We start from the raw sequence: 288358 nt of genomic DNA, 5'->3' as shown, positions 1-288358 counted from the left end.
ATTTGATCTCGACCATAAACCTTGATGACGTTCTACACTCTGAATCTCGCAATTAGGGAAATAACCTTTCGCTACCCACTAATAATTCTCGGTATGCAATTGGCATTTGACATCACTTGAAGGTATAACGCTAACACAAACATAGAAGCAACCAAGGTGTACCCTTACCCAAGCCCTTGGAGCGAAAAACACTTCATGGTGTAGTTTCTCGCAAGTGTTGCACTAAATTTGGCCCTGCTGGCCTCTCAAAAGCTAATCCCAATCATATAAGTTGATCCGAAATCTTGGGTCTCTTCTCGAGACCCTTCAATATATGCAAGTAATCTGGTTCCCTCTTCCTAATGCGCTCCAAATCAATATTTCATTATCAGCTTATAGAAGTCATATCATTCAAGGTTTCGCACCTCGAAATACTCACGATCTCCCTGCTATCATTCTGCATTTTGTCTGAATACCTTTCTTTCTTCATTTCCTCATCTGCTGCATACTGTGGTACCAAAGAAGCTCTCTCCCGAGACTTGGCAGTGATCGCTGCCACAGTCTCAGTAGTCTGGCGGAGATCTAGAAATTCTCGCGCCAACTGGTATGCACTAACCCTGGGCAAATTCTGCCTGGAATCTGGGCAAAAAGTCATCCCATGACATAGCATCGACCGCATCATCACACAAGTCACTACCAACCTCTTCCCATCAATCATGTGCCCTGTCCTTCAGGAAACCGGAAGTAAATCGGACCTTGTCCCTCTGAGGTAGCGGTTGGTACGAAAAGTGTTGGCGGCATCTGCTAACCATCTGCTGCTAGCAATGGGGTTCCTAGCCCCATGATAATCTAGAGCTTCACGAGCTCTGAACTCCTGAGTCATCAACGTATGCGTACCTATCATGGATGGTATTTCAGTGCAGAATGTTCTCAGCTTCCCATCATAAATCTCTAAAATTCCCTGCTTGAACACTGAAGATAACAGGAGTCTGGTAAGTGATAATGTGTGTACTCTCAGATGGAATGAACTCCCTCATCTGACCATCAAGCTATCCGGCTCTAGAGTTAGAGCTTGATTCCTTTCCAACACCAGATCTGACATCTGGTCTACCACATAGCGTCTCCATACTCATAAATATACCAGAATAACCATTAGAATACTCATCATAATTCGAGGGATCTCACAGACTACAAGTTCCTTGGGTTCGTCTCATCCTTCCTTGGTTTGAGTACATATCCTCTTCTTTCAATAGTACGGGCCCATACAGCCTTCCACATCTATATGTGCTTACATCAAGAACTGCACTGACTCCACCAAGTCCCTTCTACTGCTACTATTGTTCTCTACTACTCTCAGCCTAGGCTTGCCCTAGTGTAATTACCAATCCACTCTCCGCCATTAGCTATATAAGAAGTTCTTTCTATCTCCCCTAACTAGCTAACGAATAGCATTACATATTACTAAGAATAGATCATTCTTCGAATGAGAGGTTCTACCCTACAATGGTTGGACTCAAACAAGAGTTGTGAAATAGAGCTAAACCTAACCTTCTGAAATTATTTAGTCCTCACAATATGTAACTTAACATATTCGTTTACTATTTAGTTAGAGGTAACTAGAACTCTTAAAAGAAAAAGCAAGAACCATTCAAGAATTAAGTAAACATAATCAATCACACTCTAATCAGGCCATCATATCACTGACTAATCATTACTATCATACAACTCAACAAGCTCATATAGCATGCACATAAGGCATCCTTCCTAGATCCTTAGCCCTAACTAGCATGCAGTTCGCATACACATATAACAGGCATACAACGCATCATTCCTAGATCCTTAGCCCTATTCTAGCATGCAGTTCTCATAATCATATCATAACATACACTCGTACGCGTAATTTGGGAGTACTTACTTGAGATTGGTTGAGTGCATGCACCACACTCGTTTTCTCTTTTCTAAAACCCTTTTCACTTTCAAAGTTCTTTTGTAAAAATGATTTTCTTTTGAAAAATTTCATACCAAGTCCTCAATTTGAGTTCAGACACACCCGAGAATGTGCTCGAATCCCTCAGACCAAGGTTGTGATACCAATTTGAACCATCCTAAATATACATTCGAAAATTTTCATTTTAAATCATTAATAACACCGTAGTAATCAAAACAACAATAAATCGTGTACCTCAAAATATCATAGCATCTGTCACAATATATCAGAGTATTAATATCCCATGCTAAACAAATGATGTGTGCACTAAATCATCCCGAGCTGTTCTCCTTGCTAACAAAAGTACCCGAAACCAAAACTAAAAACTTTCTGCAAGAAGCTTAGTGAGTCTCCCCAAGCTACTAGGAAATACGGGCCCCGCCCAAACTCAATGAGATATGGGCCCTATCCACACTCAGCTACTATAAGATACGCGACCCGCCCAAACTCACATTCCTAACAACACATACCGGTATCACACAGAATACAAGTATAACAATCCAACAATCTGACTAGTATCTATACTCAGGTAATAATGAGATACGACCCCCGCCCATACCTCATGTTCCTATCAAGAACATATAAACTCTACGGGCTGGCATTGGTGCTTTCGACCCGTTCCTACTGAAGGAAACTCAACTCATACTGTTGAAGTCCCGCGGTCAAACTGTAGCTGTTGAATGATAGATTTTTGAACTGTCAACATAAAAAAACACCCAATTAATAATTGGGTGCCATCACATAACCATAGGTCCATGTTTGGGGTAAAAGGCTACTTTACCCCCAACTTAGCTTGATTAATGCCCAAGGCCCAATCTAAAGGCCAAAAGTCAAACAATGAACTAATGCCCAACTTAAAATTGGGCCCAAACCTCAACAGGGTCTTACCTTAAGGCCCAACCATTTATTGTGGTCGAAACACTTGGCATGCTACGGATCCAATATCTCATAATCATCAAGGCCCTGTTATGGTCCATCTATGGCCTAATTTTCCCAATTGGGCCCAAGTATATCCAATAGGCCTTATCCTAAAGCTCAATCCAAATATTATAGTCCATATGCTTGTTTTTGGATGGCCCATCAGTAGCCCAATCACCAAAGCCCAATTGAAAGGCCAAACTCAAGGCCCAAGCAAAATTAGGGTTTCTCACATGAAATGACGATTAGGGTTAAGCATTCTTAATTAACCCAATAAGGACATAACTCATTAAGCACTTAATCCATTAAGTCCATCACTCCATTAGGCCATTCATACAATGTAGTTGGACATAAATCAAAATTCCAATATAACATTCCAAACGCTACTCCCGGCAATTCCCAAACTAACATTCCTAGAGTTAGGGTTTTGTAAACCCTAATTAGGGTTTCCAATCCAATCACAATCCTACTAAGTCCAAGATTAAGCTATTGGGCCAATTAGGGTTCCACTAGGCTGGACACCACCCACTACCACCTCGGCGGTGGTGGTCGGCGGCGGCTCACGGCGGTATCCACCATTTGCAATGGTTGTGGTGGTGGTTCAAAAATTGCATATACCACTTCGCACATAATATACACACACACATAGGCACCAGAGATGGTAGTTAGTGGCGGCAAAACGGTGGCAGCCACTACCTCATGGTGGTGGTGACGGACCTTCATTGATTTTCCAACCTAAAATGGCTCTTACAGCAACAATAACACCGACAACAACATATATTCTAGACATACATCCTCCCAACCACCTTCCAGGTGGCTGATGTTGCTGGAAAGCTACGAAAATAGTGGCCAAAGGCCACCGGGGGCAGCGGTGACGCATCTATCGTCGAACACGCACAAAAGGACGGAGGAGAGGAGAGAGAGAAGTGGCAGATGGTCTTCCCTAAAGCCTCTCGGTAGCTCGCGCCCTTGCTGCTGCGAACACGTCCATTTATCGTCCATCAGCGGTTTTCCAGGATGTTCACGGCGTCTCTGGCAGCGACGTTGTGGCATTTAGATGGCGAAGGAGCGGCGGCGGCGACATTGTGGCGTGTTGGTGGAGTTTCATTTTATCTCGACACATCTAATTTGTTTATTGAACCATACCTTTTTTTGAATTAACGGATACAAGAAAATGTTAGTTTGATTATTACAATCTTTTAGTTTGATGCATAACTCTTGATCTTGTTCCCATTCATATTTTCATTGAGATAAAAAGTGTGCGTGTAGTATAAAAGTAATTTTGCTTCATACTCTTTCTTATAATGATGAGTTTAAAGGTGATTATGAAATAAAAAATGATTGTGATATCATCGAGCCATTGAAGGTTTATTATCACCTTTAAAGTTATTAATTATTAATTCTTTCACATAAAAAGTTTTTTTAATCTACTTTAGGTATGGTTATAGAAGACTAAGTTTATTTACTCGGAACAATCTAAGGAATTAGACAGGTCTATGCTTGGTTTTATGATGCTTGTATTAGACGTGGAAAGAGGGTTATAGAGGTGTACAGTATTGATCATACATCTGATTCCCAAAAAGGCATATCATATATGCAACGGATTTCCGAAGGCTATGACAAATTTTAGCAACAAATTTTTACGTCAGTTATTAGTAAGCGATCAATGACGAATATACTTTTTTGTAAAAATTACCAAAAGAATAACTCACTGACGGACTATCGACAAAATTTAAGAAAAACTCACTAATAGATCACATATAGATTTTATGTGATAGGCTAGCGGCCAGTTTTGTAGATAAAAAAAAAATATAAATTCACGAAAAAATTAACAATAATTACATATTCAACAAAGGAAAAATCTTGAAATATACATAAAATCTATATTTTAAAACCATTAAATATAAATCCACCAATTGGGTATTCATTATTCATTCATTCATTGTTTACTTTACTTCTCCATGCAAAGACAAAAACGAAAACAATCTTGAAAAGTAATTCCACCTTGAGGACCCACCACCTCCATTTTTAACAAAGATGTTCCTTAGAATGTCACCATTCATTAGAAACATCTTTCCCAAGGAAAACAATCCACTTCACATCGGAATATGTGATTCGGATTCCGATCCCTCCGAAATGAGAAGACACCTTCAGATCAACAATCTCATATTAAATCGAGTGAAAACGATGGAAATTTTAGCAAATTTACATTCAACTTAACACACCTTCAGATACATCTTCTTGTGTTCCCTCAAACACCATATATGATATTCCCTTTCACACTGCAAGGAGGATAAATCAAACAATCAGAAATCAAAACGCAGCATAATTGGATTTTTTTGAATGACCATTTTAACCTTGTACCAAAACTAAAACAAGCACTATACTACAGGGACCAAATTTATTGATATATATTTAAGGAATCAGCATGTCAAGATCTAGTGATCAGATATGAAACTTCTGTCAACATTGCCATCATCTCCAAACATCAATCAGTAAGAATGGAACAAGATGTCAGATTTAGACCTTACTTAAGCGTTACTTGATATAGCATAAATTGGAAAGTTGAGAATTAAAAATTTATTGGCATCAAAACAATTACATAAGAAAACGTTTTATAATCTTACCTTTGAATGGAGAACAGCAATACATGTGAAGCCTTTTTGTTACAATCAATGAAAACCTGCAGAAATAAAATAAATGGTAATCTACTGATTAATCTGTAGCAGGCGTGTAAAAGAATAATAAAAACACTACTTTATAGTTTATAGTTTATACTCACATGAAACATTCACATGAAAGATATCAAAAGCTTATGAACATTTTGTTATCATCAGAAACATCTTTGCCAAGGAACACAATCCACTTGACATCAGAAAGGGTAAGGTACAGTGGCCTGGAGAAACCCACAAAACCAACCCTTGAAATGCTATGAACACCTAACTGGTACCGATCTGATTCAACTAGACTGACAACAGATCAAGAAAGTGAGAGTCACAGGAGAACAGCATATATAAACTTCGAAACTACAAAAAAAAGGACACAACAGCTTCAAAACACATGATTCAGAATGATAACTTACATGGTTTTTCTTACAAAATATTGCGGATCTTTGCTAGTTTTTTGATCTGTGTGCATGATAGAGAATTTTTTTTTTGAAATCAACAAATAAAAGTCTTGGTGATTTGCATGACCCAAAAGACACAGATCGATAACTTTATCAAACCAATGCATGATTTTCAGATATGCATTATCCTCCTAAGCTCTTAATTATTTGTGAATAGTTTGATGTTTGGATCCTGGATCTAGATTCAGTTGATTATGACAGCGGCTGTGGATCCTCAACATCTAATATATAGTAAGAAAAGTGTGGGCGTCAACCCTAATCCTGATCTCTAGCGATGGTGATTTGCATCAACCTCCCCTAAAATTGTACATATCGTCACATACAGCCCAACCATTAAGAAAAATGACACTTTTAACAGATCTTAAATATTTGTAAATGGTCATAATACTCCTTTGTATACATAACTATTTTTTTAACGGTTCTTATTTGTAAATGGCCACACTATCTTTATTTGTATTTTTTTTCAAAAACATTTGATACATTTTTCTTGCTTGTTTAAGTGAGAATATCTTCTATCATTTGACATTGTGATTATTCGAGGTTGACTATACCTTATTCATTGTTTAGCCTTTCAACATGACAGGTGTCATTAGCACAAACTTATTATAATGTTTGGCTACAAAATTAAAGTTTTCACAAAAAGTTGAAATTATGATTGTGTTAAATGAAATCATAATAATCTTGTATACTGATAATTATATTTATTTAAAAATTCAATTTCATGAAAAACTGATCTTAATAATGTAAATAAGGTAAAATTGTACATATATTTATCGTTTTGCACCTCCTCGAGTTAAATCTCGATGTCTAAGAAAGCTCAACGAGAAAGATTCAATTTTAAGAAAGGTCTGTCCGCAAGTTCACTTGGATGATTTTTCGATTACTCACACCCGATATTTTGATATGTACACATTCTGCTATATTCATTGCGACATTGCATTTAAAGTATATTTGGATTTCTTTTTTGTTTCAATGCAGAATGAGTTATAGAACATGTCAACGACTGTTAGAATGAATTTTGATAAGCATGCAAGAAACATAACACATGCACAAACCTCCACTGGACGATTGATGCTCGAGGATCAACTTTGTAGGTAAATATCCATTGATGGTCGATCATTAATTTCCAGAATGACATAGTGTAGAATATTTATCAAAATATATTTGTAAAATTGGTCTAGGTTTTAACACTAATGTTCGATTTAATGAGCTTACCAAAATTAACTATAGGTAATGTGATACTGATAATTATAGGTAATGTATTTCAGGTACTAGCGAGGACCGTGGGAAGGCGCCGGCATGATCGATACACACTGAAGATGGTTTTTATGATCTTGGGATTTTGAATAATTGTATTGACTGAATGATTGACTATTTATGCCTTGTTTTTAATGAAAATAATTATGTTTTAAAATTGAAAAATTTGTTTGAAAAATTTGAGTTGTTACAATTGGTATCAGAGCCTTGGTTTGAGGGATTCGGGTGCACCTTCGGGGGTAACTAAACTCAAACCGAGGATTTGAGGAAACTTTTCAAATAAAGGCATAAACTTTTGTAAATGGTTTTGTGGTATGCAAGAAAGAAGCAGTGTGTACGATCAGTCAGCGCCCGAACGGTAAAGATCCCCAAAATACCTTACAATATTATATGATATGAATTGTTATGCATGCTAGAAGACTAGGTATTCATGATAGGACTAGAGTGGCCTGATTTGTGATGCCTTAGTCTAGGGAAGTTGCTTATATGAGATGCTTTGCTAGTATGCGGGTAGATAGAGCGTATCAGAAGTAGAGTACTCACTATCTGGAGTTTGGGGAGGAGGACTTGGGATGAACATTGATGCGGTGTGGTCGGTAGTATTGGGCCCGTACTACCGAGGACACCGGGTCAGTGGGAGGCCCAAGTAAGAATCCCTGGATATCTGGGACTGAGTAGGGTCGCGTATCGAGTACAATTATGCTCGGTAGAATCTCTGATAGTTTTATGTTGTATTTCAGAGATATCATGGTTAGACCGCGGCACGGGGCAAGTACGAGCGGTGTGAGTGACGAGGATATACGTCAGATGATCCACGAGGAGGTGGCGGCGGCGATCCGGGCTGAGATCCCGGAGATGTTTGGGTCTATCAAGACCACCCTGATGGAGACGTTCGACGAGCGGTACGCCGCATTGACTGAGGCTGCAACCGCTGCAGCTACCGCAGCTGTGGCCGCTGCTAGGCCACAGGGGGGTGATTCATTGCTGTTCCGAGAGTTCAGCAACATGAAGCCACCAGAGTTTGATGGGACGCAGGATCCGATTGCTGCGGTGAGGTGGATCGCAGACATAGAGGGGTGCTTCTATACTTGTTCATGCCCGGAGCACCTGAGGGTACGGTTCGCTTTGAACCAGCTCCGTCTGGGAGCGAAGGACTGGTGGAAGTTCGTGACAGCGAATTTCACCTTGGCAGAGACTACAGCGGTGACATGGGAGGGGTTTACTGCCATGTTCAGGGATGAGTACGTTCCCCCAGTGGAGAGGGAACGATTGGTGCAGGAGTTCTTAACCCTCAAGCAGGGTACCGATTCTGTTGCGGTGATTACACGGAAGTTTCATGAGAGGGCGATGTTTTGCCCTGAGCTGGTGTCCTCAGAGCAGGCTCGGATGAGCCGATACTTGGGTGTCTTGAGGAGGGATATTCGGGAGTTTGTGTCGAACTCCACTTACCATACTTTTGCTGAGCTTCAGGCGAATGCCAGGAAGCGCGAGATCGAGTTGGAGACCCAGGCTAGGGAGGAGGCCGAGTCTCAGCGGGTGGATCGGCGACCGGCTCAGTTCCAGCCGGCAGCCAAGCGGAGCAAGTCCGCTGATTCGAGGACAGGAGGTTCGAAGGGTCGCACTTGCGGGAAGTGCGGCAAGAGTCATGATGGAGTATGTCGATCTGGTGCTTGCTACAAGTGTGGCAAGGAGGGGCACATTGCTAGGGAGTGCCCCAAGGGATTTTCGGTTTGCTTTCATTGCAACCAGACTGGCCATAGGAAGGCCGAGTGCCCTCAGCTGCTTCAGGGATCTGCACCTGCTGCCGGAGTTACTGCGACTCGACCGGTGAAGGCCGAGGCCCCGAGGGCTCGGGGAAGAGCCTTTCAGCTGACAGCGGAAGAGGTCCGCGCTGCGCCCGATGTTGTGGCAGGTATGTTGTAATTCATGTAATTATTTTAATGTCGATATGTTATGCTTATGTTATTATGCGCGTAGGTACTTTCCTTGTGAACTCTGTGCCTGCCTTAGTGTTATTTGACTCGGGTGCGAGTAGGTCCTTTGTGTCCTTGGCCTTTAGTCAGCATATTGGCGTTAGTCGTGAGTCGTTGAGTCGACCTTTGAGAGTCTCTATAGCTGACGAGAAGGTGATTTGTGCTACGGAGGTTCTTCGGGGATGTATACTAGAGATTTTCGGGGTTGGATTCCTGATTGATCTGATTCTTATCGCGATGGGGGATGTCTGTGTCATCGTGGGCATGGACTGGCTGAGCCGGTTCGGCGCTGTCATCGACTGTGAGCGTCAGTTGGTGACTATACGAGACCCTAGAGGGGGAGTTCTTTCGGTATACGGCGAGGGTACCCGTTCGGGGTCAGCTTTTTGTTCGGCCGCTAGGGCGAGGCAGTGTCTACGACAGGGCTGTAAGGGTTTCGTGGCGTATGTGATGGATACGCGGGAGGTTTCTGAGAAACTGAAGTCAGTTGAGGAAGTTCCGGTGGTGCGCGAGTTTTCAGATGTCTTTCCCGAGGAGTTGCCGGGAGTACCGCCTGTGAGGCAAGTAGAGTTTAGTATCGATCTGGTTCCGGGGGCAGCGCCTATTGCCAAAGTGCCCTATCGTCTTGCACCTCCAGAGATGCAAGAGTTGTCCTCGCAACTCCAGGAGTTGCTGGGAAAGGGATTCATTCGGCCGAGCAGCTCGCCATGGGGAGCACCTATTCTATTCGTCAAAAAGAAGGATGGTTCACACCGGATGTGCATTGATTACCGGGAGTTGAACAAGCTAACGGTCAAGAACCGTTACCCGTTGCCGAGGATCGATGATTTATTCGATCAGTTGCAGGGAGCATCTTGGTTTTCCAAGATCGATCTGAGGTCGAGTTACCATCAGGTGAGAGTACGGGATGAAGATGTCCAGAAGACAGCGTTTAGGACGCGATATGGGCATTATGAGTTTGTGGTGATGCCTTTTGGACTCACCAATGCCCCGGCTGTGTTCATGGATCTCATGAACAGGGTATGCAGGCCGATGTTGGATCGGTCGGTGATCGTATTTATCGACGACATTCTGGTGTATTCGAGATCGAGAGAGCAGCATGAGGAGCATTTGAGGGAGGTCCTTGAGGTATTGAGGTCGGAGAAGCTTTATGCAAAGTTCTCCAAATGTGACTTCTGGTTGCGGGAGGTCCAGTTTCTAGGACATGTGGTTAATCAGAAAGGGATATTAGTCGATCCGGCCAAGGTTGAGGCGGTGATGAGTTGGGAGGTGCCGAAGTCACCCTCGGAGATCAGGAGCTTCCTTGGGTTGGCAGGGTATTATCGGAGATTTATCAAGGATTTCTCCAAGATCGCAGTGCCACTCACCAGATTGACCCGGAAGGGTGTTGCATTCTCATGGGGGCCCGAGCAGCAGACCTCCTTTGAGACACTTCGCCAAAGATTGTGCGAAGCCCCGGTATTAGCTCTTCCAGAAGGGATGGAAGATTTCGTGGTATATTGCGACGAATCGATTTCGGGATTGGGTGCAGTGTTGATGCAGAGGGGTCATGTGATAGCTTATGCGTCGAGGCAGCTGAAGCCTCATGAGGCGAGATATCCCACGCATGATTTAGAGTTGGGGGCAGTGGTGTTCGCTCTCAAGATTTGGCGTCACTACTTGTATGGGGTTCGATGTACGATATACACGGACCATAAGAGTTTGAAGTACTTGATGGATCAACCCAACCTAAATATGCGTCAGAGGAGGTGGTTGGATGTGGTCAAGGATTATGATTGTGAGATCCTGTACCACCCAGGCAAGGCTAATGTGGTAGCCGATGCATTGAGTCGCAGGGCGGAGAGCACTCAATTGCGAGACGTATGCTTGAGACTGACGGTGATGACTCCAGTATTGGACGCCATTCGTGGGGCCCAGGCGGAGGCCGCACGACCAGAAATGCAGAAGAATGAGCGGGTTGTGGGGTTAATCTCAGAGTTTGTCAAGGATAGTCGAGGCCTTATGACGTTTCAGGGTCGGATTTGGGTACCGTTCGTGGGCGGTACGCGTACTACTTTGATGGAAGAGGCTCATAGATCGAAATTCTCGATCCATCCTGGTGCTACAAAGATGTATTTGGATTTAAAGAAGGAATATTGGTGGCCCTGTATGAAGAGGGACGTGGCATGGTTCGTTGAGAGGTGCTTGACCTGCCGAAGGGTTAAGGCTGAGCACCAGAGACCGCATGGCAAGTTACAGCCACTGGAGATCCCCGAGTGGAAGTGGGAACAGATTACTATGGATTTTATCACCAAATTACCGAGGACTGCTAGGGGAGTTGACGCAATTTGGGTGATCGTGGATAGGTTGACAAAGAGTGCACACTTTCTTGCCATCAGTGAGAGTTCTTCGGCGGAGAAATTGGCGGAGATATACGTGAGGGAGGTGGTATCTCGGCACGGGGTGCCGATCTCGATTGTGTCAGACCGTGATGTGCGCTTTACTTCCAGATTCTGGAAGAAATTTCATGAGGAGCTGGGTACTAAATTGCATTTTAGTACCGCATACCATCCCCAGACAGACGGTCAGAGCGAGCGGACAATTCAGACACTGGAGGACATGCTCCGAGCGTGTGTGTTAGACTTCGGGGGTAGTTGGGATGCGTATTTGCCATTGGCAGAGTTTTCCTACAACAACAGCCATCATTCGAGCATTGGTATGCCGCCTTTCGAACTGTTGTATGGTAGGAGGTGTCGGACTCCCATTTGCTGGGGAGAGGTGGGACAGAGAGTGATGGGCAGCATGGAGATCATACTCCAGACGACAGAGCAGATTCATCAAGTGAGACAAAGATTATTGACTGCCCAGAGCCGACAAAAGAGTTATGCAGACAGGCGCCGATCCGAGCTTGAATTTCAAGTCGGCGACTTCGTTCTCCTGAAGGTCTCTCCTTGGAAAGGAGTGATTCGGTTCAGGAAGAGAGGCAAGTTGGGGCCCCGGTATATTGGGCCATTTCGTGTGATTGCAAGGATAGGTCGGGTAGCCTACCGGTTGGAATTGCCAGCGGAGTTGGGTCAGATCCATGACACTTTTCATGTGTCGCAGTTGAGGAAGTGCATAGCCGATGAGTCGGCAGTGGTTCCATTGGAGGATATTCAGGTGGATGCGAGCCTGAATTACGCGGAGAGACCAGTGGCTATCAGGGATCGGAAGATCAAGGTTCTAAGGAACAAGGAAGTACCTCTGGTGTTGGTTCAATGGCAACACCGTAAGGGATCAGAAATGACTTGGGAACCGGAGCGCGAAATGCGGGAGCAGCATCCGGAACTATTTGCAGAATGAGACTTCGAGGGCGAAGTCTAATCCAAGTGGGGGAGAATTGTAACAGCCCGGAATCTCAGGTATTATTAAAATTATGTTTTTGGGGTGATTTAAGAGGGGACTCGGCGAGTTGGAGCCTAGACTCGCCGAGTAGGATCGCGGACTGGGTCGCGGGTCCGCGACTGGACTCGACGAGTCCAGATTGGACTCGGCGAGTCGACGCTGTTCAGCAGAAACCCTAACCGTTCAGTTTGGATCGTATTTAACGCCTCTTAGGCCGTCATTTTCAGTCTTTTGGTCAATTGAGAGGAACCCTAATCGCTGTGGACGCCTAGAGCAAGGGAGAAGGCTTTGGAACTTGGAAGAATTGGTTGGACAAGAAGAAGAGGGATTTGGCTAGGGGAATATCAAGGAGGATTGAGTCCTGAGAATTGGGGGACACAGAGAGTGCGTTTTCAGGTATCACTCGGACCAAATCTGTTATTTTGATGTATTTATGAAATTAGGGTTTATAGAACCCATTTAGTGATTTGGTGAAGTAATGCCTTGTTATCCCACGATTATAGTCTTGTATTAGGACCTTTAGAGGTCCAGAAGGTCCCATGCATGTGTACTTCGGGACGAGACCTATCTCAGGAAGCAGTTACTCGACTGCATGGCATGGACTCGCCGAGTTGTTCTTCAGACTCGGCGAGTAGCTTGAAGATTTGCTGGGACTCGCCGAGTTGTTCATCAGACTCGGCGAGTGGAGTCGGGGTGGCCCCGCGATTCTTCCACGAGGACCTCGTCGAGTCAAGAGGGATACTCGACGAGTAGAAAGGGAATATTCAGGAATCTGTGAGGACGACTAGACTCGCCGAGTCGCCATGGTACTCGCCGAGTCCAGTCGAGTTGACCGTTGACCGTTGACCAGAGTTGACCTAAGTCTGACTTCTTAGGAATAGTCACACTTAGATGATATGAGTGCTAATGAGTTATGTAATGTTATAGGAGGGTTGTAGCTCGTTGGTTTGTGCACGAGTGATTTCAGGAGTTGCTAGTTTTCAGCATTTGCGAGGTGAGTCTTCTCACTATACTGTACCGAAAGGGTTTGACTGTGTGACCGGAAGGTCGGATATGATACGTGATATGTATGCTATATGTGGTATGTTATATGTTATATGTGCTATGTAAGTTATGGGCCGGAAGGCGAATATGTTATGGGCCGGAAGGCGATATGATGTGTGATGGACCGGAAGGTCGGCGTGGGTAAGGCCGGAAGGTTTACCCAGCAGGGACGGAAGTCCCCAGAGACACATGGACCGGAAGGCCGGGCCGGAAGGCAATGTTATGTGGACCGAAAGGTCCGGGCCGGAAGGCGTATGTGCGTAAGTTGTATATTGGGGAACTCACTAAGCATTTATGCTTACAGTTGTTGTGCATGTATTTCAGGTACTAGCGAGGACCGTGGGAAGGCGCCGGCATGATCGATACACACTGAAGATGGTTTTTATGATCTTGGGATTTTGAATAATTGTATTGACTGAATGATTGACTATTTATGCCTTGTTTTTAATGAAAATAATTATGTTTTAAAATTGAAAAATTTGTTTGAAAAATTTGAGTTGTTACACCCAAACCTCTATCCATCCTCCCAGTTAGTGTGCACAATCAGACATTCGCCTTCCCGCACTTCTCAAAACTACCTGAAACAGATAAATCAACAACTGTAACCATGAAGCTTAGTGAGTTTTCCAAGATATCACACACAACACCACATAAATAAATAACTATGGGTTATCAGCAACCTTGGGGACTATCAACAATACCAGTGGGCAACAACACACCTTATGAGTTATCAGCAACTCTAGGGACTGTCCTCAGTCTCAGTCACACGTAACAACGTAACACAAAATAACAGCAGACCCAACTGATCATCATAAATACAACTATTCTACCAGACAGGTAAGGATAACTGAGGAGACTCGCCTTATACTATCGACAAGTAAATGTCATAGCCGAACTGCCAGAATTAGACTTCTGCTAGCGAACGAAATAATTAACCCTACTTAGTATTTAACATCCAAATCTAAGTCAAAAGTCAACGAAATTCGACTGCCCAATGCGTATGCTTGGCGTACACTTCGTTACACGGGGCGTACAATGCGAACAGTGACCAGACGGCGAAGGAACTGGCTGATGGGTTTTATACAAAACAACATCCTATGCGCTCATGCAAACCCTAAAGCTTGGATCTAGGTTTCTCTATTTTACATGCAATTCATCCAAGGCTACCAAAAATTGGCATCCAAGTGATCTTAGAAGAGTCCATTTTCTCAGCTCCTAACTATGTGTAAGAATCCGACAAATATTTTCTAAATTTTTCATAATGCATTCCTAATTTTCCCAATTGGGCCCAAGTATATCCATTAGGCCTTATCCTAAAGCTCAATCCAAATATAATAGTCCATATGCTTGTTTTTGGATTGCCCATCAGTAGCCCAATCACCAAAGCCCAATAGAAAGGCCAAACTCAAGGCCAAAGCAAAATTAGGGTTTCTCACATGAAATGACGATTAGGGTTAAGTAATCTAACTTAACCCATTAAACACTTAATCCATTAAAGTCCATCACTCTATTAGGCCATTCATACAATGTAGTTGGATATAAATCAAAATTCCAGTATAATAGTCGAAACGCGTGTCCCGATAATTCCAAAAGTAACATTCCCAGAGTTAGGGTTTTATAAACCCTAATTAGGGTTTCCAATCCAATCACAATCCTACTGAGTCCAAGATTAAGCAACTAGGCCAATTAGGGTTCCACAAGGCCAGACACCACCCACTGCCACCTCGGCGGTGGTGGTCGGCAGCAGCCACCATTTGCAATGGTGGTGGTGGTGGTGGTTCCTGCCCAAAAATTGCATATACCACTTCACACATAATATACACACACACACGTAGCCACTAGAGTTGGTGGTTAGTGGTGGAAAAACGGTGGCAGCCACCACCTCATGGTGGTGGTGACGGACCTTCATTGATTTTCCGGCCAAAAATGGCTCATACAGCAGCAATAACACCGAAAACAACATATATTCTAGACATACATCCACCCAGCCACCTTCCATGCGGCTGATGTTGCCGGAAAGTTACGAAAACAGTTGCCAAAGGCCACCGACGGCAGCGCTGAAGCATCTGATGTCTAACACGCACAAAGGGACGGAGGAGAGGAGGGAGACAAGTGGCAGATGGTCTTACCTGAAGCCACTCGGTAGGTCGCGCCCTTGCTGCAGTGAACACGTCCTTTTGTCGACCATCAGCGGTTTTCCGGGTTGTTTACGATGTCTCCGGCTGCGACGTTGTGGCATTTAGATGGCGATGGATCGGCGGCAGCGGCGTTGTGGCGTGTAGGTGGAGTTTCATTTTATCTGGACGCATCTAAGTAGTTTACTGAACCGTACCTTTTTTTAGATTAACGAATACAAGAAAATGTTAGTTTGGTTATTACAATCTTTTAGTTTGATGCATAACTCTTGATGTTGTTCCCATTCATATTTTCATTGAGATAAAAAGTGTGCAAGTATAAAACTAATTTTGCTTCATACTTTTTCTTATAATGATGAGTTTAAAGGTGATTATGAAATAAAAAATGATTGTGATATCATCGATCCATTGAAGGTTTATTATCACCTTTAAAGTTATTTATTATTAATTTTTTTACATAAAAAGTTTTTTTAATCTACTTTAGGTATGGTTATAGAAGACTAAGTTTATTTTACTTGGAACAATCTAAGAACTTAGAAAGGTCTATGCTTGGTTTTATGATGCTTGTATTAGACGTGGAAAGAAGGTTATAGAGGTGTATAGTATTGATTATACATCTGATTCCCAAAAAGGCATATCATATATGCAACGGATTTCCGACGGCTATGGCAAATTTTAGCAACGAATTTTTAGGTCGGTTATTGGTACCGATCAATGACGAATACACTTTTTTGTAAAAATTACCAAAAGAATAACTCACTAACGGACTATCGATGAAATTTAAGAAAAACTCACTAATAGATCACATATAGATTTTATGTGATAGGCTAGCGGCGACTTTTGTATATAAAAAAAAAATATAAATTCATCAAAAAATTAACAATAATTACATATTTAACAAGGGAAAAATCTTGAAACATACATCAAATCTGTATTTTAAAACCATCAAATATAAATCCACCAATTGGGTATTCATTATTCATTCATTCTTTGTTTACTTTACTTCTCCATGCAAAGACAAAATCCAAAACAATCTTGAAAATTAATTCCACCTTGAGGACCCACCACCTCCATTTCTAACAAAGATGTTCCTTAGAATGTCAGCATTCATTAGAAACATCTTTCCCAAGGAAAACAATCCACTTCTCATCGGAATATGTGATTCCGATTCCGATCCCTCCGAAATGAGAAGACACCTTCAGATCAACAATCTCATATTAAATCGAGTGAAAACGATGGAAATTTTAGCAAATTTAGATTCAAATTAACACACCTTCAGATACATCTTCTTGTGTTCCCTCAAACACCGTATATGATATTCCCTTTCACACTGCAAGGAGGATAAATCTAACAATCAGAAATCAAAACGCAGCATAATTGGATTTTTTTGAATGACCATTTATCCTTGTACCAAAACTAAAACAAGCACTATACTACAGGGACCAAATTTATTGATATATATTTAAGGAATGAGCATGTCAAGATCTAGTGATCAGATATGCAACTTCTGTCAACATTGCCATCATCTCCAAACATCATTCAGTAAGAATGGAACAAGATGTCAGATTTAGACCTTACTTAAGCGTTACTTGATATAGCATAAATTGGAAAGTTGAGAATTAAAAATTTATTGGCATCAAAACAAATACATAAGAAAAAGTTTTATAAACTTACCTTTGAAAGGAGAACAGCAATACATGTGAAGCCTTTTTGTTACAATCAATGAAAACCTGCAGAAATAAAATAAATGGTAATCTACTGATTAATCTGTAGCAGCCGTGTAAAAGAATAATAAAAACACTACTTTATAGTTTATAGTTTATACTCACATGAAACATTCACATGAAAGATATCAAAAGCTTATGAACATTTTGTTATCATCAGAAACATCTTTGCCAAGGAACACAATCCACTTGACATCAGAAAGGGTAAGGTACAGTGGCCTGGAGAAACCCACAAAACCAACCCTTGAAATGCTATGAACACCTAACTGGTACCGATCTGATTCAACTAGACTGACAACAGATCAAGAAAGTGTGAGTCACAGGAGAACAGCATATATAAACTTCGAAACTACAAAAAAAAAGGACAAAACAGCTTCAAAACACATGATTCAGAATGATAACTTACATGGTTTTTCTTACAAAATATTGCGGATCTTTGCTAGTTTTTTGATCTGTGTGCATGATAGAGAATTTTTTTTTTGAAATCAACAAATAAAAGTCTTGGTGATTTGCATGACCCAAAAGACACAGATCGATAACTTTATCAAACCAATGCATGATTTTCAGATATGCATTATCCTCCTAAGCTCTTAATTATTTGTGAATAGTTTGATGTTTGGATCCTGGATCTAGATTCAGTTGATTATGACAGCGGCTGTGGATCCTCAACATCTAATATATATAGTAAGAAAAGTGTGGGCGTCAACCCTAATCCTGATCTCTAGCGATGGTGATTTGCATCAACCTCCCCTAAAATTGTACATATCGTCACATACAGCCCAACCATTAAGAAAAATGACGCTTTTTATTTGTAGTTTTTTTAACAGATCTTAAATATTTGTAAATGGTCATAATACTCCTTTGTATACATAACTATTTTTTTAACGGTTCTTATTTGTAAATGGCCACACTATCTTTATTTGTATTTTTTTTCAAAAACATTTGATACATTTTTCTTGCTTGTTTAAGTGAGAATATCTTCAATCATTTGACATTATGATTATTCGAGGTTGACTATACCTTATTCATTGTTTAGCCTTTCAACATGACAGGCTGTCATTAGCACAAACTTATTATAATGTTTGGCTACAAAATTAAAGTTTTCACAAAAAGTTGAAATTATGATTGTGTTAAATGAAATCATAATAATCTTGTATAATGATAATTATATTTATTTATAAATTTAATTTCATGAAGAAACTGATTGTAATAATGTAAATAAGGTAAAATTGTACATATATTTATCGTTTTGCACCCCCTCGAGTTAAACTCTCGATGTCTAAGAAAGCTCAACGAGAAAGATTCAATTTTATGAAAGGTCTGTCCGCAAGTTCACTTGGATGATTTTTCGATTACTCACACCCGATGTTTTGATATGTACACATTGTGCTATATTCATTGCGACATTGCATTTAAAGTATATTTGGATTTCTTTTTTGTTTCAATGCAGTATGAGTTATAGAACATGTCAACGACAGTTAGAATGAATTTTGATAAGCATGCAAGAAACATAACACATGCACAAACCTCCACTGGACGATTGATTCTCGAGGATCAAGTTTGTGGGTAAATATCCATTGATGGTCGATCATTAATTTCCAGAATGACATAGTGTAGATGATTTATCAAAATATATTTCTAAAATTGGTCTAGGTTTTAACACTAATGTTCGATTTAATGAGCTTACCAAAATTAACTATAGGTGATGTGATAACTGTCTCAAGCAACTCTTACACGGGATTGCTCCAAAGAAACCCTAGACTCCTTGTTTGATACTATATACTCCACCGCTAACGTTCAATATTCCTCAATAAACAACAAAAGGGAAACAAAACAAGTGGTATTTAGGGGTAAAATGACCATTTTTACCATCTTACTTTACTACAATGCTATATTGCTATTTTACACAATTACTTATACTCACATTATGTGCAAAAAAAAAGCAATGCATTTTTCTGCTATCTCATAAACATGGTAATTATGGGTGATTCAGAAAAATAAATAGGACTTCTTAGGGCAGGGGTATTTTAGGTAACTAGATTGTTTTAGTTTCTTATGCACGGTAAATGAATTAGACAAGTAGAAAGACTAAAAGAAAACTATGTTGTTATTACTTAGCAATTTCTTATATACTTTAACAACAATGTACATTGAAATATTTGGACATTTATCTAATTATATTTAATTGCACTTTTTTACCTTTAATTTTAACAATAATGTTTTTGTAACACCTCAAATCTTAGACCAATTTTTTTTTTTCATTTTAAATTTACCGAAAACAAGTTTCACAAATAAAGTTATCAAACACATAATAATCCAAAACAACCGTTTTCACAAAATATCAGAGTTTTTGAAACTGTCCCAAACCTCTATCCATCCTCCCAGCGAGTGTGCACAATCAGACATTCGCCTTCCCGCACTTCTCAAAACTACCTGAAACACATAAATCAACAACTGTAACCACGAAGCTTAGTGGGTTTTCCAAGATATCACACACAACACTACATAAATAAATAGCTATGGGTTATCAGCAACCTTGGGGACTATCAACAATACCAGCGGGCAACAACACACCTTATGAGTTTTCAGCAACTCTAGGGACTGTCCTCAGTCTCAGTCACACGTAACAACGTAACACAAAATAACAGCAGACCCAACTGATCATCATAAATACAACTATTCTACCAGACAGGTAAGGATAACTGAGGAGACTCGCCTTATACTATCGACAAGTAAATGTCATAGCCGAACTGCCAGAATTAGACTTCTCCTATCGAACGAAATAATTAACCCTACTTAGTATTTAACATCCAAATCTAAGTCAAAAGTCAACGAAATTCGACTGCTCAATGCGTATGCTTGGCGTATACTTCGTTACACGGGGCGTACAATGCGAACAGTGACCAGACGGCGAAGGAACTGGCTGATGGGTTTTATACAAAACAACATCCTATGCGCTCATGCAAACCCTAAAGCTTGGATCTAGGTTTCTCTATTTTACATGCAATTCATCCAAGGCTACCAAAAATTGGCATCCAAGTGATCTTAGAAGAGTCCATTTTCTCAGCTCCTAACTATGTGTAAAAATCCAACAAATATTTTCTAAATTTTTCATATTGCATTCCTAATTTTCCCAATTGGGCCCAAGTATATCCATTAGGCCTTATCCTATAGCTCAATCCAAATATTATAGTCCATATGCTTGTTTTTGGATTGCCCATCAGTAGCCCAATCACCAAAGCCCAATAGAAAGGCCAAACTCAAGGCCAAAGCAAAATTAGGGTTTCTCACATGAAATGACGATTGGGGTTAAGTAATCTAACTTAACCCATTAAACACTTAATCCATTAAAGTCCATCACTCTATTAGGCCATTCATACAATGTAGTTGGACACAAATCAAAATTCCAGTATAATAGTCCAAACGCGTGTCCCGACAATTCCCAAAGTAACATTCCCAGAGTTAGGGTTTTATAAACCCTAATTAGGGTTTCCAATCCAATCACAATCCTACTGAGTCCAAGATTAAGCAACTAGGCCAATTAGGGTTCCACAAGGCCAGACACCACCCACTGCCACCTCGGCGGTGGTGGTCGGCAACAGCCACCATTTGCAATGGTGGTGGTGGTGGTAGTTCCTGCCCAAAAATTCCTTATACCACTTCACACATAATATACACACACACACGTAGCCACTAGAGTTGGTGGTTAGTGGTGGAAAAACGGTGGCAGCCACCACCTCATGGTGGTGGTGACGGACCTTCATTGATTTTCCGGCCAAAAATGGCTCATACAGCAACAATAACACTGAAAACAACATATATTCTAGACATACATCCACCCAGCCACCTTCCATGCGGCTGATTTTTCCGGAAAGTTACGAAACCAGTTGCCAAAGGCCACCGACGGCAGCGGTGAAGCATCTGATGTCGAACACGCACAAAGGGACGGAGGAAAGGAGGGAGACAAGTGGCAGATGGTCTTACCTGAAGCCTCTCGGTAGGTCACGCCCTTGCTGCAGTGAACACGTCCTTTTGTCGACCATCAGCGGTTTTCCGGGTTGTTTACGATGTCTCCGGCAGCGACGTTGTGGCATTTAGATGGCGATGGATCGGCGGCAACGACGTTGTGGCGTGTAGGTGGAGTTTCGTTTTATCTGGACGCATCTAAGTAGTTTACTGAACCGTACCTTTTTTTAGATTAACGAATACAAGAAAATGTTAGTTTGGTTATTACAATCTTTTAGTTTGATGCATAACTCTTGATGTTGTTCCCATTCATATTTTCATTGAGATAAAAAGTGTGCAAGTATAAAACTAATTTTGCTTCATACTTTTTCTTATAATGATGAGTTTAAAGGTGATTATGAAATAAAAAATGATTGTGATATCATCGATCCATTGAAGGTTTATTATCACCTTTAAAGTTATTTATTATTAATTTTTTTACATAAAAAGTTTTTTTAATCTACTTTAGGTATGGTTATAGAAGACTAAGTTTATTTTACTTGGAACAATCTAAGTACTTAGAAAGGTCTATGCTTGGTTTTATGATGCTTGTATTAGACGTGGAAAGAAGGTTATAGAGGTGTATAGTATTGATTATACATCTGATTCCCAAAAAGGCATATCATATATACAACGGATTTCCGACGGCTATGGCAAATTTTAGCAACGAATTTTTAGGTCGGTTATTAGTACCGATCAATGACGAATATACTTTTTTGTAAAAATTACCAAAAGAATAACTCACTAACGAACTATCGATGAAATTTAATAAAAACTCACTAATAGATCACATATAGATTTTATGTGATAGGCTAGCGGCGACTTTTGTATATAAAAAAAAATATAAATTCATGAAAAAATTAACAATAATTACATATTTAACAAAGGAAAAATCTTGAAACATACATCAAATCTGTATTTTAAAACCATCAAATATAAATCCACCAGTTGGGTATTCATTATTCATTCATTCTTTGTTTACTTTACTTCTCCATGCAAAGACAAAATCCAAAACAATCTTGAAAATTAATTCCACCTTGAGGACCCACCACCTCCATTTCTAACAAAGATGTTCCTTAGAATGTCAGCATTCATTAGAAACATGTTTCCCAAGGAAAACAATCCACTTCTTATCGGAATATGTGATTCGGATTCCGATCCCTCCGAAATGAGAAGACACCTTCAGATCAACAATCTCATACTAAATCGAGTGAAAACGATGGAAATTTTAGCAAATTTAGATTCAAATTAACACACCTTCAGATACATCTTCTTGTGTTCCCTCAAACACCGTATATGATATTCCCTTTCACACTGCAAGGAGGATAAATCTAACAATCAGAAATCAAAACGCAGCATAATTGGATTTTTTTGAATGACCATTTATCCTTGTACCAAAACTAAAACAAGCACTATACTACAGGGACCAAATTTATTGATATATATTTAAGGAATGAGCATGTCAAGATCTAGTGATCAGATATGCAACTTCTGTCAACATTGCCATCATCTCCAAACATCATTCAGTAAGAATGGAACAAGATGTCAGATTTAGACCTTACTTAAGCGTTACTTGATATAGCATAAATTGGAAAGTTGAGAATTAAAAATTTATTGGCATCAAAACAATTACATAAGAAAACGTTTTATAAACTTACCTTTGAAAGGAGAACAGCAATACATGTGAAGCCTTTTTGTTACAATCAATGAAAACCTGCAGAAATAAAATAAATGGTAATCTACTGATTAATCTGTAGCAGCCGTGTAAAAGAATAATAAAAACACTACTTTATAGTTTATAGTTTATACTCACATGAAACATTCACATGAAAGATATCAAAAGCTTATGAACATTTTGTTATCATCAGAAACATCTTTGCCAAGGAACACAATCCACTTGACATCAGAAAGGGTAAGGTACAGTGGCCTGGAGAAACCCACAAAACCAACCCTTGAAATGCTATGAACACCTAACTGGTACCGATCTGATTCAACTAGACTGACAACAGATCAAGAAAGTGTGAGTCACAGGAGAACAGCATATATAAACTTCGAAACTACAAAAAAAAAGGACAAAACAGCTTCAAAACACATGATTCAGAATGATAACTTACATGGTTTTTCTTACAAAATATTGCGGATCTTTGCTAGTTTTTTGATCTGTGTGCATGATAGAGAATTTTTTTTTTGAAATCAACAAATAAAAGTCTTGGTGATTTGCATGACCCAAAAGACACAGATCGATAACTTTATCAAACCAATGCATGATTTTCAGATATGCATTATCCTCCTAAGCTCTTAATTATTTGTGAATAGTTTGATGTTTGGATCCTGGATCTAGATTCAGTTGATTATGACAGCGGCTGTGGATCCTCAACATCTAATATATATAGTAAGAAAAGTGTGGGCGTCAACCCTAATCCTGATCTCTAGCGATGGTGATTTGCATCAACCTCCCCTAAAATTGTACATATCGTCACATACAGCCCAACCATTAAGAAAAATGACGCTTTTTATTTGTAGTTTTTTTAACAGATCTTAAATATTTGTAAATGGTCATAATACTCCTTTGTATACATAACTATTTTTTTAACGGTTCTTATTTGTAAATGGCCACACTATCTTTATTTGTATTTTTTTTCAAAAACATTTGATACATTTTTCTTGCTTGTTTAAGTGAGAATATCTTCAATCATTTGACATTATGATTATTCGAGGTTGACTATACCTTATTCATTGTTTAGCCTTTCAACATGACAGGCTGTCATTAGCACAAACTTATTATAATGTTTGGCTACAAAATTAAAGTTTTCACAAAAAGTTGAAATTATGATTGTGTTAAATGAAATCATAATAATCTTGTATAATGATAATTATATTTATTTATAAATTTAATTTCATGAAGAAACTGATTGTAATAATGTAAATAAGGTAAAATTGTACATATATTTATCGTTTTGCACCCCCTCGAGTTAAACTCTCGATGTCTAAGAAAGCTCAACGAGAAAGATTCAATTTTATGAAAGGTCTGTCCGCAAGTTCACTTGGATGATTTTTCGATTACTCACACCCGATGTTTTGATATGTACACATTGTGCTATATTCATTGCGACATTGCATTTAAAGTATATTTGGATTTCTTTTTTGTTTCAATGCAGTATGAGTTATAGAACATGTCAACGACAGTTAGAATGAATTTTGATAAGCATGCAAGAAACATAACACATGCACAAACCTCCACTGGACGATTGATTCTCGAGGATCAAGTTTGTGGGTAAATATCCATTGATGGTCGATCATTAATTTCCAGAATGACATAGTGTAGAATATTTATCAAAATATATTTCTAAAATTGGTCTAGGTTTTAACACTAATGTTCGATTTAATGAGCTTACCAAAATTAACTATAGGTGATGTGATAACTGTCTCAAGCAACTCTTACACGGGATTGCTCCAAAGAAACCCTAGACTCCTTGTTTGATACTATATACTCCACCGCTAACGTTCAATATTCCTCAATAAACAACAAAAGGGAAACAAAACAAGTGGTATTTAGGGGTAAAATGACCATTTTTACCATCTTACTTTACTACAATGCTATATTGCTATTTTACACAATTACTTATACTCACATTATGTGCAAAAAAAAAAGCAATGCATTTTTCTGCTATCTCATAAACATGGTAATTATGGGTGATTCAGAAAAATAAATAGGACTTCTTAGGGCAGGGGTATTTTAGGTAACTAGATTGTTTTAGTTTCTTATGCACGGTAAATGAATTAGACAAGTAGAAAGACTAAAAGAAAACTATGTTGTTATTACTTAGCAATTTCTTATATACTTTAACAACAATGTACATTGAAATATTTGGACATTTATCTAATTATATTTAATTGCACTTTTATACCTTTAATTTTAACAATAATGTTTTTGTAACACCTCAAATCTTAGACCAATTTTTTTTTTCATTTTAAATTTACCGAAAACAAGTTTCACAAATAAAGTTATCAAACACATAGTTATCCAAAACAACCGTTTTCACAAAATATCAGAGTTTTTGAAACTGTCCCAAACCTCTATCCATCCTCCCAGCGAGTGTGCACAATCAGAAATTCGCCTTCCCGCACTTCTCAAAACTACCTGAAACACATAAATCAACAACTGTAACCACGAAGCTTAGTGAGTTTTCCAAGATATCACACACAACACCACATAAATAAATAGCTATGGGTTATCAGCAACCTTGGGGACTATCAACAATACCAGTGGGCAACAACACACCTTATGAGTTATCAGCAACTCTAGGGACTGTCCTCAGTCTCAGTCACACGTAACAACGTAACACAAAATAACAGCAGACCCAACTGATCATCATAAATACAACTATTCTACCAGACAGGTAAGGATAACTGAGGAGACTTGCCTTATACTATCGACAAGTAAATGTCATAGCCGAACTGCCAGAATTAGACTTCTCCTAGCGAACGAAATAATTAACCCTACTTAGTATTTAACATCCAAATCTAAGTCAAAAGTCAACGAAATTCGACTGCTTAATGCGTATGCTTGGCGTACACTTCGTTATACGGGGCGTACAATGCGAACAGTGACCAGACGGCGAAGGAACTGGCTGATGGGTTTTATACAAAACAACATCCTATGCGCTCATGCAAACCCTAAAGCTTGGATCTAGGTTTCTCTATTTTACATGTAATTCATCCGTGGCTACCAAAAATTGGCATCCAAGTGATCTTAGAAGAGTCCATTTTCTCAGCTCATAACTATGTGTAAGAATCCGACAAATATTTTCTAAATTTTTCATAATGCATTCCTAATTTTCCCAGTTGGGCCCAAGTATATCCATTAGGCCTTATCCTAAAGCTCAAACCAAATATTATAGTCCATATGCTTGTTTTTGGATGGCCCATCAGTAGCCCAATCACCAAAGCCCAATAGAAAGGCCAAACTCAAGGCCAAAGCAAAATTAGGGTTTCTCACATGAAATGATGATTATGGTTAAGTAATCTAACTTAACCCATTAAACACTTAATCCATTAAAGTCCATCACTCTATTAGGCCATTCATACAAGGTAGTTGGACATAAATCAAAATTCCAATATAATAGTCCAAACGCGTCTCCCGACAATTCCCAAAGTAACATTCCCAGAGTTAGGGTTTTATAAACCCTAATTAGGGTTTCCAATCCAATCACAATCCTACTGAGTCCAAGATTAAGCAACTAGGCCAATTAGGGTTCCACAAGGCCAGACACCACCCACTGCCACCTCGGCGGTGGTGGTTGGCAGCAGACACCATTTGCAATGGTGGTGGTGGTGGTGGTTCCTGCCCAAAAATTGCATATACCACTTCACACATAATACACACACACACACACGTAGCCACTAGAGATGGTGGTTAGTGGTGGAAAAACGGTGGCAGCCACCACCTCATGGTGGTGGTGACGGACCTTCATTGATTTTCCGGCCAAAAATGGCTCATACAGCAACAATAACACCAACAACAACATATATTCTAGACATACATCCATCCAGCCACCTTCCATGCGGCTGATGTTGCCGGAAAGTTACGAAAATAGTTGCCAAAGGCCACCGACGGCAGCGGTGAAGCATCTGATGTCGAACACGCACAAAGGGACGAAGGAGAGGAGGGAGACAAGTGGCAGATGGTCTTACCTGAAGCCTCTCGGTAGTTCGCACCCTTGCTGCAGCGAACACGTCCTTTTGTCGACCATCAGCGGTTTTCCGGGTTGTTTACGACGTCTCCAGCAGCGACGTTGTGGCATTAAGATGGCGATGGATCGGCGGCAGCGGCGTTGTGGCGTGTAGGTGGAGTTTCATTTTATCTGGACGCATCTAAGTAGTTTACTGAGCCGTACCTTTTTTTAAATTAACGAATACAAGAAACTGTTAGTTTGGTTATTACAATCTTTTAGTTTGATGCATAACTCTTGATGTTGTTCCCATTCATATTTTCATTGAGATAAAAAGTGTGCAAGTATAAAACTAATTTTGCTTCATACTTTTTCTTATAATGATGAGTTTAAAGGTGATTATGAAATAAAAAATGATTGTGATATCATCGAGCCATTGAAGGTTTATTATCACCTTTAAAGTTATTTATTATTAATTTTTTTACATAAAAAGTTTTTTTAATCTACTTTAGGTATGGTTATAGAAGACTAAGTTTATATTACTTGGAACAATCTAAGAAATTAGAAAGGTCTATGCTTGGTTTTATGATGCTTGTATTAGACGTGGAAAGAAGGTTATAGAGGTGTATAGTATTGATTATACATCTGATTCCCAAATAGGCATATCATATAGGCAACGGATTTCCGACGGCTACGACAAATTTTAGCAACGAATTTTTACGTTGGTTATTAGTAACCGATCAATGACGAATATACTTTTTTGTAAAAATTATCAAAAGAATAACTCACTAATGGACTATCGATGAAATTTAAGAAAAAATCACTAATAGATCACATATTGTAACAGCCAGGAATTCCAGGTATTGTTATATTTACGATTTTGGGTGTTTTAAGAGGGGACTCGGCGAGTTGGAGCCTAGACTCGCCGAGTAGGATCGCGGAACTGGTCGCGGGTTCGCGACTGGACTTGACGAGTCCGGATATGGACTCGGCGAGTCTGCGCTGTTTAGCGAAAACCCTAACCGTTCAGGTTTGGGACGTATATAAGGGACCTTATGGCCGTCATTGTTCACCCTAGTCCTTTGAGAGAAACCCTAATTCGATTGTGAGCATTAGGAGCAAGGTCGAAGACTATTGTTGATTTTGGAAGTGTTGCTTTGCAAGGAAGAGGAGCTTGGTTAAGGGAACAACAAGGGAAGCCACGTTCTGAGGATTGGGGACACAGAGAGCACGTTATTCAGGTAACATTTCGAGTTGCATCCTTCTATGTTGATGTGTATATGGATTTAGGGTTTATTGAACCCTTTTGTGGCTAGATTAAGTGTTACCTTAGTCCCCCAAACGATTGGAACCCTGTATTGGGATCTTTAGAAGTCCAGAATCTCCCATGCCTGAGCATTTCGGGAATCAATGGAGGTTTTGGATTGGAATCCTTATGCCTTAAGACAAAATTTAAATTATGAGTCATGGGGTGTATTATGAGCACCGAAATGAGGACCTTACGTGATGAATCAGTCTAGGAAGGCCAAACCTATGAATGGTCGGAGCAGTTCTGACCTTAGAAAGTAGTTTGAGCGGTTGCATGGCATGGACTCGCCGAGTCCGATGAACAGACTCGGCGAGTAGCTTGAAGATTAACTGAGACTCGTCGAGTTGTTCTTCAGACCCGGCGAGTTGAGTCGGGGTGGCCCGCGATTCGTCCAGGAGGAACTCGTCGAGCCGAGGGGGATACTCGACGTGAGAAAGGGAATCTTAGAGAATCGGCGAGTCAAGGGCGAGTGGACTCAGAGTTATCGAACTCGGCGAGTCTTGGGGTGACTCGGCGAGTTAGATCGCGGGTTGAGTGAAGTTCTGAGTATGAGGACTCGGCAAGTCATAGGGTTGACTCGGCGAGTAGGGTCAGTCAGGGGTTGACTTTGACCTTGTCTTTGACCAGAGATTGACCAGTGGTTCCAAGGGTATTTTGGTAATTGTTATTTATTGTTTGATTTCAGTGCATTGGTGGCTGTCCAGAGGTGGATATCGTATCAGTGATCGAAGCAACTTAAGCTATCTATTCAGTCGGCAGTTTCGAGGTGAGTTATCCTCACTATATCGCTAGGGTTCATGGCACCAAGGCCGACCCTTTTATCGGATGGAAATCCGGGTAGTTGTCATTACATGATATGGGCCGGAAGGCATTGCTATGTGGACCGGAAGGTCAAGGCCTGGAAAGGTGTATGTATGCATTTAGTATGTTGACTGAGTCGTAGGGTAATGTTATGCTAGTGACCGGCTAGACCGGTATCTTATTTAGAGTAATGCTATGATATGTGATCTGTTGATCGATTGTTGTCTGTGAACTGCTATATGATTATGTGTTATGATTGCTAGATCTGGGGTGTGACCCGATATGTAGGGTCGATCTATGATTTGTTATGTTATGTATGCATTTTATGCTATGGGCCGGAAGGCAATATGTATGGGCCGGAAGGCAATATGTTATGGGCCGGAAGGCAATATGTCATGGGCCGGAAGGCAATATGTTGTGTTGTGGACCGGAAGGTCGGCGTGGGTAGGACCGGAAGGTTTACCCAGCAGGGACGGAAGTCCCCTGAGACACATGGACCGGAAGGTCGTGGCCTGGAAGGGCGTATATGTGGTTGGTATTTTGGGGGTATCTCACTAAGCTTTCGGGCTTACAGTTGTGGTTTTATGTTTCAGGTTCTCAAGAGTCTGTGGCAAGGCAAAGGCGTGATCGTACCGTTCCTCGCGTTGATGTGAACCTGGGAGAATACTCTGTTAAATAATGTATTGAAAACCTTTTTGTAACAACTTTATTAAAATGAGTGGTTTTTGAAAAGTTTTAATTGTTTTGAAATTTTGGACGTTACAAGTTGGTATCAGAGCCTTGGTTTGAGTGAATTGGGGAAACATTCGTGTGACTCCAGTCTCAAATCGGGGAGGATTTTAAAAAGAGAAATTAAAATGGTTTTCAAATTTAATAAAAGGAGGACGCGGAGGTACGATCAGCCGGAGCCAGTAAGTAACCCCAAGATACCATACATGATATTTGTTTTATTGAGCTTGATAGCACAACATGCTAGAGTTAGGCTAGGGATCTTCAGGAATTCATGATAATGTTGCCTGATTTGTGATGCCTGTAGCCTAGGGTTCCTTATGGGGTATTCTCAGTGTTCCTCTAGAGGTGAGGGTTGATAGTTGTTATGCATGTGCTCTAGGGTTTTGTGGTAGTACTTTATACAAATATGGGTAGGTGTGGAAGGTAGTATGGGCCCGTACTACTGAAAGCACAGGACCCATACGCGTATCAGGGAAACCATGATCTCTAGGGGTTGGGTTGGGAGAGTTGGATCCCAGGATTGTGGAAAGTGTCTGAGATTGGTATGGTGTCTTCAGTATGGAGATTTCGAGGCATGATGATAGTGGATCCGGATCAGGATCGGGCGCTGGAGAGCGAGTTCCGGGTGGGTCGGTGCCGTCTGAGGTTATCGATCAGACGAGCCCGAGCGAGTTGGATGCGAGGATTCGCAAGATCCTGCGTGATGGGGTTGCTGCATTGTTCCGGGCTGAGTTGCCGGAATTGTTTGGGTCAATCAAGACCGCCATGATTGAGTATTTTGATGAGCGATATGCGGCTCTCGCAGAGACGGCTGCCGCGGTGGCTACAGCGGCTGTAGCAGCGGCAAGGGGAGGAGCTAGTCGGAGTTTTCAGTATCGGGACTTCTATTATACGAAGCCTCCCACATTCGATGGAGTTCAGGACCTGATTGTCGCCATGAGATGGTTATCAGACGTGGAGGGGTGTTTCTTCACGAGTTTATGCCCTGTTGATCAGAGGGTGAGGTGTGCTCTGGACCTTTTGGGGCACCGGACGAAGGATTGGTAAAGATTGACCACGGAGTCATATTCCGATGCGCAGAGGGCTGCGGTTTCACGGGACCAGTTCAGAGAGATGTTCAGTACTCGCTATGTTCCGCGAGATGAGAGGGAGAGATTGGCTCGGGAGTTCCTTGGGTTGAAGCAGGATTCGGAGTCGGTGACTAAGATCACCAGGATGTTTATTGAGAGGGCGATGTTTTGCCCTGAGTTCGCTTCGGAGCAGGTTCAGATGTCCCGATATCTGAGTATGCTCAAGGGGGATATCAGACAGTTCGTGTCTGCGTAGAGGTGCGAGACCTTGTTGGTGTTGCAGTAGGCCGCCATGCGGCGTGAGTTAGAGGTTGAGTTGCAGTTGCGTGAGCTGAGGCAGGCTCCGATGCAGTCGCAGCTAGCGCCGAAACGGTCCAGTACCATTGATGTTGGAGTGGGGGGGATCGGAGCGGCCACACTTGTGGGAAGTGTGGGAGGGGTCACACCGAAGTTTGCTGGTCCGGTGGTACATGCCGCAAGTGCGGAAAGGAGGGGCACTATGCGCGGGATTGTCGGCAGTCAGTGACGGTTCGGGATTTGAGGATTTGTTATCATTGTCGGCGGGTTGGACATTTGAGGGTGAACTGTCCACAGCTTTCTGCAGGACCGGTGCAGGCTCTAGCACCAGCCATCTTGAGGAGTTCAGGAGGAGGACAGGATGGAGCGGAGCCCCAAGGGCTCAGGGTCGTGCTTATCAGCTTGCGGCGGAGAGAGACGGAGCAGTGCCGGAGGCAGCTGCGGGTATGATGCTTTCTTGATGTCTTGATTATCTTGCGTTGATTGTGGCGTATTGTTTGTGCTGGTATCTTGCGTGGATTTCGATATGGTATTCGTTGTTTCGCGGGTTTGGAATGGTTATAGTTTGGTGTTTTGGTGCCGGTATCCTTGTGCGGTTTTCGATGCGGTATTCATCCTTTTGCAGGTTGTGGGTTTGGTTATGGGTTATTGTTTGGGAATTCCGTTGGTTATCATTCGTGAGAGTTGATAGTGGAGATGCGGCACTGGTTTGGATGTCGGGTAGCATCTGCAGCCGTGGAGTGGATAATTGAAAGACCGGATTCTTTTGAGTGAATTGATCAGGGAAGAGATGTGTTTTGCTGAGGGTTGCTTATGCTTGTGGAAAGCAGTCATGTGTAAGTGTTCTCTTTGTGCGGGGTTGTCCTGGAAGGTCGTTAATGGCGATCGGTGGCTGTTAGTCAGTGCTTTAAGTGGGGGAGAATTGGAGAATTCTCCGGGAGATCGATGAGTATGTGAGGGTGCTTAGCTGTTGGGATTCAGCAGTGTTCTGTCAGCTCAGAGTATAGGCTGACAAGAGCGAGTGTCGGGTATGCGGGGCGGGATACAAACCTAGGGCATTTGATTGTGGAGGCCTGGGAGCAGGCCGGGATCAAGTTTGAGTAGGTAACCGGGGTTATGCGATCAGAGTATTTGTATGCTTGATGTACGTGATGGGTTGTACTGCATTAATCCCACGGGATTTATGCTGTGCATGTTTCTAGAATTGGAACCGGAAGGTTCCCAGAATTAGAACCTGAGGGTTCACAGAGTTGGGTGTACGGACCCACAGAGATATAGCCTCGAGTGGCTAGTGTGTGTTATGAGAGTCGGTCCAGTCATACTGGGGACTCTGATGGTATTGTTGGATCAGTTTGAGATTTCGGATTTTGTATGTTGCAGTGTGATTACATTGGAAGGTCTGGCCCCGGATTAGTGATTTTGTTTAGTTGAGGTAGTGAGTTGGTGGAGTGGAGAGAGTGCATGGGCTTGAGAACCCCTGCAATGAGAGCCAGAGTATGTGAATAGCGGTTACGCAATAAGGGTGGTGTCGCTTGGGGCGAGCACCGTGGCACCGGTTGGGGTGGCATTATGGCCAAGAGAGTTCCTTGGAAAAGGAAAAGAGAAAGGTGTGTAACTCCGAAAGGGAGTGCAAGTTCACGAAAGTGAAAGCTGCAGAGCAGAGTTATGGTTAGAGTATTTCGAGTATGGTTTTGAGCATCGTGCTCGCGGCAGTGAAGTAGGAACCCATCCGGTTTGGGATGTCTGTCGAGACTCAGAAGGGATGCAGGGGGAGAGAGAATCTTGAATTCTCAGTGTGATTCCGATCAGGGTATAGGGTGGATATTAGTGGTTCATCCTGGGAGATGTTCGAGGATGTCATCAGTGTAACGGGGCTTCCAACCTGTGGGTGTTGGGGGCTAGTTCAGCAGGTGTATGTGATTGCAAGAGGAGAACTCGTGAGAGTTGCTCTAAGAGTGAGAATGAGTCTCTCAGTCGGTCCGGAATGGACAAAGTGGGCTTTGGATCAGGGATCCGGTGGTTCATGGTTTCCAAACCCTTAAGGGTCGGGTGATTATTGAGATTAGAGCAGAATTGCATCTTGGGTAATTCTCGGTTACAGAGAGTGATGGGGAGCACAAAGATCGTGCTTCAGTCGACAGAGCAGATTCAGCAGGTTAGGCAGAGGTTATTGACCGCCCAGAGCCGACAGAAGAGTTATGCAGACAGACGCCGATCCGAGCTTGAGTTTCAAGTCGGTGACTTCGTTCTCCTGAAGGTCTCTCCTTGGAAAGGAGTGATTCAATTCAGGAAGAGGGGCAAGTTGGGACCCCGGTATGTTGGGCCATTTCGTGTGATTGCAAGGATAGGCCGGGTAGCCTATCGTTTACAGTGGCCATCAGAGATCGGAAGATCAAGGTTCTGAGGAACAAGGAGGTACCTCTGGTGTTGGTTCAGTGGCAACACCAAAAGGGATCGGAAATGACTTGAAAGCCGGGGCGTGAGATGCGGGAGCAGCATCCGGAGCTATTTTCAGAGTGAGACTTCGAGGACGAAGTCTAGTCCTAGTGGGGGAGAGTTGTAACAGCCCGGAATTCCAGGTATTGTTATATTTATGATTTTGGGTGTTTTAAGAGGGGACTCGGCGAGTTGGAGCCTAGAATCGCCGAGTAGGATCGCGGAACTGGTCGCGGGTTCGCGACTGGACTCGACAAGTCCGGATATGGACTCGGCGAGTCTGTGCTCTTTAGCGAAAACCCTAACCGTTCAGGTTTGGGACGTATATAAGGGACCTTATGGCCGTCATTGTTCACCCTAGTCCTCTGAGAGAAACCCTAATTTGATTGTGAGCATCAGGAGCAAGGTTGAAGACCATTGTTGATTTTGGAAGTGTTGCTTTGCAAGGAAGAGGAGCTTGGTTAAGGGAACAACAAGGGAAGCCAGGTTCTGAGGATTGGGGACACAGAGAGCACGTTATTCAGGTAATATTTCAAGTTGCATCCTTCTATGTTGATGTGTATATGGATTTAGGGTTTATTAAACCCTTTTGTGGCTAGATTGAGTGTTACCTTAGTCCCCCAAACGATTGGAACCTTGTATTGGGATCTTTCGAAGTCCAGAATGTCTCATGCCTGAGCATTTCGGGAATCAATGGAGGTTTTGGATTGGAATCCTTATGCCTTAAGACAAAATGTAAATTATAAGTCATGGGGTATTATGAGCACCGAAATGAGGAACTTACGTGATGAATCAGTCTAGGAAGACCAGACCTATGAATGGTCGGAGCAGTTCTGACCTTAGAAAGCAGTTTGAGCGGTTGCATGGCATGGACTCGCCGAGTCCGATGAACAGACTCGGCGAGTAGCTTGAAGAATAACTGGGACTCGTCGAGTTGTTCTTCAGACCCGGCGAGTTGAGTCGGGGTGGCCCACGATTCGTCCAGGAGGAACTCGTCGAGCCGAGGGGGATACTCGACGTGTAGAAAGGGAATCTTAGAGAATCGAAGAGTCAAGGGCGAGTGGACTCAGAGTTATTGAACTCGGCGAGTCTTGGGGTGACTCGGCGAGTTAGATCGCGGGTTGAATGAAGTTCTGAGTATGAGGACTCGGCGAGTCATAGGGTTGACTCGGCGAGTAGGGTCAGTCAGGGGTTGACTTTGACCTTGTCTTTGACCAGGGATTGACCAGTGGTTCCAAGGGTATTTTGGTAATTGTTATTTATTGTTTGAGTTCAGTGCATTGGTGGCTGTCCAGAGGTGGAGATCGTATCAGTGATCGGAGTAGCTTGAGCTATCTGTTCAGTCGGCAGTTTCGAGGTGAGTTATCCTCACTATATCGCTAGGGTTCATGGAACCAAGGCCGACCCTTTTATCGGATGGAAATCCGGGTAGTTGTCATTACATGATATGGGCCGGAAGGCATTGCTATGTGAACCGGAAGGTCAAGGCCTGGAAAGGCGTATGTATGCATTTAGTATGTTGACTAAGTCGTAGGGTAATGTTATGCTAGTGACCGGCTAGACCGGTATCTTATTTAGAGTAATGCTATGATATGTGATATGTTGATCGATTGTTGTCTGTGAACTGCTATATGATTATGTGTTATGATTGCTAGATCTGGGGTGTGACCCGATATGTAGGGTCGATCTATGATTTGTTATGTTATGTATGCATTTTATGCTATGGGCCGGAAGGCAATATGTATGGGCCGGAAGGCAATATGTCATGGGCCGGAAGGCAATATGTTGTGTTGTGGACTGGAAGGTCGGCGTGGGTAGGAATGGAAGGTTTACCCAGCAGGGACGGAAGTCTCCTGAGACACATGGACCGGAAGGTCGTGGCCTGGAAGGGCGTATATGTGGTTGGTATTTTGGGGGTATCTCACTAAGCTTTCGGGCTTACAATTGTGGTTTTATGTTTCAGGTTCTCAAGTGTCTGTGGCAAGGCAAAGGCGTGATCGTACCGTTCCTCGCGTTGATGTGAACCTGGGAGAATACTCTGTTAAATAATGTATTGAAAACCTTTTTGTAACAACTTTATTAAAATGAGTGGTTTTTGAAAAGTTTTAATTGTTTTGAAATTTTGCACGTTACAAGTTGGTATCAGAGCCTTGGTTTGAGTGAATTGGGGAAACATTCGTGTGACTCCAGTCTCAAATCGGGGAGGATTTTAAAAAGAGAAATTAAAATGGTTTTCAAATTTAATAAAAGGAGGACGCGGAGGTACGATCAGCCGGAGCCAGTAAGTAACCCCAAGATACCATACATAATATTTGTTTTATTGATCTTGATAGCACAGCATGCTAGAGTTAGGCTAGGGATCTTCAGGAATTCATGATAATGTTGCCTGATTTGTGATGCCTGTAGCCTAGGGTTCCTTATGGGGTATTCTCAGTGTTCCTCTAGAGGTGAGGGTTGATAGTTGTTATGCATATGCTCTAGGGTTTTGTGGTAGTACTTCATACAAATATGGGTAGGTGTGGAAGGTAGTATGGGCCCGTACTACTGAAAGCACAGGACCCATACGCATATCAGGGAAACCATGATCTCTAGGAGTTGGGTTGCGAGAGTTGGATCCAAGGATTGTGGAAAGTGTCTGAGATTGGTATGGTGTCTTCAGTATGGAGATTTCGAGGCATGATGATAGTGGATCCGGATCAGGATCGGGAGCTGGAGAGCGAGTTCCGGGTGGGTCGGTGCCGTCTGAGGTTATCGATCAGACGAGCCCGAGCGAGTTGGATGCGAGGATTCGCAAGATCCTGCATGATGGGGTTGCTGCATTGTTCCGGGCTGAGTTGCCGGAATTGTTTGGGTCAATCAAGACCGCCATGATTGAGTATTTTGATGAGCGATATGCGGCTCTCGCAGAGACGGCTGCCGCGGTGGCTACAACGGCTGTAGCAGCGGCAAGGGGAGGAGCTAGTCGGAGTTTTCAGTATCGGGACTTCTATTATACGAAGCCTCCCACATTCGATGGAGTTCAGGACCTGATTGTCGCCATGAGATGGTTATCAGACGTGGAGGGGTGTTTCTTCACGAGTTTATGCCCTGCTGATCAGAGGGTGAGGTGTGCTCTGGACCTATTGGGGCACGGGGCGAAGGATTGGTGGAGATTGACCACGGAGTCATATTCCGATGCGCAGAGGGCTGCGGTTTCACGGGACCAGTTCAGAGAGATGTTCAGTACTCGCTATGTTCCGCGAGATGAGAGGGAGAGATTGGCTCGGGAGTTCCTTGGGTTGAAGCAGGATTCGGAGTCGGTGACTAAGATCACCAGGATGTTTATTGAGAGGGCGATGTTTTGCCCTGAGTTCGCTTCGGAGCAGGTTCAGATGTCCCGATATCTGAGTATGCTCAAGGGGGATATCAGACAGTTCGTGTCTGCGCAGAGGTGCGAGACCTTGTTGGTGTTGCAGGAGGCCGCCATGCGGCGTGAGTTAGAGGTTGAGTTGCAGTTGCGTGAGCTGAGGCAGGCTCCGATGCAGTCGCAGCTAGCGCCGAAACGGTCCAGTACCATTGATGTTGGAGTGGGGGGGATCGGAGCGGCCACACTTGTGGGAAGTGTGGGAGGGGTCACACCGAAGTTTGCTGGTCCGGTGGTACATGCCGCAAGTGCGGAAAGGAGGGGCACTATGCGCGGGATTGTCGGCAGTCAGTGCCGGTTCGGGATTCGAGGATTTGTTATCATTGTCGGCGGGTTGGACATTTGAGGGTCAACTGTCCACAGCTTTCTGCAGGACCGGTGCAGGCTCTAGCACCGGCCATCTTGAGGAGTTCAGGAGGAGGACAGGATGGAGCGGAGCCCCAAGGGCTCAGGGTCGTGCTTATCAGCTTGCGGCGGAGAGAGACGGAGCAGTGCCGGAGGCAGCTGCGGGTATGATGCTTTCTTGATGTCTTGATTATCTTGTGTTGATTGTGGCGTATTGTTTGTGTTGGTATCTTGCGTGGATTTCGATGTGGTATTCGTTGTTTCGCGGGTTTGGAATGGTTCTAGTTTGGTGTTTTGGTGCCGGTATCCTTGTGCGGTTTTCGATGCGGTATTCATCCTTTTGCAGGTTGTGGGTTTGGTTATGGGTTATTGTTTGGGAATTCCGTTGGTTATCATTCGTGAGAGTTGATAGTGGAGATGCGGCACTGGTTTGGATGTCGGGTAGCATCTGCAGCCGTGGAGTGGATAATTGAAAGACCGGATTCTTTTGAGTGAATTGATCAGGGAAGAGATGTGTTTTGCTGAGGGTTGCTTATGCTTGTGGGAAGCAGTCATGTGTAAGTGTTCTCTTTGTGTGGGGTTGTCCTGGAAGGTCGTTAATGGCGATCGGTGGCTGTTAGTCAGTGCTTTAAGTAGGGGAGAATTGGAGAATTCTCCGGGAGATCGATGAGTAAGTGAGGGTGCTTAGCTGTTGGGATTCAGCAGTGTTCTGTCAGCTCAGAGTATAGGCTGACAAGAGCGAGTGTCGGGTATGCGGGGCGGGATACAGACCTAGGGCATTTGATTGTGGAGGCCTGGGAGCAGGTCGGGATCAAGTTTGAGTAGGTAATCGGGGTTATGCGATCAGAGTATTTGTATGCTTGATGTACGTGATGGGTTGTACTGCATTAATCCCACGGGATTTATGTTGTGCATGTTTCTAGAATTGGAACCGGAAGGTTCCCAGAATTAGAACCTGAGGGTTCACAGAGTTGGGTGTACGGACCCACAGAGATATAGCCTCGAGTGGCTAGTGTGTGTTATGAGAGTCGGTCCAGTCATACTGGGGACTCTGATGGTATTATTGGATCAGTTTGAGATTTCGGATTTTGTATGTTGCAGTGTGATTACATTGGAAGGTCTGGCCCCGGATTAGTGATTTTGTTTAGTTGAGGTAGTGAGTTGGTGGAGTGGAGAGAGTGCATGGGCTTGAGAACCCCTGCAATGAGAGCCAGAGTATGTGAATAGCAGTTACGCAATAAGGGTGGTGTCGCTTCGGGCGAGCACCGTGGCACCGGTTGGGGTGGCATTATGGCCAAGAGAGTTCCTTGGAAAAGGAAAAGAGAAAGGTGTGTAACTCCAAAAGGGAGTGCAAGTTCACGAAAGTGAAAGCTGCAGAGCAGAGTTATGGTTAGAGTATTTCGAGTATGGTTTTGAGCATCGTGCTCGCGGCAGTGAAGTAGGAACCCATCCGGTTTGGGATGTCTGTGGAGACTCAGAAGGGATGCAGGGGGAGAGAGAATCTTGAATTCTCAGTGTGATTCCGATCAGGGTATAGGGTGGATATTAGTGGTTCATCCTGGGAGATGTTCGAGGATGTCATCAGTGTATCGGGGCTTCCAACCTGTGGGTGTTGGGGGCTAGTTCAGCAGGTGTATGTGATTGCAAGAGGAGAACTCGTGAGAGTTGCTCTAAGAGTGAGAATGAGTCTCTCAGTCGGTCCGGAATGGACAAAGTGGGCTTTGGATCGGGGATCCGGTGGTTCATGGTTTCCTAACCCTTAAGGGTCGGGTGATTATTGAGATTTAGAGCAGAATTGCATCTTGGGTAATTCTCGGTTACAGAGAGTGATGGGCAGCACAGAGATCGTGCTTCAGTCGACAGAGCAGATTCAGCAGGTTAGGCAGAGGTTATTGACCGCCCAGAGCTGACAGAAGAGTTATGGAGACAGACGCCGATCCGAGCTTGAGTTTCAAGTCGGTGACTTCGTTCTCCTGAAGGTCTCTCCTTGGAAAGGAGTGATTGAATTCAGGAAGAGGGGCAAGTTGGGACCCCGGTATGTTGGGCCATTTCGTGTGATTGTAAGGATAGGCCGGGTAGCCTATCGTTTGCAGTGGCCATCAGAGATCGGAAGATCAAGGTTCTGAGGAACAAGGAGGTACCTCTGGTGTTGGTTCAGTGGCAACACCAAAAGGGATCGGAAACGACTTGAAAGCCGGGGCGTGAGATGCGGGAGCAGCATCCGGAGCTATTTTCAGAGTGAGACTTCGAGGACGAAGTCTAGTCCTAGTGGGGGAGAGTTGTAACAGCCCGGAATTCCAGGTATTGTTATATTTATGATTTTGGGTGTTTTAAGAGGGGACTCGGCGAGTTGGAGCCTAGAATCGCTGAGTAGGATCGCGGAACTGGTCGCGGGTTCGCGACTGGACTCGACGAGTCCGGATATGGACTCGGTGAGTCTGTGCTATTTAGCGAAAACCCTAACTGTTTAGGTTTGGGACGTATATAACGGACCTTATGGCCGTCATTGTTCACCCTAGTCCTCTGAGAGAAACCCTAATTTGATTGTGAGCATCAGGAGCAAGGTTGAAGACCATTGTTGATTTTGGAAGTGTTGCTTTGCAAGGAAGAGGAGCTTGGTTAAGGGAACAACAAGGGAAGCCAGGTTCTGAGGATTGGGGACACAGAGAGCACGTTATTCTGGTAATATTTCAAGTTGCATCCTTCTATGTTGATGTGTATATGGATTTAGGGTTTATTGAACCCTTTTGTGGCTAGATTGAGTGTTACCTTAGTCCCCCAAACGATTGGAACCTTGTATTGGGATCTTTAGAAGTCCAGAATGTCCCATGCCTGAGCATTTCGGGAATCAATGGAGGTTTTGGATTGGAATCCTTATGCCTTAAGACAAAATGTAAATTATAAGTCATGGGGTGTATTATGAGCACCGAAATGAGGAACTTACGTGATGAATCAGTCTAGGAAGACCAGACCTATGAATGGTCGGAGCAGTTCTGACCTTAGAAAGCAGTTTGAGCGGTTGTATGGCATGGACTCGCCGAGTCCGATGAACAGACTCGTCGAGTAGCTTGAAGATTAACTGGGACTCGTCGAGTTGTTCTTCAGACCCAGCGAGTTGAGTCGGGGTGGCCCACGATTCGTCCAGGAGGAACTCGTCGAGCCGAGGGGGATACTCGACGTGTAGAAAGGGAATCTTAGAGAATCAGTGAGTCAAGGGCGAGTGGACTCAGAGTTATTGAACTCGGCGAGTCTTGGGGTGACTCGGCGAGTTAGATCGCAGGTTTAATGAAGTTCTGAGTATGAGGACTCGGCGAGTCATAGGGTTGACTCGGCGAGTAGGGTCAGTCAGGGGTTGACGTTGACCTTGTCTTTGACCAGGGATTGACCAGTGGTTCCAAGGGTATTTTGGTAATTGTTATTTATTGTTTGAGTTCAGTGCATTGGTGGCTGTCCAGAGGTGGAGATCGTATCAGTGATCGGAGCAGCTTGAGCTATCTGTTCAGTCGGCAGTTTCGAGGTGAGTTATCCTCACTATATCGCTAGGGTTCATGGAACCAAGGCTGACCCTTTTATCGGATGGAAATCCGGGTAGTTGTCATTACATGATATGGGCCGGAAGGCATTGCTATGTGGACCGGAAGGTCAAGGCCTGGAAAGGCGTATGTATGCATTTAGTATGTTGACTGAGTCGTAGGGTAATGTTATGCTAGTGACCGGCTAGACCGGTATCTTATTTAGAGTAATGCTATGATATGTGATATGTTGATCGATTGTTGTCTGTGAACTGGTATATGATTATGTGTTATGATTGCTAGATCTGGGGTGTGACCCGATATGTAGGGTCGATCTATGATTTGTTATGTTATGTATGCATTTTATGCTATGGGCCGGAAGGCAATATGTATGGGCCGGAAGGCAATATGTCATGGGCCGGAAGGCAATATGTTGTGTTGTGGACCGGAAGGTCGGCGTGGGTAGGAACGGAAGGTTTACCCAGCAGGGACGGAAGTCTCCTGAGACACATGGACCGGAAGGTCGTGGCCTGGAAGGGCGTATATGTGGTTGGTATTTTGGGGGTATCTCACTAAGCTTTCGGGCTTACAATTGTGGTTTTATGTTTCAGGTTCTCAAGAGTCTGTGGCAAGGCAAAGGCGTGATCGTACCGTTCCTCGCGTTGATGTGAACCTGGGAGAATACTCTGTTAAATAATGTATTGAAAACCTTTTTGTAACAACTTTATTAAAATGAGTGGTTTTTGAAAAGTTTTAACTGTTTTGAAATTTTGGACGTTACAAGTTGGTATCAGAGCCTTCGCTTGAGTGAATTGGGGAAACATTCGTGTGACTCCAGTCTCAAATCGGGGAGGATTTTAAAAAGAGAAATTAAAATGGTTTTCAAATTTAATAAAAAGAGGACGCGGAGGTACGATCAGCCGGAGCCAGTAAGTAACCCCAAGATACCATACATGATATTTGTTTTATTGATCTTGATAGCACAGCATGCTAGAGTTAGGCTAGGGATCTTCAGGAATTCATGATAATGTTGCCTGATTTGTGATGCCTGTAGCCTAGGGTTCCTTATGGGGTATTCTTAGTGTTCCTCTAGAGGTGAGGGTTGATAGTTGTTATGCATATGCTCTAGGGTTTTGTGGTAGTACTTCATACAAATATGGGTAGGTGTGGAAGGTAGTATGGGCCCGTACTACTAAAAGCACAGGACCCATACGCGTATCAGGGAAACCATGATCTCTAGGGGTTGGGTTGCGAGAGTTGGATCCCAGGATTGTGGAAAGTGTCTGAGATTGGTATGGTGTCTTCAGTATGGAGATTTCGAGGCATGATGATAGTGGATCCGGATCAGGATCGGGAGCTGGAGAGCGAGTTCCGGGTGGGTCGGTGCCGTCTGAGGTTATCGATCAGACGAGCCCGAGCGAGTTGGATGCGAGGATTCGCAAGATCCTGCATGATGGGGTTGCTGCATTGTTCCGGGCTGAGTTGCCGGAATTGTTTGGGTCAATCAAGACCGCCATGATTGAGTATTTTGATGAGCGATATGCGGCTCTCGCAGAGACGGCTGCCGCGGTGGCTACAACGGCTGTAGCAGCGGCAAGGGGAGGAGCTAGTCGGAGTTTTCAGTATCGGGACTTCTATTATACGAAGCCTCCCACATTCGATGGAGTTCAGGACCTGATTGTCGCCATGAGATGGTTATCAGACGTGGAGGGGTGTTTCTTCACGAGTTTATGCCCTGCTGATCAGAGGGTGAGGTGTGCTCTGGACCTATTGGGGCACGGGGCGAAGGATTGGTGGAGATTGACCACGGAGTCATATTCCGATGCGCAGAGGGATGCGGTTTCACGGGACCAGTTCAGAGAGATGTTCAGTACTCGCTATGTTCCGCGAGATGAGAGGGAGAGATTGGCTCGGGAGTTCCTTGGGTTGAAGCAGGATTCAGAGTCGGTGACTAAGATCACCAGGATGTTTATTGAGAGGGAGATGTTTTGCCTTGAGTTCGCTTCGGAGCAGGTTCAGATGTCCTGATATCTGAGTATGCTCAAGGGGGATATCAGACAGTTCGTGTCTGCGCAGAGGTGCGAGACCTTGTTGGTGTTGCATGAGGCCGCCATGCGGCGTGAGTTAGAGGTTGAGTTGCAGTTGCGTGAGCTGAGGCAGGCTCCGATGCAGTCGCAGCTAGCGCCGAAACGGTCCAGTACCATTGATGTTGGAGTGGGGGGGATCGGAGCGGCCACACTTGTGGGAAGTGTGGGAGGGGTCACACCGAAGTTTGCTGGTCCGGTGGTACATGCCGCAAGTGCGGAAAGGAGGGGCACTATGCGCGGGATTGTCGGCAGTCAGTGCCGGTTCGGGATTTGAGGATTTGTTATCATTGTCGGCGGGTTGGACATTTGAGGGTCAACTGTCCACAGCTTTCTGCAGGACCGGTGCAGGCTCTAGCACCGGCCATCTTGAGGAGTTCAGGAGGAGGACAGGATGGAGCGGAGCCCCAAGGGCTCAGGGTCGTGCTTATCAGCTTGCGGCGGAGAGAGACGGAGCAGTGCCGGAGGCAGCTGCGGGTATGATGCTTTCTTGATGTCTTGATTATCTTGCGTTGATTGTGGCGTATTGTTTGTGCTGGTATCTTGCGTGGATTTCGATGTGGTATTCGTTGTTTCGCGGGTTTGGAATGGTTATAGTTTGGTGTTTTGGTGCCGGTATCCTTGTGCGGTTTTCGATGCGGTATTCATCCGTTTGCAGGTTGTGGGTTTGGTTATGGGTTATTGTTTGGGAATTCCGTTGGTTATCATTCGTGAGAGTTGATAGTGGAGATGCGGCACTGGTTCGGATGTCGGGTAGCATCTGCAGCCGTGGAGTGGATAATTGAAAGACCGGATTCTTTTGAGTGAATTGATCAGGGAAGAGATGTGTTTTGCTGAGGGTTGCTTATGCTTGTGGGAAGCAGTCATGTGTAAGTGTTCTCTTTGTGCGGGGTTGTCCTGGAAGGTCGTTAATGGCGATCGGTGTCTGTTAGTCAGGGCTTTAAGTGGGGGAGAATTGGAGAATTCTCCGGGAGATCGATGAGTAAGTGAGGGTGCTTAGCTGTTGGGATTCAGCAGTGTTCTGTCAGCTCAGAGTATAGGCTGACAAGAGCGAGTGTCGGGTATGCGGGGCGGGATACAGACCTAGGGCATTTGATTGTGGAGGCCTGGGAGCAGGTCGGGATCAAGTTTGAGTAGGTAACCGGGGTTATGCGATCAGAGTATTTGTATGCTTGATGTACGTGATGGGTTGTACTGCATTAATCCCACGGGATTTATGCTGTGCATGTTTCTAGAATTGGAACTGGAAGGTTCCCAGAATTAGAACCTGAGGGTTCACAGAGTTGGGTGTACGGACCCACAGAGATATAGCCTCGAGTGGCTAGTGTGTGTTATGAGAGTCGGTCCAGTCATACTGGGGACTCTGATGGTATTGTTGGATCAGTTTGAGATTTCGGATTTTGTATGTTGCAGTGTGATTACATTGGAAGGTCTGGCCCCGGATTAGTGATTTTGTTTAGTTGAGGTAGTGAGTTGGTGGAGTGGAGAGAGTGCATGGGCTTGAGAACCCCTGCAATGAGAGCCAGAGTATGTGAATAGCAGTTACGCAATAAGGGTGGTGTCGCTTGGGGCGAGCACCGTGGCACCGGTTGGGGTGGCATTATGGCCAAGAGAGTTCCTTGGAAAAGGAAAAGAGAAAGGTGTGTAACTCCGAAAGGGAGTGCAAGTTCACGAAAGTGAAAGCTGCAGAGCAGAGTTATGGTTAGAGTATTTCGAGTATGGTTTTGAGCATCGTGCTCGCGGCAGTGAAGTAGGAACCCATCCGGTTTGGGATGTCTGTCGAGACTCAGAAGGGATGCAGGGGGAGAGAGAATCTTGAATTCTCAGTGTGATTCCGATCAGCGTATAGGGTGGATATTAGTGGTTCATCCTGGGAGATGTTCGAGGATGTCATCAGTGTAACGGGGCTTCCAACCTGTGGGTGTTGGGGGCTAGTTCAGCAGGTGTATGTGATTGCAAGAGGAGAACTCGTGAGAATTGCTCTAAGAGTGAGAATGAGTCGCTCAGTCGGTCCGGAATGGACAAAGTGGGCTTTGGATCGGGGATCCGGTGGTTCATGGTTTCCTAACCCTTAAGGGTCGGGTGATTATTAAGATTTAGAGCAGAATTGCATCTTGGGTAATTCTCGGTTACAGAGAGTGATGGGCAGCACAGAGATCGTGCTTCAGTCGACAGAGCAGATTCAGCAGGTTAGGCAGAGGTTATTTACCGCCCAGAGCCGACAGAAGAGTTATGCAGACAGACGCCGATCCGAGCTTGAGTTTCAAGTCGGTGACTTCGTTCTCCTGAAGGTCTCTCCTTGGAAAGGAGTGATTCAATTCAGGAAGAGGGGCAAGTTAGGACCCCGGTATGTTGGGCCATTTCGTGTGATTGCAAGGATAGGCCGGGTAGCCTATCGTTTGCAGTGGCCATCAGAGATCGGAAGATCAAGGTTCTGAGGAACAAGGAGGTACCTCTGGTGTTGGTTCAGTGGCAACACCAAAAGGGATCGGAAATGACTTGAAAGCCGGGGCGTGAGATGCGGGAGCAGCATCCGGAGCTATTTTCAGAGTGAGACTTCGAGGACGAAGTCTAGTCCTAGTGGGGGAGAGTTGTAACAGCCCGGAATTCCAGGTATTGTTATATTTATGATTTTGGGTGTTTTAAAAGGGGACTCGGCGAGTTGGAGCCTAGAATCGCCGAGTAGGATCGCGGAACTGGTCGCGGGTTCGCGACTGGACTCGACGAGTCCGGATATGGACTCGGCGAGTCTGTGCTATTTAGCGAAAACCCTAACCGTTCAGGTTTGGGACGTATATAAGGGACCTTATGGCCGTCATTGTTCACCCTAGTCCTCTGAGAGAAACCCTAATTTGATTGTGAGCATCAGGAGCAAGGTTGAAGACCATTGTTGATTTTGGAAGTGTTGCTTTGCAAGGAAGAGGAGCTTGGTTAAGGGAACAACAAGGGAATCCAGGTTCTGAGGATTGGGGACACAGAGAGCACGTTATTCAGGTAATATTTCGTGTTGCATCCTTCTATGTTGATGTGTATATGGATTTAGGGTTTATTGAACCCTTTTGTGGCTAGATTGAGTGTTATCTTAGTCCCCCAAACGATTGGAACCCTGTATTGGGATCTTTAGAAGTCCAGAATGTCCCATGCCTGAGCATTTCGGGAATCAATGGAGGTTTTGGATTGGAATCCTTATGCCTTAAGACAAAATGTAAATTATAAGTCATGGGGTGTATTATGAGCACCGAAATGAGGAACTTACGTGATGAATCAGTCTAGGAAGACCAGACCTATGAATGGTCGGAGCAGTTCTGACCTTAGAAAGCAGTTTGAGCGGTTGCATGGCATGGACTCGCCGAGTCCGATGAACAGACTCGGCGAGTAGCTTGAAGATTAACTGGGACTCGTCGAGTTGTTCTTCAGACCCGGCGAGTTGAGTCGGGGTGGCCCACGATTCGTCCAGGAGGAACTCGTCGAGCTGAGGGGGATACTCGACGTGTAGAAAGGGAATCTTAGAGAATCGGTGAGTCAAGGGCGAGTGGACTCAGAGTTATCGAACTCGGCGAGTCTTGGGGTGACTCGGCGAGTTAGATCGCAGGTTTAATGAAGTTCTGAGTATGAGGACTCGGCGAGTCATAGGGTTGACTCGGCGAGTAGGGTCAGTCAGGGGTTAACTTTGACCTTGTCTTTGACCAGGGATTGACCAGTGGTTCCAAGGGTATTTTGGTAATTGTTATTTATTGTTTGAGTTCAGTGCATTGGTGGCTGTCCAGAGGTGGAGATCGTATCAGTGATCGGAGCAGCTTGAGCTATCTGTTCAGTCGGCAGTTTCGAGGTGAGTTATCCTCACTATATCGCTAGGGTTCATGGAACCAAGGCCGACCCTTTTATCGGATGGAAATCCGAGTAGTTGTCATTACATGATATGGGCCGGAAGGCATTGCTATGTGGACCGGAAGGTCAAGGCCTGGAAAGGCGTATGTATGCATTTAGTATGTTGACTGAGTCGTAGGGTAATGTTATGCTAGTGACCGGCTAGACCGGTATCTTATTTAGAGTAATGCTATGATATGTGATCTGTTGATCGATTGTTGTCTGTGAACTGCTATATGATTATGTGTTATGATTGCTAGATCTGGGGTGTGACCCGATATGTAGGGTCGATCTATGATTTGTTATGTTATGTATGCATTTTATGCTATGGGCCGGAAGGCAATATGTATGGGCCGGAAGGCAATATGTTGTGTTGTGGACAGGTAGGTCGGCGTGGGTAGGACCGGAAGGTTTACCCAGCAGGGACGGAAGTCTCCTGAGACACATGGACCGGAAGGTCGTGGCTTGGAAGGGCGTATATGTGGTTGGTATTTTGGGGGTATCTCACTAAGCTTTCAGGCTTACAATTGTGGTTTTATGTTTCAGGTTCTCAAGAGTCTGTGGCAAGGCAAAGGCGTGATCGTACCGTTCCTCGCGTTGATGTGAACCTGGGAGAATACTCTGTTAAATAATGTATTGAAAACCTTTTTGTAACAACTTTATTAAAATGAGTGGTTTTTGAAAAGTTTTAACTGTTTTGAATTTTTGGACGTTACAAGTTGGTATCAGAGCCTTCGCTTGAGTGAATTGGGGAAACATTCGTGTGACTCCAGTCTCAAATCGGGGAGGATTTTAAAAAGAGAAATTAAAATGGTTTTCAAATTTAATAAAAGGAGGACGCGGAGGTACGATCAGCCGGAGCCAGTAAGTAACCCCAAGATACCATACATGATATTTGTTTTATTGATCTTGATAGCGCAGCATGCTAGAGTTAGGCTAGGGATCTTCAGGAATTCATGATAATGTTGCCTGATTTGTGATGCCTGTAGCCTAGGGTTCCTTATGGGGTATTCTCAGTGTTCCTCTAGAGGTGAGGGTTAATAGTTGTTATGCATATGCTCTAGGGTTTTGTGGTAGTACTTCATACAAATATGGGTAGGTGTAGAAGGTAGTATGGGCCCGTACTACTGAAAGTACAGGACCCATACGCGTATCAGGGAAACCATGATCTCTAGGGGTTGGGTTCCGAGAGTTGGATCCCAGGATTGTGGAAAGTGTCTGAGATTGGTATGGTGTATTCAGTATGGAGATTTCGAGGCATGATGATAGTGGATCCGGATCAGGATCGGGAGCTGGAGAGCGAGTTCCGGGTGGGTCGGTGCCGTCTGAGGTTATCGATCAGACGAGCCCGAGCGAGTTGGATGCGAGGATTCGCAAGATCCTGCATGATGGGGTTGCTGCATTGTTCCGGGCTGAGTTGCCGGAATTGTTTGGGTCAATCAAGACCGCCATGATTGAGTATTTTGATGAGCGATATGCGGCTCTCGCAGAGACGGCTGCCGCGGTGGCTACAACGGCTGTAGCAGCGGCAAGGGGAGGAGCTAGTCGGAGTTTTCAGTATCGGGACTTCTATTATACGAAGCCTCCCACATTCGATGGAGTTCAGGACCTGATTGTCGCCATGAGATGGTTATCAGACGTGGAGGGGTGTTTCTTCACGAGTTTATGCCCTGCTGATCAGAGGGTGAGGTGTGCTCTGGACCTATTGGGGCACGGGGCGAAGGATTGGTGGAGATTGACCACAGAGTCATATTCCGATGCGCAGAGGGCTGCGGTTTCACGGGACCAGTTCAGAGAGATGTTCAGTACTCGCTATGTTCCGCGAGATGAGAGGGAGAGATTGGCTCGGGAGTTCCTTGGGTTGAAGCAGGATTCGGAGTCGGTGACTAAGATCACCAGGATGTTTATTGAGAGGGCGATGTTTTGCCCTGAGTTCGCTTCGGAGCAGGTTCAGATGTCCCGATATCTGAGTATGCTCAAGGGGGATATCAGACAGTTCGTGTCTGCGCAGAGGTGCGAGACCTTGTTGGTGTTGCAGGAGGCCGCCATGCGGCGTGAGTTAGAGGTTGAGTTGCAGTTGCGTGAGCTGAGGCAGGCTCCGATGCAGTCGCAGCTAGCGCCGAAACGGTCCAGTACCATTGATGTTGGAGTGGGGGGGATCGGAGCGGCCACACTTGTGGGAAGTGTGGGAGGGGTCACACCGAAGTTTGCTGGTCCGGTGGTACATGCCGCAAGTGCGGAAAGGAGGGGCACTATGCGCGGGATTGTCGGCAGTCAGTGCCGGTTCGGGATTCGAGGATTTGTTATCATTGTCGGCGGGTTGGACATTTGAGGGTCAACTGTCCACAGCTTTCTGCAGGACCGGTGCAGGCTCTAGCACCGGCCATCTTGAGGAGTTCAGGAGGAGGACAGGATGGAGCGGAGCCCCAAGGGCTCAGGGTCGTGCTTATCAGCTTGCGGCGGAGAGAGACGGAGCAGTGCCGGAGGCAGCTGCGGGTATGATGCTTTCTTGATGTCTTGATTATCTTGTGTTGATTGTGGCGTATTGTTTGTGTTGGTATCTTGCGTGGATTTCGATGTGGTATTCGTTGTTTCGCGGGTTTGGAATGGTTCTAGTTTGGTGTTTTGGTGCCGGTATCCTTGTGCGGTTTTCGATGCGGTATTCATCCTTTTGCAGGTTGTGGGTTTGGTTATGGGTTATTGTTTGGGAATTCCGTTGGTTATCATTCGTGAGAGTTGATAGTGGAGATGCGGCACTGGTTTGGATGTCGGGTAGCATCTGCAGCCGTGGAGTGGATAATTGAAAGACCGGATTCTTTTGAGTGAATTGATCAGGGAAGAGATGTGTTTTGCTGAGGGTTGCTTATGCTTGTGGGAAGCAGTCATGTGTAAGTGTTCTCTTTGTGTGGGGTTGTCCTGGAAGGTCGTTAATGGCGATCGGTGGCTGTTAGTCAGTGCTTTAAGTAGGGGAGAATTGGAGAATTCTCCGGGAGATCGATGAGTAAGTGAGGGTGCTTAGCTGTTGGGATTCAGCAGTGTTCTGTCAGCTCAGAGTATAGGCTGACAAGAGCGAGTGTCGGGTATGCGGGGCGGGATACAGACCTAGGGCATTTGATTGTGGAGGCCTGGGAGCAGGTCGGGATCAAGTTTGAGTAGGTAATCGGGGTTATGCGATCAGAGTATTTGTATGCTTGATGTACGTGATGGGTTGTACTGCATTAATCCCACGGGATTTATGTTGTGCATGTTTCTAGAATTGGAACCGGAAGGTTCCCAGAATTAGAACCTGAGGGTTCACAGAGTTGGGTGTACGGACCCACAGAGATATAGCCTCGAGTGGCTAGTGTGTGTTATGAGAGTCGGTCCAGTCATACTGGGGACTCTGATGGTATTATTGGATCAGTTTGAGATTTCGGATTTTGTATGTTGCAGTGTGATTACATTGGAAGGTCTGGCCCCGGATTAGTGATTTTGTTTAGTTGAGGTAGTGAGTTGGTGGAGTGGAGAGAGTGCATGGGCTTGAGAACCCCTGCAATGAGAGCCAGAGTATGTGAATAGCAGTTACGCAATAAGGGTGGTGTCGCTTCGGGCGAGCACCGTGGCACCGGTTGGGGTGGCATTATGGCCAAGAGAGTTCCTTGGAAAAGGAAAAGAGAAAGGTGTGTAACTCCAAAAGGGAGTGCAAGTTCACGAAAGTGAAAGCTGCAGAGCAGAGTTATGGTTAGAGTATTTCGAGTATGGTTTTGAGCATCGTGCTCGCGGCAGTGAAGTAGGAACCCATCCGGTTTGGGATGTCTGTGGAGACTCAGAAGGGATGCAGGGGGAGAGAGAATCTTGAATTCTCAGTGTGATTCCGATCAGGGTATAGGGTGGATATTAGTGGTTCATCCTGGGAGATGTTCGAGGATGTCATCAGTGTATCGGGGCTTCCAACCTGTGGGTGTTGGGGGCTAGTTCAGCAGGTGTATGTGATTGCAAGAGGAGAACTCGTGAGAGTTGCTCTAAGAGTGAGAATGAGTCTCTCAGTCGGTCCGGAATGGACAAAGTGGGCTTTGGATCGGGGATCCGGTGGTTCATGGTTTCCTAACCCTTAAGGGTCGGGTGATTATTGAGATTTAGAGCAGAATTGCATCTTGGGTAATTCTCGGTTACAGAGAGTGATGGGCAGCACAGAGATCGTGCTTCAGTCGACAGAGCAGATTCAGCAGGTTAGGCAGAGGTTATTGACCGCCCAGAGCTGACAGAAGAGTTATGGAGACAGACGCCGATCCGAGCTTGAGTTTCAAGTCGGTGACTTCGTTCTCCTGAAGGTCTCTCCTTGGAAAGGAGTGATTGAATTCAGGAAGAGGGGCAAGTTGGGACCCCGGTATGTTGGGCCATTTCGTGTGATTGTAAGGATAGGCCGGGTAGCCTATCGTTTGCAGTGGCCATCAGAGATCGGAAGATCAAGGTTCTGAGGAACAAGGAGGTACCTCTGGTGTTGGTTCAGTGGCAACACCAAAAGGGATCGGAAACGACTTGAAAGCCGGGGCGTGAGATGCGGGAGCAGCATCCGGAGCTATTTTCAGAGTGAGACTTCGAGGACGAAGTCTAGTCCTAGTGGGGGAGAGTTGTAACAGCCCGGAATTCCAGGTATTGTTATATTTATGATTTTGGGTGTTTTAAGAGGGGACTCGGCGAGTTGGAGCCTAGAATCGCTGAGTAGGATCGCGGAACTGGTCGCGGGTTCGCGACTGGACTCGACGAGTCCGGATATGGACTCGGTGAGTCTGTGCTATTTAGCGAAAACCCTAACTGTTTAGGTTTGGGACGTATATAACGGACCTTATGGCCGTCATTGTTCACCCTAGTCCTCTGAGAGAAACCCTAATTTGATTGTGAGCATCAGGAGCAAGGTTGAAGACCATTGTTGATTTTGGAAGTGTTGCTTTGCAAGGAAGAGGAGCTTGGTTAAGGGAACAACAAGGGAAGCCAGGTTCTGAGGATTGGGGACACAGAGAGCACGTTATTCTGGTAATATTTCAAGTTGCATCCTTCTATGTTGATGTGTATATGGATTTAGGGTTTATTGAACCCTTTTGTGGCTAGATTGAGTGTTACCTTAGTCCCCCAAACGATTGGAACCTTGTATTGGGATCTTTAGAAGTCCAGAATGTCCCATGCCTGAGCATTTCGGGAATCAATGGAGGTTTTGGATTGGAATCCTTATGCCTTAAGACAAAATGTAAATTATAAGTCATGGGGTGTATTATGAGCACCGAAATGAGGAACTTACGTGATGAATCAGTCTAGGAAGACCAGACCTATGAATGGTCGGAGCAGTTCTGACCTTAGAAAGCAGTTTGAGCGGTTGTATGGCATGGACTCGCCGAGTCCGATGAACAGACTCGTCGAGTAGCTTGAAGATTAACTGGGACTCGTCGAGTTGTTCTTCAGACCCAGCGAGTTGAGTCGGGGTGGCCCACGATTCGTCCAGGAGGAACTCGTCGAGCCGAGGGGGATACTCGACGTGTAGAAAGGGAATCTTAGAGAATCAGTGAGTCAAGGGCGAGTGGACTCAGAGTTATTGAACTCGGCGAGTCTTGGGGTGACTCGGCGAGTTAGATCGCAGGTTTAATGAAGTTCTGAGTATGAGGACTCGGCGAGTCATAGGGTTGACTCGGCGAGTAGGGTCAGTCAGGGGTTGACGTTGACCTTGTCTTTGACCAGGGATTGACCAGTGGTTCCAAGGGTATTTTGGTAATTGTTATTTATTGTTTGAGTTCAGTGCATTGGTGGCTGTCCAGAGGTGGAGATCGTATCAGTGATCGGAGCAGCTTGAGCTATCTGTTCAGTCGGCAGTTTCGAGGTGAGTTATCCTCACTATATCGCTAGGGTTCATGGAACCAAGGCTGACCCTTTTATCGGATGGAAATCCGGGTAGTTGTCATTACATGATATGGGCCGGAAGGCATTGCTATGTGGACCGGAAGGTCAAGGCCTGGAAAGGCGTATGTATGCATTTAGTATGTTGACTGAGTCGTAGGGTAATGTTATGCTAGTGACCGGCTAGACCGGTATCTTATTTAGAGTAATGCTATGATATGTGATATGTTGATCGATTGTTGTCTGTGAACTGGTATATGATTATGTGTTATGATTGCTAGATCTGGGGTGTGACCCGATATGTAGGGTCGATCTATGATTTGTTATGTTATGTATGCATTTTATGCTATGGGCCGGAAGGCAATATGTATGGGCCGGAAGGCAATATGTCATGGGCCGGAAGGCAATATGTTGTGTTGTGGACCGGAAGGTCGGCGTGGGTAGGAACGGAAGGTTTACCCAGCAGGGACGGAAGTCTCCTGAGACACATGGACCGGAAGGTCGTGGCCTGGAAGGGCGTATATGTGGTTGGTATTTTGGGGGTATCTCACTAAGCTTTCGGGCTTACAATTGTGGTTTTATGTTTCAGGTTCTCAAGAGTCTGTGGCAAGGCAAAGGCGTGATCGTACCGTTCCTCGCGTTGATGTGAACCTGGGAGAATACTCTGTTAAATAATGTATTGAAAACCTTTTTGTAACAACTTTATTAAAATGAGTGGTTTTTGAAAAGTTTTAACTGTTTTGAAATTTTGGACGTTACAAGTTGGTATCAGAGCCTTCGCTTGAGTGAATTGGGGAAACATTCGTGTGACTCCAGTCTCAAATCGGGGAGGATTTTAAAAAGAGAAATTAAAATGGTTTTCAAATTTAATAAAAAGAGGACGCGGAGGTACGATCAGCCGGAGCCAGTAAGTAACCCCAAGATACCATACATGATATTTGTTTTATTGATCTTGATAGCACAGCATGCTAGAGTTAGGCTAGGGATCTTCAGGAATTCATGATAATGTTGCCTGATTTGTGATGCCTGTAGCCTAGGGTTCCTTATGGGGTATTCTTAGTGTTCCTCTAGAGGTGAGGGTTGATAGTTGTTATGCATATGCTCTAGGGTTTTGTGGTAGTACTTCATACAAATATGGGTAGGTGTGGAAGGTAGTATGGGCCCGTACTACTAAAAGCACAGGACCCATACGCGTATCAGGGAAACCATGATCTCTAGGGGTTGGGTTGCGAGAGTTGGATCCCAGGATTGTGGAAAGTGTCTGAGATTGGTATGGTGTCTTCAGTATGGAGATTTCGAGGCATGATGATAGTGGATCCGGATCAGGATCGGGAGCTGGAGAGCGAGTTCCGGGTGGGTCGGTGCCGTCTGAGGTTATCGATCAGACGAGCCCGAGCGAGTTGGATGCGAGGATTCGCAAGATCCTGCATGATGGGGTTGCTGCATTGTTCCGGGCTGAGTTGCCGGAATTGTTTGGGTCAATCAAGACCGCCATGATTGAGTATTTTGATGAGCGATATGCGGCTCTCGCAGAGACGGCTGCCGCGGTGGCTACAACGGCTGTAGCAGCGGCAAGGGGAGGAGCTAGTCGGAGTTTTCAGTATCGGGACTTCTATTATACGAAGCCTCCCACATTCGATGGAGTTCAGGACCTGATTGTCGCCATGAGATGGTTATCAGACGTGGAGGGGTGTTTCTTCACGAGTTTATGCCCTGCTGATCAGAGGGTGAGGTGTGCTCTGGACCTATTGGGGCACGGGGCGAAGGATTGGTGGAGATTGACCACGGAGTCATATTCCGATGCGCAGAGGGATGCGGTTTCACGGGACCAGTTCAGAGAGATGTTCAGTACTCGCTATGTTCCGCGAGATGAGAGGGAGAGATTGGCTCGGGAGTTCCTTGGGTTGAAGCAGGATTCAGAGTCGGTGACTAAGATCACCAGGATGTTTATTGAGAGGGAGATGTTTTGCCTTGAGTTCGCTTCGGAGCAGGTTCAGATGTCCTGATATCTGAGTATGCTCAAGGGGGATATCAGACAGTTCGTGTCTGCGCAGAGGTGCGAGACCTTGTTGGTGTTGCATGAGGCCGCCATGCGGCGTGAGTTAGAGGTTGAGTTGCAGTTGCGTGAGCTGAGGCAGGCTCCGATGCAGTCGCAGCTAGCGCCGAAACGGTCCAGTACCATTGATGTTGGAGTGGGGGGGATCGGAGCGGCCACACTTGTGGGAAGTGTGGGAGGGGTCACACCGAAGTTTGCTGGTCCGGTGGTACATGCCGCAAGTGCGGAAAGGAGGGGCACTATGCGCGGGATTGTCGGCAGTCAGTGCCGGTTCGGGATTTGAGGATTTGTTATCATTGTCGGCGGGTTGGACATTTGAGGGTCAACTGTCCACAGCTTTCTGCAGGACCGGTGCAGGCTCTAGCACCGGCCATCTTGAGGAGTTCAGGAGGAGGACAGGATGGAGCGGAGCCCCAAGGGCTCAGGGTCGTGCTTATCAGCTTGCGGCGGAGAGAGACGGAGCAGTGCCGGAGGCAGCTGCGGGTATGATGCTTTCTTGATGTCTTGATTATCTTGCGTTGATTGTGGCGTATTGTTTGTGCTGGTATCTTGCGTGGATTTCGATGTGGTATTCGTTATTTCGCGGGTTTGGAATGGTTATAGTTTGGTGTTTTGGTGCCGGTATCCTTGTGCGGTTTTCGATGCGGTATTCATCCGTTTGCAGGTTGTGGGTTTGGTTATGGGTTATTGTTTGGGAATTCCGTTGGTTATCATTCGTGAGAGTTGATAGTGGAGATGCGGCACTGGTTCGGATGTCGGGTAGCATCTGCAGCCGTGTAGTGGATAATTGAAAGACCGGATTCTTTTGAGTGAATTGATCAGGGAAGAGATGTGTTTTGCTGAGGGTTGCTTATGCTTGTGGGAAGCAGTCATGTGTAAGTGTTCTCTTTGTGCGGGGTTGTCCTGGAAGGTCGTTAATGGCGATCGGTGTCTGTTAGTCAGGGCTTTAAGTGGGGGAGAATTGGAGAATTCTCCGGGAGATCGATGAGTAAGTGAGGGTGCTTAGCTGTTGGGATTCAGCAGTGTTCTGTCAGCTCAGAGTATAGGCTGACAAGAGCGAGTGTCGGGTATGCGGGGCGGGATACAGACCTAGGGCATTTGATTGTGGAGGCCTGGGAGCAGGTCGGGATCAAGTTTGAGTAGGTAACCGGGGTTATGCGATCAGAGTATTTGTATGCTTGATGTACGTGATGGGTTGTACTGCATTAATCCCACGGGATTTATGCTGTGCATGTTTCTAGAATTGGAACTGGAAGGTTCCCAGAATTAGAACCTGAGGGTTCACAGAGTTGGGTGTACGGACCCACAGAGATATAGCCTCGAGTGGCTAGTGTGTGTTATGAGAGTCGGTCCAGTCATACTGGGGACTCTGATGGTATTGTTGGATCAGTTTGAGATTTCGGATTTTGTATGTTGCAGTGTGATTACATTGGAAGGTCTGGCCCCGGATTAGTGATTTTGTTTAGTTGAGGTAGTGAGTTGGTGGAGTGGAGAGAGTGCATGGGCTTGAGAACCCCTGCAATGAGAGCCAGAGTATGTGAATAGCAGTTACGCAATAAGGGTGGTGTCGCTTGGGGCGAGCACCGTGGCACCGGTTGGGGTGGCATTATGGCCAAGAGAGTTCCTTGGAAAAGGAAAAGAGAAAGGTGTGTAACTCCGAAAGGGAGTGCAAGTTCACGAAAGTGAAAGCTGCAGAGCAGAGTTATGGTTAGAGTATTTCGAGTATGGTTTTGAGCATCGTGCTCGCGGCAGTGAAGTAGGAACCCATCCGGTTTGGGATGTCTGTCGAGACTCAGAAGGGATGCAGGGGGAGAGAGAATCTTGAATTCTCAGTGTGATTCCGATCAGCGTATAGGGTGGATATTAGTGGTTCATCCTGGGAGATGTTCGAGGATGTCATCAGTGTAACGGGGCTTCCAACCTGTGGGTGTTGGGGGCTAGTTCAGCAGGTGTATGTGATTGCAAGAGGAGAACTCGTGAGAATTGCTCTAAGAGTGAGAATGAGTCGCTCAGTCGGTCCGGAATGGACAAAGTGGGCTTTGGATCGGGGATCCGGTGGTTCATGGTTTCCTAACCCTTAAGGGTCGGGTGATTATTAAGATTTAGAGCAGAATTGCATCTTGGGTAATTCTCGGTTACAGAGAGTGATGGGCAGCACAGAGATCGTGCTTCAGTCGACAGAGCAGATTCAGCAGGTTAGGCAGAGGTTATTTACCGCCCAGAGCCGACAGAAGAGTTATGCAGACAGACGCCGATCCGAGCTTGAGTTTCAAGTCGGTGACTTCGTTCTCCTGAAGCTCTCTCCTTGGAAAGGAGTGATTCAATTCAGGAAGAGGGGCAAGTTAGGACCCCGGTATGTTGGGCCATTTCGTGTGATTGCAAGGATAGGCCGGGTAGCCTATCGTTTGCAGTGGCCATCAGAGATCGGAAGATCAAGGTTCTGAGGAACAAGGAGGTACCTCTGGTGTTGGTTCAGTGGCAACACCAAAAGGGATCGGAAATGACTTGAAAGCCGGGGCGTGAGATGCGGGAGCAGCATCCGGAGCTATTTTCAGAGTGAGACTTCGAGGACGAAGTCTAGTCCTAGTGGGGGAGAGTTGTAACAGCCCGGAATTCCAGGTATTGTTATATTTATGATTTTGGGTGTTTTAAAAGGGGACTCGGCGAGTTGGAGCCTAGAATCGCCGAGTAGGATCGCGGAACTGGTCGCGGGTTCGCGACTGGACTCGACGAGTCCGGATATGGACTCGGCGAGTCTGTGCTATTTAGCGAAAACCCTAACCGTTCAGGTTTGGGACGTATATAAGGGACCTTATGGCCGTCATTGTTCACCCTAGTCCTCTGAGAGAAACCCTAATTTGATTGTGAGCATCAGGAGCAAGGTTGAAGACCATTGTTGATTTTGGAAGTGTTGCTTTGCAAGGAAGAGGAGCTTGGTTAAGGGAACAACAAGGGAATCCAGGTTCTGAGGATTGGGGACACAGAGAGCACGTTATTCAGGTAATATTTCGTGTTGCATCCTTCTATGTTGATGTGTATATGGATTTAGGGTTTATTGAACCCTTTTGTGGCTAGATTGAGTGTTATCTTAGTCCCCCAAACGATTGGAACCCTGTATTGGGATCTTTAGAAGTCCAGAATGTCCCATGCCTGAGCATTTCGGGAATCAATGGAGGTTTTGGATTGGAATCCTTATGCCTTAAGACAAAATGTAAATTATAAGTCATGGGGTGTATTATGAGCACCGAAATGAGGAACTTACGTGATGAATCAGTCTAGGAAGACCAGACCTATGAATGGTCGGAGCAGTTCTGACCTTAGAAAGCAGTTTGAGCGGTTGCATGGCATGGACTCGCCGAGTCCGATGAACAGACTCGGCGAGTAGCTTGAAGATTAACTGGGACTCGTCGAGTTGTTCTTCAGACCCGGCGAGTTGAGTCGGGGTGGCCCACGATTCGTCCAGGAGGAACTCGTCGAGCTGAGGGGGATACTCGACGTGTAGAAAGGGAATCTTAGAGAATCGGTGAGTCAAGGGCGAGTGGACTCAGAGTTATCGAACTCGGCGAGTCTTGGGGTGACTCGGCGAGTTAGATCGCAGGTTTAATGAAGTTCTGAGTATGAGGACTCGGCGAGTCATAGGGTTGACTCGGCGAGTAGGGTCAGTCAGGGGTTAACTTTGACCTTGTCTTTGACCAGGGATTGACCAGTGGTTCCAAGGGTATTTTGGTAATTGTTATTTATTGTTTGAGTTCAGTGCATTGGTGGCTGTCCAGAGGTGGAGATCGTATCAGTGATCGGAGCAGCTTGAGCTATCTGTTCAGTCGGCAGTTTCGAGGTGAGTTATCCTCACTATATCGCTAGGGTTCATGGAACCAAGGCCGACCCTTTTATCGGATGGAAATCCGAGTAGTTGTCATTACATGATATGGGCCGGAAGGCATTGCTATGTGGACCGGAAGGTCAAGGCCTGGAAAGGCGTATGTATGCATTTAGTATGTTGACTGAGTCGTAGGGTAATGTTATGCTAGTGACCGGCTAGACCGGTATCTTATTTAGAGTAATGCTATGATATGTGATCTGTTGATCGATTGTTGTCTGTGAACTGCTATATGATTATGTGTTATGATTGCTAGATCTGGGGTGTGACCCGATATGTAGGGTCGATCTATGATTTGTTATGTTATGTATGCATTTTATGCTATGGGCCGGAAGGCAATATGTATGGGCCGGAAGGCAATATGTTGTGTTGTGGACAGGTAGGTCGGCGTGGGTAGGACCGGAAGGTTTACCCAGCAGGGACGGAAGTCTCCTGAGACACATGGACCGGAAGGTCGTGGCTTGGAAGGGCGTATATGTGGTTGGTATTTTGGGGGTATCTCACTAAGCTTTCAGGCTTACAATTGTGGTTTTATGTTTCAGGTTCTCAAGAGTCTGTGGCAAGGCAAAGGCGTGATCGTACCGTTCCTCGCGTTGATGTGAACCTGGGAGAATACTCTGTTAAATAATGTATTGAAAACCTTTTTGTAACAACTTTATTAAAATGAGTGGTTTTTGAAAAGTTTTAACTGTTTTGAATTTTTGGACGTTACAAGTTGGTATCAGAGCCTTCGCTTGAGTGAATTGGGGAAACATTCGTGTGACTCCAGTCTCAAATCGGGGAGGATTTTAAAAAGAGAAATTAAAATGGTTTTCAAATTTAATAAAAGGAGGACGCGGAGGTACGATCAGCCGGAGCCAGTAAGTAACCCCAAGATACCATACATGATATTTGTTTTATTGATCTTGATAGCGCAGCATGCTAGAGTTAGGCTAGGGATCTTCAGGAATTCATGATAATGTTGCCTGATTTGTGATGCCTGTAGCCTAGGGTTCCTTATGGGGTATTCTCAGTGTTCCTCTAGAGGTGAGGGTTAATAGTTGTTATGCATATGCTCTAGGGTTTTGTGGTAGTACTTCATACAAATATGGGTAGGTGTAGAAGGTAGTATGGGCCCGTACTACTGAAAGTACAGGACCCATACGCGTATCAGGGAAACCATGATCTCTAGGGGTTGGGTTCCGAGAGTTGGATCCCAGGATTGTGGAAAGTGTCTGAGATTGGTATGGTGTATTCAGTATGGAGATTTCGAGGCATGATGATAGTGGATCCGGATCAGGATCGGGAGCTGGAGAGCGAGTTCCGGGTGGGTCGGTGCCGTCTGAGGTTATCGATCAGACGAGCCCGAGCGAGTTGGATGCGAGGATTCGCAAGATCCTGCATGATGGGGTTGCTGCATTGTTCCGGGCTGAGTTGCCGGAATTGTTTGGGTCAATCAAGACCGCCATGATTGAGTATTTTGATGAGCGATATGCGGCTCTCGCAGAGACGGCTGCCGCGGTGGCTACAACGGCTGTAGCAGCGGCAAGGGGAGGAGCTAGTCGGAGTTTTCAGTATCGGGACTTCTATTATACGAAGCCTCCCACATTCGATGGAGTTCAGGACCTGATTGTCGCCATGAGATGGTTATCAGACGTGGAGGGGTGTTTCTTCACAAGTTTATGCCCTGCTGATCAGAGGGTGTGGTGTGCTCTGGACCTATTGGGGCACGGGGCGAAGGATTGGTGGAGATTGACCACGGAGTCATATTCCGATGCGCAGAGGGCTGCGGTTTCACGGGACCAGTTCAGAGAGATGTTCAGTACTCACTATGTTCCGCGAGATGAGAGGGAGAGATTGGCTCGGGAGTTCCTTGGGTTGAAGCAGGATTCGGAGTCGGTGACTAAGATCACCAGGATGTTTATTGAGAGGGCGATGTTTTGCCCTGAGTTCGCTTCGGAGCAGGTTCAGATGTCCCGATATCTGAGTATGCTCAAGGGGGATATCAGACAGTTCGTGTCTGCGCAGAGGTGCGAGACCTTGTTGGTGTTGCAGGAGGCCGCCATGCGGCGTGAGTTAGAGGTTGAGTTGCAGTTGCGTGAGCTGAGGCAGGCTCCGATGCAGTCGCAGCTAGCGCCGAAACGGTCCAGTACCATTGATGTTGGAGTGGGGGGGATCGGAGCGGCCACACTTGTGGGAAGTGTGGGAGGGGTCACACCGAAGTTTGCTGGTCCGGTGGTACATGCCGCAAGTGCGGAAAGGAGGGGCACTATGCGCGGGATTGTCGGCAGTCAGTGCCGGTTCGGGATTTGAGGATTTGTTATCATTGTCGGCGGGTTGGACATTTGAGGGTCAACTGTCCACAGCTTTCTGCAGGACCGGTGCAGGCTCTAGCACCGGCCATCTTGAGGAGTTCAGGAGGAGGACAGGATGGAGCGGAGCCCCAAGGGCTCAGGGTCGTGCTTATCAGCTTGCGGCGGAGAGAGACGGAGCAGTGCCGGAGGCAGCTGCGGGTATGATGCTTTCTTGATGTCTTGATTATCTTGCGTTGATTGTGGCGTATTGTTTGTGCTGGTATCTTGCGTGGATTTCGATGTGGTATTCGTTGTTTCGCGGGTTTGGAATGGTTATAGTTTGGTGTTTTGGTGCCGGTATCCTTGTGCGGTTTTCGATGCGGTATTCATCCTTTTGCAGGTTGTGGGTTTGGTTATGGGTTATTGTTTGGGAATTCCGTTGGTTATCATTCGTGAGAGTTGATAGTGGAGATGCGGCACTGGTTTGGATGTCGGGTAGCATCTGCAGCCGTGGAGTGGATAATTGAAAGACCGGATTCTTTTGAGTGAATTGATCAGGGAAGAGATGTGTTTTGCTGAGGTTTGCTTATGCTTGTGGGAAGCAGTCATGTGTAAGTGTTCTCTTTGTGCGGGGTTGTCCTGGAAGGTCGTTAATGGCGATCGGTGGCTGTTAGTCAGTGCTTTAAGTGGGGGAGAATTGGAGAATTCTCCGGGAGATCGATGAGTAAGTGAGGGTGCTTAGCTGTTGGGATTCAGCAGTGTTCTGTCAGCTCAGAGTATAGGCTGACAAGAGCGAGTGTCGGGTATGCGGGGTGGGATACAGACCTAGGGCATTTGATTGTGGAGGCCTGGGAGCAGGTCGGGATCAAGTTTGAGTAGGTAACCGGGGTTATGCGATCAGAGTATTTGTATGCTTGATGTACGTGATGGGTTGTACTGCATTAATCCCACGGGATTTATGCTGTGCATGTTTCTAGAATTGGAACCGGAAGGTTCCCAGAATTAGAACCTGAGGGTTCACAGAGTTGGGTGTACGGACCCACAGAGATATAGCCTCGAGTGGCTAGTGTGTGTTATGAGAGTCGGTCCAGTCATACTGGGGACTCTGATGGTATTGTTGGATCAGTTTGAGATTTCGGATTTTGTATGTTGCAGTGTGATTACATTGGAAGGTCTGGCCCCGGATTAGTGATTTTGTTTAGTTGAGGTAGTGAGTTGGTGGAGTGGAGAGAGTGCATGGGCTTGAGAACCCCTGCAATGAGAGCCAGAGTATGTGAATAGCGGTTACGCAATAAGGGTGGTGTCGCTTGGGGCGAGCACCGTGGCACCGGTTGGGGTGGCATTATGGCCAAGAGAGTTCCTTGGAAAAGGAAAAGAGAAAGGTGTGTAACTCCGAAAGGGAGTGCAAGTTCACGAAAGTGAAAGCTGCAGAGCAGAGTTATGGTTAGAGTATTTCGAGTATGGTTTTGAGCATCGTGCTCGCGGCAGTGAAGTAGGAACCCATCCGGTTTGGGATGTCTGTCGAGACTCAGAAGGGATGCAGGGGGAGAGAGAATCTTGAATTCTCAGTGTGATTCCGATCAGGGTATAGGGTGGATATTAGTGGTTCATCATGGGAGATGTTCGAGGATGTCATCAGTGTAACGGGGCTTCCAACCTGTGGGTGTTGGGGGCTAGTTCAGCAGGTGTATGTGATTGCAAGAGGAGAACTCGTGAGAGTTTCTCTAAGAGTGAGAATGAGTCTCTCAGTCGGTCCGGAATGGACAAAGTGGGCTTTGGATCGGGGATCCGGTGGTTCATGGTTTCCTAACCCTTAAGGGTCGGGTGATGGGCAGCACAGAGATCGTGCTTCAGTCGACAGAGCAGATTCAGCAGGTTAGGCAGAGGTTATTGACCGCCCAGAGCCGACAGAAGAGTTATGCAGACAGACGCCGATCCGAGCTTGAGTTTCAAGTCGGTGACTTCGTTCTCCTGAAGGTCTCTCCTTGGAAAGGAGTGATTCAATTCAGGAAGAGGGGCAAGTTGCGACCCCGGTATGTTGGGTCATTTCTTGTGATTACAAGGATAGGCCGGGTAGCCTATCGTTTGGAGTGGCCATCAGAGATCGGAAGATCAAGGTTCTGAGGAACAAGGAGGTACCTCTGGTGTTGGTTCAGTGGCAACACCAAAAGGGATCGGAAATGACTTGAAAGTCGGGGCGTGAGATGCGGGAGCAGCATCCGGAGCTATTTTCAGAGTGAGACTTCGAGGACGAAGTCTAGTCCTAGTGGGGGAGAGTTGTAACAGCCCGGAATTCCAGGTATTGTTATATTTATGATTTTGGGTGTTTTAAGAGGGGAATCGGCGAGTTGGAGCCTAGAATCGCCGAGTAGGATCGCGGAACTGGTCGCGGGTTCGCGACTGGACTCGACGAGTCCGGATATGGACTCGGCGAGTCTGTGCTATTTAGCGAAAACCCTTACCGTTCAGGTTTGGGATGTATATCAGGAGCAAGGTTGAAGACCATTGTTGATTTTGGAAGTGTTGCTTTGCAAGGAAGAGGAGCTTGGTTAAGGGAACAACAAGGGAAGCCAGGTTCTGAGGATTGGGGACACAGAGAGCACGTTATTCAGGTAATATTTCGAGTTGCATCCTTCTATGTTGATGTGTATATGGATTTAGGGTTTATTGAACCCTTTTGTGGCTAGATTGAGTGTTACCTTAGTCCCCCAAACGATTGGAACCCTGTATTGGGATCTTTAGAAGTCCAGAATGTCCCATGCCTGAGCATTTCGGGAATCAATGGAGGTTTTGGATTGGAATCCTTATGCCTTAAGACAAAATGTAAATTATAAGTCATGGGGTGTATTATGAGCACCGAAATGAGGAACTTACGTGATGACTCAGTCTAGGAAGACCAGACCTATGAATGGTCGGAGCAGTTCTGACCTTAGAAAGCAGTTTGAGCGGTTGCATGGCATGGACTCGCCGAGTCCGATGAACAGACTCGGCGAGTAGCTTGAAGATTAACTGGGACTCGTCGAGTTGTTCTTCAGACCCGGCGAGTTGAGTCGGGGTGGCCCACGATTCGTCCAGGAGGAACTCGTCGAGTCGAGGGGGATACTCGACGTGTAGGAAGGGAATCTTAGAGAATCGGTGAGTCAAGGGCGAGTGGACTCAGAGTTATCGAACTCGGCGAGTCTTGGGGTGACCCGGCGAGTTAGATCGCGGGTTGAATGAAGTTCTGAGTATGAGGACTCGGCGAGTCATAGGGTTGACTCGGCGAGTAGGGTCAGTCAGGGGTTGACTTTGACCTTGTCTTTGACCAGGGATTGACCAGTGGTTCCAAGGGTATTTTGGTAATTGTTATTTATTGTTTGAGTTCAGTGCATTGGTGGCTGTCCAGAGGTGGAGATCGTATCAGTGATCGGAGCAGCTTGAGCTATCTGTTCAGTCGGCAGTTTCGAGGTGAGTTATCCTCACTATATCGCTAGGGTTCATGGCACCAAGGCCGACCCTTTTATCGGATGGAAATCCGGGTAGTTGTCATTACATGATATGGGCCGGAAGGCATTGCTATGTGGACCGGAAGGTCAAGGCCTGGAAAGGCGTATGTATGCATTTAGTATGTTGACTGAGTCGTAGGGTAATGTTATGCTAGTGACCGGCTAGACCGGTATCTTATTTAGAGTAATGCTATGATATGTGATCTGTTGATCGATTGTTGTCTGTGAACTGCTATATGATTATGTGTTATGATTGCTAGATCTGGGGTGTGACCCGATATGTAGGGTCGATCTATGATTTGTTATGTTATGTATGCATTTTATGCTATGGGCCGGAAGGCAATATGTATGGGCCGGAAGGCAATATGTCATGGGCCGGAAGGCAATATGTTGTGTTGTGGACCGGAAGGTCGGCGTGGGTAGGACCGGAAGGTTTACCCAGCAGGGACGAAAGTCTCCTGAGACACATGGACCGGAAGGTCGTGGCCTGGAAGGGCGTATATGTGGTTGGTATTTTGGGGGTATCTCACTAAGCTTTCGGGCTTACAATTGTGGTTTTATGTTTCAGGTTCTCAAGAGTCTGTGGCAAGGCAAAGGAGTGATCGTACCGTTCCTCGCGTTGATGTGAACCTGGGAGAATACTCTGTTAAATAATGTATTGAAACCTTTTTGTAATAACTTTATTAAAATGAGTGGTTTTTGAAAAGTTTTAATTGTTTTGAAATTTTGGACGTTACACATATAGATTTTATGTGATAGGCTAGCGGCGACTTTTGTATATAAAAAAAATATAAATTCATGAAAAAATTAATAATAATTACATATTTAACAAAGGAAAAATCTTGAAACATACATCAAATCTATATTTTAAAAACATCAAATATATATCCACCAATTGGGTATTCATTATTCATTCATTCATTGTTTACTTTACTTCTCAATGCAAAGACAAAAACAAAAACAATCTTGAAAAGTAATTCCACCTTGAGGACCCACCACCTCCATTTCTAACAAAAATGTTCCTTAGAATGTCACCTTTCATTAGAAACATCTTTCCCAAGGAAAACAATCCATTTCACATCGGAATATGTGATTCCGATTCCGATCCCTCCGAAATGAGAAGACACCTTCAGATCAACAATCTCATATTAAATCGAGTGAAAACGACGGAAATTTTAGCAAATTTAGATTCAAATTAACACACCTTCAGATACATCTTCTTGTGTTTCCTCAAACACGGTATATGATATTCCCTTCCACACTGCAAGGAGTATAAATCTAACAATCAGAAATGAAAAAGCAGAATAATTGGATTTTTTTGAATGACCATTTTAACCTTGTGCCAAAACTAAAACAAGCACTATACTACAGGGACCAAATTTATTGATATATATTTAAGGAATGAGCATGTCAAGATCTAGTGATCAGATCTGCAACTTTTGTCAACATTGCCATGATCCCCAAACATCATTCAGTAAGAATGGAACAAGATGTCAGATTTAGATCTTACTTAAGCGTTACTTGATATAGCATAAATTGGAAAGTAGAGAATTAAAAATTTATTGGCATCAAAACAATTACATAAGAAAACGTTTTATAAACTTACCTTTGAAAGGGTAAGCTAATGTACAGTGGCCTGGAGAAACCCACAAAACCAACCCTTGAAATGCTATGAACACCTAACTGGTACCGATCTGATTCAACTAGACTGACAACAGATCAAGAAAGTGTGAGTCACAGGAGAACAGCATATATAAACTTCGAAACTACAAAAAAAAAAGGACAAAACAGCTTCAAAACACATGATTCAGAATGATAACTTACATGGTTATTCTTACAAAATATTGCGGATCTTTGCTAGTTTTTTGATCTGTGTGCATGATAGAGAATTTTTTTTTTGAAATCAACAAATAAAAGTCTTGGTGATTTGCATGACCCAAAAGACACAGATCGATAACTTTATCAAACCAATGCATGATTTTCAGATATGCATTATCCTCCTAAGCTCTTAATTATTTGTGAATAGTTTGATGTTTGGATCCTGGATCTAGATTCAGTTGATTATGACAGCGGCTGTGGATCCTCAACATCTAATATATATAGTAAGAAAAGTGTGGGCGTCAACCCTAATCCTGATCTCTAGCGATGGTGATTTGCATCAACCTCCCCTAAAATTGTACATATCGTCACATACAGCCCAACCATTAAGAAAAATGACGCTTTTTATTTGTAGTTTTTTTAACAGATCTTAAATATTTGTAAATGGTCATAATACTCCTTTGTATACAAAATGTTTATCAAACAAGGAGTCTAGGGTTTCTTTGGAGCAATCCCGTGTAAGAGTTGCTTGAGACAGTTATCACATCACCTATAGTTAATTTTGGTAAGCTCATTAAATCGAACATTAGTGTTAAAACCTAGACCAATTTTAGAAATATATTTTGATAAATATTCTACACTATGTCATTCTGGAAATTAATGATCGACCATCAATGGATATTTACCCACAAACTTGATCCTCGAGAATCAATCGTCCAGTGGAGGTTTGTGCATGTGTTATGTTTCTTGCATGCTTATCAAAATTCATTCTAACTGTCGTTGACATGTTCTATAACTCATACTGCATTGAAACAAAAAAGAAATCCAAATATACTTTAAATGCAATGTCGCAATGAATATAGCACAATGTGTACATATCAAAACATCGGGTGTGAGTAATCGAAAAATCATCCAAGTGAACTTGCGGACAGACCTTTCATAAAATTGAATCTTTCTCGTTGAGCTTTCTTAGACATCGAGAGTTTAACTCGAGGGGGTGCAAAACGATAAATATATGTACAATTTTACCTTATTTACATTATTACAATCAGTTTCTTCATGAAATTAAATTTATAAATAAATATAATTATCATTATACAAGATTATTATGATTTCATTTAACACAATCATAATTTCAACTTTTTGTGAAAACTTTAATTTTGTAGCCAAACATTATAATAAGTTTGTGCTAATGACAGCCTGTCATGTTGAAAGGCTAAACAATGAATAAGGTATAGTCAACCTCGAATAATCATAATGTCAAATGATTGAAGATATTCTCACTTAAACAAGCAAGAAAAATGTATCAAATGTTTTTGAAAAAAAATACACTCAAACATTCGCCTTCCCGCACTTCTCAAAACTACCTCAAACACATAAATCAACAACTGTAACCACAAAACTTAGTGAGTTCTCCAAGATATCACACACAACACCACATAAATAAACAACTATGTGTTATCAGCAACCTTGGGGGACTATAAGAATACCAGTGGGCAACAACACACCCTATGAGTTATCAGCAACTCGAGGGATTGTCCTTAGTCTCAGTCACACGTAACAACATAACACAAAATAACAGAAGACCCAACTGGTCATCACAAATACAACTATTGTACCACAGAGGTAAGGATAACTGAGAAGACTCACCTGATACTAATGACAAGTAAATGTCATAGCCGAACTGCCAGAATTAGACTTCTTCTAGTCAACGAAATAATTAACCGTAATTAATATTTAACACCCAAAGCTAAGTCAAAAGTCAACGAAATTCAACTGCCCAGTGCGTATGCTTGGTGGAAACTTCGTTACACGGGGTGTACAATGCGAACAGTGACTAGACGGCTAAGGAACTGGCTGATGGGTTTTATACAAAACAACATCCTATGTGTTCATGCAAACCCTAAAGCTTGGATCTAGGTTTCTCTATTGTACATGCGATTCATCCAAGGCTCAAGAACCCAAATCTAGCATGTGCATTTCGAAATTATCACATAAGAGTAGATCTAGATGTTACCTCTTATAGAATGGCTTGAATCTCTTCAATATTCTTTCTTTGGAGCTTAGAGTCAGAAGTGTCACTCCTCTAAGGCTTACAAACACCACAAGCAAGAGAATAACTTATGAGAAGGAGGAGGAGCACCAAAAACGACCTAGGGTTCTTCCAAGAAAGTCCACAACATTTTTGGGGCCATAGGGGTCTTTATATAGTGAGGCTATTAGGGTTTTCAACTAGGAAACCCTAACTTGACTCCTTAGGCCCTAAGCAGCCCATGGACTCCCTTTAGAACACCCCTTCGATGAATTCCTTATGGGCTTCCCATATAATTCGTCCAACCTATGTTCCAAGGTGATCCATAGCCCAATTACAATTATCTTATAATTACAATTCCAGCCCCCTAAGTTTAATCAATGTCTTTTAGTCACAAAATTAACTATCAATTAATTATTGACTAATACTAATTAAACAATATGATTTCACCTTTAATATATTATTCATATAATATGTTAATAAATCATAATTAATCCTCTTTCTCTATAAATCAACCTATCAAGTTGCTTTGGTGAAGGCAACCCAAAAGGACCATGCACAACCGGGTCAAATATATACCAAATATAGTTACGGGCTTAGACACTATTCCAACAGTCTCTACTTGGATAAATATAGTAACGATAATGTAAGTACAATCCTATTAGCAATCGTAGCTCTCAAAGACGTTGTTGAACTCTGATCTTATTAGTAACTTGTACTTTAGATAAGGGATCATGTATTCCTCCCTTCTAGATATCGTATGAACTGAGATAAGGAATTTAATCACACTCTTCGTTCATGTGTTATTTACCGATTTCCAATTTATGACGACTGACCATTAACTACAATTGAACACATCAACATAGTCCCGGCTTGGCCAAGCGCTTAGGGTGTCATCACTAAATCATCGAGGGGGACCACAAATATCATTTTTATCCCACTTTAGGTAAAAAGAACAGATAAACTTCGACTCAATGATCACTTGTACTCGCTTACCGAATCACATACAACAATCCGTTTTATAACAGCAAGTTACTAGTGTGTTTACATATTATTAATGTGTAACCGACTCATAAGATACAACTCACACATCTCGGTTTCAAGAACATAAGATATTATCGTCTCACCAATCACTCGTGATAAAATCCATGAAGCGATCAAGTGAGTGTGAGTTTAATCCAATACTCTAATCTTATAGCAGCACTCATGAACTCTGTAGCAAACTTGTACTATGACTAAATGCTTTAGTCAATCTACAGACGGATTCCTAACAATCTTCATTCACTCCTACTTCCAAAGAATGAGCGACTGTGGAGTGTTTGAATAATCTTATTATTCGAGAAGTCAAAACATGCAAAGTGAAACACAAGAATAATACTAATCCAATGTGGCCCCAAACTTTTGAGTATAAGTAAAAAAACATTTTATTTAATCACCATATTAATTACTCATTATTTCTTGTTTTGGGTAATCAACTTCTTACTTGAATTATAACAAGAATTGTGCCATGCTCTTAGCATGCACACTATGGTTCCTGTTGGATTAGTGTCTAAGCCTGTAACTATATTTGGTATGTACTTGACCCGGTTGTGCATGGTCCTTTTGGGTTTCCTTCACCAAAGCAACTTGACAAGGTAATTTGATGAGAGATAGGATAATATGATTTATTAATGTATTATAATAATAATATATTAATGGAGAAATCATATTTATTTAGTTAGTATTAGTCATAAATTAATTAGGAATTAATTTGGTGACTAAAAGAGATTAATTAAATAAAGGGGTATAAACTGTCAAATGTATGATAGTTGACTTTTGGGCTGTGAAACCTAATGGACTAAGGGGGAACGGAATTATGATATGGGATCATCATATTTTCGTCCAAGGCCCTATTCCAGAAGGTTCCTTGGGTTGCTTGGTAACTAAGCGTTCCATTAGGGTTTAAACTGAAACCCTAGCAGCCTACAGTATAAATAAGACCCCTAGCCTTCAATTTTTGGCCACTTGCTTCCCAAGAGAAACCCTAGGCCGAAATTAAGCATTGTCCCTCCTCTCTCATAGTTGCCTTCTTGCTTGTGGTGATTGTAAGCCATTAGGGGAGTTACAATTGTTACTCTAAGCTCTAAGAAAGAAGATTCAAGCTTCCATTAAAGAGCTAAACATCTAGATCTGATTCTATATGTTAAATTATGAAATATGTATGCTAGTTTAGGGTTTTTAAGTCTTGGATTCATTGCATGTACAATAGAGAAACCTAGATCCAAGCATTACGGTTTGTATGAGCACATAAGATTGTTCTTATGCATAAAACCCATCAGTGGTATCAGAGACTTGATTGGTTTCTGTTGTATGTGATGTGATTGTTGTGTTTTTGTTGAAAAACATTTTTCTGGCCTCTGCCCGACTCAACTCGGTGAGTCAGTATCTGGACTCGGCGAGTTGGCCCAACTTGGTGAGTCCAGGACTGACTCGACGAGTTCGGGAGTCAGACGGAGCATATCTCAGGATTTTCTTGTTGTTTTGCTATAGGATAAATGCCAAAACATTTTTTGATAATAAAATCCAAATTTTATTGTATGCAAATGATTATCCTTACCAAAACAAAAGGGAATTTCTAATATTTTGAATAATAGTTTCTTTATATGATAAATATGGATTATTTAAATTATTTGGTAATTATCTTGTGACTAAAATTGTATTAGGTCAAATATAGATAATTATAAAATTAATTGTTTAATTTATATTATTTGTTATTTGATCCCTTGTGTTTTGAAAAGTTCAAAACTTGTCCTCAAGTTTTGAAATTTATTTTTATGATTAAAAGTTTAATTTTGATTGATTTAAATTTCAAACCCTTAGAATTTTACAACTTTTAAATTCAACCCTATACTATTATATTATTACAAGATTAATTATTATATATCTATATGAATAAGCTAGTCTTATCGCTAGTAGGCCTCATTCACGAAGCCAGTCTATAAGGTGGGTATAAGGTTGTTGCCTATAAAATGGCGCTTAATGGGTGTACACTCACACCCACCGCTTACTTGATTGGTGGAGGGTCGGTAGCCGAATGGATAGGATAGGGCACTTAATTCTTCATTACAAGTATAAATAAATTACAAAGTAACTATAATGTTTTACAAATTCCCAATCTTAGTTACTTTAGGGTAAAATGTGAAAATGATGCTATTCCATGGAATTACACTTTGCACCCTTGTCAAACGTTAGTGGAGCATGCGTGGTTAACCGACACACTAATTTGGGATTGACATTGGTGGCGAAGGGTGGCTTGATGTTTCTCATAGATCAATGGAGCGTGCGTGGCTAACCGGCACATTGATTGGGTGATAGAGACATTGAGTGCACCATGTTGGTTCGCATGGTTATGCATAACTTGTTTGCAATCCTCCGTATCCCAGTTGCAAATTTAAAGTGCATAACGAGATTTAAACATGCCATTGAAAAGTTCAATGAATCTCAAAGATCTAGGAGTTTTCAAATACATTTAAAACTTAATCTTCTTTTTCATTTTCATGGTGAAAATTAGTAAATCGTCATTCACTTACCTTCAAATTATTTACTTTTAGATTACGGCATCCCCTTTATAAGTTATAAATAATATTGTTGGATTCTAGCCCTAATTTCTCATTTGGGTGTTTAATTGTGGATTCATTCTAATCAAACTTTGTTCCTTTCTATTTCAGATGTCTAACACAAACGCAAACAACAACGCTTATGGGTCATTCTTGCTAATGAACATATGCCAAAAAGTCACATTTGATGGGTCGTATTTCAACGAGTGGATGAGATACATTCATATGATCACTCATTACAAGGACAAAGAATATGTCCTCGATGAGAAAGTTGAAAAAGATCAATCTAGATGTTGCTACTCCTGAAGAGTCGGCGGCCTTTGAGGCCCACGAGCGTTATGCTACGAAAGTTCATTGCATCATGCTGGCCACCATGAACCTCGAACTCCAAAAGTCCTATGCGGACATGTATCCATATGTGATGCATCAAGATTTTCTGGACATATACCAGCAAAGCGCAAGGCAAGAGAGCTATGAGATCATTACTAACATGATCACCGCTAAGATGGGGAGTGGAGAATCCCTAACCTCGCATTTGCAGAAAATGTAGAGGTATGTTAATCGTCTTCTCAAACTTAATGTTAAGTTTGATGAGGATTTGGCTATCGACATCATCCTCCACTCCTGGCCTTCCTGCTACAATGAGTTCAGAATGACCTACCACATGAACGAGGAGACGGGTTTTCCAAGAAAGGGAACTCATAAGTCAAGAGGACAGTGGGAGGCAAATTGATCTTGAAGAGATTCAACAGGAAAACGATGAAGGAACTTCTAATACTGGCACTCAACCTGAGGATGTTGAACCTGTTGACGAGTCCTTACCTCTTAGATGTTCCAATAGGGCTAGTGTTCCACCCTAGTTGTATGGATTCCATATAACTACTGAAGGGGATAAATTTATTAGTGATAGGACACTAGTAAATTTGGACGAACGTAACAGATATAAGGAAGCCATGGCAGGCCCAGAGTATTCTAAGTGGAAAGAGGCAATGGACAGCGAGATTCAGTCCATGTACGACAACCAAGTTTGGAATTTGGTTAATAATGTGCCGGGTCGTAAGACAGTCAGGTGCAAATGGATCTTTAAGAAGAAGACAGACATGGATGGGAATGTGCACACTTATAAAGCGCGATTGGTTGCAAAGGGCTTTACTTAAACTCCTGGAGTTGACTATGATGAGACCTTCTCGCTACTTGCCAAGATAAAGTCTGTTAGGGTGATGCTCGCAATAGTTGCGTTTCATGATTATGAAATATGGAAGATAGACGTGAAAACCGCTTTTCTTAATGGAAAATTGGCTGAGGATGTTTACATGAGCCAGCCAGAAGGTTTTATCAATGCGAAGCATCCAAATAGAGTGTGTAAGCTTGAGAAATCCATTTATGGATTAAACAAAGCGTCTCGCAGATGGAATCTTTGTTTTGACGAGAAGGTCAAAGAGTTTGGCTTTCTGCGAAGCGAAGATGAGTCATGTGTGTATGTCAAGCCCAGTAGGAGTATAGTGAGCTTCCTCATATTTTATGTCGATGACATACTGCTCATAGGAAATGATGTCCCAACCTTGCAGGAGGTCAAGTCCTGGCTTTTGAAGTGTTTCGCTATGAAGGACCTCGGAGAGGCTACGTATATTCTGGGAATAAGGATAGTAAGAAATAGAAGTAAAAGACTAATAGGACCCAGTCAGGATACATACTTGGATAAGGTAGTAAAGTGTTTTAGTATGGAAAATTCAAAGAAAGGGGAGTTGCCAATTCAAAGCAATACCAAGTTGAGTAAGACTCAATGCCCGAGTACAGAGGCAGAAATTGCTGATATGAGCCAAGTACCTAACGCTGCGCAGTTGGCTCTATCATGTATGCTATGACTTGTACTTGCCCTGATGTGGACTTCCCTTTGACCATGGTCAGCAGATATCAAGGGAACCCTGGTAGTTCGCATTGGATTGATTTCAATAATATTCTTAAGTACATATGAAGGACCAAGGAATGGTTTCTAGTCCTCGGTGGGAGTGATGACTTAAGGGTACGAGGGTACAGTGACGCTAGCTTTCAGATAGATAAGGATAATTATCGATCGTAGTCGGGCTGGGATTTTACCCTGAACGGAGGAGCAGTAACTTGGAAAAGTTCCAAGCATGAGACCGTGGCTGATTCAATGTGTGAATCAGAGTACATTGTGGCAAGAGAAGCATCGAAAGAGGCTATATGGCTGAAGAACTTCATTGGAGACCTTGGAGTTGTGCCATTCATCAAGCGGTTTTTAGCCAAAAAAATCTAAACGAGAATCGAAGATCTCGTCAATTGTAGTGAAACGATAAAAAGATAGACGTAAACGGACGTCGGATGAAGTAGTTATGAATTTATAACGGAGTATTCCTATCCCGGCCTACTAAAATAATATAATAAAAATAAATTCAAAATTAGCCGACGGAGTCTAAACAAAAGTTGTAGAGCGTAGTCTTACCTACCCGGGTATATAAAGAACGTCGAAAACGGAGTTCGTATGAGGAAGATATGAAATTTTGAAGTTTATTAAATATTTTCAGTATTTAATTTAAATATAAAATAACCGATATTATCCATGGGGGGGACTCAACGAGCTGACCCACATTACACCCAGCGTAATTCGTTGTTCCAGCCCCCTATAAAAGGAAGTCGAGTGCAGCCGAGTTCTTTGCTCATTTCTTCCCTTTCTCTCGCGTTTTTGCATCGTTTTTCGTGCAAGAAATATCCCGAAGCCTCGATATCATTCCCGAGACCCGAAGCAAGTCCTGAAGCCCCAAAGATCCTGATAAGTGAAATTCCCGAGCCGAAGCTCTGCTCCCGAGAAGCCAATTTTTGTGAAGATCTTCCAGATCTACAGACGAATACTACTTCTACAAGCCATAGTGTTGTCCGATCATCTTCTAATCAAGTGAGTGTGTGGTCACCTTCTTCTAACACATAAATATTAAGTATTTGCTATGAAATACGTGCTATGTGTATAATATATTGTTGTTTATTTGAGATGATTGTGGAATGGACGAATTATATAAGTTTTAATGAGTTAAACTATATATGTAGTTTGTATCTAAAAATATGTTGGGTAGAACAAGAGTAGATGAGGTTGTTGGTAGGTGAATAAAGGTGGGTTGGACCATGAGATAAACAGATAAAGAGATAAACTTGTTCTAGATCCGAGAATATGGATCAGAGGAGGAGGTTAGTTTTAGATCTAAGAGTATGGATGAAATCAAGAGGTTAGTTTTAGATCTGGGAATATGGATTAGGTAATGAGGAAAATTTAAGATCCGAGAGTACGGATTATGTATTTTAGAACTACGTATTCATTCGATAAGTGTAACGCCCATAGATCCGGGCTAGTCAATTTAGAGGCAATAGGGGTCGAAAACGACTTTTCGACAAAATTTTATTTAGAATAAATAATCTTAACCAAGTTGTAGAATATGTTACAAGGTTTATGTACATATAAAGAACGCCAAAATCCGAGTTATAACGAAGAAGTTATGACCCGTCGAAGTTCCGCGACAAAACCGGCACGGCACCGGGAAGCGTAAATAGTGAATTTACGATAAAGCGAGATTTAGCCTTAGCGATCTAAACGAAAGTCGTAGAATATGTTAAACTAAGAACATCGATAAAAAGAATGCCCAAATCTGACTTCGTATGAAGAAGTTATGATTTTTTGAAGTTTCGGACTAGCAAGGCACAACCCGAAATTCGAATATTAGATTGAGGGGTTTTTAGCCGACACGACCTAAACGAGAATCAAAGATCTCGTTGAGAGTAGCGTAACGAGAAAAAGATCGGCGAAAACGGATGTCGGATGAAGAAGTTATGAAGATTTAACGGACCAATCGTGTCCCGGCCCGTTAATAATATAAAATTTAAAATCGAGCCAAAATTAGCCAACAAAGTCTAAACGAAAGTTGTAGAGTATGTTCCCACCTTCGTGTGGATATAAAGAACGTCGAAAACGGAGCTGGTATGCGAAATTTATGATTTTTAGAAGTCGGGAGTGGAAATTGCGAAATCTGATGCGAGATGGATGACGTGGCTGCATCTAGGCCGTCGCTTGCTGATCACGACTCGCTTCGGATGAAGAACACGTCACCTTCGCTTACGCCCCGCATCCGAGGCCAGTACACCCCACGTACCCTCGCCTTATCTCTTCCGACGTTGCGAGCCAGCTGGTGCGAAGCTGGCACTCTTATCCGATGGCTACGCCCCGCGTAGGTCAGAGGTACGCCCAGCGTACCGAGGCCTCGCAGGGCTATAAAAGGAGACAAAGACTTCATCATTTTTCACACCTTTTTCACTTCTCTCTCTAACCTCTTTCTCTCTCTACAACCCCAAACCACCCTAAACCCTAGTTAAGCCCCGAGGCTCCAAGAGTCCCGAGAAAAAGGAGTTTTTTCGGTTTTGAAACGCTGCTCTAATTAAGTTCCGGTTTTCGATAAAATTCGTTGTTTTATCGAAGGAAATTGTTTTGAGAGTTCGAGTGTTGAATCACCACCTTTCAGGTGAGTCCATAGTCCCTTTCATCTTACACATAGATATGAATTATTTTAATATAAATTACGTGCTGTGTGTGCATATTGTCTGAATACTTGCTGTCTATGTCGGGTGAAAGAATTTTATACATGTTTTAAATGATTTAAACTGTATATTTATTTTATATCTACAAAATGTGTTGGGTAAAACATGGGTAGATCAAATAGTTGTTTTGTGATAACACGATGGGAGACATCAATGTTGTCAGTAATCCAGTCATCTAATGGAGTATAGATGATGACCATGGGCGATACTAGACGGTCCGGTGGAACGCTATTAAGCTCGTAACCTGTAGGTGTTTTTAAACTAGGTGCTCATTAGGTATTTTGAGCTGAGTGTGTTCACTACGTATGTTTGAACTGAGTGTGTTCACTACGTATTTTGAACTAAGTGTGTTCACTAGTTACTTTTGAACTAAGTGTTTACCAGATATTTTGGACTACGTGTTCACCGGTTGTAATCTATAAGCTTTGGTGACGATGGACTTCGTGCCGATTCCTTAGGATAATCCTTAGGAATGAATGAACGAGAAATAGCTGATTCTTAGGGTACATCCTTAAGAGTAAAGAAGATAATGGGGATGGGTAATTGGGTTTAATTGCTTGATTGTTTAAACATAATAATTATATTATTGTGGGTTGAAAACCCTATGTACTCACCAGGTTTCCCAACCTGACCCACTCAGTTTATTTATATTACAGGTGTTGATATGAAGTCACATTACACTGAGAGATTAAAGAGATGTAGATCACTAGTGTAAATAAATGTAAGTTCTGTTTATGCTTATGTTTCTGTATTGACAATGACATCCCAAATGTTTTAAAATGAATAAAATGAGTTTCTTTGAAAATGTTTTAATAACGTATTTATTTTGTTTTTCTGGGAACAAATTCCGCAACATTTTACTCTGACTTTTACAAAGCATAAACAAAATCGGTCTTTTCTAGCCGTGAAAATGGGGATGTCACAGTTGGTATCAGAGCATTAGTTTAAGCGAACTAGGAATTTGTAGGAAATTTCTAGACTTAAACTTAGAATGCTAAGTGATGATCGTGAGGAGTGTGTCAAATAGATTTAGGTAATACACCTGAATAGACACGAGCACTAGCTTATTTTAGGAATGATGCCTAAATTGCTTTTATGTGCTAAATGATTTGATATGCTATATTTTGATCGGATCTATGGTCTGTTGCCGACCGGATCTGGAAACGGTATGTGTTTAGTATTCTAAACGTACGAATACGATATTAGAACTAGCATATAAACGTTTTGGAGTGATAAGGATGATTTACACGTCAATCCTAAGTAAAGGTCTAGATTCACCTTATTCGGTGTATAGATCAAGATGGCAAGGACCCGTAGCGGGAACATGAATGCAAATGAGAATAGTAACCCACCCCCAATGGTTCAGCAAATACATGTTGTACAAGAAGTTGCACCTGAGCCAGTCACCATGGCTGGAGTTCAAGCCATGATTCGGGCTATGTTAGCTGAACAAAGGGAAGAAATGAGGCAGATGTTGAATAAGGTCGAAGCTACATTGGCCATTGAGCAACCCGGACCGATTCCCGAGCAATCGGAGGAAGGGAACTACAGCCGCCAAGTGAGTCGAGTGGAGACTCAAGGTGAACGAAGGGATGGCCCGGAGAGGAGAAACGACAAGGATCGGCGAATGTACAAGAATTTCTTGGGTGCGAAACCACCATGTCTCTCAGGAAGCCCAAAGCCTGTTGAGATTATGGATTGGATCTCCGAGATGGAGATGGTGTTTGAGAGCTGCGACTGTAGCGAGAAACAGAAGACCGTCTTCGCTGTAAGACAACTGAAAGCAGGAGTCTTGAGCTGGTGGAAGCTATTGGCAGATACGATGCCATGAGGAGAAGCCCTAAGGATGTCATGGGAAGAGTTTTTGGAACAGTTGAAAATGCAGTACTGCTCAGAGATAGATCTGATAGACCTTAACAACGAGTTTCAGAACCTGAAGAAAGGGAAGATGAGTGCTGATGAGTACGCCACCGCATTCACCGAGAGGATGAAGCTATTTCCCTACTTGGTTCCTACTGAACTCTCCAAGATTGATAGGTTTGCTAATGGATTACCCACTGACTTTGGCCCAATGGTCAAAATGGCAACTACCTTGAAAACAGCAGTTAGGGCAGCTAAGAATGTAGAGGCCCAGATAAGAGAAAAGGGTCTAGAAAAAGATAAGGCAGGAGAGAAGCGGAAGTTTTAAGGATCTTAAAGGTCCAACAAGGAGAGCAAATTCTCAAAGCCTGGAGGAGGAGGTGAAGCAAGATGGTGTGATAAATGCAAGAAGAAACACTTTGGAAAATGCGGCGAAGAGGTGACATGTTTCAAGTGTGGAAAGTCTGGGCATTACGCCAATGAGTGTACATCCAACAAGAGGTTGTGTTATGAATGTAAAGAAGGGGGCATCTTTCAAAGAATTGCCCAAAGAAGAATGAAGCAACAAGGCCAAACATGCCACCAAGGCCAAGGGCATTTCACATGATCCTCGACGAAACAGAAAACCATGCGAGGAATCAAGGATAAAGACTTCATATCCGAAGATCAAGTTATGGAGTAGCCATAGTATCGTATGATGTATCCTATTAGAGGCATAGTCTAGGGTGAACTTGAACACCTATGTAATAGTTTCAAGAAATAATAAAAGCTTTGTTTTGTTATTTGATGTGCTAAACAGTTATGTGATTTTCTTGCATGGTGACTTGGAAAACTGCGAGACAATACTTGGGATGACTATGAGTAGGTGTGAAAGGTAGTAGATGCATATACTACCGGAAGCACAGGACTCACGCTTGGATCAGGGAAAGTCACTAGGTTACCAAGAAGCTAGTAATTGATTTGTTTTATTCAAGTATGTCGTTACCATTATTTCGTTAATGACTAAGAAGATTGTTGTTATCCCGACCCTAGTGGTCATATCCATTGAGTCCGATTACGATGAGTAGGTTACGTGGTTCAGAGAACCAAGTTTGATGAAGCGTCCGACTTAAACCAAACGATTGGAATCAAAGCGATCAATAGAAATATCGCACTAGTTGTTAAAGAAGTTGATAGCTAGAAATGCCTAATGTTAAAGTGTGATTATATCACATTAGAACATGAAGGAAGACATAGTCTGTTTTAGGGTTTAACTCTAAGAGACCTAAGTCCAAGTGTTGCAACGTACGATGATAGGTCATTAGAATATGACACATCGTTCCATTGTAGTAACGAAAAGAACTTTTCCTAATATTGTATCCACTGAGGATTGACATTGTGGCTCGAAGGTCATAATCTGGAGTCTAACGTGAGATAGAGAGCGGATGCAAGATCGACCACCGCTTGTAGTGAAGGAGTCTAAGAGTTAGATACTCGTTCAAAGAAACATCGAAGTTATGACTTAGGATGAATAGATAACAAATGGATTCATCATGTGAGCCCTGTTTCGTTGATGATTCCGGGACGTAATCATCCTAAGGGGGAGATAATTGTAACGCCCGTAGATCCGGGCTAGTCAATTTAGAGGCAATAGGGGTCGAAAACGACTTTTCGACAAAAGATTATTTAGAATAAATAATCTTAACCAAGTTGTAGAATATGTTACAAGGTTTCCGTACATATAAAATCCGAGTTATAACGAAGAAGTTATGACCCGTCGAAGTTCCGCGACAAAACCGGCACGGCACCGGGAAGCGTAAATAGTGAATTTATGATAAAGCAAGATTTAGCCTTAGCGATCTAAACGAAAGTCATACAATATGTTAAACTAAGAACATCGATAAAAAGAACGCCCAAATCTGACTTCGTATGAAGAAGTTATGATTTTTTGAAGTTTCGGACTAGCAGTGTACAACTCGAAATTCGAATATTAGATTGAGCGGGTTTTAGCCGACATGACCTAAACGAGAATCGAAGATCTCGTTGAGAGTAGTGTAACGAGAAAAAGCTGGGCGAAAACGGATGTCGAATGAAGAAGTTGTGAAGATTTAACGGACCAATCGTGTCCCGGCCCGTTAATAATATAAAATTTAAAATCGAGCCAAAATTAGCCAACAAAGTCTAAAAGAAAGTTGTAGAGTATGTTCCCACCTTCGCGTGGATATAAAGAACGTCGAAAACGGAGCTCGTATGCAAAAGTTATGATTTTTAGAAGTCGGGAGTGGAAATTGTGAAATCTGATGCGAGATGGATGACGTGGCTGCATCTGGGCCATCGCTTGCTGATCACGGCTCGCTTCGGATGAAGAACACGTCGCCTTCGCTTACGCCCCGCGTCCGAAGCCAGTACGCCCCGCGTACCCTCGCCTTATCTCTTCCGACGTTGCGAGCCAGCTGGTGCGAAGCTGGCACTCTTATCCGATGGCTACGCCCCGCGTAGGTCCGACGTACGCCCAGCGTACCGAGGCCTCCTAGGGCTATAAAAGGAGGCCAAGACTTCATCAATTTTCACACCTTTTTCACTTCTCTCTCTAACCTCTTTCTCTCTTTAAAACCCCAAACCACCCCTAAACCATAGTTAAGCCCCTTAGCACCCTAGGGAAGCCCCGAGCCTCCCAGAGTCCCGAGGAAAAGGAGTTTTTCGGTTTCGAAACGCTGCTCCAATTAAGTTCTGGTTTTCGATAAAATTCGCTGTTTTATAGAAGGAAATTGTTTTGAGAGTATCGAAGCGTTGTCCGAGTACTGTATCACCACCTTCCAGGTGAGTGCATAGTCCCTTTCATCTTACACATAGATATGAAGTATTTTAATATAAATTACGTGCTGTGTGTGCATATTGTCTGAATACTTGCTGTCTATGCCGGGTGAAAGATTTTTATACATGTTTTAAATGATTTAAATTGTATATGTATTTTATATCTACAAAATGTGTTGGGTAAAACATGGGTAGATGAAATAGTTGTTTTGTGAATATATGATGTTATTACTTAAAACTTTGTGTTAAGTATACACTAGTTAGCATTTCCTAAATGGAGTTAATATCGAAAATTGATTATAAGCATTGTAGGCTTGCCTAGTGATGGGTTAAGGCTGAAATAAGGATGTTTAGTTCAATTAAGTTTGGACAATGGGTAGCCTCTTATTAAGCGTATGCGTGTTGTGAGATTGATGATCGGTAGAGTACGTCCTACGTAAGAAGTACATTTTATGTACGAATTCTTTTTCATAGCTCTGTGTCTTGGGTGCTGCTTGTGCCAGGGTAGTATTATGTTCTCGGGTACGATTCTTTCGCATACTAAAGTACTGTAATGTGCCAGAAGTACTATCATGTACAAAGTCTTTTTGACAATTTTGTTTGTCGGTTACGGTAGCGTATGGGAGTACTCTAGTAGTATTTCCCCATACTTTTATTTTGAGAGAGCTTTGGAGTTAGCGTTTCTTTTATGACATGATCGACCGAGCTTCATATGTCAGCGTTTTCTTTCACGAAGTAATTAAGGGAACTTCGGAGACTGCCTAATAAAGTGTGTCGGTAATAGACCACTTATAGGTATGTCTGGTGTTATATTGTTGGATAGGGTGCATCTAGGGGTGAAATACCTCATGTATTCAGGCCACTACTAGGCAAAGTTCGATGTTGGGATAGGTAGAGTCTGGGGGTATAATACCTCATGATAGTCGGACCACGCCTAGGCATTGTTATCTATATAACTACCCCTGACTTAACTGTCTTGTGGTTCTTTCTTTTACGAATGAAGGTTCGTGGTGAAACTTATTTCATTCCCCTCATTCGATGTCTTTATTGATCCTCGTTTGCTGGTAGGGAATTTCCGAAGCAGCTTTGTCAGTTTGTGGTTGATATCGATTCCTTAGGCTAGATCTCATAAGATCATTGTATAGGGTCAGTATATAGGGATCGACGGGATGGGATATATTGTTTTAGAAATATAATTTATATGTGTTTATAACATTAGTGGTTTTGCAGGATCGAGATATACTTTATTATCACGTTGTTTGAACTAAGAGCTTCCATTCTCTATGCCCCTTAGGTGATTGGGTTCACCGGGGAGATGCGAACTAAGTGTTCATTAGATATTTGAACTTAGTGTTCATCAGGGATAATTGAACTAAGTGTTCATTAAGTGTTTGTGAACTAGGTGTTCATTGGGTAATATTGGAACTAAGTGTTCATTAGGTGTTCTTGAACTAGGTGTTCATTACTTATTGTGAATTGCGTGTTCACCAGAGGTAATCTAAGAACCTTGGCAGCACTAGACATTGTGCCAATTCCTTAGGGCAATCCTTAGGAATGAATGGGAGAAGGGTAACTGGTTCATAGGATAAATCTTTAAGAAATAAATGGAGATAATGGGGGTGGGTATTTGAATTGATTGTGTAATTATTAAATATAATAATTATATTATTGTTGGTTGAAAACCCTATATGCTCACCAGGCTCCCAAGCCTGACGCACTCAGTGTTCTTTGCATTATCGGTAATGGCACAAGAGTATTAGTTGGTGGACTTGACGAGAGATTTTGGATTATAGGCCTGTAGTTACGAATAACTGTTGTAAGGTCTATTTTGTTATGTTTATGCTTTTGGTCTGTATTGAACATGACATCCCGAGATTTTGTTATATAATGAACATACATTTCATTAAAGAAATGCTTTGATAATTTTTATCATATTTTGTTTTGGGAACAAATTCCGCAACTGTTGGTATCAGAGCATTAGTTTAAGCGAATTAGGAATTTGTCGGAAATTTCTAGACTTAAACTTAGAATGCTAAGTAATGATTGTGAGGAGTGTTTCTAAAATATGTTAGGTAGTACACCTAAATTGACACAAGCACTAGTTTATTTTAGGAGTGATGCCTAAAATTCTTTTATGTGCTAAATGTTTTGTGTGATAGCTATATTGATGCTATTATTTGTTCGGATCTATGGTCTGTTGCCGACCGGATCTGGAAACCTTATGTGTTTAGGATTCTAAGCGTATGACTACGATATTAGAACTAGCATGTAAACGTTTCGGGGTGATAAGGAGAATTATAGGTCTATCGTAATTAAAGCTTTCTTATCTTAAATTCTCGCTGGGTACACCGAATGTCTGTTTGGATGTACAAAAGGTCATAGTGAAGACTTGTAGAGAATTGAATAAATGGATGAAATAAAGAAGGCTTATGATAGTGAGTGACACCTATCGGAAGATATCGTAAGAGTGGTATCTTGCCTTTAGAATATTCCATATAAAATAACAATATGTTTAGGGGAGTATAGTACGTATGGAGTACACCTTCGATTGGCAGGATGATGGAACGATTGGTGTAATTCTTGAAGTTGTCCCATCGTCTGGAATTTCCATCACCAATCAAGTGGAAGTGGAAATTAATGATTGATGATACGCAATAGGGAAGTCCTAGTAGAGTCTAGGGAAATTTTTATGATTTTTTAGACACATTCGCATGTGTTAAATTGTTTTGTGATTTTCTTGTATGGTGACTTGGTCAACTGCGGGACAATACTTGGGACGAGTATGAGTAGGTGTGAAAGGTAGTAGATACATATACTACCGGAAGCACAAGACTCGCACTTGGATCAGGGAAAGTCATAAGGTTACCAAGAAGCTGGTGATTGATTCCATTTTATTTTGGTATGTCATTACCATTGTTTCGGTAATTACTAGTAAGACGGTTCATGTTCCGACCCTAGTGGTCATATTTGAATTTGAGTTCGACTACGAGGAGTATGTTACGTGGTCTAGAGGACCAAGTTAGAAGCAACATCTGACATAAGTTAAAAGGTTGAAGTTAATGCGATTGATAGTGTCGCACTTGTTGTTAAAAGAAGTTTGCATGTAGAAATGCTGCATGCTAAAATGTGATCATATCACATTAGAATATGAAGGAAGGTATATTCCATTCTGGAATTTAACTTTTTTAAAGACCATGTCTAAGAGTCGCATCGTGCGATGAGAGGTCAATAGAGCATGACCATTGGTTTGTTACAATAGATAAAGGAAAGTATTTATCCTGAGAAGAAGAAGGAGTCCACAATAAGGACTTATTTGGTAACTTGAAGGTCACAATTGAAAGGACAACATAGTACGATAAGCAGATGCAAGATTGGGCATCTTCTGCGGTCAAGAAAGCCATAGAGTTAAATACTCTTTCGTGGAAACATGGAAGTTACAATTATTTCTTAGGATGAAGAGGTAACATGTGGAATCATTATGCAAGTCCTATTTCTTTGATGATTCCAGGATGTAATCATCCTAAGGGGGAGATAATTGTAACGCCCGTAGATCCGGGCTAGTCAATTTAGAGACGATAGGCGTCAAAAATGAATTTTTGATGAAAGATTATTTAGAATGAATAATCTTAACTAAGTTATAGTATATGTTACAAGGTTTCCGTGCATATAAATAACGCCGAATTTCGAGTTATAACGAAGAAGTTATGACCTGTCGAAGTTTCGCGACAAAACCGACACGACACAGCGCGACGTAAATAGTGAATGTACGTTAGAGCGATATTTAGCCTTAGCGATCTAAACGAAAGTCGTAGAGTTCGTTAAACCGTGAGCGTGCATAAAAAGAACGTCCAAATCTGACTTCGTGTGACGAAGTTATGATTTTTGTAAGTTTCAGCTTAGAAATATGCAGCCTGAATACTCGATTTGAGATCGAGCAGTTTTTACCTGAAACAATCTAAACGAGAATCGAAGATCTCATCAATTGTAGTGAAATGATAAAAAGATAGGCAAAAACGGACGTCAGATGAAGAAGTTATGAATTAATAACGGAGTTTTCCTGTCCCGGCCTACTAAAATAATATAATAAAAATAAATTCAAAATTAGCCAACGGAGTCTAAATAAAAGTTGTAGAGCGTAGTCTCACCTACGCGGGGATATAAAGAACATTGAAAACGGAGTTCGTATGAGGAATATATATGAATTTTTGAAGTTTATTAAATATTTTTGATATTTAATTTAAATATAAAATAACCGATATTATCCACGGGGGGAGTCAGCAAGCTGATCCACATTACGCCCAGCGGAACATGGAATTACGCCCAACGTAATTTGTTGTTCCAGCCCCCTATAAATGGAAGTCGAGTGCAGCCGAGTTCTTTGCTTATTTCTTCCTTTTCTCTTGCGTTTTTGCATATTTTTCGTGCAAGAAATATCCCGAAGCCCCGGTATCATTCCCGAGACCTGAAGCAAGTCCTGAAGCCCCGAAGATCCCGAGAAGTGAAATTCCCGAGCCGATGCTCTGCCCACGAGAAGCCAATTTTTGTGAGTATCTTTCAGATCTACCGAAGAATACTACTTCTACAAGCCGTAGTGCTGTCCGATCATCTTCTAATGAAGTGAGTGTGTGGTCACTTTCTTCTAACACATAAATATTAAGTATTTGCTATGAAGTACGTGCTATGTGTATAATATATTGTTTTTTATTTGAGATGATTGCGGAATGGACAAATTATATATGTTTTAATGAGTTAAACTATATATGTATTTTGTATCTAAAAATATGTTGGGTAGAACATGAGTAGATGAGGTTGTTGGTAGGTGAATAAAGGTGGGTTGGACCATGAGATAAAAGGATGAAGACATAAAATTGTTTTAGATCCGAGAATATGGATCAGAGCATAAAGTTAGTTTTAGATCCAAGGGTATGGATCAGATCAAGAGATTAGTTTTAGATCTGGGAATATGGATTAGGTAATGAGGAAAATTTAAGATCCAAGAGTACGGATTATGTATTTTAGAACTACATATAGTCCCTTTTAGGAACGTGATTTTAATACGTGGATTGATTAAAGTATGAAATGTACATATGTATGTAAAGTATTTGTTATTGTCCGAAATACGGGTTAGATATATTTGATAATATACAACGTGTAAATCAGTTATGGTTCAATATGTGTTAAGATATGAATATATGATATTATTACTTAAAACTCTGTGTTAAGTATACACTAGTTAGCATTGCCTAAACGGAGTTAATATCGAAAATTGATTATAAGCATTGTAGGCTTGCCTGGTGATGGGTTAAGGCTTAAATAAGGATGTTTAGTTCAATTAAGTTTGGACATTGGGTAGCCTCTTATTAAGAGTACGTGTGTTGTGAGATTGATGATCGGTGGAGTACGTCCTACGTACAGAAGTACATTTTATGTACGAAGTCTTTTTCAAAGCTATGTGTCTTGGGTGCTGCTTGTGCCAAGGTAATATTATGTTCTCGGGTACGATTCTTTCGCATATCAAAGTACTATAATGTGCCAAAAGTACTATCATGTACAAAGTCTTTTTGACAATTTTGTGTGTCGGTTACGGGAGCGTACAGGAGTACTCTAGTAGTATTTCTCCGTACTTTTATTTTGAGAGAGCTTTGGAGTCGGCGTTTCTTTTATGAGGTGATCGACAGAGCTTCATATGTCAGCGTTTTCTTTCACGAAGTAATTAAGGGAACTTCGTAGACTGCCTAATAAAGTGTGTCGGTAATAGACCACTGATAGGTATGTCTGGTGTTATATTGCTAGATAGGGTGCGCCTGGGGGTGAAATACCTCATGTATTCAGGCCACTACTAGGCAAAGTTCGATGCTGGGATAGGTAGAGTCTGGGGGTATAATACCTCATGATAGTCAGACCACGCCTAGGCATTGTTATCTAGATAACTATCCCTGACTTAACTGTCTTGTGGTTCTTTCTTTTACAAACGAAGGTTCGTGGTGAAACTTATTCCATTCCCCTCATTTGATGTCTTTATTGATCCTCGTTTGCTGGTAGGGAATTTCCAAAGCAGCTTCGTCAGTTTGTGGTTCATATCGATTCCTTAGGCTAGATCTTGTAAGATCATTGTGTAGGGTCAGTATGTTGGGATCGACGGGATGGGATATATTATTTTAGAAATATAATTTATATGTGTTTATAACATTAGTGGTTTCGCAGGATCGAGATATACTTTATTATCAAGTTGTTTGAATTAAGAGATTTCATTCTCTATGCTCCTTAGGTGATTGGGTTCACCAGGGATATACGAACTAAGTGTTCATTAGATATTTGAAGTTAGTGTTCATCACGGATAATTGAACTAAGTGTTCATTAAGTGTTTGTGAACTAGGTGTTCATTGCGTAATGTTGGAACTAACTGTTCATTAGGTGTTCTTGAGCTAGGTGTTGATTACTTATTGTGAATTTCATGTTCACCAGAGGTAATCTAAGAACCTTGGCAGCACTAGACATTGTGCTAGTTCCTTAGGGCAATCCTTAGGAATGAATGGGAGAAGGGTAATTGGTTCTCAGGATAAATCTTTTAGAAATAAATGGAGATAATGGGGGTGGGTATTTGAATTGGTTGTGTAATAATTAAATATAATAATTATATTATTGTTGGTTGAAAACCCTATATGCTCACCAGGCTGCCAAGTCTGACCCACTCAGTTTTCTTTGCATTACAGGTAATGGCACAAGATTATAAGTTGGTGGACATGACGAGAGATTTTGGTTTATAGGCCTGTAGATATAAATAACTGTTGTAAGGTCTACTTTGTTATGATTATGCTTTTGGTCTGTATTGAACATGACATCCCGAGATTTTGTTATATAATGAAAATACATTTCTTTAAAGAAATGCTTTGATAATTTTTATCATATTTTGTTTTGGGAACAAATTCTGCAACTGTGTTCTTTAAAAGATTACTGTAATTTTAAAAGCAAGCATAAACAAATCGGTCTTTTCTGGGCGTGAAATTGGGGATGTCACAGTCCTGACGTTGGGCCAAGGCGAAGCAGTCCAAGACCCGACGGTTGTTACTGATACGTTCCCACTTAACAACTCTTTCGCTTATCTCTGATTCAATAGTGAAGCTGAGCGAAGCTCCGTTAGTAACAAATTCAAATGCTTACTGAAACAACAACCCGAAAAGCTAAACGAAGCCTTGACGGTGGAGATGGCTAATGGGAAAAACCGTATTAACCAAAGATATTCATGTACGGTGCACCATAACACTAAACAACCATTCATCCCAAATAAATTTAATGCCAGTAAATATTAGGAGTTTTGATGTGATAATTAGCATGGTTGGGTTAAGTCCCCACCGTGCTGATACTATGTGTCGCTAGAGGGTCGTTTGCCTTCACCTCCTAATCACGAAACTCTAATAATCCATGGTCATAATCCTGGAGCCAATCCTCGTCCTATCTCGTACATCAAGGCACAAAAGTGCCTGCACTAGAAGAACTACATTTTCCTCACTCTGGTATGGACAAGACCAAGGATGAAGTAAGCATACGAGGTATTCCATTAGCATGGGATTTTCCGGATGTATTTCCTAAAGAACTTCAGGGAAGACCCCAAGAAATAGGTTAAATTTCGAATCGACCTCATACCAGGAATCACATCAATTGCCAATTCACCCTATAGGTTGACTCCCGCCGAAAATTCACGAGTTATCCACTCAATTAAGAAAATTTTTGAGCAAAATATCCATAGGACCAAGCTTCTCACCCTGGAGAGCTCCGCTCTTGTTCTTCAAGAAGACGGATCCTTCAGAAGGTATATCGATTTTAGGAAATTGAATATGCTCCAAGGAGCTAGTTACCTCTCTAAAATAGATCTAAGAACCGGTTATCATCAACTTCGAGTCCGAGGAGAGGACATTCGAAAAACTGCTTTCCGAACTTGTCGCGACCATTTCAAATTCATTGTGATACCCTTGCATCTAACGAATTCTCCCACAGTATTCATGGATCCTACGAACCGAGTTTTCTCAACCATTCCTAGTCAGCCTTTTCATTATTTTCATCAATAGCATACTCATCTGCTCATGAAACAAGAACAAACACTGTCAGCATCTACGACCAGCCTTGAAAGCATCAAAGCTGGATAATATCACGAAGAAAGCACTACATGGATGGATAAAACTCTCAAAGTCAAAAGACGAAGCTTATTGTTATAAGAGTTGAGTTTGCGTTATCTGGGTGATCGTCCATAGGTTAACACAATCCGCTCATTTCCTGCCAATACAAAAATCTAACAAGATGGATAGACTAGCCTGGATCTATATCAAGGAGATCGTGAGACTCCATGAAATATCGGTATCTACTATCTCGGATCGAGATAACAGGATTTCTATAAGACTTTGACAGTCATTTCAGAAGGCTATGGGAACATAGCTAAGTATGAGCGTTGCTTACCACCCTCAAACCAATAGCCAAAGCAAATGAACCATTCAACCACTCAATTTCATGCTACAAGTCTGGGTGCTTGAATTCAGCAAGTCATGGGATACCCGGTTGCCCTTGATTAAATTCTCACACAATAATAGCTATTGCATGAGCATCAAGGATGCTCTTTTCGAGACTCTTTATGGTCGAAAATGCGGATCACTCGCCATTACCCGCACGGGACCAGAAACCCTTCGCGAAACGACAGAGAAGATAATCCAAAATCAGAACTCAACTTTAAGCATCACGAGAAGGACATAAGAGTTATGCTGACAAATAACGAAAACCTATGGAATTCCAAGTCGCAGGCTTGGTACGATTGAAATTCTTTCCCAAGAAAGGATTGATTCGCTTTAGGAAACGAGAAAACTAAACCCGCGATACATTGGACTGTTCGAGATTCTTGCTCGGATTGGTCCAAAGATTGATAGGCTGTAGCTGCCTGTAGAGCTCATCAACGTACACCCTATGTTCAGTGTATCGAATCTGAAAAAGTGTCTATCAGGCAAAAATCATATCATTCCTTTAGAAAGAGTTCGAAGTAAACGAGAATCTCCTTTTCATCCAAGAACCAGTTGATGTATTGGATAAGGAAGTAAAGCGTACAAAACAATGCCGCATTCCGATTGTGAAGGTTCGATGGAGCGCCAAGTGTGGATCGGAATTCATGTTCAACAAAGAGTTTGAAACTCTAAAATTCCGATTCAAGTTTAATATGAACTAGAATTATCTTATTGGGCCTAATGGACCAATAAACCTTCAATTTGAATATCATGGGCCTAGAAACCCTAATTGGGCTCTAAATGGACCACATTCATAAAAATTTAGCATTTTGGGCCATGTGGGCCTAAAATAATCCATCTTATCTGTAATGAGCCTTATTGGGCCATAAAAGATTTCATTTGCCCCAATGGGCCGAAAATTTATTTTTGGGCTTCATGAATTCGAATAATTCAAGTAAAGGCTCAAATCTCCTCAATTTCTTTCTTACTAGACCAAATCTCGGCCCAACCCACATTATGCATACAAAAGAAAAGGAGAAAAGGTGGTTTATTTTGCAAGTGCCACCTCAATGTTACATGGTGGTCACCCATGCACCATAACCACCATACAACAATGTAATTTTCACATGTATCTAGGCAAGCGTCATCTCTTCCCCTCCTATTCTTCTTTAATTCGGCCACAGAGCCAAAAATCACAACCACACACTTATTTTACTTAAAAATCTCTTAAGGAAAGCTCACAAGAACACTCCAACACTCTCCTCTAAATTTTCGAGAATTAGAGGACACTTCAAGAAATTCTTATTCAAAATCATCAACTTTGGTAAGTTCCCACTTAGATCTATGATATAACTTCTTGATCTCTTCAAAGATATCCTCTTACATCCATATGTTTGTGGATTATGTTCTTAGAACCATCCACATCTTCAAGATCTTTTCAAGGAAGTAAGCTAGTCCAAAAACAACATCATCTTCTCATATCTCTTCATCAAAATCGAAGCAAACCTCAAGGTGAGTTCATACCCCCTTGTTTTTGGTTTTTACTTGTTTTTGGGGGAGAATACAAGTTTAATTGTGTAGATCTATGTGTATATGCATGATTATGTGTGTTTTCTTGAAACATTTGGTGATTATGTGTTGATTACTTCACTAATCTAAAAATATGTTAAGAAACTTGAAGTTTATCACTAGGATCTTCAAATGAATCTTGAGAAAAGTATGTTTTATCACAAGTATTACATGTAAAAATGTAGATCTGGGATTTTTATATTTGATATAGCAAAAATAAGTGTTATGTTCAAAGATGTATAAACTAAACTCAGAAAACAAACCTTGACAGAAAAGTTTTGGTCCAATCTCGGACTGTTTTGACACTCCAAATTGAATGATTATTCACAACTGTTTTACATGGATAACATTCATATTTATAACTTTAAAATGACTACTCTCACGTTTTCATACGATTTTTTTACAATTTTTGACGAATTTTCCAAAACTGTCTATCATATTTGAAATAATTTCGGACCAACCTGTGAAGATGAGTAATTTCACACTAGTTTGGGGCCATAAAAAATTATGACAAAAACTGAGAACAAACTAGACAAAATTTCCAAACTTCCAGAATTTACGGATCCAAATTTCGACTTACGATGAGTTTTATACAAATTTTCTAAAAACAAGGTCGGAAAAGCCAAAAACCAGAAAAATGTGCATTTTCACAAAAATCAAACCAAAATGATATTTTTGACAAAAATGAGTTTATAAATGTTATTTTTACCACATACTAGTCATCAACACAAGTTTTGAACAAAAATGGAGACTAAAGTGTTATTCTTACAAAATTGGGCTTTAATCGCAAAATTTTGGCTTATTAGGCCAAGAACGTCATTTTTACAAAAAGTTGGCTTTGGATATCAATTATGTAAATGATCAAGCTAAATAAACAAAACAATAACAAACGGGTTAAAGATGATATTCATATCCTTATTGGGCCTAGAAATAATATACATGTTTAGTGGGCCTTAGTGTCCTTTTACATGTATATTGGGCTCGGGATAGATATCCATATCCTTATTGGGCCTGGAAATAATATACGTGTTTAGTGGGCCTTAGTTTCCTTTTACATGTATATTGGGCTTAGGATAGACATTCACATTCCTTTTGAGCCTGGAAATAATAGACACGTATAGTGGACCTGAGTGGTCCACTTACATGTTTATTGGGCCTAGGAATGAGTTTTATATGTGTTTTTCTTCCTTTTGATATTTTAGTGAATACTTGAACCAAAACCAACGATAAACCAATAAACGGATTAATTTGATCATTTTCTAGGTTATTGGGCTTTAGTCGCCCATGTTTATCTGTGAGAGGTCCTGTATATGATTATTGCGCCTCATTGACCCATTAACATGTGCGACGGACCTTGGATACTATTAGTGTGCTATTTGGGCCTATAAATACTTTACATGTGAAATGGGCCTTGGTTGTCCTTTCATATATATTTTGGGCCCATGTTATATAATCTCATTCCATTTGGTTCTTGAAATGATTTACATGTTTAGCGATGCCTTAGTGGTTCACTTACATGGATAATTGGGCCTGGAAGGAGTTTATACCTTTTTTCTTCGTGTAAAATCGATTAAGGATGTAGTGAGTTTTTGTCGGTTGGCACCTATTAAGTGTACGATCGTAGCCTTTAGTTATAACCAAAGTCTCTTGGAGGGAGAACGAGGATTTGTGTATAGATCTATACGGGGATGGTACCCCACACCTGAGCTGTTCGCTACAGTTAGACTAACTCAGTCTAGGGTGACAAAAACCTTATAATCAAAGTCAAAACCGGCGTCCATCGACGCCAAGACAGGTGAAATTGTCATTATTTAGTATGGTTATGATGGCTCGCTTAGAGGAATTAATGTTATGAAGTTTACAGAAGACCTTTTTTTTGCAGGCAACATCGGGTTGTCTGGGAACATTCTCTTTACATACTCTTACAATCTCTCTACATTCTCTTTACCTTCAAATAACAATAACATACATGCATTAACACAAGATCTAACACAAACACACTAAATAGTTTTCAGAAAATATCAGATTTTCTAGTGGTTTTCAAAGTTATACAAATCATTTTCACAAACATGCTTATGAACTCACCAACATTTTTATGTTTATTGTTTTTCAAAATAACTTGTATTCTCAGGAAACCGTTGAAGTAGGATGAACGAAACAAACTAATGGATATTGTGTTATATTTTGTTTCATCATACTCTTACTATTTTGGCATGTAATATTCAAATACAATACTCCATGTAAACAATGAATGTTGTTATATTACATGTGTGATGATGATGATGTTATGTTTCAATTATATTCACTGTAATGATATTTCAAGATGAAGTCACGCACAAGCCCTCAGACATTTCCATCGTCTGGTTCGGGGGTGTGACACTTTACTAGTTTCTTGCTATAATATTGTCATAATATTTCTATTTGTCGTGTCTCAAAATTCGAACTATGAAGAGGAATGTCATAATGATAATCGAACTTTGAGAATGCAAATAATAACTATATCATTGACTAGATTTAATTAAAATTTCTCGATCTAAGCTTTTAGATTAGAAACGAAGTATAACATTCTCTCCCTTAATTATAGCAAAAAAACAACTTTTCAACCCCTGCAAATATGCAAATTGAAACTTTTGTTTTTCTATAATTAATATTGCCAACTTTCAATACTTAAACAATAATCATGCTCCCACTAACATGATGATTATATCCATTCCAACATAACATTTATACTCCCACTAGCTTTGACACATATTTAGAAAATAGTTGGACTTCTAAAAGACAATACTTGTTGACTTCCAAGGTTCGTATTTCCAATACGATGTGCTTCGATAAGCCTTTATCTAAGCTTCTCAAAATCACACACCTTTCCTTAGACAACTCACATGTGTGTCTAAGCTAATTCAGAACATATATTACTAAGTCCCAAATGTTTAGAATAATTGCCAAATCTCACAATTCGAACTATGAAAATGGATGCTATAATCATAATCTAATTTTAGAATGCAATTTACATAATCGCTATCTCCTTGAAATCTCTCTTAGTGAAAGCGTTTCTTCACAATCATTTTCATGAAGGAGAGAAACCTTATGACACTTAGATTTTATGGTGCATCTGTTCCTATCCATGTGGATTTTTCATAATCATAAACATAAGATAATGTTTGTGACAAATCCAAACTATTATGGACATAACTTGTTCATTCTTAATTTCTTGCCATCAATGGTCCTACGATTGCTTCCAAGTTATTTAGCAGCTCACCTATGCCAGTCAATGTACTTTCATTGAACAAGGTGCTTGCCTTATGCAGTCTATTGAAAACTCGTAGAACTCATATGCATAATCACTCAATTGGATTGGCACAAAAATAAAATTTTGTCAACACGATAGGTTACAAACCTCAAGTCATGTGCTAGTGTCTAATAGATTTACTTCTTGATTTGTTCTTAAAACTTTTCAAGACCTTTAGACTCTATAACATTTAGAAATTAGGTATAACTATTTAATCCCCCTTCTTTTCGAAAGTTGTCAAAACCAGCCCATAGAAGGAAATGGTAGCAAATGAGTACGTTGGGCGTACTGAAGAGTATGTTACGCGTACTCATGAGCGTGATCTTGATGTAGATGCTACCTAGTACACTGGGCGTACCATAGTGTACGTTGGGCGTACTGAGCTCAATCATGAAACACTAAATGAGACTTGTGCAGATTAAAAGGAATGTTATGGTCTCCATCCCAGACACCATTTCTAGTGAGTGAAACCCTAAAGGAGCTAAACCTTCGTTCTAAACTTGTGTGTGTGTGCTTTTGAGCTTGAAAGTTTCTTTTGTCCTTATGAAGAAGAAGATAGGGCCTTGGAGAGGAAGGATTGGAGTCCAATCTTCTAGGTTTGAGCTAAATTGAGTGGGGAGCTTCTCACAAAGGTAAAAAGCTTCAAACTTTACCATTCTATTGTTATGAACAACATATAGGAGCATTTTTTGGGTTTAACTCCCAACGGTGGAGACTTTTTTAGCAAAGGAACTCCATGGACCTTGATCTACCCCATTTCAGTGTATTTTGTGTTGTAGATCCATAAAAATCTAATGTTAGACGTTAAGACAAAGTCATGCATGAGATTAGGGTTTAATGGTGAAAGAGGATATCTATTTGAAGTGATTAGTGACCTTTACAGCCATGCAAAGCCTAGATCTAAGATATAAGGTTATGTCTTTATCTATTCAGACCAAAAATCATGATAGAATGAAACTACGCATTACGCTGGGCGTAATCCCAGTACGTGCCGCGTAAGGGGTCGAGTACCCCGATTTGGGATGACCGTGGAGTACGCCCCGCGTACAGACCTAGTATGCGTACCGTAACTCCCTATAGTTGACTTTCATTGACTTTTAGGGTTTGGTCAAGGTGTGGACGTTTGAACCATTAGAGGGGTAAAATCGTCTTTTAGCCTTCTGAAAGAAAATGGGGAGGGATTGGACTAGCCTTGAGAGCCATTATATATTTGAGACAATTACTTTATGTAATTAGGCGGGGACTAGGTCATTGTTTCGAGATCGGGGATTCGAGCACGTGAGTTACTAGACATCGTATCAGGTGAGTCTTCTCACTATACCTTACCTAGGATGGTAATTATGTGTGACCAGAAGGTCTTATGTGCTCTGACGAGTATGTGATATTTGTTTCTATGTGAAATGTATATCTTATGTATTTTATGAGTAGTATGGTATGGACCGGAAGGTTAATAAGGTATGGACCGGAAGGCCAACAGTGGATGGACCGGAAGGTCAATTTGGTATGGACCGGAAAGTCAAAATAGTAGGATCCGAAGGTCTACTCTGATTGTGGGACCGAGACCCCTGAGACACATTGACCGGAAGGTCTTGTAGAGCTATAGCCTCGAGTGGCTTATGTGCTCTATGTAGTATTTTGGGAACTCACTAAGCATCTATGCTTACCGTGTTATGTCATATGTGTTTCAAGTACTAGCGAGGATCACGGGAAGGCGCCGACATGATTTGTACACACTGACATAGGATTTTGTATTTGGGATTCTAGGAAATGTTTTACCGTGATAACATTTGATACACATGTGTTGGAGACGATTTATATCAGAAATGTTATGTTTGAAAAATGAAAAAGTGTTTTAAATTTTCACGTCGTTACAAGTTGGTATCAGAGCCATGGTTTGAGGGATTCGGGTGCACCTTCGGGCATAGCTGAACTCAAACTGAGGATTTGAGAAAATTTTTTTCATAAAAGAAACAATTTTTCTTAGAAGAGTAAAAGATTTTGAGAAAAAGCAAAAAGGAGCAGTATGTACGATCAGTCAGTGCCTGAATGGTGATTTCCCAAAGTACCCTTAAATTATGTATTATGAGATATTATGTGATATGCTGTCACACCCCCAAACCAGAACGACGGAAACGTTCGGGGGGGGGGGGGGGGGGGAGGACGTCATATTCAGTATCATAACAGTTCATAGAAAGGAAAGTACACACCACCATATATATTAAAGTTTCCAAAATGTTTACATAGTTGTATTCGTTACATGTTCAAAAGTTAAATACATAAACATCTTTCAAAAGAAGTAATTAATGTCAGCACGTTAATCTCCAAAAGTTGATTTCCAAATCTGCTTAGCGTTTCCCTGAGAATACAAGTTATTTCAAAGAAAAAGTGTCAACAATTAAGTTGGTGAGTTCATAAGTAGTGTTTTGAGAAAATGTACACCATTCGAAAGTTCGTGTATGTTTTCCAGAAAAACGCAGTGTTTCAAATGTAAAGAGTTATGATTTGTTGTGTTGAAAATAAATGTATTAGATCCAGAAAATCCCATATTTTCCCTAATGGTTGAGATATGAATTGTTGTGTTTTCCAAGAAAAACCCTTATTTTCTTATAAAAGTATGAAATGCATATGAATGTTCGTGTCATAAGTTGTAAGTAATTGCACCAGGAAAATCCCTTATTTTCCTATTAGTTGTTTGGTTTGTATCTAGGAAAAACCCTTATTTTCCTAACATAACTGGCAGCCTCTAAGACCGAAAATCGCAAGCAACCGACGTGCTTGAAAGTTGTGTCATAGTTTTATATAATAAAGCTATACGAAGATCGCACTTGTTAGATGAAGAATATATTTAATAGCTACTCGTTCATAAAAACATAACACTATAATAATTGTATATCCGATGAGTTTTATAACCATACTAAACATAATATGCCTGTTGCAACGTTCTTCAGGCGTCGTATCGTTATGACAACTGTCACCCCAAAGGAAGGACTTTAGCTTAACAGTCAGGGCGCGAGATCATGACTTCCCGTATAGATCTATACACATTTGACACGTTCTCCGAACGGGAGACTCTGGTTATAGACATGACTTGTAGCGATACTTTCTAATAAAAAGGCAGTATTTGAAGACGTACACGTCTCACGGATTCTCAACTAAGTCTGTATTAAAGTAATAGTTTTGTATGCATAGTTTATCCTTCTCACAATGTTTGACAAAGCATAAATAATATGTTCTTTGAATGCATAAAATGATTTAGTAAAGAATGTTACCCTTGATATGATGTATTTGTATGTAAACGTATAAATAAAACATATTTCTATCTATAAAACGTATTGTATCCCAAGAGGGTAAAGTTGTGTTGTGAGGTGTTTTGCATGAAAATAACTTCCTACGATAGCTAAAACGACAGTATGAAAAGTATATCAAAAGATCGATGTTTCACACGATTTTAGTCGTGTGTTTACTTGTATTCCCCCCCCCCCTAAAAGAGTATAAAAAGCATTTAAAAACGTATTTAAAGTGTGTTTGTAGGGGTATGAACTCACTTGGAAGTTTGAAGATAGCGAGATGGAAAACCGGGCAGAGTTTCATCTCGAGAAACGGATTTTTCTCGGGATTCTCAGGAGTAAAATCGACCTTCGGGACTTGAGCAAAATGACCAGGGCTTCGGGTTTGAACGGGCACGGAAAATGAGGCAAAACGCAAGAAAATAGAGAGAGAATGAGCAAAATTTCCGGAAACCCTCGCATCCCTTTTATAGGGGCTGAGAGGCCTCGCGTACGCGGGGCGTACAGGGCGTATGAGACGTCACTGCTTACCGCATCCTCGGAAGAAACATCAGTAAACATTTTAAGTAAGAATCCTTAGGTTGCTAAGGAACAAATAGGAATGGTTGATCGAGTGTGAGTAATCTCGGTCGAGTCTCTAGTTATTTTATTTCATATTTCAGAGGCATCATGGTAGGGACATGCCAAAACCCAGGAGGCAGTGGTACCAGTGGTACTAGCGATGAGGAGATCCGTAGGATGATCCACGAGGAGGTGGCCACAGCCATACGGGCAAAGATTTTAGAGATGCTTGGTTCTACCAAGACCATGCTGATTGAGACATTCGACGAGCGATACGATGCTCTAATGAAGGCTGCTGCTGCTGCTAGGCCGCAAGGGGGTGACTCGTTGTTGTACCAAGAGTTCAGCAACAGGAAGCCACCAGAGTTTGAATAGACACATGATCCGATAGCTGTGATGAGGTGGATCTCTGACATTGAGGGATGTTTCTACACTTGTTGTTGTCCGGAACATTTGAGAGTACGGTTTGCGCTGAACCAGCTTCGCTTCGGAGTGAAGGACTGGTGGAAGTTTGTGACGGCAGATTTTACTCATGTAGAACTTACCGCGGTGACATGGGAGAGCTTCACCACTATGTTCAAGGACGAGTATGTTCCCCCGGTGGAGTGGGAAAGTTTTTCCTAGGAGTTATTGTCCCTTAAGCAAGGGACGGAGTCTGTGACGCTTATCACGCAGATGTATCATGATAGGGTATTGTTTTTCCCTGAGCACGTGTCTACCGAGTAGGCATGCATGAGTCAATATTGACCATACTGAGGAGGGACATTCGGGAGTTCGTGGCGAACTCAGTGTACCGAGAATTTTCCGAGCTCCAAGAAAATGCTTAGAAGAGGGAAATTGAGATAGAGACTCAGGCCAGGGAGGAGGCCGAGTCTCAGAGGAGGGACAGGCGGCCGATGCAGTCTCAGCCGGCAGCCAACAGCAAAGCCTGCCGATACGAGATCTGGAGGCCAGAACGGTCGCACTTGTAGGAAGTGCGGTAAGGGACATGATGGAGTTTTTCGAGCAGGTGCTTGCTACAAATGTGGCAAGGAGGGGCATATAGCCATGGATTTCCCCAAGGGATTCTAGTTTTGCTTTCATTGCAACCAGACTGGCCATAGCAATGTCGAGTGCCCGCAGTTGATTTAGGGATCAGTGCAGGGATCTGCGCCTTCTTCCGCTCGAGCTACGGAGTGTCGGCCCGTGAAGGCCGAGGAGCCAAAGGCTCGCGGCAGAGCCTTCTAGTTGACTGTGGAGGAGGTCCGCACAACACCTGATGTTGTGGCTGGTATGTCATCTTATGATTATTCTTTTGTTTATATATATGGTTCTTATATGTGATATGTTTAGGTATTTTTCTTGTGAATTTTGTACCTACTTTGGTGTTATTTGACTTGGGTGCGAGTCGACCTTTCTTGTCATTAGCGTTTAGTCAGCACATCAGTACCCGACGAGAGGTGTTGAGTCAACCTCTGCGGGTTTCTAAAGATGATGAGCGAGTGGTTTTTGCTACTGATGAAATTCGAGGATGTGTACTCGAGATTTTTGCTGTTGAGTTCCCGATAGATTTGGTACCGATTGTGATGGGGGCTGTCTGTGTTATCGTGGGCATGGATTGGTTGAGCCGATTCGGAGCTGTTATGGACTGCGAGCGTCAGTTGGTGACTATACGAGACCCTAGTAGGAAAGTACTTATGGTGTATGGTGAGGGTACCTGATCTAGGTCAACATTTTTCTCGGTTGCCCGAGTGAGGCAGTTTCTACAGCAGGGCTATAGAGGGTTTGTAGCCTATGTGATGGATACTCATGTTGCTGTAGAGAGGCCGAGTTATGTCATTGAAGTTTCAATAGTGCGAGAGTTTCCGGATGCTTTCCCCGATGAGTTTTTGGGTGTGCCTCCCGAGAGGCAGGTGGAGTTTCGCATCGATTTGGTTCCGTGGGCGGCGCCTATTGCCAAGGCACCATATCGCCATACGCCACCAGAGATGCAGGAGTTATCCTCACAGCTTCAGGAGCTGTTGCGGAAGGAATTCATTCGACCGAGTAGCTCGCCGTGGGGAGCGCTGATCCTTTTTGTCCAGAAAAAGGATGGTTCACACTGGTTGTGCATCAATTACCGGGAGTTGAACAAGTTGACGGTCAAGAACCGTTATCCGCTACCGAGGATCGATGATCTGTTCGATAAGTTGCAGGGAGCTTCTTGGTTCTCCAAGATAGACTTGAGGTCTGGATATCACCAGATGAGAGTGCGGGATGATTATATTTAGAAGACGGCATTTTGGACTCGTTATGGGCATTACGAGTTCATGGTGATGCCTTTTTGTGCTCACCGATGCACCAACAACGTTCATTTATCTCATGAACCGAGTATGCAAGTTGATGTTGGATCGACCAGTGATTGTGTTCATCAACGATATTCTAGTGTATTAGAGATCCAGAGAGCAACATGAGGAGCATCTGAGGGAGATTCTTGGAGTATTGAGATCGGAGAGGCTTTATGCCAAATTCTCCAAGTGTGATTTCTTGTTATGGGAGGTCCAGCTCTTGGGATATCTCGTTAATTAGAATAGGATATTGGTGGATCCGGCCAAGATTGAGGCTATTATGAGATGGGAGGTGAAGAGATCCCCCATCGAGATCAGGAGTTTTCTGGGGTTGGCCGACAACTATTGAAGATTTATCAGGGATTTCTCCAAGATTGTCATTCCCCACACCAGATTGACCTAGAAGGGCGTTGCTTTTTCTTGGTGTCCCGAGCTGCAGACCTCGTATGAGACTCTTCACCAGAGATTATGTGAAGCCCCAGTGTTAGCCCTTCCGGAGGGAATGTAGGATTTTGTGGTGTACTGTCACGCGTCTATATCAGGGTTGGGTGCGGTGCTTATGTAGAGAGGGCATGTGATAGCATACACAGCGATGCCGTTGAAGCCCCATGAGATGAGGTATCCCACCCACGATTTGGAGTTGGGGATTGTATTGTTCGCCCTAAGATATGGAGCCATTATTTCTATATGGTTCGGTGTACCATATACATGGACCGCAAGGGTCTGAAGTATCTGATGAATAACCTAACCTGAACACGTACCAGAGGAGATGGTTAGATGTTGTAAAGGATTATGACTATGAGATCATGTACTACCCGGGCAAGGCTAATGTGGTAGCCGATGCTCTGAGCCGCAGGGTGGAGAGTGCCCTGATTCGAGATATATGCATGAAGATGACGGTGATGACTCTGGTATTGGATACCATTTGAGAGGCCCAGGCAGAGGTTGTGAGACCGGAGAACCACAAGAGAGAGCTAGTGATTAGGCAGGTGTCCAACCTTGTTACGGATAGCCGAGGGCTTATGACCATTCACAGTTGGATTTGGGTGCCGTTTATGGGCGGGGCACGTAGCATATTGATGGAGGAGGCACACAGATCGATGTTCTCGATCCATCCCAGGGCCGCTAAGATGTATTTGGACCTGAAGAGAGATGATTTATGGCCCTGTATGAAGAGGGATGTTGCGTAGGTTGTAGAGAGGTGCTTGACCAGTCGCATGTCAAGGCCGAGGACCAGCGTCGGCATGGCAAGTTGTAGCCGCTAGAGGTTCCCCAGTGGAAGTGGGAACATATTTATATGGATTTCATCACCAAATTGCCGAGGACCGCGAGGGTTGTTGATGCGATTTGGGTGATTGTGGATTGGTTGACGAAGAGCGCTCACTTCCTTGCTATCAATGAGAGCTGTTCTGCAGAGAGACTGGCAGAGATATATGTGAGAGAGGTCGTGTCAGGGCATGGAGTGCCGATCTCGATTATGTCAAACCGAGATGTACATTTCACTTCCAGGTTCTGGAAGAAGTTCCATGAGGAGTTGGATACGAGATCGTACTTCAGTACTGCTTACCACCCTTAGACGGACGTACAGAGTGAGCAGACAATTCAGACGCTTGAGGACATGGCTCGAGCATGTGTCATGGACTTCGGTGGAAGTTAGGATACATACCTACCATTGGCTGATTTTTCTTACAACAACCACCATTCAAGTATTGGTATGCCTCCCTTTGAGCTTTTATATGGGAGGAGGTGTCGAACCCCCATCCGTTGGGGAGAGGTAGGGCAACGAGTGATGGGTAGCACTAAGATAGTGCTTAAGATGACGAAGCAGATTCAGTAGGTCAGAAAGAGGTTAATGACGACCAAGAGTCACCAGAAGCGTTATGCAGATAGGCGACGATCTGAGCTCGAGTTCCAGGGTGGAGACTATGTACTCTTGAAGGTATCTCCTTGGAAAGGAGTGATCTGGTTCAGGAAGAGGGGCAAGCTAGGGCCCCGATACATTGGTCCTTTTAGGTTGATCGCTAAAGTGGGCAAGGTAGCATACCGTTTAGAGCTACCCGAGGAGTGAGTCAGATCCATGATACCTTCCACGTATCCTAGTTGAGGAAGTGTATAGCCGATGAGACAGCGATAGTGCCACTAGAGGATATTCAGGTGGATGCGAGCCTAAATTACATTGAAAGGCTGATCACGATCTTGGATCAGAAGATCAAGGTTCTGAGGAAAAAGGAGGTGCCTCTGGTTCAGGTCCAGTGGCAACATCGGATAAGGTCCAAGCTAACTTAGGAGTCGGAGTCGGAGACATGGGAGCAGCATCCAAAGTTATTTGCAGAGTGAGACTTCGAGGGCGAAGTCTGATCCTAGTGGGGGAGAATTGTAACATGCAGAAATCAGGTATAACTATTTAATCCCTCTTCTTTTCCAAAGTTGTCAAAACCAACCAATGGAAGAAAATGGTAGCAAATGAGTACGTTGGGCGTACTAAAGAGTACGATGCGCGTACTCATGAGCGTGATCTTGACGCGGATGCTACCCAGTATGCTGGGCGTACTGGGCTCAGTCACGAAACCCTAAATGAGACTTGTGCACTATAAAAGGAATGCTATGGTCTCCATCCGTGCCACAATTTCCAGTGAGTGAAACCTTAAAGGTGCTAAACATTCGTTCTAAACTTGTGTGTGTGTGTGTGTTTTTGAGCTTGAAAGTGTCTTTGTGTGCTTATGAAATAAGAAGAGAGGAGAGCTTCTCACAAAGGTAAAAAGCTTCAAACTTTACCACTCTTTTGTTATGAACATCATACAGGAGCATTTTTAGGGTTTAAGTCCCAAAGGTGGAGACTTTTTGAGCGAAGGAGCTCCATGGACTTTAAAACTAAGTCATGCATGAGATTAGGGCTTAATGGGGAAAGAGGATATGTGTTTGAAGTGATTGGTGAGGCTTAAAGGTTTCGACGTTACGGGTTAGGACACAGTAGAGTGCCTGGATCTAAGATATCAGCTTGTATCTTAATCTATACAGACCAAAAATCACGAAAGAATGAAACTGGGCATTACACTGGGCGTAATTTTAATACGCGCCGCGTAGGGGGTCGAGTACCCCGATTCTGGATGACGGTGGAGTACGCCCCGCCTACAGAGTTGGTGTGCGCAGTGTAACTCCCTACAGTTGACTTTTGTTGACTTTTAGGGTTTGGTCAACGTGTGGACTTTTGGACCATTAGAGGGGTAAAATGGTCTTTTCGCCTTCTGAAAGAACATGGGGAGGGATTGTTCTAGCCTTGAGAGCCATTATTTATTTTAGATAATTACTTTATGTAATTAGGCGGGGGCTAGGTCATTGTTTCGAGTTCAGGGATTCGATCATGTGTGTTATTAGACATCATACGAGGTGAGTCTTCTCACTATACTTCACCTAGGATGGTAATTATGCGTGATCGGAAGGTATTATGTGCTATGACGAGTATGTGATATATGTTTCTATGTGATATGTATATGTTATGTATGTTATGAGTAGTATGGTATGGACCGGAAGGTCAGCAATGGATGGACCGAAAATTGAATATGGTATGGACCGGAAGGTCAACAGCGTAGGACTGGAAGGTATACTTAGATTGTGGGACCGGAAGGCCCCTGAGACACATTGACCGGAAGGTCTCGTAGAGCTATAGCCTCAAGTAGCTTATGTGTTGTATGTAGAATTTTTGGGGAACTCACTAAGCAATTATGCTTACCGTGTTATGTGATATGCGTTTCAGATACTAGTGAGTATTGCGGGTAGGCGCCGTCATGATTTGTACACACTGACATGGGATCTTGTATTTGGGATTCTGGGATATGTTTTACCGTGATAAAATTTGATACACTTGTGTTTGAGATGATTTATATGAGAAATGTTATATTTGAAAAATGAAAAATTGTTTTAAATTTGCACGTCGTTACAGACTCCCACTAACCTCTTGATATATTGGATTCTCTTATCAAGAAACATTTCTTGACAAAATCATGTATCCAAGAGTTAGTGTGTGTCTATATCAAGACAAAACCTACACGTAATTCGATACTAGTTTGTCTTTGTCTTATTCAAGACATCACAACTTACCAAAATGTGCAATTGTAAGAACATTCCTACTTAAGATTATCTCACTCAAGTCATAATCTTGGAGTATGACTCTAAGACTTGATTTTGGAACGAAGTACGATACATCTTATTGACTTAACCACTACAACAATTCTCGATTCCTCCTCTTAGCAAAACTAGTGAACTAAGGTGTTCTTAGAGGATGAATTGTAATATGGTTCCTACGATTACCAAGATGACCACAAAACACGATACAAAAGTACTCTCCCTTCTGCTTAGATTGGAGAAACTTTTTATCTTTCTACCTTTATCGATTCTACTTATTCGTTCTGTCATTCATTGAAACTTTTCAATGATTCAGAATTACACTTAATATTGTAAGTATAACCACATTTACTAAACCTTTAGTAAATCATGACCAATAACGTTATTATTATTTATGGTGGACTTGACTAGTGCACAACATTGTGTACTAGCTCCTTTAGTCCTTCAGTTGACTCACATACTTGTGTGAACAAGGATTTATTCTTAATTACCTAAGTACCAAGATCTCCATACATCACACAATATATGTTGTATGATTCAAAGTTTTTGTCCAATTGAAACCTAGGCGATGCGAATCCTTCCTTACTTAGAAAATTATGACACTACCATAAATAACATAACTAAGAATCACATCCATTTCAACATTGCTAATAATAGAAATACACAAACATTAATTTTTTATACATGTCATTCCAAGCATAAATAAATAAAACAAAATAAAAATTTATTTTCTTGCGGAAAAATTTTGTCCTTACAACACAACTCAATTGAAAAACTATATTATTACATTTCTTAGCAAACTATCCTAACTCAAAAGCAGCAGCTCAAAAATCCGATCTTTGAATCCAAGCGATCGAAATCCATTTCTTTGCGATCTTACTCGGGTCACTTCTTCCTTTAAGCTTTCTTTCTTTTCTTCGATTCTACAAAACATAAAAAAATGCAATCATATCACATAATATATCAAGAATCAAAAAATGGGAACTTACAGAGTTAGTTAATGGATTTTACCTGAAGTGGAGCCATACGTCTTGACTCTCCTATCTCTTAGATCTCTTAGTTAGATATGGCAGCTTCGTCTCCAATGCCCCTTCTGTTGGCAATAAAAGCAAATTGACACTTTTGGAACAGCACACGAAACTACTTCAAACTTTCCCTGTTTCTTATGATCAAACTTTGTGACCGTGGCATGCCTTTCGTTGCCATTGCCTATGTCCATAGAGGTTTGGAAGCCAGATCCACTGTGACATCCCCTAAATTCTCAGCCAGAAAAGAACGATTTAATTTATGCTTTTTAAAAGAAAATTAGAGAAATCTTTTTAAAAGATGTTGCGGAATTGGTCCCCAAAACCAAACATGATAAAATTTTATCAAAACCTTTCTTTAAGAAATGTATAGTTTCATTTCATATCAAAACCTCGGGATGTCATGTTCTGATAAAGATCAAAAGCATAAACAAGATTTTATAAGTCTTTCAATAGTTATTTACAACTACTGACTTATAATCAAGAATCTCTCATCTTCCTCTGACTATGCTCGAGGTCACTACCTATAATCAGCAAAACTGAGTGGGTCAGGCTTGGGAGCGTGGTGAGCATATAGGGTTTTCAACCCACAATAATAATATACTTATTAAGTTCACCAATCAACAATAACCCTGATTACCCATTCCTGTTGGCCTCACTTTACGTCCCTAAACACCTATTATAAGGGACCTAGCCTAAGGAATATCATCGGGATGGACACTACTGCTAAGGGGTCTGCTCAGCGATACATGTCCTAAAGCTAACCATGAGGGGGATGGAGTACGCCAATGAACATTTAATTCATCAACACCTACAGGTTGCGAACCTGCTAGTGTTCCACTGGACTGTCTAGAAAAGACTGTGGTCGTCATCTATATTATGCTAGATGACTACAACAACAACAACAACATCGAGGCCTCTCACCATTTTAACACACATCAACTATTTCATCTACCCATGTTCTACCCAACATATTTTGTAGATAAAATACATATACAGTTTAAAACATGTATAAAACATTTACTCAACAGTCACCTCAAATAAACACTTAATTTAATTACAAATAGCATGTATTTTATAGGAAATACTTCATATCTGGGTGTAAGATGAAAGCGACTACACACTCACATGATTTGATGATAATCGGGCAGGAATTCGTTTCCTAAAACGATCGTTTCTAATAAAACCGGGAGTTTTATTGAGAAACCGGGCTCTGCAAAGGTCAGGCTTTGAAACCGAAAAGATAAATTTTCCGGGCTTCTCGGGCGCTTCCTGTCATATTTCGGGGCTTATAATCAATACCGGGGCTTTGGGTGATGTTAATATGAAAGAAATATGAGATTTAGGGTGAAAAGTCACAAATTTCCAAAGTTACCTGGGAGGTCTCGCACCCTTCTATTTATTGGGGCAAGGCTTCTGATCGGACGGTCAGGAGGGAAGACACGCGTCACAGACCCGGAAGCTCACAAAGGGGTTGCTCGCACATCGCTCGCACATGGTCTGCGCTTGCGAGGGGCTCGCTGTCAGTGTGTGATTGGACCGAGGTCTAGGTCCAAAGTAGGGTGGGTTCGTAGCAGCTTGCGAGGGCTCGACCATGTGCTAAGAGGGTACGTGTCGCACCGCTATTGGACCACTTTGGATAAGGCCAGTTGCTCGGATGACTCAGCAGCTCGAATGACTCAACAACATTTTTGGACACGTGGCACGTTTTGAGCGAGGGTGACGTGGCCGAAGTCCACGTATGCAAGATTTCTTGGTTTTTGTGCAAAAACATCTAAAATCCATAGCTTTCGCATACGAGCTCCGTCTTTGACATTCTTTATATGCATGTGTAAGTAAAATTACGCTCTACAACTTTCGTTTAGACATCATCGGCTAATTTTGAATTTTATTTTTATATTATTATTTTTTAATAGACCGGGACAGGAAATCCGTTAAAAATTCATAACTTCTTCATCCGGCGTCCATTTTCATCAGATTTTTTACCGTTGTGATACTAATGACGAGCCCTTCGATTCTCATTTAGGTTGTGTCGGCTAAAAATCGTTCGATCTAAAATTTGAGTTTTTAGCTTTCTACTGCTAAGCTGAAACTTCGAAAAATCATAACTTCCTCATACGAAGTTAGATTTAGGCGTTCTTTTTATCGAACTTCTCGGTTTAACGAATACTACGACTTTCTTTTAGATCACTAAGGCTAAAAAGTAGTGTCAGCACCGTGCCAGTTTTGTCGCGAAACTTCGACAGGTCATAACTTCTTCGTTATAACTCGGATTTTGGTATTTTTTATATCTCTGTAATCCTTGTTTCGACCACTACAACTTTATGTAAAGATATCGGGCTTATCTCACACTTTAATTTTGACGCTTATTTTTATTCTTAATTAATTAAGCCTTGGTAATTAAGCATAAAACACATAAAACACTTAGAATTCACATAATTCCTTTTTCATTTCTTCAAAATGAGTTACAAAGGTTAACCTAGAATATCACCTTAATATCAATGCATAGGCTAGAAACACGAGTGTTACATCCACCAAACAACTTTGCTTCTCCAGTGCGCCAAATCATTGCTGATTCAATAGCAACAAGCAAATAGGTGAGATCGAGGACGGTGACGATGTGGTCTATCATATAGTACTATCTTACGAACTCACTAGATGAGCCAGGAAGCGACTGAAGAACCTAGTCAACAGCCAACTTCTTACAGACATTGACTCCCAACATTCTTCACCTATGAATGTGTAACTTCATCTCTAAGACGTGTGCACACACTGACTTTCCTTCTTCATGTTTACTTGCCAAAAGGGCTTGAGTGTGCTTGAAGTTTTCAGGCCTTTAAGCTTGTGGGTTAGGGAGAGCAATAGGAGAAGGTGGAGGAAGTGAAGCATGATCTTGTTTTTCTTGATCGAATTGTGGAATATCATCTTCATGTGGAAAGCTTGTTCCACGGGATTTGGTACGACCATAGTTTTCATACTTTGACATCTACAAAACTGGAGAAAAAATCAAGTTAGTTGATTGATTGAGTCCTTAATAAAACACCCAAATGAGATATTAAGGCTAGGACCCAACACAATAATCTACAACTTAGGAGAGGGATACCATAACTCAAATTGCAGAACATTTGAAGGTAAGTGAATGACGATTCACTAATTTTCCACCATGAAAAACGAAAAAGAGATTAAGTTTTAAATGTATTGAAGACTACTAGATCCTTTAAGGTTAGTTGAACTTTTCAATGGCATGTTTAAATCTCGATATGCCCCTCAATTTGTGATTGGGATGCCGAGGATCACAAAATAGGGTGTGAATAACCATGGAAACTTACATGGTGCCCTCAATGTTACAGTCATCTATTCGATGTGCCGGTTAACCACACATGCTCCACCGAACTATGACAAACATTGAGTCACACTTTGCTACCTTTGCTTAGAAACCATTTAGTGTGTCGGTTAACCACATAGGCTCCACTAACTTCTTAGCAAATGTACAAAGCGTAATTTCATGGAATTGCATCAATTCACTTTTTCCTAAAGTAACTAAGATTGGGAATTTTTGTAAAACATTTAGTTACTTTAACATTCATTATACTTCTAATGAGGAGAGGGTTTGCCCTATCCTATCCATTTGGATAATGACCCACCACCAATCAAGGAAGCGGTGGGTGAGAGTGGACACTCATTAAACGACCATTTTATAGGCCATAACCTTATACCCCCTTATAGATCGGCTTTGTGAATGAGGTTTACTAATGGTCAGACTAGCAGTTTAAGTTATACGTATATAATATTAGACTTCTACTGTTATATATAGTATAACGGTGTATTTTACACTTTTAAAATACTATGTGGTCTAATTTAACAAATTACACTTTTAATTTAATTAAATGTAAACCATATCATTATGGATTTATTAACTCTCTTTTAATTATACACTTAATTAATTTAATAAAACAGTGAGGGTTCAATTTGAACTTTTTTAAAAATTAGGGTTTTAGAATTAAACATTTTAAACTTAAACTTGTAATTAAAATTTAAGTTCCAAAAATTGAGGGAAAGTTTGGAAACATTTCAAATCATTAGGGTTTAGAACTTAAATATTACAAAATTAATCTTTTTAATAAACAAATTTTAATTCCAAAACTTGAGGGCAAGCTTTCAAACTTTTCAAAACCCAAAGGATCAAATAGCAAATAATTTTAAATTAAACAAGTAATTTAATGAATATCTAAATTTAACCAAATCAAGATTATTTACAAGATAATTTAAATAATAAAATTTTATCATATAAGGAAATTATTATTCAAACAATTTGAAATTATCTTTTTGTTTTGGTAAGGATAATCACATAAAAATAATAAAATTTGGATTTTATCATAAGAAAATGATTTTAGCAATTATCCTTCCGTAAAACAGTAATAAATCACGAAATATCGACAGCCTGACTCACGGACTCGTCGACTCAATACCTCGACACACCGAGTTAGGCTGACTCGCTAAGTCCATATACCGACTTGCCGAGTCGGGTCGGGCAGAGGCCAGAAACTCGATTTTCAGCAGATAAACAAGCATTACATCACATACAACAGAAACCAATCAAGGCTCTGATACCACTGATGGGTTTTATACAAAAGAACATCATATGTGCTCATGAAAACCCAAAAGCTTGGATCTAGGGTTCTCTATTGTACATGCAATTCATCCAAGGCTCAAAAACCCTAATCTAGCATATGCATTTCGAAATTATCACATAAGAGCAGATCAAGATGATTACCTCTTGTAGAATAGCTTGAATCTCCTCAATCTTCTTTCTTTGGAGCTTAGAGTCACAAGTGTCACTACTCTAATGGCTTACAAACACCACAAGCAAGACAATGACTTATTAGAAGGAAGAGGAGCACCTAAAACGACCTAGGGTTCTTCCAAGAAAGTTCACCACTTTTTTGGGGCCATAGGCGTCTTTATATAGTGAGACTATTAGGGTCTTCAACTAGCAAACTGTAACTTCACTGCTTAGGCCCTAAGCGGCCCATGGACTCCCTTTAGAACACCCCTTGGACGAATTCCTTATGGGCTTCCCATAGAATTCGTCCAACCTATGTACCAAGGTGATCCATAGCCCAATCACAATTATCTTATAATTACAATTCCAGTCCCCTAAGTTTAATAAATGTTTTTTAGTCACAAAATTAACTATCAATTAATTCTTGACTAATATTAATTAAACAATATGATTTCTCCTTTAATATATAATTCATATAATATATTAATAAATACATACCAAATATAGTTACAGGCTTAGACACTAATCCAACACTGGTTACGCAGGGCGTAGCTAGGAGTAAGCCCGGTGTACTTTGATTCAACTTCACCATCTTTTGTGTCTTAATCTGCTAAGACATCTAAGCAAACTTCAAATATTACCCATCTTAGAGTTTCTTAACCCATAAACTCATTGAATTTTGGCTTTTCATGTCTAGGAAGGACCCAATGAAACGAACTTTAGCTTCGAACAAAACTCTAAGCTACTTTATTCATGCGTGGGCCATAGGGATTGATCAGGCAACCATTTTTAGGAATCTATAAGTCATAAAATGCATGAAAAGATAACTAATATTCCTTGGAGTGGTCAAACTCATAAAGGTTCAATCTTGGACATAAAAAGCTCATAAAACTTCAACCATGGAGATCAAATAGAAAACTCGTCGTGGTATAAACCGTATAGCTGAGAAAGATGCACAATGAGGAAGGGTTTTTGTATGTACAAGCTTGCAAGTAACACGTCCTTCTTTTCTAGTTAATAAGCTCCCAAAACTCAAGCAAAGAACTTAGACTCAAAATTAGCATTTCAGGACGGAATGGTGGCTAATAAAGATAGTACAAAGGGGATATAATTTTTTTTAAATATGGAGCTGTCCTTAAAATTAGGGGTTGGAGTATGCGCTAGTACGCCCAACATACCATACGTATACCCAACATACTAGCAGATCATCTGTGTTTCCACATTGCACGAGTAAGTTGCGTGTACCCTCAAGTACGCAAAGTATATGACCAAAATGCAAGCCTTTTTCCTCAAGGGACCAATTGTGAAACTTTTGATAAACATAAAAGCAATATGACAATACCTTATGTTTGGATGTTATAGTTTACTGCCAAAGTTATTCACTGAAAAGACATTGGATTAGTACCATATGATACAACACTTAAGGTTCGAGTGTTGAGGATAAAGAAATTTATAACCAACACAAAAAAGAAGTGTTATCAATCAAACTAATTATTATGGATGAACAGTTTGTGTTCAATGTTTTCTATTTATGTTTACATATAGAACATTATTTGATAACATGCTATTTTTTACTAGGCACAAAAATCGAAGCTTGTGTTTTAAGTAGTAATCTCAACAGGTTCAACATCTTCTAAAATTTTGAGGAACTTATGTAATATAAAACGAAAACTTGGCTGCAACAAGTGAAGGTTTAGTATTATTCTCCAATATCAATAAATTGTGTTCCAATGGAAAACTCTTCTTAAGAAATGTTTTGATTTTATTGGTCGACTTCATGGTTTTGTTTTTGTTGACTTCATACTCGTATTGAAACAATAGTCATCGCATGCTCCAAGCATGCACACTATCTTTACCTATGGTTCTTACTTTGTGAATACCAAGTGTAAGAATACCAAATTCTTGCAAATATTAGAATATGTTACATTCTAACATTTCATGCAATGATCTTTTGTAATGTCATAGCACCAAAGTCGTCAAGACTTTGCCAATGAAAATACAAAGTACTCTATTGAAGATTATTACAAGACAACACCATAGACAGGAAGTCTCAAACCCAAAGTACATTCCTTTGAACGTCCTTCCTGCATAACTGTAATGATCGTCTTTCAAGGTATTAATTATTCATTTTTCTTAAATTATAATTGGGCAAAGTATAGATAGTAGGAGTATTGGATTGGACTTATGCACTTGAACCAAAGGCTTGGGCCGCCCATATGACTTACATTGGGCGTAGCCTGGGCGTACGCGAGGCGTAATGGGCCGCGGATAGAATCGGGGGTTCACACACGTAGGCGCAACGTACCAAAGTGTATGTGGAACATATGTGAATACACAAGGAAAACCCTAATTTAGGGTTTAAGAGCTATATAAAACCCATTATAGCCTCCACCTGGTTTCTTATCAGCCTCCTCACCCACAAGGAAACCCTAACTCATTCCTACCCCTTGTCATTGTGTGAAGTTGCTTTTGTGAGTGTTATTAGTGGAAGAAAGTTGTGAAGAAGGAAAGGAAAGATTGGAGAAGAAGCTTGAGCTCAAGGATCTAGACTAAGCTCACCCTTTTATCACATAAGATGCCATAAAGCACTTACCTTTCTTCCTCATATTCTAGATCTAGGGTTTGGAAGTTTTGGACCTCTTTAAGTCCAAAGGTGGACTTTGATCTTGTGAATCCGTTTTTGAGCTTCAGGTTGCCATCCTTGAGGCTCAAAAAACTTTCTTAGTAATAAAGTTTCAATATTTGAGGCTTTCATGAAGCCATGCATGAGATCTAGCCACTTCCATGGAAATAGATTATTGTTTTTAAAGTTTTAGCTTATGTGATTCATGTAAGCCATCAAGTAAGCAACTTTATGGGTTATGGCATGGAATAAGAATTTGATCTATGTTTGTAGCTTCTGAATCGAAATCTTAAGCACTTAATAAAGAAAGGACTTAACAGGGAACTACGTTGAACGTAAATGGGAGTACGCCCAATGTACTCACCATCAAACAGTTATGCTAAGCATACTTTGGAGTACGCCCAGTGTAACTTAGTCAATTTGGACCTTAGGTATTTGGGCCTTGGTGTGGGTTGTATTTGGACCATAGGTGTTAGTGGGCCAGTAGGAGTCAGAGAATGGGCCAAAGGCATTTTTGGCTTAAGTAGGGCCTTATGAGGAGTTTGGCACAATTTTTAAAATTGGGACCTTAGTGGGCCATTAGTGGACTTAGAAAGATGTAAAGGTTGTGGGCCTTGGTTAGGATCCACACCATAGCAGGGGTAAAATAGTCATTTCACCCATAAAAGGATCCTCGTTTTGGTTAAGTGTTATACTGGTCATGATAGCCGGACAGCGGCCAGGACAACAGCCGGGACAGCAGCCAGAGATCCTTCACTCAGATTTTCAGCGATCAATTCTTCGAGGTGCGTTTCCTTCCAGTAGGAATGGGTCAACGGCCATAATGTCGGTCCATTTAGATAGCAATAGTTTCGAACTGCAGTCTGATGTCGAGGTGGTCCTGAGTAGTAGTTCAGTATGCTTGATGTCTTAGTGATTCAGGCATGTCCATGTGTTATGTGTTCCGGACTGCGGTCCAATGCAGTATGCGGTATATGTGTTATTGTTATATGTTATGATTATGTCATGCTATGTTCAATCAGTTCCGGACTTCGGTACGATGCAGAAGGCGAAACCCTAGTCAGTTCTAGACTTCGTTCCGATGCAGACGGCGAGGCCTTAGTCAGTTTCGGACATCGGTCCAATGCAGAGGGTAAGGGCCTAGTCAGTTCCGAACTTCGGTCCGATGGAGAAGGAAAGGCCCTAGTTAGTTCCGGACTTTTGTCCGATGCAGAGGGCGAGGCTAGTTACTTTTGGGCTTCGGTCTGATGCAGTGGACAAGGCCTAGTATATGCTTTATATGTTATTGTATGGTATATGGTATTTTGGGGGAGCTCACTGAGCTTCGTGCTTACAATTTCAGTTTTGGTTTTAGGTACTTCAGCTAGCACTGGAAAGGGCTCGGGATGATGGCATGGCACCCACCATAGTTTTATCCTGGGAGTTAGACTCTAATATTTGATATGATTTGACATCTGATATGATATGATACATATTTATAACATCTTTAGATACATGACTTATGGTTTTTATATATGATGTTGAATATTATGGTTTTAGTAATATTTTCAAACGAAATTTTTGGCTTGTATTTTTGGGATGTTTTAAGTTGGTATCAGAGACCTGGTTTGAGGGATTCAGACAGACTATCGGGCGTGTCTAAAATCAAGGTATGGAAATGGTAAAAGGTTTTCAAAAGAAAAACATTTTCAAAAGAAATTTTGTGAAAAAGAAACAAAAAAGAGAAAAGAGTTTTAAAAAAGAAAAAAAGGTTGTGGTGCATGCGATCAGCCGAGCTCGAGTAAGTACAGCCAAATTACCCATAAAAGTCCATGTTATTATATGAGTATCATCTTTATGCGAACTGCATGCTAGATTAGGACTAAGGATCTTGGAAGGATGCCTTATGTGCCTATTGTATGTGTATCAGCTTTATGAGAATTGCATGATAGTTTAGGGCTAAAAATCTAGGAATGATGCCTTGTGTGCCTATTGTATGTGTATCAACTTTATGAGAACTACATGTTAGTACAGATTAGTCAGTATGATAGCCAGAGTAGTATATGCTTGATTATGTGTCCTCAATGCTCGAATGTTGTTTGCTTTGTGCTTTTAAGAGTTCTAGTTGTCTTTTACTAACTAGTAAATGAATCTGATAAGCTATATATAATAATTTCAGAAGGTTAGGTCTAGCTCTATTTCACAGCTCTTGTTTGAGTCCAACCGTTGTAGGGTAGGATCTCTTATTCGAAGAATTATCTAGTCTGAGTAATATGTAATAGTATTCGCCACCTAGTTGGGGAATAAAGCAACAACTTCTTATGCAGCTGATGGCAGAGAGTTGGTTGGTGATGACCCTAGTGAAAGCCTAGGATTAGATTAGCAAGAGATCAGCAGTAGTAGCAAAAGGGACTTGGTGGAATCGAGGCAGTTGTTGAGGAAAGTACTGATAGATGTGGAAGGTAGTAGGGACCATACTACTGAAAGCAGAGGATCCGTACTCGAATGAGGGAAGGCTGAGATGAGACCAGGGAACTCGTAGTACATGTGATCATTCTAGTTATATCAGTGTTTCTGACATTGTTGCATTGTGTTTCAGAATGGTGGTTTTACGCCCTAAACTAGCAGTCGGCAGTTTAGGTGCTGGAGAGGGATCAAGTTCAGGCTCGGGGGCCGAGCATTTGGATGAGCAGACTACTATGATCTTTGGTACGGTCAAGGAGGGCATTCAAGAGATTCTCGATGAGAGGTTGAGCACCTTCCGTACTAACATGGCAGCCTTGACGGGGGCAAGTACTTTGACCTTCAAGGAGTTCAGAGCTTATGGAGCTCCAGGCTATCAGGGGGGCCGAGACCCCATTATGTGTACCAGATGGTTGGCTGATGTGGCCAACGCTTTCCACTCTAGCAGATGTCCCGAGGGGGACAATGTCCGACTTGCATCCAGTCTTCTGAAGGGCAGGGCACATGATTGGTGGGAGGAGGTCGGACATGGCATCGGGGATAACACAACCCTTGATGTGATGACCTGGGCTGATTTCACGACCACGTTCAGAGCTGAGTTTGCACTGACCGTCGAGGTGCAGCAGATTGCTATGGAGTTCCAGGATCTCTAGCAGACGACGGAGACAGTAGCGAAGATTACCGCCAAGTTTAGGGAGAGGGCTCTTCTAGTTCCTTAGTATACAGCAGACGAGGAAATGAAGAAGGCCTGATACCATGAGATGTTGAGGAGTAATATCAGACAATTTATGAGTCGGTCTAGCTGTAAAACAATGGACGACATGATTGTGAGGGCTCATGAGAGGGATATTGATTTAGAGATGGAGAGGAAGAGGAAGCCAGAGATGGTATCTGGCACATGGAGTTCAGGCAAAAAGCCTAAAGAATCGGATCACAGATCTAGGGGACAATTGAGCCACAATCAGTGTGGCAAGTGTGGGAGGTTGCGTGATGGAGTGTGCAAGGCAGGGAGTTCTGGCTACTACAAGTGCGGTTGGACTGGTAACATGAGCAAGGATTATACAGCTACTCCTACTATGACTCCCACCTCAGCATCTGATATGATTTGCTTTCAGTGCAATCAAAGGGGCCATAAGAGGTCCCAATGCCCAAGCTTAGTAGTAGCAGGGAAGGTAGTGGCACCTGCCCCTGCAACATTGAGGATTACAGACAGCCGTCAGGGTCGGGATGAGGCGCCAGTTTCGAAGATTAGAGCATTACAGATGAAAGCAGAGGAGGTGCGAGCGACTCCTGACATGGTGACAGTTATGAATTTTCCTTTTATCTATGTTTTATATTGATAGTTTCTTATGGTTATGTGTTTGTGTATAGGGTCGTTCTTAGTGAACGGCATTTCAGTTACAATATTGTTTGACTTGGGGGCTACCCGATCACTTGTCTCGCTTGCGCTTAGCAAGCGGTTTAGCAAAGCTCCAGAGGAGCTAGATTTCCCACTTGAGGTTGAGATAGCTGATGATAGGACTGTTAGCGTTGCGAGAATATATAGGGGATGCTCGTTGCGGTTATTTGATGAGCAGTTCTCAGTGGATTTGGTTCCTATTCCCTTGCGAGGGAATAAAGTTATAATGGGTATGGATTGGCTGAGCCCTAATGGGGAAGTGATTGATTGTGAGCCGCAGTTGGTAAGGGTCCGCACTCCAAGTGGGGGAGGGTTAGTGATTTAGGGCGACATTCCACAACACGGAACGATTCTTTGTTCATCAGCGAGAGCGAGGCGCTACTTCCAGCAACGATGTGCCGGGTACGTCACCTATGTTATGGATGCTTGGGAGAAGGGTAAGGCGACAGTCGATGATATACCAGTGGTGCAAGAGTACCCAAATGTGTTTCCAGAGGATTGACCTGGTATACCTCCTGAGAGACAGGTTGAGTTCAGGATTGAGCTGGTTCCTGGTGCGGCTCCGATAGCCAAGGCACCATATCAGCTGGCTCCTCCCTAGATACAGGATTTGTCTATGCAGCTGCAAGATCTACTAGACAAAGGATTTATCAGGCCGAGCAATTCTCCATGGAGAGCCCTGATCCTATTCGTGATGAAGAAGGACGGGTCGCACCGTATGTGTCACACCCCCAAACCGGAACGGCGGAAAACGTTCGGGGGCGGATGACTTCATGTGGTAGCGTAACAAATGAATACATAATAAAGAAAACAATACAACCATCATATATATAATTGAAAGTTTACATTGTTAAAAGGTACATGTTCAAAACCAATTACAATATGATGCCAAAATATGAATTTAAACTGGAGCCGCAGCGTCCCTTCTTCAAAAGTTGTTCGTTACCTGTAATTACTGAATCCCTGGGATATACATGTAGTTTTGAAAGAGTAGATCAGCATTTAAGTTGGTGAGTTTCATAAGTATTAAATGACAACTTTTGTATGAAATGAAATTTTTTGTTTTTGTTTGTTTGCTCCTAGAAAATCCCATATTTTCTACTAGCATAAATGTAGCCTTCTATGAGGACCAATGTTTGTTTCTAGAAAATGTATGTACGTATAAAATTCCCAATACGTCTGAAAAACCCCGTAAATCAATGTATTTTTAATACCCCATGTGAGTTTTTATAACCATGCTATCGACTAGGAATGCATATACGCAACGTTCTTCAGGCGTTGGAATGTTCTGACGTTTGTCACCACAAATGGTGTACTATAGCGAAAAGTCAGGGCGCAGGGTTGTCAAGCCCGTATAGATCTATACACAAACACCATGCCCCCCTCCAAGGGATTCTGGTATATAATACAGGACTAGAAATGTGTACTCGAATGTACGTGAAGTTAATGTCTCACAAAACTTAGTATAAAAACAGATTTACATGTAAAAATGTTCTTTTGTTCTTTTATGTGAAAGTGACTTCTTGAAAATAGTGTTTCTAGTATGTAAAAGTTCGTAATGTTCTCGTAAAACTATACCTATTATATTTTTCTTTAAGTGTGTTTCGTTTGTATTTACACCCAAGTAAAATGCTCACTTATTATGAAAAGTATAATTTTTATAGTGTCTAAGATGGACACTTATACATACAGTATAAACAAAGTGTTTGATTGATACATATATAACTACATTTTTCATTTCAAAGGATATCATGTTATCGTGATATATTTTGCATATGAAAGTTTCCATATAATAGTTATAAATCACATATGATTCCGTTGATATAAAGTGTATAATGAAACTTTATATAACACACGATAATAATCGTGTGTTTTACTTGTATTCCCCACCTTAAAAGCATATAAAAGCATTTATAAAACATTTAAAAGTGTGGATTATAAGGGTATTAACTCACTTGATAGATCGAAAAAGGCGAGACGAAAACCGAAGAGAATTTCGACTCGAGAAAGCGGATTTTTTCGGGATTCTCGGGAATCTCGGGAGCACAAACGACCTTCGGGACTTGAGCATGGAAACCGGGGCTTCGGGATAGTACGTGCACGGAAAACGAGGCAAAAACGCAAGAAAGATGAAAGGAATTGGCCCTTTTCTTCAGAACCCTCGCATCCCTTTTATAAGGGGTGGGAACCGCCTCGGTACGCTGGGCATACGCGAGTACGCTGGGCGTACGCGTGCGTCATGCGTGACAACTTCCTCGACTGCCTCGGACCTTCGGATGGGACAGGGCATAGCCTCGCATAGGGGGCGACGTGGACGATCCGAGGCCTAGTCTTCGAGTACGATGGGTGTACGAGCGTAAACTGGCGTAATTCGGATCGACCTGGTGACTCCTCTTTCGGATAATACCAAGGTTAAATAATAAAATTTATGTTTTAATTATTTAATAAACTTCAAAATGTCATATGTTCTTCATACGAACTCCGTTTTCGACGTTCTTTATATCCACACGTAGGTGAGACTACGCTCTACAATTTTCGTTTAAATTCCGTCGGCAAAATTTGAAATTTTTTTTTATTTATTTTTAAAAGGTCGCGGTAAGAAAATTGATGGGTTTTGGTCATAAGACATCCTATGTGCTCATACAAACCCTAATGCTTGGATCTAGGTTTCTCTATTGTACATGCTTTGAATCCAAAACTATAAACCCTAATTCTAGCATATGGAAATCGATATTAACATATAATTAGGTTTAAGATCATACCTTTGATTGTTATGTAGCAATAACAATCCTAATTCCTCCTTGAATTGACCTTGGAAGGCTTAGAGTTACAAGTGTCACTCCTCTGATGGCTTACAAACACCAAGATCAAATGGAGAAGGTATAAAGAGAGAGGAGAGGTGTTAGAATTCATCCCTAGGACTTCTTGGGAAGGCTTTGATGAATTCATGAGCCTTAGGGGTCTTTATATAGGTGTAGAGATTAGGGTTTTAGTCCCTATCCTTATCTAGTTGCTTGCCCACCAAGTAACCATAAGATATGCCTTGAAAACCCTTATCATAGTCGAATTCTTAGGCCTTATCACCATAAATTCGTCCAACCTATTAATAAGATAATCCTTACCTTATTTTGTAACTATCACATAATTACAATTCAGCCCCTCTAGTTTAATTAATTACATTTGACTACAAAATTAATTCTTAATTAATTATTGACCAATAATAATTAAACAAATATGATTTCTCTTTTAATATATTATTCTTATAACATATTAATAAATCATAATAACCTCTCTCTCTATTTATTTCTCCAATCAAGTTGCTTTGGTGAAGGCAACCCAAAAGGACCATGCACCATCGGGTCAAGTACATACCAAAATAGTTATGGACTTCGACACTAATCCAACAGTCTCCCACGTGGATAAGTCTAATAACTATTCTGCATATGACTTCATATCCTGATCTGCAATTGTAGCTTTCCAAAGCCGCTGTCAACTCTGATCATATCAGATATGCGCGTCCTTAGATAAGGGATCATATATTCATACATTCTAGATATCTTTTGAGATGTGATTTCAAATCATTCTCTTTGTACTATATCTCGATTCCCGATTTATGACGACTGACTAACTGAACAAATCAAATTAGCCATAGCCCGGCAGAGCATTTACATTTGTCATCACTAAACCATCGAGGGGCCGAAAGATATCGCCTTTATCCTTCTTTGAATAAAAGGAATTGATAAACTTTGATACAATGCTCGCTTGCACTCACACAGGGAATCACACACAACAATATGTTTTATAACACCAAGTTACTAGTGCATTTACATATTATCAATGTGCAACCGATTTGCAAGATACAACTCACACATCTCGGTTTTAAGAATATAAGATGTTATCGTCTCACCAATCACTTGTGATACAATTCATGGAGTGATCCAAGTGAGCGTGGGTTTAATCTAATGCTCAAATCATATTCATAAGCACTCATGAACATTGCAGCAAACATTTGCTTATATCTAATGCTCTTTAGACAATCCACACACCAATTCACGACAGTCTTCATTCATATCTACTTCCAACATATGAACAACTGTGGCCCTTTCGAATAATTCGATTATTCTTAATAAACTCAATTATTCTGGAAGTCAAAACATGCAAATGTGAAACACAAGAATAACACTAATCCCATATGGCCTCAAACCTTTGAGTATAAATAAAACGCCTTTTATTTATCACCATATTGATTACTCATTATTTGTCGTTTCGTGTAATCAACTTCTTACTTGAATTCCAACATTTGTCCTATGCTCCTAGTATGCACACAATGTTTACCTGTGGTTGTTACTTTGTGAAATAGATCACATTGAACACATTTCCAATCCTTCTCATTTCAGAATTCCAAATCCGTTTTTCATAAATTAAGGAATATCAAATTCTTGCTACTTATAGAATATGCTAGATTCTAACATTTTCTGCAACTATCCTTTCGTAATGTCACTGCACCAAAGTCGCAAAGACTGTTGCCAATGACATTACAAAATCCTCTATCGGAGATTGTTACAAGACAATTCCTTAGATATGATGTTTCTCACTCAAAGTACATTCCTTCGAACATCCTTTTGCATAAAGGTTTCTAACCTAGTCATAGATTTTTCAATATTCAATTCCCAATATGGATACATTTCCATATTTTCCATATGACAACTTATTCTTAATAGAATCTAGTCTATTCATAATAATGTCGATATGGTCCATCCAATATGGAAACATTTCCATATTTTCCAATACTATACTGCCAACTACTCACAAACGACCAATCCTCGTCGAACTTTGGATTGTCCTTTCATAGTTGTTTAATCATTTTAGTCAAAACTGATTCTAATCCCTTTTCCCTCTAAATGCGCTAGACATTTGGAAAATTTTAGAATGGTCAACCATTAAAGCATTTGCAATCGAACCTATACCCGAAGCGTATGGTACACGACACATAATGTTTTATTTGCTATGTTCTCAAAATTCGAATTGTGAAGAGGAATGCCATAATCATAATAGAAATTTTAAGAACACACTATCTACCTTTGACTAAATTTATTAACATTTCTCAACCTAAGGCTTTAGATTTGAAATAAAGCATAATATTCTCTCCCTTAATTATAGCAAAACAACTTTATAACCCTTACTACTTTGCAAGGTATAACTCTTGTTTTCTATAATTAATATTGCCAACTTTGCAATACGAGCCTTAATAATCATACAATCATAACATTTATGCTCCCACTATCACGATGATTATTATAAAACATAACACTTATGCTCCCACTAGCTTCGACATGTATTCATAAACATCTTAACTTCCAGAAAACAATACTTATTGAATTTCTTAAGTTCATGTTTCTAATACTTAGTGCTTTGATAATCCTTTATCATTGCTTCTTGAACTTATACACCTTTGCCTTCGATAGTTCATATGTGCGTCTAAACAATTAAGACTAATTGCCAAACCTCACAATTCAAATTATGGAAAGGGATACCGTAACCATAATCGAATTCGAGAATGCAATTTTAACAATCACTATCTTCTTAAAATCTTTCTTAGTGAAAGCATTTCCTCACAATCATTTTCATGAAGGAGGAAATATTATGACACTTAGATTTAAACGGTGTATGTGTTCCTGTCCATGTGAATTTGTTAAAACCAAAGTTTACGACAAATTCAAACTCATATAGACCGAACTTTATTAATCTTGATTTCTTGCCTTATGGTAGCACAACTGCCCACCATGTCTTCCAAGTAGTTAAGCAGCTCATCCTTTCCTATCAATGTACCTTTCATTGATTAAGGTGCTTTGCCTTTTATCCGTTCAAAATGAGAACTCATAGAACTCACATGCATAATTAACTCAATTGGAACAACACAGAAAAAAAAAAATTCAACACGATAGGTTGTAAACCTCAACTCGTGTGCTAGTGATGATCGATAAGGTTTATTTGATTTGTTCTTGAAACCTTTCAAGACCAATAAGACTCCCACTGACTCCTTGACATATAAGTTTCTCTTGTAAATAAACATTTCTTGACAAACAAATATTCAAGAGTTAGTGTAGCTTTTATCATAACACTTCATAAATTGGTCCTAGTTGGTCTTTGTCTTATCCAAGACATCACAACTTTCTACATTTGATGAATGTTATAAACCTTTCTAATTCTTTTCACTCAATGTCACAATCTTAACTTTAAGACTTGTTGTTGGGACGAAGTATGATTGACTTCTTGATTTAACCATTTCTTCAATTCTTGATTCCTCTTCTTAGACATACAATTGTACTAAGACTCGTTTAGAGGATCATTTAAGATAAGGTTCTTAATCATTAAGATCTATCATAAAGCATAAAAGGTACTCTCCCATCTTCTTAGAATGGAGAAACTTTTATCTTTCTGCCTTCTTGATTCTTCTTATTCGTTCTGCTATTGATTTAAACTTTTTCAATCAATTCAGAATTACATTTAATCTTATAAGTATAATCATATTTACTAAACCTTTAGTAAATCATGACGAATATCTCGTTACTCTTATGGTGGACTTTGATCAACACACAACTTTGTGTACTCGATCTCCTAGTCCTTCACTTGAGACTTTGTCAATGAATTTGTCTAATTTCCAAATACGAAATTTCTCATTCATCGTGCATCCACGTTGCATGATTCCAAGTTTCTATCCAATTGAAACTTGGGCGATGAGAAAATCTCACTATTTGGTAAATTCTCGACTTTCCATAAATAACATAATAAGAACCAAATCCATTATTGCTAATAATAGAAACATTTTAACATCAATTTTTCATACACGCCATTGTAAGGATAAATAAATAAAATTTAAAATCAAAATTTATTTTATTGCGGAAAATTTTGTCCTTACAATGCAACTCATTGAAAAACTTATGCTAATACATCTTTCTTAGCAATCTAATTCTAACTCTAAGTAGTATCTCAAGAATCTAATCTTCGAGAAACACAATCGAAATCCATTCCTTAACGGTTAGATTTTGCTCACTTCTTCCCTTAAGCTTCCTTTCTTTTCTTCGATCCTACAAAACATCACATTATGTATTCAGAATCTAGAATGAAGCTTAAAAGAGTTAGTCAATGGATTTTATCTAAAGAAAAGCCATACGGATTGACTCTCCCATCTCTTAGATCTCATAGGTAAATAGGGCAGCTTCGTCTCCAATTCCCCTTCTCTTGGCAATAAAAGCAAATTGACTCTTTTGGAACAACACATGGAACTACTTCAGACATCGCCTTTCTCTTATGATCAAACTTTTCGATCATTGCATGTCTTTCATTGCCATTGTCTATATCCATAGAGGTCTTGAAGGCAGATTCACCAATCAACTTTGCTTTTCTATTGCGCCAAGCCATTACTGATTCAGCAGCAATAAGCATATAGGTGAGATCTATAAGGGTCACGTCGTAGTTCATCATATAGTACTCTCTTACGAACTCACTATATGAGTTGGGAAGTGACTAAAGAACCCAATCAACATCCATTTCCTCACAAACAACGGATCCCAACATTCTTAACCTATCAATGTGTGACTTCATCCGTTAGGGAGAATAATTGGAGGAGGAAGAGGAAGTGAAGCATGATTTCTTGTTCCTCGATCGAATCGTGGAATATCATCTTCATGTGGAATGCTTGTTCCACGGGATTTGAGAAGACCATAGTTGTCAAACTTTGACATCTACAAAACGGGAGAAAAACGAATTCAAGTTAGTTGATAGATTGAGTCCTTAGTAAATCACCCAAATGAAATACTAAGGCTAGGACCTAACACAATATTCTACAACTCGGGAGAGGGATGTCGTAACACTAATTGCAGAATATTTGAAGGTAAGTGAATGACGATTCACTAATTTCTACCATGAAAAACGAAAAAGAAATTTAAGTTTTAAATCTATGAAAACTCCTAGACCCTTTGAGATTCATTGAACTTTCAATGGCATGTTTAAATCTCGATATGCCCCTCTTCTTTGTGACTGGGATGCCGAGGATCACAAAGTGGGTGTGAATAACCATGCAAACTTACATGGTGCCCTCACATGTTACGGTCACCTATTCGATGTGCCGGTAAACCACACACGCTCCACCGAACTATGATAAACATTGAGTCACCCTTTGCTACCTTTGCTTAGAACCATTTAGTGTGCCGGTAAACCACACACGCTCCACTAACGTCTTCGCAAGGGCACAAAGTGTAATTTCATGGAATTGCATCAATTCACTTTTTCCTAAGTAACTATGATTGGGAATTTGATGAAAACATTTAGTTACTTTTATACTTTATTATACTTATAATGGAAGGTTTCGTTCTATCCTACCCGTTCGGCTAACGACCCTCCACTAGTCAAGAGTGCGGTGGGTAAGAGTGGATACCCATTCAATTGCCATTTTATAGGCAATTTCCTTAAACACCCCTTGTAGACTACCTTCGTGAATGAGGCCTACTAACGGTAAGACTGACTTTTACACATACATATATATAATGTTAGACTTTTAATGTTATATATAGTATAGGGTGTATTTTATACTTTCAAAATACTTAGATGGTCTAATTTAACAATTATACCTTTAATTCAAATTAAATTGTAAACCTAAACTTTTATGGATTTATTAAACCTCTTTTAATTATACACCTTAATTAATTAATAAAACCATAAGGGTGTGATTTGAACTTTTTCAAAACTATATTAGAGTTTTAGAATTTAACATTCCTAATTAAACTTCTAATCAACTTTTAAATTCCAAAACTTGAGGGCAAGTTTTGAAACCTTTTTTCAAAACATTAGGGTCTCAACTATTTAAATTTCAAAACTACAAAACTATTGGGTTCAAATTTAAACTATAAAACCTAAATGGCAAAATATGAAACTTTTCATAACAACAAGGATCAAATAACAAATAATCTAAACTAACATTTAATTACATAATCATCCATATTTGATTTGTTTAATGATTTCTTGCAAAACAATTTATCAATTTAGTCAAAATAATTTATCAATTATCTTATAAGAAAACAATTATCTTATTAATTGATAAATATCTTCAATTAGATCAAAAATATAGTCAAATATATCATATAATCGAATTAATATTGATCTAACATGATAAGGTAACTATCCCAATGCAAAAACAGCAAGAAATCCCGAGATAAGCTCTATCTGACGAGTTGACTCGTCGAGTGAAGCCTGGACTCCTCGAGTTACCTTGGAATCGGCGAGTTCAGCTCTGGACTCGGCGAGTCCAGCCTCCAAATCACCAAAAATCGAATTTTTCAAATATACAATGCATCAATACAATTGAAACAAAGCTAGGCTCTGATACCACTGATGGCTTTTTGTCATAAGACATCCTATGTGCTCATACAAACCCTAATGCTTGGATCTAGGTTTTTCTATTGTACATGCTTTGAATCCAAAACTATAAACCCTAATTCTAGCATATGGAAATCGATATTAACATATAATTAGGTTTAAGATCATAACTTTGATTGTTATGTAGCAATAACAATCCTAATTCTTCCTTGAATTGACTTTGGAAGGCTTAGAGTCACAAGTGTCACTCCTCTAATGGCTTACAAACACCAAGAGCAAATGGAGAAGGTATAAAGAGAGAGGAGAGGTGTTAGAATTCGCCCCTAGGACTTCTTGGGAAGGCTTTGACGAATTCATGAGCCTTAGCGGTCTTTATATAGGTGTAGAGATTACAGTTTTAGTCCTTATCTTTATCTAGTTGCTTGCCCACCATGTAACCATAAGATAAGCCTTGAAGACCCTCATCATAGTCGAATTCTAAGGCCTTATCACCTTAAATTCATCCAACCTATTAATAAGATAATCGTTACCTTATTTTGTAACTATCACATAATTACAATTCAGCCCCTCTAGATTAATTAATTACATTTGACTACAAAAATAATTCTTAATTAATTATTGACCAATATTAATTAAACAAATATGATTTCTCCTTTATTATATTATTCTTATAACATATTAATAAATTATAATAACCTCTCTCTCTCTATTTATTTCTCCAATCAAGTTGCTCTGGTGAAGGCAACCCAAAAGGACCATGCACCATCGGGTGAAGTACATAGCAAAATAGTTATGGACTTAGACACTAATCCAACAAAAATTTCGTTAGAAATTCATAACTTCATTATCTTACGTCTGTTTTTGGCAGACTTTTTACAATTGCAAAACAATTGTCGAGACCTTCGATTCTCATTTGGGTCATTCCGGCCAAAAGTTGCTCGATCTCCGTTTCGAGTTTTTAGCTGTCTGTCGCTAAGCCGAACATGGAAAAATCATAACTTCTTTATACGAAGTCAGATTTGGGTGTTCTTTTTACGTACGATGATGGTTTAAGGTCATCTAACATAGTAGGTAATTAATTTGAGATTTTTGGACATTTTATTTTCGAAGTTTATTTCCTTATATCAAAAGTGGTTACTATACTTGACTTTTTACGTCATTACATAGAGTTGAAATATCGGGTTGTCACATCATCCCCCCGTTAGACGGAATTTCGTCCCTAAATTTAAAGTAAGAAAGATACTTGTGAATCATAGAAAAACATGAGCGTAGTTTTGTTTCATCTGATCTTCGCGTTCCCATGTAAATTCAGGTCCTCGCTTGGCGTTCCAGTGAACCTTCACGATGGGTATGCGACTTTGTTTCGTTTGTTTGACCTCTCGGTCCATGATTTCTACCGGTTCTTCCACAAAGTTGAGGCTCTCATTGATCTCGATCTCGTCGAGTGGAATAACAAGAGTCTCATCGGACAGACACTTTTTCAAGTTCGAGACGTGGAAGGTTGGATGTATGTTACTAAGTTCACGTGGTAGATTAAGCTTGTAAGCTACTAGGCCGATTCTAACGAGAATCTCGAAAGGCCCTACGTATCTTGGATTTAGCTTTCCACGCTTGCCAAAGCGTATTAAGCCTTTCCACGGTGAGACCTTCAATAGAACACGGTCTCCTACCTGGAATTCCAAAGGTTTCCTCCTTTGGTTAGCATAGCTTTTCTGTCGGTCTCTAGAGGCCTTCAGTCGTTCACAAATCTAAACGAACTTCTTGGTCGTTTCTCGTATTATTTCTGGACCGGTGAGAGTGCTTTCAGGAACTCGTCCTGTAGCTAACTGTGTGTCGCCAACTTCAGCCCAACACAGAGGGGACCTGCACTTACGACCATAGAGGGCTTCAAATGGAGCAGCCTTTATGCTCGTATGATAACTATTGTTGTATGAAAATTAGACAAGGCCGGTTAAATGGATATCCCATGCCTTTCCAAAGTCAATCACACAGGATCTCAACATGTCTTCCAAAGTTTGTACCAGTCTCTCACCTCGCCCATCTGTTTGTTGACGGTAGGCTATACTCATGTCTAGCCTAGTCCCCAGGGAACTTTGTAGTGACTGCCAGAACCTTAAAGTGAATCTACTATCTCTATCGGAGATAATGGATACTGGAACACCATGCAGTCGCACTATTTCCCTTATGTAAGTTCTTGTAAGCCTTTCCATCTTGACAGTCTCCTTGATTGGTAGAAAATGCACGGATTTGGTCAATTTGTCGACGATGACCCATATGGTATCGAGTCCACCCGTCGTCTTGGGCGACTTGGTTATGAAGTCGATAGTAATCCGTTCCCATTTCCATTCCGGTATCTCCGGTTGTTGTAGTAATCCTGAAGGTTTCTGATACTCGACCTTAACCTTAGCACAAGTAAGGCATTTACTTACAAAGGTAGCAATTTCTGCTTTCATGTTAGGCCGCCAGTACAGTTTCTTAAGATCTAGATACATTTTATCTAAACCTGGGTGAATGGAATACCTCGTGTTCTGTGCTTCGTCCATGACTATGTCTCTGGAACCACCATGTTTCGGTGTCCAGATACGGTCCGTGAGATAATATGCTCCGCCACCCTTGATTTCTAGATTCTTTTGCATTCCTCTTAGGGATTCACCCGCCACATTTTCAGGTTGCAAAGCTTCCAGTTGAGCCTCCTTAATTTGTGTGGATAAGTGGGAATGGATAGTCATAGTCAGAGATTTGACTCTCCGACCAGTGTATTCTTTTTAACTAAGGGCGTCAGCTACCACATTGGCCTTGCCAGGATGATAATGAATTTCACTTTCGTAGTCATTGAGTAGCTCGACCCGTCGTCGTTGTTGCGTGTTGAGCTCCTTCTGATCAAAAATGTGTTGAAGGCTCTTATGGTCGGTGAAGATAGTACTATTTGTTCCGTAAGGGTAGTGTCTCCAGATCATCAGAGCAAAAACCACTGCTTCTAACTCAAGATCGTGTGTTGTATAGTTTACTTCGTGTATCTTAAGCTGACGGGAGGCATAGGCAATAACCTTCCTTCTTTGCATAAGAACACAACCAAGTCCTTGATTGGATGCATCGCAATACACTACAAAATCTTCTATCCCTTTGGGGAGGGATATTATCGGTACGGTGCACAAGGCCTGTTTTAGTTTTTGGAACGCCTTCTCTTGTTTTGCTTCCCAGTTAAAGGCCATGCCTTTATGGGTTAGTGTAGTAAGAGGTTTCGCACTGCTAGAGAACTTCTTTATGAATCTGCGATAGTAGCCAGCGAGACCTAGAAATTGACGAATGTTTGTAGGCGTCTTTGGTGCCGACCAGTTCTCAATGGCCTTAATTTTGGAAGGGTCCACGTGTATCCCCTTCTCGCTAACAACGTAGCCTAAAAATTCGACTCTTCGAATCCAAAATTCGCATTTAGAGAACTTCGCATAGAGCTTCTCCGAACGTAAGGTTTCTAAGACTTTTCGTAGGTGCTGACAATGCTCTTCCTTACTTCGGGAGTAGATAAGTTTATCATCGATGAAGACGATGACGAAATGATCCATGTAAGGACGGCACACCCTATTCATTAGGTCCATGAATACTGCTGGTGCGTTGGTTAATCCGAACGGCATCACTTTAAATTCATAGTGTCCATAACGGGTTCGGAAGGCTGTCTTGGGAATATCCTCTTCTAGTACGCGTAATTGGTGATATCCGGTTTGTAGATCTATCTTTGAGAAGTAGTTTGCTCCTTGAAGTTGATCAAATAGGCCGTCAATGCGGGGCAGAGGGTATCAATTTTTGACAGTAAATTTGTTGAGTTCCCTGTAGTCAATGCACATACGGAACAATCCGTCTTTCTTCTTTACAAACAAGACCGGTGCTCCCCAAGGTGAGAAGCTTGGTTTAATAAATCCCTTTTGGTGGAGTTCGTTAAGCTGACCGGAAAGTTCTTGCATCTCTGCTGGTGCCAGACGAAAAGGCAATTTTGCTACTGGGGTAGCCCCTGGAACTAAGTCGATTCTAAACTCGACTTGACGTTGCGGTGGTAATCCGGGTAGTTCTTCTGGAAAGATATCAGGAAAGTCGCATACTTCTAGAATGCTCTTAATGACCTTTACTTCCTGACTCGTATCGATGATGTGTGCAAGAAATGTATGATAATCCTTCCGCAAACAATTTCGAGCTTGGATGCATGAAATGATGCGAAGGTTTGTACTGGATTTTCGCCATAAATCACTAACGTTTCGTCGTTAGGGAGATTAAGACGAACTGCTTTTTCAAAGCACAAGATGTCGGCGCGAAGAAGACTTAACCAATCCATGCCGACTATGATGTCGAAACTTTTAATTTGGACCGGCATGAGGTTGATTGGGAAAGAATGACCGTCTAAAGTGCTTAGTGTTTTTCGTTTTTCCGTTTTCCATTGCTATATTGAATGATTTTTCTAAATGGTAGGTTTATGTTTAAGTAAGTGAATAAAGTTTTGACTCACGAAGCTTCTGTCCGCTCCACTATCGAACAGTATGCATGCATATGAATTATCGAGAAGAAACGTATCAGCAACTACTGTAGGATCAACTACAACTTCTTCGTGGCCTATATCCAAAACTCTTTCCACCCCGCCGGTATTCGCTGCCTTAGGGCAGTTTCTCTTGTAGTGGGCCACCTCACCACAACTGTAGCAAGCTTGGCCTACACCAGTGTTGGAACTTGAGTGATCGGCTTTACGAGGGCTCTGCAGAAACGGACAGTGTGTCCCTTTCTTTTGTAGTTGGAGCACTGCATTTCCCGACAAGGCCCATTGTGGTGGTAACTGCATTTGGTGCACTTTGAAAAGTTACCCACATAAGGCTTTGTTGGGTGTGGATTTGTCGGAACGGTAGTAGGTACAGTAGCAGCATTCACTGTAACTAGTTGTTGTTTCTTCGAGGATTCTTGGGAGGACCCACCCTTCCCTTTATTCCATCCTCTCTTCCTATTATTGTTGTTGTTGTTTCCTTTTTGTGGTTCTGATGTAGAAATTGTCGAGTTCTGATGACTTCCGTGATCAATAAGAGATTGTGCAGTGTAACACTAGTGTTTCTAGCCTAAGCATTTATATTGAGTTGATAGTCTAGGTTAACCTTTGTAACTCATTTTGAAGAAATGAAAAGGAATTATGTGAATTATGTGTATTCTGCTTAATTATTAGGGCTAAATTAATTATGAATAAAAATAAGCATCAAAATTAAAGTGTGAGATAAGCCCGATATCTTTACATAATGTTGCAGTGGTCAAAACAAGGATTTTGGGGATATAAAGAATACCAAAACCCGAGTTATAACGAAGAAGTTATGACCTGTCGAAGTTTCGCGACCAAACCGGCACGGTGCTGAATGTCGTAAAAAGTGGGTTTTTGATAAATTACTTTTTAGCCTTAGTAATCTAAACGAAGGTCGTAGTATTCGTTAAACCGAGAAGTTCGATAAAAAGAACGCCCAAATCTCACTTCGTATGAGGAAGTTATGATTTTTCGAAGTTTCAGCGTAGCAGTAGACAGCTAAAAACTCAAATTTTAGATCGAGCGATTTTTAGCCAACACAACCTAAACGAGAATTGAAGGTCTCGTCATTACGAGCACTACGCTTAAAAGTCTGACGAAAACGAACGTCGGATGAAGAAGTTATGAATTTTTAACGGATTTCCTGTCCCGGTCTGTTAAAAATAATAATATAAAATTTAAATTCAAAATTAGCCGACGAAGTCTAAACGGAAGTTGTAGATCGTAATTTTAGCTACGCGTGCATATAAAGAACGTCAAAAACGGAGCTCGTATGCGAAAGTTATGGATTTTAGAAATTTTGGCGCGAAAACTGAGAAATTTCGCATAGTCAGAATTGCCACGTCACCCTCGCTTAGAAAGTGACATGTGTCCTGCTGAGTCACTAGGCTGCTGAGTCATCAGGCTGCTGAGTCACCGAGGCTGCTGAGTCATGAAAGCCACGTGTCCTCTTCTGATTCGACCGAGGAGGAGGCCCAATCGAGGCACCCAACTCCCAGCCGACGCTTCGCCCAGCTGCTGCGTGTGTCCGAGCCTCGCATAGCCTAGCTCCGAGCCTCGCAGGTCCGCCAGCAAGCCGCGGTCCACTTAGAAGCCGCCAGCGAGGCCTCGCATGTGCGATCCATGTGCGAGCCATGCGAGCCATGTGTGAGCCACCCCCTCTGCGAGCCTTCTTAGCCATCGGATCAGGAGACTTCTCAGCCATTGGATCAGAACTTCGGACCCTATAAATAGAAGGGTACCTGCGAGGGTTCTCGGTTACTTTTGGAATTTTGTCACTTTTAACCCCTAAGCCCATATTTTCTTCATCTTAACATCCCGCAAAGCCCCGATATCAATTGTAAAGCCCGGAATACCCCACGGAGTGCCCGAGAAGCCCGGAAAATTTATCTTTTCAGTTTCGAAGCCCGACCTTTCGCAGAGCCCGGTTTCTCAATAAAACTCCCGGTTTTATTAGAAACGATCGTTTTAGGAAACGAATTGCTGCCCGATTTTTACCAAAATACGTGAGTGTGTAGTTACTTTCAATTTACACGTAGATATGAAGTATTTACCTTGAAATACGTGTTATGTGTAAATATGCTCATTGTTTATTCGAGGTGACTGTTGAATTGATGCTTTATACAAGTTTTAAACTGTATATGCTTTTTATCTACAAAATATGTTGGGTAGAACATGGGTAGATGAAATAGTTGATGTGTGTTAAAATGGTGAGAGGCCTTGATGTTGATGTTGTTGTTGTTGTTGTTGTTGTCATCTAGAGAAGTATAGATGATGACCACGGACTTTCTAGATAGTCCAGTGGAACACTAGCAGGTTCGCAACTTGTAGGTGTTGATGAATTAAATGTTCATTTGTGTACTTCATCCCCCTCATGGTTGCCTTAAGGACATGTATGGCTGAGGAAACCCCTTAGAAGTAGTGTCCATCCCGATGATAATCCTTAGGCTAGGTCCCTTGTGATAGGTGCTTAGGGACGTAAAGTGAGGACAACGGGAATGGGTAATCAGGGTTATTGTTGATTGGTGAACTTAATAAGTATATTATTATTGTGGGTTGAAAACCCTATATGCTCACCAAGCTCCCAAGCCTGACCCACTCAGTTTTATGATTACAGGTAGTGGACCCCAAGCATAGTCGGAGGATGACGAGAGATTTTTGGATTATAGGTCAGTAGTTGTAAATAACTGTTGAAAGGCTTATAATGTCTTGTTTATGCTTTTGATCTGTATCGAAACATGACATCCTGAGGTTTTGATATATATATGGAAAATATATACCTTCTTAATGAAGGATTTTGATAAACTTTTATCATATATTGTTTGGGGACCAATTCCACAATATCTTATAAAAAGATTTCTCTGATTTTATTTTAAAAAGCATAAATTAAATCGGTCTTTTCTGGCCGAGAAATATGGGGATGTCACAGTTGGTATCAGAGCATTAGTTTAAGCGAACTAAGAAATTATAGAATTTCTAGACTTGAACTTAGAATGCTGTCACACCCCCAAACCTAAACGGCGGAAACATTCGGGGGCGGATGACTTCATGTGGTAACGTAACAAATGAATACATAGTAAAGAAAGCAATACAACCATCATATATATAATTGAAAGTTTACATTTGTCAAAAGTTACATGTTCAAAACCCAATTACAATATGATGTCAAAATACGAGATTAAACTGGCGTCGCAGCATCCCTTCATCAAAAACGAAATGAATACTTGAAATTACTGATTTCCTGGGACATACAAGTAATTTTGAAAGAGTAGATCAGCATTTAAGCTGGTGAATTTCATAAGTATTTAAGTGACAATGTTTGAATGAAATGAAATGTTTTATCTGTGTTTGTTTGTGTTTAGAAAATCCTATATTTTCTACTAGTATAAAAGTAGCCTTCACTCAAGACCAATGTTTGTTTCCAAAATGTATGTAAATGTAAAATAACCAATGAGTTTGAAAACCTTGTAAATCAATGCATTTTTAATACCCCTTGTGAGTTTTATAACCATACTATTGACTCTGAATGCCTATACATAACGTTCTTCAGGCGTTGGAATGTTATGACGTTTGTCACCCCAAACGGTGGACTGCAGCTAACAGTCAGGGCACGGGTTGTCAAGCCTGTATAGATCTATACAAAAACACCATGCTCCCCCTCAAAGGGATTCTGGTATATAATACAAGACTTGAAATGTGTACTCGAACGTACATGAAGTTAGTGTCTCACAAAACCGTGGTATAAAAACAGATCTACTTGTTAAAATGTTACGTTTGTTCTTGTATACGAAAGTAAACTTCTTGAAATATATGTTTCTTAGTACATAAGAGTTAGAAATCTGTTCGTAAACTATACCTATTATAGTTTTCAAAAAGTGTGTCTTGTTTGTTTAGAAATACCTAGAAAAAGAATCACTTGTTTATGAAAGCATAGATTTTTGGTGTAGAGTCTAAGATAGAAAAGAATAATCTAAGAACAGTTTAGTTTTATACAGGCATTACAACAACTTTATATTTTAAAAGTTCGAATGCTATTGTAACATATGTTATATATATAAAAGTTCCTTAAAGGTTTATAAATCGCATGTGATTTGAATATATAACAATATATAAACGAGTTTCTTTATGTAACACACGATAATACTCGTGTGTTTTACTTGTAATCCCTCCCTTGAAAGCATATAAAAGTATTTAGAATAATTAAAACGGTTGATTAAGGGGTATGAAACTCACTTGAAAGTTTTGGAGATAGCGAGATGGAAAACCGGGCAGAGTTTCGTCTCGGGAAACGGATTTTCCTCGGGATTCTTGGGAATCTCGGGAGTAAAATCGACCTTCGGGACTTGAGCCACAAAAGACCAGAGCTTCGGGTTTGAACGGACACGGAAAACGAGGCAAAGTTGAGAGAGAGAGAAAAGAAATGAGCCCTTTCTTTGGAAACCCTCGCATCCTATTTATAGTAAGGCTGGTCTGCCTCGGTATGCGGGGCGTACGCTCGTACGCAGCGCGTACGCGTACGTCATGCATGACCGAAGCCTCGACTGCCTCGGTTCGGATGGGACGGGTTGCTGGGTACGCGGGTCGGATGGGACGGCGGGTCGGATGGGACGACGGGTCGGACGGGTCGGGGCTTCGGACGGGTCGGACGGGTCGGTTTCTTCGGATAGCGCGACGTGGACGATCAGAGGCCAATCCTCTCGGTTACGCGGGGCGTACAGGGGTACGCAGCGCGTATATCGGCTGAGAACGCTGACTCCCCTTTGGATAATATCCGAATTTTGAATAAAATAAATAATTAATTTATTTAATAAATTTCTTTGAAAATTCATAACTTCTTTATCTGATGTCGGTTTTTGCCAGACTCTTTACCGCTGGAATACCATTGTCGAGACCTTCGATTCTCGTTTAGGTCATTCCGGCCAAAAGTCGCTCGATCTCCGATTCGAGTTTTTAGCTGTCTGTTGCTAAGCCGAACTTGGAAAAAAAAATCATAACTTCGCTATATGAAGTCGGATTTGGGCGTTCTTTTCACGTACGATCATGGTTCAAAGACATTTAATCATAGAAGGAAATTAAATAGAACTTATTTGTACATTTTATTATGAAAATAAATTTTTATTATTCAGAAGTGGTTACAATACTTGACCCATTTTGATCGTTACAAGGAGTTGAAATATCGGGTTGTCACAAATGCTAAGTGATGATTGTGACATGAGTGTCTACCATATTTTAGACACGAGCACTTGTTTATTTTAGGGAAGATGCCTAAAACGCCCTTATGTGCTAAATGCTATGTGTTTGCCATGTGTGCCATTTTTTGTTCGGATCTATGGTCTGTTGCCGACCGGATCTGGAAACCTTATGTGTGTAGGATTCTAAGCGTATGAATACGAGATTAGAACTAACATGTAAACGTTTCGGAGTGATAAGGGAATTGACAAGTCTAACAAGGATAAAGACCTAAATTTCGCCTTATTCGTTATATAGATTGTAATGGCAAGAACTCGGAGTGGAGCTGGAAATGCAAACAAAAACCAACAACCTCAACCTCCAGTGGTGGAACAGGTGCCTATAGTAGGAGCTGCACCCGAACCCATCACCATGGCTGGAGTACGAACTATGATTCAGACCATGTTGGCTGAACAGAGGAAGGAATTGAGGCAAATGTTGTTGAACGACAGGCATGAACCTTCAGTTCCAGTTGAACAACATGAACTAAATGACGATCGATCTGAAGAAGGGAACAATAGCAAATCGGTTGGTCATAGTGAGCCGCTTGTGGTTGGGAGGAATAACCATGAGGGTAGAGTGGATAGAAATGGGTGCAAGTATAAGGACTTTATGACTTGCAAGCCATTGACCTTCAATGGAAAAGAAGATCCTGTCGGAGTAAATTGGACTGGATCTCGGAAATGGAGTTGGATTTCATGACTTGTGATTGCCAAGGCAAGTTACAAACTATGTTTGCAATACGTCAGTTCAGGGGTAGTGCTGTCCGTTGGTGGAGCACTTTAGGGAAAACCCTAAGCCCTAATGAGCAACTGCATTTAACTTGGGCAGAGTTCTTAGTGCACTTCAAGGGCAAGTACTGCTCGGCCCAAAACGTACTTGAGTTAGAAAACCAATTTCTAACGTTGCGGAAAGGGAGTATGACCGTTGATGAATATACAAATAACTTCTCAGACAAAATGGAGTTTCCTTTGCGTATTTTCCCAGATGAGTTGGCAAAAATAGACAGGTACGCAAAGGGACTTCCATGGGAGTATGTGGTGCCAGTACGTCAGGCACTTACTTTGGAGGCAGCTATCTGGGCTGCCAAGTCTGTGGAGGACATGATAAAAAGGAGAGCCGCCAGCAAGGTTGAAGTTGGCGAAAAGAGAAAGTTTGAAGGAACTTCAGGTTCCAATAAAAGAACAAGTTCTCGAAGACTGGTTCAAGAAAGTTTGGAGGAGGAGCCGAAGCCAAGTGGTGTGACAAGTGTAAGAAGAAACATGCTGGGAAGTGCAGCGTGGAAGTCACTTGTTACAAATGTGGAAAGCCAGGGCATTATGCCAATGAATGCAACTTCAATAAGAACGTATGTTTTGGGTGCAATGAAGAAGGGCATATTTTGAGGGACTGCCCGAAGAAGAAGGAAGCAGCAAAACCCAATCTACCACCAAAGCCGAAGGCGAGAGCCTTCCAGATGATGCTCGAAGCTGCAAAAGAAGAAGTCGATGTCGCTTCAGGTACCTTTCTCGTAAACGAATTGCCTGCCCAAATTTTGTTTGATTCTGGAGCCAATTACTCCTTTATATCGCATGAATTTGGTAGAAAGCTAGCTTTGCCTGTGGATATGCTAGTTAATGCTATAATAGTCGAGATTGCTAGTGGCAACTTTGTACCTGTTAGCCATCGTATGAAAAACATCCTCATTGACTTGGATAGGAATAAGTTCCAAGAGGAATTATTGCCTATCGAGTTAAATGGATTTGACATAGTTTTAGGAATGGATTGGCTGAGCGCCAACGACACATAAATACTATGTAGAAAGAAGTTAGTAAAAGTAAACCCACCAGGGAAAGAATCGTTCATGGTGTACGGAGACAAACGCAGAGTAAACTCTGGAATCATTTCCCTAATGAAAGCCAGAAAGTGTTTGGCCAAGGGATGTACATCATATCTAGCGTTCGTGATCGATGCCAAGATGGAAAAGAAGGAGGTACAGAATATTCCGGTGGTGTGTGATTATCCGGAAGTCTTTCCCAAAGATCTTCCTGTATTGCCCCCTGATCGACAAGTAGAATTTCGTATCAACTTGTTACCAGGAACGACGCCGATAGCGAAAGCACCTTATCGATTAGCGCCAACCGAAATGAAAGAACTTATGACACAACTTCAGGAGTTATTGGACAAAGGTTTTATTCGACCTAGTTCATCACCCTGGGGAGCCCCTGTGTTATTTGTAAAGAAGAAAGACGGAAGCATGAGAATGTGTATCGATTATAGAGAGCTGAACAAAGTGACGATAAAGAACAAGTACCCGTTGGCAAGGATCGATGACTTGTTCGACCAGTTGCAGGGTTCGAGCTATTTCGCGAAGATCAATCTTAGGTCGGGATACCATCAACTAAAGGTGAGAGAGCAGGACATCGAAAAGACTGCTTTTAGAACGAGATATGGACACTACGAATTTTTGGTTATGTCATTCGGACTAACCAATGCCCTAGCAGCTTTCATGGATTTGATGAATAGGGTTTGTAAACCATTCTTAGATAAATCCGTGATAGTATTCATTGATGATATCTTGATTTATTCGAAAAGCAAGAAGGAGCATGAAAAGCGTCTGCGTGAAGTGCTAGAAGTCCTGAAAAAGGAGAAGTTGTATGCAAAGTTCTCCAAGTGTGAATTTTGGATTCAAGAAGTCCAATTTTTAGGTCATGTGGTTAACCAAGAAGGGATAATGGTCGACCCAGCAAAGATTGAAGCTGTAATGAAGTGGGAAGAAACAAAAAGTCCTACGGAGATTCGAAGCTTTTTAGGATTAATTGGATATTACTGAAGGTTTATCCAAGGCTTTTCTTCGATTGCTACTCCATTAACAGCTTTGACCCAAAAAGGAGCCACTTATGCTTGGAATGAGAAGCATAAGGAAGCCTTTGAGAAGTTGAAGAAGAGATTGTGTGAAGCACTGATTCTTTCATTGCCTGAAGGAGTTGATGACTTTGCAGTTTATAGCGATGCATCCGGAGTTGGGTTAGGTTGTGTTCTGACCCAAAGGGATAAAGTGATCGCGTATGCATCGAGGCAATTGAAGGAGCATGAAAAGAACTACCCAACTCATGATCTGGAGTATGCAGCAGTAGTATTTGCCTTAAAGATATGGAGGCATTATCTTTATGGCACCAAGTGTAAACTTTTCACTGATCATAAGAGTCTCCAATATCTCTTTAATCAGAAGGAATTGAACATGAGGCAACGACGCTGGCTAGAGTTACTCAAGGACTACGACTGTGAGATACTTTACCACCCTGGTAAAGCAAATGTTGTTGCCGATGCTCTCAGTCGGAAGGTAAACCTTGAAAAGAAAAGGCCAAGAGCGTTGACAATTGAAGTTGTCTTGACAATTATGGGAAGTATAAAGAAAGCTCAAGAGGAAGCTTTAGAGAAAAATGACCGAGAGGAAGAACATTTGGGCAAAATGTTAGTGTTCGGAACAAACAACCAAGAGTTGAAGGTATTTCAAGATAGAATTTGGGTACCTAAGACGTGCGGAATAAGAGATCTTATGATGGAAGAAGCTCACAAGACCATGTACTCAATTCATCCCGGCAGTACGAAAATGTATAGGGATCTAAAACCCTATTATTGGTGGCCGACGATGAAGCTCGATGTTGCTAAGTATGTGGCCGAGTGTGTAACTTGTGTTAGGGTTAAGGCGCAACATCAGAAACCGTATGGGAGTTTAGAACCTTTACCCGTACCCATGGGTAAATGGGAAGACATCACCATGGATTTTGTGACTAAACTGCCCAGAACAAGGAATGGTCACGACATGATTTGGGTGGTCGTTGATCGCTTCACTAAGAGTGTGCATTTCATAGCGGCCAAAGAGAAATGGTCTATGGATAAACTTGCGAATTCTTACGTGTAGGAAATTGTGAGGCTTCACGGTGTTCCGCTAACGATTGTGTCCGATCGTGATAGCCGTTTTACCTCAAGCTTTTGGAGGAGTCTACAAGAGGAATTGAGTACCAAGTTGTGTTTGAGTACAACTTACCATCCGCAAACCGATGGTCAGAGCGAGCGAACGATTCAAACATTGAGGATATGCTGAGAGCATGTACCCTAGAATTCCAAGGTAACTGGGATGAACACTTACCTTTAGTAGAATTCTCCTATAATATTAGTTTCCACTCAAGCATTAAGATGGCACCTTATCACGCTTTGTATGGGGAGAAGTGTCGAACGCCATCATGTTGGCTGGAAGCTGGGGAAAAGCAGTTTATGGGACCTGAAATAGTACATGAGACTACTGAAAAGTTGAAAGTGATAAGGGACAGGATATTAGCTGCTCAAGATCGACAAAAGAGTTATGCTGACAAGAAAAGACAACCGATATCCTTCGATGTTGGAGATTCGGTTTTAAATAAAGTCTCGCCGTGTAAGGGACTGATAAGATTTGGTAAGAGAGGGAAGTTGAGTCCAAGGTTTATTGGACCATTTAAAGTTCTTCAGAGGGTCGGGAATCAAGCGTACAAGCTAGAGTTACCGAAAGACCTAGAGGGTATTCATAACACCTTTCATGTGTGTTACTTGAGAAAGTTCACAGGAGATGTGCCCGACATAAGTCCGATTTATGAGTTAAGGTTGGATGAAAACAAGAGGTTGATCGAAGAACCTGAGGCAATCGTTGACCTTAAGACTATGAAGTTACGACGCAAGATGGTCAATTTAGTGCTTGTGCGCTGGAAACATACGAATGGACCAAATCTCACTTGGGAAACGGAGAGTGACATGGTGAGTCGCTACCCGCAGTCGTTTGGTGATATGTGATTCCGGGGACGGAATCATCCTAAGGGGGAGAGAATTGTAACACTAGTGTTTCTAGCCTAAGCATTTATATTGAGTTGATAGTCTAGGTTAACCTTTCTAACTCATTTTGAAGAAATGAAAAGGAATTATGTGAATATTATGTGAATTATGTGTTTTATGCTTAATTATTAGGGCTTAATTAATTAAGAATATAAATAAGCGTCAAAATTAAAGTGTAAGATAAGCCCACGGTGCTGAATGTCGTAAAAAGTGAGTTTTTGATAAACTACTTTTTAGCCTTAGTAATCTAAACGAAAGTCGTAGTATTCATTAAACCGAGAAGTTCGATAAAAAGAACGCCCAAATCTGACTTCGTATGAGGAAGTTATGATTTTTTGAAGTTTCAGCATAGCAGTAGAGAGCTAAAAAATCGAATTTTACATCGAGCGATTTTTAGCCAACACAACCTAAACGAGAATTGAAGGTCTCGTCATTAGGAGCACAACGGTAAAGTCTGACGAAAACGGACGTCGGATGAAGAAGTTATGAATTTTTAACGGATTTCCTGTCCCGGTCTGTTAAAAATAATAATATAAAATCTAAATTCAAAATTAGCCGACGAAGTCTAAACGGAAGTTGTAGATCATAACTTTAGCTATGGGTGCATATAAAGAACGTCAAAAACGGAGCTCGTATGCGAAAGTTATGGATTTTAGAAGTTTTGGTGCGAAAACCGAGAAATTTCGCATAGTCATAATTGCCACGTCACCCTCGCTTAGAAAGTGACACGTGTCCTGCTGAGTCACTAGGCTGCTGAGTCATCAGGCTGCTGAGTCACCAAGGCTGCTGAGGCATGCGAGCCACGTGTCCTCTTATGATTCGACCGAGGAGGAGGCCCAATCCGAAGCAGCCAGCTCCCCAGCCTAAGCTTCACCCAGCTGCCGCGTGTGTCCGAGCCTCGCATAGTCTAGCTTCGAGCCTCGCAGGTGCGCTAGCAAGCTGCGGTCCACTTAGAAGCCGCCAGCGAGCCCTCGCATGTGCGAGTCATGTGCGAGCCATGCGTGCCATGTGCGAGCCACCCCCTCTGCGAGCCTTCTTAGTCGTCGGATCAGGAGACTTCTCAGCCATTGGATCAGAACTTCGGACCCTATAAATAGAAGGGTACCTGCGAGGGTTCCCGGTTACTTTTGGAATTTGGTCACTTTTAACCCCTAAACCCATATTTTCTTCATCTTAACATCTCGCAAAGCCCCGGTATCAGTTGTAAAGCCCGGAATACCCCACGAAGTGCCCGAGAAGCCCGGAAAATTTATCTTTTCGGTTTCGAAGCCCGACCTTTCGCAGAGCCTGGTTTCTCAATAAAACTCCCGGTTTTATTAGAAACGATCGTTTTAGGGAACGAATTGCTGCCCGATTTTCACCAAAATACGTGAGTGTGTAGTTACTTTCAATTTACACATAGATATGAAGAATTTATCTTGAAATACGTGTTATGTGTAAATATGCTAATTGTTTATTCGAGGTGACTGTTGAATTGATGTTTTATACAAGTTTTAAACTGTATATGCTTTTTATCTACAAAATATGTTGGGTAGAACATGGGTAGATGAAATAGTTGACGTGTGTTAAAATGGTGAGAGGCCTCGATGTTGATGTTGTTGTTGTTGTTGTTGTTTTTCTAGTCATCTAGCGAAGTATATATAACGACCACGGACTTTCTAGATAGTCCAGTGGAACACTAGCATGTTCGCAACTTGTAGGTGTTGATGAATTAAATGTTCATTGGCGTACTTCATCCCCCTCATGGTTGCCTTAAGGACATGTATGGCTGAGGAAACCCCTTAGCAGTAGTGTCCATCCCGATGATAATCCTTAGGCTGGGTCCCTTGTGATAGGTGTTTAGGGACGTAAAGTGAGGACAACGGGAATGGGTAATCAGGGTTATTGTTGATTGGCAAGGTTCTAAATGGCGTGAGGCGTGGCGTGGCGGCATGGTCAGGCCTCAAGCTTAACGAGCCATGGCGAGCCATGACGTTTTTCAAGGCGTGATGTAAGGCGGCGATTTTGTATTAATTTAAAATTATATTACCAGATAAATATAAATTTATATTAAATATAACTACTTTTTATAAGTGTTAGATCAATAACTAGTAACAAAAATTTAACGAAAACCACAATACCTGTATCTCCAATTAGAAAATACGTAACAAAGAGCAAAAAAACATGTCTCAAACAAAAAAACACACGCCATAACACGCCATGGCGCGCCATATCACGCCTTGCCACGCGCCACGCCTAACAGCAAATGTTATGAGGCTTTTCGTAACGACGGAGCCACGCCTCACGCCATTGCGCGCCTTGGCGCGCGCCATGGCGCGCCTTTTAGAATACTGTTAATTGGTGAACTTAATAAGTATATTATTATTGTGGGTTGAAAACCCTATATGCTCACCAGGCTCCCAAGCCTGACCCGATCAGTTTTATGATTACAGGTAGTGGACCCCGAGCATAGTCGGAGGATGACGAGAGATTTTTGGATTATAGGCCAATAGTTGTAAATAACTGTTCAAAGGCTTATAATGTCTTGTTTATGCTTTTGATCTGTATCGAAACATGACATCCCGAGGTTTTGAGATATATATGGAAAATATATACCTTCTTAATGAAGGATTTTGATAAACTTTTATCATATATTGTTTGGGGACCAATTCCGCAATATCTTATAAAAAGATTTCTCTGATTTTATTTTAAAAAGCATAAATTAAATCGGTCTTTTCTAGCCAAGAAATATGGGGATGTCACATGCAGGATCTTTGGCTTCAAAAGTTTCTGGTTTTGAAGGTAACATGCTCGACTAAATTTGGGGCGACAGTCCACAAATGTATGTCTCTATTTTCTAGCTCTCAGGAGCAATCATATATGGGCAAAGGATTGCCAGATCGCAGAATTTGTTGGTATACGTTGCTATGTTGGTACCAATCATTTCAAGAGTCCAGAGTTCGTGCTCGAGTTTTTGAATCTCTCCTCGTGGACAGTATTCTCTCATCAGCAAAATTTTTAAGCTCTCCCAGCTTATTAAATGCGCCACTATCAGTGTAAGTGCCTTAAGGTGGCCATTCCACCATGTTAAAGCTCAATCGGTAAGTGTGTAGGTTGCAAACTTGACTTTGCTGTGCTCGGGATAGGAGCGGATTTCAAAGACTGATTCTGTCCTTTCGATCCACTACCTCAGAATCATCACACCACCAGTTCCATTAAACATCCAGGGTTTGGCATTCGTAAAGTCTTTATAGGTGCATTCTCGGGGTTGCCCATGACTCTCGCCATGGTTGGAAGGAAGTGTGCCAGTTCTCGAGCCAGTAGTAACAGGGGTGTTGATCTGTGACATGGCAGCCGCTACAGCGGCAGTGACTGCTGCTTGGAACATGGCAGCATCAAATTGAGGAGGTGGAGGCGGCGGTGGTAGATGTGCTTCCCCACCATTGTTTCGTCTCAGGTTTCTACGCGGAGGCATCCTTCAACTATAGGTTGAAAAGATAAAGATAAGAATACCATAACATAAAAAATGAATGTGTCTCATGAACTAAATCGTTATAGTTCAATAACAGATGATAGTGTGAGTCTCAAAGATAGAAGAATGAAAGTTATTCGTAAGACGGAATATTTGAAACAAGCATATGGTTTCTCCGTAGCATTTTAAGGATTAAACGAAATACTCAATGTAGTAGTAATAGCATACCAATTATATTAATATAATAGTTGATACAACGATCACAAAAATTTGACCCCTATAAGGGTCTCCGGTTACAAAGTTTAAGAAAAATAAAACTTTTAGTCGAGGTCCTAACTTATAACAAAATTTGGGATTTTGGCAAGCACTAATTGTGTCGTAGGTTGCGCTTGGAGCTTGACTCCGCATCTGATTGCTTTGATTCCATAAGACGCCTGTCAAAGGCAGCTTGTTGTTCCCTAAATTCGGAGAGGGCTGCAATCATTTGCGCTTGGAATGCCTCGGTTTGGAGTTGGGCATTGTCCTGAGCACAGTCAAGCCCACGGATGTCGGAAGTGTGAACCTGGGCTTCCACGTTGACTTCCCTAATCCGGCTAGCTTGAACTCCGGATTGGTAGGACTAGTTGGCTAGTTTGCCCACCATGACGGGGAGTGCTCGATCGGCTGAACCCCTGCCGCAGACATCGTAGAAGTCTCGACACATGTCGTAGGGAGGGCGTAGACTTTGTTGCTAGCTCCAATGGTGCAGGTGACTTCCCCAGACGGGATTCGGTCCTTGAAAGTTTCTCACGAAGACGGGAGGTTTTCCGGGTGGTGGGTTCATCACTTCCGTCTCGGAGTCGGTACCGGAGTCATCCTCTTCATCCAATTCTATGGGTTCCTTGTCCTCCTCGAGATCCTCTTCGATCCGTCCCCCATTGCCTTGGTTGGGATAGTATGGGTCGCCGGGGTGGTGAAATCCAGCCATTTAACTGTACGAGAATAGGGTTATAAGAATCGAGTAATGTTTGGAACATGTAAGACTAAACATGTATGTTAAGCTATTCTATGTAATAAATACTCCTATAGTATTTAAATTGGTGTGTTTGATTCTCGTGATGTTTTGGTAAGTTTTGACTTGTTGTTCACTACGAACATTCCTCGATATACATTGGTACAATCTCGGACAAATGTAGTTGATCATGCTATATTTGTCCCAAATCTGATTACATATATCGAGTCTTAATCCTAGTGTCCAACTTGTCTAAATACTTCTTGTATAGTTATAATCATGAAAATAAGTTGCTGTATGCATGTATTTGTACTTAAATGAACTAGCAATTTAAGTTAAACGAAACGCGGCTTAGGCGTAAACCAAAAAAAATGTTTTGTCAGAGACTATTAGTCCCTTAAACATTAATAGTTACTATATCTTATGTGGTTCGATATACTTAGTTCACTATAAACATTGCTTTGATACCTATCTATCACACCCCCAAACCAGAACGGCGGAAAACGTTCGGGGGCGGATGACATAGTAAAGAAATCAATACAGCCATCATATATATAATTGAAACTTTACATTGTTAAAAGGTACATGTTCAAAACCAATTACAATATGATGCTAAAATATGACTTTAAATTGGCGTCGCAGCGTCCCTTCTTCAAAAGCTGTTTGTTACCTGTAATTACTGAATCCCTGGGACATACAAGTAGTTTTGAAAGAGTAGATTAGCATTTAAGCTGGTGAGTTTCATAAGTATTAAATGACAACGTTTGTATGAAATGAAATGTTTTGTTTTTGTTTGTTTGTTCCTAGAAAATCCCATATTTTCTACTAGCATAAATGTAGCCCTCTATTAAGACCAATGTTTGTTTCTAGAAAAATGTATGTACGTATAAAATTTCCAATACGTATGAAAAACCCCATAAATCAATGTATTTTTAATACCGCATGTAAGTTTTTATAACCATGCTATTGACTAGGAATGCCCATACGCAACGTTCTTCAGGCGTTGGAATGTTCTGACGTTTTTCACTCCAAATGGTGTATTGTAGCTAACAGTCAGGGTGCGGGGTTGTCAAGCCCATATAGATCTATACACAAACACCATGCTCCCCCTCCAAGGGATTCTGGTATATAATACATGACTTGAAATGTGTACTCGAACGTACGTGAAGTTAATGTCTCACAAAAGTTAGTATAAAAACAGATTTACGTGTAAAAATGTTCTTTTGTTCTTGTATGTGAAAGTGACTTCTTGAAAATAGTGTTTCTAGTATGTAAAAGTTCGTAATGTTCTCGTAAAACTATACCTATTATAGTTTTCTTTAAGTGTGTCTCGTTTGTATAGTAATCCCTAGTAAAATGCTCACTTGTTATGAAAAGTATAATTTTTATAGTGTCTAAGATAGACACATATACATACAATATAAACAGAGTGTTTGATTTATACATATATAACTACATTTTTGATTTCAAAAGATATGATGTTATCGTGATATATTTTGCATATGAAAGTTTCCCCATACTAGTTATAAATCACATATGATTTTGTTTATAAAAAGTGTATAATGAAACTTTATATAAGACACGATAATAGTCGTGTGTTTTACTTGTATTTCCCCCTTTAAAAGCATATAAAAGCATTTATAAAACATTTAAAAGTGTGGATTATAAGGGTATGAACTCACTTGAAAGATCGAAAAAGGCGAGATGAAAACCGAGCAGAATTTCGACTTGAGAAAGCGGATTTTCTCGGGATTCTCGAGAATCTCGGGAGCACAAATGACCTTCGGGACTTGAGCAAGGAAACCAGGGATTCGGGATAGTACGCGCACGGAAAAAGAGGCAAAAACGCAAGAAAGATGAGAGGAATTGGCCCTTTTCTTCGGAACCCTCGCATCCCTTTTATAGGGGGTGGGACCCGCCTTGGTACGATCACGTGCGTCATGCGTGACTTCTTCCTCGACTGCCTCGGACCATCGGATGGGACGGGGCATAGCCTCGCATAGGGGCGACATGGACGATCCGAGGCCTAGTCCTCGAGTACGCTGGGCGTACGAGCATACGCTGGGCGTAACTCGGATCGACCTGGTGACTCCTCCTTCGGATAATACTAAAGTTAAATAATAAAATTTATATTTTAATTATTTAATAAACTTCAAAAATTCATATCTTCTTCATACGAACTCCATTTTCGACGTTCTTTATATCCACGCGTAGGTGAAACTACGCTCTACAACTTTCGTTTAGATTCCGTCGGCAAATTTTTAAATTATTTCTATTATTTATTTTTAAAAGGTCGCGGTAAGAAAATTTCGTTAGAAATTCATAACTTCATTATCTGACGTCTGTTTTTTCCAGACTTTTTACCGTTGCAAAACCATTGTCGAGACCTTTGATTCTCATTTGGGTCATTCCGGCCAAAAGTAGCTCGATCTCCGTTTCGAGTTTTTAGCTGTCTGTCGCTAAGCCGAACTTGTAAAAATCATAACATCTTTATACGAAGTCAGATTTGGGCGTTCTTTTTTTTTCGTACGATCACGGTTTAATGTCATCTAACATAGTAGGTAATTAATTTGAGATTTTTGGACATTTTATTTTCCAAGTTTATTTCCTTATATCAAAACTGGTTACTATACTTGACTTTTTAGGTCATTACGTAGAGTTGAAATACCAGGTTGTCACAGTATGTATATAGATTACCGGGAGTTGAACAAGGTAACGGTGAAGAACCATTGCCCCCTATCGAGGGTAGATGATCCGTTTGACCAGCTTCAGGGAGAATCTTGGTTTTCCAAGATTGATTTACACTTTGGATATCACCAGATGCGGGTTAGGGATGAGGATGTGCAGAAGACAGCTTTTAGGACCCGCTATGGTCATTATGAGTTTGTGGTGATGTCGTTTGGGCTCACCAACGCTCCTGCCACATTCATGGACCTCATGAACTATGTGTGCAAGCCGATGCTGGATCGGTCTGTGATAATGTTCATTGATGATATCTCGGTGTATTCCAAGACTCGGGAGCAGCATGGGGAGCACTTAAGGGAGGTGCTTGAGACCTTCAGAAAGGAGAGACCTTCTGCAAAGTTCTCCAAGTGTGAGTTCTGGTTGCGCGAGGTGCAGTTCCTAGGACACCTTGTCAATCGGTAGATCCGGCCAAGATTGAGGATGTGATGCCATGGGAGGTCCCAAGGTCTCCATCTGAGATTTGGAGCTTCCTGGGTTTGGCAGGGTATTACAGGAGATTTATCCAGGATTTCTCGAAGATAGCAGTTCCGCTCACCCGACTGACCAAGAAGTCGGTGGTGTTTCACTGGGGGCCTGAGCAGCAAGGAACATTTGAGACCCTTAGACGACGATTGTGTGAGGCACTGGTTCTTATCCTGCAAGAGGGAGTGGACGACTTTGTAGTCTACTGTGACGCTTCGATCTTAGGTTTGGGAACAATATTGATGCAGCGAGGGCATGTGATAGCTTAGGCCTCGATACAGTTGATCCCTCACAAGGCTAACTATCCGACACATGATCTTGAGCTGGGGGCAGTGGTGTTCGCCCTCAAGAATTGACGGCATTACCTCGATGGGGTCCGTTGTACCATCGACATGGATCACAAGAGTTTAAGGTACCTCATGCATCAGCCGAATCTGAACATGCGGCATCGTCGGTGGTTAGACGTGTTAAATGATGGGTTTTGTGAACTACATCATTCCTATGGTGTACATGCAAACCCTAAAGCTTTGGATCTAGTTTGTCTAATGAACATGCAATAATCATCCAAACCCATAAACCCTAGATCTATCACACTATGAACCGAATTAAGGGTTTAAAAATTACCTTTGATTGTAATGTAGTAATAAAAATCTATTCCTTCTTGTCATTGGCTTTTAGAAAGATTAGTGTCACAAATGTCACACCTCTAATGGCTCACAATCAACCAAGAGCAAGAGGATGAAGAAGGAGAAGAGAAGAGGCACCAAAAAAACGTCTAGAAACCCTAAGGAATTAGTTAGCCACGTTTTTGGTGCCCTAAGGGTCCTTAAATATGTGAGGATAATAGGGTTTTGAACTAGGAAACCTTAATCTGACTGCTTAGGCCCTAAGCAGCCCATAGACTCCCTCTTTAGAGGCCATGGACGATTTCTAGTGGGTTTCCCCATAGAATTTGTCCACTCCATCCTCTATGGAGCCCATTAGTCCAATATTCAACTATCACACAACTGACAGTTGCAGTCCCCTTTATTTAATTAATATCTTTTTAGCCACAAAATTAATTCTCGTTAATTCTTGACTAATATTAATTAAAGAATATGATTTCTCCTTTAATAAATTATTCTCATAATATATTAATAAATCATAATTAATCTCATCTCCATAAATCAGCCTATCAAGTTGCATTGGTGATGGCAACGCAAAAGGACCATGCACCATTGGGTCAAGTACATACCACAATATTTATGGACTTAGACACTAATCCAATAGTCTCCCACTTGGATAAGTCTAATAACTATTTTGTGTATGACTTCAGATCCTGATCCGCAATCAAAGCTTTCAAAAGCCGCTGTCAACTCTGATCTGATAAGTTATTAAACAAACTTGAAGATCGATTAGATCTTTGTAACAGGTATTGCGATGAACACAAAACAATTAATAAGACAAGTGTGGATCAAAATATGTCGAATGATTAAATCAAACAATCCTTAGCAGAGCTCGACTAAGAACTTCCGCTGTAGAGGATTTAGTGTTACAAGAACGATAAAAATAAACTTCTGAATAATGCTCTGATCGTTCTATTCTATCGTTAACCTAAGATGCATGCAAGCACCTATATTTATATTAAACCCTACTAAACTCACGGATGGACAGGCGCATACCAGAGATACAAAATGGACTAGCTAACGAGCCCAATAGACACAACATATTATACAAAACATGACCCAACAATCTCCCCCTTTGCGTCAAATTGGAGCGAGACTACTTCTTCTTGCTTGGGCCAGCAGCGGGAACTTTCTTCGTAGTATCAAACAGACGAAAGATTAGCGCGAGAATAGTCTGTCTGAACCGAATGTACCATTGAATCATGTCATTGAAGTACTTGACATCATCCGCTGTGTTCTGCTTGTATCTGTGGATGATCCCCAAAACATGCTCTAAGCAGCCAGTGGTGTAGAGGTGTTTTTCGGCCAAGGCGAAAAGACATTTCTGTCCTTCGTTCCTGGTAAACATGACCGAATTCCTTCTCGAGTCAATTTTACCCATTTGCATTTGGTTGAGATCACTGGCAGGGCCAATAGGAGAAATTGTAGGTTTCTTCTTAAATACACTCGCAATCTCCTGATCCATTAGTGCAACTTGCATGATGTAGCACACGAGCATCCTCTTGAAATGGTCGATGATCGGACCGTATTCAGCTTCGTTAGTGAGAAGGATGTTGTGCAAGATAATCCAATCATGGGGATTAAGGTTGGGAAGATCTGTAAGGGAAATAGCATGTTCGGTTTTGGCAGATCCCCGAAGTACCTTTAACCGAATGTTGATGAAGTTCCCTTCACTATACGGCTTCAAGACCCGAACGTTGACAATTTTTTGAGCGCTCCAAGTCTGATATTGTGGTTGAGCAGCTTTCAGATAAAAATTGATTAAGTCCCGATCAACCTGTGGATGAGGATGAGGGACCTCTGCAACGTTGGAGAAGGCATGAAAGATGAACGCCTTTCGGGTCAGTGGCATGTCGAACTGTGAGTCGACAGTGTTGGAACAGTCTAGAGAGATTACCGGTTCCAGCCACAAGATACTCGGTGTGTCAATGGCTTCTTTTATCATACTCTCAAGAGTCCAAGCAGGAAAAAGAGTTTTCCTACTCTCAAGAAGGTCGTGGGCTTCCTTCTGTTTTCGTTCGGCTTCTTCAGCCTCTCTAGCCACACGAGCACTGATATCAGCATCATTGTCTCGACTTTTTCGCTTCAACAATTCAGTGATTGTCTCTTTAACTACATTTTCTTCCCCCCTTGTTTCGGAATGGACACGAAATCAAGTAGCCCTTCGATTTTGCTGAGTAGGGCAAGGGCGGGAGCGAGCTTCTCTGCAAGGTCACGCCTCACAGTATAGTTCAGAATGGGATCATGTGCTTCGAGGATGTTGGAGATGGCAGAGTGGACATCCGAAACACACGACTTTATCACCTCCCTTTCAGACCGAAGAGACTCAATCTCCTGTTGAGAATTGGAGAGTTGAATGCTCTTGACCTTCAGAGCGGTGGTCTTCCTGGCTAGAACATCCATAAGAGAGTTCTCGATAGCCAAATCTTCTTATAGCTTCGAGAGACGCTTGTCAATGGTTGTGCGAAATGCTGAGTTGTCGTCTGAAAGCGTTTGACGAAATGAAGCGAAGGACTTCAACTCAGTTGAGACTGACGTTGCCAGCTGGTGAACAATAGGTTCCAGCGTAGTCTTGGCAGCGTTGGCACTCTCCTGTAAAGACTTTAACAGGGAAGAGGCATCAGTAAATAGTTTATTGACTTTTTCGGTCGCAGCCTGACAGGCTTTTGTTGAGGCATCGATGGCTGAGGTTGCAGAAGCAATGGAATCTTGCTGAGCTTTGGAGAAAGCGTCAACAATCTTCTAAACTGCGTCTTCAGAAAGGGATGAATGAGAAGTGGAAGAGGAGGCGATGAGTGAGTCAATCTTGTCATGGAGCTCCTTGAGATGTCGCTTGGTTACAGGAGCGTCGTCATCGTCATCACTCTGTACTTGAAACGGACTATAGTAGACTGAGTCAAACATCATATCCTCCCCGCCAAGGAGTGGTTCTTCTCCCTATGAAGCATGACCAGGAGAAAGTGGTGTTGGGGAAGCTGGTGGTGCAGTAGTATGGGTAGGTTCGGGTTGGGTTGTTTCGGGTGTAGGTGTAGGTTCGGGTGCTTGTGTAGTTTTGGGTGCTGGAGTGGTTTCGGGTGCTGAGGTGGATTTGGTTCCGTCAGTATGAACCCCCGTATCAGATACGTTGGCTCTAACATCTGCAGTGGTTGTTGTGGTTGCGTCGGTGAATATTGGTGGTGGTATAGGGATGAAAGTGGGTGGTATTGAAGTAGTGGTAGTTATGGGGGGAATAGAAATAGGAATGGTTTTAGGTGGAGAGGAAATTAGAGAAGTAGATGCATGAACTTCAGGGGTAGGAGATCTGGGTGGAGTGTTGCCACGTGGAGAGTCATCAGAATCTGAACTCTCACCCTCAGATTCGCTTGAGGAGGAAGCGATAACAAGCTTTCGCCTCGGCTGAGTTTTTCTTCTCTTCTGCTACGGAGACTGAGCAGCCTTGGTGGGTTTCCACTTCTTTGGAGACGGGCCTTTTGCTCTTTTTGCCACCTGTTTCCCCTTATCAGCCTTCTTGCCTTGTGGAGCAGGCTTGTCGGCGTCATGTATGGACTTCAACATCTCCGGAGTAAGATCCCTCGGACCAGAACGTCTGAATTCCTTGTACGTTCTGATGATCCGGCTATCAGCAGGAACATCTACATACATGGTTTCCGGAATAGAACCGTTGAACGGAAACTTTGAAGTGTCCGACATAATGATCTTCATGGTATGGAAGGTACCAATCGAAGACATCGGAGCACCAACGAAAATGGGGACGTGGTACTTGTCCATCACCCATTTCGTGATAAGAGTCCAGAACCTAGCATAAAAAATCTCTGAATGCCTGGAAGTAGAGGAGAGACTCTGGATGAGTTGTTGCCATAGAACAGACCCATAATCCATGTTGATGCCATTATAGATACCATACATTATGGAGAGAAATAAACCGCTGGCACCTTCAGATCCAACACTTCTTTCTGATAACCCCTTGAAGAGAACAGTGAACATCCCATTCCACTTTGGATGTAGGCAAGACTTCTTGAACTTCGTGACAGTAGTAAGCACCTCCATGTAACCCATGTTGTAGAACATGTTGAACAAGTGACCCATTGGAATCTTTTCAGGGTTAACCCTCGAAGAATCAGGTTCAAACCCTAACAGTGAGCAAAACCTTTGCATTGAAATTGACGCCTTGTGCTCAAAGACATTAAAAAAGATTCTGTCAATGACCTTGTCGTAGTGAGCGGTCGCAAAGATCTGTGACAAGAACTCCATCGAAACAGTCTCAGCTCTTGTAAGTGCAGGAGCGATCAGAGAAAACTTCAAACACTCAATGATGTGGAACATGAATGCGTCGTAAGCATGAGGCGTTAAATCGATGATTAGGCTTTGCTGTGGGCGAATGGGTAAAATGTGGGATGTTGTGTGAACAGAAGATGAATCTGCCATTGCTTGAAGAAAGTGAAGAAGATGATGAACAGTGAAGGATTAAGGATTTCTCGCTCTCTGGGAATTTTAATTGTAGTAAAGAGGTAAACGATGTATGATGTCGCCTTTTATACTGGTGGTAAGGAGAGAGAAAGATCTTCCCAAATCTTCGATTGAAAACCAAAGAGTTTTTCGGAGTTGACTGATGCGTGACAATTGGAGTTGCCGAGGATCACGGATGAGAGAGAACGTCAGGCTCCTAGTAACACGCCTTCCCATCAGGCGCCGTTTGGATACGAAACGGTTCAGATTCACACGCGTCCCTCTTGCGCCTTATGGAGATGAAACGGTTTCGATTCGCACACTTTCCCTTTTAGCGCTGTTTGAAATCAAATCGATTGGACTCCCGCCTGAGTCAGCATGTCGTCATCTTATCCCTTTAAATTGTAACGGCATCTTTTTAGAAATTCGTCCACATGGATTAAAATCAACCATAGCCTTTAATGAACCGCTAATCCAATTAAAATACCTGTAATCAATAGAACTTGAATTTTGGAAAATCAAAGATTTTTGTGCTAAGGGTGTAAAAGAAAAGAAATAAAGCAATACTTTTGGCAAAATATGTGATGTCAATAAAGACACGAAACAAATGATCACGGGCACGAATCTCTTCCTTCAAAGTCAAGAGAGACCTTAAAGTGTTCGTGTGGTTTCCCGTTGAATAACGATCAAACACTTATTAAGAAGGGTTGAAAAGCTTCTTTTAATTAGGCTTATTAGGGTGGCTTTCGCTTCGATTGAAAATTCCTAATCTTGATATAAGATAGAAATCAAACGAAGTACTTGTGAGACCGGTGTAGTCTATTGAACAAGTAGGTTGGAGATAATTTAACTTGGCTAGGAAATTTATATACAAAATCTCAACAAAAATTTAAAACTGGATCCCAAGGGAAGAAATGTTATTGTTTTTAACAATTTCATAGGAATCACACAAAAGAAAATTTTGAGATTTCATGGAGGTACGTCCGTCAACTCATTAGTGAAAACTAGAGCAAATTAATTGTTCACCGTCAATTCGTATTGGGTATTGAATTTTGGGTTTCACTTAGCTCTTAGTGGAACGAAACTAAGATCATAAACACATAAATTGTGTAACCATAAACCTTAGTGGTAATTTCTAAGAGTCTCAAGGGTTACGTTTGTGAAACGAATGTGATGGAGAAATGCGATGTAGATGTTGTAAAGAAACCAAAGTACCTCTGCTGTGAAAAATAGGACCACGCAGAAAACTCATATCTCATGTGAGAAAAGAGTTAGGTAGCTCATGATAAGAGTAAATAAGAAAGCCTAATTGGGAAGACAAGGTTTGTTTATACCAAGTCAGTAAGGCTTATTACTCAGAATCAGTGGAGGCTTTGGACACATACAGCAACATGCTTCTAGGGACACTTAGCTAATTAAACAATTTCCCCATAAACGAACACTCAAATAAAATTAAAGCCAAAAAGAAAATAAATAACCAAATATTTTTGGAGTTTTTGAATTTATGAAAAAAAAAATAATTTTGGAATTTTTGATAATAAATAAAAAAAATAAGACATAAAAAAAATGAATAAAAAAATGTTGGAACCGAACCCGAGCGTTCGGTTTATTTCGGTTGGAAAAAAAACTTTGGAACCGAACCCGAGCGTTCGGTCTATTTCGGGTGAAAAAAATTTTGGAACCGAACCCGAACGTTCGGTTGATTTTGGTTGGCAAAGAAAATAAGTTTGAAAAAGAGAATAACTTTGACAATAAGATAAATGCATTTGGAAAAAGTATACATAAGATCTACAACCAAGAAAACTACCTTTCAGTGATGAGCGAAAAGCAGATTATGCAACCGAACCCGAGCGTTCGGTACATTAGTACAAGACCCGAACCCGAACGTTCGGTCTATTTCGCTTCTTACTTTTGAATTGGAGAGGTAATTTTTGGTACTGACTCTGATTCCATCATACGTAGCCCTTGTAGTATTTTGTTGAAAGATGCTTCAGGAAGAGCTTTGGTGAAGATGTCAGCCAGTTGATAAGTGGTGCAAACAAAATGAATTTCGACGTTCCCATCTTCCACATGATCATTAATGAAGTGATACCTCAGTGCTATGTGTTTAGTCTTGGAGTGTTGCACTGGGTTATGACAGATCCTAGTTGCATTTTCAGAGTAACAATATAGTGGGATCTTTTTCATATTGAGTCCATAGTCCCAGAGTTGACTTTGGATCCAAATCACTTGAGAAGTACAGGAGGCAGCTGCGATGTATTCTGCTTCAGCGGTAGACAGAGACACACAAGTCTGTTTTTTTGATTGCTAGCTAACCAACTTCTCGTCAAGGAATTGGCAGCCTCCCGTGGTGCTTTTCCTGTCTAGTCCACAACCTCCAAGGTCTGCATCTGAGTAGGCTTGAACGAAGAAGCCTGAGTTGAATGGATACCATAGGCCTAAAGAGGTAGTTCGTTTGAGAAAGCGGAGTATGTTCTTCACTGCAAGCATATGAGGTTCACGAGGATTCGCCTGAAATCTAGCACAGTAACAAACAGAGAACATTATATCAGGCCTGCTAGCAGTAAGGTACATCAGAGAGTCGATCATCTGTCGATACAGCGTAATATCAACTGATGGCTTATCCAACGTCACACCCCAAAACCACGAACGGCGGAAACGTTCAGGGGTGGAGGACGTCATGTACAGTATCACAACAGTGTTATATAATAAACAAGCAACAACATCATCCATTGCATTATAAGTAAAGTTTAATACATGTGTGTTCTTTTATTGTAATAAGACACCAAAAATATAACATCAAAATAAAAGAAGAGACTTGTCTGCACCGTCTTCTCAAAACCTGGCCTTCGTGCCTGTCTACTGATGACCTGAGAATACAAGTTATTTTGAAAGCGAGTATCAGCTTTAAAGCTGGTGAATTCATAAGTACATAAGTGTTATTGCCTTGTTTGTGAGAATCTGTTATGAAGGCCATGAAAACCTTTAAATGAGAATGTTGAGGTAAGTATGAAATCCCTAGAAAAACCCTTATTTTCTATAAGTATGAAATGTAGTCTTCTACCATGACCCGAATGTTATGTACGTATGAAGTGTAGTCTTCTACCAAGACCCGAATGTTTTGTTTGTAAAATGATAGTTTTCCTTTAATTGTTTAGTACTAAAGTACTTAGTCTAACTCATCGTTTATGTGAAAGTATCACAAAATAAAGTAAACAGTAAAATGTACTACTGTAAGTATTGTCACTGGGTACTAGGACCCACACAGCCTAGGTAACTGTTATCCCGAGGTACTAGGGTTAACACTACCTATATAACCTAATGAACATCCGAAGATTGTCTAATTGTCCTCTGTAGCAGCAGCAGGTGGGAGGAAGGGTTAGTCCCTGTAAAGGTACTCCTAGTATAAGTAATAACCCTAGGCATCTTTAGATGTTCATTACCCACTGTCGCTAACAGATGGGTTCCGGAATGGTTAGTCCCGTCCATATATCCCGAGGTACTGGGGATAGAGCCCTATTCTAGATATCCCGAGGTACTGGGGATATGCAGGATAATTTACACAGAAGGTACTAATAAATTATCCTCGCAATTTGTGATACAAATATTCAAATAAGTATACACAGGTAAAGGTATCAACATAAAGGTACTCATGTAATGTGTTCATGTATCAGGTAAACATATGTAAAGGTACACATGTAGCAGGTATGGTACTAGTAAAGACTCATGAATGAACTGACTCTTGTGTGATTCCTTGTAATAATGTTTTGTTATCTTCAAATTATCCCTATGATAATTTACTGTAATCTAACAAGTTGATCATGTAAGTTTACACACTCTTACTACTCAAGGGTGTGGGAAAACTATATGAAAGATGCAAACTTATAACATCAATACATTTATAAGGGTATAAGTGTATATGCATAGTTTAGTTCAAGAATGAAAAATGGTTTTGTAAGACATCTTATGTCTTTTGAAACAATGATTAACAATAACCTGAGGTCATTTCAATATACATTTCAAAGGTAAAACCTTTGATAACAATGTGTTCTTAAGATTTGAAACCAATTCATGCATCACATTTTGTAGTATGTGAAAACTGTTTATAAAAATACGTATCAATGATTTAATAACATGTTTGTTTCTACTTGTATTCCCCCCCTACTAAAGCATATAGAATCATTTAAAACATTGATTAGGGGTATGAACTCACTTGGAAGTTTGAAGATAGCGAGATGGAAAATCGGGCAGAGTTTCGTCTCGGGAAATGGATTTTTCTCGGGATTCTCGGGAATCTCGGGAGTAAAATCGATCCTCATGACTTGAGCAAAAAGACCAGAGCTTCGGGTTTGAACAGGCACGGAAATCAAGGCAATATCGTGAGAGAAAGGAGAGAAATGAGCATTTTTTTCGGAAAGCCTCGCATTCTATTTATAGGGGGGTCTGAGAAGCCTCGTACACGGGGCGTACGCTCGTACGCAGCGCGTACGCGTACGTCATGCATGAGCGAGTCCTCGACAGTTTTCACATACTACAAAATGTGATGCATGAATTGGTTTCAAATCTTAAGAACACATTGTTATCAAAGGTTTTACCTTTGAAATGTATATTGAAATGACCTCAGGTTATTGTTAATCATTGTTTCAAAAGACATAAGATGTCTTACAAAACCATTTTTCATTCTTGAACTAAACTATGCATATACACTTATACCCTTATAAATGTATTGATGTTATAAGTTTGCATCTTTCATATAGTTTTCCCACACCCTTGAGTAGTAAGAGTGTGTAAACTTACATGATCAACTAGTTAGATTACAGTAAATTATCATAGGGATAATTTGAAGATAACAAAACATTATTACAAGGAATCACACAAGAGTCAGTTCATTCATGAGTCTTTACTAGTACCTTACCTGATACATGTGTACCTTTACATATGTTTACCTGATACATGAACACATTACATGAGTACCTTTATGTTGATACCTTTACCTGTGTATACTTATTTGAATATTTGTATCACAAATTGCGAGGATAATTTATTAGTACCTTCTGTGTAAATTATCCTGCATATCCCCAGTACCTCGGGATATCTAGAATAGGGCTCTATCCCCAGTACCTCGGGATATATGGATGGGACTAACCATTCTGGAACCCATCTGTTAGCGACAGTGGGTAATGAACATCTAAAGATGCCTAGGGTTATTACTTATACTAGGAGTACCTTTACAGGGACTAACCCTTCCTCCCACCTGCTGCTGCTACAGAGGACAATTAGACAATCTTCGGATGTTCATTAGGTTATATAGGTAGTGTTAACCCTAGTACCTCGGGATAACAGTTACCTAGGCTGTGTGGGTCCTAGTACCCAGTGACAATACTTACAGTAGTACATTTTACTGTTTACTTTATTTTGTGATACTTTCACATAAACGATGAGTTAGACTAAGTACTTTAGTACTAAACAATTAAAGGAAAACTATCATTTTACAAACAAAACATTCGGGTCTTGGTAGAAGACTACACTTCTTACGTACAGAACATTCGGGTCATGGTAGAAGACTACATTTCATACTTATAGAAAATAAGGGTTTTTCTAGGGATTTCATACTTACCTCAACATTATCATTTAAAGGTTTTCATGGCCTTCATAACAGATTTTCACAAACAAGGCAATAACGCTTATATACTTATGAATTCACCAGCTTTAAAGTTGATACTCGTTTTCAAAATAACTTGTATTCTCTGGTCATCAGTAGACAGGTACGAAGGCCAGGTTTTGAGAAGACGGAGCAGACAAGTCTCGTGTTTTATTTTGATGTTATATTTTTGGTGTCTTATTACAATAAAAGAACACACATGTATTAAACTTTACTTATAACGCAATGGATGATGTTGTTGCTTGTTTATTATATTACACTGTTGTGATACTATACATGACGTCCTCCACCCCTGAATGTTTCCGCCGTTCGTGGTTTTGGGGTGTGACAGATTGGTATCAGAGCATTGTTTATAGTGAGTTAAGTATATCAACCCATAAAAGATATACTAACTATAAATACATGGGATCAAAACACTCTGTCTAAGAGTTATACTTTTAAATAATAAAATATTTAACAAAGTATACGTGCCTGCATTCATACTAAAATCAGTGTCACAACGACAAGAACAAAGTATTACAATTGTTGAATATTACAAGTAAGCCTGGGGATATATGGTCAGTCTTGGGAATGGCATAGCCTGATCAACTATGCTGGTCCGAGGAGTGATTAGAATATGCCCAAGAATGGTTGTAATATGGCAACAAGTCTAAAAACTTACCAACACAACCATAAAGAAAAACCATATGGGTATTTGGTCTTACTATAAGTACCTTAGTCAGTCATCTATCTTAGCTATTCCTTCGGTTGTTGAACTATAGGGATTAGTCCATGGGGCACATTCATTTATCATTTATTCTTATCCATGTCGTCATCTTTTAAACTTATAGTTAAAGATGCTGCCACGCGGAAGTACAAGGCGTAATCAATCAACGAAACACCGATACCACCACCTCCACCACTGCCTGTACCCCTTCAACCACCAAATCCTTTCGATGCCACTATGTTTCAGGCAACTTTCACAACAGCAGTTGCAGCGGTTGTGTCAGCAATCAACGCTCCTGTCCCTAGTGGATCGGGAACAGGTGCACCACCCTCGAACCACGGCGAAAGCCATGGACACCCTCGGGAATGCTTTTACAAGGATTTCACTAACGCCAAAACCCGCAACTTCAATGGAACTGGGGGTGTTATGGTGTTGAGACAATGGATTGAGAAGATGGAATTTGTCTTCGAGATCTGCGGATGCCAAGAAGGCAACAAGGTCAAGTTCGCATCTTGTACCTTCTCTGACCGAGCACTAACATGGTGGAACAGCCATATTAACTATCTAACTTTGGTGGTGGCGTATTCCATCGGCTGGGAAAAGTTGAAAGACATGCTGATGAAAGAATATTGTCCTCGAGGTGAAATACAAAAACTCGAGCAAGAATTTTGGGGTCTTCAAATGGTAGGATCTGACATCACTACCTACACAAATAGGTTTTGTGATTTGGCAAACTTATGCCCTGATATGGTTGCTCTCCAGAGCAAAAAGATCGAAAGATATATCTGGGGACTGTCGCCCCAGATCCAGTCAAGTGTGATCGCTTCCAGGCCTATTACCTTTGATAGTGCCAAGGAACTGGCACAATCCCTCATCGATCACCGGAAACCTCAGAATACAACAATCCCTAAATCTATACCACAAAAGTCCAACCCCGACTTCAACAAAAAGGGGTGGAATAAGAGGAAAAGAGGGACTTCGCAAGAATCCTCCAACAAACAACTTGTGGCGATCAATGCTGCCACAGTGACTCATGTTGTCCCTGTGAACCCCTTACCAGCAAAGTCATATGTTGGAACTCTTCCGAAGTGCACCAAGTGCAACTTCCACCACCACGGACCTTGCAGGGAGATGTTCTGCTCTAACTGTAATAGAAAGGGGCACACCGCTCGTTACTGCAAGGCTCCAACAGCTCAAGCCGCCTAGGTCCCAAATGCCGGTATGGGCCAAACTTGCTACGGTTGTGGCGAGGTGGGTCACTACAAGAGGAACTGCCCTAAAGCAGGAATGGTTGGAGGGGTAGGAAGACTTATGGCCCTAGGCCACGAGGAAGCAGTGGCTGATCCTACGATAGTTACTGCTACGTTCCTCCTCGATAACTCATATGCTTGCATACTTCTCGATAGTGGAGCCGAGAAAAGTTTTGTGAGTCACAAATTTGCACTCCTGTTTAAACAAAAACCATGTGCATTAGATTATCCACTCACGGTAGAAATGGCTAACGGGAAAACAGAGAGTACAAACTGCATATACGTAGGTTGTGCTTTAACTTTAGATGGCCATACTTTCAAGATAGATCTGATGCCGGTCACAATTAAATGTTTTGACGTTATCATCAGTATGGATTGGTTGAGTCTTCTTCGTGCCGACATTATGTGCTTTGAAAAAGCAGTTCGTCTTAACCTTTATAACAACGAAACTTTAATAATCTACGGCGACAAACCCAGTACAAGCCTTCGCATCATTTCGTGCATTCAAGCCCAGAAGTGCTTACGGAAGGAGTACCATGCATTTCTCGCACACGTCGTCGATACCAGTCAAGAACTAAAAGACATCCAGAAAATCCCAGAAGTACGCGACTTTCCCGACATATTCCCAGAAGAACTTCCCGGTTTACCACCACAACGCCAAGTCGAGTTCAGGATCGACTTAGTGCCAGGGGCTACCCCGTAGCCAAATCGCCGTATCGTCTGGCACCGGCTGAAATGCAGGAACTTTCCAGTCAACTTAACGAACTTCTTAAGAAGGGATTCATTCGACCAAGCTTCTCACCATGGGCAGCACCGGTCTTGTTCGTCAAGAAGAAAGATGGAACGTTTCGCATGTGCATCGACTATAGGGAACTCAACAAACTTACCATTAAAAATCGATACCCTTTGCCCCGCATTGACGATTTGTTTGATCAACTTCATGGAGCCAACTACTTCTCGAAGATAGATCTGCTTTCCGAACTCGTTATGGACACTACGAGTTTGTAGTGATGCCATTCGGATTAACTAACGCACCCGCAGTATTCATGGATCTGATGAATAGGGTGTGTCGTCCTTGGATCAATTCGTCATCGTCTTCATTAATGACATACTCATCTACTCTCGAAGTGAGGAGGAACATAGTCTACATCTCCGTAAAATCTTAGAGACATTGCGATCGGAGAAGCTCTACGCGAAGTTCTCAAAGTGCGAATTTTGGATTCGGCGAGTCGAATTTTTGGGTCATGTGGTTAGTGAAGAAGGTATACACATGGACCCCTCCAAGATCAAAGCCATTGAGAACTGGACAGCACCAAAGACACCTACCGAAATTCGTCAATTTCTAGGTCTCGCTGGCTACTATCGCAGGTTCATTCAGAACTTCTCCAGCATAGCGAAACCTCTTACAACCCTGACCCAGAAGGGCGTGGCCTTTGCCTGGGAAGAGAAACAAGAAAGAGCATTCCAAACGCTCAAACGAGCCTTGTGCACCGCCTCGATACTATCCCTTCCCGAAGGAATAGAAGACTTCATTGTCTATTGTGATGCATCCAATTAAGGACTCGGATGTGTTCTGATGTAGCGAGGTAAAGTCATCGCCTATGCCTCGAGACAGCTAAAGACACATGAGGTTAACTACACGACCCATGATCTTGAACTAGGAGCAGTGGTGTTTGCTCTGAAGATCTAGAGACATTACTTGTATGGAACGAAGAGCACTATCTTTACCGACCACAAGAGTTTACAACACATTTTCGATCAAAAGGAGCTCAATATGAGACAACGACGGTGGGTCGAGCAACTCAGTGATTACGAATGCGATATTCGTTATCATCCGGGTAAAGCCATCCATTCACACTTGTCTAAGCAAATTCAGGAGGCTCAACTTGAAGCCGTGAAACCTGAAAATGTGATGAATGAATCCCTTAGAGGAATGGACAAGAATTTAGAAGCCAAGGGTGACGAAGCATTATATTTCATGAACCGGATCTGGACACCGAAACACGGTGGCTTCAGAGACTTGGTCATGACTGAAGCTAACAACACTCGTTATTCCGTCCACCTGGGCTTAGATAAGATGTATCTGGATCTTAAAAAGTGATACTGGTGGCCTTACATGAAAGCAGATATTGCTACCTTCGTGAGTAAATGCCTTACTTGCGCAAAGGTCAAGGTTGAATACCAGAAACCCTCCGGTCTCCTACAACAACTGGAGATACCAGAATGGAAGTGGGAGCGGATCACTATGGACTTCATAACCAAGTTGCCCAAGACGACGGGTGGACTTGATTCCATATGGGTCATCGTCGATAGACTGACCAAGTCTGCACACTTCCTACCGATCAAAGAAACAGACAAGATGGAGAAACTTACTAGAACTTACATTAGGGAGATTGTAAAGCTTCACGGTGTTCCTTTATCTATCATCTTAGACCGAGATAGTAGATTCACTTCGAGGTTCTGGCAGTCATTACAAAGTTCCCTAGGAACTAGGCTGGACATGAGTGCAGCCTACCATCCACAGACCGACGGGCAAAGTGAGAGAACTATCCAAACCTTGGAAGATATGTTGCGTGCATGTGTGATTGACTTTGGAAAAGCTTGGGATACCCATTTACCTCTTGTCGAGTTTTCCATCAACAATAGTTATCACACGAGCATAAAGACAGCTCCATTCGAGGCCCTCTATGGCCAAAAGTGCAGATCCCCTCTGTGCTGGGCTGAGGTGCGTGATACCCAGTTAGCTAAGGGACGAGCTCTCGAAAGCACTCTCATGGGTCCGGAGAACATTCGGGAAACGACAGAGAAGATCGTTCAAATTCGTGAACGATTGAAAGCCTCTAGAGACCGATAGAAAAGCTACGCTGACAAGCGTAGGAAAGCATTGGAGTTCCAGGTAGGCGACCGAGTCCTACTGAAGGTCTCACCCTGGAAGGGCTTGATACGCTTTGGAAAGCGTGAGAAGCTAAATACAAGATACATAGGGCCTTTCGAGATTCTTGCGAGAATCGGTCCTGTAGCTTACAAACTCAATCTACCGCAAGAACTCAGTAACGTACATCCTACCTTCCACGTGTCAAACTTGAAAAAGTGTCTGTCCGACGAGACTCTTGTAATCCCACTCGACGAGATCGAGATCAACGAGAGCCTCAACTTCGTGGAGGAACCAGTAGAAATCATGGACCGAGAGGGCAAGCAAACCAAGCAAAGTCGCATCCCTATCGTGAAGGTCCGCTGGAATGCAAAGCGAGGACCTGAATTCACCTAGGAACGCGAAGATCAGATGAAACACAAGTACCCACATCTGTTTCCCTAATCCACAAGTGTTTTCTTACTTTAAATTTTGGGACGAAATTCCCTCTAACGGGGGGATGATGTGACAACCCGATATTTCAGCTCTTTGTAATGACCTAAAAAGTCAAGTATTGTAACCACTTTTGAGTTAATAAAATTAACTCAAAAGTGGTTACAATACTTGACTTTTTAGGTCATTACAAAGAGCTGAAATTGTTGGGTTTTGAGCATTCTAACACTTCCTAAGTGTACATGCAACCCTAAATACCTTGGATCTATGTTTTCTCTATTATACATGCAAATAAGAACTTCCAAGGTATTATCCTAATCTACCATACAAAACAATAATGTAACAAGATAGAATACATACCTCTTGATGTAGAAAGTCTTCATGAAGCTTGAGTGCCTAGTGCCCCAAGTGTGACACCTCAAATGGTTCACACAACACCAAATACACATGGAATGACTTGAGAGAAAACCCACACTTCATGAAATCGGCTAGCCCTTCTAGTATACCCACTAGTGCCGATTTTGGTGAATAATATGATGCTTATATAGTGTTACAATTAGGGTAAACTCTTAATTGTCATGGATTTCCATTTCCTTGGATCCATGGGTACAAATACACCATGGAGCATCATATGGGTTTTAGCCCAACTTGATTATCCATGGAGCATTAGCCCACTATACAAGTATGGATGATTTACACAATCAACCCATATATTTAATTAGTCTTCTTTTGATCACTTAATTAATCCTAGATTAATTCTTGATCAATACTAATTAAATAATCTCATTATTCTTATTATTAATATACTAGAACTTATAATATATTAATAACCATAAGTGTCTTATTTCTCTCATTTAGTCTATCCAAGTGCATGATGCCATGCAACCCAAATGGACCATGCCGGGTCGGGTCAAGTCTTACCAAATATAGTTATGGACTTAGACATTAATCCAACAGTCTCCCACTTGGATAAGTCTAAAACTATTATTGTGTATGACTTCAGGAACCAACCGGCAATCGTAGCTCTCAAAAGCTTCTGTCGAACTCTGACCTTGTCGATGAACTCTGACCTTTGTCAATGACTTGTCCATTAGATAAGGGATCATATATTCCTCCATTCTAGATATCATATGGACTGAGACATGGATTATAATCATTCTCTCTGTCCATTTGTTGTTTCCCGATTTCCGATTTGTGACGACTGACTAATTGAACAAATCAAATCAGTCCTGGCCCGGCCGAGCACTTCCATTTGTCATCATCAAATCATCGAGGGGCCCACAGATATCGCTTTTATCCCGAAGGTAAAAGGAACGGATAAACTTCGACTCATATGGCTTGTTCTACTACTTGTTGAATCATACACAAAAGCACGTTTTATAGCACCGAGTTACCAAATGCGGTTTCGTGCAATCAATGTACTATCAACTCATAGTAACAACTCATATCTCTAGGTTTAAAGAATATAAGATATTATCGTCTCATGATCACTCGTGATAAAATCCATGAAGTGATTCCAATGAGCGCGGGTTGAATCCAATACTCAGAACTTATGAGCACTCATGATTGCTGTAGCCTTGTCCAACACCTTAGACCTCTACAACCCATCATGACAGTCTTAATTCATATCTACTTCCAACATATGACCGACTGTGGATGGTTTGAATAACTTAGTCATTCCAGAAGAATAACCCAATTTATTCGGGAAGTCAAAACATGCAAAATGAAACACAAGAATAATTGAATCCAATATGGTCTCAGAACTTATGAATATAAATAAAACACCTTTTATTTATCACCATATGATTACACATTATTCATTGTATACTGTTTCAGCTATCAACTTTAATCTTGAATTTAAAACAACAGTTGTCCCATGCTCCAAGCATGTACACTATGTTTTCTAAACACTAGTCATGCCACACACCAAGTATGCAAACTATGTTTGTCTATGATCTTTACTTTGTGAACTAGATCAATTGAACATAACTTCAATGATTCTCTTTTCACACTCCCAAATCCTTACTGCAAATGCAAGAATTCCAAATTCATGCCATTTACTGAAATCTGTTAGATTCTAAACTTATATGCATTGATCCTCTTGTAATGATTATGCACAAAGTCATAAAGACTTGACAACAACCATTACAGATCATTCCAAAGGAGATCAACTCCTTGGAAGTATCCTTCTTGCATTAAGTTTCCTTAACCTTACACAGATTGAAATTTCTAACTTTGAAACATTTCCAGATTCCATTTTGACTATCACTTCTGAACAAGAGTTGCCTCCTTACAGATTATGTCAATATGGTCCTTCCAGAATTATCACTATACTTCCAACTGTCCTTGAGCAACCAATCTTTGGTAAACCTTAGATTGTCCTCGACAATTGTTTAATCCTTTTAGTCATTTCCAGTTCTAAACCTTTTTCCCTTCTTAATGCCCCAGGCATATGGAAAATTTTAGAACGGATGATTATAGCACATGTAATCGATCCTATATCCGAAGCATATGGGACACGATTCATGATGTCTCACATAAAGACTAAACCAGTCTTTTGCTATAACATTTCCATTTCAATTTGCCAAGTTCTCATAATTCAGATTATGAAAAGGGATGCCGTAATCATAATCGAATTTTAGAACGCAAATAATGGACCCATATACAGAATTTCCTTATGTTGAGCCATTCCAACATGAAATTCATATATATATCCTTGACTAAATGATTAAAACCTCACGATCTAAGCTTATAGATTTGAGATGAAGTATAATTTCCTCTCCCTTAATTATAGAAAAACAACTCTTTCCCAGTTGGAACTTTTGTTTTCTATAATTAACATTGCTAACTTGCAATACTTATCATAATTATCATGCTCCCACTAACATGATGATTATTAGCATAACACTTATGCTCCCACTAGCTTTGACATGTACTCAGAAATCAGCTGGACTTCTAGAAATCAATACTTCATTGACTTTCTTACCAAAGTTCAGATTTCTGATACTAGATTGTTTTGATAAGACTTTATCAAAATCATACACCTTCCCTTAGATAGCACACTTGTGTATCTAAACAATTATGAAGAGGTATGCCGTAATCATAATGTTTAGACCTTTTTGCCACTTCTCACAAGTCCAGGTTAGTGTGCCGGTTAACCACACGCGCTCCACTAACGACTTTGAGAATGCAAATATCACAATTGCTATCTGGCTAAAATCTACTTAGTGAAAGTGTTTCCTCACCATCATTTTCATGAATCGGAGAGAAACCTTATGACACTTAGATTTACTGGTGTATATGTTCTTATCCATGTGAATTGTCAAAATCATAGTCACAAGACAAGGATAATGACAAATCCAAACTCATATGGACTGAACTCAATCTTAATTTCTTGCCACCTGGCAGCTCAAGGGCCTACCATTGCTTCCAAGTTGTTGTGCAACAAATTGAGAACTCTAAGAACTCATATGCAAAGCCAACTTTAACTGGAATGGGCACAGATATGTCAACACGATAGGTTATAAACCTCAAGTCGTGTGCTAGTGAAGAACTTCAGGTTTATTCTTAATTAGTTCTTGAGACTTTCAAGACCTTTAACACTCCCACTGTCCTCTTGACATATAAGACTCCCTTGTCAAACATCCAAGAGATAGTGCGGATTCTAATCAAGAAAAACACTTTACCCAATTGGCCTAAGTTGGTCTTTGTTTTATCCAAAACATCACAACTTACCAATTTCAAATGTACAAGAGTAGAAAACTTTTACTCTTACATTTGACAAGTGTTTTAAACCTTCTTTAAGACATGTCACTCAAATGACAATCTTGGAGTATGACTCTAAGACTTGTATTGGAACGAAGTATGACTCATCTTCTTGATTTAACCACTTCAACAATTCAAGATCCCTCTTCTTAGTCATAAGAATGCACTAAGATTTCCTTAGAGAACTAATTGTGCTATGGTTTCTTAATCATTAAGATGATCACAAAAACTGATACTAAAGTACTCTCCCATCTTTTCAGATTTGAGAAACTTTTATTCTTCTGCCTAATTTGATTCTTCTTATTCGCTCTGCCATACATTGGAACCTTTTCCAATGTCTCAGAGTTACACTTAAGCTTGTAAGTATAATCATATTTACTGAGCTTTAGTAAACTATGACGAATAGTCTTATCAAACTTTTGTGGTTGACTTAATCAGTGCACAGGAATGTGTACTGATCCCTTAGTCCTTTACTTGACTCACACATCCATGTGAACAAGTAATTAGTCTTAATTTTCCAAAACTTGAAAGTTCTCATTCATCATGCTATACAACTTGCATGATTCCAAGTTCCGGTCCACTTGAAACTTGGGTGATGAGAATCTTTCCTTATTTGGTAAATTTAGACATTACCACAAATGAAAGAATCAATTTCATATTTCCACTCTTGCTCTTAATGGAATTATATAAGCAACAAATTTTTCCTCAAATGCCATTGTAAGGATATTTTAAAATAAATAAAATCAAAATTTTTCCTTTTATTTTAAAACTTTGCGGAAAAACTTATCCTTACAATCCATATGAAAACTTGTTGTTATCTATTCCTTAAGCAATATCTCATAACTCCTAAGAAGTAGCTCAAGAATCCGATTTTTCAAACTACGCGATAGAAATCCATCTATGCGATCAGATTCAGCATATTCTTTCTTTAAGTTTCTTCACCTTTCTTTCATTCTTAAAACATCACCATGTGACCCAGTCACATCATGTATCAAGAATCTCAGAATAGAAACTTAACAGAGTTAGATAGTGGAATTTACCTGAAGTAGAGTCAAACTTATTGACTTTAACATCCTTAGGTAAATTTGGCAGCTTCGTAACCAATGCCCCTTCCTTTGGCAATATAAACATATGGACCCTTTGATAAAGACACACAGGACTATCACAGACTTAGCTTTTCTCTTTACCATTTGGTCAACCGAGTTGACTATGGCCGATCCCTTTCCATTGGGAAGAGAATGCTTTACTAGATATCCAATGTCACTATTGTCAAAGTTTTAGGAAGTTGATCTTAGCAAACAGATAAGATCATTAAGGGTCTTGTCATAGTCTGTTTCATAGGTGTCCCAAAGGAACTCACTATGTGACTTAGAAAGTGATTGAACCACCAACTTTCTCAAGACTTTGACACCCAACTCTCCCGGCTTGTCAATATGTGACTACATCTCCAAGATGTGATCACACCTAGACCTTGCCTTGCCAATAGGGCTTGAGTGACCTTAAACTTTTCAAGAACTTGTGGGTTAGGGAGAATAATTGGAGGAGGAGAAAGAAGTATGATATCCATGGGACATCATCTTCATTAGGAAACCTTGTTTCAAGAGATTTGGGAAGATCATAAGTGTCTAAACCAGACATCTTTTGGGAGATATTCAAGATAGTTGATCTTAAGTCCTTAATATGACACCCAATATGAAATATTAAGGCTAGGACCCAACAAACTATTTTATAACTTAGAAGAGGTATGCCGTAATCCAAGCTATAAAATATTTGAAGGTAGGTGAATGACAATTCACCAATTTCCACCAAGATAAACGAAATGTATTCTTAGGTTTTAATTGGTTTTGAAACTCCTAGATCTTTGAGATTCATTGAACTGTTCAATGGCATGTTTCAATCTCGAGTGTGCTCTTCAGGTTTTGTGACTGGGATGTCGAGGATCACAAAACAAGGTGTGAAGTAACCATGCAAATCACTTGGTACCCTTAATAAATTACCCCTCAATCGATGTGCCGGTTAACCACACACGCTCCATCGATACTATGATAAATATTAAGTCACCCTTTACCTACCTTGTTAAGTCCAAGTTAGTGTGCCGGTTAACCACACACGCTCCACTAACGACTTAGACAAAGTGTAAAGTGTAATTTCATGGATTAGCACCTTATTCACATTTTTCCTAAGTAACTATGATTGGGTATTATTAAGAGTTTAGTTACTTAGTATTTTCATTAATACTTTTAATGAAGGGAGAATTATAGTCCTGTCAAACCCGTTCGGCTAACGACCCTCCACCGGTCAAGCAAGCGGTGGGTGAGAGTGGACACCCATTAAGTTGCCATTTTATAGGCAACAACCTTATACCCACCTTATAGACCGGCTTCGTGAATGAGGCGTACTAGCGGTAAGACTGACTTTACTCTTATACATATATATATTATTAACTTATAATATTATAAAGTATAAGGGTTGAATTTTAACTTTTAAAATTCTAAGGGCTAACTTGGAATTAAAGTATTCATACTTGAAAACTTTACAAATTGCAAAACTTGAGGGCAAGTTTTGAAACTATTCAAAACTAATTAATTCCATAACTTATGTGTTTAAAGTAGTTTTAATCCAAAAACTCTTCAAGTTCCATAACTTGAGGACAAGTTATGGAAGACTTTAAACTAATAAAAGAAGTAACTTTTTCCTTTATTTTATAACTTATGGATTTAATTATGGTTACATATTTTTCTTTAATGAAGTGACTCTTGAACTTCCATAACTTGAGGACAAGTTATGGAGTCATAAAAAAAACATTCAATGACACAAGACTCTTCATTTTGTAACCATTGCCAACTCTTATGAATTTTATGAGTCTTTAATGTGACTCTTCATGTAACTTGAGGACAAGTTACACAAACACATTTTATACTCAACTCTTAGATTAAAATGGATTGAAAACAACTATTTCACTCAACATTTCTATTAATCTAAGCAACTCATAAGAACAAGATAATTCAAATCAAACTTTTTCATGTAATTAGTCTAAACCTTAAACTAATACAAAACATGAATCTATTGACAATTATCTTTGAAAATGGATTAGCATGAACATTACCACATCAAAAACAAGTTTATAAGTTCAAAAACAACTTAGGGTAATGTTCCTAGTCCATTTCTAGCCAAAACAGTCGAGTTTATGCTGTCTGGGGTTCCAACTCGTCGAGTGCACGAACCAACTCGGCGAGTTGGATGCATTTTGCCTTGGACTCGGCGAGTCCATTCATGGACTCGGCGAGTCTGCTGGGCAGACAGCATCAAAACTCGATTTTCCAGCTTCTTTTGCAAGTATAACAAGAAAACAAGCCTAGGCTCTGATACCACTGTTGGGTTTTGAGCATTCTAACACTTCCTAAGTGTACATGCAACCCTAAATACCTTGGATCTATGTTTTCTCTATTATACATGCAAATAAGAACTTCCAAGGTATTATCCTAATCTACCATACAAAACAATAATGTAACAAGATAGAATACATACCTCTTGATGTAGAAAGTCTTCATGAAGCTTGAGTGCCTAGTGCCCCAAGTGTGACACCTCAAATGGTTCACACAACACCAAATACACATGGAATGACTTGAGAGAAAACCCACACTTCATGAAATCGGCTAGCCCTTCTAGTATACCCACTAGTGCCGATTTTGGTGAATAATATGATGCTTATATAGTGTTACAATTAGGGTAAACTCTTAATTGTCATGGCTTTCCATTTCCTTGGATCCATGGGTACAAATACACCATGGAGCATCCATGGAGCATCATATGGGTTTTAGCCCAACTTGATTATCCATGGAGCATTAGCCCACTATACAAGTATGGATGATTTACACAATCAACCCATATATTTAATTAGTCTTCTTTTGATCACTTAATTAATCCTAGATTAATTCTTGATCAATACTAATTAAATAATCTCATTATTCTTATTATTAATATACTAGAACTTATAATATATTAATAACCATAAGTGTCTTATTTCTCTCATTTAGTCTATCCAAGTGCATGATGCCATGCAACCCAAATGGACCATGCCGGGTCGGGTCAAGTCTTACCAAATATAGTTATCGACTTAGACATTAATCCAACAGAAATATCGGGTTGTCACATCCAAGGATGGAGTGAGCTTGGTTCCGAACGCCATTGGAACTTTAACCTTTGAGTCTCCCATCATGCCAAACTTTGCAAGGATAGTCTTCGTGTAAGCTTCCTGGTTAATAAAGATGCCTTCGGGTCCCTGTCTAATATTTAAACCAAGGAAAAAGTTAATTGGACCCATTGAGCTCATTTCAAATTTAGTCTCCATCAGCTTTCTGAATTCAGCCGTTAAGCTAGGATTCGTTGAGCCGAAGATGATATCATCGACATAAATTTGAACAATCATAAGGTGGTTACCTTCCTTCTTACGAAAGAAGGTTGGGTCAACCGAACCTTGTTTGATTTTGGACATCTTTAAAAACTTGGTTAGCGTTTCATACCAGGCCCTCGGAGCTTGTTTCAGTCCATATACCACTTTGTCCAAAATATAACAGTGATTAAGGTACCTTTCATTGACGAATCCAGGAGGTTGCTCCACGTACACCGTTTCTTCAAGTTCTCCATTTAGAAATGCGCACTTGACATCCATTAGGTAGACCTCAAAGTTCTTGTGTGCAGCATAGGAAAGAAATATTCGAACGGATTCCAGCGTAGCTACAGGAGCAAAAGTTTCTTCATAGTCGATTCCTTCCTCCTGACAGTATCTTTTCACCACTAGACGAGCTTTGTTTCGTATCACGTTGCCTTTCTTGTGGAATGACGCGCCAAACTTTATTCCTTTCGAATTCATTAAGTTCGTCTTGCATAGCTTGAACCCAATCGGAGTGATCAAGAGCAGTATTAACTGTCTTTGGTTCAACTTTTGAGACGAAGGAGTTAAACATGTAGAACTCTACTTTTGAGAATAAGGAAGTTTGCTTTTGCCTTTAGTTGTGATCGGGTCAGGACCTTTTCAGAGACACTACCGACAACCTGTGAAATTGGATGATCTCTGGTCCATTTAACAAGAGGAGGGTAAATTGGATCATAAGATGGATCCAATTCAGCGTTTACCATCTCTTCTTGTTCAGATTGACTATCATCATCATAAAGCATATCGGCATTCTCCCCCTTGACAGATAAGCTTCTAGGTGTGTCTTGAGTTTCCGGAGCTACAGGGGTTTCGGGTGGTGTCAAGCTTTTAGGTGTTGACGCACCTTCGAGTGTTGTAGCACCTTCGGGTACTGCTGGGCATTCGGGATTAGCTTGAGAACTGTTCTCCCCCTCAACATGTGTGATCGGCTGTGATGAGAAAGATGGATCCTCCCCCTCAACTGAAGCATCGCACTGTAGAGGTTCGTTGGAACTTGATCCTCCTTCATTCATTTGCTTGGCAGCATCTTCGATGAGTTGCTTCAGATGATCCACTTTGTTGTTTGCTGCACTGGCTTCAGAGAGAGTAGCCTTCTCTGGTTCATCAAATAACTCGACAAACTTCTCAAATAGGTTTGCGATCGAGGCTGTGACTTGGCCTGTTTGAGAAAAGATTTCTACAACTGTGTCTTCGGTGGCCTTTAGCTTTTTGACGTAGCTATCATCAAAAGTCTCATAATAAGTTTCTTCTATTTTCCTCGAGCACTTGTTTAATACCCTGTAGGCTTTCAAAGTGAGAGAATAGCCTAGGAAAATCCCTTCATCGGCTTTGACATCATACTTGTTACAATGTTCTTTAGAATTGAAGATGAAACACCGTGAGCCGAATACATGGAAGAATTTGACATTTGGCTTCCTGTTGTTGATGATCTCATAAGGAGTGAGAGTGAAGCGCTTATTGAGATATGACCTGTTCTTCGTAAAACATGCTACAGCAATAGCATCAGCCCAAAAATATAAAGGTAAAGAAGCAAAACTTAGCACGGTTCGGGCCACCTCACACAAAGATCGGTTTCGTCTTTCGACAATCCCGTTTTGTTGAGTGGTGTAGGGAGCTGAGAAGTTGTGACTGGTTCCTTTTTCGGCCAAGAATTCTTCGAATTCTTTATTTTTGAACTCCAGCCCATTGTCGCTCCTGATGTTGCAAACGACTTTCTTCAGTTGTACTTCAACCTGCTTGATAAACATCTTTAGCTTGAGAGTTGCTTCAGATTTGTACTTCAGAAAGAACACCCATGTAAAACGCGAAAAGTTATCAACAATGACAAGAATATACTTGCTACCGCCGATGCTTTCGATAGACGATGGACCACACAATTCAATGTGAATTAACTCTAGTGGTTCAACAACTTTAGTGTTTACAATTGATGGGTGACTTTGACGACTCTGCTTCCCCATTTCACATGCAGCACATAAATGTTGTCGATCGAACTTGAGCAATGGAAGACCTCGAACATGACCTTTAATGACAAGTTTTTTGATATCCTTGAAGTTGAGATGAGAGAGCCTTCGGTGCCACAGCCAGCTTTCGTCAGATTGTGCTTTGGATAACAGGCAGATAGTTGGATTCCGTTTGATGGGTTTGAGATTCAGGGGAAACATTTCGCCTTTGCGCTCAGATTTGAGAAACACCCTTTTCGTTTTCTTTTAAATTATTTTTGAACCCTCATCGTCGAATGAGACCTTGAGACCGGTACCTCCAACAAGTTGAGATACACTGATGAGGTTGTGCTGGAGTCCTTCAACATATGCAACCTTTCTAATCGTAAAATCACCATTTTGTTATCATTCCATATCCTTTTATTGTGCCGAATGAGTTGTTCACGAATTTGACATTTCCACCGTTTGAAAGAGACAAAAATTCCCTCAGCTCTTCCTTCCTTCCTGTAATGTGACGCGAGCAGCCACTGTCAATATACCATTCTTCGTCAAACTGCTCGTCACTGATAACCTGCAAAAATTAAGCAGATTTAGGAACCCAAAGTTTCTTGGGTCCACGTGAGCGTTTCACAGGAACAGGAATAGTAAGAGAGATGTCAACAAGATATGTTCTTTTTATTAACGTTGTTTCATCGTTCTTTTTAATGGTGAAAACCTTAATTTTATTGGGATTTGTTACTGTCGGTTTGGATTCTAGTTTAGGCATCAGGACTTTGGGATTATTTTGATCTGTTTTGACTGATGAAATCTTCGATTTTCCTTTCAGATCTGTTGAAGATTTAGGTTTTTGAGTGCGAACAGAATTGAATTTAGAATGAGGTTGAGAGGAATTAGAAGAATTAGAAGAAGTAGAACGAGAGAATTTATACTGAGATGTTTTCTTGACTTGAGGTTCTAAGTGACCCTTTTGTTTTTGATCATTAGTGGGACCAAACCTAGAACTTTGTTTGATTTTGCTCTCGGAACCGAACTTATGCTTTTGGTAGCTTGTGTTCTCTGAACCGAGCCTTCGCCTTCAGTTGTCATATTTTTCAGACCCGAACTTGTCCTTTCGGTTGTTATGACACTCAGAACCTAACTTCTCCTTTCGGTTGTTATAAACTTCTTGCGATCCAATAACACTTCTCTCTGACTTTGAATTTCTGTCATGATAAGAGAAATGGGCGTTTTGTGATTGCCAAAACTGTTTTCTTTCAGAGAGATTCTTCTTGTATCTCTGATTTCTTTGCTGTTTTTTATTTTTCAGTTGCTTCGGCTGACGATGGATATTCGCTTTTTGTTTTTTCTTTTTTGTCAGCTGGTTCACTTTGAACTGATGATGTTTCGCTTGAAGGAGTGTCTTCTTTTGCAGAAACTCCTTTATCTTCAGGCACATCTTTTGTACCACTAGTACTTGGCACATCGAAGCTATCAGGCTTCTTCAAAGGCTCTGGCACATATCTGCCTTTGGTTTTCCAGGACGTCCTTTCTGATAGACCAACGGTTTCGTCAGCGTTTTCGATAGGAGCAGACCAGAAGAACTCATCACAACCATCAGCATTATCTTCGTTTACAATGGCTGTGAGTTCGGCTGTCTGATGTTCGGTTACACCTGTGACCTCATACACCTGATTTGGAGTCGTCCTTACCTTTTGGTATACAACAACCTTTTCTTCAAGGATCGGGGACTTTTGTTGGGACAGACGAGCAAACTCCACATAATTTTCTGAAATAAGATTTTTTGGTTTTCGGGTTCGCTCTTGACAAACTCAGAACAGTCAACTACATCCTCTACAGAAATTTCACTCATATCAGCGTCCTCATTAAGCTCAGATGCATTTTCAATATCAATTTTATTTTCTGAGCTCAAGTTGGCATTCAATGAGTCAAACTTTTGTATGGTTTCGGTCCTTAGTTTCAGTTTATCATTTTCATCCAAAAGATTTTTCAGCATGTCCTTATGGTCCTTGGACTTTATGAAAGATTCGATTTTTTCCAGACCATACATATATGTTGGATTTACATCCTCAGACGAAACTACACTTTCACAATTATATGCTTCAGCGTCAATTTCATCCTCCTTAAACACAAGGAAGGGCAAAATCATACGATGAATTTTCTGCCAAATTTCACAGTTTAAATGAAGTTGAGTGATATTAGTGTAAAGACGCTTAGCAATTAAACAAAAGACATTTCTCTTTTTTAAAAGTTTCAAATTGTCTCTTTGTAAATAAATATTTTCGTCCTTGGATTTGATTAACTCCGACTCCTTCAGCTCGATCCTCATCCTCCGTTCCTCACTCTTTGAAGACACCCTGCTGATTTGGTCAGTTAGGTTAGAATTGGTGACCCGTGTTTGCGTTAAACTGCTGTCTAGATGAGAGATTCTTGAATTTACATTTTTTTAATTCTTTTTCAAATGAGTTTTGTGGGACTTTGAATGAAAAAAAATAGATTGTACCTTCTTGATTAATTCATCAAGCTCATTAAACTGCACACTGAGAGGTTTTGTTGTGAAGCACAGATACTCTCGCTCCTTCGTGTCTTCATTCCCACCGTCTGTGTTGTATCCCCTCATATGAGATACATCCGACACCATCACGCATTTTCCACCGCTTCCTTCATCTTTCGCAACATAAGCCTTTCCATGAGAAGGCTTCCTGACTTCATCATCCTCAGAGTCGGTTGACCGGACCTCCACGCCACCGAACTCATCATCCGCTACCGAACCCTGCACAATTAAAGCATTCATTGAAGGGTTAGTAACAGTTTTCTTTCTCTTGATCTCTTCCAGCTTTTTCATTAACATTGCTTCTTCATCTTTCTCCTCATCCTTTTCTGCCATTTTCTTTAGGACACAGTCATTGGCATAGTGGTTCTTTCCTCCACAATAATAGCAGTTCACACCCGATTCTCCTTCAGCCTTCAGTTCTTTCTTTGGTTCTTCTGCCTTCGGTTCTTCCTTGACCTTTTCAGAACTATAAATTCCCTGCCAATTTCAGTTCTTATTGGTAGGAAACCTCTTCTTGATGAACCTCTTAGGGTTTGACACCATCATTTCATAGTCTTCTGAGGTAAGGTCATAGTCTTCCAAGTTAAGGTCTTCATCTTCCACTACACCTTTGCTTTTGGACAGAAGGGCCAACGATCCCAAGCTCGAAACCACATTTTTCTCCTGCAAGACAATCTTTTCTTGGGATTTCAAAATCCCTACCAGCTTTGCCAAAGAGTAAGATTTGAATTGCTCATGTGCTTTAACAGTGGACACAATAGCTCTCCACTCAGATGTAAGACTGTTAAAAAACGTAACCTTTTGTTCAATCAACTTCCTTTCAATATCGTGTTTAATCATCTTACTAAGAAGATGATTGAAGCGATCGAACGTCTGAGTCACAGTTTCTTCAGGGTTCTGCTTAAATTCACCAAACTCGGACAAGAGCAAGGTTTGAATGGAATGCTCGAGATCTTCGTTTGTGGAATACAGCTCTCGCAGCCTATCCAATATTTCTTTGGTTGTGCTGCACGAACTCACTAGCCTGAAAGTATCTGATTGAAGAGCAAATCTAATTAGTCTCAACGCTTTAATATTGCACTGAAATTTATCCTTTTCGTCTTGGGCAATATCTTTTACGTCTTTCAACAGATCATTATACTCTTTCTGAGTTTTAATGATTCTTGACGTTGCTGAATGAGCGAATGGTCCAGACACTATTACTTCCCAAATAAGATATCCATTGTCCTCAGATCCAATGACATAATCTTCAAAGTGATGTGCCCAGACTTCGTAATCCTGGGTGTAAAGGATGGGAATCTTCATCGTTGATCCAATATTGTTTGAGATGTTAATGGGATTTGATTGTGACTCGTCCATGCTTGATCGAATAACCTGTTTGAAAGATCAGACTTGTAATATATTAAATTAGGGTAAAACAAATAAATGCTGAGTTACGTCAATTATGGGATGACGGCTCAATAAATATTAGTTAATGCGGAATAACCCTAATCGCAACCTTTTTCACAGAAAAGATGTGTATGAATTACACAGCCTCCTTCTCTGATACCAATTGATAAGTTATTAAACAAACACAAGTATTGCGATGAACACAAAACAATAAATAAGACAAGTGTGGATCAAAATATGTCGAATGATTAAATCAAACAATCCTCAGTAGAGCTCGACTAAGAACTTCTGCTGTAGAGGATTTAGGGTTCTAAGAACGATAATAATAAACTTCTGAATAATGTTCTGATCGTTCTATTCTATCGTTAACCTAAGATGCATGCAAGCACCTATATTTATATTAAACCCTACTAAACTCACGGATGGAAAGGCCCATACCGGAGATACAAAACGGACTAGCTAACGAGCCCAATAGACGCAACATATTATACAAAACACGACCCAACATGATCTTATCAGAAGCGTGTCATTTAGATAAGGGATCATATATTCCTCGATTCTGGATATGGTATGAACTGGGACACGGATTTAAACCCTTCTCCCTTACCATATATTGGTTCTCGACTTCAAATTTATGACGACTGACAACAGACTACAATTGAACACATCAACTTAGTCCCGGCTTGGCCAAGCGCCTAGGGTGTCATCACTAAATCATCGAGGGCCCACATATATCGCTTGTATTCCACTTTGGGTAAAAGGAACGAATAAACTTCGTCTCAATGCTCGCTTGCACTCACTCACTGAATCACAAAAAACAATATGTTTTATAACACCAAGTTACTTGTGAGTTTACATATTATCATTATGAAACTGACTCACAAGATACAACTTACACATCTTGGTTTCAATAATATAAGATCTTATCGTCTCACCAATCACTGGTGATAAAATCCATGAAGCGATGCAATTGAGCGTGGGTTTATTCCAACACTCTAATCTTATAGCAACACTCATGAACCCTGCAACAAATTTTGCTATGTCTAAAACACTTTAGGAAATCTACAGTCAGATTCATGACAGTCTTCTTTCATTCCTACTTCCAAAGAATGAGCGACTGTGGAGGGTTTGAGTAATCATATTATTCGGGAAGTCAAAACATGCAAAGTGAAACACAAGAATAATACTAATCGTATATGGCCTGAAACCTTTGAGTATATAAAGAAAACATTTTATTTAATCACCATATTGATTACTCATCATCTGTTGTTTCGGGTAATCAACTTCTTACTTGAATTATAACTACAATAGTCCCATGCTCTTAGCATGCACACAATGTTTGCCTATGGCCCTTACTTTGTGAAATAGTATAATTGAATAACATTTTCAATCACACTCATTTCACAGTTCCTAATCCATTAGTCTAAGAACAAAAAATTCTTGCCACTACTAGAATACGTTAGATTCTAACATTTTATGCAACAGTCCTTTCCTTATGTCACGGCACAAAAGTCACCAACACTCAGCCAATAAAGTTACAAAATACTCTATTGTAGATTATTACAAGAAAATTACATAGTCATGAAGTCTCATATTAAAAGTACACTCCTTTAAACATCCTTCTTGCATAAAAGTTTCTAATCTAGGCATTTATTCTAGATATACAATTCCTAATATGGAAACATTTCCATATATTCCGTATGACAACTCATTATAAATAGAATCTTATCTATTCATAATAATGTCAATATGGTCCATCCATGACTATACTTTAAACTGTCCACAAGTGACCAATCCTTGGGGAACCTTAGATTGTCCTTGGCAGTTGTTTAATTATTTTAGTCAAAACCAGTTCTATTTCCTTTTTCCCTCCAAATGCCCTAGGCATTTGGAAAAGTTTAGAACGGTCGAATATTAAAGCGTATGCAATCGATCCTATCCCCGAAGGGTATGGCATACAATTCACAATGAAAAAAGTGATACTTTACCAGTTGCTTATTATAATATTGTAATAATATTTGTATTCATCATGTTCTCAAAATTCGATCTATGAAGAGAGATGTTGTAATCATAATTGTACTTTGAGAATGCAAATAATAGATATACCCTTGACTAAATACAATTAAAATTTCTCGATCTAAGCTTTTAGATTGGAAACGAAGTATAGCATTCTCTCCCTTAATTATAGCAAAAAAACTTTTCTACCCTTGCAACTTTGAAAAGTGAAACTTTTGTTTTTCTATAATTAATATTGCCAACTTGCAATTTTTAAATAATAATCATGCTCCCACTAACATGATGATTATATCCATTCCAACATAACACTTATGCTCCCACTAGCTTTGACACGTATTAAGAAACCAGCTAAACTTCTAGAAAAACACTACTTATTGACTTCCAAAGTTCATTGTTTCTAATATGGTATGCTTCGATAAGCCTTTATCTAAGCTTCTCAAAATCACACACCTTTCCTTAGACAGCTCACATGTGTGTCTAAACTAATGCAGAACTTATTTTACTAAGTCCCAAATGTTCAGATTAATTGTAAAATCTCACAATTTGAACTATGAAGAGGGATGCCGAAATCATAATCGAATTTGAGAATGCAATTTACATAATCTCTATCTTCTGAAAATCTCTCTTAGTGAAAGCATTTCCTTACAATGATTTTCATGAAGGAGAGAAAACTTACGACACTTAGATTTTATGGTGTATGTGTTCCTATCCCTGTGACTTTGCCATAACCATACTTGAAAGATAATGTTTGTGACGAATTCAAACTCTTATGGACATAACTTGTTCATTCTTAATTTCTTGCCATCATGGGTCCCACCATTGCTTCCAAGTTATCTAGCAGCTCACCTATGCTAGTCAATGTACTTTCATCGAACAAGGTGCTTGCCTTATGCAGTCTATTGAGAACTCATAGAACTCATATGCATAATCACTTAACAGGATTGGCATAGAAATACAATTTCGTCAACACAGTAGTTTATAAACCTCAAGTCGTGTGCTAGTGTTTAATAGGTTTACTCTTGATTAGTTCTTGAATCTTTTCAAGATCTTCAGAATCCCACTGACCTCTAACCTCTTGACATATTAGATTCACTTATCAAGAAACATTTCATGATAAACAAATATCGAAGAGTTGGTGTGTGTCTATATCAAGACAAACATTACACACATTTGGTCTTAGTTGGTCCTTGTTTTCTCCTAGACATCACAACTTACCAGTTTCAAACGTGCAAGAGTAAGAAAAACAATTTTCTACTTCATATTAGATGAGTGTGTGTCACTCAATTCACAATCTTGGAGTATGATTCTAAGACTTGATTTTGGAACGAAGTATGACTCATCCTTTTGATTTAACCATTTCAACAATTTCTGATTCCTCTTCTTAGCCATAGCAGTGCACTAATATGTCCTTAGATGATCAATTGTGATATTGTTCTTAATCATTAAGACGATCATAAAATTGATATAAAAGTACTCTCCCTTCTTCTTAGATTTGAGAAACTTTTTATCTTTCTGCCTTCATTGATTCTTCTTATTCGTTCTGCCATTCATTGAAACTTTTCAATGATTCATAATTACACTTAATCTTGTAAGTATAACCACATTTACCAGAGTTTTGGTAAATTATGACGAATAGTCTCATTGTTATTTGTAGTGGACTTGACTAGAGCAAAACATTGTGTTCTAGTCCTTTAGTCCTTTACTTGACTCACATACTTGTGTGATCAAGGAATTAGTCTTAATTTCCTAAGTACCAAGATTTCCATACATCACATGATTCAAATCATATGATTCCAAGTTTCTCTCTAACTGAAACCTGGGTGATGGGAATCTTTACTTACTTAGAAAATTTTGACACTACCATAAATGCATAACTAAGAATCACATCCATTTACAGAAATACACAAACATCAATTTTTCACAACGATTCATTGCAAGGATATATATATATATATATATATATATATATATATATAAGACAAATCAAAATTTTATTTTATTCATAAAAGCAACGGAAAAACATGTCCTTACAATGCTAAATCAATAGAAAAACTATGTAATCAAACATTCCTAATAAATCTATCATAACTTTCTAAGCTCAAAATCTGATCTTCGAATCCATGCGATTATGATCCATTTGTTCGTTATCAGATTCATCTTGCTTTTCCATCAAGCTTCCTCTCTTTTCTCTGATCCTGCAAAACATTCAAATGTAATCTTATCACATTATGTATTAAGAATCAATAAATAGGAACTTAAAGAAGTTAGATAGTGGATATTACCTGAAGTAGCTCCATACTTCTTGACTCTCCCATCTCTCAGATTCCTTAGGTCCTCTGGGCAACTTTATTTCCAATGCCCATTCTCTTGGTAGTAGAAACATGTGGGTTTTCCTTGAGCGACCACGGAAGCATGGTTGGTTGAATTACCAGACATATATGCTTAATTACTTTGCCAAATCATTTTTGATTTAGCAGCAATAAGCATGTAACTTAGGTTAATGAGGGTCGCGCCAAGATCCATCATATAATACTATCTTATGAACTTATAATATGATTTAAGCAGTGACTGAAGAACCCAGTCTATAGCCAACTTCTTTGGAAAAGATGCACCCAACATTGTCAACCTATCGATGTGTGATTTCATCCCTAGGACGTGAGCACACACAGATTTTCCATCTTCATGTTTCTTTGCCAACAGGGCTAGAGTGATTTTTAACTTTTTAATTCTTTGATCTTGTGGGGTTGGGAGAACAACAAGAGGTGGTGGAGGAAGTGAAACCAAGCTAGTCCACAATGCAGGGATCGATCTCTCACCTCATTGTGTAACAAACTTTCACTTTGAGCAGGAAAACCTTTTCCATGGGATTTGGGAAAACCACGGTCAGATTCAGACATCTACAAAACAGGAGAAAAATCAAGTTAGTTGATTGATTGAGTCCTTAATAAATCACCCAAATGAGATATTAAGGCTAGGAGCCAACACAATACTCTACAACATGGGAGAGGGATGTCGTAACTCAAATTGCATAACACTTGAAGGTAAGTGAATGACAATTCACGAATTTTCCACCATGAAAAACGAAAAAGGGATTAGGTTTTAAATGTATTGAAAAACTACTATATCCTTTGAGATTCATTGAACTTTTCAATGGCATGTTTAAATCTTGATATGCCCCTTCATTTGTGACTGGGATGCCGAGGATCACAAAACAGGGTGTGAATAACCATGCAAATATACATGGTGCCCCCAATGTTACAGTCATCTATTCGATGTGCCGGTTAACTATACACGCTCCACCGAACAATGAAAAACATTAAGTCACCCTTTGCTACCTTTGCTTAGAACCATTTAGTGTGTTGGTTAACCATACACCCTCCACTAATGTCTTCGCTAGGGTACAAAGTGTAATTTCATGGAATTGCATTAAATTCACTTTTGCCTAAAGTAACTAAGATTGGGAAATTTTTGTAATAACATTTAGTTACTTTATATTTTTAATGGGAAGGGTTTCCCTATCCTACCCGTTCGGCTAACGAACCTCCACCAATCAAGGAAGCGGTGGGTAAGAGTGGACACCCATTAAACGGCCATTTTATAGGCCATAACCTTATACCCCCTTATAGATCGGCTTCGTGAATGCGGCCTACTAAAGGTAAGACAAGCAGTTTAAGTTATACATAGATAATATTAGAGCTTTAATGTTATATATAGTATAAGGGTGTATTTTACACTTTTAAAGTACTAGGTGGTCAAATTTAATAAATTACACTTTTAATTTAATTAAATGTAAACCATATCATTATAGATTTATTAACTCTCTTTTAATTTTACACTTAATTAATTTAATATAAGCATAAGGGTGCAATTTGAACTTTTTCAAAAATTAGGGTTTTCAGAATTTAAAATTTCAAAAATTAAACTTTTAATCAATCAATTTTAAACTCCAAAACTAGAGGGCAAGTCTTGAAACTTCTCAAAACATTATCAAGAATATTCTAGATCAACAATTCAAATAAGGCAATTAACAATTAAATATGGTTATCTAATTTTGACCTAGTCCAATTGCTTGCAAGATAATTCACCAAATAACTAAAATAATTAAACATTAACTTATAAGGCAACAAATATTTGATTGATTAACAATTATTTACTATTTTTTCGAGGATAATCACCCAATATCACAAAAATCCAAATCTTATCAATAAAAAATTGTTTTTGTAACTATCCCATAACAAAACGAGCGTAAAACCCTAATTTTCCCTCTGTATGACCCCGGGAATCGGCGAGTCAGGGACTGGACTCGCCGAGTTCATCCACTAACTCGCCGAGTCAGTCTGGCAGAGAGCAGAAAATTCAATTTTCAAGCAATAAACGATCAAATATGCATCAAATTCATCAAAAAACAGCCCAGGCTCTGATACCACTGATGGGTTTTGAGCACTAAATCATTCCTATGGTGTACATGCAAACCCTAAAGCTTTGGATCTAGTTTGTCTAATGATCATGAAATAATCATCTAAAACCATAAACCCTATATATATCATACTATGAGCCCAATTAATGGTTTAGAAATTACCTTTGATTGTTATGTAGCAATAACAATCTATTCCTTCTTGTGATTAGCTTTAGAAAGCATAGTATCACAAATGTCACACCTCTAATGACTCAAAAACACCAAGAGCAAGAGGATGAAGAAGGAGAAGAGAAGAGGCACCAAAAAAACGTGTAGAAACCCTAAAGAATCAGTTAGCCAGGTTTTTGGTGCCCTAGGGGTCCTTAGAGGCTATTAGGGTTTTGAACTAGGAAACGCTAATCTGACCGCATAGGCCCTAACCAGCCCATGGACTCCCTCCTTAGAAGCCCTGGAGAATTTCTAGTGGGTTTCCCCATAGAATTCGTCCACTCCATTCTCTATGGAGTCCATTAGCCCAATATTCAACTATCACACAATTGACAGTTCTAGTCCCCTTTTTTTAATTAATATCTTTTTAGCCACAAAATTAATTCTCATTAATTCTTGACCAATATTAATTAAACAATATGATTTATCCTTTAATATATTATTCTCATAATATATTAATAAACCATAATTAATATCATCTCCATAAATCATCCTATCAAGTTGCTTTGGTGAAGGCAACCTAGAAGGACCATGCACCATCAGGTCAAGTAATGGACATAGACACTAGTCCATCAGTAAAGGATTAAGACTGTGAGATCCTTTACCATCCGGGCAAGGCCAACAAAGTGGCCGACACCCTGAGCCGCAAAGCGGTAGCGGCCCCGATTAGGGATATATGCCTGAGTGTGACAGTGATTACAACATTGTTGGAGCAGATTAAAGAGGGACAGGTCGGGGGCCTGAAGGAAGAGAGGCAGAAGTGTAAGACGATCATGGGCCGAGTAGCCTCCTTCGATTATGATAGTCGAGGATTATTGACCCTGCAAAGGAGGGTCTAGGTACCGTACTGGGGTGGAGTATGGGAAGTGTTGATGCGTGAGGCTCACAAGTCTCGGTTCTCCATCAACCCAGGGGCGATGAAGATGTACAAAGATCTTTGACTCTATTATTTGTGGCCAAGCATGAAGCGGGACGTAGCTTAGTATGTGGAGAGATGCCTGGCCTGCAGGAAGGTCATGGCAGAGCACCAGAGACCCCATAGCAATATGTAGCCGTTAGATATTCCCGTGTGGAAATGGGAAGATGTCACCATGGATTTCATTACTAAGCTTCCCAAGACCACACGAGGGGTTGATTCGATTTGGGTCATCATGGATCGGTTTACCAAGAGTACGCATTTTATACCGATCCAGGAGAGCATCTCGGCCGAGAAGTTGGCCGAGATTTATGTGCGAGCAGTAGTGGCACGTCATGGAGTGCCTGTTTCGGTGGTGTCAGACCAAGACGTCCGGTTCACTTCCATGTTTTGGAAACGGTTTCACGACGAGATGGGTACTCGTCTTCATTTCAGCAATGCTTTCCACCCTCAGACAGATGGACAGAGCGAGAGGACGATCTCCCTTTGAGATGCTTTATGGGAAGAAGTGTAGGACCCCAGTCTGTTGGGGTGAGGTCGGTCATAGAGTTATGGGAAGTAAGGAGGTGGTGCTCAAGACAACATAGTTGATACAACAAGTCTGTAGCAGGCTCCAGACTGCTCCGAGTCGGCAGAAGAGTTACACCGACCGGAGGCGTTCGAACATGGAGTTATTGGTGGGTGATATGGTCCTCCTAACGGTGTCACCCTGGAAGGGTGTCATCAGATTCTGGAAGCGGGGCAAGCTGGCCCCCAGATTCATAGGTCTGTTCAGGGTTTTGGCCCGGGTGGGTTGGGATGCTTACCATTTGGACCTTCTAGAAACGCTCAGTCAGATCCACAACACCTTCCATGTATCTTAATTGCATAAATGTTTGGTGGACGAGTTAACAGTTGTACCATTGGAGGATATTCAGGTTGATAGCAGCCTGAATTACATTGAGAGACCTATTGCAATCTTGGATCGGAAGACGAAGACTTTTAGGAACAAGGTAGTCCAGCTAATAAAGGTGCAGTGGCAACACCGGAAGGGTTCAAAGTGGATGTGGGAGTCCGAAGAGGAGATGAGAGAGCATTGTCCGGAGTTGTTTTCAGATACAGTAGCAGCATACTTCGAGGACGAAGTCTGATTCAAGTGGGGGTGATTTGTAATGATCGTCTTTCGAGGTATTAATTATTTAATTTACTTAAATTATAATTGGGCCAAGTATGGATAATAGGAGCATTGGATTGAACTATGCACTTGGACCAAAGTCTTGGGCCGCCGAGATGACTTACGTTGGGCGTAGCCCGGGCATAGGCGAGGTGTAATGGGTCTCAGTTAGAATCGAGGGCGCGCAGCGTACCAAAGTGTACGCGTAGCGTACGTGAACAGATAAGGAAAACCCTAACTTAGGATTTAACAACTATATAAACCTCATTATAGCCTCCCCCTGGTTTCTTATTTGGACCAAGCTCACTCTTTTGTTACAAAAGAAGGTATAAAGATCTTAACTTTCTTCCTCATATTCTAGATCTAGGGTTTTGGGAGTTTTGGACCTCTCTAGGTCCAAAGGTTGGACCTTGATCTTGTGAATCCGTTTTTGAGCTTGAGGTTGCCTTCCTTGAGGCTCAAACAGTTTCTTAGAAATAAAGTTTCAATCTTTTAGGCTTTCATGAAGTCATTCATGAGATCTAGCCACTTCCATGGAAATAGATTATTGTTTTTAAAGTTTGAGATTATGTGAGTCATGTAAGCCATCAAGTAAGCAACTTTACGGTTTAAAGCATGGCATAAGACTTGGTTCTAAGTTTGTAGCTTTTGACTCGAAATATTAAACATTTAATAGAGAAACGACTTAACAGGGAATTAAGCTGAGTGTAAATGGGAGTACGCCCAATGTACTCGCTATCGAATAGTTACGCTAAGCGTACTTCGGAGTACGCCTCGCGTAACTCAGTTAGTTTGGACCTTGGGTATTTGGGTCTCGGTGTGGGCTGTATTTGGACGTTGCGCCTTAGTGGGCCAGCAGGAGTCAGAGTATGGGCCAATGGCATTTTGGGCATATGTAGGGACATATGAGGAGCTGGGCCCAATTTAGAAAATAGGGTCATTAGTTGTCCTTTGGTGGGCCATTAGTGTACTCAGAATGAAGTAACGGGTTTGGGCCTTGGTTAGGACCCACACCATAGCAGGGGTAAAATAGCCATTTCACCCATACAAGGATCCTCGTTTTGATTAAGTGTTTTACTGGTCATGATAGTCGGAGAGCAACCGGGACAGCAGCCAGGGATCCTTCACTCGGATTTTCAGCGATCAGTTCTTCGAGGTGAGTTTACTTCCAGTAGGAACGGGTCTACGGCCACAATGCCGGCCCATTTAGATAGCAGTAGTTTCGGACTGTAGTCCGATGCCGGGGTGGTCCAGAGAACTAGTTCAATATGCTTGATGTCTTTGTGATTTGTGCATGTGTATGTGTTAGGTGTTTCAGACTGCGATCCGATGCAGTATGTAGTATATGTGTTATTGTTATATGTTATGATTATGTTATGTTGTAACATCCCGAAATATCAAGAGTAGAGTTAAAGGGCTAAAAGAGTAAATTGGGAAAGAGTGACTCGGCGACTCCATGGATGGACTCGGCGAGTAGAGTCGCAATTTGGTTGCATGTTAAGTAGCCGACTCGGCGAGTCAATGAGATGGACTCGACGAGTAGATGATGAGTGGAGAAAACCCTAATTCTCGGGGTTGAGCCCTATATAAAGAACATTATGTTTCCTTCCCAGCCTCTTTACCACCCCTTGAGTCCCAGAAACCCTAATTCCATGGAGTAACCCCATTGTTGAGCAAATTGGAGCTTGGAGAGGTGGTGGTTGAAGAGATCTTAGAGAAGAAGAGGCTTGGAGCAAGGGGCTTCGCTTGGAATTGAGTTACATTGCAGTTGGGGCGTTCTTTTGAGGTAATATCTCGTTTTTGAGCTACTATTTCCTAGATGCATCATTTTGGGGATATTAGAGATCATATCTTTGGATGTATTGGAGTTTAGAGGTTAGATCTGAGGTTGCTACCTCGGATCTGGAATGGAGTACAGTTGGAGTGCATGAAAGTCCTTGTGTTGAGTGTGGTTGAAGCTATCATGTCCTAAACCTTAGCCCTAATGTGCAAAATGCGTAGATCTCTTTGGATTCACGTAAAGTTTGCCACTTTACATGATGGATGAGTTGTAGGAGGCTAGATCTATGTTTTGGATCAATTTCAAGGTCTGGAATGCTTCTGTATGGATTCAGACCGGTGGTACTCGGTGAGTCACATGGGTGTACTCGACGAGTTGCTTGAAGATGAGCTAGAACTCGACGAGTTGGAAGAACAACTCGACGAGTTGGATGAAGATGGTCTGGAACTCGGCGAGTTGTATGAACAACTCGGCGAGTAGGTTGAAGGTAGCCTTAGACTCGGCGAGTCTGTTCTTGGACTCGGCGAGTCTTGTCGAAGAGTCCCAATATTTTCTGGTTGAGTCGAGAACTGGCGAGTCAAGGGATGACTCGGTGAGTTGTGGACAAGTGGACTCAGAGTTGTTGGACTCGACGAGTCTTGGGGTGACTCGGGGAGTTAGGTCGCGGGTTGAGGGAAGTTATGTGTACGAGGACTCGGCGAGTCATCGGTTTGACTCGGCGAGTAGAGTCAGTCAGGGGTTGACCTTGACCTTGTCCAAGGGTTGACCAGTTGTCTTTCAGGGGTATTTTGGTAATTAAGGGTATTTATAGAGTTGAGTGTTTTGGTGTTCAGTGGAGGAGTTCGTGTCGGAGATTGGAGCAGCGGGATCTTATCCTTTCAGCCGACAGTTTCGAGGTGAGTTATCCTCACTATATCAATAGGGTTTAAGGCACCAAGGCTGACCCTTTATCGGATGGAAATCCGGGTAGGTGTCTGTTGTTATGATATTTCGGGATATGGGCCGAAAGGCATTATGTTATGGGCCGGAAGGAATTATATGTTGCGGGCCGGAAGGCATTATATGTTGTGGGCCAGAAGGCATTATATGTTGTGGGCCGGAAGGCATTGCGATGTGGACCGGAAGGTCATGGCCTGGAAAGGCGTATGTGCGTAATTAGTATGTTGGCTCAGTCATAGGGTGAGGTTATGCTAGTGATCGGCTAGGCTGGTATCTTGGTTAGGGTAATGATATGTTATGTGATCTGTTGATCGATTTGCTGACTGTGAACTGTTATATGATTATATGTTATGTGCACGGTTGCTTGGTCTGGAGTGTGACCCGGTATGCATGGTTGTTCTATGTTCTGTTATGTTATGTATGCTTTTTATGTTGTGGGCCGGAAGGCAATATGTTATGGGCCGGAAGGCAATATGTTATAGGCCAGAAGGCAATATGTTTTGGACCGGAAGGTCGTGGCCTGGAAGGGCGTATATGTGGTTGGTATTTTGGGGGTATCTTACTAATCTTTCGGGCTTACAGTTGTGGTTTTATGTTTTCAGGTTCTCAGGAGACTGTGGCAAGGCAAAGGCGTTATCGTAGCGTTCCTCGCGTTGGTGTTTTATGAAATGGACCTGGGAAATTCTCTGTTAAATAATGTATTGAAAACCTTTTTGTAACAACATTATTAAAATGGGTTGTTTTTGAAAAGTTTTAATTGTTTTGAAATTTTTGGTCGTTACAAGTTGGTATCAGAGCCTTGGTTTGAGTGGATAGGAGGAACACTCGTGTGACTCCAGTCTCAAATCGAGGAAGGTTTTAAAAGAGAAATTAAAATGGTTTTTAAATTAAGTAAAAGGAGGACGCAAAGGTACGATCAGCCGGAGCCAGTAAGTAACCCCAAATTACCAATCATGACATTTGTTTTATTAAGCTTTGATAGAACAGCACGCTAGAGTTAGGCTAGGGATCTTCAGGAATTCATGATAATGTTGCCTGATTTGTGATGCTTGTAGCCTAGGGTTCCTTATGGGAGATTCTCAGTGTTCCTCTAGTGGTGAGGGTTGAGCGTTGTTATGCATGTTTCTCTAGGGCGTTGTGGTAGTACTTCATACAAATATGGGTAGGTGTGGAAGGTAGTATGGGCCCGTACTACTGAAAGCACAGGACCCATACGCGTATTAGGGAAACCATGATCTCTAGGGTTGGGTTGAGAGAGTTGGATCCTAGGATTGTGGGAAGTGTCTGAGATTTTCTGGTGTCTTTCAGTATGGAGATCCCGAGGCATGCTGGGAGTGGATCCAAGTCAGGATCAGGAGTAGGAGAGGGAGTTCTGGGCGGGTCTGTGCCACCCGAGGTTGTTGGTCAGATGAGCTCGTGCGAGCTGGATGCTTGGATTCGTGAGGTCCTGCATGATGACGTTGCTACATTGTTTCGGGCCGAGTTGTCGGAATTGTTCGGGTCGATCAAGACCGCCATGGTTGAGTATTTTGATGAGTGCTATGCAGCTCTCACAGAGACGGCTGCCGCGGCAGCCACGGCAGCTGTAGCAGCGGCAGGGGGAGGAGTTAGTCGGGGTTTTCAGTATCAGGACTTCGATAATACGAAGCCTCCCACCTTTGATGGAGTTCATGACCCGATTGTCGCTATGAGATGGTTATCTGACGTGGAGGGGTGTTTCTTCATGTGTTCATGCCCTACTGATCAGAGGGTGAGGTGTGCTCTGAACCTGTTAAGGCTCGGGGCCAAGGATTGGTGAAGATTGACCACGGGGTCATACTCGGGTACGTAGAGAGCTGCGGTTTTATGGGATCAGTTCAGAGAGATGTTCAGCGCTCGTTATATTCCACGGGTTGAGAGAGAAAGATTGGCTCAGGAGTTCCTCGAGCTAAAGCAGGGTTCGGAGTCGGTGACAGAGATCACCAGAATGTTCGCTGAGAGGGCGATGTTTTGCCCTGAGTATGCTTCGGAGCAAGCACAGATGTCCCGATATCTAAGTATGCTCAAGAGGGATATCAGACATTTGGTGTCTACGGAGAGGTGCGAGACCTTGTTGGAATTGCAGGAGGCCGCCAGGCGGCATGAGTTAGAGATTGAGTTGCGGATGCGTGAGTTGAGGCAGGCTCCGGTGCAGTCGCAGCCGGCGCCGAAACGGTCCAAGACCATCGATTCCAGGGTAGGAGAGCAGGGTAGTCACACTTGTGGGAAGTGTGGAAAGGGTCACGCCGGATTTTTTCGGTCCGGTGGTGCATGCCGCAAGTGCGGAAAGGAGGGGCACTATGCGAGGGATTGTCAACAGTCAGCGCAGGCCCGAGGTTTAAGGATTTGCTATCGTTGTCGTCAGGTGGGACACTTGAGGGTCAGCTGCCCACAGCTTATTGCAGGACCGGTGCAGGCTCCAGTACCGGCCACTTTGCGGATCACAGGTGGAGGTCAGGATGGAGCGGAGCCCCCAAGAGCTCAGGGTCCTGCGTTTCAACTGTCAGCAGGGAAGGCCAGAGCAGTGCCGGATGCAACCGCGGGTATGTTTCTTTCTTGATGTCTTGTTATCTTGTGATTATTGTGTAGTATTGTTTATGTTCTAGTATCTTCATGTGGCATTCGTCGTTCTTTGTGGTTATGGGTTTGGTATGGCAGATTTCGTTGGATATCTTTCGTGGGGGTTATTGCGGTAACCTGGCGTCCGATTAGAGGGTTGGATAGTATTGTTTTTGAAGAGTGGATTAGCTGCATCTTGAGTTTCTTTCGAGCTCGGGTCAATCAACGTTGATGTGTGCTGTTGTGAAGGGTGCTCATGCTTGCGGGTCGCAGTTCGCGTGTTAGTGATTGTGTTGTGTGTGGATGTTTAGCGAGGTCGGTAATGACGACCGGTGGTTGTCAGTCAATGCTCTAAGTGGGGGAGAATTGGAAAATTCTTCGGTAGGGCGATGGTCAGGAGGGGTTGTTTAGCTGCTTTGGATTCAGCAGTGTTTCCGTCAGCCAAGGGCGTGGGCTGGTATGAGTAAGTGGCAGGCGTGCGGGGCAAAATGTAGACCTAGGGGATTTGAGTGTGGAGGACCTGGAAACAGGCCGGAATTGAGTATGTATGATGAAGATAGAGTTTGGAACCCCTGGAGGGCGAGAACAGTATGCATCGGAGGATTCCCGGGGAGATGGCTCGGAATGATGAGTGTTGCTTGAGCGGTCCGGGTAGAGTGAAGGCCGGAAGGCGTATCAGTCAGGCCGAAGGCTCGGGAGGACGGTCCATCCAGATTGAAGACCTGGTGAGGTGGACTAGTCATGTTGAAGACTCTGCAGGTATTATCGGATCGGTCCGAGGAAATGGGTTGGTTATGTTGTGATGTGTTAGCACTAGAAGGTCTGGCCCCGAGTATTGATCTTGATTAGTAGAGATGGTGCATGGACTCGAGAGTCCTTGCGAGCAGATTCAGGGCATATGTGTTGTGTGGATAGCAGATGCGCTATAAAAGGGTGGTGCAGCGTTAGGTGAGCACCGTGGCATTTGTCGTAGTGACAAGGCAGCCAAGTGGATTTCCTTCGTAAGGAAATAGGGAGAGGAGTGTAGCTCCGAGAGGAAGAGCACATTCACGGAAGTGAAAGCGGCAGTGTAGAGTTATGGTCGGAGTGGTCCGACTGTGGTCATTGAGCAGCATGGATTACGATGGGGGTATTGAATGACAGCATGATGAGATGTCTGCTGGCGACACGAGAGGGATTTCCGTAGATGTAGAGCCAAGAGACTCGGAAGGGATGCAGGGAGAGAGTCTTGGGCTCTCAGTGTGATTCTGATCAGGGTATTGGATATGTACTAGTGGTTCATCCTGGGGGATGTTGGTAGATATCATCATTGTATCGGGTTTTCCCAACCTGAGGGTGCTGGAGCAAGTTCAGCATGTGTATGTGATTGCAAGAGGAGAACTCGTGGGACTTGCTCTGAGATTGAGAATGGGTCTTTCCGTCGTCACGTAATGGATAGAGTGGGATTCGGATCGGGGATCCGATGGTTCATGGCTTTCTAGCCCTTATGGGACGAGTGATTGTTGAGATTTGGGGTAGTGCTGCTTCATGGGTAATTCTCAGTTGTTGAGTGTGATTATCAGAGGGTACAGCCGGTGCCCGGCTCGAGACGGTGGTCAGGACACCGTAAGGAAAGAGAAAGTGTGTTTGAGTTTCGATGGGTATACCTTGAGGAACTTTGCCCGGTTAAGGCCAGGTGGCGCGTTGTGGGAGTATCTTTGGGATTGAATTGCTATAGGCTTCGAGGACGAAGCCTAATTTAAGTGGGGGAGAATTGTAACATCCCGAAATATCAAGAGTAGAGTTGAAGGGCTAAAAGAGTAAATTGGGAAAGAGAGACTCGGCGAGTCCATGGATGGACTCGGCGAGTAGAGTCGCGATTTGGTTGCATGTTAAGTAGCCGACTCGGCGAGTCAATGAGATGGACTCGGCGAGTAGACGCTGAGTGGAGAAAACCCTAATTCTAGGGGTTGAGCCCTATATAAAGAACATTATGTTTCCTTCCCAGCCTCTTTACCACCCCTTGAGTCCTAGAAACCCTAATTTCGTGGAGAAACCCCATTGTTGAGCAAATTGGAGCTTGGAGAGGTGGTGGTTGAAGAGATCTTAGAGAAGAAGAGGCTTGGAGCAAGGGGCTTTGCTTGGAATTGAGTTACATTGCAGTTGGGGCGTTCTTTTGAGGTAATATCTCGTTTTTGAGCTACTATTTCCTAGATGCATCATTTTGGGGATATTAGAGATCATATCTTTGGATGTATTGGAGTTTAGAGGTTAGATCTGAGGTTGCTACCTCAGATCTGGAATGGAGTAGAGTTGGAGTGCATGAAAGTCCCTGTGTCGAGTGTTGGTTGAAGCTATCATGTCCCAAACCTTAACCCTAATGTGCAAAATGCATAGATCTCTTTGGATTCACGTAAAGCTTGCCACTTTACGTGATGGATGAGTTGTAGGAGGCTAGATCTATGTTTTGGATCAATTGCATGGTCTGGAATGCTTCTGTATGGATTCAGACCGGTGGTACTCGGCGAGTCACATGGGTGTACTCGACGAGTTGCTTGAAGATGAGCTGGAACTCGACGAGTTAGAAGAACAACTCGGCGAGTTGGATGAAGATGGCCTGGAACTCGGCGAGTTGTATGAACAACTCGGCGAGTAGGTTGAAGGTAGCCTTAGACTCGGCGAGTCTGTTCGTGGACTCGGCGAGTCTTGTCGAAGAGTCCGTATAATTTCTAGTTGATTCGAGAACCCGCGAGTCAAGGGATAACTCGGTGAGTTGTGGACGAGTGGACTCAGAGTTGTTGGAATCGACGAGTCTTGGGGCGACTCGGCGAGTTAGGTCACGGGTTGAGGGAAGTTCTTAGTACGGGGACTCGGCGAGTCATCGGGTTGACTCAGCGAGTAGAGTCAGACAGGGGTTGACCTTGACCTTGTCCAAGGGTTGACCAGTTGTCTTTCAGGGGTATTTTGGTAATTAAGGGTATTTATAGAGTTGAGTGTTTTGGTGTTCAGTGGAGGAGTTCGTGTCGGAGATTGTAGCAGCGGGATCTTATCCTTTCAGCCGGCAGTTTCGAGGTGAGTTATCCTCACTATATCAATAGGGTTTAAGGCACCTAGGCCGACCCTTTATCGTATGGAAATCCGGGTAGTTGTCTGTTGTTATGATATTGCGGGATATGGGCCGGAATGCATTATGTTATGGGCCAGAAGGCATTATATGTTGTGGGCCAGAAGGCATTATATGTTGTGGGCCGGAAGGCATTGCGATGTGGTCCGGAAGGTCATGGCCTGGAAAGGCGTATGTGTGTAATTAGTATGTTGGTTGAGTCATAGGGTGAGGTTATGCTAGTGATCGGCTAGGGTGGTATCTTGGTTAGGGTAATGATATGTTATGTGATATGTTGATCGGTTTGCTGACTGTGAACTGTTATATGATTATATGTTATGTGCACGGTTGCTTGGTCTGGAGTGTGACCCGGTATGCATGGTTGTTCTATGTTCTGTTATGTTATGCATACTTTTTATGTTGTGGGCCGGAAGGTAATATGTTATGGGCCGAAAGGCAATATGTTATGGGCTGGAAGGCAATATGTTTTGGACCGGAAGGTCGTGGCCTGGAAGGGCGTATATGTGGTTGGTCTTTTGGGGGTATCTCACTAAGCTTTTGGGCTTACAGTTGTTGTTTTATGTTTTCAGGTTCTCAGGAGACTGTGGCAAGGCAAAGGCGTGATCGTATCGTTCCTCGCGTTGGTGTTTTATGAAATGGACCTGGGTAATGCTCTGTTAAATAATGTATTGAAAACCTTTTTGTAACAACGTTATTAAAATGGGTTGTTTTTGAAAAGTTTTAATTGTTTTGAAATTTTTGGTCGTTACATATGCTATGTTCAGTCAGGTCTAGACATTAGTCTGATGCAGAGGGCGATGCCCTAGTCAGTTCTGGACTTCCGTCCGATGCAGAGGGCGAGGCCCTAGTCAGTTCCGGACTTTGGTCTAATATAGATGGCAAGGCCCTAGTCAATTCCGAACTTCGGTTTGGTGCAGAGGGCAAGGCCCTAGTCAGTTCCGGACATCGGTCCGATGCAGAGAACAAGGCCCTAGTTAGTTCAGGACTTCGGTCCGATGCAGAGGACGAGGCCCTAGTTAGTTTTGGGATTCGGTATGATGCAGTGGGCAAGGCCTAGTATGTGCTTTATATGTTATGTACGGTATGTGGTAGTTTGGGGGAGCTCACTAAGCTTCGTGCTTACGGTTTCAGTTTTGGTTGTAGATACTTTAGCTATCAGGGTAAAGGGCTCGGGATGATGGCATGGCACCCACCACAGTTTTATCATGGGAGTTACACTCTGATATTTGACATGATTTGACATCTGATGTGATATGATACATATTTATAATATCTTGAGATACATGACTTACGGTTTTTCTATATGATGTTGAATATTATGGTTTTAGTAATATTTTCAAATGAAATTTTTGGCTTGTGATTTTGGGATGTTTCAATAAAAGTTTCTAATCTACATGAATCCTTAATATCCAACTCTCATTATGGAAACATTTCCATATTGCCATATGACAACACATTCTGAATAGAATCCTATGTATTCATAATAATGTTTATATGGTCCATCCATTACTACACTTCCAACTGCTCACAAGTAACCAATCCTTGGCGAACCTTAGATTGTACTTAACAGTTGTTTAACTTACTTTAGTCATATCTGATTCTTGTCCTTTTTCCCTCTTAACGCTCTAGGCATTTGGAATAGACAAAACGGTTAAATATTACAACATATGCAAACAATCCTATACCCGAAGCGTATGGGATACAATACATAATGTCTTACATAAAGACATGATACTTTACTAGTCTCTTGCTATAATATTGCTATATATATATATATATATATATATATATATATATATATATATATATATATATAATTCCATTATGTTGAATCTTTTCAACATACCACTCATATATGTCCTTTGACTAAATTTTATTAAAATTTCTCGATCTAATATTTTAGATTTTGAAATGAAGTATAAGTTCCTGTCCCTTAATTATTGCAAAACAATTTTTCAACCTCTGCAACTTTGCATAATGAAACTTTTGTTTCTATAGATAACACTGCTAAATCGCAACATAATAATCATGCTCCTACTAACATGATAATTCTCAACATAACACTTATGCTCCCACTAGCTTTGACATGTATTCAGAAATTAGCTAGACTTTCAAGAAATCAATATTTATTGACTTCCTTACCAAAAGTTCATATTTCTGATACGAAACACTTCGATAAGCTTTTATCCATGCTCATAAACCTTTTATGAGAAAGCTTATATATGTGTCTAAGCAATTTCATAACTTTATATCAATAAGTTCAAAATGTTTACACTAATTGCCAAATCTCACAATTCGAACTATGAAGAGGGATGTCGTTGTCATAATCGAATTTGAGAATGCAATTTACACAATTGTTATCTCCTTAAAATCTTCCTAGTGAAAGCGTTTCTTCACAATCAGTTTCAAGAAATAAAGAGAAACCTTATCACTTAGATTTTATCGTGTATGTGTTCCCATCCATGTGAATTTCTCATAACCATAATCATAAGACAACATTTTTGACAAATCCAAACTCATATAGACTGAACTTGTTCAATTTTAATTTCTTATTGCATGGCAGCACAAGGGCCTACCATATCTTCTAGGTTATTGAGCAGATCACCCATACAAATCAATGAACTTTCATTGATTAGGGTGCTTTACCTTTATGCATTCAAATGAGAACTCATAAGACCCATATGCATAGTAACTTTAAATGGAATGGGCACAGAAACAAGCACTACTAGAATAAAGGCCTTTTACGACGCTCATTGCGCGTCGTAAAGCGCTCAGACGACGCGCAAATGCGCGTCAAGGAAGGCCCTGTCATAAAGAGAGACGACGCACTTTTGCGCGTCGTCTATATATGACGCGCATTTACGATGCACATTTATGACACACAATTATGACGCGCAGTTATGATGCGCAATGCGTATCAAGGAAGGCCCTGTCATCAAGGAAGACGACGGGCAAATGCGTGTCGTAACCTTACGACGCACGTGTTTTATGACATGCAATGTGTATCAAGGAAGCCCCTGTCATAAATGAAGATGACAGGCATTTGCGTGTTGTAAACTTCAGTAACCATTTTCGATATGCATTTACGACGCGTCTTTATGATACTCATTTACGCATAATACAAAAATATGTAAACAAATATATACCAAAACAATCAACTTCATCCAATAACATCATGTCAAACAAGTTATCAAAAAATTTTAATACATTGATATTAAGGGGATCTTATAATACATTGTTATTAAAGGGTTTTCCCTAACTATATGACATGATACTACATCCCTAACTATATAACCGGATCCTTCATGTCATTGGATTGCCACCTGGAACTTTAGAAGTACCTTATAACTAAGCAAGTGGGAGTATTGAAGTCCCCGAATTTGCATACATCCTTGGCTATCTGCACAACAAGCTAGTTTCCACCAACAACATGGGCAAATATGTCCAAAAACTATTTTAATGACCTAATCATCTTTAAATAGCATCAAATCAGCACCAATTCTCTATATATCTTCTTCATTTAGACCAAAAAAACAATTAAAAGACCTTGAAAACACACATAAGTATGTACGATAGATAAAAAATAACAACTTAATTGCCAAATAAAATAACTTTACTTGTACACTGCTTGGAACTCCAATCCAATATAAACTTACATATTTTGTTCCATCCGGATTTCTCATAGCCCTGTTGCGAACATTATTGTTCTCCAAACGAATCTGTTTGTTGTGTCCAGATTAGAAACCTGAGATTAGAAACATGAATTGAAGAATTTTTTGTTATTTGTTAAAGTTATACTACATTGTTATTAAATGAAATAATGATGATTTAATATTTATTCACCTGGTTTAGAGCAACATATGCATATCCTTTCTTAATAAAGACTCTACTACTCCCCAGAAGTTCAGAAACTTCTTCCCATGGAACCTAATATCATTGAAATGAAAAAGGTCAAATCTTTATAAAGAAAATATCATAATGAAATATATATATATATATATATATATATATATATATATATATATATATATATATATATATAGTGTGAATTGAGGGTCATCTAGGTAATGTACCTTGTAATATATTGTATTAGCTGCAATATATAAAACACCAAAAAATAAACTACGTTAGAGCACTCAAACTGAAAAACAAAAACAAAGACTCAAATCATTGAGGTGGATGCATTTATAACATATAAGTGGGTAGTTGTTGCCCAATTGAGCGTGCAACTTGGCTCAATTTTTCCTTCAAACCCTGAAAAGAATCACAGAAAGGTTCACAAAAGTCCTAATCTTGGAAGCATAATTGTATAATGAACAAGATTAATGAAATGAAAGCCCACAAATACCTCATATTCTACATTTATCAAAGGATCACTCTCTCTCTCTCTCTCTCTCTCTCTCTCTCTCCTTCAACAATATAAAACAATCAGACAATGAGAAAAATATATGAGGAATGGAATGGAATAAGCAAGGGAACGGAACTGATGATTACATGAGATAATTATGTTATGGTTCAATGACTTTTCGTATATAAGTTGATTTGATGAAACCTTGTATTTCTTTTGGATTGTATTTGTCATCTGAAATAGATCTGTTAAGACTCAACATATGGGTCCCACATGACATAACATAGCATATGTCACTGTGAAAAATAAAACATATTGTAATTTTTTGTCCTATGCAAAAAGACATAAATACCCTTGTGATTCTCACCATTAAAAAGGCCTAGAAAGCTTGTCAATGGGACAAAATTGAAATATTTTGCCTCACCCCAAAAAGGTGGGACAAGGATTTGATTTTGATCTCTCATGTGTGAAAAAGACATAAATACCCTTATGATTCAAAATATTTAAAGCAAGGATACAGTCTAAGCAACACAAGTTATAAGGACTACTAGCAGGGATAAAACACTACCCAACATGTTGAGTTGCAGGTCAGTTATAGTTGCAATTTGATAATCCCCAAGCAGCAGTTCTAACTATTGAAACTTTATTTGGCAACGTCATTTTTCCAAGAGGAAGTAATGCCCCTTGAGAAATCAGAATTTGTCTCAGTTCTTCACCTTCTCCTGCAACATTTCCTAATACTTATGCACACTGCTCTGCAACAGGCACTGAACTCTTTTCTGGATAACAATTACAAAATTAGAATTACGCCATTGAAGTGATATGAAAAAATCAAGAAAGATTAAAAACTAAGTACTTAACACTAACCTCCAATTTGAGCAATGAGTAAAGGTAATGCAGGCAATTAAGCTCTTGTTTCTTCAGGTTTTCCAGCAGCTATGTTTGTAACACACCAAGCTGCTTCAAGCAACTATATTATGGATCCAGAATAAAAATTAAAACATATTAAAAAGGGTATGCTAAAAAGAAAGAAGGTCATTACTAATATTATTATTGTTTATTACCTGCTCATCATGGGATCCAAAAGAAAGACATTGTGCAAGTAAAGGTATAGCTCAAGATTTTACAGCAGTTTCAACAGGAGGATATTCGGATTTAGACAATAAACGTCTTAACTCACGAAGAGCATTTACTTTCTTTTGAACTACACCTATAATCTACTTAATTTGTTCAATTAACTTACTCAACAACGATAACTCAAAAAGAATATCAACTAAAGATAACATAAACATGTGAAGAAAGACATGAATTTGACTAGTTAACTGTTCAGGGAAAGAGAAAGCAAACCAGGATTCTTTATGGGGTCTCTTTTGGGCTATCTTCATCCAAAAGCTCCAACAATGATTCCACAGTCAAACTATCAACTGTTGAAAACCGAATCATAATGTAAATTTACAATTAAAAAAACTAATTCATTTAAATTGGAGTGGTGTCTGGCCTCTTGAATCGGGAACATTTACATTGGCACCATATTGTAAGAGCTGGTCAACTATGCTACCACAATACAACTATAAATTAGAACAAAGATAAAACCTTTGCATGGATGAACTTCCTTCACAGCTATGGAATCAAAAGGACTAGGTTTACAGAAATAAAGAAGTTGGGGCTTATCAGAAGAAGACTTGTAAAACCTTCAAAAAAAATTAAAATGAGAGCATAAAACATAAACATAGGACTACCAGATAAACACTGAAAACATAAACATAAACACAAGAGATTTGCTATTCATAATTTCATATGTCTGTCGAACTAGATTACTCACCCTCTCGGAAACCTAAGAGCTTAGAAACAAGGAAATAACTCCTATTATATTCTCTATCCAATCCATATGGTCAATGGTGCTCTCTACCTGCAAAGTATAATTTTTGTGGGAGAAATAATCCTGAAGCAAAACATGAGGTCGGATTGGTCAACATCAACTTTATTGTTGAACTCAAGAGGTTACAAGTGTGATGACCTATACATTTCTCATTAAGTACTCCACCTCCACCATGTTGATGATGGGAAGAAAGCCAACAACTTAGCGAGCCATGACCGAGTTCAGAGCTATTCCTCTGACCAGAGATTTGACTGCTGGAGCCCTGTTGTCGAAATTAAAAATATAAATGTAGAATAAGTGAACCAAAGGCTGAACTAATGTAAAGGAAGTTGAGTTACATATGGTTTGCTATTTTGTTTGCAGTAGTAGTAGAGCATTCCTCGGCTATCGAGAACAAAAAACCTTCGTTTCCAGTTGCCCCTGAGGTTTGCGGAGCACTTTGGAAAGATATCCTTGGCGAATGGTTTAAACCTTGCCCTTTGAAGCAGACTGCATGACCGCCTCTATCATTTTATGGGAGTTGCATGAACGCCTCTATCATTTTGCAACTCAGATGTAGACTAAATAAAATTATGAGATCTTGAATGTTTAAGGAGTGCCTCCGACTGATGTTAATACCCCTTCAGTTAATGGATACTAGAAAAACTAATGTAAGCTTGAATGAAAGTAGAATTGATGAGAATGTAGAGAGCCCAAATTAAAACCTCGTCAAGTAGAATCGATTTGAGAGTGAGTCTTGGATTTATTACTTCCCTTTCCTGGTTCGCTTACCCTTTGGTTACCCTAGTCGATCAATTCAACTTTTCACCAAAAACCCTAGGTCGCGACCGATAGAGACAAGAAGGATTGGGGGAAGGTAGGATTGGATCTGATTTCAAAGAGTAATAGTAGATTTCACTGAAAACCCTTTCCTGGTTCGCTTGACCTTTGTTTACCTAAGTCGATTAATTCAAGATTTAATAAAAACCCTAGGTAGCGACCGAGAGAGATGATAATCAGGGAAGAGGGAAAAAATAGGAGAAAACGATGACGATAATAAGGGAAGAGGGAAAGGAGAAAACGATGGCGGGGTGTTTAGTTTTTTATGATTTCATTTCCCCCCACAATTAGAAAGACGGAACGCGCATTCCATTAAAAATTATAAAGCGACGTCATTAGACGACGCACATTTTATTATAGGTGCCCTCAGTGCTTGTTTTTTTTTTTAGTTTAGACACTAATTTAAGGACACCCCATAATACGTGACCTAAATCCTTAAATTTTTTGAAGATACGACACTTTTTTAACGTCACTCTCCTTTGCGTAACATAAATCACTGAGTGCCGTGGTTTGCGCATCGTAAAAGGGTCTTTTTCTTGTAGTGAAGAATGTGTCAACACGATAGGTCACAAACCACAAGTTGTGTGCTAGTGTTTAACAATAGGTTTACTCTTGATTAGTTCTCGAGACTTTTCAAGATCATTTAGACTCCCACTGACCTCTTGACATATAAGATTCTCTTGTCAAGAAACATTCCTTGACAAACAAATATTCAAGAGACAGTTCAGGCTCCTATTAAGATAAACACTCTACACAATTGATCGTACTTGGTCTTTGTCTTATCTAAAACATCACAACTACCAATTACAAATGCGCAAGAGCAATAAAAACATTTTTTACTCCAAATTTGATGAGTCTTATAAACCTACTAAAGATGTTTCACTCAATGCACAATCTTGGAGTACCACTCTAAGACTTGTTTTTGGAACGAAGTATTATTCACGTTTTGATTTAACGATTTCAACAATTTCTGATTCCTCTTCTTAGCCATATTAGTGTACTAAGGTGTCCATAGAGGATCAATTCTGACACGGTTTCAAAATCACTAAGTTAATCATAAAGCACGATACTTAAGAGCTCTCCCTTCTTTTCAGATTGGAGAAACTTTCATCATTTAACCTAATTGATTCTTCTTATTCGTTCTGTTTTACATTGAAACCTATTCAACGATTCAGAATTAAACTTAACCTTGTAAGTATAAACATCTTTCCTAAACATTTAGCAAATCATGACGAATATACCTATCGTTCTTTGTGTTGGACTTGTCCTAGTGCACAACAATGCGTACTAGATCCTTTAGTCCTTCACTTGATTCACATACTTATGTGAACAAGGAATTATCTTAATTTCCCAAATGCAAATGTTCTCATTCATCACACAATACATGTCGCATGATTCCAAATTTCTGTCCAATTGAAACTTTTCTGATGAGAAACATTCCTAATTTGTAAAATTTCGACATTACCACAAATAACATAACTAGGAATCACATCCATTTCAATATAGGTAGCAATAGAATCATACAAACATCAATTTTCACAAAAGTCATTGCAAGGATATATGTAAATAAGACAAAAACAAAATTTATTTTATTAATAAAACACGAAAAAATTTGTCCTTACAATGCAATTATAGATGAAAACTATGTTATTAAATATTTTTAAGAAATCTATCATAACTCCTAAGAAGCAGCTCAAAATTTTGATCATCGAACCATGCGATTGAAATCCATCTCTTCGCGATCAGATTCAACTCATCGTTTAAGCCTCCTTTCTTTTCTTCAATCCTATAAAATATCAAAATGCAATCTTATCACACCATGTATTAAGAATCTACAAATATGAACTTAATAGATTTAGATAGTGGATTTTACCTGATACTGACTCATACATCTTGACTCTCCCATCCTTTTTATCTTTCAGGTAAGTATGGCATCTTCATAACCAATTCCCCTTCTCTTGGCAGTAAAAACAAATGGACTCTTTTGGAATAGCACATGGGACAAGCTTTCTCTTTACTATCCGGTCATATGGTTTGACCTTGGCCAATCCCTTTCCAATGGGTAGAGAAGACTTTTTTGGACTTCCGATGTTGCCATTGTTAATGTCCATGGAAGTTTTGGGAGGTTGATCTACTAGTCAATTTTGTTTGAGCAGTGCGCCAAATCATTGCTGATTCAGCAGCAATAAGCAAATAGTTAAGATCAATGAGGGTCATGTCGTGGTCCATCATATATTACTCTCTAACGAACTCACTATATGAGTCAGGAAGTAATTGAAGAACGAAGTCAACAACCATCTTCCTTAAGACATCGACACCCAACATTCCTAACCTATCAATATGCAACTTTATATCCAAGACATGAGCACATACAAGCTTTCCAACTTTGTGTTTCTTTGCCAATAGGGCTTGAGTGACCTTGAACATTTCAAGTCATCGAACATGTGGGTCAGGGAGAATTATTGGAGGGGATGGAGGAAGTGAATCATGATTTCCATTTCCATAACCCAATTGTGGAACATCATCTTCATGTGGAAAACTTTTTCCAAAGGATTTGGGAAGACCATAGTCATTTGACATCTACAAAACGGGAGAAAGTTCAAGTTAGATGATAATAATCCTTGATATAACGCCCAAATGAAATATCAAGGTTAGGATCCAACACAATATTCTGCAATTAGGAAGAGTGATGCTATAATCCAATTGCAAAATATTTGAAGGTAGGTAAATGACGATTTACCAATTCCTACCCTTAAAATGGAAAATTGAAAATTAGGTTTTAAATGAATTGAAATTCCTTGAAGTTTGTGACTGGGATACCAAGGATCACAAACAATGTGTGAATAACCATGCAAATTAGCTTGGTACTCTCGATGACATATATATCCTAATCAATGTTCCAGTTAACCACACATGTTCCATTGATCTATCATAATCTACGAGCTACCCATTGCCATCCTTCACTGGTCCCATATTAGTGTGCCGGTTAACCACACACGATCCACTAATGACAATAAGGTGCAATGTGCAATTTCATGGATTAGCACCAAATTTACATTTTTCCTTAAGTAATTAAGATTTGGGAATTTGTAAAAGGCATTTAGTTACTTCGCATTTGATTATACTTATAATGGAAGGTTGTGTCCTATCCTACCCGTTCGGCTAACGACCCTTCACTAGTCAAGAATGTGGTAGGTAAGAGTAGATACCCAATGACGATCATATTATAGGCCGCTTCCTTAAACACCCCTTATAGACCAGCTTCGTCAATGATGCCTACTAACGGTAACACTGACTTTTACTTATACATATATAATATATTAAACTTTTAATTTTATACAGTATAATGGTGTATTTAATAAATTTAAAATACTAGATAGTTAATCTATTAATAAATTAGACTCTTAATTTAATTAAATTTAAACCATGTCATTATGGGTTTATTAATTCTCTCTTTTAATTAAATAATTAATTAATTTAACAAAACCATAAGGGTGAAATTTGAACTATTCAAAATATCAAGGGTTTTAGAATTTGACTTTTTAGAATTAAAACTTTTTAATCAAATTTTAAATTCCAAAACTTGAGGGTAGGTTTTGAAACTTTTCAAAACATTCTAGATCAAATTTAAAAAAAAAACTAAATAATCATATAATTTTACCATTATCTAAATTTGAACTAATCTATTTTAATTTGGCAAGATAAATACAATTCAAAATATACAAATAATTAGTTTATCATATAATCTAGTAATTATCTTAAATTTTGACCATTATCTGCCAATTAGATTAGGAAATCCATTACTATATGAAAAAATCAAATTTTTAAGTAGTAAAATAACTTATGGTAATTATCCTAACATAATTTTAGCCAAAATCCGAAAAATCTGCCATCATAACCGAGTTCGCGTCATGGTGACTTTTACCACCTCGTGGTGATCAAGCAGAAAGCAAAAACGAAAATTTTCCAGCTTTCAACGATTCACACTAGCTCTGATACCACTTATGGGGTTTCAGCACTACAACATTCCTATGGTGTAAATGCATCCCTAACGCTTTGGATCTAGGTTTTCCTCAAGTAATACATGCAAACAATCATCCAAAGCATAAACCCTAATATAACATGTCTAAGAAGGAAATTCATATGTAAATAAGGGTTTGGAATCTTACCTTACTTGTTATGTAGCAATAACAAGAACAATCCACAATGTCCTTAACTCTTGAAATCTTAGTTCCCCAAGTGTTGCACCTCTAATAGAGTCACAAACACCACTAGCAACAAAGAAGAATTTGAGAGAGAGGAATAGCCATCATAAAAATCTAGGACTCTCCAAGAAATCATTCGGTCACCTTTGGGAGCCTTTGGGGTTCCTTTTATAGTTAAGGCTTCTAGGGTTATGAACTTGGAAACCCTAATTGCCTTGCTTAGGCCCTAAGCAACATATGGACTCCTTAATGGACAAGCCTTAGAGGAAATCTTTATGTACTCTCATAGAGATTTCATCCAACCTATACCAATAAGGTCTACGAGCCCAAACTATAAATATTACTGATTTACATAATCAGTCCCCATTAATTTAATCAATCTCTTTTGATCACCAAATTAATTTCTGATCAATACTAATTAAATAATATGATTTCTTAATTAATACATTATTCTTACAACATATTAATAAATCAAAATTAATCTTCTTTCTCCACAATTCATCCTATCAGTTGCCATGGTGAAGGCAACCCAAAAGGACCATGCTCGTAACCGGGTCAAGTATATACCAAAATATTTATGGGCTTAGACACCTAATCTAACATATATGACCAAGGTTTCGTCAATTGGTAGGTGAAGGCGAACAACCTTCTCATAACACATAATATTGGCACAGTGAGGAATTAGTTGGTCCATGCTGATGATAACATCAAAGTTCCCTATGGTAACCGGCATTAAGTCGATTTGAAAGAAGTGATTGTTCAAAGTTAATGTGCATCCTATGAATACATCATTTGTTGCTTCAGTTTTTTAATTGGTCATTTCTATATGAATGTTTCATTTAGTATTTGAGGGTTTTGTTTTGAGTAAATGTTTAAACATATGACTCAGAAAGTTTCTCTCCGCTCCACCATCAAATAGTATGAATGCATAAATGTTATTGAGGAGGAACATACTGGTGACCACTACAGGATCTTTCATCACCTCCTCGTGTCCTATTGCTAGGACTCTTCCCGTTCCTCTAGTATTGTAGTTGTTGGCCTTTGGACAGCTCCTCTTGTAGTGGTCCATCTTCCTATAACCATAACACGCTTGGCTCACCCTAGTATTAGTGGGTTGGGTGGCCTGTTGTGTGGGTGCTCTGCAGTATCGGGTAGTGTGACCCTTACTGTTGCAGTTTGTACATTTCATCTCCCGACAGGTTCCATTGTGGTGAAGGCTACATTTATCACACTTTAGGAGGGTACCCGCATATGGCTTGGTGGGTCTTGTTGTGGCAGGGGCCGTAGCAGCATGAACCGCCGCAATATTTTCTTTTTTCGTGGGTTCCTGAGTTGGTTGCCCCTTCTTCTTGTTTCCAAACATCCTCTTGTTATCCCTTCCCTTGTTCTGTTCGAGGGCGGGAATCATTATGTCCTTTTGTATTCCATGGTCAACGAGCCTTTGAGCAAGGCGCTTGGCGCTGTCGAATGTTATTGGGTTAGCAGCAATAACATACGTTTAAATTTGAGGAGATAGCCACCAGATAACAAGTACTACTTTCTTGCTCGTATGAGTGACCATTCTAAGGCATAGAATCGCCAAGTTGATGAATATGGCAGTGTAGGCTACAATGTCTGTCCCATTCATAGTGAGATTTCAAAATTCTTATACTAGCTTCTATACCTCGCCCCTTGGGCTGTACTCTTCAAGCATCAAAAGCTTGAGATCCTCCCATGTCATCTAGTTTGCCACCAGGAGTGTTCGGGCCTTGACATGGCCATTCAACCACGAAAGGGCCCTATCAGTGAAAGTACAGGGTGCAAATTTGACTTTGCTCTCCTCTGGGCAGTCACAGATTTCAAATACTGACTTTGTCTTCTCAAACCACAGTGTTAAAGAAATAACACCTCTGCTTCCATTGTAGGGATTGGATTCGTAGTCTGTAAAGTCTTTGTAGATGCACACTACCTGAGGTCCCTGGCTGTCCCCTTGGTTGGAACTACCCGTCCCGTTCCCGTTTCCATTATCGTTTCCATTTGTACCATTGTGGTTGATCTGGACCATAGCAGCAGTTATAGTGGCTGTCATTTCAGCCTAAAACATTGCAGGGTCCATTTGTGGAGGTGGTGGTGGTGGTGGTGGCATTGTGGCATTGTTGAAATGTCTATTATATCTTTGTGGCAGCATCTTTCTGCCACAAGTGGAATGAGGATATGCTTTTGATATGAGTTATGATTCGTACACTACTGTTATGGAACATCTCATTCATATATGTATCGAGTCTAGTTGTTATTGAGGGTTGTTTTGTACTTGTAATTGAAATTATACTACACAAAATAAAATGAAAAGAAAATACATAACAGACAACAAAATCCAATAAAATGAGATACATATCCATTTCATTGAAAATAGAGTCCTAGAACATAAATTTGGGAAGATTGACCTCTAAGATGGTGTAAACTACATTAAAAGATACAATTTGGCAGCATAACGACCCTCTGAATAGTGTAATCACTTAGACGTAGGGCCGGTCCTACATACAGGATAAAGGGTAGCACTAACGCATACCCATAAACCAATTCTACAACAAGTTGTGAGTAGGATGTATCCTACTCACGACGGGTAGTCCCCTACGGTCTCTTAGACGAAGTCGAGGAGCCCTGTAGCTCTGCTAGCCGACGATCGGCTGCGACCACTCTCTTTTTGAGAGTCGAATGCCTCTCCTGATATTCCCTTACCTCCACTCGATTAGTGATAAGGTCCTCAAAGAGTCTGTCCATGGGATAGTAGACTCTCTCCAAGTCTCGAGTCCATGCATCCGTGACTTCTATAGCAACTCTCAACTCCAGAACTTGGTTTGTCATTACCCTGGTCGGATCTCCAATGTCCAAGATTCGTCGAATCATGACTGAGAGGGCTCTGTTAGCCGGTTACTTGTGGTTGAGGTTATAGAAACCTCACTCCATACCGAATGGAGGGCATTGGCACTGGGTTCGGCTCCACCTCTGTAGATCTTCCTCCTAGTGGGTCATAGGTCACTGATAGCCAAGTCAGTTCGCGAGAACGCTAGCAACATTGTGATAACCCGAAGTTTGCTCCATCGCCGTAACCCGTTTCCGTCCATAAAATTTATCTTTTTCGAATTGTTTCTGTTTAAGTTTTTAAATTAAGTAATTATTTTTGAGTCTTCCATTATATCTTAATTGGTATCCAAACACGCTAGAAACTCATGAAAACGCCCCAAACTGTTAATTAGAAATTTTTTTGTTTCGACCATATCGGGTTACGACAACTTAATCGGGTGCGACCAAAAGCCTCGCTTAACATCTGTATCGGGTAGAATTCCACAATGTCTCAAACTTTAAGCATATATAAAGTTGAGAGAGCCTCATTTGAAGCCTTTTCCACTCCCTCTATACTCTCTCTCCTCCAATCCAAGCTGTAGGTCCAAAATCATCAAATTAAAGCTCCAAATCATCAAGGTAACTACCCTAACTCATAGTATAACATCTTTAGCCTTCAATTTCGTTTTAAAATCATGGAATAGGACCATAAAACATGTGTTTATAGCCCTGGAATAGCCTTAGGCTGTGGACACATGAAAATGGGGTTTTTGAGCCTTAAAACCCTTGCAAAACACATTTGGAGCTTAGATATGACTTAGGGCTTACCAAATTGGACTTAGAACACCTTGAACTCATCATTTAAGGTGTAAACATGAGTTTACAGCCCAAGCACATGCTTGGACCGTAAACACCAATTCATGGGGAGTAAACTCATTTTAAGGTGTTAAAATGCCACTTAAACACCTCATAATCCTTGGAATAAAGTCTAGAAGCAACCACAATTGGGTTAGGGGCCTTAAACTTGATGAAAACTACCCCCATAGGAGCTTACGGCCGTAAAGCCCCCAAGGATGGGCTCCTGGGCCGTAAACTCGTATAACTTAGTAAAATGGTGCCTTAAATTCATTCCATGGCTTGTAGATTTAGCTAGAAACACTTGTAAATGACCTAGGACCACCAAAACATCAAAGGAAGGTGTGTGGGGGAGCTTACGGCCGTAGACTCTTAGTTTATTGCCATAAACTCCATTAGATGGTCCATATGTTGGTTTAATCCATTCCTATACCCTAGATTTTATCCTAGCTAATTTTCCCAAGTGATATTAGACCATTTAGCACCATAGAACACCTCACCATGAGTTTACGGCCGTAAACTCATGGGTAGTGGGTCATTAGGGCCGTAAACTCCCTTAGGAGTTTACTCTTGAAGAGTAAACTCCATATCCAAGCTATATACGTACATAGATGTCACCCGGGTCACTCAAACACTTGAATTGAAGTGTTTTTGCGCCTCAGAATGTTTATTTGTTTTAAGTAATATATCAAGGCCTAATTAGATACATTTTATGTATCTCTTCATACTACATAGAAATCTTGTACATTTGCAAGCCCCAAACTGATGTTTAGCACCCAAACCAACACGCTTCTCAACCGGTGAGTTCATACCCCTACACCTTTTTCCGCGTTCTTCAATGCTTTCAGGGGGGGGGGGGAATACAAGCAAAAGTACAAGTATAGCTTGTACTCAAACTTATTATTTCATTTGAAATGTTTCATATTCCACATGCTTTTAACAATCAAAACCGTGTTAACCAATTGTTTGATTTGAAGAGTTGGTTTTCAAATCTTGTTATATATTGTTATAATATATGTTTCTCACATGATTTTCCACTTTATTACTGTTAAAAGCATTAGTTTAATACATTTGTTTTGTCCTCGGTAACACTCCACAGAGATACGCGAGCGGAGGACCGCCCTTGTAATTAGAATTTAAAACAGGATTTTCCACATTATTTGTAAATTCGTTAATCTTGATAATTGGAGACACGTCCTCTATAACACTCCACAGAGATACGCAAGTGCAGGACCACCCCAATAACCAGAATCTCCTAGAGTGAGAGTGTGACTTGACTTTATAGATCTATACAGGGCTGACTATCCCGCACTTGGCTGCTAGCTACAGCCGAACCAAAAGGTTCAAGGGTGACGAAAGTCATAAATGGATAATGGACTACTTATTGCCATTTTTTGTCTATCGTATGGTTATGGAACTCGGAATTTAGATACAGAGATTTACATGTTGGTAATAATGAATTTAGTAAGCTAATAACCTTAAGAAATAGTTTACTTTTCACACAATAGTTTTATATACGTGTTAAAACTAACATACATTTCAAGGATACCGAGGCTTTCAGGAAACTTCACACAAACAATTTAAATATGGTAGATACTTGTACATTACATTTGTATTCAATAATCAAACACAAACTTTTAGGAAAATAAGGGTTTTTCCTGGGATAATTGAACTGTTCTTAACTAGACCGTGTAACTAATGGATAACTAAACTTTACTTTTAAGGAAAATAAGGGTTTTTCCTGGGATAACAAACTGTTCATAACCGGATCGTATAACAAACGGATAACTAAACTATACTTATAAGAAAATAAGGGATTTTCTTGGATAACAAACTTTTTCTGAAAACCAAAGGAAACTTGTACATTTTCAGAAAACAAACCTCTTATGAACTCACCAGCTTTATGTTGATTTTCAAACTACTTGTACTCTCAGGTCCACATTAGACAGGTACCCGCGATCTTGTGGAGAAGACGGAGCGCTTATCAGATTCGACTTAACTTTTGTTCATATGATATATATGTATGACACTTGTAACACTTCGATTTCAAACAAATGTAATAATTCTATGTAATGTAATGTTTTGTGTTTACTATGCTTACTATGTACATTGGTTGCGATATTTATGACATCGTCTTCCCCAGAACATTTCTACCTTCAGTTTTGGACAGTTGATAACCTCCGACTCTGCATCTGACTCTTCTCCCGGCTCCTCTTCATCCTCTGGCTCATCCTCAAACTCTTCTTCTTCGGGCTCTTCTTCCAAGATCTCCTCGGGATCCTCCTCGATCCAACCTCCATTCCCCTGGTTAGGGAAATAGGGATCTCCTGGAATCTGAAATACTGCCATCATGTCTATATAAGAATATAAGTACGAGAAAATACATGAAAGGTATATAATATGTTAAAATACTCCTATAGTATTTTAATTCTTTATGTTTCGTTCTAGAGCCTTTTTTGTGTGTGTGTGTCTATATATATATATATATATATATATATATATATATATATATATATATATATATATATATATAGGGTTAGTAAGTTTTAGATTTGTTGTCCATCACGACCATTCCTAAACATATGTTGGTCATATCTCGAATAAATATAGTTGATCAGGCGATATTTACCCTAGATATGATTACATAAATGTCTAGGCTTAATTGCGATGTCCACATTACTAGAAAACAAACCTTTAATGACGCGCTTTCTACAACACGCACGGATTAATGATACGAAAAAGGGCGTCACCTAAAAATAATGTCAAATCTTTAGAAATTTGAAGAGTTTAGGACGCGCAATTTTCGTGCCTTAAAATTAGTGTCTCAGGAAAAAAAACCACGAAGGGCGCTTATTATGAAATACGCGTCATCCAAACATGTCGTTTTATAATTCTTTTAATGAAACGCGCATTTTAATAGTCACGGGAAATGGCATCCCAAAATTTAACACCCCCCCCCCCCCGGCCTATTTGCTCCTCTCTTAGTCTACGTTGTTCCCTCTACTGATGCCTTCACCTTCTTCTATCGATGCTAATCTTTGAATTAGCTAAAAAGAAACCCTAAGGCCTTCATGCTCACCTACATCCAGCACCTCTAACCCTTCTTCGTTCGTCCAACGCAACTTGAGCTGTAATCTTAATTAAAACATCCAACTACATACTCTACATGAAAAAAAAGACACTAATTGGCAACCACATGTTGACATCAGGTACCCTTAAGATGAAAGCCTCATTTTGATGTAGAGATCCCCTTAGGCTCTTATGTTAGGTCCGATTTCTCATATATTTAGTTCTTACATCCCCTCTAACCAAACCCTTAGCATCCCAAAATAACCCTAATCTTCCATTTGTTTGTCTTAGTGGCTACAGAGGGAGTTGTTCTAGTTATTGTGTAGGGTTGTCGGATTTTTGAGTCACCGTCGAGGGAAAAGACAGAAGAGGAACCTCAAGACAAACTTTGCTCCAGCCTAAGGTATCGATTCATGTTCCTTTCTTCTCCTTCATTTCTCTTTCAAGAAACTTGTTCCTGGGAACCTTGACGATTTTACAAAAGTAAGACCTTACATGATAAGGGTACATTTGTAACTAATTAATTACCTTATTTCAAAATTTTAATTTCACACTTCTATATAGACCAGAACATCGCTGTTGTTGGGGAGATTCCTCCTGAATCATCAAAATAGGACACCGAGTGTTCTGAGGACACAAAGGAGCCTTTAAAGAAAGGTAGATTTTCATTTTCTACTAAGTAGATAACTTTAAATTCTTTTTTGTTTGGAAACACCTAATTTTTTTTTATATGGTTTAAACCAGGGGATCGAGTGAAGTATGTTGGGCCTTCAGTACTTGTGGAAGAAGATAACAGGTTATTGTCTTCTTCTTCTTCAGTTATTTCTCTCCCAATTAGTTGGTGCAATTACTTTATTTGATATTGCTTGTTGTGTAAAGTCCATTGAATACCTTAAAATCAACTCAATTATTGAAATTTGAAACCATAGTTGTTGTCATTACGTTATGTTCAATTAGTAGTTGAATGCATCACAGGATAAAATTAGGGTCGATAGCCACTTTTGATGGTCCCACAAATGCATATATAGTTATTTCACGCAGGTGAGTTGGTAAGTTGTATGAAATAATAATAAAAATTAAAAAGAAAAACAACTATTGATAAATGTATGTATATCAAGATTCCAATAGTTTCATGTACTTCAATCTTTCTTTCTTTCTTGATTTGCTTTTGGATTTACTTTTTTATGATTGTGAATGTTGTTATAAAACATATCCTATATAAATAGAGTTATTGGTGTTAATCTGTTTCTGGTAATTTTATTTTCTTTTTTAGACCTTTAGGCACCGGTCAACGTGGGGAGATTTATGAGATTAGTGGGGAAATAGTTGCAGTTATCCTTGATAGCACAAAACACGATGATCAATCTGCAAAACCATCAATATATTGGTTTTTTGGTAATTTTCTTTTTGTATATCTAACAACATTATTGAATGTTGTAATGAAGATGAAGATGGAAATGTAAATGTTGTTGTTTATATGTAGCTAAGCATATTGCGTGTGATTTTGATTCTGAAGCTAAAGACTGTTATATTGCAATGCAGGCATTACCCGAGGTTGCATACATGCTTCTTTCTGTAGTTCAGACTATGTTCATTATGACATATAAATGAAAAGTAAAACAAGTATTGTGTTTGTTTGTTAATTATCTTATTATGATTGCAGGTGTTGAAGGTTGTGCAGCCTCTTATTGTGTATTTCCCACACTCATCTTTATGGTTGTCAAGAGTTGTTTGTAACCGAAAAGAATTTGTGAATAGACTTCAGGAAATGTTTGACCAGATATCGGGCCTGTTGTTTTGATTTCTGGGCACACTACAAGAAAAATCCTAAATAGCTACGAAAACTTGCTACGGAATTGAAATCCGTAGCTATTCTATTACGGAATGTGCTACAAAATGGCTTGTTGTAGCTATTTTGCTACGGAAATGGCTACGAAGTTACATTCCGTAGCTAAACTAGGAATAACTACAAAAAGTTACTACGTAATCAAACTCTGTAGATATTATACTACGGAATATGCTACAAAATGGTTGGCCGTAACTATTTTTCTACGGAAATCGTTACGGAGTTGCATTTCCGTAGCTAAATCTTGAATTGTTGCTACAAAATCAAAACTTGTAGCTATTTTACTATGAAATATACTACATTGTTGTTGGTTGTAGCTAATTTGCTACGGAACTTGTTACATAATCCGTTTTCGTAGTTAGTTGGCTACAAAAATCGGTTACGGAATAAAAATACGTAGCTAGTTTGCTACATAATAGAAATTCGTAGCTACTTTGTGACAAATATTTGCTACAAAAAAAATCTATAGCTAATCTACAACGTAATTTGTAACGGAAAGGTTAGTTGTTGTTATTTGTGTATCTAAGTTGTTTTTGAATTTGTAAAATAGCTATAAAGTCTAAATCCATAGCTATTTGACTACGGAATATTTCGTAGTCAATTAGTTATGGAATATACTTCCGTAGTAAAATAAAAAAGTATTTTACCAAATAAAATATATTGTTTTTAATTGTGTTATGATTATAATTTAATTATGATGAATAAAGCTCTTTATATATTATTATAAGTTTTTTATTTGTTCTTATTATCATTACTTTGTTATATATATATATATATATATAATAATAATAATAAGTTTTTTACTTATTCTTTAAAGTGGAACAAGTTAGCAACAATAATTTTCTTAGTTTTAAACATTGGCCATTAACTTTTTCCAGTTTTACACATTAGCCGTATGATTTTGAAGATTTTGTCACATTTTGTCCTTGTAGTTGTGATGTTTTCATTAAGGCATGGTATTTTTTGAGGGATTGACAGCTTAGTCCTTGGTCTCGTCCCTGGTCAATGCATGCTCACGTGTTCTCTTCGTCTACTAGGGTTTTTCCCTTTTGGACATGTTGTGCTCCTCCCATCGGTTCCCCTCCTTATCTTCCAATCAAATGTCCCACCTTTCCTTAGATTACACCTCCTAACCTTCGAATTAGGTTTTTCCCTTTGCTTTCTCCGCCTCCTTCCTTCGATTTCATCTAAGCATGTACATGGTGATCGATTTCATTCTGCGAAAACGCTTCACACCCCCGACCTCTGTTGAACACAAACGTCACGGCCACAACTGTCGCCGCCGCCACCTCTACCACCACACGGCTACCCTCCTTCGCTGCTGGTCGTCCGTTTTCATCAGCCTTTTTCGCTTCTCGCCTTCTCCGGTGGTTCTTTTGTCGACCATTATGTCCGTCGTTACCAGGTCGTTCAAGGTATGATCATAATGTGCAAGAAATGGAAGGTAAGAAACGAATTTAGTTACTGGCATAATTTCTCATTTCTCTTCTCCATTTAATTAGTAGCTTTCAATTCCTTTGTCAACAGAGAACGAAATTGGAGAAGGCTGACTTTTTTTTCTTAACCTACAAATAATTTTCTGCTTTTTGAGAGGAATGTCAAATTCAAAGTGTTCATTTATTACAACTTCCATCTCCTACTCTAATATTGGCTTCAAGGTGAAATTATATTTGATGTTTTTCCATATAAACTTTCTTTTCCATCTCCATTTACACAATTGTTCAATTCTTTGTTTGTAATTGTGTTTTCGTTTTTGTTCATGAAGCTACTGAATGATGTTTTAGTGTTGGTATATATGCCTCTTTACTTTATTTGCCCTAAATAACACTGGATTAGGGTTCTTTTGGTAATTTTTGTAGGGTCCGTTGTCATCATCTTTTCTGGTTGATGCTTCACTACAATTCACCAATACAATGCCTTCATTGATAGTATGGCATCAACTCAAATTATCATCTGTAGTGTTTTTTAAGGTAATTTTTGGAATTGTTGTTGCAACGAGACTGAAAGAACGAAGAAAAAGAAGAAGTGAGGGTTCCAATTCCACAAAAGGATCATGTTGGATTACTACAATTATCATCCAAATTATGTTCTTAATTTAGGCTTCCATGTGTTATTTAACTTTCCATTATCTTATTACTCTGGGAAAATGCAACTTGATTGTGTATACCGTTTGCATTTTGCAAAGCATAATGATGAGGAGATTGAACAGCGTAAGTCTTCAGCTAATTTTCTTGTGGAGTTATGTGATACTATTTCGTATGTAAGAGTGTTTTGCTAATTAATTGAATTCTTCCCATTTTTCATTCTTCTTATTCTACCGACTATGTGACGCAACTCTTATCTTCCACCTTTTACTTTCTGCATGTGCTATTGTTGCAGCTAGATTATGCTAATTTTGCAAATTGGTCCCACCCAGCTGTAGACCTTATTTTGAGTATCTCCTTTTTGTTTCATTTTGAAGTTAACCCTTGCATATTTCCATTTAAAACCTATGCTCTATTCTTATTATCTTCTCTTTGTCCTTTCCCTGAATGCAACATGATATGTTTCTTGTTTCTCATGTGCAATGTTGATACTCATGACCGGTATTATTTAGCAAGAATATTATTTGGGTTATGAATAGTTTGGTCATGTTTACTTTGTATTTCACAGGATCCAGCTTATTGAATTTTTGGTATTAGATTACCTTATAAGTTGGTCAAAGATAGATAGATTTGCTTCAAGTATGCATAAATTTTCATCATGCAAAATACATTACATGCAGTTAATTTTAAGAGTCACTACCTCATTTTCATGGAAAAGAGTCGAAATTTGACTGCTATATATATATATATATATATATATATATATATATATATATACATATATATATTCAAATTAACAAACAAATTGGTTTCTTGGAATTAGGGAGCAATATCAATAATAAGATCATAAACAACTTCTACCACTACCATTAAAAAAATTCTAGTATGCAAATTCAGTTTTTTTGAAATCCTCTGTGATTATATTTCAAATTTTTTGTTTATTTTTAGATTTTAAATCTCTAGTTGGTCAAAAACTAGAGACATTATGAGATTTCATACAAGAGATTTGAATGTTAATCAAGTTGTTTATAAATTTGATTTTGCAGGTTATGTCATTTTTGTTGAGGTAGTTTGTGTATTTGTAATCAATATTCAATTTTAATGATTATGGACCATGTAAAAGGATTTTCAATTATGTAATATATCTATAAAAAGCTATGTAACTATTAAAATTAAATTTATTTCATTTTTATATATTTCAACAAATATTATAAATGGAAATTGGATTTTGTTGAATATTTTTATCGTTATGAGTTAGTTTAATTTGGAACCTATTTTTGTTATGGAACAACTGACCATAGAATTTGCTACGGAAAAAATGGCTACAAAATTTGTTACGAAACAAATGGCTATGGAATTTGTTATGAAACATATGGCTACGAAATTTGTTACGTAACATATGGCTACGGAATTTGATACGAGGCAAATGGTTACGGAATTTGCTACAAAACGAATGGCTATGGAATTTGTTACGTAAGAAATGGCTACGGAATTTGCTACGCACCCCATTGTTACAGAGTTGTTATGGAAGTGTGTTGTAGTTAAATTACTACGAAATAAACGACGTAGCAAAACTGCTACAGAAACTATAATTTTGTAGCTAAACAGTCTGCTACAAGAAATATACCTACGGAAGCACATTGACAAATTCCGTAGCAACTTCTGTAGTTATTCAGGTTTAGCTACGGAATTTTAGCTTTTAGCTACATAATTTTTTGGTAGCTAAATCGAAATTTTCTTGTAGTGGCAAAATAAAGTTGCTACTGGATCAAAAGAGAAAGAGAAATTTGTAGGTTTACTTACTGTTTTGTTTTTTGTTGTCATGTTTCTTATATCTTTCATACTAAAAAGATTTGGTAATGCGTTTGTTTTGTTAGCAGACTATGATCCTTCGAAATTTAGGTCGCCTTGCAAAGTTGGTAATTCTTTGATTTTTTTTAGAATACTCTGTGTTATCAATTATTCTATTCAAAATAGATTATATTTTATTCAAAATATGCAATGTCATTTCATTTTTGGGACCAAAAGATACAACACTTCACCAAAAACCTGTTTAACCATCTGAAAAATATAGTTATTGTGTTGTAGCTGTCTTCTTCAAAAAATTTTGAAGAATTTTAGTATTCTTTCTTGGTCAAAACAGATGTGTACATGCATATACATGAGAATATAGATGTGTACATGCATATACATATATAGATATGTGAAAACATATACATCCAATAACATTTTTTGTTTCATGTGTTGTTAGTTTTTCCAAGTTTTTAAACAGTGGAATGACAGAATGGAATCTGGGATTCTGAGTTCTGAAGATATTGGCTACTTGAAGAAGAGCATACACAAAAAGAAAACGACAATACTTCCAACTGTACAAGATAAATGGGTTTCTTTACATGAATCCTTTGGTCTTTTAAGTTGGTGTGATGATGAACGTCTGAAAAAAGATTTCAAGAACTTGAACAATGTCGATTTTCTATCTTTTTGTTACTGAAAAAAGAATTCAAGAACTTTAGATTCTCGGAATTCATTTGCTTTCTGAGGTACATCTTACTCTCTTTCTCTCTCATACACACACTGGCATCTCTTTCTTTCTCTCTTTCTCACACACACACACACACAATCATACACACTCGCGTTTTACAGGCTGTGACATGTGAAGCAATATACTATGACCCAACAGATAGTAGTTTCAAAGCTTCATTAATAATGCGGGCCCTTCCATATGCACGTAAATTAAAAGACTTGATAACCCTTTGTGACCAAATCAGTCTCCGGTTTGATCTCTTTTCTTTTAACCATCACACCCTCTAACAGTATATGTTGCTAGGTTCAAAAGTTAAAGAAATTGAGAAGAAAGAGGGGAAGGAAAATCATGCTCCCTCATTTTTGTGAAAGACGTCGCAATAAAAGAAAGGGAGAATGGCGATATATCATTTCATGTTCAAACAATAAGAATAAAGCATGCTAATATCCACGAGAAAAATAATTTTGACTTGTATCCCCCCCCCCCCCCCCCCCCACTAAAAGCATGTAAAACTCGAAAAATGGGGGTATGAAACCCACCTTGAGTTGATTTTGTCGATGGTTTGCAGGAAGAAGATGAGGATTTCGAGCCTAACTTCTTGTATAGAGTTGATGGTCTTCTTTGGAGGTTTGATTTTCCTAACGGTTTTACACATGAAAAAAAAGTGAGTAAAAATGGTGAAATTTACATGAAAATGTATTATATCCTTAGAGGGTTTCAAAAATACTCACCAAAATTCTTAGGATAAGCCTTGAGGGATTTCGATCTTGTTCTTGGAGAGAAGAAGCAGTTGGAGTAAGAAAGAGATGTGAAGAGTGTGATAAATTCAATCTCGGCCGAGAGTTAAATAGGAGAGGGAAAGGTGATGGGGTGTGGATGTTTGGTGGTTATTTAGGTGTCATTCATGAGACTTGGTGTGTATTTGTATATAGGGTACGGAGATACGGTAGTTAAAGAGATGTAAAGTTAGGAGGTCCTTAGTCCACCGAGATCTCAGTCCAATCAGGCCAAGAACTAGGTTCTTGGTTCCAACCGAGAACTATGTGTGCGAGGGTTTTCGGTCCGAGGGAAAAGGGAATTTTTTTGGTTGCGAGGCCTCTAGGTTTTAGGGCATTTCGGTCCAACTTAAACATTTCTAGTACATACTTGTGATTTCAAACTTCTTAATCCAAACATCCTTCATGTAAATTGAGATTTCTAGAAATTTTAGTCCTTTTCAATAAATTTTTCAAATGTCTACTATAACAATATTGTGATGATGTTTTATACTATCTATAAATACACCGTGTTTTGATCAAAATTTCGGGTTGTCACATCTACTTCGTACATAAAAGAGTTTTTATTTATTTGATTTTGTTACTGGTCTTGGTGGAGTTTCATCTTATTTTGACGCATCTAATTTTTTTATTAATGAAGACCTTTTTGAGATTAATGAATGCAAGAAAAAGTTAGTTTCATTATTACACTCTTTTAATGCGATGCATAACTTTGATCTTGATCCCCTTCATATTTGAACTTATTTTTTTTTTTTCAGATAACCCCCTTCATATTTGAACTTATTTTTTTCATCAAGGTAAATAGCCTAAAAGTAGTATAACTGTAATTCCGAGTCATACTTTTTCATATCATGATGAGTTTAAAGGTGCTTTTGAAATAAAAAACGTTTGTGATATTATCAAGCCATTGTAGGTATATTATCATCTTTAAAGTTATTTATTATCTTTTTTGACATACGAAGTTTTATTAATCTACTTTTGTTATGGTTACAGGAAAGTAAGTTTATTTTACTTGGAACAATCAAAGGAATTAGGCAAGACTATCCTTGGTTTGATAATGCATGTCATTCCCAAAAATGCATATCATATATGTAACGAATTTTTGGCGGCTACGACAAATTTTAGCAACGGATTTTTCCGTGGATAATTAGTAACCAATCACCGATGAAAATATTTTTTTCCAAAAGATTACTGAAAAAAATAACTCAATAACGGATTACTGATGGAACCTAGGAAAAACTCACTAATAGATTACCAAAAGATTTTATGTGTTAGGTTAACGAGAAGTTTTGGCATTATGAAAAAAATATAAATTCATGAAAAAATTAAAAATAATTACATATTAAACACAAAAAAAAATCTTATAACACATATCAAATCTACATTTTAAAACTAACAAATATAAATCCATCAAAAGAGTATTCATTATTCACTCATTCATTGCTTACTTTACTTCTCCATGGAAAGATTAAAACAAAAAACATCTTGAAAAATAACTCCATCTTAAGGCCCCACCACCTCCTTTTCTAACAAATATGGTCCTTAGAATGCTACCATTGATGTCAACATTTGTTTGTATTCACTCTGCTATACTAAAACCACACATATATAATATAACATGTTTGTAATAACAAAAAATAACTGATACATTATAATAAGAATTAAAAAACCACTTAATAATAATATAATAATAGGTAAGTTGGGGTTAATTTTCCAAGACCAAATTTGTGAATCCCCATGGATTTAACATCCTCAGAACCAACATCTTCTTCACCTTCATATATGCAAAAAACATCTCAAAGCAGTTGAAGAATACTTGAAAGTACCCTTGAATTCAATCAATCTATTCATACATTTTTTATATGTTCAAAATAATAATAATAAACCGCTGATGTTTAAAATGTGTTATGGAATAATAGTATAATATACACATACCGTCCCTTGGTTGGTTTCACTAGAAGCAACTATCCGAAGCTCTGGAACATCTTCCCCAAACACATGAAACAATCCAGCTGTAACAACTTTTGAGGTGCATAATTTATAATATTAATAATAATTGTAATAATGATGATAACTTTCTACTGCATATGAAAATAAATACAAAATAAAAAGTGTGAGCTTACTATATTGTTAGCATATCACAATATGAAGTTAAGATTTATGTGTTTGTCATCTTCTAGTCATGCAAACCCATAAAGATTGAAACTTTATTGTTAGGAATGATATTTGAGGGTTAGATCCGCATTTGGAGGAAGGGACTTAATGCAATAAACACTTAATGGGAAAATGACATTTTTCCAAGTACTCCAGGTGTACTCCCTTGGGAGCCCTGATATAGATCTTGAATATGCTAATCGTACATCCTGGGTACACAAAACGTATTCAGCCTGAGTAAACTCAGTTAACTATTTGACCCTTGACCGGATTTTAACAAAGTTGGTCCGAGGGGTATTTTGTTATTTCGAGTTATGGTCGAGTTTGGTCATTATTGGCTGCATAGGTGACTAGTGGAATTGAGTTGCAGAGTAGTGTCCTGTTCAGCTATGTTTTCAATATGAGAGGTGGGTTTTCCTCACTTTACAAGTGGGTCTAAAGCACGAATGTCAACCCACTAGGTTATGTGCCATGGCATAAGAGATGTTGTTATGCTGTAGTGATTTGTTAGATCAGTATCATGGTATAAGATGTTATGATGTAGTGATATGTTAGATCTGTATCCTGGTATATAGGATGTCATTAATTGTAGTGATCTGTTATATCTATATCCTGGTATATAGGATGTCGTTATGGTGTAGTCAGATGTTAGATATATACCATGGTATATACGATGTGCTATATGATAATGAACTGTAGATCTGCATGTTCCTTGTTGATTGTTTACATGTTTATCTATTGCATATTTCGACATAGTATGGCTTGAGGTTGAGGCTTTACTATTATGTGCGTGAGCCAACAAACTGGGGGTAATCCTACCCGATGGTTGTGGACCCGAGGGTATACTAGTTCAATGACTAATTGGACTCGTTGTATAGTGGGATTCTACTCTGATGACTGATTGGGCCGGGGGTAATCCAACCCGATGACTGTATTGGACCCACTTTTTATGCAAAAAAAAAAAAAGCAACGTGTATTTTTTTTTCCTCAATCTCATAAACATGGAAGTTATGGGTGATTCAGAAATATAAACAACATCTTCATAGGGCAGGGGTATTTTAGGTAGTTAGATTATTTTAGTCTCTTCTGCACATTACATAAAGTGTATAGGGAAAAAGACAAAAAAAAAGCAAAGTATATTGCTATTACTTAGCAATTTCTCATATAATTTAACAAAGTACATTGATATGTTTGGACGTTTATATGATTGTATTTAATTGCATTTGTTAACCATTTATTTTCATAATAGTATCAACCGCCAAAGTTAATTACAAGACATTGGAGCCGTATCACATGATACAACATTTAAGGTTCGTGTGTTGAGGATGAGCTAATTTATACCCAAAATAAGAAAGTTGTGTTATCAATCGCTCTCATTATTATAAGTAAAGTGAAACTTATGTAATACAAAACCCAAACATGGCTGCAAAAAGTGAATGTTTTAGTATAAGTAGCCTAGACCAACAAATTGTGTTATACTGGAAAACTCTTCTTACAAAATGTTCTCATTTACAGGTCGGCTTCATGCCTTTGTTTTTGTTGACTCTACTTCAATTCTACAGCAAACTTGCTTGATTAATTTGTGTTTGGGTTAGTTATTTTATGTTTTGTACATTCTTTAAATAATTCATATAATTCCTATTATTGTTTTGTACATGTGTAGATGCTATCGGACATATCATATCACGACGTATTCTAGACACATCTAATTCTAATCCATCAAGTCATAACATGAAGTTGACTTTAAGCAACATAGAGTGAATTTTTAAACGTTTTTTAATGTGATATTTCTCATATATATATGGTGTACGTTTGTTTTTTAACGAAATTACTTTTTTATTGTAGGGGTATATGCTTAAGGTTATTTTGTTTGGACTTCAAGCTCATAAATTATCAGATTTTATGATAAATAAATAAATAAAAATTGGTGTTATTTTAGTTAATTAGTTTGCTACACTCAATTTTTGGAATGATTCGTTCTATTAGTCTAATATTTACTTCGTACATAAAAAGAGTTTTTTTATTTGATTTTTTTTGCACTTTTCTAGGTGGAGTTTCATCTTATGAGAACATATCTAATTTGTTTATTAGTGCAGCCATTTTTTAGAGTAACGAACACAAGAAAATGTTAGTTTCAATATTACAATCTTCTAATATGATGCATAAGTACTCTCTATCTTGATCTCCTTCATATTTAAACTTTATTTTTTGCTTTTTACATAATAACAGATTGGAAGGTGTTCGTGGGGATATGGAGTTTTTAAGTAGTATTACTATAATTCTAAGTCATAATTTAGCTTAAAATGATGAGTCTAAAGGTGATTATGAAACAAAAATGGTTATGATGCGTGCACTAGATGTGGAAAGAAGGTTATAGAGGTGTACAATACAAACCATACATCTAATTCCCAAAATAGGCATATGATATATGTAACGGATTTTCACCGGCTACAAGAAATTTTAGCAATGGATTTTTCCATCGGTAATTAGTAATCAATTACCTACGAAAGTAATATTTTGCAGGATATTACTGACGGAATAACTCACTAATGGATTACCGACTGAATCTTGGATAAACTCATTAAAAAAATATAAATTCATCAAAATATTAAAAACAACTAAACATTCAACACAAAAAATATTAAAACATACATCAAATCTTGTAAAACCAGAACATATAAATCCAACAAAAGGGTGTTCATTTTTCATTCATTCATCGCTTACTTTATTTCTCCATAGAGAGACTAAAACCAAAACCATCTTCAAAAGTGATTGCATTGATGCCCCACCACCTCCTTTTCTAACAAATATGTTCTTCAGAATGCCACCATTGATGTCAATGTTTGTCTCTATTCACTCCGCTATACCAAAACCATGGATATATAATATTAGTTGTTTGTAATAATTAGAATCATGAAAGATTATAATCAGAATAAAAAAACCACTTAATAATAATAATATAGTAATATAATAATACCTAAGTTGGGGTTACTTTATCAATACCAAATTTCTGAATCTACATGGATTTAACATCCTCAGCAACTAGAACCACCATCTTCTTACCCTTCGGATAACGAAGAAGCCTCTCAAAACAGTTGAAGAAAACTTGACAGTACCCTTCAATTCAATTACTGTATTCATACATTTATTATATGTTAAAAAAATAAATAAACCACTAATGTTTAAAATGTGTAAAGGGAATAATAATATAATATACACATACCTTCCCTCGGTTGGTTTCACTAATAGCAACCATTGGAAGCTCTGCAACATCTTCCCCAAATACATGAAACATTCCAGCCGTAACAACTTTTGACCTGAACAAAATATAATATTAATAGTAATCATAATGATGATGATGATAACTTTGTATCGCATATGAAAAGAAGCACAAAATGAAAAGTGTGAGCTTACTCTATTGTCAGCATAGCACAATGAACTCTAGTTAAATTGGAATCACCCATTGTCTGCCTATTAGTTGGAGAAAAAGATAAGAAAAAAAAAAATTAGAAGTTAAAAATATAAAAATAAAAGTTAAGTAAATTGTCTATACTTTCTTACCCATGAATAAAATCACTTCCCGTAATGATCAACAATATATTTGAAGCATTTCTGTTACAATCAATGAAAACCCACAGAAATAAAATAAATGGTTTTTAATTGATTAATCTGTAGCAGCAGTGTAGAATAAGAATAAAAACACTACTTTATAGTTTATAGTTTATACTCACATGGAAGATATCAACAGCTTGTGAAAGCAACATTTTGTTGCCATCAGAAACATCTTTGCCAAGGAACACAATCCGCTTGACATCGGAAAGGGTAAGGTCAAGTGACCTGGACAAACCCACAAAACCAACCCTTGAAATGCTATGAACACCTAACTGGTACCGATCTGATTCTACTTGACTGACAACAGATCAAGAAAGTGTGAGTGACAGGCGAACAACATATATAAACTTCAAAACAACAAAAAAAGGACTAAACAGCTTCAAAGCACATGATTCCGAATGATAACTTACATGTTTTTTCTTACAAAATATTGCGGATCTTTGCTAGTTTTTGGATCTGTGTGCATGATAGAGAAAAGTGTGCATAAAAGTCTTGGTGATTTGCATGACCCAAAAAGACGCAGATCAATAACTTTAGCAAAACAGCGCATGATTTTCAGATATGCATTATCCTCCTAAGCCAGTAGTTGAATATTTTGATGTGTGGATCCTGGATCTAGATTCAGTTGATTATGACAGCGGCTGTGGATCCTGAACATCGAATATATAGTAAGAAAAGTGTGGGCGTCAACCCTAACCCTGATCTCTAGTGATGGTGATTTGCATCAACCTCCCCTAAAATTGTACATATCGTCACATACAGCCCAACCATTACGCAAAATGACACTTTTGTTTCTTGATGAATAAAGTGGTACCGGATTTTTTATTGTAGTTTTTTGAACAGATCTTAAATATTTGTAAATTGCCATATATAATACTCCTTGCTATACATAACTATTTTTTTTATCTTTATTTATATTTTTTTCAGAAACACTTAATACATTTTTCTTTCTTGTTTAATTGAGAATGTCTTCTATCATTTGACATTGTGATTATTCAGGATTGAGTATACCATATTCATTGTTTAGCCTTTCATCATGAAAGGTTGTAATTAGAACAAACTTATTATAATGTTTGGCTACAAAATTAATGGTTTCACGAAAAGTTAAAATTACGAGTGTGTTTAATGAAATCATAATAATATTGTATATTGACAATTATATTTATTTAAAAATTAAATTCCATGATGAAATTGATCTTGATGAAATTGATCTTAATAATGTACATAAGGTAAAATTGTACATATATTTTTCGCCTTGCATTCCCTCGAGTTAAACTCTCTAAGTCTAAGAAAGTTCGACGAAAAAGATTCAATTTTATGAAAGGTATGTCGGAAAGTTTATTTGGATGATTATTGGATTACTCACACCCGGTGTTTTGATATTTACATATTGTGCTATATTTATTGCGACTTTGTATTTAAAGTATAGTTGGATTCCTTTTTTGTTTCAACATGATATGAATTATAGAACATGTCAACGATAGTTGAATGACTTTTGATAGGACTGCAAGAAACATAGCACATGCACAAACTTCCAATGGACGATTGATTCTCGAGGATCAAGTTTGTTGGTAAATATCCATTGATGGTCGATCATTAATTGCCAGAATGTCATAGTATAGAAAATTTATCAAAATATATTTGTAAAGTTGGTCTAAGTCTTAAAACTAATGATGGATTTAATGAACTTACCAAAATTAACTATGGGTAATGCGATAATTGTGTCAAGCATCACTTACATGGAATTGCCCCATGAGTAACGCCAAGAAACCCAAGACTCCCCGTCTGATACTATATAGTCCACCGGTAACGTTCAATACTCCTCAATAAACAACAACACGGAAACAAAACAAGTGGTATTTAGGTGTAAAATGGCCATTTTTACCATCTTACTTTACTACAATGCTACTTAGCACATTTACTCTTACCCCACATTATATGCAAAAAAAAAAAAACAACGTATTTTTTTCTGCTATCACATAAACATGGAAATTATGGGTGATTCAAAAAAACAAATAACAACTTCTTAGGGCATGGGTATTTTACGTAATTAGGTTGTTTTAGTTTCTTATGCAAAGTAAATAAAGTAAACATGTAGATAGACTAAAAGAAATGTATGTTGCTATTATTTAGCAATTTCTTATATAATTTAACCACAATATATATTGAAATATTTGGACATTTATATAATTATATTTAATTGCATTTGTTCACCGTTTATTTTAAGAACAGTGTTTACGTAACACCTCAAATCTTAGACCAATTTTTTTCGTTTTTAATTTACCAAAAACAAGTTTCACAAACAAAGTTATCAAACACATAGTAATCCAGAATAACCATTATCACAAAATATTAGAGTTTCACGAACTATCCCAGTAACAATCCTCCCAGTGAGTTTGTACAATCAAACATTCACCATCCTACGGTTCTCATAAGCACCTAAAACACATAAATCAACGACTATAACCACAAAGCATAGTGAGTTCCCCAAGATACAACATACAACACCACATAAATAAAAAAACTATGGGTTATCAGCAACCCTGCGGACTATCAGCGGTCCCAGTGGCCAACAGCATGCCCTATGAGTTATTTGCAACACTAGAGACTACCGTTAGTCTCAATCATACATAACAGCATAACATAGAATAATAGTAGACGCAACTGGTCATCAATAATACAACTATTTTACCACACTTGTAAGAATAAGTGAGGAGACTCACATAATACTAACAACAAGTAAATCTCACACTCGAATTGTCAGAACTGGACTTCTCCTACTCAACGAAATAATTAACCCTTATTAATATTTAAGGTCCAAAGCTCAACTCACGAGTCCGATTCCCACAACTATGTCCTCTAAGGGAAGAAAGACCATTTTCCATTCTCAAGGTCCAAAACCCTAAATCTTGGCCAAAAGTCAAAAGTCAATGAAAGTCGACTACCCAACACGTATGTTGGGCATACACTTCCTTAAATGAGGTGTATAATGCGAACAGTGGCCAGATAGCGACGGACGTAGCCAGGAGTACGCCCGACGTGTCTTAACCCAAAAAGTCATTGACATTAGCTTTTGCATGGCTAAGAAGGACCCAATGCAACAAAATTTAGCTTCCAACACACTCTAAGCTACTATACTCATGCACGAGCCATAGGGAATGATCAAGCAACCATTTTTATGAATCTATAAGTCCTACAATGCTTGAAAGGATAATTAACATTCCCTAGAGTGCTCCAAACTCATAAATGTCCGATCTTGCGGACAAAAAGCTCATTAAGCTTCAATCATGGAGATCGACTAGGAAACTCATCATGGTATAAACTTTATACTTGAAAAAGATGCACAATAAGGAAATGTTTTTTGTATCCACAAGCTTCCAAGCAACAAGTCCTTCTCCTCTAGCCTCCTCTTCAAAAATATGCACCAAAATTACTTAATATACTGCCAAAACTCACACAAACGACTTAGACTCAAAATTAGGGTTTGAGGATAAAATGGTAGCTGATAGAGATAGTCCAAAAGGAATATAAAGTTGTTTAAACAGCAAGCGACCCTTAAAATTAGGGTTTGGAGGTTAGGCTAGTATGCCCAGCGTACCATATGTACACCAAGCATATGGCCAAAATGCAATGCTTTTCTCTCAAGGAACCAATTGTGCAACTTTTTGTTAACTTAAGAGCAATAATAATAATACCTTATATTTGGATGTTATAGTTTACTGCCAAAGTTACTTACTTACAAAACATTGGATTAGTATCACATATACAACATATAAGGTTCGAGTGTTGAGGATGAAGAAATTTATACCCAACATAAATAAGAAGTGTTATCAATCGAACTAATTATTATGGATGAACACGTTATGTTCAAAGTTTACTATTTACGTTTACTTATAGAATAATATTTGATAATATTAGTTTATATTACTATTAGCCCATCATTGTTCGGTATCAGAGATTTTCTCCCTCTAACCCTAGTTGTCGTCATTCCCACCTTCTCCCCTTCTTCTCTTTCTTTTCTTTCATGGCAGATGGAAATCTCAAACTGTTTAGCATCAACAAAATTAAGTCATTTTTTCCTTTGATTTTTGACTTGAATATGTTGAATAATGACTCTTGGAGAGTCCTTTCGAGACCCACTACATCACTTACAGAGTTTATGGTCATCTTGATGGTTCCTCCCGTCCGAAGGATGAAAAGGACGAGCCATGGCACAATGTTGATAACCTCGTTGTCGTGTGGATCTATGGCACACTCACTCAACCCCTTCTCACCATGGTGCCCAAAAGTGGTTACAAGGCTTGAGACGTCTGGAAAGTACTTGAAGACCTTTTCCGAGACAACAAAGATGCACATTCTATAGAACTCAAGAATGAACTGCGTTCTATGGTATTTGGGGACCGAACCATTGTTGAACACTATCATAAACTCAATGTTGTTGCTGAACTATTAGCAAACATCGGGTCTCCTGTCCTCGAGAAAACCTTGGTCATGCATCTCCTCGATCGCTTGGGTCACAAGTTGTTGGATTAGTGTCTAAGTCCATAACTATTTTGGTATGTACTTGACCTGATTATGAGCATGGTCCTTTTGGGTTGCCTTCACCATAGCAATACGTAAGATGAATTAAGGAGAGAAAGGTTTAATTATAATTGATTAATATATTATGAGAATACTATATTAATGGAGAAATCATATTGTTTAATTGACATTACTCAAGAGTTAATAAAGAATTAATTTTGTGGCTAAAAGAGATTAATTAAACTTGGGGGACTGGAATTCTAATTATAAGATAATTGCAATTGGGCTATGGATCACCTTGGAATAATAGGTTGGACGAATTCTATGGGAAGCCCATTAGAAATCGTCCAAGGCATGTTCCAGAGAGGGTCCATGGGCTGCTTATGCCTTAAGCAGTCAAATTAGGGTTTCCTTGTTAGATAACTCTAATTGCCTACCTATTTAAAGAACCCTTGAGACCCAACAACGTGGCTAAGTGTTCCTTTAGGGTTTCCAGCTGTTTTTGGTGCCTCCTCTCTTCTCCATCTTCATCCAAGTTGCTTAGTAGTGTTTCTGACTCCATTAGAGGTGCAACACTTGAGGTACTAAGCTTTCTGAAGCCAAGGATTGATTGTTATTGCTATATAACAATCAAAGGTAAGATCTAAACCCTAATTTGAGTTACAGTTTATTAGATCTAGGGTTTATGGCTTTGGATTATCAATTCCATGTTCATTAGAAAAACTAGATCCAAAGGTATTAGGGTTTGCATGTACACCATAGGATTGATGTATTGCTCAAAACCCATCAGTGGTATCAGAGCCTAAGGTTGTTTGTTATTGAATTGATGCTTATTTGATAGTTTAATGGCTAAAAAAATCGTTTTTTTCCCTTTTGCTTGACTGACTCGGCGAGTCCGAGGGTCTGGTAGTTTTTTTTGGCGATTTTCTTGCTGTTTTGGCTCGGGATACTTACCATAAACATTTTTAATTAATAAAATCCGATTTTTATTGATTTTAGGTGAATATCCTGACCAAAAATAGTAGATAATTACCATTTAATCAAATATTTGTTACCTTATAAGAAAATGTTTAATTTGTAACATCCTGAGATATAGGTATATTCCTTTCATCCTTGTTCTTTATTGTATGGGCATGTTTAGTCCTTGAGTGGAGGGTTTGTAGCAAGTGAGTACGCTGGGCGTACCAGAGGGGTACGTTGTGCGTACTCACGTGCTTAATTTGGATGCGGAGTGGCCAAGGTACGCTGGGCGTACCTAGAGTTACGTCGGGCGTACCTAGCCCAGGTGCAAAAACCCTAATCCTCCTTGTGCACTATTTAAAGGGTGTTACGGCTCATTCGTTAGCCTCCATATCAGCGAGTGAAACCCTAAAAGAGAGCCCCATCGCTCTTAAAGTGTGAGAGTGTTGATTTGAGCTTGTTGGTGCTTTAGTGTCTTAGTGAAGAAGAAGGAAGGGAGTTCTTGGAGGCTAAAGCTTGAGGTGCCATTTTGGATTTGAGATCTACAGAGGAAAGAGCTGCACTTGGAGGTATAAAGTTCAAAACTTTCCTCTTCTTTTGGTTGTTGTTGTATGTGTCCTTTTTAGGGATAAAAACCCCTAAGGTGGAGACTTTATGAGTGTAAAGTGCTCCATGGTCCGAGATCTGTCTCTTTTCAGTGTTACTGGTGATTTAGAGCCATAAAGTTCCCATCTTGGATGTTACTTTGGAGTCATGCATGTGTTTTAAGCCTTCTAGAGTTGAAGGTTGGATCATTTTAGGAGTTAGTGACTTGTTCAGCCATGCAAAGGCTTAAAGTCATCAACTTTATGGATTAAGGGGCTTAGATGGGGTCAGATCTAAAGTATGGACGTAGGTCTTAACTATTTAAGACCTCAAGAGCAAAAGGGCTGAAGTAGGGGAGTACTTCGGGCGTAATTCCTAGTACGCGCCGCGTACTGGGTGGCGCTACCCGATTCTGAGGTGCACCCGGGTACGCTCAGCGTACATATCTGGTACGCATAGCGTAACCCGGAGAGTTCACTTTTGGTTGACTTTTAGGGTATGGTCTATTGTGGGGCCTTTGAGCTATGAGAGGGGTAAAATGGTCTTTTACCCTTCTGAGAGTGTCATAAGAGAGCATATTCTAGCCTTTGAGAGTTATATTAAATAGAGTGTTATTTTCATATGATTAGGCGGAGGCTAGGCCATCATTTACCGAGTCAGAGATTTACCGAGATACCCGAGGTGAGTCTTCTCACTATACTTTACCTAGTGTGGTAATAAAGTTAAGAGACAGAGTATTGTAGAGTTATATGCCAGTGTGATTGCATGTTATTATGTGATGTGATTTATTGTGATATGTGATATGCATGATTCAGAGTTACAGAGTTGGGACTTTCGGGTCCCTAGAGTTAGGGCCAGAGGGTCCACAGAGAGTTGGGGTTGAAGAGCCCCACTAAGACACATTAACCAGAGGGTCAACAGAGTTACAGCCTTGAGTCGCTATTATGTGATTACTGTAGTATTTTGGGGAACTCACTAAGCTTATGCTTACAGTGTTCAGTGTTATGTGTTTCAGATACCAGTGATGACCGCGGGAAGGCGCCGACTTGATTCGTACACACATATGGGATTGCATGTATTTTGATCTTTGGAGACATTTGTGAATTTAAAACATGATGTTATGACATTTTATGAATGAATGGTTTTATTTAAAATGTGTTTTCAAATGTGAAAAATTGTTTTAATTTTTACGGTGTTACATAACTATTTTAGTTAGTTGATGAATTATCCTGCACGATATTTGACTAAGTCAAAATTCGATAATTACCTTATTTGAAAAGTTTCAATTTTCCCCTTTAGGTTTTGTAATTTAAATTTGAACTTAAAAGTTTTGGTTTTGAAATTTAAATACTTAAACCCTAATGTCTTGAAAAGTTTCAAAACTCGCTCTCAAGTTTTGGAATTTAAATTTTTTATTAAAAGTTTATTTTGAAATATTTAAATTCTAAATCCTAATATTTTGAAATGTTTCAAAACTTGCGCTCAAGTTTTGGAATTTAAAATTTTGATTAATAGTTTAATTATGTAATATTTAAATTCTCAAACCCTAGTATTTTGAAAAGTTCAAATTACACCCTCATGGTTTTGTTAAGCTAATTAAATGTTTAATTAAAAGAGAAAGTTAATAAAATCAGGTAGTATTTTAAAAGTGTAAAATACACCCTATACTATATATATCTAACATTAAAAGTCTATATATATATATATATATATATATATATATATATATATATATATATATATATATATATATATATAAGTAAAGAGTCAGTCTTACCGTTAGTAGGCCTCATTCACGAAGCTGGTCTATAACGGGTGTTTAAAGAAATTGCCTATAAAATGACGATTGAATGGGTATCCACTCTTACCTACCGCACTCTTGGCTAGTGGAGGGCCGTTAGCCGAACGGGTAGGATAGGACAGAAACCTTCCAATATAAGTATAATAAAGTATTAAGTAACTAAATGTTTTTTAAAATTCCCAAATCATACTTACTTTAGGCAAAATGTGAAATTGTATGCTAATCCATGGAATGAAACTTTGTACCCTTTCCGAGACGTTAGTGGAGCGTGTGTGGTTACCGGCAGACTAATTTGGGTTTGGCATTGGTAGCGAAGGGTAGCTCGATGTTTGTCATATATCAATGGAGCGTGTGTGGCTAACCGACACATTGATTAGGTGATAGAAGCATTGAGTGCACCACGTGATTCGCATGGTTATTCACACCTTGTTTGTGATCCTCGGCATCCCAGTTGCAAATAGTAGGGCATAATTGAGATTAAACATGCCATTGAAAAGTTCAATGAATCTCAAAAGATCTAGGAGTTTTAATTCATTTAAAACTTAAATTTCCTTTCGCTTTTAATGGTGAAAATTGGTAAATCGTCATTTACCTACCTTCAAATATTTTGCAACTAGATTACGACATCCATCTTCTAGGTTGTAGAATATTGTGTTGGATCCTAGCCTTGATGTTTCATTTGGGTGTTACATCAAGGATTCTTATCAACTAACTTGAATTTTCTCCCGTTTTGTAGATGTCTGAATCTAACAATGGTCTTCCCAAATTCGTTGGAACAAGTTTTCCAAATGAAGATGACATTCCACGATATGATCAAGGAAATGAGAGTCATGCTTCACTTCCTCCACCTCCTCCTATTGTTATCCATAACCGACAAGTTCGAAGACTTGAAAAGTTAAAACTCACTCAAGCCCTTTTGGCAAGTGAACACAAAAATGGGAAACGTGTGTGTGCACATGTCTTAGAGATGAAGTCACACATTGATAGGTTAAGGATGTTGGGTGTCGATATCTCAGAGATGTTGGCTGTTGAATGGGTTCTTCAGTCGCTTCCTGAATCAAATAGCGAGTTCATAAGAGAGTACTATATGATGGAACACGACGTGACCCTCATTGATCTCACATATTTGCTTATAGCTGCTGAATCAGCAATGATTTGGCAAGTTGGTCAAGCAAATTTGTCTGGTGAGTCAAACTCCCAAACTTCAATGGACACTGGCAACATTGGAAGTCCAGAAAGGACTAAGGATGAGATTGTCCCATGTGTTGTGCCAAAGGAGTCCAGTTGCTTTTATTGCCAAGAGAAGGGCCATTGGAGACGAAGCTGCCCAAACTACTTGAGAGATCTAAGAGATGGGAGAGTCAAGACGTATGGCTCTATTTCAGGTAAAATCCAATAACAAACTCTACAAGTTCATATTCTTTAATTTTCAATACATGATGTGATAAGATTACATTTTGATGTTTTGTAGGATCGAAGAAAAGAGAGGAATCTTAAGGGAAGAAGTACGGTGAATCTGGTCGTGAAGAAATGGATTTCGATCACATTGCCTGAAGATCGAATTTTTGAGCTACTACTTTAGAGTTAGAATAGATTGCTTAGAAATTCAAATAGCATAGTTGTCATTTGAATTGCATTGTAAGGACAAGTTTTTCCGCAATAAAATGAATTTTTAATTTCGTCTTCACTACAAATAAATTTACATTTAGTGGCACCAACCTTTAGTGGCATATTCTTTGTTTTGTCACTATATCATATTTTTAGTGGCTCAAATTCCTTTGTGCCCCTGTATCTTTCTATTTTTAGTATCACATTATCATCTGTGACACTGTACATGTCTTTATTTTCATTTTGGCGCCTCTAGACAAAAAAAAAAGCGCAGTTTTCTTTTTCATTTTCAATTTTCAATTACCTCTAATCTCCAAATTTTAGACCTAGGTTCTGCCCACCCCAAAATCCATACCCTCGTCTCCACCAAAACCCCAAACCAATCAATGCAAGGAAGGACATCGATTTTGAGTTCTTATATCTCACTTCACACCACACCTCCTTTATTTTAACGCTAAATGTAACAATCGATTTTGATTGTTAGAGCATCGACATGAATTAGAGCAGAAGAATCGGCGGGAATATGTAAATTTGCTTCTACCACCCTCTTGTGCTGTTCTTTTCACCTTGGGATTTTCATTTCTTCTGCTTGTTTTTCATTTGCTGAAAAGATTTATAGGTATGAGTTGGTGATTTATTGTTAATTATAAATATATACAGAAGGTAACTCACGTTTTGTGAGTAGAATTAATGTAGTTATTAGTATAAGTTTTGATGCACATTGTACAATGACCCTTCTAGCCGAACGTTACATCTATATTCCATCCTCTTCTTCCCGAAACTTCCAAATAAGCAGGTTTTAGCGAAACGGAGGGTTTTAACATTCAATGGAGTTCGCTTACACCACTTTTAACTTGCGAGACAAACATAGCAGAGTCGTGTGTACGAACAGCCAACGCCCGAATGGTGATTTCCCAAAATGCCATTATTATAAGTGTTATGAGATATGATGTGATATGTTATATGATGAGCTATAATATGCATGCTAGAGTAGACTAGGTATTCTTATTAGGACTAGAGTGGCCTGATATGTGATGCCTGAGTTTAGGAGTCTTGGTGCTATGAATATTTCAGAGTGGTTAGGTAGCAGCGACAAGATTGTGACAGATCTATTTACGAGTATCATATGATTAGAGAGAGTAGAGTGCTTGGGACTTGGGACTCTGGGAGGAGGACTTGTGGTGGATATTGATGCGGTGTGGACGGTAGTATTGGGTCCGTACTACTGAAGACACCAGGTCAGTGCACAGTCCAGGTAAGAATCTTTGGAGTACCAAGGAACAAGTAGGATGGAGTACTCGAGTGTGAATATACTCGAGCGAGTCCCTGATATTATTCTTATGTTGTATTTCAGAGAGAGAGAGAGAGATCATGGTTGGGACTCACCACACATCAGGATCAGTGATTCGAGGGATGACTAGATCCGTAGGATCATCCAGGAGGAGGTGGTTGCGGCCATCAGGGCAGAGATACCAGAGATGTTCGGGACTATCAAGACCACACTGATAGAGACATTTGATGAGAAGTACGCTGGTCTTTCTGAGGCTGTTGTTGCTGCAGCCACTGCAACTATAGCTGTGACGAGGCCGCATGGTGGTGATGCGTTGCTGTTTCGAGAGTTCAGCAACACAAAACCACCGTAGTTTCACGGGACCCAGGACCCGATTGCGGCGATGAGATGGATTTCAGACATAGATGGGTGTTTCTTTACTTGCTCATCTCCTGAGCATTTGAGAGTCCGGTTCGCGCTGAACCAGCTTTGCTTGGGAGCGCAGGACTGTTGGAAATTTGTGACGGCGCACTATATGCCTGCTGAGCTTGCAGCAGTGACCTGGGAGAGGTTCACTACTATGTTCCGAGATGAGTATGTTCCCCAGGTGGAGAGGGAGCATTTGGCCCAGGAGTTTCTGACCCTCAAGCATGGTACTAAGTCTGTTACGGTGATCATGAGGATGTTTCATGCGATGTTCTGCCCAAAGCACATGTCCTCCTAACAGGCACGTATGAGTCGATATTTGAGCATTCTGAGGAGGGACATACGTGAGTTAGTGGCGAACTCGACGTACCGACATTTGCCGAGCTTCAGGCAAATTCCCGGAAGAGGGAGATAGAACTGGAGACTCAGGCTAGGGAGGAGGCTGAGTCTCGGGGGAGGGATCGGCGACCGGTGCAGTCTCAGCTGGTAGCCAAGCGAGCCAAGCCTACCGATTCGAGATCAGGGAGCCAGAGGGGCCGCACTTGTGGCAAGTGCGGCAAGGGCCATGACGGGGTGTGCAGAGCAGGGTCTTGCTACAAATGTGGCAAGGAGGGGCACATGGCCAAGGACTGCCCCAAGGGGTTTGCAGTATGTTTTCACTGCAATTAGACAGGACACCGGAAGGCAGAGTGTCCGCAGTTGCGGGGATCTACACAGGGAGCACCTCAGGGATCTGCCCCTGCCGCCATCAGAGCTACCGAGAGTCGGCCAGTGAAGGCCGATGCGCTGAGGGCACGTGGGAGAGCCTTTCAGTTGACCATGGAGGAGGTCCGCGCAACGCCCGATGTCGTGGCTGGTATGTATTCTTATGTGTATTTATTTTGATGTTGAGATATTATGCTTATATTATGTTATGCGTAGGTACTTTTCTTGTGAATTTTGTACCTGCCTTAGTGTTATTTGACTCGGGTGCGAGTCGGTCTTTGTATCATTTGCTTTTAGTCAGCATATCAGTGTTAGTCGTGAGGCATTGAGTCGTCCTCTGAGAGTTTCCATAGCTGACGAGAGGGTGATATATGCCAGAAAGGTGATCCTGTTGGATTAGTGTTTAAGTCCATAACTATTTTGGTATGTACTTGACCCGATGGTGCATGGTCCTTTTGGGTTGCCTTCACCAAAGAGACTTGATAGGATGAACAATGGAGAGAAATGATTAAATATGATTTATTAATATATTATAAGAATAATATATTAAAGGAGAAATCATATTGTTTAATTAATATTAGTCAAGAATTAATAAGAATTAAGTTTGTGACTAAAAGACACTAATTGAACTTAAGGGACTAGAACTGTGAATTGTATGATAGTTGAATATTGAGCTAATGGACTCCATATTAAAGGGGTGGACGAATTCTATGGGGAAACCCATTAGAAATCGTCCAAAGGCCTTTAAGGAGGGAGCCCATGGGTTGCTTAGGGCTTAAGCATCCATATTAGGGTTTCCTTGTTAGATAACCCTAATAGCCTCACTATTTAAATAACCCTTATGCCCAAAAACGTGGACAAGCTTCCTTCTAGGGTTTCCACATGTTTTGGGCAGCCTCCTTCTCTTCGCCTCTTCATCCTCTATCTCTTGGTGTTTGTGAACCATTAGAGGAGTGACATTTGTGACTAAGCTTTCTACAGTCAATACAAAAAGGATTTGAGATTGTTATTGCTACATAACAATCAAGGTATGATCTAAACCCATATTTATATGTTATATTGATTATCATATGCTAGATCTAGGGTTTGTAGTCTTGGATGAATTGCATGTACAATAGAGAAACCTAGATCCAAGCATTAGGGTTTGTATGAGCACATAGGATGTTCTTATGGCTAAAACCCATCAATGGTATCAGAGCCTTGATTCGTTTCTATTGTATTGATGCATTATGTGTTTATTCTAGTTGCAAAAATCGTTTTTGGACATTCTTCCTGATGAACTCGGCGAGTCACATTGTGGACTCGGCGAGTAGGTGTCACACCCCAACACCGAGAACGGTGGAAACATTCTGGGGCGGAGGACGTCATGTATGCATCACAACAAATGTAAAGTAGTAAACAAGCAACAACATCATCCATTGCATTAATAGTATAATTTTAGTTACAAGTGTTTTCTTTCATAGTACAACACAACATGATAACTGATCAAAATAAAAGACGAGTCTTGACTGCTCCGTCTTCTCTAAACCTTGCATCGACACCTGTCTGTTTGTAACCTGAGAATACAAGTTATTTTGAAAGTGTAGGTCAGCATTTAACCTAGTGAAAGATTGATGAAACATTGTATATGTATGAAAACTCTAGAAAATCCCATATTTCCTACAAGTATAAAAGTAGTCTTCTACCAAGACCCGAATGTTTTGAAAGTAGTCTTTTACTAAGACCTGACTGTTTTGAAAGTACGCATCACTTGAAAATGTGACGGTTTTTCCCTATTTAACTATTATTATAAAACTCTAAAAGTAATAATAACTTATGTTGTATCCTTTGGTACTAAGATACACACGGCGTGGAAACTCGCCGTAAAATTATCAACCGTAGACATCCGTAAATGTGCATTTACCTCTGTTGCTAGCAGCTGGGTTTAGGAATAGTTAATCCCTTAAGTAAAGATACACACGGCGTGGAAACTCGCCGTAAACAGATCAACCGTAGACATCCGTAGATATGTCATCATCCTTTATAGCTAACAGTGGCAATAGGAATGGTTAGTAGCTCAAAGTATCCTTTGGTACTAGGATATAATGTCCAATTCATCTCGTCGATTATGTGATTGTATCACAAGGTAAAGATAAGAAGGTGATCTATATAACAGTATCTACACATATCATATGTAGTAGTAACTCGTCATATATGATCTATGTAAATGTATTCATGTACGCGGAATCTTTGTAAGAGTATCCTTTCATATAGCATGTAGTCTAGACTCATGAATGAACTGACTCTGGTGTAATTTCTTGTAATAGGGATAATGTTTTGTATACCCTAAACTATTCCTATAACAGTTTACTAGAATGTAATTGATGAGTGTCTAAGTAGGTTTATACACCCTTGTTACCCAAGAGTATCGGAACTAAATTAACTGATGAAACATTTATGACTATATATGTACACATGATATATAACTAATATTTAAATGACCTTCGGAAGAGTACCCGATATCCCACTAGACCACATCGAAATCGAGGAAAAGGAAACAGGGTGGATAGCCTTCCTAAGTATTTTAAACATTTCTTATATAACTATACATATAGAGGCATGCATTTTATAACATAAAAGCATAAAAGAAGTTTTGTAACACTTTTGAAAATTTTAATAAATAAGAATTTATGACTTGATGTCAGTTTATAAATTGATTCGAAAACCGTTTGACAAGACAATTTAAGTGTGAGAAAACCTTTGTTTGAAGCACAACTATAACAGATTCAAAAAGGAAACATACAGTTTGTAAGACAGTTTATAAAAGTGTTTTAACATGGAAAAACGTTTGAGAAAGCTATTTGAAGTACTCTGTTTGGTTAAACGGATAAAAGTGTAGTAAGTCCAATTGTATGTTAGTTATAAATCACATGTGATTGATTACATAACCAAAAAGTATAAGAAGGATTTATGTCTTTCACACGGGGATAACCGTGTGTTTACTTGCATTCCCCCCCTTAAAAGTGTATAAAAATCATTTATAAATCATTTCAAAGTGTAGATTATAGGGGTATGAACTCACTTGATTGAAGTGGTTGATTTGAAGTAGTCGAGAGACGAATCGAGCAGAACTTCGACAGGAAGAGTTGAAAACGCGGGAAATCTCGGGATTCTCGGGAATCTCGGGAACACAAAACCTTCCTTCAGGACTTGAAGGTGAAAACCGGGGCTTCGGGAGGGTGTCGGGGGCTTAAACGCAGAGTTTCGGCACGAGAAAGAAGGGAACTGAGCAATAGAGCTCGGAACCCTTGAAATCTATATATAGGGGCATTTTTGAGGTGTGCCAGTCGTGGAAAGTGATGGGCACGTCGTGGGGAGTCAAACTTATCCTCTTCCATTGATTGGACGCCCTCAGTCACTTGCCGGGTCGCGACAAGCTTGTGCCACGTCGTGGCAAGCCTGACAGCCTCGGATTTCGGGCCTCGAATTTGTAAAATCCATAACTTTCGCGTACGAGCTCTGTTTTTGACGTTCTTTAGATGCACTCGTAGCTAAAAACATGATCTACAACTCTAGTTTAGACTTTATTGGCAACTTCTGAATTTATTTTTAATTATTTATTTTTAACGGGCCGGGACACGAAAAGTCTGTTAAAATTCAATAACTTCTTCATCCGATGTCCGTTTTCGTCAGACTTTTCGCCATTGTGATACTATTTTTGAGACCTTCGATTCTCATTTAGGTTGTTTTGGTCAAAAGTCTCTCGAGCTCTATTTCGAGGTTTTAGCTGTTTACTGCTATATCCGGATCTTGGAAAAATCAAAACTTCCTCATACGAAGTCAGATTTGGACGTTCTTTTTATGTACGCTCACGGTTTAATGCTATCTACAACTTTCATTTAGATACTTAAGGCTAAAAACTATTGTATGGAAACTTCGCGTTTTTCGTTTAATCGGTGTTGTCCGTTTTGTAGGAAATCTTAGAATGGTCATAACTTCCTCGTTATAACTCGGATTTTAGGGTTCTTTATATGTACGAAAACCTTGATACCATTCCTACTACTTTATTTAACCCAAATAAGATTTTAGGAAAGTTATATTTTGACATAAATATGACTGGTTTTACATTACATTGTCTCTAAATATTGGGTTGTCACATCATCCCCCCGTTAGAGGGAATTTCGTCCCGAAATTAGAGTTTAAGCAAGACTTAATAATTATGTTACGGATGGAAGTTTTATTTGCTTCTCGTGTTCTTAAGCGAACTCAGGTCCTCGATTGGCATTCCCGCAAACCTTTCACTATCGGGATACGACTTTGCTTCTTTCATTTCACTTCGCTGGTATGATAACCCTTCTTGGTCGAATGTATGTTGAATGTTTTGTGGTTTGTGAGAGTATGCCCTACAAGTAGTGCCTCCAGATCTTCAAAGCAATTACCGCTGCTCATGAATCAAGATCACGTGTTGAATAGTTAACTTCTTGTGTCTTAAGCTATCTTGAGGTATCGGCAATGACCTTTCCTCTTGCTGAAGAATACAACCAAGCCCTTGGTTGGATGCATTGCATTACACCACGAAATATTCTATCCCCTTTGGGAGGGATAATATTGGTGCGATGCATCAGGCTTACTTTAGCGTTTGGAATGCTCTTTCTTGTTTACAGACTAGTTCGGTGCTCCTCCAAGTGAGAAACTTGGCCTAAAGAATCCCCTTCTGAGGAGTTTGTTAAGCTCGCTAGGAAGTTCTTGCATATCAATTGGAGCTAGATGATAAGGTGATTTGGCCACTGGGGTAGCCCTTCGAACTAAGTCGATTCTGAATTCGACTTGACGTTGTGGTGGTAATCCCGGTAGTTCTTCTGGAAAGGTGTTGAGAAAGTCGTGTACTTTTGGGATGTTCTGAATGTCCTTCGCGTCTTGGCTCGTATCGACGATGTGTGCAAGGAATATGTGATATTCCCTTCGTAAGCACTTTTGAGCTTAATTACACGAAATGATGCGAAGGTTCTTACTTGATTTGTCTCCGTAAATAACAAGAGGTTCTTTGATAGGGAGGTTAAGATGAACTGCTTTATCAAAGCACCTGATGTCGGCTCGATGTAGACTTAACCCACTCCTACTGATTATGATGTAAAAACCTTGGGGTGGATTAGATGTCGTGAAGATCTAAAAGAAAGTATGACTACTCATGAGTTAGGGAAAAGGATAGGTATTTCTAAGTTTATTCCCACGGAAGCACGATCACTCTCAGTCTTAGGCAGTCTCCATCTTGAAGTTCATAGTAGAACCCATACGAGGTTCATCAATCACAGTCTCGGGTATACAAGTCGTATATAATTAAGATTGAAACTGTGGGTCTTTGGATTGAACTTGACGTACTGCACGAGTGGTACTTTGGGGAGGTTTGCTAAGGTTTCTTTGGAAAGGGTAAGAAACATGAGGTACTCTACGCATGAGTACTTCGAAGTTCTTAAGTGATAGTTTCATTAGAAAGATGGTTTCGGAGAAAGATATTTACGCATAAAACTGGTATTGTGAGGATCAAATAGACTCTGATCATATGACGAAATCGGAATCACTTAGAATTAAAGGCACTAGATTTTATCATAAAGGCATTACAGACAAAACACAACAGTGCAACTTTTTAACAGAGTTACAGTACTTTAGAGTAACTACAGGAATACTGCTGCGAACAAAGTATACTATGAAAGGCAAGTATACGCAGCACGAGGTTCCCTTAACTGACGGGATCTCGCAAGAGATAAGACTCGATTTGCACTAGTTCTAAACATGTTTTAAAAACATACATAATACTGACGATTGGAAGTGAACCTATACTATAGTGGGGTCCTTCATTGCCTCTTTGTATTAAGAGGTCAAACTCCTTCGGATTCGTCGTCATTTTCCTCTGTTGGACAGTCCCTCTTGAAGTGTCCCATTACGCCACATAAATGGCATATTCGAGAGATTTCGACATTGGTGGTTGAAGTAATGTGTTGGATCCGAGTCCTGCAGCAATTCGTAGTATGTCCGTTCTTGTTGCATTGAAAGCAGTGTAATAGACGACAACTACCCAGATGATGGAAGCTGCACTTATTGCATTACGGTAGGTTTCCGGCATACCGCCTAGCTGGTGTAGGGACAATTGGGATACCAGAAGGGATGGTAGTAGGAGGTACATATGTTGTGGCTGCGAAGGTTGCCGCAGGTTGTTGTCGTTTGCTCGCCCCTTGGGATGATTTGCCTTTAGCCTTAGCCCATAACTTTCTTTTATTATTCTTGGGCTTGGTATTCGGGGTGTTGTGGTAGTTTGTTTCTCGTTGAGGTACTTGACTGTTACTTGGATTGGAATTATTGTTAAGAATCCCGCTAATATTCGCGTTGTTAGCGTTCAGGTGGGTCAGAACAGCTGACACGGCAGCCGAGACTGCAATTTGAAAGGTAGCTGCATCAATCTGAAGAGTTGGTATTTGGTTGATGGGTTGATCGTTTTTCTTCGGCGACATGATTTTGTTACACGGAAAGAAAAAATGAATTTGTGAGCGAGTATGGTTGAACCTAGACGTAGTTCGATTGTTCACGTAAAGAATAGAAGTATGTTCTCGAAGGTTTGACCTACATCCCTATGATGCAGTCCCAGTACGGAATAGGAGTATGTCCACGAAGGTGTGACCTACATCCCTATGATGCAGTCCTAGTATAGAGTAGTAGTAAATTAATAGAATGGTTTCAAAATGCTTATCGTCCAGACCAGCGTATTTTTGGTTGGTGGATAACATGATCCAACCTTTGAAAGAGACATGGAAATGATTTTGGAGTTAAATTACCATAGTCCAATAACTTGACTAGATGGGGTTTCAGATAGACTCCAATGAAAGCATTTGAACAAAGATTGGCACAGAATTTTCACGACTGTCGATATCATTGATGTTTAAGATTTAAGTGGTTTGGGGAAATTGACCTTGTTGTAGGTCTTACATCATATTCAGAGTAGAAAAGTCTTTGATAGCATAAAGACTTATCTAAAAGTACTTACAGTACAAGGTAGTTACATAGAAAGTACTACACAGAACGTAGACAAGAACACGGTTCTTTAAAACAAAGAAGCAAGTAAGGTATCTCTTACCGGCGATGGTCACCCCTATGGTGAACCCTTAGTTCGGTTAGTTGACGTTCCATATCAAGCAAGTATCTCTCGTACCCCTCTGGCGTACTTGGAGCTCTATGACTTCGGCTTGGGTTTCAGCTAGTGCTTGAAGCAGGGTCTCATGGTTTCTCTCAGATCTCTCACTTGTGATCAAGGTGATTGGTGCGAATGGTATGCATTCTTGCATTGGTATTAACCTCTCTATACGTTCGAGAGTTGTCCCGCCCTGAATTTCTTTTCAGGCATTTCTACGGGTTAGGATTGGTATTACTCTGTCTATTGAGCTCCCTTCATTTATATTGTAGAAGCTTCGGTCTCCATTAAACGGCATAGGTTGATCTTGCTCTTCGCTCCATGTTTCCAAGAATTCTACCCAAGGAGGCATCGGGCATTGAAAAGCTGGACGAGGGTTAGGATTTAGAAATGGAGCTACAGGGGGTAGGTTCTCAACCTCTGGTTCGGAATTAGCATCGTCTGAAAGGTTCTCATCACAGTGATCATTCAAAGGGAGAGGATGATCATTCTCTGGTTCTTCTCCAAACCAACCAGCTATGACTTCGTTCGGAAGATACTGGTTGCCGTGGGGATGGAGTCCAGCTATGTTTTCTATGCGAGAATTTAAGGGTAAGAGAATAATTATTAGACGAACTATCTAGATAATTATTTAGAAAACCTTCATTAGTTACATCGCTATTTTTGAAGTGCATACCAGCTACGGGTAATTTTAACCGGATAGACCTTCGAATAAGTGACCTTAACTCCGTATTCACACAGAATAGGGGTGAAGTAAAATCTTCACAGATTCTAAGTCTATAACATACTAATTACATATAGCCTTAGTGTATCCACTTAGCAACTATCAACTTAGTGATGAAGATCTCGTTTTAGTTCTCAAGTATAACGTACTTATAGTAACAACAAATACTCCTATAGTATTTTAGTTTTTATGTTCTGTTCTATTGCTCTCATTGTGGTAGGGTTGGTAAGATTTTAGCATTGTTGCAACCACCCAATTAAACTTAGGCACATGCTAGTCAACCCTCGGATAATATAGGTGATCAGGCTATATCTTCCCAATTTTGACCATATGTCTCTAAGCCCACTTGTGTTGCCCAACAATCGTAATTCTTTTGTACTGTCCTAGTGACACCGATTTTAGTATGAATGCAGACACGTATACTTACTTAAATATTTTATTATTTAAAGTATAAACTCTAAATCAGAGTATTTTTAATCCCATTGTATTTATAGTTAGTATATCTTTTACGGGTTGATATACTCAATTCACTATAAACAATGCTCTGATACCAATCTGTCACACCCCAAAACCGAGAACGGCGGAAACGTTCTGCGGCGGAAGACGTCATGTATGCATCACAACAAATGTAAAGTAGTAAACAAACAACAACATCATCCATTGCATTAATAGTATAATTTTAGTTACAAGTGTTTTCTTTCGTCTTCTCTAAACCTTGCATCGGCACCTGTCTATTTGTAACCTGAGAATACAAGTTATTTTGAAAGTGTAGGTCAGCATTTAAGCTGGTGAGTTCATATATATTTAATGTCATTGCTATGATTAGTTGTTATGAAAGACTGGTGAATGATTGATGAAACATTGTATAAGTATGAAAACTCTAGAAAATCCCATATTTCCTACTAGTATAAAAGTAGTCTTCTACCAAGACCCGAATGTTTTGAAAGAAGTCTTTTACTAAGACCTGACTGTTTTGAAAGTACGCATCACTTGAAAATGTGACGGTTTTTCCCTGTTTATCTATTATTATAAAACTCTAAAAGTAATAATAACTTATGTTGTATCCTTTGGTACTAAGATACACACGACATGGAAACTCGCCGTAAACTGATCAACCGTAGACATCTGTAAATGTGCATTTACCTTTGTTGCTAGCAGCTGGGTTTAGGAATAGTTAGTCCCTTAAGTAAAGATACACACGGCGTGGAAACTCGCCGTAAACAGATCAACCGTAGACATCCGTAGATATGTCATCATCCTCTATAGCTAACAGTGGCAATAGGAATGGTTAGTAGCTCAAAGTATCCTTTGGTACTAGGATATAATGTCCAATTCATCTCGTCGATTATGTGATTGTATCACAAGGTAAAGATAAGAAGGTGATCTATATAACAGTATCTACACATATCATATGTAGTAGTAACTCGTCATATATGATCTATGTAAATGTATTCATGTACGCGGAATCTTTGTAAGAGTATCCTTTCATATAGCATGTAGTCTAGACTCATGAATGAACTGATTCTGGTGTAATTTCTTGTAATAGGGATAATGTTTTGTATACCCTAAACTATTCCTATAATAGTTTACTAGAATGTAATTGATGAGTGTCCAAGTAGGTTTATACACCCTTGTTACCCAAGAGTATCGAAACTAAATTAACTGATGAAACATTTATGACTATATATGTACACAAGATATGTAACTAATATTTAAATGACCTTCGGAAGAGTACCTGATATCCCACCAGACCACATCTAAATCGAGGAAAAGGAAACAGGGTGGATAGCCTTCCTAAGTATTATAAACATTTCTTATATAACTATACATATAGAGGCATGCATTTTATAATATAAAAGCATAAAAGAAGTTTTGTAACACTTTTGAAAAGTTTAATAAATAAGAATTTATGACTTGATGTCAGTTTATAAATCGATTCGAAAACCGTTTGACAAGACAATTTAAGTGTGAGAAAACCTTTGTTTGAAGCACAACTATAACAGATTCAAAAAGGAAACATACAGTTTGTAAGACAGTTTATAAAAGTGTTTTAACATGTAAAAACGTTTGAGAAAGCTATTTGAAGTACTCTGTTTGGTTAAACGGCTAAAAGTGTAGTAAGTCCAATTGTATGTTAGTTATAAATCACATGTGATTGATTACATAACCAAAAAGTATAAGAAGGATTTATGTCTTTCACACGGGGATAACCGTGTGTTTACTTGTATTCCCCCCCTTAAAAGTGTATAAAAATCATTTATAAATCATTTGAAAGTGTAGATTATAGGGGTATGGACTCACTTGATTGAAGTGGTTGATTTGAAGTAGTCGAGAGAAGAATCGAGCAGAACTTCGACAGGAAGAGTTGAAAACGCGGGAAATCTCAGGATTCTCGGGAATCTCGGGAACACAAAACCTTCCTTCAGGACTTGAAGGTGAAAACCGGGGCTTCGGGAGGGTGTCGGGGGCTTAAACGCAGAGTTTCGGCACGAGAAAGAAGGGAACTGAGCAATAGAGCTCGGAACCCTTAAAATCTATATATAGGGGCATTTTTGAGGTGTGCCAGTCGTGGAAAGTGATGGGCACGTCGTGGGGAGTCAAACTTATCCTCTTCCATTGATTGGACGCCCTCAGTCACTTGCCGGGTCGCGACAAGCTTGTGCCACGTCGTGGCAAGCCTGACAGCCTCGGATTTCGGGCCTCGAATTTGTAAAATCCATAACTTTCGCGTACGAGCTCCGTTTTTGACGTTCTTTATATGCACTCGTAGCTAAAAACATGATCTACAACTCTCGTTTAGACTTTATCGGCAACTTCTGACTTTATTTTTAATTATTTATTTTTAACGGGCCGAGACACGAAAAGTCTGTTAAAATTCCATAACTTCTTCATCCGATGTCCGTTTTCGTCAGACTTTTCGCCATTGTGATACTATTTTCGAGACCTTCGATTCTCATTTAGGTTGTTTTGCTCAAAAGTCTCTTGAGCTCTATTTCGAGTTTTTAGCTGTCTACTGCTTTATCCGGATCTTAAAAAATCATAACTTCCTCATACGAAGTCAGATTTGGACGTTCTTTTTATGTACGCTCACGGTTTCATGCTATCTACAACTTTCATTTAGATACTTAAGGCTAAAAACTATTGTATGGAAACTTCACGTTTTTCGTTTAATCGGTGTTGTCGGTTTTGTCGGAAATCTTAGAATGGTCATAACTTCCTCGTTATAACTCGGATTTTAGGGTTCTTTATATGTACGAAAACCTTGATACCATTCCTACTATTTTATTTAACCCAAATAAGATTTTAGGAAAGTTATATTTTGACCTAAATATGACTTGTTTTACATTACATCGTCTCTAAATATTGGGTTGTCATAGTAGGCCCCTACTCGGCGAGTCCATAGGGGTACTCGGCGAGTTCAAGCGTCAGAAAGAGGGGATTTCGGGATTTCTTGTGGTTTTTCTCATGGATACTTGCCTTATATGTTTTAGATCATTAAAATCCGAATCTATACATATTTATGAGTATATCCTTGATTAAACAAAAGATAATTACCAATTGATTAGATAATAATTCCTTATATGATAAAGTTTTATTATTTGTATTAATTGGGTAACTTATTTTGCAAGAAATTGAAATTAGGTCAAATATAGATAATGATAAAATTAATTGTTTAATTTATACTATTTGTTATTTGATCCTTGTGTTATGAAAAGTTTCAATTTTCCCCTTTAGGTTTTATAGTTTAAATTTGAACTCAAAAGTTTTTGTTTTTGAAATTTAAATACTTGAAACCCTAATGTTTTAAAAAAGGTTTCAAAACTTGCCCTCATGTTTTGGAATTTAAATTTTGATTAAAAGTTTAATTTTGATGTATATTTAAATTCTAAACCCTAATGTTTTGAAATGTTTCAAAACTTTCCCTCAAGTTTTGGAATTTAAAAGTTGATTAAAGGTTTAATTTAGGAATCCTAAATTCTAAAACCCTAGTATTGTTTTGAAAAGTTCAAATCACACCCATATGGTTTTATTAATTAATTAATGTGTATAATTAAAGGAGGCTTAATAAATCCATAAAAGTTTTGGTTTACAATTTAATTGAATTAAAAGTATAATTGTTAAATTTGACCACCTAGTATTTTAAATGTGTAAAATACACCCTATATATATATATATATATATATATATATATATATATATATATATATATATATATAACATTAAAAGACTAACATTATATATATGTATGAGTAAAGGTCAATCTTACCGTTAGTAGGCCTCATTCACGAAGCTGATCTATAAGGGGTGTTTAAGGAAATTGCCTATAAAATGGCGATTGAATGAGTATCCACTCTTGCCCACCGCACTCTTGACTAGTGGAGGGTCGTTAGCCGAACGGTTAGGGTAGGACAAAACTTTCCATTATAAGTATAATGAAGTACAAAAGTAACTAAATGTTTTACAAATTCCCAATCTTAGTTACTTTAGGCAAAAGTCAATTGATGCAATTCCATGAAATTACACTTTGTGCCCTTGCGAAGACGTTAGTGGAGCGTGTGTGGTTTACTGGCACACTAAATGGTTCTAAGCAAAGGTAGCAAAGGGTGAATCAATGTTTGTCATAGTTCGGTGGAGCGTGTGTGGTTTACCGACACATCGAATAGGTGACTGTACCATGTGGGGGCACCATGTAAGTTTGCATGGTTATTCACACCTACTTTGTGATCCTCGGCATCCCAGTCACAAGCCAGAGGGGCATATCGAGATTTAAACATGGTGTTGAAATGTTCAATGAATCTCAAAGAATCTAGGAGTTTTCATAGATTTAAAACTTCAATTTTTTTTGTTTTTCATGGTGGAAATTAGTGAATCGTCATTCACTTACCTTCAAATATCCTGCAACTAGATTACGGCATCCCTTTTCTAGGTTGTAGCGTATTGTGTTGGGTCCTAGCCTTAATATCTCATTTGGGTGATTTATTAAGGACTCAATCAATCAACTAACTTGAATTCGTTTTCTTCCGTTTTGTAGATGTCAAAGTTCGACAACTATGGTCTTCCTAAATCCCGTGGAACAAGCATTCCACACGAAGATGATATTCCACGATTCGATCGAGGAACAAGAGATCATGCTTCACTTCCTCCTCCTCCTCCGGTTATTCTCCCTAACCCACAAGATCGAAGAATTGAAAGGTTCAATGTCACTAAAGCCCTATTGGAAATGAAACATAAAGATGGTAAACCTGCGTGTGCCCACGTTCTAGGAATGAAATCACACATCGATAGGTTGATTATGTTGGGTGCATCATTCCCTGATGAGTTGGCTATAGGCTGTGTTCTACAGTCACTCCCTGAATCATATAATGAGTTCAAAAGAAAGTATTATATGATGGATCATGACGCAAACCTCATTGACCTAACTTGCATGCTCATTGCTGCTGAATAAGAAATGCTTTGGCAAAGCAATGGAGCATATTTGTTGGGAAAGCCAACCAACCATGCTTCCGAGGATGTTCTAGGAGAACCGACCTGTGTTTACTGCCAAGAGAAAGGGCGTTGGATACAAGTTTGCCCTAAGAGCCTGAAGAGTCCAGAAGATGGGAGAGTCAAAGAGTATGGCTGTGCTTCAGGATCAGTGAAAAGAGAGGATGGTTGATGGAAAAGAAAGATAAATCTAATCATGAAGAAATGGATCTCGATCGCATGGATTTGAAGATTAGATTTTGAGCTTAGAAAGTTATGATAGAGTTGTTAGGAATTTTTCTACATAGTTTTTCAGTTGATTTTGCATTGTAAGGACAAATGTTTTCCGCTGCTTTTATGAATAAAATAAAATGTTGATTTGACTTATTTATTTATTTATTACCTTGCAATGAAATCTTTATGAAAAATTGATGTTTGCATATTTCTACAACGAATAGATAAGATTCTTAATTATATTAATAGTGGAAATGTCAAGAATTTACCAAATAGGGAGAGTTTCACATCGCCCAAGTTTCAATTGGACAGAAACTTGGAATCATGCAACTTGGTTGCATGATGAATGAGAAATTTCATATTTGGAAATTAGACTAATTCGTTGACAAAGTGTCAAGTGAAAGACTAGTAGATCGAGTAAACAAAGTTGTGTGTTGATCAAATCCACCACAAGAGTAACAAAGGTATTCGTCATGATGTACTAAAGGTTTAGTAAATATGATTATGCTTATAAGAGTAACTGTAATTCTGAATTGATTGAAAAAGGTTTAAATCAATAGCAGAACGAATAAGAAGAATCAAGTAGGCAGAAAGATAAAAGTTTCTCTATTCTAAGAAGAAGGGATAGTACCTTTTATGCTTTCTGATATGACTTAATGATTAAGAACCATATCTCAATTGATCCTCAAAATAAGTCTTAGTACAAGTGTATGTATAAGAAGAGGAATCAAGAATTGAAGCTTTATAACATTCATCAAATGGTTAAATCAAGAAGTCAATCATACTTCATTCCAAAACAAGTCTTAGAGTTAAGATTGTAATATTTAGTGACAAGTCTTAAGAAGGTTTATAACATTCATCAAATGTAGAATTTGGAAAAAGGCTTTCCTATTCTCGCACATTTGAAATTGGAAAGTTGTGATGTCTTGGATATGACAAAGACCAACTAGGACCAATTTTATGAAATGTTTTGTCTTGATAAAGGCTACACTAACTCTTGAATATTTGTTTGTCAAGAAATCTTTATTGACAAGAGAATCTTATATGTCAAGGAGTCAATGGGAGTCCTAATGGTCTTGAAAGGTTTCAAGAACTAATCAAGAATAAACCTTATCAATCATCACTAGCACACGACTTGAGGTTTACAACCTATCGTGTTGACATTACCTTGTTTATGTGCCGTTCCAATTGAGTTAATTATGCATGTGAGCCCTATGGGTTCTCATTTGAATGCATAAAAGGCAAGGACCTTGATCAATGAAAAGTACATTGATAGGAAAGGATGAACTGCTTAACTACTTGGAAGACATGGTGGGCAGCTGTGTTACTATAAGGCAAGAAATCAAGAATAAGAAAGTTCGGTCCATATGAGTTTGAATTTGTCGTAAACTTTGGTTTTGACAAATTCACAAGGATAGGAACACATACACCATTAAAATCGAAGTGTCATAAGATTCCCTCCTTCATGAAAATGACTGTGAGGAAATGCTTTCACTAAGGAAGATTTTAAGAAGATAGTGATTGTGAAATGGTATTCTCAACTTCGACTTTGGTTACGGTATCCCTTTCCATGATTATGAGATTTGGCAATTAGTCTAAATTGTTTAAGACACATACATAAACTATCTAAGGCAAAGATGTATAAGTTTAATAAGCCTTGATAAAAGATTATCAAAGCATTGGGTATTAGAAATATGAACTTAAAGAAATTCAATAGGCATTGTTTTTCTGAATGTTAAGCAGTTTCTAAATACATGTCAAAGCTAGCGGAGCATAAGTGTTATGTTTGTAATAATCATCGTGATAGTGGGAGCATAAATGTTATGATTGCATGATGTGACAACCCGAAATTTCCATTTTGTACAAACAATATCAATTCAATAGATGATATAACAGTCATAGTTAATTTTCAGACTTTTCCGTTTAAGTTTGAATACGTCAAGGTTTATACTTCAGGAGAAATTAGGAGAGTGGATGCACTAGGGTTTAGTGCAACTCTATTATTTCATCACTCTATTATATTAGAGGTAATTTTAGGAATAAAAATATTTTCTGCCAAAAATATCTCAGGACTATAAATAGATTTATGAACCAAATTCATTCATTATTCACATTTCCAACTAGAGAAAAGCCATTTTCTCTCTCACGGATCTTCGGGTTTTTATACCAAAACGTGAGTAACTCTTTCTAGTAGTGTCAGAAAGCTTATTATGTGATTATAACATGATTTAGATGGCTAAAACATTAGATTTAGGAGTTTACTCCCCAAGGTGTTCTTGGGCGGTAAACTCCCGAAACAAAGCCGAGACCGACCCTTGTGTTATACTACTGCCTTAGACTCATTTATACTAGCTGTAAGACCAGTGTATTACACGAGTTTATTAAAAGAAAATTAATATCAATATTTAACCATTAAATATTTTATAAAATAATAATTTTAGATATCATAATGTAACCTTTTAAAACATTTATAAAAAAAAAATCAAATCTTCTTTAAAGCATTTATGAGACTTTATTATCAAATTAATAAAATGATTCTCTTTCCTTATATGAAAATTTTGTTTTAAAAAATGTAAATTCTCAAAAAATGATAAGTGGAAAATAATAATTCTAAAACTGCCACAAAATTACATGTGGCAAAACTCTTCAGAATTTGACAAGTGGCAAAAAAAACCTTCATTTATTAGAAAGGATATATATATATATATATATATATATATATATATATATATATATATACATATATATATATATATATATATATATATATATATATATATATATAGGCTTTACGGGTTAGATTCCACCTTTTATATATACAAATACTCACATGGAGGTGTGGAGGTGTGGGACGAAAGTCTATTTTTCTTATATCTTTGTAACTAGTTGTAAGACCCATGTATTACACGGGTTTATTAAAAATAAAAATTTAATATCAATATTTTACCATTAAATATTTTCTAAAATAATAATTTTACATATCATAATGTAACCTTTTAAAACATTTATAAAAAAAATCAAATCTTCTTTAAAGCATTTAAGAGACTTTATTATCAAATTAATAAAATGATTCTCTTTCCTTATATGAAATTTTATTTTAAATAATGTAAATTCTCAAAAAATGACAAGTGGAAAATAATAATTCTAAAACTCCCACAAAATTACATGTGGTAAAACTCTTGAGAATTTGACAAGTGGCAAAAAAAACTTTCATTTATTAGAAAGGATGTGTGTTAGGGACATGAAATCAAGCAAAAACCAGCCAAGTTTGGGAGTTCACGGCCCAAGAGTTTCTTAGGCCGTAAACTCCAAATTCAAGCTCAAAATGGTGCTTTTAAGGCATCTAAAGCCTTGGACTTTTACCTAGACTTGTTCCCATTTAATCTAAGGCCTTAAGCACATCAATAACACATTTCAAAATGAGTTTACGGCCATGACATGATTCATGGGCCATAAACATGATTTAAGGGCACCAAAGTGTGCCAAATGCCTTCATATGCTTTAGGTAAAAGTCTAGAACCTATCCTTCGTATGCAAGAGACTTGAAAACAACAAAAACAACATTCCAAGGGAGTTTACGGCCGTAAACTCCAAAGGAAATTGCCTTAGGGCCGTAAACTCCTCTAGGGAGTGTTTCTAGGCCTTAAACCCTTTCAAGAATTGAACCACCAAGTTGGAATAATTCTAGGAATCATTTGGAACTTCAAAACACACCATACACCCATGGTTGGGAGTTTACGGCCGTAAACTCAAGAGTTTACAACCATAAACTCAAAGTGTGATGGTATATGGGGAGTAAACTCATATATGGGGTCTTTTGGAACCCTAAACACAAGTGCCTTGTCCCACATTAACTTAGATGCAATCCTTAGGGCTTAAAACACTTATATAAAGTGTTTACTATGTCTAGGATGTCTTAACGTTGTCAATTAGTGATTTAAGACTAATTGAATGCATATATGTGTGATTGTATGTTCATTACGATCGTAGTGTGTGTACCAGTCCTCACTTGACACCTAAAAATCCTACACCGTCCGGTTCATCCAAATCACCATCTACAGGTGAGTTCATACCCCTAATCAATGTTTTAAATGATTTTAAGTGCTTTAATGGGGTGGGGGGATACAAGTAGAAAACAGCATGTTATTAAATCATATGTATGTGTTTTATAACTGTGTTTTCATTCAACAGAATTTCACATACTACAAAATGTGATGCATGAAATGGTTTTAATCTTTAAAAATAATTTGTTATCAAATGTATTGATTTTGACATGTTTATCAAAATGACATCAAGTCACCATTATGTTATTCAAACGCTTGGATGTCTTACAAAACCATTTTACATTCTTGAACTAAACTATGCATATACACTTATTTTCTTATATATGTATCGATGTTATAGTTTACATCTTTCACTTAGTTTTCCACACTCTTGAGTAGTAAGAGTGTATAAATCTACTTGAACAACCAATTATATGTTATTAAATTATCATAGGGATAATTTAAAGATATCAAACATTATTCCTATTACAAGGAATCACACAAGAGTCAGTTCATTCATGAGTCTATACTAGTACATTACTTGATACGTCAGTGCATATACATATACTCATCTGATCCATGAACGCACTTACATGAATACCATACATGAACACTGTTACATAGCTGCATTATCCTGTAATCACTTATCTGGATACTTATACTTAGAACTACGAGGATGATTTATTAGTACTTTCTGTGTAAATTATCTTTCCTATCCCGGTCAATGGGATATCTCGGCGGGACTTACAATTCCGAACCCCACTGATTAGCACCAGTGGTTGATGACCATATACGGAGGTCTAAGGTTACTATTTATATTAGGAAGATTGATAACCGGGGCTAACCCCTCCACCCACCTGGTGCTGCTACAGAGGACAAGTGGAGAATCTTCGATTGTTCATAAGGTTATACTTTTCGCTTATTGCGATGTTGTGTTACTCCTAGTACCCAAGGATCACACTTACATTAAAACTTTTTCTGGACAATCTTCGGATGTTCATTAGGTTACATATTTCGCTTATGCGATGTTGTGTTAGTCCTAGTACCCAGTGACAACACTTACAGTAGTACATTTTCCTATTTACTTTATTTTGAGATACTTTCACATAAACGATGAGTTAGACTAAGTACTTTAATACTAAAAAATTAAAGGAAAAACTATCATTTTACTTACAAAACATTCGGGTCTTGGTAGAAGACTACATTGTCATAAACAAAACATTCGGGTCTTGGTAGAAGACTACATTGTCATAACAAAACATTCGGGTCTTGGTAGAAGACTACATCTCAAACTGATAGAAAATAAGGGATTTTCTAGGGCTTTTTATACTTACATCAACATTTTCATTTAAATGTTTGGATTACTTTTAAAACAGATTTTAGTAAGCAAGACAATGACACTTAAATACTTATGAATTCACCAGCTTTAAAGCTGATACTATCTTTCAAAATAACTTGTATTCTCCGGTCAACAGTAGACAGGTACGATGGCCAGGTTTTGAGAAGACGGAGCAGACAAGTCTCGTCTTTTATTTTGACTGTATATTTTTGGTGTCTTACTACAATGAAAGAACACACATGTATTAAAACTTTACTTATAATGCAATGGATGATGTTGTTGCTTGTTTATTATATTACACTGTTGTGATACTGTACCTCACGTCCTCCACCGCTAAACGTTTCCGCCGTTCATGGTTTTGGGGTGTGACAGATTGGTTTTAGAGCATTGTTTATAGTGAATATAGTATATCAACCCATAAAAGATATACTAACTATAAATACATGGGGATTAAAACACTCTGTCTAAGAGTTATACTTTTAAATAATAAAATATTTAACAAAGTATACGTGCCTGCATTCATACTAAAACCAGTGTCACAATGACAAGAACAAAAGTATTATGATTGTTGAATATCACAAGTAAGCCTGGGGATATATGGTCAGTCTTGGGAATGGCATAGCCTGATCAATTATGTTGGTCCGAGGAGTGATTAGCATATGCCTAAGAATGGTTGTGATGTGGCAACAAGTCTAAAAACTTACCAACACAACCATAAAGAAATACCATAGGGGTATTTGGTCTTACTGTAATTATATTAGTGAGTTTGTCTATTTAGCTATTTCTTATAATCCCTTTTCTCACGTAGATTAAAATGGCTGGATTTCACCACGGCGATCCGTACTTCCCGAACCAAGGCAATGCTGGTTGGCTAGAGGCAGAACCGGAAGATGATCACCCAATCCCTTTGGATGATCACCATGTTGAGGGTTTTTCCGATAGTTCTGACTCGGAGCCAAAAATCAACAACCTACCCCCAACTGCTCAAAACCCAAACCTGAACCCCCGTCCTGTGTTTCAAGGACCCACACCTCTGTGGGCCACTGACTTGATTATGTGGAGTCATGAACAGGGTCAACCCATTCCCTAAAATGGAGACCGAAGTTTCTAAAACCTCACTGAAGGAGGTTCTGCTGATAGAGTCCTACCAATCATGGTGTGTAGGATTTCTCGGAACACAATAATGGCTCAGGCGACTATGAATCAAGTTTTGGAAGTTGACGCCAACTCTGGTGTTAACGCTGTCCACATTCGCCAACTAGAGTCTGCTCATGAAAGGACTCTGGTCCGCAATGAAAATCTGCAGAGGGAACTTGCTGAAACTCAAGCTGAAGTTAGGGAACTTCGAGCTCAGCAAGTGAGAGCTGACAGGCGTATGAGGGACATTGAACGTCTACTATCGGGATCGAGAACTCATGCAAGCAGTTCTCGTCGCCGATAGAATCTCGTCGACACATCTTTTGGATATAACCTAGTTTATGTAAAACTTTCGTCTATTTTTTTGTCTTTATAAATCTTAGACCTGTTAGGTCTTGATCTATTCTTATTTCTGTCAAAATTTTCCATCTTGGTTGATGTAAGGCCTACTTCTAGGCCATTTTTCCCGAACTTGTTACATCTGTAATTGCAATATTATTGACAGATATCTAATCTTATGGAAATCATTATCTAAATGCTGTCATCTTCATTTAGCCATTCTATTCATTCTATTGTTGGACAATGGGGACTTAGTCCATGAGACACATTCATTAATCATTTATTCTTATCCATGTCGTCATCTTTCAAACGTATAGTAAAGATGCCGCCACGCAGGAATCCCGACGTAATCCAAACAACGAAGCGCCAATACCACCACCTCCACCACCACCTGAACCTCTTCAACCACCTAATCCTTTCGATGCCAACATGTTCCATGCAGCTTTCACAGTAGTAGTTGCAGCTGTTGTGTCAGCAATCAACGCTCCTGCCCCTAGTGGACCAGGAACAGGTGCACCTCCCTCGAACCACGGTGAAAGCCATGGACACCCTCGGGGATGCACCTACAAGGACTTCACGAACGCCAAACCCCGCAGCTTCAATGGAACTGGGGGTGTTATGGTGTTGAGACAATGGATTGAAAAGATGGAGTCCGTCTTTGAAATCTGTGCTTGCCAGGATAGTAACAAGGTCAAGTTTGCAGCTTGTACCTTCTCTGACAGAGCACTAACGTGGTGGAACAGCCATGTTAACTATCTGACTTTGGTGGTGGCGTATTCCATTAGCTGGTGAAGTATAGAAACTCGAGGAGGAATTTTGGGGTCTTCAAATGGTTGGATCCGACATCACGACCTACACAAATAGGTTCTGTGATCTGGCAAACTTATTCTCTGATATGGTTGCGCTTGAGAGCAAAAAGATAGAGAGATATATCTGGGGACTGTCGCCCCAGATCCAGTCAAGTGTGATCGCTTCCAGGCCTATTACCTTCGATAGCGCCAAGGAACTGGCACAATCTCTCATCAATCACTGGAAACCTCAAAACCCAACAATCCCTACACTCGTACCCCAAAAGTCCAACCCTGACAGCAACAAGAAAGGGTGGTCTAAGAGGAAAAGGGGGGCTTCGCAAGGATCCTCCAAGAGACAACAACTTGTGGCAATCAATGCTACCACAGTGACTCCCGTTGTCCCTGCGAACCCCTTACCAGCAAAAACTTATGCTGGATCTCTCCCGAAGTGCAACAAATGCAGCTTCCACCACCGCGGTCCTTCCAGGGAGATGCAATGCACTAACTACAAAAGGAAGGGGCACACAACCCGTTTCTGCCAAACTCCAACAACTCAGGCCGCCCAGGTTCCTAACGCCGGTATGGGCCAAGCTTGCTTCGGTTGTGGCGAAGTGGGCCACTACAAGAGGAACTGCCCTAAAGCAGGGTTGGTTGGAGGAGTAGGGAGAATTATGGCCCTAGGCCATGAGGAAGCGGTAGCTGATCCTACGATATTTACTAGTACATTTCTCCTCGATAACTCATATGCTTGCATACTTTTCGATAGTGGAGCAGAGAAAAGTTTTGTAAGTCACAAATTCGCACACCTACTTAAACAAAAACCTTGTGCTTTAGATAATCCATTCACAGTAGAAATGGCTAACGGGAAAACGGAGAGTACTAACTGCATATAAGTAGGTTGTACCTTAAATTTAGATCGCCATACTTTCAAGATAGATCTCATGCCAGTCCCAATTAAATGTTTTGACGTTATCATCGGTATGGATTGGTTGAGTCTTCTTCGCGCCGACATCATGTGCTTTGAAAAAGCAGTTCGTCTTAACCTTCCTAACAACAAAACCTTAGTTATCTATGGCGATAAACCTAGTACGAGCCTTCACATCATTTCATGCATTCAAGCCCGGAAGTGCTTGCGAAAGGAATATCATGCATTCCTCGCACACGTCGTCGATACCAGTCAAGAACTGAAAGACATACAGAACATCCCAGAAGTACGTGACTTTCCCGACATATTCCTAGAAGAACTTCCCGGTTTACCACCGCAACGCCAAGTCGAGTTCAGAATCGACTTAGTGCCAGGAGCTACCCCAGTAGACAAATCTCCTTATCATTTGGCACCGACCGAGATGCAGGAACTTTCCAGTCAACTTAACGAACTTCTCAAGAAGGGATTCATTTGACCAAGCTTCTCACCCTAGGGAGCACCGGTCTTGTTCGTCAAGAAGAAAGATGGATCGTTTCGCATGTGCATCGACTATAGAGAACTCAACAAACTTACCATTAAAAATTGTTATCCCTTGCCCTGCATTGACGATTTATTTGATCAACTTCAAGGAGCCAACTATTTCTCGAAGATAGATCTGCGATCCAGATACCACCAACTACGACTGTTAGAGGAGGATGTTCCCAAGACAGCCTTCCGAACTCGTTATGGGCACTACGAGTTAGTAGTGATGCCGTTCGGATTAACTAACGCGCCCGCAGTATTCATGGATCTGATGAATAGGGTGTGTCGTCCTTAATTGGATCAGTTCGCCATCGTCTTCATTGATGACATACTCATCTACTCTCGAAGTAAAGAGGAACATAGTCAACATCTCCGTAAAATCTTAGAAACATTGCGATCGGAGAAGCTCTACGCGAAGTTCTCAAAGTGCGAATTTTGGATTCGACGAGTCGAATTTTTGGGCCATGTTGTTAGCGAAGGGGGAATACACGTGGAACCCTCCAAAATCAAAGCCATTGAGAGCTGGTCTGCACCGAAGACACCTACAAAAATTCATCAGTTTCTAGGTCTCGCTGGCTACTATCGCAGGTTCATTCAGAACTTCTCCAGCATAGCGAAACCTATGACAACCCTGACCCAAAAAGGCGTGGCCTTTGACTGGGAAGAGAAACAAGAAAGAGCGTTCCAAACACTCAAACGGGCCTTGTGCACCGCACCGATACTATCCCTCCCCGAAGGGATAGAAGACTTTATTGTCTATTGCGATGCATCCAATCAAGGACTCGCCTATGCCTCGAGATAGCTGAAGACACTTGAGGTTAACTACACAACCCATGATCTTGAACTAGGAGCAGTTGTGCTTGCTCTGAAGATCTGGCGACATTACCTATACGGTACAAAAAGCACGATCTTTACAGACCATAAGAGTCTGCAACACATTTTCAAATAGAAGGAGCTCAACATGAGACAACGACGGTGGGTCGAGCTACTCAGCGATTATGAATGTGAAATTCATTATCACCCAGGTAAAGCCAATGTAGTAGCCGACGCCCTAAGTCGGAAAGAATATATTGGTCGTAGAGTCAAATATTTGACTCTAACTATCCATTCACACTTGTCCACGCAAATAAAGGAGGCTCAGCTCGATGCTTTGAAACCTGAAAACGTGGATGGTGAATCCCATAGAGGGATGGATAAGAACTTAAAAGCCAAGGGTGGCAGAGCCTTATACCTCATGGATCATATCTGGACACCGAAACACGGTGGCTTCAAAGACTTGGTCATGACTGAAGCTCACAACACTCGTTATTCCGTCCACCCGGGTTCAGATAAGATGTATCTGGATCTTAAAAAGTTATACTGGTGGCCTAACATGAAAGCAGATATTGCTACCTTCGTGAGTAAATGCCTTACTTGCGCAAAGGTCAAGGTCGAATACCAGAAACCCTCTGGTTTCCTACACCAACCGGACATACCATAATGGAAGTGGGAGTGGATCACTGTGGATTTCATAACCAAGTTGCCCAAGACGACGGGTGGACTTGATTCCATATGCGTTATTGTCGATAGATTGACCAAGTCTGCACACTTCCTACCGATCAAAGAAACAGACAAGATGGAGAAACTTACCAGAACATACATTAGGGAGATTGTAAGGCTACATGGTGTTCCTTTATCTATCATCTCGGACAGAGATAGTAGATTCACTTCGAGATTCTGGCAGTCATTACAAAGTTCCCTAGGACCTAGGATGGACATGAGTACAGCTTACCATCCACAGACCGACGGGAAAAGTGAGAGAACTATCGAAACCTTAGAAGATATGTTGCATGCCTGTGTGATTGACTTTGGAAAAGCTTCGGATACACATTTACCCCTTGTCGAATTTTCCTACAACAACAGTTACCACACGAGCATAAATGCAGCTCCATTCGAGGCCCTCTATGGCCGAAAGTACAGATCCCCTATGTGCTGGGCTGAAGTGGGTGATACCCAGTTAGCTTAAGGACGAGTTCCCGAAGGCACTCTCACGGGTCCGGAGACCATTCGGGAAACGACAGAGAAGATCGTTCAAATTCGTGAATGATTGAAAGCCTCTAGAGACCGACAGAAAAGCTACGCTGACAAGCGTAGGAAACCATTAGAATTCCAGGTGGGCGACCGAGACCTACTGAAGGTGTGACAACCCGATATTTCAACTCCTTGTAACGACCAAAATGGGTCAAGTATTGTAACCACTTCTGAATAATAAAAATTTACTTTCATAATAAAATGTACAAATAAGTTCTATTTAATTTCCTTCTATGATTAAATGTCTTTGAACCATGATCGTACGTGAAAAGAACGCCCAAATCCGACTTCATATAGCGAAGTTATGATTTTTCCAAGTTCGGCTTAGCAACAGACAGCTAAAAACTCGAATCGGAGATCGAGCGACTTTTGGCCGGAATGACCTAAATGAGAATCGAAGGTCTCGACAATGGTATTCCAGCGGTAAAGAGTCTGGCAAAAACCGACATCAGATAAAGAAGTTATGAATTTTAAAAGAAATTCCTTAAACACGATGGGTTTTTAATAAATAATAAAAAAAAACAATTTCAGAATTTGCCGACGGAGTCTAAACGAAAGTTGTAGAGCGTAGTCTCACCTACGCGAGGATATAAAGACCATCGAAAACGGAGTTCGTATGAAGAAGATATGAATTTTTGAAGTTTATTAAATAAATTAATTATTTATTTTATTCAAAATTCGGATATTATCCGAAGGGGAGTCAGCATTCTCAGCCGATGTACGCGCTGCGTACCCCTGTACGCCCCGCGTAACCGAGAGGATTGGCCTCTGATCGTCCACGTCGCGCTATCCGAAGAAACCGACCCGTCCGACCCGTCCGAAGCCCCGACCCGTCCGACCCGCGTACCCAGCAACCCGTCCCATCCGAACCGAGGCAGTCGAGGCTTCGGTCATGCATGACGTACGCGTACGCGCTGCGTACGAGCGTACGCCCCGCGTACCGAGGCAGACCAGCCTTACTATAAATAGGATGCGAGGGTTTCCAAAGAAAGGGCTCATTTCTCTTCTCTCTCTCTCAACTTTGCCTCGTTTTCCGTGTCCGTTCAAACCCGAAGCTCTGGTCTTTTTGGCTCAAGTCCCGAAGGTCGATTTTACTCCCACGATTCCCGAGAATCCCGAGGAAAATCCGTTTCCCGAGACGAAACTCTGCCCGGTTTTCCATCTCGCTATCTCCAAAACTTTCAAGTGAGATTCATACCCGTTAATCAACCGTTTTAATTATTCTAAATACTTTTATATGCTTTCAAGGGGGGGGGGGGGATTACAAGTAAAACACATGAGTATTATCGTGTGTTACATAAAGAAACTCTTTTATATATTGTTATATATTCAAATCACATGCGATTTATAAACCTTTAAGGAACTTTTATATATATATAACATATGTTACAATAGCATTCGAACTTTTAAAATATAAAGTTGTTGTAATGCCTGTATAAAACTAAACTGTTCTTAGATTATTCTTTTCTATCTTAGACTCTACACCAAAAATCTATGCTTTCATAAACAAGTGATTCTTTTTCTAGATATTTCTAAACAAACAAGACACACTTTTTGAAAACTATAATACGTATAGTTTACGAACAGATTTCTAACTCTTATGTACTAAGAAACATATATTTCAAGAAGTTTACTTTCGTATACAAGAACAAACGTAACATTTTAACAAGTAGATCTGTTTTTATACCACGGTTTTGTGAGACACTAACTTCATGTACGTTCGAGTACACATTTCAAGTCCTGTATTATATACCAGAATCCCTTGGAGGGGGAGCATGGTGTTTGTGTATAGATCTATACGGGCTTGACAACCCGCGCCCTGACTGTTAGCTGTAGTCCACCTTTTGGGGTGACAAATGTCATAACATTCCAACGCCTGAAGAACGTTGTGTATAGGCATTCAGAGTCAATAGTATGGTTATAAAACTCACAAGGGGTATTAAAAATGCATTGATTTACAAGGTTTTCAAACTCATTGGTTATTTTACATTTACATACATTTTGGAAACAAACATTGGTCTTGAGTGAAGACTACTTTTATACTAGTAGAAAATATAGGATTTTCTAAACACAAACAAACAAAGATAAAACATTTCATTTCATTCAAACATTGTCACTTAAATACTTATGAAATTCACCAGCTTAAATGCTGATCTACTCTTTCAAAATTACTTGTATGTCCCAGGAAATCAGTAATTTCAGGTATTCATTTCGTTTTTGATGAAGGGATGCTGCGGCGCCAGTTTAATCTCGTATTTTGACATCATATTGTAATTGGGTTTTGAACATGTAACTTTTGACAAATGTAGACTTTCAATTATATATATGATGGTTGTATTGCTTTCTTTACTATGTATTCATTTGTTACATTACCACATGAAGTCATCCACCCCCGAACGTTTCCGCCGTTCAGGTTTGGGGGTGTGACAGATTGGTATCAGAGCAATGTTTATAGTGAACTAAGTATATCGAACCACATAAGATATACAAACTATAAATTCTTAAGGGACTAATACTCTCGGACAAAACAAATTTTCTTTTTACACTTAAACAGCATTTCGTTCAACTTAAATTGATAGTTCATTTAAGTACAATTACATGCATACCACAAACTATTTTCATGTTATACAACTATACAAGTATTTAGACAAGTTGACACTACGATTGAGACTCGATATATGTAATCAGATTTTGGACAAATATAGCATGATCAACTATATTTGCCCAAGATTGGACCAACGTATATCGAGGAATGATTGTAGTAAGCAACAAGTCAAAACTTACCAAACCATTACAAGAATCAAACACAAGAATTTAAATACTATAGGAGTATTTGCTATCTAAACTAGTTTAACTTACATGTTTTACATGTTCCGACTTTATTCAATTCTTATAACCCTATTTCTCGTACAGTCAAATGGCTGGATTTCACCACCCTGGCGACCCCTACTTTCCCAACCAAGGCAACGGAGGATGGATCGAAGATGATCCCGAAGAGGACGAGGAACCCATAGAAGTGGGTGATGACTCCGGTACCGACTCAGAGCCGAAAGTTATCGATCCACCACCCATTCAACCTCCCGTCTTCGTAAGGAACTTTCAAGGACCGACTCCCGTCTGGGGAAGTCACCTCCACCATTGGAGCCAACAGCAAAACCTACGCCCTCCCTACGGCATGTGTCGGGAATTCTATGATATCCGTGGCGGAGGTTCGGCTGATCGAGCACTCCCGGTAATGGTGGGAAAGTTAGCCAATCAGTCCTATCAGTCTGGAGTACAAGCTAGTCGACTCCGGGATATCAACGTGGAAGTGCAGGTTCACACTTCTGACATCCGTAGGCTGGACAAGATGCAAGACAACGCTCAATTCCAAACCGAAGCGTTTCAAGCGCAAATGATTGCAGCCCTCGCCGAACTAAGGGAACAACAAGCCGCTTTCGATAGGCGTTTAATGGAGTCAAAGCAATCAGATACGGAGTCAAGCTCCAAGCGCAACCTTCGACGCAAGTAGTGCTTGTCAAGGACTCAAATTTTGTGATAGCTTAGGACCTCGGCTAAAAGTCTTTAAATTTCTCGAACTTTGTAATCGGAGACCCTTATAGGGGTCAAATTTTCATGATCGTTGTAACAACTTTTATATTAATATAAGTGGCACTATTACTACTATGTTGAGTATTTCGTTCGAACCTTGAATGGTCTTTGTGAACCCAAATACTTGTTTCATACCTTCAATCTTACAAATAACTTTCATTCTTCTATTTTAAGACTCATACTATCATCTGTTGTTGAACTATAGCGATTTAGTTCATGAGACACATACATTTTCCATTCTATGAAATTCTTATCCTTGTCTTTTCAATCTACTGTTGAAGGATGCCTCCGCGTAGGAATCCAAGGCGAAACAACGGTGAGGAAGCACCTATACCACCACCACCTCCACCACCCCAATTTGATGTTGTAATGTTTCAAGCAGCAGTCACCGTAGCGGTGGCAGTTGCCATGTCACAGATCAATAACTCAAGTGCTAATGGCTCGGGATCTGGCACACACCCATCCAACCATGGCGAGAGTCATGGACCACCTCGAGAATGCACCTATAAGGACTTCACTAATGCCAAGCCCCGGATGTTTTATGGTACTGGTGGTGTGATGGCCCTGAGGCAGTGGATTGAAAGGACGGAGGCAGTCTTTGAAATCTGCTCCTGCCCCGAGCACAGCAAGGTCAAATTTGCAACTTTCACCCTTCTCGATAAAGCTTTAACTTGGTGGAATGGCCACGTTAAAGTACTTACCCTAATCGTGGCGAACTCCATAAGCTAGGAGAGCTTGAAGGCCATGATGATGAGAGAATACTGCCCACGGGGAGAAATTCAAAAGCTTGAACACGAGCTATGGACTCTTGGAATGGTGGGTACCGACATCGCTACTTATACCAACAGATTCTGCGAATTGGCAATCCTTTGTCCAGACATGATTGCTCCCGAGAGCAAGAAGATAGAAAGGTACATCTGGGGACTGACGCCCCAAATGCGATCAAGCGTGTTAGCTTCTAAACCTGACACCTTTGAAAGTGCTAAGGAACTGGCACAATCTCTGATCGACTACGGAGGTCATCAGAACTCAACCACTTCTGCACCAGCACCACAGAAAGCAAACAACAACAACAACAACAACTACAACAACAACAACAACAACTACAACAACAACAACAACAACAACAACAACAATGGCAGGAAGAGAGCGTGGATTAAAGGGAAGGGTGGGTCTTCCCAAGAATCTGCAAAGAAACAACTGGTGTCAGTAAATGCTGCCATTGTACCTGCTACAGCCCCTACAAATACCTACCCAACAAATCCCTATATAGGCAACCTTCCAAAATGCACCAAATGCAATTACCACCACCATGGACCTTGTCGAGATATGCAGTGCGCCAACTGCAGCACGAAAGGACACACAGCCCGTTTCTGCAAGGAACCCGCAAAGCCGATCACTCGAGTTCCCGGTGCGGGTGTAGGACAGGCTTGCTACGGTTGTGGTGAGGTGGGCCACTACAAGAGAAATTGTCCTAAGGCAGCAGGCACCGGAGGTGTGGGACGAGTTTTGGCAATAGGCCACGACGAAGCTGTAGCTGACCCAACTATAGTTGCTGGTACGTTCCTTCTCGATAATTCATACGCATGCATATTATTCGATAGTGGAGCGGAGAGAAGCTTCGTGAGTCAAAACTTTATTCATTTACTTAAACCTAAACCTAGCAGGTTAGAAAATTCATTCACTATAGAGATGGCCAATGGAAAAACCGAAAACACAAATTGCATATACATGGGCTGTACGTTAACATTAGACGGCCATTCTTTCCCAATCAATCTCATGCCGGTTCAAATTAAAAGTTTCGACGTCATAGTCGGCATGGATTGGTTGAGTCTTCTTCGTGCTGACATCATGTGCTTTGAGAAAGCAGTCCGTCTTAACCTCCCTAACAACGAAACATTAGTTATCTACGGCGACAAATCTAGTGGAAACCTTCGCATCATTTCGTGCATCCAAGCTCGAAAGTGCTTGCGGAAGGATTGTTGAGCATTCCTAGCGCACATCGTCGATACAAGTCAAGAACTGAAGGACATCAAGAGCATCTCGGTAGTACACGACTTTCCCGATATCTTTCTAGAAGAACTACCAGGATTACCACCGCAACGCCAAGTCGAGTTCAGAATCGACTTAATTCCAGGAGCTACCCCAGTAGCGAAGTCGCCTTATCGTCTTGCACCAGTAGAGATGCAGGAACTTTCCAGTCAGCTTAATGAACTCCTTCACAAAGGATTCATAAGACCAAGTTTCTCACCTTGGGGAGCACCGGTCTTGTTTGTAAAGAAGAAAGACGGATCGTTCCGCATGTGCATCGACTACAGAGAGCTGAACAAACTTACTGTCAAGAACCGCTATCCTCTACCCCGTATTGTCGACCTATTCGATCAACTTCAAGGGGCGATCTACTTCTCCAAAATAGACCTACGATCCGGATATCACCAATTACGAGTTCTAGAGGGGGACATTCCAAAGACAGCTTTCCGAACTCGTTATGGACACTACGAATTCGTGGTGATGCCGTTCGGATTAACCAATGCACCAGCATTATTTATGGACCTAATGAATAGGGTATGCCGCCCTTACTTGGATCAGTTCGTCATCGTCTTTATCGATGATATACTTATCTACTCTCGAAGTGAGGAAGAGCATAGTCAGCACCTACGAAAAGTCCTAGAAACACTGCGAACGGAGAAACTCTATGCGAAGTTCTCTAAATGCGAATTTTGGATTCGAAGAGTCGAATTTTTAGGTCACGTTGTTAGCGAGAAAGGTATACACATGGACCCCTCCAAAATTAAGGCTATTGAGAACTGGTCGGCACCAAAGACACCTACAGAAATTCGTCAATTTCTAGGTCTAGCTGGCTACTATCGCAGATTCATAAAGAACTTTTCGAGCATTGCGAAACCTCTTACTTCATTAACCCAGAAAGGTGTGGCCTTTGACTGGGAAGTGAAACTAGAGAAGGCATTCCAGACACTAAAGCAGGACTTGTGCACCGCGCCGATACTATCCCTCCCCGAAGGGATAGAAGACTTCGTAGTGTATTGCGATGCTTCAAATCAAGGACTTGGTTCTGTTCTTATGCAGAGAGGGAAGGTTATCGCTTATGCCTCCCGACAGCTTAAGACACACGAAGTGAACTATACGACACACGACCTCGAGTTAGGAGCAGTGGTATTTGCTCTGAAGATCTGGAGGCACTACTTATACGGAACAAAGAGTACTATATTCACCGATCACAAGAGCCTTCAACACATTTTCGATCAGAAGGAACTCAACATGCGACAACGACGATGGGTTGAGTTACTGAATGACTACGAATGCAAAATTCGTTATCATCCTGGCAAGGCCAACGTAGTAGCAGACGCCCTCAGTCGAAAGGAATACACTGGTCGGAGGGTCAAATCTCTGACCATGACTATCCATTCCCACTTATCCACACAAATTAAGGAAGCACAATTGGAAGCTTTGCAACCTAAAAATGTGGCGGGTGAATCCCTGCGAGGAATGGAGAAGAATTTAGAAGTCAAGGGTGGCGGAGCCTACTATCTCATGGACCGAATCTGGACCCCAAATCATGGTGGTTTCAGAAACGTAGTCATGACCGAGGCTCACAACTCAAGATATTTCGTTCACCCGGGTTCAGATAAAATGTATCTGGATCTTAAGAAACTGTACTGGTGGCCTAACATGAAAGCAGAAATTGCTACCTTCGTGAGTAAATGTCTTACTTGCGCTAAGGTTAAGGTCGAGTATCAGAAACCGTCCGGACTACTACAACAACCAGAGATACCGGAATGGAAATGGGAGCGGATTACTATGGACTTCATAACCAAGTTACCCAAGACGACAAGTGGACTCGATACCATATGGGTCATTGTCGACAGATTAACCAAATCCGCACATTTCCTACCCATCAAGGAGACTGACAAAATGGAGAAGCTTACAAGAACTTACTTAAAGGAAGTAGTGCGACTGCATGGTGTTCCGATATCCATTATCTCCGATCGAGATAGTAGATTCACTTCAAGATTCTGGCAGTCACTACAAAGTTCCCTGGGAACTAGGCTAGACATGAGTACAGCCTACCACCCACAGACAGACGAACAAAGTGAGAGAACAATACAAACTTTAGAAGACATGCTGAGAGCCTGCGTCATTGAATTTGGAAAGGCATGGGATATTCATTTACCCCTTGTCGAATTTTCATACAACAATAGTTATCATACAAGCATAAAGGCTACTCCGTTTGAAGCCCTCTATAGTCGAAAGTGCAGATCCCCTCTGTGCTGGACTGAAGTTGGCGATACCCAGTTAGCTAGAGGAAGAGTTCCTGAAAGCACTCTCACAGATCCGGACATCATACGTGAAACAACAGAGAAGATCGTTCAGATTCGTGAACGATTGAAAGCCTCAAGAGACCGACAGAAAAGCTACGCTGACCAAAGGAGGAAACCTTTGGAATTCCAGGTAGGAGACCACGTCTTATTAAAGGTCTCACCGTGGAAGTGTTTAATACGATTTGGAAAGCGTGGGAAACTAAATCCAAGATACATAGGGCCTTTCGAGATTCTTGCCAGAATCGGCCCTGTGGCTTACAAGCTTACCCTACCGCGCGAACTTAGTAACATCCATCCAACCTTCCACGTCTCAAACTTGAAAAAGTGCCTGTCTGACGAGACTCTTGTTATTCCACTCGACGAGATCGAGATCAACGAGAGCCTCAACTTTGTGGAAGAACCAGTAGAAATCATGGACCGAGAGGTCAAACAAACAAAACAAAGTCGCATACCCATCGTGAAGGTTCGCTGGAACGCCAAGCTGGGACCCGAATTCACATGGGAACGCGAGGATCAGATGAAACAAAAGTACCCTCATCTCTTTCTTGTTCACTAGTATCTTTACTACTTTAAATTTCGGGACGAAATTCTCTCTAACGGGGGATGATGTGACAACCCGATATTTCAACTCCTTGTAACTACCAAAATGGGTCAAGTATTGTAACCACTTCTGAATAATAAAAATTTACTTTCATAATAAAATGTACAAATAAGTTCTATTTAATTTCCTTCTATGATTAAATGTCTTTGAACCATGATCGTACGTGAAAAGAACGCCCAAATCCGACTTCATATAGCGAAGTTATGATTTTTCCAAGTTCGGCTTAGCAACAGACAGCTAAAAACTCGAATCGGAGATCGAGCGACTTTTGGCCGGAATGACCTAAACGAGAATCGAAGGTCTCGACAATGGTATTCCAGCGGTAAAGAGTCTGGCAAAAACCGACATCAGATAAAGAAGTTATGAATTTTCAAAGAAATTCCTTAAACACGATGGGTTTTTAATAAATAATAAAAAAAAAATTCGGAATTTGCCGACGGAGTCTAAACGAAAGTTGTAGAGCGTAGTCTCACCTACGCGAGGATATAAAGTCCATCGAAAACGGAGTTCGTATGAAGAAGATATGAATTTTTGAAGTTTATTAAATAAATTAATTATTTATTTTATTCAAAATTCGGATATTATCCGAAGGAGAGTCAGCGTTCTCAGCCGATGTACGCATTGCGTACCCCTGTACGCCCCGCGTAACCGAGAGGATTGGCCTCTGATCGTCCACGTCGCGCTATCCGAAGAAACCGACCCGTCCGACCCGTCCGAAGCCCCGACCCGTCCGACCCGCCGTCCCATCCGACCCGCCATCCCATCCGACCCGCGTACCCAGCAACCCGTCCCATCCGAACCGAGGCAGTCGAGGCTTCGGTCATGCATGACGTACGCGTACGCGCTGCGTACGAGCGTACGCCCCGCGTACCGAGGCAGACCAGCCTTACTATAAATAGGATGCAAGGGTTTTCAAAGAAAGGGCTCATTTCTCTTCTCTCTCTCTCAACTTTGCCTCGTTTTCCGTGTCCGTTCAAACCCGAAGCTCTGGTCTTTTTGGCTCAAGTCCCGAAGGTTGATTTTACTCCCGAGATTCCCGAGAATCCCGAGGAAAATCCGTTTCCCGAGACGAAACTCTACCCGGTTTTCCATCTCGCTATCTCCAAAACTTTCAAGTGAGATTCATACCCCTTAATCAACCGTTTTAATTATTCTAAATACTTTTATATGCTTTCAAGGGGGGGGGGGATTACAAGTAAAACACACGAGTATTATCGTGTGTTACATAAAGAAACTCTTTTATATATTGTTATATATTCAAATCACATGCGATTTATAAACCTTTAAGGAACTTTTATATATATATAACATATGTTACAATAGCATTCGAACTTTTAAAATATAAAGTTGTTGTAATGCCTGTATAAAACTAAACTGTTCTTAGATTATTCTTTTCTATCTTAGACTCTACACCAAAAATCTATGCTTTCATAAACAAGTGATTCTTTTTCTAGGTATTTCTAAACAAACAAGACACACTTTTTGAAAACTATAATAGGTATAGTTTACGAACAGATTTCTAACTCTTATGTACTAAGAAACATATATTTCAAGAAGTTTACATTCGTATACAAGAACAAACGTAACATTTTAACAAGTAGATCTATTTTTATACCACGGTTTTGTGAGACACTAACTTCATGTACGTTCGAGTACACATTTCAAGTCCTGTATTATATACCAGAATCCCTTGGAGGGGGAGCATGGTGTTTGTGTATAGATCTATACGGGCTTGACAACCCGCGCCCTGACTGTTAGCTGTAGTCCACCTTTTGGGGTGACAAATGTCATAACATTCCAACGCCTGAAGAACGTTGTGTATAGGCATTCAGAGTCAATAGTATGGTTATAAAACTCACAAGGGGTATTAAAAATGCATTGATTTACAAGGTTTTCAAACTCATTGGTTATTTTACATTTACATACATTTTGGAAACAAACATTGGTCTTGAGTGAAGACTACTTTTATACTAGTAGAAAATATAGGATTTTCTAAACACAAACAAACAAAGATAAAACATTTCATTTCATTCAAACATTGTCACTTAAAGACTTATGAAATTCACCAGCTTAAATGCTGATCTACTCTTTCCAAATTACTTGTATGTCCCAGGAAATCAGTAATTTCAGGTATTCATTTCGTTTTTGATGAAGGGATGCTGCGGCGCCAGTTTAATCTCGTATTTTGACATCATATTGTAATTGGGTTTTGAACATGTAACTTTTGACAAATGTAAACTTTCAATTATATATATGATGGTTGTATTGCTTTCTTTACTATGTATTCATTTGTTACGTTACCACATGAAGTCATCCGCCCCCGAACGTTTCCGCCGTTCAGGTTTGGGGGTGTGACAGAAGGTCTCACCCTGGAAGGGCTTGATAAGCTTTGGAAAGCGTGGGAAGCTCAATCCAAGATACATAGGGCCTTTCGAGATTCTTGCGAGAATCGGCCCTGTAGCTTACAAACTCAATCTACCGCATGAACTCAGTAATGTACATCCTACCTTCCACGTCTCGAACTTGAAAAAGTGTCTGTCCGACGAGACTCTTGTTATTCCACTCGATGAGATCGAGATCAACGAGAGCCTCAACTTCGTGGAGGAACCAGTAGAGATCATGGACCGAGAGGTCAAGCAAACAAAGCAAAGTCGTATCCCGATAGTGAAGGTGCACTGGAACGCAAAGCGTGGACCTGAATTCACTTGGGAACGAGAGGATCAGATGAAACTGAAATACCCTTACCTTTTCGCTTAGTTATTTGTAACTTCTTATTTGCTTAAATTCTAATTTCAGGACGAAATTCCTTCTAACGGGGGGATGATGTGACAACCCGAAATTTCCATTCTGTACAAACAATATCAATTCAATAGATGATATAACAGTCACAGTTAATTTTCAGACTTTTGCGTTTAAGTTTGAATACGTCAGGGTTTATACTTCAGGAGATATTAGGAGAGTGGATGCACTAGGGTTTTGTGCAACTCTATTATTCCATCACTCTATTATATTAGAGGTCATTTCAGGAATAAAAATATTTTCTGCCAAAAATATCTCAGGACTATAAATAGATTTCTAAACCAAATTCATTCATTATTCACATTTCCAACTAGAGAAAAGCCATTTTCACTCTCACGGATCTTCGGGTTTTTATACCAAAACATGAGTAACTCTTTCTAGTGGTGTTAGAAAGCTTATTATGTGATTATAACATGATTTAGATGGCTAAATCATTAGATTTAGGAGTTTACTCCCCAAGGTGTTCTTGGGTGGTAAACTCCCGAAACAAAGCCGAGACCGACCCTTGTGTTATACTACTGCCCTAGACTCATTTATATGTGTGTTAGGGACATGAAATCAAGAAAAAACCACCCAAGTTTGGGACTTCACGACCCATGAGTTTCTTAGGCCGTAAACTCCAAATTCAAGCTCAAAATGGTGCTTTTAAGGCACCTAAAGCCTTGGACTTTTACCTAGACTTGTTCCCATTTAATCTAAGGCCTTAAGCACATCAATAAAACATTTCAAAATGAGTTTATGGCCATGACATGGTTCATGGGCCGTAAACATGATTTAAGGGCACCAAAGTGTGCCAAATGCCTTCATTTGATTTAGGTAAAAGTCTAGAACCTATCCTTCATATGCAAGAGACTTGAAAACAACAAAAACACCATTCCAATGGAGTTTACGGCCGTAAACTCCAAATGAAATGGCCTTGGGGCCATAAACTCCTCTAGGGAGTGTTTCTAGGCCATAAACCCTTTCAAGAATTGAACCACCAGGTTGGAATAATTCTAGGAATCATTTGAAACTTCAAAAGACACCATACACCCATGGTTGGGAGTTTACGGTCGTAAACTCAAGATTTTACAACCGTAAACTCCATGTGTGATGGTATATGGGGAGTAAACTCATATATGGGTTCTTTTGGAACCCTAAACACAAGTGCCTTGTCCCACATTAGCTTAGATGCAATCCTTAGGGATTAAAACACTTATATAAAGTGTTTACTATGTCTAGGATGTCTTAACATTGTCAACTAGTGATTTAAGACTAATTGAATGCATATATGTGTGATTATATGTTCATTAGGATCGTAGTATGTGTACCAGTCCTCACTTGACACCTAACACCTACACCGTCCGGTTAATCCAAATCACCATCTACAGGTGAGTTCATACCCCTAATCAATGTTTTAAATGATTTTAAATGCTTTAATGGGGGGGGGATACAAGAAGAAAACAACATGTTAGTCAATCATCTGTATGTTTTCTATAACTGTGTTTTCATTCAACAGAATTTCACATACTACAAAATGTGATGCATGAAATGGTTTTTATCTTTAAAAATACTTTGTTATCAAATGTATTGATTTTGACATGTTTATCAAAATGACATCAAGTCACCATTATGTTGTTCAAACCCTTGGATGTCTTACAAAACCATTTTACATTCTTGAACTAAACTATGCATATACACTTATTTTCTTATATATGTATCGATGTTATAGTTTACATCTTTCACTTAGTTTTCCACACTCTTGAGTAGTAAGAGTGTATTAATCTACTTGAACAACCAATTATATGTTAGTAAATTATCATAGGGATAATTTGAAGATATCAAACATTATTCCTACTACAAGGAATCACACAAGAGTCAGTTCATTCATGAGTCTATACTAGTACATTACTTGATACGTGAGTGCATATACATATACTCATCTGATACATGAACACACTTACATGAATACCATACATGAACATTGTTACATATGTGCATTATCCTGTATTCACTTACCTGGATACTTGTACTTAGAACTACGAGGATGATTTATTAGTACTTTCTGTGTAAATTATCTTTCCTATCCCGGTTCAATGGGATATCTCGGCGGGACATACCATTCCGAACCCAACTGATTAGCACCAGTGGTCGATGACCATCTATGGAGGTCTAAGGTTACTATTTATATTAGGAAGATCGATAACCGGGGCTAAGCCCTCCACCCACCTGCTGCAGCTACAAAGGACATGTGGACAATCTTCGATTGTTCATAAGGTTATACTTTTCGCTTATTGCGATGTTGTGTTACTCCTAGTACCCAACGATGACACTTACATTAATACTTTTTCTGGACAATCTTCGGATGTTCATTAGGTTACATATTTCGCTTAATGCGATGTTGTGTTAGTCCTAGTACCTAGTGACAACACTTACAGTAGTACATTTTCCTGTTTACTTTATTTTGTGATACTTTCACATAAACGATGAGTTACACTAAGTACTTTAGTACTAAACAATTAAAGGAAAAACTATCATTTTACTTACAAAACATTCAGGTCTTGGTAGGTGACTACATTGTCATAAACAAAACATTTGGGTCTTGGTAGAAGACTACATTGTCATAACAAAACATTCAGGTCTTGGTAGAAGACTACATCTCAAACTGATAGAAAATAAGGGATTTTCTAGGGCTTTTCATACTTACATCAACATTTTCATTTAAAGTTTTGCATGACTTTTTAAAACTGCTTTTAGTAAGCAAGACAATGACACTTAAATACTTATGAATTCACCAGCTTTAAAGCTGATACTCTCTTTCAAAATAACTTGTATTCTCAGGTCAACAGTAGATAGGTACGATGGCCAGGTTTTGAGAAGACGGAGCAGACAAGTCTCGTCTTTTATTTTGATTGTATATTTTTGGTGTCTTACTACAATGAAAGAACACACATGTATTAAAACTTTACTTATAATGCAATGGATGATGTTGTTGCTTGTTTATTATATTACACTGTTGTGATACTGTACATGACGTCCTCCACCCCTGAACGTTTCCGTCGTTCATGGTTTTGGGGTGTGACACATGATTATTAAGGCAAGTATTACAAGTTAGCAATATTAATTATAGAAAACAAGAGTTATACTTTGCAAAGTCGCAATGGTTGTAAAGTTGTTTTGCTATAATTAAGGGAGAGAATATTATGCTTCATTTCAAATCTAAAGGCTTAGGTTATGGAATGTTAATAAATTTAGTCAATGAAACATAATGTGTTCTTAAAATTCGATTATGATTATGACATTCCTCTTCATATTTCGAATTAAGAGAACGTAGCACATAAAATATTATAGCAGAAGATTGATAAAGTATTAAATCTCCATGTAAGACATTATGCATCGTGTCCCATACGCTTCGGTTATAGGATTGATTGCAAATGCTATAATATTTGACCATTCTAAAATTTCCCAAATGTCTAGCGCATTTAGAAGGAAAAGGACATGAGTCGGTTTGACTAAGATAATTAAACAACTATCAAAGGACAATCCAAAGTTGGCCGAGGATTGGTCGCTTGTGAGTAGTTGGAAGTATAGTATTGGATGGACCATATCGACGTTATTATGAATAGAAAAGATTCTAGTGAGAATGAGTTATCATATGATAACTATGGAGAGGTTTCCATATTGGGAGTTGGATATTGAGAATCAATGTCTAGATTAGAAACTTTTATGCTAGAAGGATGTTCAAAGGAATGTACCTTGAGTGAGAGACATCACATCTATGGAATTGTCTGGTGACAATTTCCGATAGAGAGCTTTGTAATTCATTGGCAATACTCATTGTGACCTTAGTGCAATGACATTACAAAAGAATCATTGCATAAAATGTTAGAATCTAACATATTCTATAAGTGGCAAGAATTTGATATTCTTATACTTATGATAAGGATTGGGAGTTGTGAAATGAGTATGATTGGAAATGTGCTCATTTGATCTATTTCACAAAGTAAGGACCATAGATTAGCATTATGTGCATGCTAAGAGCATGGGACAAGTGTTATAATAATTCAAGTAAGAAGTTGATTAACCGAAACGACAAATAATGAGTAATCGATATGGTGATAAATAAAAGGTGTTTTATTTATCATCAAAGGTTTGAGGCCATATGAGATTAGTATTATTCTTGTGTTTCACTTTGCATGTTTTGACTTCCTGAATAATTTAATTGGTTCAGAACAGCCAAATTATTCGAACGGACCACGGTCGTTCATATGTTGGAAGTAGGTATGGATGAAGATTGTCGTGAATTGGTGTGTAGATTGTCTAAAGTGTATTAGACATAAGCAAATTTTTGCTGCAACGTTCATGAGTGCTTATGAATATGATTTGAGCATTGGATTAAACCCACGCTCACTTGGATCACTTCACGGATTTTATCACGATGATTGGTGTGATGATAATATCTTATATTCTTGAAACCGAGATGTGTGAGTTGTATCTTGCGAGTCGGTTGCACATTGATAATATGTAAATGCACCAGTAACTTGGTGTTATAAAATATATTGTTGTGTGTGATTCGGTGAGTGAGTGCAAGCGAGCATTGAATCAAAGTTTATCCGTTCCTTTTATCCAAAGTAAGATAAAAGCGATATCTGTGGGCCCCTCGATGATTTAGTGATGACACCTAAGCGTTTGGCCAAGCCAAGACTAATTTGATGTGTTCAAATTGTTGTCTGTTGTCAGTCGTCATAAATCTGAATTCGGGAAACAACACATAGACAGAGAGAATGATTTAGATCCATGTCTCAGTCTATACGATATCTAGAATGGAGGAATATATGATCCCTTATCTTAAGGACACGTGTATCTGATAAGATCAGAGTTGACAGCGGCTTTGGAAAGCTACAATTGCAGATCCGGATCTGAAGTCATACGCAGAATAGTTATTAGACTTATCCAAGTGGGAGACGGTTGGATTAGTGTCTAAGTCCATAACTATTTTGGTATGTACTTGACCCGATGGTGCATGGTCCTTTTGGGTTGCCTTCATCGAAGCAACTTGATAGGATGAATAATGGAGAGAAAGGATTAAATATGATTTATTAATATATTATGAGAATAATATATTAATGAAGAAATCATATTGTTTAATTACTATTAGTCAAGAATTAATAAGAATTAAGTTTGTGAATAAAAGACATTAATTGAACATAAGGGACTAGAACTGTCAATTGTATGATAGTTGAATATTGAGCTAATGGACTCCATATTAAAGGGGTGGACGAATTCTATCGGGAAACCCATTAGAAATCGTCCAAAGGCCTTTAAGGAGGGAGCCCATGGGTTGCTTAGGGCTTAAGCATCCATATTAGGGTTTCCTTGTTAGATAACGCTAATAGCCTCACTATTTAAAGAGCCCTTATGCCCAAAATGTGGACAAGCTTCCTTCTAGGGTTTATACATGTTTTGGGCAGCCTCCTTCTCTTTTCCTCTTCATCCTCTTGCTCTTGGTGTTTGTGAACCATTAGAGGAGTGACATTTGTGACTCTAAGCTTTCTAAAGTCAATACAAGAAGGATTTGAGATTGTTATTGCTACATAACAATCAAGGTATGATCTAAACCCTTATTTATATGTTATATTGATTCTCATATGCTAGATCTAGGGTTTATAGTCTTCGATGAATTGCATGTTCAATAGAGAAACCTAGATCCAAGCATTAGGGTTTGTATGAGCACATAGGATGTTCTTATGGCTAAAACCAATCAGATCCGAGGGTGCGTATTTGAGATTTTCGGTGTTGAGTTATCGATTGATTTGGTTCCTATTGCGATAGGTGATGTCTGTGTCATTGTGGGCATCGACTGTTTGAGCAGATTCGGTGCGGTTATCGACTGCGAGCGTCAGCTGGTGACCATACGAGAGCTTATTGGGGGAGTTCTTACGGTGTACGACGAGGGTACACGTTCTGGGTCAACGTTTTGTTCGGCCGCTAGAGTGAGGCAATGTCTACAACAGGGTTGTAAGGGCTTTGTGGCGTATGTGATGGATACGCGGGTTGATTCAGAGAGACCGATGTCATATGAGGAGGCTCCGATAGTGCGTGAGTTCCCGGACGTATTTCCAGAGGAGTCGCCGGGTGTGCCTCCCGTGAGGCAAGTGGAGTTCAGTATCAATTTGGTTCCTAGGGCTGCGCCTATTGCCAAGGTGCCCTATCGCCTTACACCTCCTAAGATGCAAGAGTTATCCTCGTAGCTTCAGGAGCTGTTGGGAAAGGGATTTATTCGGCCGAGCAGCTTGCCATAGGGAGCGCCTATCCTTTTTGTGAAGAAGAAGGATGGTCCACACCGGATGTGCATTGATTACCAGGAGTTGAACATGCTCACAGTCAAGAACCGTTACCCGTTGCCGCGGATCGATGATTTGTTCGATCAGTTGCAGGGAGCATCTTGGTTCTCCAAGATCGATTTGAGGTCGGGGTATCATCAGGTAAGGGTGCGAGATGAGGACATTCAGAAGACAACATTCATGACTTGCTATGGGCATTATGAGTTTGTGGTGATGCCTTTTGGACTCACCAATGCCCCGGTAGTGTTCATGGATCTCATGAACAGAGTGTGCAGGCCGATGTTGGATCGGTCGGTGATCGTGTTCATCGACGATATTTTGGTGTATTCGAGATCCAGAGAGCAGCATGAGGAGCATTCGAGGGAGATCCTCGGAGTACTGAGATCGGAGAGGCTTTACACCAAATTCTCCAAGTGTGATTTCTGGTTGCGAGAGGTCCAGTTCCTAGGGCACCTCGTTAACCAGCAGGGGATATTGGTCGACCCGGCCAAAGTGGAGGCAGTGATGAGTTGGGAGGTGCCGAGGTCACCGTTCGAGATCAGGAGTTTCTTGGGATTGGCAGGCTATTATCGGAGATTTATCAGGGATTCCTCCAATATCGTCGTGCCACTCACCAGGTTAATCCGGAAGGGTGTCGCTTTTTCATGGGGACCAGAGCAGCAGACCTCCTTTGAGACGCTTTGCCAGAGGCTATGTGAAGCCCCAGTGTTAGCCCTCCCAGAGGGGATGGAGGACTTTGTGATGTATTGTGATGCGTCGATCTTGGGGTTGGGAGCGGTGTTGATGCAGAGAGGGCATGTAATAGCATACGCATCGAGGCAACTGAAGCCTCATGAGACGAGGTATCCCACCCACGATCTAGAGTTGGGGACAATGGTGTTCGCCCTTAAGATTTGGCGTCACTATCTGTATGGGGTTCGATGTACGATATACACGGACCACAAGAGCCTGAAGTATTTGATGGATCAACCCAACCTAAACATGCGACAGAGGAGGTGGTTGGACGTGGTCAAGGATTATGATTGTGAGACCCCGTTGTGAGATGTATGTTTGAGATTGACCGTGATAGCTCTGGTGTTGGACGCCATTCATGTGGAACAGGCTGAGGCTATGCAGCCTGAGATGCAGAAGAAAGAGCGAGTTGTTGGGTTGGTATCGGAGCTCGTTACCGATGGCCGGGGGCTTATGGCATTTCAGGGACGTATCTGGGTACCGTTTGTGGGAGGGACGCGTACCATTTTGATGGAAGAGGCTCATCGTTCGAAGTTCTTGATCCATCCTGGAGCCACTAAGATGTATTTAGACCTGAAGAGGGAGTATTGGTGGCCATGTATGAAGAGGGATGTCGCGTGGTTTTTTGAGAGGTGCTTAACCTGTCGTAGGGTTAAGGCCGAGCAACAGAGGCCGCATGGTAAGTTGCAGCCGTTGGAGGTTCTCGAATGGAAGTGGCAACAGATTACCATAGATTTTATCACCAAATTGCCAAGGACTGCTAGGGGAGTCGATGCAATTTGGGTGATTGTGGACGGGTTGACAAAGAACACCCACTTCCTTGCTATCAGTGAGAGTTCATCCGCAGAGAAGTTGGCAGAGATGTACGTGAGGGCAGTGGTATCACGGCATGGGGTGCCGATCTCGATTGTCTCAGACTGAGATATGCGTTTCACTTCCATATTTTGGAAGAAGTTTCACGAGGACTTGGGTACTAGGCTGCATTTTAGTACCACATATCACCCCCAGACTGACAGTCAGAGTGAGCGGAAGATTCAGACGCTCGAGGATATGCTCCGGGCATGTGTGTTGGATTTCGAGGGAAGTTGGGACACGTATTTGCCCTTGGCAGAGTTTTCCTACAACAACAGCCATCATTCGAGGATTGGTATGCCACCCTTTGAGAAGTTATATGGGAGGAGGTGTCGGACTCCCATTTGTTGGGGAGAGGTCAGACAGCGTGTTATGGGTAGTAAAGAGATTGTGTTGCAGACGACTGAGCAGATACAACAGGTCAGGAAGAGGTTATTGACTGCTCAGAGCCGTCAGAAGAGTTATGCGGACAGACGCCGGTCCGAGCTGAAGTTCCAGGTAGGCGACTTTGTACTCCTGAAGGTCTCTCCTTGGAAAGGAGTGATCCGATTCAGGCAGAGCAGCAAGTTGGGGCCCCGTTATATCGGTCCTTTTCGGATGATTGCAAGGGTACGCTAGGTAGCCTACCGGTTAGAGCTACCTGCAGAGTTAGGTCAAATCCATGACACTTCCACGTGTCGCAATTGCGGCAGTGTATAACCGATGAGTCGGCAGTGGTACCATTAGAGATCGGAAGATCAAGGTTTTGAGGAGCAAGGAGATGCCTTTGGTTTTGGTTCAGTGGCAACATCGAAAGGGGTCTGTGATGACTTAGGAGTCAGATTCGGAGATGCGAGGGCAGCATCCAGAGTTGTTTGCAGAATGAGACTTCGAGGGCGAAGTCTAGTTCTAGTGGGCGAGAATTGTAACATCCTGAGATTCAGGTATATTCCTTTCATCCTTGTTCTTTATTGTTTGGGCATGTTTAGTCCTTGAGTGGAGGTTTTGTAGAAAGTGAGTACACTGAGCGTACCAGAGGAGTACATTGTGCGTACTCACGCGCCTAATTTGGACACGGAGTCGCCAAGGTACGCTGGGCGTACCTAGAGTTACGTCGGGCGTACCCGGCCCAGGTGCAAAAACCCTAATCCTCCTTGTGCACTATTTAAAGGTTGTTATGGCTCATTCCTTAGCCTCCATATCAGTGAGTGAAACCCTAAAAGAGAGCCCCATCGTTCTTAGAGTGTGAGAGTGTTGATTTGAGCTTGTTGGTGCTTTAGTGGCTTAGTGAAGAAGAAGGAAGGGAGTTCTTGGAGGCTAAAGCTTGAGGTGTCATTTTGGATCTGAGATCTACTGAGGAAAGAACTACACTTGGAGGTATAAAGTTCAAATCTTTCCTCTTCTTTTGGTTGTTGTTGTATGTGTCCTTTTTAGGGCTAAAAACCCCAAATGTGGAGACTTTATGAGTGTAAAGTGCTCCATGGTCCGAGATCTGTCCCTTTTCAGTGTTACTAGTGATTTAGAGCCATAAATTTCCCATGTTGGATGTTACTTTGGAGTCATGCATGTTTTTTAAGCCTTCTAGAGTTAAAGGTTGGATCATTTTGGGAGTTAGTGACTTGTTCAGCCACGGAAAGGCTTAAAGTCATCAACTTTATGGATTAAGGGGCTTAGATGGGGTCAGATCTAAAGTATGGACGTAGGTCTTAACTGTTTAAGACCTCAAGAGCATAAGGGTTGAAGCAGGGGAGTACGCCAGGCGTAATTCCTAGTACGCGCCTCGTACTGGGTGGCGCTCCCTGATTCTGAGGTGTAGTCGGGTACGCTCAGCGTAACCCGGAGAGTTGACTTTAGGTTGACTTTTAGGGTATGGTCTATTGTGGGGCCTTTGAGCTACGAGAGGGGTAAAATGGTCTTTTACCCTTACGAGAGTGTCATAAGAGAGCATAGTCTAGCCTTTGAGAGTTATATTTAATAGAGTGTTATTTTCATATGATTAGGCGGAGGCTAGGCCAGCATTTACCGAGTCATAGATTTACCGACATACCCGAGGTGAGTTTTCTCACTATGCTTTACCTAGTCTGGTAATAGAGTTAAGAGACAGAGTATTATTGTAACACCCGCAAATCTGGGTTAGTCAAATTAGAGGCAATAGGGGTCGAAAACGACTTTTCTACAAAAGATTATTTAGAATAAATAATCTTAACCAAGTTGTAGAGTATGTCACAAGGTTTCCGTACATATAAAGAACGCCGAAATCCGACTTATAACGAAGAAGTTATGACCCGTCGAAGTTTCGCGACAGAACCAGCACGATACCAGAAAGCGTAAATAGTGAATTTACGATAGAGCGAGATTTTGCCTTAGTGATCTAAACGGAAGTCGTAGAGTATGTTAAACTAAGAACAGCGATAAAAAGAACGCCCAAATCTGACTTCGTATGAACAAGTTATGATTTTTCAAAGTTTCAGACTAGAGTGTACCGCCCGAAATTCGAATATTTGATCGAGTAGTTTTTAGCCGACATGACCTAAATGAGAATCGAAGATCTCGTTGAGAGTAGCGTAACGAGAAAAAGATGGGCGAAAATGGATGTCGGATGAAGAAGTTATGAGGATTTAACGGACCAATCGTGTCCCTGCCCGTTAATAATATAAAATTTAAAATCGAGCCAAAATTAGCCGATGAAGTCTAAACGAAAGTTGTAGAGTACGTTCCCGCCTTCGCGTGGATATAAAGAACGTCAAAAACGGAGATCGTATGCGAAAGATACGAATTTTTAAAATTTGTAGTGAAAATTGCGAAGTCTAATGCAAAAATGATGACATGGCATGATCTAGGCCGTTCCTTGTTGCCCACGACTTGCTTCGGATGGATGACAGCTGGCTCGCTACGCAGTGCGTACAAGAAAGGAACACCCCGCGTTCGGAATCGCTTGGCTTCGGAAGATCCACGTAGCCTCGCACTACGCCCCGCGTCCGAGATTAGTACGCCCAGCGTACCTTCGCTTCCTATCCGACCGGTATGCGAGACAGCTGGAACCGAGGTGGCGATCCTATCCGAAGTCTACGCCCCGTGTAACCAAGGGCTACGCCCAGCGTAGTCCGAGGTCTCGCAGTATAAAAGGCAGCGAAGGCTTCCGACTTTCTTTCATATTTTCCACTCTCTCTCTAAATTACATTCTCTCTCTAGCCCAATATAACCCCCTAAACCCTAGGAAAAACCCCTTAGCACCCTAGGGAAACCCCGAGGCTCCCGGAGTCCCGAGAAAAAAGAGTTTTTCAGTTTCGAAACGCTTCTCCAATTAAGTCCCAGTTTTCGATAAAATTCGCTGTAAGTGTGCTACGCTTACGCAATTTTTTATATAGCTTTCAAATAATTATAGGAATGTTATTAGTTCCTTAAAATAGTTATTTGGGCTATTAAAATGAGTTATATCGAATATTATTAACACTTAATAATACTCGGACTAATGATTTTTTCGCGGTTATCGTTAGACTAAACCCTAGTGGTATCGATACTAGGTTTTATCGAAGGAATATCGTTTTGAGAGTATCGAAGCGCTGTCCGAGTGCTGAGTCACCACATAATCAAGTGAGTGCATGGTCCCTTTCATCTTACACATAGATATGAAGTATTTTAATATAAATTACGTGCTATGTGTGCATATTGTTTGAATACTTGTTGTCTATGCTTGATGAATGATTTATACATGTTTTAAATGATGTAAACTGTATATTTATTTTATATCTACAAATATGTTGGGATAAAACATGGTTAGATGAAATAGTTGGTGAGTGATGAAATAAAATAATGAGAGATAGGTGATGATAGGAAGGTGATGATAGATAGGTGATTATGAATCGGTGATGTAGGATACTACAACCTTGTCCGACAATTTGGAGATGTAGTCATCTACCAGAGTATACATGGCGACCACGGACTATTATAGACAACCCCGTGGAAACACCAGCAGGCTAGTAACCTGTATGTGATGAATTATGAGTTCAGGCGATGTTGTAACTACGTATTCATGCGATGATAGTCTAACCCTTATTATGAAGTACGAGTCCAGGCGATGTTGTGGCTACGTATTCATGCGATGATAGACTAACCCTTATTATGAAGTACGAGTCCAAGCGATGTTGTGGCTGCGTAATCATGCGATGATACCCTAACTCTTGCTAGACAAATATTGAGGGAGTAATCCCCGGATTAGTATTATCTATGCAATGTAGGCGATGATCCTTAGGTAAAGTTCATAGGAACAATCAAATAAGGAAATACGATGTAAGGAGATGAGAAGTAAATATGATATAGGAGATGACCCGTGAGATAATATCTTTAGGGATGACTAAAAGAAAATAATGGGGATGGGTAATTGGGTTGATTGTTTGATTGTTTCAACATAATAACTATATTATTGTGGGTTGAAAACCCTATGTACTCACCAGGTTTCACAACCTGACCCACTGAGCTTATTTTCATCACAGGTGACGATATGAAGTGACATTACACTGAGAGATTTAAAGAGATGTAGATCACTAGTGTAAATAATTGTAAGTTCTGTTTATGCTTATGTTTCTGTATTAACAATGACATCCCAAACGTTTTAAAATGAAATAAATACGTTTCTTCGAAAATGTTTTAATAACGTATTTATCGTGTTTTTCTGGGAACAAATTCCGCAACATTTTTATGAAAAGAAGTACTCTGATTTTTACAAAGCATAAACAAAAAAAATCGGTCTTTTCTGGCCGTGAAAACGGGGATGTCACAGTTGGTATCAGAGCATTAGTTTAAGCGAACTAGGAATATGGATTTATTTCTAGACTTAAACTTAGAATGTTAAGCGATGATTGTGAGGTGTGAGCACTAGCTTATTTTAGGAATTGTGCCTAAAATGCTTTTATGTGCTAAATACTTGTGCCTGATATGCTGTTAGTTGTTCGGATCTATGGTCTGTTGCCGACCGGATCTGGAAACCTTATGTGTTTAGGATTCTAAACGTACGGCTACGATATTAGAACTAGCATATAAACGTTTCGGTGTGATAAGGATGATTTAACCGTCAATCCTAAGTAAAGATCAAGATTCACCGTATTCGGTTTATAGATCAAGATGGCAAGAACCCATAGCGGAAACGTAAATGCAAATGGGAACAGAAACCAACCCCCAGTGATTGAGCAAATACCTGTTGTGGTAGCCGCTGCTGAGCCAATAACGATGGCCGAAGTGCAACCGATGATCCAGGCAATGTTGGATCGTCAAATGGAGGAAACCAGACGTTTGATCCAGCAAAATCGAGAGGAAGCGACTATTCAGATCGAATGGCCTGAGTTGAATGAAGGGCAGACTGAGGAGGGAAACTACAGTGGGACTGTTGGTCAAGTCAACCCACCAATAGTTCGACAAAACAACCAAGATGACGAAGTCGAGAGGAATGGATGCAAGTACAAGGATTTTCTGACTTGTAAGCC

This window comes from Lactuca sativa, chromosome 1 (genome assembly GCF_002870075.4).
Source record: "Lactuca sativa cultivar Salinas chromosome 1, Lsat_Salinas_v11, whole genome shotgun sequence".
Classification (NCBI taxonomy): domain Eukaryota; kingdom Viridiplantae; phylum Streptophyta; class Magnoliopsida; order Asterales; family Asteraceae; genus Lactuca; species Lactuca sativa.
This window is presented reverse-complemented; position numbering follows the sequence as displayed.